The following is a 287,080-nucleotide window of genomic DNA, read 5'->3' on the forward strand; positions in this document are numbered from 1 at the left end:
TGAATGAATAAATTTTTTTTAAGTTTAGAAAACCTCTTTAAGAAAACAGTAGATAAAAATTTCCCAAGTCTAACAAGAGAGTTAAGGCATCCAGATACAGGAGGCCCACTGATCCCCAGGCAAATACATGGGGAGGGGGAGGTGGAGGGGGAGGGGAGACTTTCCCACACAAAACAAAAGCTGAGGGATTTCAAAAAAAGGCTGAGGGATTTTATCAACACCAGACCTGTCCTTACAAGAAATCTTAAAGAAGAAAGAAAATCTTTCTTCAATCAGAAAGAAAAACTAATTAACGAGCAATAAGTAATCATGTGAAGGTACAAAACTCACCAGTAATAGTATACAGAAAAACACAGAATATTATAACACCATTAACTGTAGTATGTAAGCTACTCTTACCCTAAGTAGAAAGATCAACCAATCAAAAATAACTACAGCAACTTTTCAAGATATAGACAGTCAAAAATGCTGCTGGGAAAACTGGATACCCATATGCAGAAAAATGAAACTCAATCCCTATCTCTCATAACACATAAAAATCATATCAAAATAGATTAAAGACTGAAATCTAAGATCTCAAACTTTGAAACTACTACAAGAAAAAATTTGGGAAAATCTCCAGGACACTGGTCTGGGCAAAAATTTTCTTGAGCAATACCTCACCAGCACAGGCAACCAAAACAAAAATGGACAAATGGGATCACATGAAGTTAAACAGCTTCTGCACAGCAAAGAAAACAATCAACAAAGTGAAGAGACATCCCACAGAATGGGAGAAAATATTTGCAAATTACCCATCTGACAGGAGATTAATAACCAGAATATATAAGGAGCTTAAGCAACTCTAGAGGAAAAAAAAAAAATCTAATAATCTGATCAAAAAATGAGCCAAAGATTTGAATAGACATTTCTCAAAAGAAGACATGCAAATGGCAAAGAGGCATACGAAAAGGTGCTCAACATCACTGACCATCACAGAAAGGCAAATCAAAGCTATGAGAGCATCTCACCCCAGTTAAAATGGCTTACGTCCAAAAGATAGGCAGTAACAAATGCTGGCAAGGATGTGGAGAAAAGGGAACCCTCATGCACTGATGGTAGGAATATAAACTGGTTACAACCACCATGGAGAACAGTTTGGAGGTCCCTCAGAAAACTAGAGCTACCATATTATCCAGCAATCCCACTGCTGCGTATATAATCAAGCGAAAGGAAATCTGTATATAAAAAAGATGTCTGCACTCCAAATGTTTGTTGTAGCACTGTTCACAATATTTAAGATTTGGAAGCGGCCGAGCGCGGTGGCTCAAGCCTGTAATCCCAGCACTTTGGGAGGCCAAGGTGGGTGGATCATGAGGTCAGGAGATTGAGACCATCCTGGCTAACACGGTGAAACCCCGTCTCTACTAAAAATACAAAAAAATTAGCCGGGCGTGGTGGCAGGCGCCTGTAGTCCCAGCTACTTGGGAGGCTGAGGCAGGAGAATGGTGTGAACCCGGGAGGTGGAGCTTGCAGTGAGCTGAGATTGTGCCACTGCATTCCAGCCTGGGCGAGAGAGTGCGAGACTCCCTCTCAAAAAAAAAAAAAAAAAAAAAGATTTGGAAGCAACCTAAGTGTCCATCAACAGATGAATTAAAAAAATGTGGTGCATATACACAATGAAGTACTATTCAGCCATAAAAAGAATGGGATCGTGTCATTTACAACAACATGGATGGAACTGGAGATCATTATGTTAAGTGAAATAAGCCAGGCACAGAAAGACAAATTTCACATGTTCTCATTTATTTGTGGGAGCTAAAAATCAAAACAATAGAACTCAAGGACACAGAGAGTAGAAGGATGGTTACCAGAGGCTGGGAAGGGTAGTGTGAGAGAAGTGAGGAGATAAGGATGATTAATGGGTATAAAAAAATTACTTAACAAATAATAAGATCTACTCTTTCATAGCACAACAGGGTGACTATAGTGAATAATAATTATATATTTAAAAATAACTAAAAGAGTATAACTGGATTGTCGTAACACAAAGGATAAATGCTTGAGGGGATGGATACCCTATTCTCCATGATGTGATTATTTCACATTGCATGCCTGTGTCAAAACATCTCAGATACCCCACAAATGTATATACCTACTATGTACCCATTAAAAATTAAAAATTAAAAAAATTTTAAAAACAATCACACTATCCAAAGCAATCTACAGGTTCGATGCAATTCTTTTCAAAATACTAATGTCATTTTTTCACAGAATTACAAAAAACAATTCTAAAATTCATATGGAACAAAAAAAGAACCTAAATAGCCAAAAGAATCCTAAGCAAAAAGAAAAAAGCTAGAGGCATTACACTGTCTGACTTAAAATTATACAAGGTTATAGCAACCAAAACAGCATGTATTAGTATTAAAATAGATACACAGATCAATGGAACAGAATAGAGAACCTAGAAATAAAGCCATATACTTAACAGCAAACTGATCTTTGAAAAGTCAACAAGCACATTCACTGGGGAAAAGACATTCTTTTCAATAAATGGTTCTGGGAAAACTGGACTGGCATATGCAGAGGAATAAAAGATCCCTATCACTCACCATATACAAAAATCAACCCAAGACCGATTAAAGACTTGAATATAAGACCTGAAACTCATGACTAAGACCTCAGGCAACAAAAATAAAAACAGACAAATGGGACTTAAACAAAAAAGCTTCTGCACAGCAAAAGAAATAATCAAGAGTCAATAGGCAACCTACAAAATGGGAGAAAAATATCTGCAAACTATATGACCCAACAGGGGACTAACATCCAGAATTTACAAGAAACTCAACTCAATAAAAAAAAAACCCCAAATAATCCCATTAAAAGGTGGACTAAGGACATGAATACTCAATAAAAAAAAACCCCAAATAATCCCATTAAAAGGTAGACTAAGGACATGAATAGAGATTTTTCAAAAGAAGACAAATGGCCAACAAACACATGAAAAAATGTCCACTATCACTAACCAGCAGAGAAATGCAAATTAAAACCCCCCAAAAAATAATATGTTGGACAGGATTAGAAGAAAAGGGACTTATACACTCTTGGTGGGAATGAAAATCAGCACCATCTCTATAGAAAATAGTATGAAAGGCCGGGCATGGTGGCTCACGCCTATAATCCCAGCACTTTGGGAGGCCGAGGTAGGCGGATCACGAGGTCAGGAGATTGAGACCATCCTGGCCAATATGGTGAAACCCTGTCTCTACTAAAAATGCAAAAAATTAGCCAGCCGTGGCAGAACGTGCCTGTAGTCCCAGCTACTTGGGAGGGTGAGGCAGGAGAATTGCTTGAACCTGGGAAGCAGAGGCTGCAGTGAGCAGAGATCACACCACTGCACTCCAGCCTGGGCAATAGAGCGAGACTCCATTTAAAAAAAAAAAAGAAAAAGAAAGAAAGAAAATAGTATGAAAATTTCTCAAAGAACTAAAAATAAAACTACCACATGATCTAGCAGTTCCACTGCTGGGTATCTGCAAAAAGGAAAATAAATCATATCAAAAATACACCTGTACTTGTATGTTTATCGCAGCACTATTCATAATAACAACTATGGAATCAACCCAAGTGTCTAGGAGTAGATAATGTGGTATGGAATGGAACACAATACTATTCAACCATAAAAAAGAATGAAATCACGTGTTTTGCAGAAACATGGATGGAACTGGATGCCATTATCTTAATTGAAACAACTCAAACAAAGAAAAATACCACATGTTCTCACTTATAAGTGGGAGCTACATAATGTGTACACACAGAGGCATAGTGTGGAATGATCAACAATGAAGACTCAGAGGGTGGGGTGAAAGGGTAGATGAAGGGAGGTTGGTTGGTGGTTACAATGTGCGCTGTTCCAGTGATGGATCCATTGAAGGCCCTGACTTCACCACAATGCAATATATCAACCTAGCAAAACTGCACTTATACCTCATGAACATATACAAATTAAAAAAAAAAAGTATCACTCTGATAGATGTATTGCCAATAGTCTACGGGGAGCAAGGGCAGCAGAAGGGAGAAAGTGAAGAAGCTATTGCAGTCACTACTGAAGTCATCCAGGGTGACCAGGACCAGATGATAGCGTAGTGGAGTAATTCTAATTACTTGGAGAGCTGCTCCACTTTTTTTTTTTTTTTTTTTTTTTTTTTGAGACGGAGTCTCGCTGTCTCCCAGGCTGGAGTTCAGTGGTGCAATCTTGGCTCACTGCAAGCTCCGCCTCCCGGGTTCACGCCATTCTCCTGCCTCAGCCTCCTAAGTAGCTGGGACTACAGGCGCCCGCCACCACGCCCGGCTAATTTTTTTTGTATATTTAGTAGAGACGGGGTTTCACCGTGTTAGCCAGGATGGTCTCGATCTCCTGACCTTGTGATCCGCCCGCCTTGGCCTCCCAAAGTGCTGGGATTACAGGTGTGAGCCACTGCACCTGGCTGCTGCTCCACATTCTTATTAGTCGGTGCTAAGCTGGCTTTGTTTTTTCTAAAAGGTTCTCACAATATTCTAGAATCAATATGGGAAGTAAGATCCTTCTGAGGTCTGAACCATGTCCCATTTAAAAGCATATGGCTCTTTGAGTACTGTCATTTATGTGTGAATCATTCTATTATAGATTTTAAAAAGATGTCCATTAAAAATAACCTTGGTCAGGTATGGTGGCTCACGCCTGTAGTCCCAACACTTTGGGAGGCTGAGGCAGGCAGATCACTTGAAGTCTGGAGTTTGAGACTGGCCTGGCCAACATGGTGAAACCCCTCCTTTACTAAAAATACAAAAATTAGCTAGGGCATGGTAGCGCAGGCCTGTAATCACAGCTACTTGGGAGGCTGAGGCAGGAGAATCACCTGAATCCGGGAGGCAGACGTTCCAGTGAGCTGAGATTGCGTTACTGCACTCCAGCCTGGGTGACAGAGCAAGACTCTGTCTCAAACAAAAAAACCTTAAAACACTTTCTTATTAGATACACAGTAAAAAACAACAGTATAAATAATTTGCCAATTAAAATGAGATTCCACTATTTAGCCTGAAGATCATAGAAGAAAATACTTTTCTGAGTTGTTAAAGGTAGAATAACTGATGTATCTTTTCTTTTCTTTTTTTTTGAGATGGAGTTTCACTCTTGTTGCCCAGGCTGGAGTGCAATGGTGCGATCTCGGCTCACTGCAACCTCTGCCTCCCAGGTTCAAGTGATTCTCCTGCCTCAGCCTCCCGAGTAGCTGGGATTACAGGCATGCATCAACACGCCTGGCTAATTTTTTTGTTATTTTTAGTAGACACGGGATTTCTCCGTGTGGTCAGGCTGGTCTCGAACTCTTGACCTCAGGTGATCTCAGGTGATCCGCCAGCCTCGGCCTCCCAAAGTGCTGGGATTACAGGCATGAGCCACCATGCCCGGCTAACTGAAGTATCTTTTCTAGAGTGTAGTATGACACTATACATCAAAAAACATATAATTATTTGTAATTACGTCATTATGAATAATTAAAAATAAGTTAAATGACACCATACATCATAAAGCCCTTTTAAAAATCACGCAACGTCTGACTTAGCAATTCTATGTCTAGGACACGTCCTAAGAAAAACTATACAAAGATTTATGTGCAGAGTCTCATCATAAAGAGCTGTCAAAAATATGTAGATTAAAGTGTACTAGGGAAACAATGTAATGAACTGAATTGTATTTAAATTTTTGGCTGACAAAGCAAAGTGTCCAAAATATGTTAAGTGAATTAAAAGGAGGTTACAATTTATAAGTTAGTCATCAATTTTGAAAATGGGAGTAGGGGAGTATGAACACAGGCACTGAGTGTCTGAAAGTTAATAATGATATATATACAAAAAACAAGATTGGCCAGGAGTTGACATTACTGAATCTGGGTGATGGGTATCTGGAGTGGGGTGGGTTAACAGAAGGACTTTTCATGATCACGATTACCATTCTTTCTACTTTCGTAAGTATGTTTAAACTTTTCCATAGTAAAAGGTTTTTTTAAATGTGAAAAAATATTCACTGAAGTGTTTTATCAATCTGGGTATAGAATTACAGATGTTTTGCATAACTAAGTCCAAATTCTCATTCATTCTCCCAGTCACTTCAAAACACCATTGAGACAAGTTTAACTTACCACCCAACAAGCATTTCCAAGGTCAGCAATCTTCACCTTGAGCTTTTCTGCATTTTTTGGCTCAAGGGGATTAACAAGAAAATTTCCAGCCGTGGATTTTCCTACAGACAACAGGCATCATCAGTAAGACTGTTCAATGAACAGAGAAATACTCAATGAGTAATAAAGCTCTCCAAGGTTAAGAGTGATACAGTCAGCAATACCCAAGTGACAACTTGCATTTTCTGAGACAAAAAGAGCACAGCAACACCTTGAGTTTCCAGAATTAAAAACCTCTGCCCTCATAGCAATAAATGAAATGCTGTGTACTCAGTACACGATGGATAAAGTTAGCTACAGATTACAATTTAAAGGTAACTTAGACACACCCGTTGTAAAGCTATAGTTACAAAAACAATCATACTTTTAGTCTAGAAATCTGAATGTGTTGTGCAGGGAAGGAGTGTTGAGGAAGTATAGCTGCATAGGTACCTTTGTTGTCCAGTGGTCCGTTATGTTCTTGCTCTTGCTCATCTTCACAGGGTATCTCTGCCCGAATGCTTTCTTGAAGTTGGCTAATGTGTTGTTCACTGAATGACTGATCTATAGCTGAGGAAGACTGGCACACCATGGTGTCTGACACCTCAGATGTTATAGGTGTACAAGAGTCTGTTTCTTGAGATGTGCTGCTGTCTCCATTTTGGGAGCTTAGGAAACTAGATTCCTGATTTAAATTTTGGACATCACAGTCATTAGCATTATGTAGATCCTCTTTATGTCTCAATGTTTCATTATTACTGTTCTGAGCATAATTAATGACTTCAATCACTCCATTGCAATTAATTTCTGCTGCACCACCCTCTGTATCACGTTCCATAAGTGTTTGATCCTGGCCAATGGTACTTGACTCTTCTAAGGAACAAACGAACAAAAAAAGATGTATGCATATGTGTGTGAGTGAAAGAACAGAAACATTTCTCACAAGATTAAAACATTTTCTAGAACTTATACTGAGTGACATAAAAACATGATTAAACATCTAAAACCTATTTCTGGAAGGGCCAAGATCTTACTTTTACCCAGTTGTTAAATGAAATCTATGTTCCATTTCCTGAGAAAAGTTACAAATTACACTTAAATATTACCTGCCTAACATTTATGACAAGATCCATATTCTTATAAAGATACCCCCAGAGATGTGTTGTATATATGAAACCACTGTATTATACAGCAATGATAAATTAAAGTGTGTTGTAAAGTAATTTTTGTGATGTTCTATTTATACCAAGTTTTTCTTGGGTCATTTTATTAGGTGGGTTCTCTTTCAAGGGTCTTTCAACAGGACTCTCTGATTCTTCTTGCTTGTTTGGTCTTTTTTGCCCAGGGCCCGACTCTTTCTCCATTTCCTCAATTTCCTGCATTCGCTTCTCTAGTAATTCTGCCTGGCGCTTCTGCTTCTTCTTCAATTTCTTCTTCTTATTCTTTGACATTTTGTCAGCCTGGGCGGAGATTACAAACAGATAAAGCCTTCAGGTGGCTAATTAATTACCCCCAGTTGGAGATAGTTGTTAACTTTAATTACTTCCTAATTAAATTTCACAAATCTTTCCCTAACATAGCACTTAAGTCTTTCATTAAATTAAAAGATGCGGGATACTCTTATAAACCCAAATAAAAACAGAATAAATAACAAAGTGTGGTCTTCCGAGCAGTCCGTGGGGCTGGTTTACAGTCAGACAAACTCAAAATTTTTTAGAGGCCTCACCAGTACAAATTTGATGAAGGTGCATGGGAATTTACTGGAGAAAATTATAGAAGTGCAGGAATTTTTTTTCCTTTTGGTTCTCAAACTTGAAACAAACTGTTACCATCCACAACAGAAGAATCCATGCCCACAGTCCATAGATCAAAATAAATATAGAAACACCTTATACTTACTGGTTTAGGTTGGGGAGCAGTACTGACTGAAAAGAAAAGAAAACCAAGTAAGAATTCTGGCATTCATCAGGCAATATAAACTAAGGCTCAGATAAAACACTCTACCAGAATGAAAAGTCTTTCTTATGTAGTCTACATTGCAGAGAAAACTATTGTTTTTAAATGACTTAAGTAGAAGCCATATTATTATCATTTTTAAAGAAAATAATGCATAATAGAAATTGCCAAACTTAAAAAAAAAGGATAAATAAAATTCTTCCTCCCCAGGTAGCATCAATAAGTGCAAAGAACCAAGTTCCCATTTCTGGTTTCCACGACTAAAGCTGCTAAAATCACTATTTTCCATTCCTATGCACTGCTTAAAATAGAAAGGGACAAGCAACAACCTCTTCACCTCAAATGCTACCCAGAATCTGTCAGTTTTAAAAGGGGAGTCTAGGTGACATCAAGAGCTATAGTAATTTGCTCTATAGCATGTCATGGGTAACAGTGTAGCTTAGCTGGAAGGTAGGCTCTTCAGTCTTCCTCTTTTTAAAATATTTGTATAACTGTGGTTAAAAAAAACACATAATAAAAATGTATACTCTAGATGAGTGTACATTCAGTGGTTTTAACACTATTCACACTGTTGTATAACAGGATCTGTAGAATGTTTTCATCTTGTAAAACAGAAACTACATCCATTTAACAACCAACTCCCCATTTCCCCCTTCTTCCTTTTTAAAGAAGTATATAGCTAATACTTTAACTTGAGGATCAAGCAAGTTCCTAAAAAATGACACACTGCTAAAACTAAAATCTGTATCTCAAAAGAAAAAAAATCATAAAGCAGGCTTTATTTATTTATTTATTTAATTTTATGTCTTGAGACAGGGTCTCACTTTGTTGCCTATGCTGGAGTGCAGTGGCACTATCACAACTCGTGGCAGCCTTGACTTCCTAGGCTCAAGCAATCATCCTGCCCCAGCCTCCTGAGTAACTGGACTACAGGCACGCATCACCATGCCTGGCTAATTTTTTAAATTTTTGTAGAGACAGGGTCTTACTATGTTGCCTAGGCTGGTCTCAAACTTCTGGGCTCAAATCATCCTCCCACCTCAGCCTCCCAAAGTGTTGGGTTACAGGCATGAACCACTGTGCCTGGTCCCACAATTTATTTAGTATATAATACTGTGTGGCACACTACTAATTGCTTTACCATTTAATCCCAATAATTCACAGTTGAGGGAAAAAAGGGTAAAATAACTCAGCTAAGGTTTCTCAGTCTAGGATGAAACCCAAATTCAAACCAAGTCTGTCTACTCCAGTGTTTAAACCCAAACTCTTAATAGCAATGTTATCTTGTCCCTCTATAGACTACCAGTCCTATAAATGAGCATGTGTGATCACAGTAAGAGGTAAACACTTCAAAAATCATCAAATCATAAGAAAAAATATTTTTAAACAATACGCACCAGCTTTTATAACATACAACACAAAGACACAACAATATCTAGTTTTCTCCTTCCCCTATGGAAGTAACAGTGAGAATGTCTCTTGGAAGCTGATAATGTTTCTTAAATACGTTATTGTTGAAATGGATTGAGTGGTGTTTAATTCCCTGGTAACAGAATAAAAATAGAAATTTCTTTTAACTTCTAATGAGAGCAAAGTCCCTAAAAGAAAATATACCTGCAGATCCGGAAGGTGGAGGAGCTCCAGATCGCTGCCATTCTGTTGCTTCTGCAGCCAGCCTCCGAATGTACTGCTCATTCACTGACAATAAGATGTTCTCTGGTTTAATGTCAGTGTGGATGATACGGCACTTGGTATGTAAATAATCAAGACCCTGTAACACCTGAATGGAAATAGAGTGGCAGACTTGCAAACACAAAATACAGGCTTTCTGGAGAAGTAAGAGATTATAACACGACATTAAAAAAAAAAAAAAGATATGATAGCGTTTTCTATAGAGAATAAAAGCACCTTTTAAAAAAGCACAAAGAAACTTTCTCCAAAAGATTAAACTATGAAAAAGGCAAGGATTTATTTATAATAAAAAATTCTTCAATGTTTTACAAAGCTAATTCTATTTGGAGATATTCTTCAACTATGTACCTTGCAAAGACTGAGAATAAACATTCAACACACACACACCCTCTAAGTGTTGTAATGTAGGTGCTGACAGAGATTTAGATATCTTTAATTCAAATTTCCTCACTGATGAAGAACTGAGGTCTCTTGTTGCCCGGTTTGGAGCCCTTTCCAGGACATATTATCCAAACAAATTTTTGCCCCTTGAAGTATTAATATTTTCCTGATGGTAAAATTCTGTACTGTATATTGAAGGCTCTTTAGAAAATTAGAAAATGCCCATGAATCATGCTGTATAAAGAGATGGCAATAATCTGACATAGCAATTATCTATTCATGTAAAATTACTATTTGCAACCAGAACTTCTGGATAAGGGCTCCAATTTTCCCAAGTCAGGAACCTCAGCTTCCCTTTCTAATTATTATAGGAGGCAAACCTGGGGGAAAATGTTTATGCTAAAACATTTAAAAACAGGATAAGCATAATAAATTCTAAAAGTTGAATGAAATATTTAATTTTAGCAATTAACTTTTTTTTTTTTTTTTTTTTTCCTGAGACGGAGTCTTGCTCTGTCGCCCAGGCTGGAGTGCAGTGGCACAATCTCAGCTCACTGCAACCTCTGCCTCCCAGGTTCAAGCGATTCTCCTGCCTCAGCCTCCCAAGTAGCTGGGATTATAGGCACTCGTCACCACACCCGGCTAATTTTTGTATTTTTAGTAGAGACGGGGTTTCGCACTGTTGGCCAGGCTGGTCTCGAGCTCCTGACCTCAGGTGATCTGCCTGCCTCGGCCTCCCAAAGTGCTGGGATTACAGGCGTGAGCCACTGCGCCCAGCCAATAACTTACTTTTTAAAACAAAAATTTTTTTTTTTTTTCAGATGGAGTCTCGCTGTGTCACCCAGGCTGGAGTGCAGTGGTGCGTCTCGGCTCACCGCAAGCTCCGCCTCCTGGGTTCACGCCATTTTCCTGCCTCAGCCTCCCGAGTAGCTTGGACTACAGGCGCCCGCCACTGCGCCCGGCTAATTTTTTGTATTTTTAGTAGAGACGGGGTTTCACCGTGTTAGCCAGGATGGTCTTGATCTCCTGACCTCGTGATCCGCCTGCCTTGGCCTCCCAAAGTGCTGGGATTACAGGAATGAGCCACCACACCCGGCCTTAAAACAAAAATTCTATTGGAAAAAATAAACTCCTGACACTTTAAGAATATTAAAAAATCACTACATAGTCAAGACTAAGATACTTGCTGATTCAAGATACATACTTGCTGAATAATTTTTTTGACACAAGGCAGTGGAAGCCCCTGATAATTGGACTTGATGATCCACTTGAGCAGATGATGCCCCAAAACTTCAAATACCATGCAGATATCTAGGAATTCATTAAGGAGGGAAAAAAAAGGCACAAAAGAAGAACACGGCAAGACAAGCTGTGAATTCCACCCTATTAAATGTTAAGTATTATTTTCTTTCAGTATAAAAAGTTATAGAGCTTGAATGAATAAATATGTAGCTGTCAATACTCTAAAATTTCAAATTCTAATCCTATAGTCAATGAAAGCATCCATGAAACATTAAATTGCGGGCGGCTGGCTTATCAATATCATTATGTACATTAAAATACTTAATGGTAAAAGAAAAAGTGAAACCTACATATGCAAATAATGAAAGAAAGCACTAGGCTCAAGCCTCAAGCTGTTGATTAGTTTCAGGTAAATTAGTTTCTTCCCTAATATCAAAATTGGTGTCCAGGGTAAAAATTCCCACTCTCACAGCTTCAAAGCAAGAAAAAACAAATTATTCCTTAACTATAGAAGAGATGAATGTAAAAGAAAGACTTAAACCTCAAAAACGTAAATGCCAACATTTTTTTAAACAGGAAACTTGCTTAATGCTCTGTATTTTACAAAACTAATCTTGATTCCAGTGCTACCATGTGTTGTCCTTATGTATGAACAGCCTGATGACACTACACAGCAGGAATACTCTTTGAGTCTAAAATTGTGCAGGGCACTACAGAGATTTTAGTAGTATCTTGATGTCTTCCACCCCCACTGGCTTCTACATGCAAGTTAAGACATACATATATAGTAATGGTCTAGTGCTCGGACTTTAACATTCTCCACTAAACGAAAGCCTGAGCTCCTTGGAAAAATAGCCAAATCCAAGGCAGGAAAAATACAGGGTAAACTTGGAACATCTTGCTGTTCTAACAAATAAGAGGACATGTCAGGAAGAAACAGGAACCATCTTGAAAAGGACGTCACCAGCCAATGTGGAGACTTCTTTTTTTTTTTTTTTTTGAGACGGAGTCTTGCTCTGTTGCCCAGACTGGAGTGCAGTGGCGCTATCTCGGCTCACTGAAACCTCTGCCTCTTGGCACTACAGGCGTGCACCACCACGCTGGGCTAATTTTTGTATTTTTAGTACAGACAGGGTTTCACCATATTGGCCAGGCTGGTCTCGAACTCCTGACCTCGTAATCTGCCCGCCTCGGCCTCCCAAAGTGCTGGGATTACAAGCGTGAGCCATTGCACCCAGCCAGACCATTATAAAGAATAAAGTTATGAGTTAATATATAAATTAAAAACAGAACAAGTTCACACTGATCTGAAAGTAAGTGTGGAGGCAGGAGGAAGAGAAACATCTTCTTTAGAGAAGAAAGCCAAATAATAAATATATAAGAAACAGAAAATCACCATTTTACAATCACTATGGTATACTATTACTGATTCAGGTAAGAATCAGTGAACACTAAAATAACCATGTGAAAGACTGTTGGGGAAAAGGATTGTCACAGTGTCAAAATATCATTCCACAGATTGCGCATTAATTACAAAAAGAACAAAGTACCTTTACAACTGGGAAATCTAGAAGGCACTGCCTTAACCAAGTGATCAAACTTATTACCAACAATGATAAGCACAAATTCACATCATGTGCCTTCTAATGCAATATACTGAGAAGACTAAAACATAATCCATGTAGTATGCTTGACAAACACAGTTAACCTGAATTTAATCATGAGGTAACAGTCAAACAAATCCAAACTAAGGTGGCATAAAACAACTAGCCTGGATTCTTAAAAAAAAAAAAAAAAAAAAAAAAAAGGCAATGTCATAAATGTTCCAAACTACGTAAGATTAAAAATACATGACAACCACAAACACAGATTGAAATTACAATAAGATAGCATCTCAAACTAATAAATGACTAAAATAAAAAACTAAACATCACCAAATGTAGGCGAGGTTGTAGAACAATTAGAACTCTTGGCCGGGCGCGGTGGCTCACGCTTGTAATCCCAGCACTTTGGGAGGCCGAGGCGGGCGGATCACGAGGTCAGGAGATCGAGACCACAGTGAAACCCCGTCTCTACTAAAAATACAAAAAATTAGCCGGGCGTGGTGGCGGGCGCCTGTAGTCCCAGCTACTCGGACAGGCTGAGGCAGGAGAATGGCGTGAACCCGGGAGGTGGAGCTTGCAGTGAGCCGAGAGCGCACCACTGCACTCCAGCCTGGGTGACAGAGCGAGACTCCGTCTCAAAAAAAAAAAAAAAAAAAAAAGAACTCTTGTATTATGCTAGTAGAAGTCTAAAATGGTACAAGTGCTTTGGAAAACTGCTTGGCAAATTCTTAAATATAAAACCTATGAAGGGCCGGGCATGGTGGCTCATGCCTGTAATCCTAGCACTTTGGGAGGCCGAGACAGGTGGATCCCTTGAGCCCAGGAGTTCAAGAAGACCAGCCTGGGCAACAAGGTGAAACCCCATCTCTACAAGAAAAATCCAAAGATTAGCCAAGTGTGGTGGCATGTGCCTGTAGTCCCAGCTACTAGGGAGGTTGAGGTGAGAGGATCACCTGAGCCCGGGAGGTCAAGGCTGCAGTGAGCAGAGATCATGCCACGGCACTCCAGCCTAAGTGACAGAGTGACACCCCATCTCAAAAACAAAACAAAAAACAAAACAAAAAAACAAACAAAAAACCCCAGCACCTATCAAGTTTTCTGCTTTAGCCAAGTAACAGGGACTGGATTTATCTTATTGAAAAAACAATACTCAAACAGACCAAATACAAAAACAACAGAAGACTCTGGACATCAGACAAGTACAGTGATCCCCGAAAAAAGGAAACAAGAGCTGAACCCTGGGATTGCCCCATCTTATTGCCTTGAGGCTTTCCAGATAGACTCCACATGTTGAATCAATGGGAGCTGAGAGTCTGGAGAGACCAAGGCAGCTATAATTCACTGAAAAAGGTACCAGAGAGGGGAGAGCTGCAGAGAGAAATCTGGAGATTTGCAGAGGGGGCCCGCCCCTTCAAGGATTCAGCAAAGCACGTGTGTGTGAGGAAACTAGCAGAAGCAGAGAAGGAAAAAACATCTTAAAGGATTATAGAGAACAATGCCCAGCATTCGCATAGGGCTTGGAACAGTGCCTGTTCCCAGGAAAGAGACTAGAAAAGTTTAGTCACAGGGTACTGGGTAGGATGTATTTGGGAAGGTCTTGCCTCAGTAGAGGGAATGATTAGACCTGGACTGAGCAATGCTTTGGGTCCATCTAACAAATCATAAAAGTAAAATCTAAAAGGATAAAACACTTTCCAAATAACATAACACCATCCCAGAACAAGGCTCAAGATTTATAGAAATACAAAACATCCAGCAGCCAACAAGGTAAAACTTACAATGTGATTACCAGGTAGTAAAACACACCCAAAATTAAAATAATCAATCATGTGAAACTGACTTAGAACCATCACAGATGTTAGAATTAGACAAGGACATTAAATGGTTATTATAGTTGTATTCCATATGTTCAAAAAATTAAGTAGAGACATGAAAGGTATTTTTTAGAAGACTGAAAATGGGCCGGGCGCGGTGGCTCATGGCTGTAATCCCAGCACTTTGGGAGACAGAGGTAGGTGGATCACGAGGTCAGGAGCTCGAGACCAGCCTGACCAATATGGTGAAACTCCATCTCTATTAAAAATACAAAAAACTACCCAGGCATGGTGGCACGTGCCTGTAGTCCCAGCTACTTAGGAGGCTAAGGCAGGAGAATCACTGGAACCCAGGAGGCAGAGCTTGCAGTGAGCCGAGACTGCGCCACTGCACTCCATCCTGGGTAATAGAGGGAGACTCTGTCTCAAAAAAAAAAGACTGAAAATGAACTTCCAGAGACAAAAAGTGCAATGTGAGAGATGAAAACACATTGGATGGAATAAATGGCAGATTAGATTTTGTAGAATAAAAAGATTAGTGAATTTGATGGCACAGCAACAGAATTAGTCCAAAATAAAACAATTTGGAAAAATAATCCAAACAAATCCACACATCCACAAAAGTAAGCTGTGGGGGCAACTGAAATAGTGACCCCCCCAAAGGGAAGACAGGAAGGAGGTTAAGAGTATATGCTTTTTGCAATGAATCAACACATCATAAAGGTAAAGATTCACCCAGTAGCAAAGCATACCCCGAAGTGCTTAGATTCTGTATGTCATTTCCCACTGAATGGAATTAGGGCTTCTTAGAGAAAAACTGATTCTAGATTTAAGACAGGAAATTCACAAGGTGAGCCTGCAACATCTTGATGCCAGGTAATAAACTGCCAAAATGTCATACAGATCCTGACTCAAGTAAGAATCACAAACTAGAGAAGAGTCTGAGAAGATAGTGGAGTAAGAAGCCACCAGAAATATGTTTCCCCACCTAGACAACCAATGCATTGGCAGAATGTGTCTAATGTGATTCTTAAGAAACTCTGGAGTCTACTGAAGGCTCACAACTTCCCGAAGAAGAGGCTTGGATAATAAATTATTGCAAATGTTGGTCAATTTCCGCTCTTAGCAGAGTGGCAACCACCTATCCCCTAATCCTATAGCAAGCAGCCCTGCACACAGTTTGTTGGAGCCATGGTGGGCAAAAAGGATCCTGTCCCAAGTATCAGAGAGGTGGGTGGCCATTTTTGTACCCCCCCCCATTGTTTTGCCCCTCTTCTGGCTGAAGTGATCTTGCAAGGATTTAAAGGGCCAGTGCCCTATTTCTTCTTCTTCATTTCTTTCTTTTTCCCCTTTGGGAGCCAGACATTAAGACTAGGACATTTACGGCCAGGCGCGGTAGCTCACACCTGTAATCCCAGCACTTTGGAAGGCCAAAGTGGGCAGATCACTTGAGGCCAGGAGTTCGAGACCAGCCTGGCCAACATGGTGAAACACTGTCTCTACTAAAATTACGAAAATTAGCCAGGTGTGGTGGCATGCACCTGTAATCCCAGCTACATGGGAGGCTGAGGCAGAATCGCTTAAACCCAGGAGGCGGAGGTTGCAGTGAGCTGAGACTGTGCCACTGCACTCTAGCTTGTGTGACAGAGAGAGACTCTTGTCTCTAAATAAATAAATAGACTAGGACATTCAAAAGCAACTGCATATAGACAGAAAATCAGAAAGTGACTGCGCATGCCCAGGGAAAGATGCAGACTGAGCAAAGACCTTTCGTTTACATCTTAGGCTGATCCTTGGAAGAGACAGACAACATAAGAAAAATGAAAACAAAAACAAAACGGCCAGGCACAGTGGCTCATGCACATAATCCCAGCACTTCGGGAGGCCGAGGCAGGATGACTGCTTGAGCCCAGGGGTTTGAGACCAGCCTGGGCAACATAGCAAGACCCCATCTCCACAAAAAATAAAAAATTAGCTGGGCGTGGTGGCATACAACTGTAGTCTGAGCTATCTGAAAGGCTGAGGCAGGAGGATTGCTTGATTCCAGGACATCGAGGCTGCAGTTTAAGTCATGACTGTGCCACTGTACTCCAGCCTTGGCAAGAGAGTGAGATACTGTCTCAAAAATAAATAAATAAATAAATAAAAATAAAAATAAAAATAACAAACCCCATCAAACCTTAGGGATATGGCCAAATCTAATTTCCAGAGTTATCATATTAGATTTAAATGTCCAGTTTTCAAAAGAAAATCACAGGCATATGAAGAAATAGTTAAGTACAGCATATTCAAATGACAAAAATAAATCAACAGATACTGTCCCTGAAAAAGACTTGATGCAGACCTACTAGATAAAGACTTTAAAACAAATGTCTTAAAGATGCTCAGGCCAGGTGTGGTGGCTCATTCCTGTAACCCTATCACTTTCAGAAGCCAAGGCAGGATTGCTTGAACCCAGGAGTTCAAGACCAACCTGGGCAACACAGTGAGACTCCATCCCTACAGAAAGTTTAAAAATTAGCTGGGTGTGGTGGCATGCACCTGTAGTCTGGAGGCTTAGGCAGGAGAAGCACTTGAGTCTGGGTAGTCAAGGCTGATGTGAGCTGTGTTCGCACCACCGCACTCCAGCCTGGGTGGTGTGAAGACCTTGACAGAGCAAGACCTTGTCTCAGAAAAAAAAAAAAAAAAAAGCTCAAAGAACAAAAGGAAGATGTGGAGAAAGTCAAGAAAACAATATATAAACAAAATGGAAATAAATGGAAATAATAATAAGGATAAAAAAAAACTAAAAAGAAACCAAAGGAATTCTGGTGCTGAAAAGTACAATAACTGAAATGAAAAAATTAACTAGAGGGATTCAAAGGCAGATTTGGGTAGGCAGAAGAAAGAATCAGCAAACCTGAAGTTAGGGTGATGGAAATTATCAAGTGTGAGGAATAGAAAGAAAAAAGATTGAAGAAAAGTGAAGAGGCTTAAGGGACCTGTGGGACATCACCAAGTAGACCAAATATACACTGTGGCAGTCCCAGAAGAATAGAGGAGGAGGCTGGACATGGTGGCTCACGCCTATAATCCCAGCACTTTGGGAGGCCAAGGCAAGTGGATCACTTGAGGTCAGGACTTCAAGACCAGCCTGGCCAACATGGTGAAATCCTGTCTCTACTGATATACAGAAATTAGCTGTGTGTGGTGGTGTGCACCTGTAATCCCACCTACTCGGGAGACTGAGGCAGGTGAACGGCTTGAACCCAGGAGGCAGAGATTGCAGTGAGCTGAGATTGCACCACTACTGCACTCCAGCCTGGGTGACAGAGTGAGACTCCATCTCAAAAAAAAAAAAAAAAAGAAAGAAAAGGAAAAAGAAAAGAAAAGAAAAGAAGAAGAAATGGCCGGAGAGAATATTTGAAAAAAACAATGGTTGAAAACATCTCAAATATGATGAAAGACATGAATCCAAGAAGCTCAATGAGCATCAAGCAAGATGAACTCGAAGAGACCCACATCAAGACACATTATAATCAAACTTTGGAAAGATAAAGAGGGAATCTTGAAAGCATCAAGAGGAGTGACTCTTCACATACAAGGGATCCTCACTAAGATTATCAGCAAGTTTCTCATCAGAAATTTTTGGAGGCCAGAAAGCAGTGGGCCAATATATTTGAAATACTAAAAGAAAAATAATGTCAACCAAGAATCCTATATTAAGCAAAACAGTATTTCAAAAGTGAGAGAAAAATTAAGACATTCCATGTAAACAGAATCTGTCTCAAAAATAAATAAATAAATAAAAATAAAAATAACAAACCCCATCAAACCTTAGGGATATGGCCAAATCTAATTTCCAGAGTTATCATATTAGATTTAAATGTCCAGTTTTCAAAAGAAAATCACAAGGCATATGATTCATTCAAGGCAAGTTCATTACCAGATGTGCCCTGTAAGAAATGGTCAAGGGAGTCCTATAAGGTGAAATGAAAAGACACTAAACAATAACACAAAGCCAGGCATCCATATGAAGAAATAAAGATTATCAATGAAGGTTAATACTTCAGCAACTATAAAAGCTAATATTATTGTAATAATTGTTTATAACTCCTCTTTTTGTTTTTTACATGATTTAAAAAACCAATATGTCAAAAAATAATTAGTCTAAAAGCTAGTATGATTATAACTTTGGTTTGGTAGAATATATATATAAAAAAATGATCCAACTATATGCTGTCTACAAGAGACTCACTTTAGATCCAAAGACACAAACAGATTAAAAGTGAAAGGTTGAAGAAAAGATTCCATGCAAATAGTAACCAAAAGAAATCAGGGGTGGCTATACTAATATAAGACAAAATAGATTTTAAATCAGAAAAAGTTACAAGAGATAAAGAAGGATATTATATATATTAATAAAAGGTTCAACATACCACCAAAAAGATATAACAATTATAGACATTTACATACTTATTAAAAGACCACCAAACTGTATAAAATAAAAACTGACAGAATTAAAGGGAGAAATAGTTCTACAATAATAGTTGGAGATTTTAATGCCACACTCTCAATAATGTATAGAACAAGCAGACAGAAGATAAGCAAGGAAATAGAGGACTTAACACAATAAACCAATGAGATCTAATAGTCATTTAATAGGTATAGAGCTTCAGTTTTACAAGATGAAAAGTTATGAAGATGGATGGTGGTAATGACTGCACAATTTTATGTTATGTGTATTTTACCACAACAAAGAAAAAATTAGACCAAAGAGGAAGAAGAACAAGAACAATAAGAACAACAACAACCAGTAGTAGTAGTAGTAGCAATAGTAATAGTAGTAGTAGTAGCAGCAGCAGAAGACAGAAAGAAAATAAAGCACAAGACATTTGGTGAGATTGAAACACTGACTGGAGAAACTTGTGACGAAGAAACTGGTCCCAATTTTTTTTTTGGTATAATAATTGCATTCAGGTTATCTTTTCATTTAACAAATCTTTTTGTCAGAGAATGCAACTTGTTCTGCCACCCACACTGGAGTACAGTGGCACCATCATAGCTCACTGCAGCCTCGAACTCCCAGGCTCGAGTGACCCTGCTGCTTCAGCCCCCCAAGCAGCTGGGACTACAGGCATGAGCTACCATGCCTGGCTAGTATTTTTTTATTTTTGTAGAGACGGGGGTCTTGCTATGTTACCCAGGCTGGTCTTGAACACCTCAGCTTTGCAAGGTACTAGGATTATAGTCATGAGCCACAGTGCCTGGCTAGGTTATATTTTAAGAGTCCTTGTCATTTAGAAATACATTCTAAAACAATTACAGATTGGCTACAGAATTATCAGGAGGTACAGACAAAACAAGATTGGCTATAAGTTCATAACTCCTGAAATGGGTAATGGATCCCTGGGGATTCATTAAACTATTTCTACTTCTTTACATTTGAAATTTTTTTTTTTTTTGAGATGGAGTCTCGCTCTGTCACCCAGGCTGGAGTGCAGTGGCATGATCTCAAGTCACTGCAACCTCTGCCTCCCAGGTTCAAACAATTCTCCTACCTCAGCCTCACAAGTAGCTGGGATTACAGGCACACGCCACCATGCCTCGCTCATTTTTGTATTTTTAGTAGAGATGGGGTTTCGCCATGTTGGCCGTGTCACCGTGGTCTCGATCTCCTGACCTCGTGATCCGCCCGCCTCGGCCTCCCAAAGTGCTGGGATTACAAGCATGAGCCACTGCGCCCGGCCCTACATTTGAAATTTACCAACGATTCTGCTGAGAAAAAAAATCCACCCCCCGCCCCCCACGAAGGTGGAGTCTTGCTCTGTCACCCAGGCTGGAGTGCAGTGGCATGATCTCAAGTCACTGCAACCTCTGCCTCCCAGGTTCAAACAATTCTCCTACCTCAGCCTCACAAGTAGCTGGGATTACAGGCACACGCCACCATGCCTCGCTCATTTTTGTATTTTTAGTAGAGATGGGGTTTCGCCATGTTGGCCAGTCTGGTCTTGAACTCCTGACCTCATGATCCGCCCGCTTTGGCCTCCCAAAGTGCTGGGATTACAGGCGTGAGCCACTGCATCTGGCCAAGAAATTTTTTTAAAAAAGCAATTAAATAGGCTGGGCATGGTGGCTCACACCTTCAATCCCAGCACTTTGGGAGGCTGTGGCAGGTGGATCGCCAACATGGCGAAACCCCACCTCTACTAAAAATACAAAAATTAGCTGGGTGTGGTGGTGTGCACCTGTAATCTCAGCTACTCGGCGGGGGGCGGTGAGGCAGGAGAATCGCTTGAACCCGGGAGGTGGAGGTTGCAGTGAGCCAAGATTGCACCATTGCATTCCAGCCTGGGCAACAAGAATGAAACTCTGTCTCAAAATAAATAAATAAAAATAAAAAAGCAATTAAATAAAAAAATTTATCAAAACAAGATTTAAAATGCAGATTACTTAAAAAGACTAAACATAAAATAGGATTGTAAAGCTATTCTCTTATGTTTCTAGCTTCTATCTGCTTAATTTTTATTTGTTGAGAGAAGTATTACAATTTGAAAATGTTGTTTTAATTTGTAAGCAGTGATATTAAAATGACCAAACATATAGTAGCTTAAAAAAAAAACCTGATAGAACATCATAATCAAGTGGCAAAAAGGAAGAGCCAAATAATTTGAGTGAAAGAAAGCTAATGAGTAGCAATTCAGAAGCACTAGTAATTGAAATCACAAGGTTATTTTTTTTTTTTGAGGCAGAGTCTCGCTCTGTCACCCAGGCTGGAGTGCAGTGGCGCGATCTCGGCTCACTGCAAGCTCTTCCTCCCAGGTTCACGCCATTCTCCTGCCTCAGCCTCCTGAGTAGCTGGGACTACAGGCGTCCACCACCACGCCCAGCTAATGTTTCTGTATTTTTAGTAGAGACGGGGTTTCACCGTGTTAGCCAGGATGGCCTCGATTTCCTGACCTCGTGATCTGCCCGCCTCGGCCTCCCAAAGCGCTGGGAGGACAGTTTTAAAAAATCTCTTGGGGAAACAGTGTAAAGAAAATAACAAAAGGCTGAAAATAAAAGGCTTACGTTATTGAGTAAGCACATTTAGGGCACATTATGAATAAGAGGAGCTAGCAAAAAAGACAGTATATAGCATGAAAAAAAGTATCCTAAAGACATAGGAGGTCATATAGGTAAACAATAATGACTGGCTCATGTCAACATTATATAGCGAAACCACCTGTCCTCCTTCTTAATCATCCTTTTCCCCTCACCCTCCAGGCAAGTAGAGTGAGCCAGTTTATACGGAATTCTGTAAGAACTAACTTTCTAGCTTAGGGTCCTTTATATTTTAATATGAGAAACGATAGTGGTCCAGAGAAAAAAACGCCTGAACAAACATACACACAAATGTGGATGTACCGCTCTGTGTGGGTATGTTATGTTGGGAAAACGGGTAGAGGCAGGAGAGTGACATGAGCCATTACTAACCCTTAACATAGTGTTTTGAGTTATATTCTTTCAATCTCTAACAGTAGTAAATAATGCAGGAGCAAAGACAGCTGGGAGATAAGGATGAAGAAAGACGGGAAAAAACGGTTAAGAACAAATGGAGAAAAGAATAAAATAGGGAATCAATGGACAGAAGCTACAGAGAAACCACCTAGCAATGTTTGAAAAATATCTTGGGGGCCGGGCGCGTTGGCTCACACCTGTAATCCCAGCACTTTGGGAGGCCGAGGCAGGCAGATCACCTGAGGTCAGGAGTTCGAGACCAGCCTGACCAACGTGGAGAAACCCCATCTCTACTAAAAATACAAAATTAGCTGGGTGTGGTGGCATGCACCTGTAATCCCAGCTACTTGGGAGGCTGAGGCAGGAGAATCACTTGAACCCAGGAGGCAGAGGTTACAGTGAGCCGAGATTATGCCATTGAACTCCAGCCTGGGCAACAAGATTGAAACTCCATCTCAAAAAAAAAAAAAAAGAAAAAAGAAAAATATCTTGGAACTTGAAATTCAAACCTCCTAAGATATTTCAATAGTTAAAAAGCCTTCTTTGCTTAGTTAGGGTCAAATAAAGGTACTCAGCATTTCTGGGGAGATTTGAGAGTATTTCTATAGTTTTACTTGGAACTTTTGCAAATTAGTAAAGAAATCTGGCACAATGACAAACATTACAAGATTAAATAACAGAAAAAACAGATATGGCCACCACAACACCCTGTGTAAGTTTTAAAAAAATTCCTTGGTTAGAATTCTTAATTCTTTGAAAACACACACACACACAGAGAGAGAAAGAGAGAAAGCCATCTACAAAGTGACCACAATCAGCACAAGATACTGTTTTAAGATGGTTGCAGCAGTTTTCCTTAGACATCTGGGGCATCTGTGATTTGTATTTTTCTAAGAAATGACTCAGAATTGACTTTAGAACAGTAGTCTTTCCACATTATCAACTGTTCTCTCTCCCATCCCTTCCTTCCTGCTTCTCTGTTCAAATCTCTTCCCATAGTCTACACGAAACTACAGTCATATGTAATCCTCTCCCCTTTAAATACAAAAAGATCAACAGCAATTAGGAATGTGCATTAAAGGAAGCTAAACGTGCATGAAAAGTAAAATAATGTATGAAATGTCTTTATACATTTTAAAAATAGCTTATAAACAGGTGATTTTAGATTTATCCAATCTAAGTAAGATTCGACTTCATCTTTTACTGAAAAATCTGATTGACCTTTATAAGCACAGCTGTTGAAACAACCTTTCCATTAGCTCACCGCACGTCACTTTGATACCTGTGAAGAAAATCAGCTACGGTTCCTTCCAATTCTACAGTTCTAAAAAATCCAGATAAAAACATAAAACAAGTCAGTTTTTCATTATAATAGAACGCAAACAATTATACCCTTTTAGACTCTAAACATAATCTACATTCACAGCCTCTTCAAAGTTGAGGCTTAGTATAATAAATACAATCATACCTTGAATTGTTTATCCAGTTTCTTTCTTCCTTTCTTTTTCTCTTTCTTTTAGACAGTATCTTTCTTTCCTTTTTTTTTTTTTTTTTTTAAGACAGAGTCTGGCTCTGTCACCCAGGCTGGAGTGCAGTGGGCTCAATCTTGGCTCCCTGCAACCTCTGCCTCCCCGGTTCAAGCGATTCTCCAGCCTCAGCCTCTCCAGTAGCTGGGATTACAGGAGCCTGCCACCAGGTCCAGCTAATTTTTGTATTTTAGTAGAAATAGAGTTTCACCATGTTCGCCAGGTGGGTCTCGAACTCCTGACCTCAGGTGACCCGCCTGCCTCGGCCTTCCCAAAGTGCTGGGATTACAGGCATGAGCCACCGTGCCTGGCCTATCCAGTATTTTTCATAAGAAATTACTTCCCTTAAAGTTTCTGTGCTAACTGACAAAAATCATAGACTCTTTACTTAGTGATACAAGGCATTTTCTAAAAGTTTCCTTTGATTTCACTTTAATTTGCCTGAAAAGAGGACAACAAGCTTAAAGCAATATTCTGAAAAATCACACCACACAAAATTAGACAAAATTCAGATGTGTGTTCAGAAGTGTACAATAAAAGAGGTAATTTTATTATAGTTTGCCTTGAGAAAAGACACCAAGGCCATCTACACAATAAATCTAGTTCCTTTCTTTGGGATTGGGATGATCGATTCTCAAATAGGTTTTTAAAAGGATACGTGTTCCATTAACTCCTGATATTTTAAAGTCATCTAGTAGTTGAACAACCATTTCTCTATTTGGATCATTAGGGTCTGAATTGCGAACCTGTAGTGGGGAAGAGACAGTATTTAGCAAAAGATAAAACATGGAAATAAGCCAAATGGTAGGGGAAGAATACTTATAGCAAATTAATTACAAGAAAGAGCTCACATAAATCTATTTTTAAAATATACTAAAATTTCAATAGCTTTAATGGAGAAAAATCTTAGTCAATTCATAAGAGGAAATACAACCAACAGGAACTATTTTTCTAATTAAACTATTTTGCTCCCTGATATCAATCAAAGTGTGGCCTCCAAATTAACTGATGATGGAACTAAGAAGCTTTTGCAGGATGCAAATCAACTACTAACCACACTGTTTTTTTCAGCGGACATTTTTTTTTTCCATGGAAAAACGTTCTCAATGAAGAAAACAGTATGCTGATTTACTTTTGGGTAGGTACAAGGCTCCTCATCTTGTCACAAACGGACATTCTGAAAAGTACTGTCTTAAGCCAGGTGCAGTGGCTTGTGCCTGTAACCCCAGCTACTCTGGAGGCTAAGGCAGATCACCTGAGGCCAGGAGTTGAAAATAAAAAAGAAAACTACTGCCATAGAAATCTCCTGGTGCAACATTCTCACTTTACAAATAAAAAATCTAAGACTCAGAAAGAAAAAAATGGTAACATGGAGGACATACTGGGGTAAAGGTGACCTAAACCCAGGTTTTCTAATTCTGAGTTTAAGTTCCTTCTACCACACTGGCATATTCCTAATTTAAAACAAAACTAAAAACACATTTTTGATAGAATTTATCTCAGCTTCCAGGTATAAATGGAATCAGTAAATACAGTATTTTTATATTATGTATTCTATAACATATTTGAAAACAACAAAAAAGATGCTATACATTTATTTACACAACTTTCCTTTTAACCATAGTAGGAAAAAAAAACATTATGACAGTAGCTACCTGGCCTGTAAAACATGCTCAGTGAATATTTTTATTCATTTGAAAGGTTTTTTGGTTCATGCGTGTAAGAAGAATTCTAATCATAGCATTTGCCACCAGTTCCCTACTACATGCATGGAATGTGTAAATATTGTTGTCTTCCTTTACCTCTTTAAGGATACTAGAACTTCATAGAGAAAATTATCCATGCTAAACAGTCTCCACTTGGTGTGTTTTAATTCAATGAAACTTGATTTATTTATAATTCTTCGCATTCATACATATAATCTAATACTCACTGACTTCAGCAACCGGATTTCATCTAGTGCTGTTTCGGTGTAATGCTCAGCACTTTTAACTACTTTCATTGCCACAAATTTCTTCCCCCTAAGAAACAAACAGGCAATTAAGACTACATAGCCTACCTTTACTTTAGGAAGCTAAGGTTTAGCTGTAAGATGGTTAAAAGGACAAATATTGATTTCACGTTTCCCTGTAGCCCAAACAAACTACTTCTATGGGAACATTTGTACTTGTTAATGACACTAACTGGCCAGATTTCATTTATAGGAAGAATAAAAAATCTGTTCTCAGATAATCTCAGTTGTTGAACATTTTCTCTGAGTTAAAATCCTTCTTTTGAATATCTCCCTGAGTTACAAGCAAAACTGCAAAATGAGGATAAATAAGGGGAAAGATATTACCAAATTCCAAGTGTTCTGTGTATATATCTGTACATAGGCAAAAACTAAAAGGTTAAAAGCTGTAATATTTTCCCATAGGCAGCCAGAAGAAATATTTGGGTGAAAAGAAAATGATAAAAATCACAAAAAAATCAAACGACAAAAGCTTTACCAGCATTAATTTAATCACTCTTGTCTCTAAAGTAGAAAGGGAGATATATAATACTGATTCTTCAGGAAAGAAAAGTGGTTTCTCCAAGAATATGGAGACTATTGCCAACAACAAAATTCTGATAAATGAATCAGGCTAGAGATAGAAGCCTGGATCAGCAGTGGAAACTCAAACATATTTAGACATCATCTAACTAATTCTTTTACAGAACCACTAAAACTTACTGAATATCCCATGATAACCATACTGTTGAAAAGTGTCCCCAGCCTAACTTTCGGATCACATGGTATCTCCCATTGAACAGATCTCCAATTTTCACAAGATGATAACCTCCTGGAAGAAACAGGGGAAATATAATCAGAAAAACCAGGACGAGAAACAATGGTAAGAAAAGGCATTTTTACATCACATTTTTCAACATCTATATACCTTTTATCAATAAACAGTTTCTTTTATACAATCAATTCAACAGAAGAAAATCTTAATAGTCAAATCAGCCACATAGTATTACTGAATTCATGTTATTAAAAAAAGTGAATAATGATTTAGATTGAGCCTACAACAGCCTCATCCAAAAACAATAAAAAGGTTGTATATCACAATATTCTTGTCTCTCAATAATCCAATAGGTTTATCTAAACATATATATCTATTTATAATTACAGTCTCAGGTGTTTTCTAGGAGACAGAATAATTGTTTATTTAGCAAAAAAAAAAAAAAAAAAAAGCAAGTAAGCAAACGGGATTTTGTTTCTCTAAATAAAAACAAAACAAAACAGCCCAGGCGCGGTGGCTCATGCCTGTAATCCCAACACTTTGGGAGGCCGAGGAAGGTGGATCATTTGAGGTCAGGAGATCGAGACCAGCCTGGCCAACGTGGTGAAACCTGTCTCTACCAAAAATACAAAAATTAAGGCTGGGCATGGTGGCTCATGCCTGTAATCCCAGCACTTTGGGAGGCCGAGGCAGGTGGATCACCTGAGGTCAGGAGTTCAAGACCAGCCTGGCCAACATTATAAAACCCCGTCTCTACTAAAAATATAAAAATTGGCCAGCATCGTGGCGCATGCCTGTAGTCCCAGCTACTCGGGAGGCTGAGGCAGGAGAATCGCTTGAACCCAGGAGGTGGAGGTTGCAGTGAGCTGAGATTGTGCCACTTCACTCCAGCCTGGGCGACAGAGTGAGACTCTGTCTCAAAAAACAAACAAACAAACAAAAACAAAAAACAAAAAGCGGCAAGGCATGGTGGCTCACCCCTATAATCTCAGCACTTTGGGAGGCCAAGGCAGACGGATCACAAGGTCAGGAGATTGAGACTATCCTGGCTAACACGGTAAAACCCCGTCTCTACTAAAAAAAAAAATACAAAAAATTAGCCGGGTATGGTGGCAGGCGCCTGTAGTCCCAGCTACTCGGGAGGCTGAGGCAGGAGAATGGCATGAACCCGGGAGGCAGAGCTTGCAGTAAGCCGAGATCGCGCCAACTGCACTCCAGCCTGGGCGACAGAGCGAGACTCTGCCTCAAAAACAAAAAAAAACAAAAACAAAAACAAAAAACCAACAAACAAAAAAACCCAAAAATTAGCCAGGCGTGGTGGTGGGTGCCTGAGGCATGAGAATCGCTTGAACCCAGGAGTCAGAGGCTGCAGTGAGCTGAGATCGTGCCACAGCGCTCCAGCCTGGGCAACTCTGTCTCAAAAAAACAAAATTAAAAAAACCCCAAAAAAACAGAAAACAGAGGAAGGCCTGAAAAGGCTGCCAACAGTGGCAAGAATCAAGGTATTTTCATATTTATCTTTGTCAGCTGAGAATAAGGAGGACCACATTCTTCTCCTAGATGGTATGATACATTCCATTTTGTGTTCCTACCCAAAGACTCTAGAAAGTTTCATCAAGAAACAGAAAAGATAACAGGCAACCTGATGACACCATTTAAGTGTCTGTAATTCCAGTTTAACTTAACAGCCATCACTATGAGAAAAAAAGTAGTAAGAAGGTATTTTGCAAAAATCTATATGCCAAAATGTTACCATTGGTTATATGTGGCTGATAGCATTGCAGAAGTCTTTTACTTTCTTTTCTGTTTAACACAGCTCTGAAATTTTCTAAGGTAAATATGTATTATAATTTTTAAAGAGGAAAAAGGTAAAAACATTTAATATAAAATTAGGCTTTGATAAATTAAGTCAGACTAAGAACAAATACTATTTCCTATGTTTTAGAGGAAAAGATACAAGTAAACAGCAATAAAACTGTGTTTATGCTGATAAACACCCAAATGAGAAATTGCAAATAGATGGCTCATGTCTCACTTCATACCTCCTTATGAACTTACCTTTACAATAATCATTAGGATCTTCTTGCTCATCATCATCAGATCCCAGAATCTCCTCTTCTTGCTCTGGTAGATCACTCTCAGAGTGGGGAGCAGAGCCTCGGTGCTGAGTTTCAGATCTAAGAAATGATATAAAAATGCCCATTCCATTTGGACAGAAGAAAATAAGACATTATCAAATGCCACCCTCCCCACAAAAAACTAAACTTTCAGATAGTATGAACAGAGTATTACCAAGTGGCAGCCTAGGAAAATATTAGCTGTAGTTTTACCTCATGTTAGAAAAATACTACTTTTTTAAAACTTCAGTACATAATAAAATCTGAAAAATATTAAAAAGTACAAGAGAAAAATTACTTGAATCTCAATATCCAAACATAATCACTGATAAACTACTGAATCTTCTTCCATTATGTTGCTGTATCGTCATAAAAATATTTATCTGTAATCACATACTATATAAACAAATTTGCATCTGGCTTTTTCTATTATAAACTTTTTTCATTTCTATGAAATCTCTTAAATCTTAACATGGAGGCCAGGCATGGTGGCTCACATCTGTAATCCCAGCACTTTGGGAGGCTGAGGTGGGTGGATCACCTGAGGTCAGGAGTTCAAAACCAGCCTGGCCAATATGGTGAAACCCCATCTCTACTAAAGATACAAAAAATTTGCCCAGTGTGGTGGTGGGCACTGTAATCCCAGCTACTTGAGAGGCTGAGGCAGGAGAATTGCTTGAACCCGGGAGGTGGAGGCTATGGTGAGACGAGATTGTGCCATTACACTTCAGCCTGGGCAACAAGAGTGAAACTCTGTCTCAAAAAAAAAAAAAAAAAAAAAATCTTAATATGCTTCCCTTAGAAGTATCACTGCTTACTTCGGCACATTCTGCTCAGTTGGACATTTAACTTATTTCCAATTTTTCACTCCTAAAAATATAGTTGTTGAATACTTTTGGATAATCTTTATTCTGTAATTAGAATTATTTCCCTAAAATTAAACTACTAAGTAGGTGTTAAAACATTCCTATTTATAAAAATAACATGTTAAATGCGGAAAATTTGGAAAACACTTGTTTCAAGACATACCTAATCAGAACGACTATTAACATTTTGGAATATTTCCTTCCAGTCAGTGGCCATGAATGCTCCTCTTCTAATGATTTTTATGTAGTATGACTGTTTCCCAAAAAGGTTGTACTAAGTTACACCCCCACCAGCCACACATGGGCTTTTGGTATTTAAGTACTACCTCATTCTGAAAACTTAGCTTATTTGATAGGTAAAAATCATATTTCATTTTATAATGCATTAAAAATATTTACTGATTTCCTTCTCTATATGTCTTCAATTAGTTATATCACAACTTTTGTGCACTGAGAAGTTCAAGCAGCAGAAAAACCTGAATTTGCATTCAGGCTCTGACACTTATTAGTTGCCTGTCTTCTAGGAGCTTTAAGCAAAAAAAGCAGGGTACCTCTGGGCCTCATGCCTGTAATTCCAGCACTTTGGGAGGCTGAGGTAAGTAGATCATTTGAGGCCAGGGGTTTGAGACCAGCGTGGCCAACATAAAGAAACCCCATCTCTACTAAAAATACAAAAATTAGCTGGGTGTGGTGGCAGGCACCTGTAATCCCAGCTACTTGGGAGGCTGAGGCACAACAATCACTTGAACCCAGGAGGCAAAGGTTGCAGTGAGCCGAAATCACGTCACTGCACTCCACCCTGGGCAACAGGGCAAGATTCTGTCTAAAAACAACAACAAAACAAAAAGGCAGGGTACACAGCATTCCTTTCAATGGCTAAAGGAAAACACATCTTAATTTTAATTTTTCAGTATTTATTTACCTTTTCATCAACCTGTTTCATCAGATTATTTTTTCAAAAGATTCAATTAACAGAAAAACATTTTAATAGCAAAACCAGTTACATGCTATGACTGAGCTATTTAAGACATAAGAAATACCTTGATGTGACTAATGATTTAGATTTTTGGTGGCCATTCCCCTCAATTCTTGATTTTCTTTTTAATCCCCCAGGGTACACAAAATTAGCTATAAAACTGCATGATTCAATGTTCATTGTAACGGAAAACATGTCTTTGGGAAGTTTATTTAGTAATACACTGGCCCACTTTCCTAAGTGGAAATAAGGAGTCTGAATGAACAACAACATTCTCCAATTTGAGATTAAGATGGAATTCTGAAACAGATTCTCTGATTCAAACTTAATGAAAGTAAATGAAATGGGGCCGGTTGCGGTGGCTCACACCTGTAATCCCAGCATTTTGTGAGGCCAAGGTGGGCAGATCCCTCGAGCCTAAAAGTTCAAGACCAGCCTGGGAAACATGGTGAAACCTCATCATTAAGAAAAATGCAAAAATTAACCGGGCTTGCTGGTGCATGTGCCTGTAGTCCCAGCTACTCGGGGAACTGAGGTGGAAGGAATGCTTGAAGCTGGGACGTTGAGGCTGCAGTGAGTCATGATTGTGCCACTGCACTACAGCATGGGCGACAGAGCAAGACCTTGTCTCAAAAAAAAAAGGGGTGGGGGAAGATTAACTGAAGGCTTGTATAATGGAGTTGACATCGTACACTACACAGCAGACAGGTTGGTATTTATCTTGCAGGGGAAGAAAAGGAGGTCTATTCTCTAAAGAAAATAAACTGGAAAGAACAAATGCTGTTAGTGTGGATGATGCTATCCCAGAGTAAAGTTTTCCAGATTCTGGCATTCAGTGGGACCAAAGATCACACAGGTAGCCTCTTAATTATTTACTCTAAAGAAAAAGCTGGCCAGGCACAGTGGCTAATGCCTACAGTCCCAGGACTTTGGGAGGCCGAGGTCAGTGGATCACTTGAGGCCAGGAGTTCAAGACTAGCCTGGCTAACATGGTGAAACCCTGTCTCTACTAAAAATACAAAAATTAGCCAGGCGCAGTGGCATGCGCCTGTAATCACAGCTACTCAGGAGGCTGAGGTGGGAGAATTGCTTGAATCCAGGAAGCAGAGGTTGCCATGAGCCGAGATCATGCCACTGCGCTCCAGCCTGGGCGACAGAGCGAGACTCTTGTCTCAAATAAAAGAAAAAAAAAAAAAGAAAAATGCTTGCTAGGGACATAGGGCTATCAATCAGGTCTCTAATGCCTCATCCATAAAAATAAAAGGTGACTAAGGATCATTGAACATTTGAGGAAAGCCCACGGCCCCAAAGACAGAGACCAAGATAAGCAATTGGAAAACTGACCCTAGAAGAGAGATATGCATTCAGGAGAAAGACAAAACTTAAAAACTAGTTAATATGAATAGAGAAATGTTAAATGATGCCGATTTCCATATAGACTATGATGCTCTAGTCTAAAAGATGAGTAAAGTCAAAGAAGTTTTAGAAAATAAAGTTGACCATTCCCTAAAAGTAGGCGGAAACAAAGGCCCACTTATCTCATAATCACCCATTATCCTGTAATATCTCTATTCAAGATAATAATGCTCAAAAAGAGATGAGACAAACACAATCAAACCAGAAGTTCCCACATCTGAATAATCAGAGTTGCAGAAAGAGAAACTTATGAAAATAGAAGAGATAAAATTATTAAAGAAATTCAAGAAATTTCTGGAGATTGAATGGAAGCTCCACTTAATTTTTTATTAGGGAAATTTTTAAATCCCAGTGTTAAGAAGACTCTAAAGGCTTCTAGGTAAAAAAAGCTAGAAGGGCAATAATTAGACTGTCATCATCTATCTCATCAGAAAGCCAATACACTAAAAGACAACGAGGCAATGACTTCTAAATTCTGAGGAATTTTTTTTTAACCTAGTCTAAGTTTCAACAGCATTTGAGAGCAGAATAAAGTTTTTCAAATATGGACCGACATTGAAACTTATCTCCCATTCATCTTGTCTGAAGAAGTTACTTGAGGTCAAGAAAACAAAGCAGTAAAACTGAGAAAGAAGACATAGGATCCATAGGATTCTGTGGTTTTTTTTTTTGTTTTGTTTTGTTTTTGAGACGGAGTCTCGCTCTGTCACCCAGGCTGGAGTGCAGTGGCGCGATCTCGGCTCACTGCAAGCTCCGCCTCCTGGGTTCACGCCATTCTCCTGCCTCAGCCTCACCGAGTACCTGGGACTACAGGCGCCCGCCACCACGCCCGGCTAATTTTTTTTTGTATTTTTAGTAGAGACGGGGTTTCACTGTGGTCTCGATCTCCTGACCTTGTGATCCGCCCGCCTCGGCCTCCCAAAGTGCTGGGATTACAAGCGTGAGCCACCGTGCCCGGCAGGATTCTGTTTTACAGATCAAAAACAGAAGAGCCAAAAAGGAAGTTCCAAGAGCCCAATTATAGAGAAGGCCTGAAATGCATTTAATCTGACCTAGAGCCAGAGACCAGAGGGCTCTGAGAGATTCCAGGGAAAAAACAAAGACAAGAAAGTATGCTTGAGACATACTTTCTGGAAGAATCTAACAATATGATAAAAAAGAGGTAACACAAGGGAGAAAAACATAATTATGAATTCCAAGAAACAAAATCTAAACAAAAAAAGTTATGTAATTATAGTACAAGACACGATCAAAATAACATAAATGCAGATTATTGATTTTCTACTTCAAAATCAACCTAATGATAAAGCACACAATAATTATGGCTACAAAGTAGAACGTAAGGATTCTTTGTAAAGACTGTAAAGACGGAATTTAGGGGGCAGTTGAGAGAGAAAGAAAAGTCCACCAATATTCTCATGTTACAAAGTTAAAGTGCCTACAGTTAATGAAACCAAAAACAAAGGCTGAGGCATATGCTTTCGTGTGTGTGTGTGTGTGTGTGTGTGTGTGTGTGTGTTCATCCACAGTTCCTGGCTCATAACTCCCACAGTGCTCGTTAGTCTTTTGTTATAATGTTGGGGCTCTTTAGGCCTCAAAAGCAGGCCTCAGAAAACAGACCTCCTGCCCTCTTTCACCTGCTCCTTTTTCTTCCCAATGCAGTAACGTAATCCTCTCGTGCCTTTCCATAAAGAAATTATCTGACCTACCTTATCTGATTCTGATTCATAAGATCCCCATTTCAGAGCCCCACACCTTGGGGGTAGGAATGATGCACAGAGAGGCCAAGAATCTGAACAGACAGGCCCTGCTGGGTTTCCATACTCAGTCTATTAGGTCGTACTCTTTTTGTCCAATCACATTTCTACACAGTTGTCCATGCTCTTTGTTCATGCCTATCTAATGAAGTCTCCGTGAAAGGCCCAAGAGGATGAGGTATGGAGAGCTTCCAGACAGCTGAATAAGTAGAGATTCCTAGAGGGTGGTGCACCCAGAGAGGGCACGGAAGCTCTGCATTCCTTCCCATACCTTAGGCCTTATGCATCTATTCATCTCTATCCTTTGTAATATCTTTCATTTAAAAAAACCAGTAAACATGTTGCCCTGAGCTCCTCTAGCAAATTAATTCAACCCAAGGAGGTGTCATGGGAAACCCAATTTATAGCCAGTTGATCAGAAGCACAGGTAAAACAACCTGGGCTTGCAACTGGCACTGGAAATGGGGGAGAGGCAGTCTTGAGGAGTGAGCCCTCAATCCGTGGGGTCTCCAAGAAGACCCTGTCAGAACTGAATTGAATCAGAGGACATCTAGCTGGTATCTGCTGCAGAACTGATTGGGTGGCGTATGGCGGGGGAAAAAGTCTCATACATTTGGTCACAGGAGTCTGTGTTTATTGTTGTGGTGTGAGAGCAGACAACAGAACAGTTTGAAGTTTTCCTACTCAAGGTATATTAAAGTTATAAAGTAATCAAAATAGATAATAACAAGTGTTGGTGAAGAAGTGAAAAAAACTGGAACCCTTACACATCGCTGGTGGGAATGTAAAATGGCACAACCACTTTACATTTGTTAATTCTTCAAAATGCTAAACATTAGGATTACCATATGACCCAGCAATTCCACTTCTAGGTATATACCAAGAGATGAAAACATGTATCCACACAAAAAGTTGTACATGGGTGTTCACAATGCATAGTTGTATGATTTTGTTACCAACAGTGTTAACCTGAATGGGATCTGGTTACCTTGGAAATGCAGGAACTTATTAAGAATGTACTATAAAGTAAAATGCTGACTGATTCCTGGGGACAGGGTGGAATATACAAACACAACATTATTCATAATAACCAAATAGTGGAAATAATCCAAATGTTCACCAACTGCTGAGTGGATAAACAAAATTCATATATCTATACATAAAAAGGAATGATGTACTGATACCTGCTTTAACAAGATGAATGATCCTTGAAAACATTATACTAAGAGAAGCCAGTTACAAAAGACCACATAATCATAAGATTTCATTTACATGAAATGTCCAGAAAAGACAAATCCATTGAGACAGAAAGTAGATTAGCGGTTGCCAGGGTCTGAGTAAAGGGAGTAATGATGAGTGACTACTAATGGGTTTGGAGTTTTCTTACAGGAGGATAAAAATGCTCTAAATTTAGATCATGGTGAGATACAACAATTCTGAATATATTAAAACAATGGAACTGTACACTAGATGGTGAATTTATGGCATGCAAACTATGTCTCAATAAAGCTGTTAGAAAACTAGGTCCAAATATAGTGCTTTATTGAGAGGAAGAGAGAGATAAAGTGGTGATAGTACAAGTGAACTACATCTTCCTCAATCATAGCAAGAATTCATGGTAATAGCTAAAGCTGATGAATCAAGGAATAGCAGTAAGTATGCTGGTGATGTGCACGTCTATCCAACTATTAGTAAAATAAACAAAAAGCAATGGGTGAAAGTAGTTGCTTTAGGAAGTAGGCCTATGTATAGGGAAAAGGTGAGACAGAGGACTACGTAGCATTTATTTAATTAATTCATTAATTCATTCATTTATTTTTGAGACAGGGTCTCGCTCTGCTGCCCAGGCTGCAGTGCAGTGGTGCTATCACGGTTCCCTCCAGCCTTGTCCTCCTCAGTTCAAGTGATCCTCCCACCTCACTCCCAAGCAGCTGGGACTACAGGCATGCACCACCATGCCTGGCTAATTTTTAGTTTTTTTAGAGATGTGATCTCACTATGTTACCCAGACAAGTCTCAAACTCCTGGGCCCAAGTGATTCTCCAGCCTCGGCCTACCAAATTGCTGAGATTACAGGCATGAGCTACCGCACGCAGCCTGTAGCTTTTATTTAAAAAGGCTTCCACTGTGTATTCTATTGGAACAAATTAGACACCTAAATGTCCAACAAGAGGTGGGTTGAATATATTTATTAGCTGCATAGATCACCCGTATGTTTATTTAAATTTGATTACCAATTTGTTCATGTAAGGTAAAACCTGTAATTGCTAAAAGGATCACCTACTCAGGCCCATTGATCAATACGTTGCATTATGAATGTTTACTATATTTGAAAATGTATCTATGCAATCAACTTTTAAAGTATTTATAGCAGCACAATTCTCAATTCCAAAGATATGGAACGAACCTAAGTACCCATCGATCAACGAACAGATAAAGAAAATGTGGCATCTATACACCATAGAATACCACTCTGCCATGAAAAGGAATGAAATGTCTTTTGCAGCAACTTGGATGGAGCTGGAGGCAATTATTTTAAGTGAAGTAAATCAGGAATGAAGAAAAGCAAATACCGTATGTTCTCACTTATAAGTGGGAGCTAAGCTATCAGGACTTACAGATATACAGAGTGATATAATAGACTCTGGTGACTTAAGGTTGGGGAGAAGATGGGGGGGGGTTAGGGATAAAAGACTACATATTGGGTAAAGTGTACACTGCTCAGGTGACTAGTGCACTAAAATCTCAGAATTCACTACTAAAGAACTCACTCACGTAATAAAAACCACCTGTACCCCAAAACTACTGAAATAAAGAAATTATTTTTTTAAGTATGTATTACTATATTTTTTACAAGTTAATTTATCACAAACTTTAGCCACGCATGGTGGCAGGCATCTGTAATCTCAGCTACTTGGGAGGCTGAGGCAAAAGAATCACTTGAACTTGGGAGGCGGAGGCAGAAGAATCACTTGAACCCGGGAGGCGGAGGTGGCAGTGAGCCGAGATCATGACATTGCACTCCAGCCTGGGCAACAGAACGAGATTCCATCTCAAAAAAGTTAACTTATCATATTGCCAGGTTCTTCCAGTGTCAAGCATGCCTTCTTATCTGTTTTCCCTAAAACCTCCCTCTTAAAGCCCTTTGACCTCCAGTTCACATTAAAGCCCTCTGAATTTCAGTTCGCATTTTCCAAAACAAAACAAAAATGTCAACAAATTCTACACAGACACCGGGCGCAGTGGCTCATGCCTGTAATCCCAGCAGTTTGGGAGGCCAAGGCAAGCGGATCACCTGAGGTCAAGAGTTCAAGACCAGCCTGGCCAACATGGTGAAACCCCGCCTCTACTAAAAATACAAAAATTAGCTGGGCATGGTGGTGTGTGCCTGTAGTCCCAGCTACTCAGGAGGCTGAGGCAGGAGAATCGCTTGAACCTGGGACGTGGAAGTTGTAGTGAGCCGGGATCGCACCACTGCACTCCAGCCTGACAACAGAGCGAGACTCCATCTCACGAACAAAACAGAACAAAACACTGGTGATCTTTAATGAAGCACAATTAGGCAACCACTACACTCCAAACGGATTTTTTTTCAATGGCCTACAAGACCTTATGTGATCTGTCTCCTCATTGCCCCCTCCAACCCATCTCTCTATACATATCTTCTTAGCCCTGTGCTAAAGTGGCACCCTTTCAGAGAACTTCCTTGACTTTCCTATATGAAACAGTAGTCTTTGCCACATGCCCTCTGCCACTCCCCTTACCCTGCTACTTTTCTTCAGCACTTGGCATTTTATTGTCTTCCTCCAGACACTCCCAGAATGTAAGCTTCATGAGGGCGGCTTTTTGTTCAACGGCATATCCTAAATGCCTAGAACCGGGATGTGTACAAGGTATTTCTTTTTCGTCTTTAGTTATTATTCATTCTTCAGTTAAAGTCCATTACACCTCTGCCCCCAACAGAACTAGACTGTGAAGAGCCTTAAATGTCAAGCATTGAAGCACTTTACATAGAAGGAAGTAGAGCCATTAGAGTGGCCCTACAAAAGAAATGCTTTAGAAAGATTCCTTTGGGGCCAGGTGCGGTGGCTCATGCCAGTAATCCCAGAGCTTTGGGAAGCCGAGGCGGGTATATCACTTGAGGTCAGGAGTTCGAGACCAGCCTGGCCAACTTGGCAAAACTCTGTCTCTACTAAAATACAAAAATTAGCTGGGCATGGTAGCGGGCGCCTGTAACCCCAGCAACTCGGGAGGCTGAGGTAGGAGAATCGCTTGAACCTGGGAAGCAGAGGTTGCAGTGAGCTGGGATCGCACCATTACATTCTGGTCTGGGCGACAGAGCAAGACTCTATCTCAAAAAAAAAAAAAAAAAAAAAAAAAAGATTCCTTTGGTAAGGTTTGTAAAATGTAGGGGAACCAGAAAGCAAGATGTTGGGGACCACTGCGGAGATAATAGTTACAGCAAAGGTCTCTGGAGTCAGGAGACTTGAGTTTGATCCTGGCTCCAGTTTACCAGAGCTCCAAAACTCTGAATAAACTGTTAGTGTAAGAAGCTCTCTGCGCCTCTCGCCTTATGCATAAAATGAAGGCAGAAATGATGCCTACCTCCTAGGGCATTTGCGAGGATATGTTAATCCTGTGGTTAATACAGTGCCTGAACATAAATTTTAGCATTGTAGGTAGAAAATAAAAGAAAAGAAACAAGCAAGTATGTGTTCACTTATTCAACTTAGTTTTACTGAGTGTCTGTAGATATCCCAGGTACTTTTTTCTAGGCACTGGGAATGCAGCTGTGAGCAAGTATAGGGTCCCTGCCTTCACTGTGTTTACATTCTAGCGTGAAGTGACAAAAAATAGCCGTAATTTATCTGAACCTATCTGGTTCTTGAGTTTTAGCTGGTGAACAGCAAAAGTTGCGACAGCAAAGTCCTATCTCAGTCTCTCCAGGAGATACATGCTCAACAATGTCGGGCTATGAAGAGAGCTATGGAGAAAAATTAAGTAGGGCAAGGGGACACAGTGTGCTCATGCTATTTTAAATAGTGTTGTGACACTGGAGTAAGGAGGTGAGCGATGCTGGAGTTTATCTGGAATGATTCAAAATGGTGGTTTCAGAAAATGGAAATTCAGGGAGAGGAACGGATTTAAAGATAGTATGTTTGGGGTCTTAGAAATGATTTAGTTATGGCTCTAAAGGATGGATTAAAGCTGGGCATGGTGGCACACACCTGTAGTCCCAGCTACTCAGGAGGCTGAGGTGGAAGATCACTTAAGCCCAGGAGTTCAAGGCCAGCCTGAGCAAGATAGTGAGATTTCCATCTCTTAAATAACAAAAAACTAAAAAACAGAGAAAGAGAGACTAAAAGCTGACTGGAAAAAGCACCTTTGAAACTTTACTTACATATAAACTTTAGTCTTTTCTGTCTTGGAGTGGGGAATGGTTAAGATCTCCTAATGCAGGGAACTGCCTTCTGAGGCCTGTGTTAGAGGCTGAATTTTGCCCCTTCTAGAAAGATAGGTTGGAGTGCTATCCTCCAATAACTGGGATTGTGACACTATTTAGATACAGGGTGGGTCTTCACAGAGGTAATCAAGTTAAGATGAGGTTATCAGGATAAGCCCGAATCCAATATGACTAGTGTCCTTTTAAAAAGAGGAAATCTGGATGTAGAGAGACACACACATATAGAGGGAAGACGATGTGAAGAGACACAGGGAAAAGATGGCCATCTATAAGGCAAGAAAAAGGCCTGAAACAGATTCTCCCTCACAGCCCTCAGAAGGAATCAACCCTCTGACACCTTTTAGACTTCTAGCCTGTGAGACAATAAATTTCTGTTGTCCAGCCACCCAGTTTTTGGTACTTTGTTACAGAAGACTGAAGAAAATAATGTTTGTATACTTATTTCCCTTAAGAAATCCTAAGTCTCTTGAAGGAAAGGACTGTGTCCCAGTCATCTCTGTATCCCTTCTAGAGTTATCACACTTACTTAGATCTGATGCAAAGATTTAACGAGACGCTATTTTAAGTTCTAGCACCTACACACAATGGAACTCAATAAATGCTAAATTTCTCCCACTACCTTTTCCATATATATTTTTCCTGATTTTTTTCTTTTGCAAATTGACATAATCCTTTACATATCTAATTTTATCCGAACTTAACTTCTGAGACATACTCACAAGTAGTCTAAGTTTCTCAACTCAGAAATCTTAAGCTGGAACTACGGTCTAACAATATCAAAATAAAAATTTGAGTGCCTATCAGGTGTTACATACAAATAAATATAATTCAACCCTGATCCTCAGGTGACTATACTCCAAACTCTACCATATATATACGCACATATATATAAATATACACGAAAATGAAACACCAACACATGAGCTAAAACTATTAGCTTGATACACTAATAGTATTAAGAAATGTCACATAGGCTTGGCACAGTGGCCCCATGTCTGTAATCCCAGCACTTTGGGAGACCAAGGCGGGAGGAATGCTTGAGCTCAGCCTGGGCCAGATGGCGAGACTCCATCTCTACAAAAAAAAAAAAAAAAAAAAAAAAAGATTAGGCAGTCTTGGTGGCATGTGCCTGTAGTCCCAGCTACTAAGGAAGCAGAGGCAGGAGGATCCCTTGAGCCCAGCAGTGTGATGCAGCTGTAAGCTATGATCACGCCACTGTACTCCAGAGCCTGGGTAACAAAGTGAGACCCTATTTCTAAAAAATAAAAAATAATAATAAAATAAAAATAAAAAAAAAAGTCACATAAAAGACAAAGATAAACCCATCTAAGGTAAAGAAGGAAGCATGAGAAAGAAAGCAGTCATCCAAAAACTTATTTCACCTCAGTACTGGGCTAGGCACTCAATGCAATATCATCCTTATAACCTTGCCATCTACAGATAAGGCAACTTGAACTGAAAGTCAAAAGAAACTGTCCATGTTCACCTAACAATGGTGTTGGAGGCAGGTTGAAATCCAGGACTGTGTAATTCAAAAGGAGAAGCTCTTTCTGATAAACAGCATATGAGCACATACTGTATGATCCTTCTACCTAGAAATATTAGCATGAATTACCTAATTTATCCCACTGCATTCTTCTTTCTAGTAAAAAAAAAATGCAAAATACAATTCCTGTTAAAGCTATTCTAAAAGGCATAAAAACTAGCAGAAGGGAGCTTGTCCTCAAGCTCATATGTAGATAGAAAAAACCTGGCATCTCTGATCAAATTGCTAAGTGGAGGCACATCAAAAAATGTTCATAAGCTTAAGAGTAGCACAATAATTAAAAGCAAAGTGGGCCAGGCATGGTGACTCACACCTGTAATCCTAGCACGTTGGGAGGCCAAGGTGGGAGAATCACTTGAGCCCAGGAGTTCAAGACCAGCCTGGGCAACACAGTGAGACCCTGTCTCTATTTAAAAAAAAAAAGCAAATTGAACTAAACAGAAAGATATGGTTGCCTACAAGGTACATTGATAATCAGTTACAAAATAAGGCTTACCCTAATATTTCAGGAAACAAAAGTTCACAAGAGGCCGTGGTGGCTCACACCTGTAATCCCAGCACTTTGGGAGGCTGGGGCGGGCAGATTACCTGAGGTCAGGAGTTTGAAACCAGCCTGGCCAACCTGGTGAAACCCCACCTCTACTAAAAATACTACAATTAGCCAGGTGTGCTGGCACGTGCCTGTAATCCCAGCTACTTGGGAGGCTGAGGCACGAGAATCACTTGAACCCAGGAGACAGAGGTTGCAGTGAGCCGAGATTGTGCCATTGCACTCCAGCCTGGGTGACAGTGAGACTGTCTCAAAAAAAAAAAAAAAATCACAAGACTATCCCCAAAAGGACTGTTGGCCTTGTTCAAAATGCCTAGGCCTCTATGATACTCAGATCATAAATTTTAGAATTTGAGTAAATTAAAAAAGGTTATCAACATGATTGACTACAAGTACTAAACTTCATACCATTGATGTTTTTGTTCACCAAACAAGAATTGGTGACAATTGTTATGTGGTATTTAAAATATATATTAAAATTTCTGAAACTTCTTGATAGGCCATCCTAAAATACTCATCAATATTGTTCAAGGCATTTAAGCCACCAATAAATTACCCAATAGCAATGAATTACACACCTGGACTTTTGTCCAGGTTGGAGTACAATGGCACAATCATGGCACATTGCAGCCTTGACCTTCCAGGCTCAAGCAATCCCACTTCAGCTTTCCAAAGAGCTGGAAATATAAGTGTGCATCACAACACCCAGCTATTTTTTTTTTTTTTTTTTTTTGAGACAGAGTCTCGCTCTGTCCCCCAGGCTGGAGTGCAGTGGCGAGATCTCGGCTCACTGCAAGCTCCGCCTCCCGGGTTCCGGCCATTCTCCTGCCTCAGCCTCCCGAGTAGCTGGGACTACAGGCGCCCGCCACCACGCCCGGCTAATTTTCTGCATTTTTAGTAGAGACGGGGTTTCACTGTGGTCTCGATCTCCTGACCTCGTGATCCGCCCACCCCGGCCTCCCGAAGTGCTGGGATTACAAGCGTGAGCCACTACGCCCGGCTAATTTTTTTTTTTTTAAGACAGGGTCCCACTGAATTGCCCAGGCTGGTCTTGAACTCCTAAGCTCAAGTGATCCTCCCACCTTGGCCTCCCAAAGTGGTGGGATTATAGGTATGAGCCAGCATGCCAAGCCATGATTTTTATTTATCTAGCTCCTGCCAACTGATTTTTGTGTTTAGTGGAAACATTTTACTACAGTTATCTGAAAATTAAGTGTATTCAAATTATTTTGTGGGCTTCTGATAACTTTCTGAAGTTATACCTTGTTAAATTAGTTGAAAAACTGGATACTATGGTCTTCACAGTTGATCTTTGTTGGTCTTTTTCAAATTTCCAAAGCTAATCCTCCACTACGAGGCCCATGGAACCATGGGGCTCTTCCACAACTGTGTTTAATACTATCACTCAGAGAGGGAACTTGCAACAGTAGGCCTATTAATGCCTTTCACCATAAAGACTCTGAGGCAGAGATTACATACTACAGGCTGCAAGCTGAATCCTGCCTGTAAACAAAAGTATACAATGGTTTTTAAATAAAGTCATGGGCCGGGTGCAGTGGCTCACGCCTGTAATCCCAGCACTTTGGGAGGCCGAGGCGGGAAGATCACGAGGTCAGGAGTTCGAGACCTGCCTGGCCAATGTGGTAAAACCCCGTCTCTACTAAAAATACAAAAATTAGCTGGGCATGGTGGTGCGTGCCTGTAATCCCAGCTACTCAGGAGGCTGAGGCAGGAGAACTGCTTGAACCAGGACCTGGGAGGTGGAGGTTGTGGTGAGCCGAGATCACACCATTGCACTCTAGCCTGAGCAACAACAGTGAAACTCTGTCTCAAAAAAAAGAAAATAAAAAGTAAAATAAAAAAGTAAAAAAAAAAAAAAATAAAGTCGTGGGCTGGGCACTGTGGCTCACACCTGTAATTCTAGTAATTTGGGAGGCCAAAGTGGTGAGAGGATCCCTTGAGGCCAGGAGTTCAAGACCAGCCTGGTTAACACAGCAAGACCCCATCTCTACAAAGGAAAAGAAAAAAAAATTAAAAATTAAGGGGGCCTGGTGGTATAGTCCTAGCTACTCCAGAGGCTGAGGCAGAGGGAATGCTTGAGCCCAGGAGTTTGAGGTTGCAGTGATCTATGATCACACCACTGTACTCCAGCCTAGGTGACTGAGACTTTATCTCAATAAAGAACAAAAAACAGACAAACAAAAGTTGTGAACACTAAACAATCTGGAGAATCACATAAAAACAAAGTTCTAGCTTCTGTTGAAAAAGCTGAAGACGTGGTAATAGTGGACCCATCTTCTCACAGGGTAACAGGAGCTAAGAAACCTTTTCTTCTTTAGATATAAAGGAGGAGGCCCACTTCACACACTCTAATAAGCACAGAACCATTCCCTTTTGTCTTACTCATAGTATGCTTCATAAGCCATATTCTAAAAAAAAAAAAAACCCAACATAATCACAAATTACATACAATATTTATTTTAAGCAATAAGCCTAGATGACCCAAATAATTCTGCAAGACTTGGACTTTTTTAAAAAGTCAAAGATGATGTAAAATGAAAGCAAAATGAAACACATGAATCTGAGAAATTAGGTGGTAGCATAATCCTACAGCAAGGAACTAGTCAATGCAACTATAAAATTCAGTCACTTGATTCTACATCCCCAGTGAAATATACTCTAAGAACAATAACAAAAATTGTTATCTTCTTTAGTAATCATATTGTTGGGGTAGTGCTGGAATTGTAATTCTAAGACTGCTGTGTATACATTGTAGGAAAAAGAAAATGAGCAATCATGGTGATGTTGAGAACTGGGATTTTCAGCGTAGGAGAAAGAAGAGTGAAATATAAAATCAAACAAAAATCCTTGGGTCCTATGATTCCATGTTTAAGTATAACATGAACTCATGATTTTTTTTAAATGAAAAAAACACAACTTACTTCCTAAGCTCTAGTCACAGAAAAGGCCTAGAAACAATGACTAACCAACTCACTAGTAATAAGCTCCTTAAGCATTCAGATTATGGTCTCCAAATACCATTTCCCACTTCTTGGCGATACAGCTATTTCCTAGCCCAGGGCAGAAAATGTACAAGATAAGCCTCTAGACATACTGTCACACCAGATTTAAAAAAGCAATCAAAGACATCTCAGGTTGAGTAAAATGAACTCAGGAGCTACCATGAAAAAAAAACTCCAATTAGCCAAACAGTGGACAAGCAATAAAAATAACCACACATGATACAACATGCATGAATTTTATTATTATTATTTTTTTTGAGACAGAGTCTCACTCTGTCACCTGGGCTGGAGTTCAGTGGCATGATCTTGGCTCACTGCAACCTCCACCTCTCAGGTTCAAGTGATTCTCATGCCTCAGCCTCCTGAGTAGCTGGGATTACAGGCATGCACCATCATGCCCAGCTGATTTTTGTATTTTTAGTAGAGACAGGGTTAGGCCATGTTGGCCAGGCTAGTGTCAAACTCCTGGCCTCAAACGATCCACCAGCCTTGGCCTCCCAAAGCGCTGAGATTACAGATGTGAGCCATGAATGAATATTAAAAACATTATGCTAAGTAAAAGAAGCCAGTCACTAAAGATAACATATGTTATGATTCCATTTATATGAAATGTCCAGAACAGGAAAATCCATAGGCACAGAAAGTAGATTAGTGGCTGCCTAAGGTTGAAGGTGAGGCAGTGTCGGGAGTCAAGGGGGATGACTGCTAATAGGTCCCGGTTTCTTTTGGAGTTGACAAAAACAACCTAAATTTACACTGTAGTGATGTTTGTGCAACACTATGAACATACTAAAAACCACTGAATTGCACAGTTAAAATGAGTTTCAATTATACCTCCATAAAACTGTAGAAAAAAAAAAAACACTCTAATGGACTGAACCACAAATATGTTCAAATTTGTGAGTTATTATCAAATGTTTATTGGTCATTTTGGAGCATGCTAGGGATCTGTCAACTCTCTCTCTGGGTAACCAAAGTTATGAGATAAAGTTTCTCTTTATAGAAGTATTACAATTAATAAATTAAGGAACAGAATATTACCATTTTTGAAACCCTAAATAAATTAATGGATCTAAGCAAGGATCAATAGCCGCTAACACCAGAAAAAAAAAATTGATGCTTCCTGATGAAAGTTTACACCACCACCCATAGGTAGTTTGCCAAAAACGAATTTGCAAGGAAAAGAACCACAGAGAACCTACAGAGTAAAAGACTAGAGACTTTTCAAACAAAGGCAATGGAAAGACTTTGTGGATCCCGATCCAAAGAAAATTAGGAAAATTTGAACACACATTGAATACTTGACATTAAAGACTTGTTTAAAAAAATTTAGGGCAATTATACTATCGTAGCTATGCTTTAAAAAAATTAAGAGTCTATAATCTATAAAATGATGCCTGGGATTTGCTTTAAAATAAGATGGAGTGAGGCCGGGCGCGATGGCTCACGCCTGTAATCCCAGCACTTTGGGAGGCTGAGATGGGTGGATCACCTGAGGTCAGGAGTTCGAGACCAGCCTGACCAACATAGTGAAACTCCATTTCTACTAAAAACACAAAATTAGCTGAGCATGGTGGCACATGTCTGTAATCCCAGCTACTTGGGAGGCTGAGGCAGGAGAATCACTTGAACCTGGCAGGCAGGGGTTGCGGAGAGCCAAGATTGCATCATTGCACTCCAGCCTGGGCAATAAGAGCAAAACTCCGTCTCAAAAAAAATAAAAAATAAAAAATAAGTAAGATGGAATGAACACATGAATAACAAGAAAGAGGAACAGCCTTGATATAGTTTGGCTCTGTGTCCCTACACAAATCTCATGTCAAATTGTAATCCCCACATATCAGCAGAGGGATGAGGTAGGAGGTCACTGGGTCATGGGGGTTGTTCCCCCACGCTGTTCTCCTGATAGTGAGTTCTCACGAGAGCTGATGGTTTTAAAGTGTGGCACTTCCTCGTTCTCGCAGACATTCCATCCCGCCACCTTGTGAAGAAGGTGCCTGCTTCCCCTTCACCTTCCACCATGATTGTAAGTTTCCTGAGCCCTCCTTGCCATGCTTCCTGTTAAGTCTGTGGAACTGTGAGTCAATTAAACCTCTTTCCTTTATACACCCAGTCTCAGGTAGTATTCTTTATAGCAGTGTGAAATGGACTAATATAGTAAATTGGTACCACAGAGAGCGGGGTACTGCTATAAAGATACTTGAAAATGTGGAAGCAACTTTGGAACTGGGTAGCGGGCAGAGGTTGGAACAGTTTGGAGGGCTCAGAAGAAAACAGTAAGATGTAGGAAAGTTTGGAGCTTCCTAGAGACTTGAATTATTTTGACCAAAATGCTGATAGTGAGGTGAACAACGAAGTCCAGGCTGAAGCAGTCTCAGATGGAGACAAAGAACTTACTGGGAACTGAAGTAAAGGTCACTCATGCTATGCTTTAGCAAAGAGACTGGCAGCATTCTGCCCCTGCCCTAGAGATCTGTGGAACTTTGAACTTGACAGAGATAATTTAGGGTATTTGGCAGAAGAAATTTCTAAGCAGCAAAGCATTCAAGACATGACCTGGGTTATTCTGAAAGCATTGTTTTATGCATTCAGGAAGAGATCATTTGAAATTGGGACTTATGTTTAAAAGCGAAGCAAAGAATAAAAGTTTGGGAAATGTGTAGCCTGACAATGGGATAGAAAAGAAAAAAACATTTTCTGGGGAGAAATTCAAGCTGGCTGCTAATCACCAAGACAATAGAGAAAATGTCGTCAGGGCATGTCAGAGATCTTGGCGACAGCCCCTCTCATCACAGACTCAGAGGCTTAGGAGGGAAAAGCTTACAGGGGCTAAGGTACAGCTTGGGCCATTGCTTCAGAGGGTTCAAGCCCCAAGCCTTGGCAGCTTCCATGTGGTGTTGGGCCTGCAGGTGCACAGAAGTCAAGAATTGAATCTCTGTCTAGATTTCAGAGGACATATGGAAATGCCTGGATGCCCAGGCAGAAGTCTGCTGCAGGGGTGGAGCCCTCATGGAGAACCTGTGCTAGGGCCATGCAAAGGGGAAATGTGGGGCTGGGGCCCCCACAGAGTCTGCACTGGGGCACTGCCTAGTGGAGCTGTGAGGAGCAGGCCACCGTTCTCCAGACCCCAGAAGGGTAGATCCACCAACAGCTTGCACCGTGTAACTGGAAAAGCCACAGTACTCAATGCCAGTCTGTGAAGGAGCTGCCCAAGGCTATGGGATCCCACCCCTTGCATCGGCATGCCCTGGATGTGAGACACAGAGTCAAAGGAGATTATTTTGGAGCTTTAAAATTTAATAACTGCCCGGCTGAATTTCAGACTTTAATGGGGTCTGTAGCCCCTTTGTTTTGGACAATTTCTCCTATTTGGAATGGGAACATTTGCCCAATGCCTGTATCCCCACTGTATCTTGGAAATAACTAACTTGCTTTTGATTTTATAGGCTTATAGGTGAAAGGGACTTGTCTCAGATGAGACTTTGGACTTGGGACTTTTGAGTTAATACTGGAATGGGTTAAGACTTGTGGGGATAGTCGGGAAGGCATGATTGTTTTGAAATGTGAGGACAAGAGATCTGGGAGGGGCCAAGAGTGAAATAATACAGTTTGGCTCTGTGTCCCCACCCAAATCTCATCTCAAATTGTAATACCCATATGTCAGGGGAGAGACCATGTGGGAGGTGATCAGATCATGGGGGTGGCTCCCCCCATGCTGTTCTCATGATAGTTCTCACGAGACCTGATGGTTTTGAAGTGTGGCACTTCCTTGCTGTTGCACACACTCCCTCCTGCCAACTTAAGAAGATGCCTGCTTCCCCTTTGCCTTTCACCATGATTCTAAGTTTCCTGAGGCCTCCCAGCCATGCTTCCTGTTAAGCCTGTGGAACTGTGAGTCAATTAAACCTATTTCCTTTATAATTACCCAGTCTCAGGTAATATTCTTTACAGCAGTGTGAGAACAGACTAATACAAGCCTCATTTCTTTTTTTTTTTTTTTAAGATGGAATTTCGCTCTTGTTGCTCAGGCTAGAGTGCAATGGCATGATCTTGGCTCACTGCAAACTCCACCTCCTGGGTTCAAGCGATTCTCCTGCCTCAGCCTCCCAAGTAGCTGGGATTACAGGTATGAGCCACCACGCCCGGCTAATTTTGTATTTTTAGTAGAGATGGGGTTTCACCATGTTGGTGAGGCTGGTCTTGAACTCCTGACCTCAGGTGATCCATCTGCCTCAGCCTCCCAAAGTGCTGGGATTACAGGAGTGAGCTGCCACGCCCAGCTTACAAGCCTCATTTCTGAGATGGAGAAAGTTTTAGTGGTCTGAATGGAAGATCAAACCAACCACAACATTCTCTTTAGCCAAAACCCAATCCAGAGCAAGGCCCTAACTGTTCAATTTTATGAAGTTTGTGAGAGGTGAGGAAGCTGCAGAAGAAAAATTTGAAGGTAGCAGAGGTTGGTTCATGAAGTTTACAGAAAGAAGCCATCCCCATAACATAAAAGTGCAAGGTAAAGCAGTGAGTGCTGATGAAAAAGCTACAGCAAGTTACCTAGATGCTAAGATAATTGATGAAGGTGGCTATACTAAACAGCAGATTTTAGGTGTAGACAAAAGAGCCTTCTATTGGAAGATGATGCCATCTAGGACTTTCACAGCTGGAGACAAGTCAATGACTGGCTTCAAAGCTTCAAAGGACAGGCTGACTCTCGTTAGCAGCTAACATACCTAGTGACTTTAAGTTGAGGCCAATACTAATTTACCATCCCAAAAATCTTAGGGCTCTTAAGAATTATGCTAAATCTACTCTGCCTGTGCTCTATAAATGGAACAACAAAGCCTAGATGACAGAACATCTGTTTACTGCATAGTTTACTGAATATTTTAAGGCCACTATTGAGACCTTCTGCTCAGAAAAATAGATTCCTTTGAAAATATTACTGCTCATTCGCAATGTACCTAGTCACCCAAGAGCTCTGATGGGGACATACTAAGAGATTAATGTTGTTTCCATGCCCACTGACATAACATCTATTCTGCAGCCCACGGATCAAGGAGTCATTTCAACTTTCCAGTCTTATTATTTAAGAAATACATCTGATAAAGCAATAGCTACCATAGTGATTCCTCTGATGGGTCTGGGAAAAATCTATTGAAAACCTTCTGGAAAGGATTCACGATTCTATATGCTATTAAGAACACTCATAGGGAGAGGTAAAAATATCAACATTAACAGAAGTTTGGAAGAGGTTGATTCCAACCCTCATGCATGACTGAAATGTTCAAGACTTCTGTGGAGGAAGTAACTACAGATGTGGTAGAAACAGCAAGAGAACGAGAATTAGACAAGGATCCTGAAGATGTGACTAAATTGCTCCAATCTCATGATAAAACTTGAACAGATGAGGAGCTGCTTCTTATGATGAGAAAGTGGTTACTTGGCCGGGTGTGGTGGCTCACGCCTGTAATCCCAGCACTTTGGAAGGCCAAGGTGGGAGGATGGCTTGAGCCCAGGAGTTCAAGACCAACACGGGCAACATAGTGAGACCCTGTCTCAAAATAACTAATTAGTTAATTAATTTTTTTTAAAAAGAAGTTTCTTTCTTTTCTAAGAACTAGGGTCTCACTATGTTGCCCAGGCTTGCCTTGAACTCCTGGGCTCAAGCGATCCTCCCACCTCGGCCTCCGAAGTAGCTAGGACCACAGGTGCATGCCACCACACCCAGCAGAAAGCGGTTTCTTGAGATGGAATCTACTATTGGTAAAGATGCTGTGAACATTGTTGAAATGACAAGGGACTTAGAATATAACATAAACTTAATTTATAAAACAGTAGCAGAGTTTGAAAGGACTGACTCCAATTTTGAAATAAGTTCCTCTGTGGGTTAAATACTATCAAACATCGTCACATACTACAGAAAAATCTTTGTGAAAGGGAGGGTCAACAGATGCAGCAAACTTCATTGTTTAAGAAATTGCCACAGCCACTCCAACCTTGAGCAGCCACCAGATGAGTCAGCAGCCATCAATACTGAGGCAAGACCATAGCTGGGTGCAGTGGTTCACACTCTTAATCCCAACTACTCAGGAGGCTAAGGCAGGAGGATTGCTTGAGGCCAAGAGTTCAAGGCCAGCTTGAGGGCAACATAATGAGATTCCATCCCTTAAAAAAATAAAAAATAAAAAATGAGCTGGGCATGGTGGCATGTGCCTGTGATCCCAGCTACTTGGGAGACTGATGCAGGAGGAACACATGCACCCAGGAGTTTGACGCTGCAGTGAGCTATGATAGCACCACTGCACTCCAGCCTGGGTAACAGTACCAGACCCCATCTCTCTTAAACAAAAATTATTATTGAGGCACGACCTTATACCAGCAAAAAGATTATGACTCACTGAGGGCTCAGATGATCCTTAACATTTTTTAGCAATAATGTATTTTTAAATTAAAGTCTGTACATTTTTAAAAGACATGACGCTACTGCAAAATTAACAGACTACAGTACAGTGCAAACGTAACTTTTATATGCATTGGGAAACAAAAAATTTGTGTGACTCGCTTTGAGGTGGTCTGGAACTGAACGTGAACCCATAGTATCTCCGAAGTATGCCTGTAATACTTTAGCCAATTTAAAAATATCCCCAAACTAGTAACAGTGATAGAGAGGATTTGGAGAGCATGAGCAAAATAGCTTACCTAAAGTGGGAAAAACCCCACAAAAACGTGCCAGTTATTCCACAAGGCCTAAATTGATTTTAGTTGATCATCTTTCTTCCTTCTTTTGGAGAGAGAGGTCTTGTTCTGTCACCTAGGCTGGAGTGCAGTGGCATAATCACAGCTCACTGTAGCCTCTACCTCCTGGGCTCAAGAGATCCTCTCACCTCAGTCTCCTGAGTAGCTGGGACTACAGGCACGTGCCACCACACCCAGCTAACTTTTGTGTTTTCAGAAGACAGGATCTCACCATGTTGCCCAGGCTAATCTCAAGCTCCTGAGCTCAAGGCCTTGGCCTCCCAAAGTGCTGGGATTACAGGCATAAGCCACTGTACCCAGCCTTCTTCACTTTTAGTAAGGGAATTCCTAAGCACCCACAGCCTTATTCACTTTGGCACTTCAACAAGCTGCTGGTTTCAAGTAATCTAAAGGAAAATGGTAATTTGTCAAGCCTGGGACGCACTGTAGTAGAAACACTAATGTAAACAAAACTTACTACAAAGGAAGAAGAGAACAAAATATTTTCTGACAAGAGGAGTTCTAGAAATTCAATTTTGCAAGTACATGTTTATATTTAAGGGAGTCACACACAATTAAAAATGTAAATTTTAAAAAAGATATAACAGTTGACCTCGAGGTAGGAGAATCACTTGAACTCAGGAGGTGGAGGTTGCAGTGAGCTGAGAATGCGCCACTGCACTCCAGCCTGGGTGACAGAGTGAGACCCTGTCTCAAAAAAACAAAACAAAACAAAACAAAAACAGACATACACTGTTAAATTATAAAAGCTATGACAAACAAATAAAGGCTCACAGCTCTTGGTATAAACACTGAAAACAAATGTTCAGAGGGAGATGCATGATCGTGCTGTTTCATAGACACAGGACAGTAGGTCATGAAAGGGCACCCAAACCCCCAAGCATGCAGAGGTCTCTCATTCAGAAGCCTCTTTCAACTCAGCTTCTACCTTACCTGTTGTAAGACACACCAAAAGGACTGTCACTTAGAAACACATGATTGGTGGCCGGGCGCGGTGGCTCACGCTTGTAATCCCAGCACTTTGGGAGGCCGAGGCGGGCGGATCACAAGGTCAGGAGATCGAGACCACGGTGAAACCCCGTCTCTACTAAAAATACAAAAAAATTAGCCAGGCGTGGTGGCGGGCGCCTGTAGTCCCAGCTACTCGGAGAGGCTGAGGCAGGAGAATGGCGTGAACCCGGGAGGCGGAGCTTGCAGTGAGCCGAGATTGCGCCACTGCACTCCAGCCTGGGCGACAGAGCGAGACTCCGTCTCAAAAAAAAAAAAAAAAAAAAGAAACACATGATTGGTAACCAGGGCTTTGGGTATGTCAGACCTGGGTTCAAATCCCAGCTTTGCAATTTTCTAGGGGAGTAATCTGACAAACCTCAATTCTCTTATCTGTAAAGTAAAATGGAGATCATCACCAACTAGTTAATGTTAGTAAATAAAAGCATAGCGTCCGCAAAAGTAAAATGAAGAATTGTCTAAATAAGAAAATTAAAAATCCCAAAGTCAAATACTCCAGCACAGTGAAAAGAACCCAAAGGAAATCCACTCTAACAAACACTGAGCTGGAAAGGGACCCTGAATTCCAAGTTTTGGTTCTTCTGTCACCAGCTTCAAGACCCTGGGTTTAAGATCTACAGTACCAGGCGACTGAAAATCCCTTCTGCCTGTGACACAACAGGACTAAATTACTAAGGATGCTATTTACTGTAACACTTCCAAAACTTTCTAAAATTTTCATTTAAACGCTTCGTTTTCATACCTTTAGGTCCTGATCAGTTTTCATTATGACTGAACTGCCAGTCAGGATATATACATAAGACTGTTTCCTTAATTAACTCGTCTAAGGTCAGATTGCTAAAAAGTAGCAAAATCAGAATTCAAAACCACATCTATCTCCAAAGACCAAACTCTATGGTATGGCATGCTTCTTCCTCAAATCTTCTTCCTGACTCACCTCCTGTAACTAGCAGCTTACCTTTGCAAAATAAATGGAAGTCATCAGGAGTGCAGTCAGAAGTCATGGAACAGAGTCAAGTTACCTTAGCTGAGGCTTGAACTTCTAACACAGTACTCTAACCAACTTAATTAGACATTTCAGCTACTTAAAAGGAGGCTGGTATACAAACGAAAGAAAAGAAAGAAAGAAAGCCAAAAAGGAAGAAAGAAAAAGGAAAAAAAAGGGCAGGATGCAGTGGCTCACGCCTGTAATCTCAGCACTTTGGGAGGCTGAGGCAGGCGGATTACCTGAGCTCAGGAGTTCGAGATCAGCCTGGGCAACATGGTGAAACCCTATCTCTACAAAAAAAAATACAAAAATTAACCAGGCGTAGTGGCACACGCCTGTAGTCCCAGCTACTTGGGGGGCTGAGGCAAGAGAATTGCTTGAACCTGGGAGGTGGAGGTTGCAGTGAGCCGAGATCACACCACTGCACTGCAGCCTGGGCGACAGGCTTTCTTTTTGCCTCAAAAAGAAAAAGAGAAAAAAAGGCAGGTAAATTCAAAAAGAAACAAAAAGAACTTATTAATTGGAAACTAAACCAAAAATAAAACACCTCTGAAATAACAATGGAGGCAGTTCATTCACGCATATTTTCAAGAGTCAAAGTTGTTCAAGATGAAATAATATTCAGTAAAATGACTGCTATGTTATCTATAATCCATACTTGCAAACAATTAACACAAATAACTCTAAGTTATCCATAGTAGTGAATGGGGTAACAGATATACATCTATCTGGCTTTAGAAATAAAGCACATGGTCTAAATAGATAATCGAAAGTAATAGATATCTGGTGCTTAAAGTATATGATCATCTATATACATTTACCCCTCAATTTATAGCTTGATTTGGGCTAATCTCAAATTAATTTCCAAGTGGTAAGAGAGATCTGGACAAATGGTCTGAGAGACCAGGATTTCTAAAAAATAGAGTAATATAATAAAAACTGCAACTTCCTTGTATCAATAGAAAAGAACATTTTAACAACATTCTCATCAATTCCACAAAGAATAACTAAACCAGGCACAGAAAAGTAACATTTCAATTCCTACTGCACACTAGAACCAAGTTAGCACCTTGCTGTTTCTATTAAACAATCTAGGATTAAAAACTGATTTTGAATAATCCCATATATGGATAATCCAAAGCCAAACAGACACACACAAACTCACATTTACAAGCCTTCGTCACCAAGCACTTACAAAATACATTTCATAAGATAGAATAGAAAATGGAGCAAGAGGTGAGGTCACCTACCACTTTAGTTCTACTGAAAGAGAGGTCATTATGTGCTCTCCCCAAACAGTAGGTAGCCTCCAAAAACCACACCCCTACACCCCCCTAATCTGGTATTGTCATTCAGTGGGGTGACCCAGGAAGGCCTTTGACATGTGTTGTATCAGCTCAGAGGGAATTAGACCGCATACAACGCCACAAAACATCAAATAAATGTAAAAGTATAAAGATAATACATCTAAAATTAAGAACTAGGCATAGAATCTCTCTCTGAATACAAAGTGTCTAAGAGCTGATTTCCAAGACCCTTTGCAATTAAACATTAGTACATGATGAAAGTTCTTAAGGCTTAGCCTCACTTGCTGCTAAGCCTGCTACCTGAGTTTCTACTAGGCTGTGACCAACTTTTGAACTTGCCACGATAGCACTAAACTACTGTTATGCATCCTACTGATAAAACTGGACATGTGGCGCTTAATACGCCAAACCAGAATCATCAATGTTTGTTAAAGAACTCTCCCGTTACTATTGTGATGCCCACTCCGGAAGATTATCTGCATCTGGTTGAGGTTTAGACAGAAGAGAAGCAGTTAACAGATACCGACTGCATACACAGCGGTCTGCCGGCACACTGCAAAAAAACCGATGCGCCTTGCAGGCTCAGGAAGTTGACTAACCCAGGGAAAAGCCCCATGCCCTCCTGTATGAAAGGGAGTGTGTGGTTGGTAGAACCCAAAGTAAACACGGAAAAATTCATTCCAGAATTTCCTTAAGGCCTACCGTGCAGACGTCGGAGGCAAGTTAAGACGTTGGGGAGCAGGTAAGAAAGAGAGACCAGAGTTCAGAAACAGACCGATAATGATCTACCAGCTCCGGTGGGGGGGGTCCAAGCTAGGGGAGTTGGTGCCTCCTCTGTGGAGTTGGGGAGGAAAGGTACCGGGCCGGCTCTGGTCCTCCTCCGACAGCCCTTTCCAGCAGGCCCGGGGCTGCTAAGACCCAGGCCTGGCGTTCAGCAACAGCAGCTCTCTTCCACATGGTTGCTGGAGAGCGACCCTCCGAGCTGCCCCGAGGCCATGCGGCTGCGGCCACAGGGTGCCCAAACCCGGTGCACGTTCAAGACGTGAAACCAGAGCAGAGAAGGTGCCGGAGGAAAATCCAAAGAATAGGATGTTGGGGTACAAGACTCACTTCCTTTGGGCTTTGTCCTTCTTGGCCTTGGTCCTTTTCTTTCGGGCCTGGAGCGCAAGCACTGCAGGAGAGAGGGATGGATGAAGGGCGAATGTGGAGGAAAGGAGGCGACCAAGGTGAGGCTGGAGACCCAGCAGGGGCGCCAGGCCCGGCTGCGGGGCCTGCCTCCGGGGCGGCTGAGGGACGAGCGCGGAGGCTCCGGCGAGACGGCCGGCCGTGGGGCTGGCGGCCCACGGGGCGCAGAGCAGCGCCCGGGCGGGATGCGCCGGAGGGGTCTCAGGCCGGGTCAGGGGGCGGGCGGATGGGGGCCTGCCTCGCCCGCCAAGGGCCGGTCCCTGGAGTGGCCCCAAGGCGCGAGCCGGCCTGGCGGGGAACAAGGGGCGGCGACGGCCGGCGCCAGAGGACGCCTGGGCTGAGGGGCGCGGACCCGCAGCCCAGAGACAGGGGGTGTGGGGCGGCGCCACCTCAGTGGGGGAGCGCCGCACGCCCGGGAACCGAACCGCGGTAGTTAAGCGAAGCTCCCGGCGCTGACCCGGGCCTCGCCCCGGCGGCCGTTGCCCCTCGTGGCGGAGGCCGCTCCACCGCTCACCTTTCCGCTCCATGGTGAGACCGGTAACCGCCAGGCGCCTGCGCACTCGAGTGGCGGCGACTCCGGCTCCCGCCGCGGCCCAAAACCGAGCCCGCTCACACTCCGCCCCCCAGTCCCGCCCCACCCCCGCCCCACGGCGCCGCGCGCATGCGCGTTGGGCGCGGAGCCTACCACCTGCTCCCGAGGAGGGGGCGGCAAGGAGAGGGAGGGGGCGCAGCGGGGAGGAACGCCGGGGGGTGAACGTTGAAGGAGTGTTAGAGATCCAAGCTTGAAACCTGGCAAGGTTAGCTTTGTTCTATTTGCTTAGAAAAGGCGCATAGAGCGGCAGGGCTCCCTGCATGCTGCTGAGTCAGAGCTTCGGAGGCAACTGGGATCTGCCTCAGTTTCCTGGCCTGTAAAATGGATTAATCAGGCATGTCCCAGTTTCTCCTTCCCTGAGCTATTGTGAGCCCAGTTGAGATACTATTTAAAGAAAATGGAAAAAAATTACATGTGAGAAAGAAAAGGGAGTGGGAGCAACACAAAAAGACTGGAAGGAAAGAACCTGTGACCCTATTATCACTTGAAAAGTAAAAACTTCAAAAGTGAATTTTCTCTTGAAATTTCAAGTTTAAATGAAAGCTGTAAAGGAAAGAAGGGGAAATGAGAATAAAAACGTTTAATGTTTTCTTATTCTACCACCTTCAATACATGATAAAGTTGTCTTGTTTATAAGATTTTTTTTTATTGCTTTTCTAAGTGCATTATCTCATTTGATGTTTATGGCAACTTAAAGGCAAAATAGTTATTTCTTCCATTACATAAAGACACTAAACTTAAGAGGGCCTGCGTGTATGTTCAGAATCTTGGTGTACGACCCAGTTATTTAATCATCAAGCCCCTATTGCATAGCAGGCTCAGCAAAGTTTTTCTTTGGGTCATATAGTAAATATTTAGGCTTTGTGGACCATAAGATCTCTTTCTCAGCTACTCAACTCTGCCACTGGAGCTCAAAAGCAGTCAGAAAATATGGGCTGTGTTCCTATAAAAATTTATGTATGGACACTGAAATTTGAATTTCATATAATTTTCACATGTCATAAAATGTTCTTCTATTGATTTAAACATGGTCTTTGTTAAGTTTTGAAGGGAAGGTGAGGGTTAAAGAAAGACAGAGAGCAGTCTTGCTCTGCTGCTTAGGCCGGAGTACAGTGGCATGATCTCGGCTCACTGCAGCCTGGACATCCAGGGCTCAAGCAATCCTCCCACCTCAGCCTCCCAAGGTGCTGGAATTACAGGTGTGAGCCACTGAGCCAGGCCCTTTTGATCTTTTTTCAACCGTTTCAACCATTCTTATTTCAGATCTTAGTTTACCAACCCCTATTGTAAAGTACCGCAGCTGGACAGAGTGGAAGCTCTGAAGACCTTTGCTCTAAACAAGTAATTGAGAAGGGAAGATGAGAGGGCAATAGTACAGCACAAGTCAAGCATGGGGGCTTTGGCAGGACTTATTGAGCAAAGTAAGTAATTAAGCCCATCCAGAGGAGGCAGTTTTTGAGCCAGGTGTTAGGAGATCTGTAAGATTTCTATAGGTGGAGAAGGAGATGTCAGACATTCCTGAATGAGAAAATACATTGAGCAAAAAGGCACAGACGTGGACACCTGTAGGTGGGGGCTAGGATTGGGGCTGGTAACAACTGAAGGGATGAAATGGAAGGTGAGGCTGGAAAGGCAGGTTAGCCAAATTTGAAATTTAGATAATTGATATATGTTGCATGGAACCTGAATGATAGCATGTCTGGGTATGTTGCAAAAGAAGACAGTACCTGTTGGTCAAGGAAGGATGCAGCCCAGTCTATTCCCTGCTGTAAAGTTGAAAACAAAGGAAGGTTAGGACAGACAGGGAAGCCCTAGACTCTGAGGATGTGTGAGTTCAGGATAACCACATGTGGTTTAGAAAAGACAGGGAGAGAGCTGATGGCTAGGAAAAATCCCAGAATTGGGAAAGTACTGCCCACCCCAAAGTAAACTGAGTGTAGAGACCCTGCTTAGGTTTTCCTTGATGTAAACTCAGTGCCTACACAGTGTTAGGCACTTAGTAGGTGCTCATATATTTGTCTAATAAAAGAATAAATGGGCGGGGCACAGTGGCTTACGCCTGTAATCCCTGCACTTTGGGAGGCCGAGGCGGGCAGATCACAAGGTCAAGAGATCGAGACCATCCTGGCCAACATGGTGAAATCTCATATCTACTAAAAATACAAAATTAGCCAGGCGTGGTGGCATATGCCTGTAATCCCAGCTACTTGGGAGGCTGAGGCAGGAGAATCGCTTGAACCCGGGAGGCAGAGGTTGCAGTGAGCGGAGATTGCACCACTGCACTCCAGCCTGGGCAACAAGAGTGAAACTCCATCTCAAAAGAAAAAAAAAAAGGGTAAATGATCTGCAGTTTATGAGAAATGTCAGGATGAAAGAGAGCAAACACTGAGAGGGACAATATTAGAGCTGTGTTAAATCTGAATTGGTTATTGCAGACCCATCAAAAAGGAAATATGTTCAGCTTGGTGTGATACAGTCATACCTATCCTGACTCTGAGTGGCTATTGCTTCTCTAAGAGCTTACTAACCATCTGTTTAATAACTCATTTTCAGAATTGTTCCAGAGTCAATGTGAAGTTCACTGGACTGAGTTCCCAGAATTGACCATTTCTCTTTTTTTTCCATCTGTTTTTCTCTATTCCTCCATCATGCTTTGGCTCTCCACTTTTCCTAAGATCTCTATAACTGTTCATGAAAGTAAGTTTGTTCATTTCCCCTATTCTACAACCATCCCCTTTTTGTGCATTTTGCTTTAAATGTAACTTTAAAAACAGTTTTTTCTCCCAAGTTTGCAGAGCTTGACCTATTCTGGACTTTTAACCTTCCAGAATTTTTTTTTCTTTGACAGGATCTCACTCTGTCACCCAGGCAGGAGTGTAGTGGTGAAATCTTGCCTCACTGCAACCTGGGCTCAAGGAATTTTTTCACCTCAGCCTCCCCAGTAGCTGGAAATACTACAGGCACATGCCACCATATCCACTTGATTTTTGCGTTTTTTGTAGAGATGGGGTTTTGCCACGTTGCCCAGGCTGGTTTGGAACTCCTGGGCTCAAACAATCTGCCCCCCTTAGGCTCCCCAGAAACTATTCTTAAAAGTGGTGGCAAAAAATTTAAAAAAAAAAAGTGTAGGCCAGGCACGGTGGCTCACACCTGTAATCCCAACACTTAGGGAGGCAGAGGCAGGAGGATACCTTGAGCCCAAGAGTTAGAGACTTGCCTGGGCAATACAGCAAGACCCTTTCCTGCACAAAAAGGAAAAAAAAGACACACAAAAAAAGTGGTAGCTATTCATTCTTACATGCATACCCATTCTCCATCAGCTGTTTTTCTCCTGCAAGTCCCTTTAAAAGTAGAGGTATTCGGAAACCATAACCCATCATATTTTTGGCTGCTCATGGGTAGTCTCAGAATTCAATTTCTGAAAAGATCCTATCCCTTTTGAGCTAACTTACTTGTTAAGACTGCCCTGGAATCTTCTCTAATGCTTCTTTGACATTTTTGAAATCTGAACGTCTAACGTTGAGTTCACATGTTTCCTCATACCCAACATTGTCTGCCTTGATTATCACAAATTATTGTGCTTTGTCTAAAGTTTTGATCTGACTTAAAATCCAAAGCAGCACATCCCTTTATGGCATCCCGTACGTCCTGCGAGATGAAATGGACAACAGGAGAAAGTGAAAATACATGAGATGATTTATTTTGAATGAGTTAAGATTTCCGATAGCTGTCTGCATAATTGGAAAACCCCAACAAAACTTTCTCTTACCTTTTGGATACATGGTTTTGTGAATTATATTGGGAAAATCTATATATTATAGGCCTGGGTATCAGGGAACACATGGCATAAAGGCTAATTGAAAAGAATTTAATGAAGGAATAAAGGTGTTAAGGAAAACAAACAAGGGATAGACATCCAGGGACAAGCAACAGCTGGAATTTTTACCATCTCTAGGCCTGAAGGGAGAAGAGGATGGAGGTGTTATCAGAACCCAGGGAGAGGTTTATTATTAATAGTTTGCCAGGGGCCAGACGCGGTGGCTCACGCCTGTAATCCCAGCACTTTGGGAGGCCAAGGCGGGTGGATCACCTGAGGTCAGGAGTTCAAGACCAGCCTGTCCAACATGATGAAACCCCATCTCTACTAAAAATAAAAAAAAAAAAAAATTAGCTGGGCATGGTGGTGGGCGCCTGTAATCCCAGCTACTTGGGAGGCTGAGGCAGAAGAATCGCTTGAACCTGGGAGGCAGAGCTTGCAGTGAGCCGAGATTGCACAACTGCACTCCAGCCTGGACAACAAAAGCAAAACTCCATCTCAAAAAAAAAAAAACTTTTCCAGGGCTGCCATAACAAAGTATCACAACTGGGTAGCTTAAACAATAGAAAATTCTTGTTTCACAGGCTTAGAAGTCTGAAATCAAGGTGTTGGCAGGGTTGGTTCCTTCTGAGGGCTGTGAGGGAGAATGTGTTTCAGGCCCTTCTTGCCTTCTAGATAACCATCATCTCCCTCGCCACATGCTCTTCCCTGTGCACCTGTCTCTCATTGTGTTGGGATTTCCCCTTTTTATACGCACACCAGTCATACTGCATTGGGTCTCATCCTAAAAACCTCATTTTAACTTGATTACCTCTGGAAAGACCCTGTCTCCAAGTAAGGACACATTCTGAGGTACTGGAGATTAGGACTCCAACATATCTTTTGTCGGGTAGTGGGGCAAAATTCAACCCATAACAGAGCTGTAGTAAGAGAGGCCCGCCTGGCAGCAGCTGTGCCCTTTAATGAGCCCTGCAGGGAGAGGGCAGGGAAATAAAGACCCACATCTTCTCAAACGAGTGCCTCATCATTGACAAAACCCATCTGGAAGTTAAATGGCAAGGAAGCCTGGGTGATGAGTCCACACAAGCCAGCCTCCCAGGGCATAAAGCAGGGTGGAGAAAGGTGGAGAGTGGATCTGGAGGGCCAAACAGAGAATATCCAGCACAGCCTGTCTGGGCAGTCAGACACCCAAAGCAGCTGGCATTTTCCAAGCAGGTAAGTCTGCCCCTCGGGCACCCTGATCCCTGGAGAACCAATGCCACCTGGAGATGACCCCATTTCTGGCTTCATTCTATAAAAGGTTAAGTTTCACAAAGAAATTGTGCTGGGGTGAAAGATCCGGGGTCGTAGGTGGAGAAGATGAAAGAATAAAGGCCTTGGCTTGGTAGGGTGGGAATAAAGGCAGTAGCTAGGAGGTGAAGGGGATTCTCTAAGGATGAGGAGGTTAGAGATTGGTGATCCCTGAGCAGGCAGGGCCCTTGCTCTGCTCCCTGGAAGTGTTCTGGGTGGGAGCAAGGTGTTGCAAACTGACCTTAGCTGATCATGCCCAACTCTTAGCTTTTTTTTGGTTGGGAGTGATGCCTGCCAGAGAAGCTTGACATGGTGAGGGTTTGCCTCCCTGACAGGCCTACTTCCAGGACATAAAGAAAAGTTTCAGACTAAAATCTGCCACATATAGGTTTGTTGCACACTCATTAGCAGGCAGGCACAAAACAGGTCCTATAACCTGTCCTGTAAGTTCTTTGAGGTCCCAGCTCTCTGTCCTTTTAGGTGCTCTGGCCACAGCATGAATGAAAGGTTTACTCATGGTAGGGAGAACAATATCCCAGAGTCAGGACTCTCACCCTCACTGCTGGGATCAGGCAACTAGAGATGGAGTCTCCCTTATGTTTGTTATGCTGTTCCAAGCTCGATTCACATCACAGGTGTTATCAGAAATGGGTTTTCACTGGTGAAAAGAGTTGCTTGTTAATTTGTGTAATGGATTTTAGAAAAGGGCTGTCATTGTCAAAATTTATGGCAATGACTCTGAATTACTTTGTTGCAGTCATTTTCTGACTGGAATATTTACTAACCACTCTTGGAATGGAAATTGCTGATTAAAACACAAGCTGCACCTAGGTATGTAAGTAACTGGTGCCTACAAATGTCATCCTGTCTTTCCCAAAAGATTTAATATGCCCAAGTATTTTTTTTAAGAAGTAGATTTATTTCTTTAAAATGCCAATTTAAAAAAAAGCAATCTGGGAGTCCAAGACGAGGGGAATGTAAGAAAGTCTTGCTGCACATCCCCTCTATGTGAGTTGCCAAAACAGAAACATGCTGGATCCTAAGGTTCTAGAAGTCCCAGAAGAGCTTTCTTAAATATCCTTATCTAGAATATGCTTTCCTTGCCTTGATTCCAAGGATGGATACCAAAGTATTTTAAGGTAAATTATAAATATAAGATTGGGGGCCCCTAGGAGGCTCCCAAGCCAGACAAAGATGCTCTGCTATACTTAGCATGTTCCAGGGGTCATGCAGACTTAGACAATACAAATAACGAACTTAAGATCAAAAGTTTGACTAGGCACGGTGGCTCATGCCTGTAATCCCAGCACTTAGGAAGACCAAGGAGGGCAGATCACCTGAGGTCAGGAGTTTGAGACCAGCCTGGCCAACATGGCAAAACCCTCTCTCTAGTAAAAATACAAAAATTAGCTGGGCATGGTGGCTCATGTCTGTAATCCCAGCTACTTGGGAGGCTAAGGCAGGAGAACTGCTTGAACCTGGGAGGCAGAGGTTTCAGGGAGTGGATATCACGCCACTGAACTCCAGCCTGGGTGACAGAGCGAGAATCCATCAAGATCAAAAGTCTTTACTGTTTCCTGAACAGTGTGTAAACCTCCCAGACTCTTATGTGACCCTTGAGAGACAAGCTGTATAAGGACTGTGATTTAACTTTTCCATCATGGCAGGCTCAGGGTCACACTGAAGTCAATTTAGGAAATACATAGAAATGGACAACATGGCTTATACATTTGAGATCTGATTTCTACTGGCTATGCAATGTTAAATCCATTTTTTTGTTTCCTTCTTTCAAATACTTTCCACCATATTACCCTCATGACAGACATTTACACTTCAGTCCTTAGGCTGTGAGAAGCAAAGAAGGAAAAAAATAGGCCTTGCTCTGTAGGACTTAATAGCTAACTCTTATATAACAATTACTGGCTGGGTGCGATGGCTCATGCCTGTAATCCCAACACTTTGGGAGGCTGAGGTGAGCAGATCACGAGGTCAGGAGTTGGAGACCAGCCTGACTAATATGGTGAAACCCCGTCTCTACTAAAAAAACAAAAATTAGCCAGGCATGGTGGTGCCCACCTGTAATCCCAGCTATACAGGAGGCTGAGGCAGGAGAATCGCTAGAACCTGGGAGGCAGAGGTTGCAGTGAGCTGAGGTCGTGCCACTGCACTCGAGCCTGGGTGACAGAGTGAGACTCCGTCTCAAACAAACAACAACAAAAAAATTACTAGTCACTGTTGTCCCACAACCCTGAAACCCTACAAGATAGGTACTATTCTTTTTTTTTTTTTTTTTTGAGACGGAGTCTCGCTCTGTTGCCCAGGCTGGAGTGCAGTGGTGCAATCTCGGCTCACTGCAAGCTCCGCCTCCCGGGTTCATGCCATTCTCCTGCCTCAGCCTCTCCGAGTAGCTGGGACTACAGGCACCCACCACCACGCCCGACTAATTTTTTGTATTTTTAGTAGAGACGGGGTTTCACCATGGTCTCGATCTCCTGACCTGGTGATCCGCCCGCCGCGGCCTCCCAAAGTGCTGGGATTACAAGCATGAGCCACCGCGCCCAGCTCTTTTAATCTCTGACAGGAGAAGACCGAGGCACAACCAAGATCATGCAAGGTAATAAGAGGCAAAGTTTTGAATCTGGGAAGTCAGACTCTGGAATTCATACTCTCAGCCACACACTATGTTACCTACCCAGTGTAGTGGGGGGTGGATAGATAAGTAAGTAATTAAATACAATGTACAATGGTAGATGCAGAAGCTACCCTGGAAGCACAAGAAGAGAGGCCCAGTCAGTTCAGGATTTGTAGAGAGTCAAGGAAAGAGGCATCTCTTGGATGAGTGACACCTGGACAGAGTTGGAAAGCATGAGTAGGTATCAGCTGCACACAAAAAGTAGGAAAGAAAACTCCAGTCAGAGAAAACAGCATGGTATCACAGAGGTATAAAATGTAAGGGGGCCAGGCACAGTGGCTCATGCCTGCAATCCCAGTGCTTTGGGAGGCTGAGGCGGGAGGATTGCTTGAGGTCAGGAATTCAGGACCGGCCTGCACAACAGAGACCTTGTCTCTACAAAAAAAAAAAAAATTTAAATAGCTGGGCAACTGGTATGCATCTGTGGTCCCAGCTGCTCGGGAGACTAAGGCAGGAGGATTGCTTGAGCCCAGGAGGTTGTTGCAGTGAGCCGTAATTGTGCCACTGTACTTCAGCTTGGGCGATAGAGTGAGACCCTCTCTCAAAAAAACAAAACAGATATATATATATATTTATATATATATGTATATACATACATATATGTATGTGTATATATACGCATATACATACATATATATGTGTATATATGCGTATACATACATATATATGTATGTGTATATATATGCGTATACATACATATATGTATGTGTATATATGTATGCATGTATATATACATGTATGTATGTGTATATAGGTATATATGTATATATACATGTATGTATGTGTATATATGTATATATGTGTATATATGTATATATGTATATATACATGTATGTATGTGTATATACATGTATATATGTATATATACATATATGTATGTGTATATACGTGTATATATATGCATATACACATATATATGTGTGTATACGTGTGTATACACACATGTGTGTGTATACGTGTGTATACACACACGTGTGTGTATAGGTACATACACATATATGTGTGTGTATATAGGTACATACACATATATGTGTGTATATATGAATGTATATACATATATATACATATAATGCAAGTGGGGAGTGGTGAGAGATAGCTTGCCCACAAATATTTATGGGGCCCCTTCTTTTTTGGGCAGGCACTGTGTTTGGTGCTGGGGTAACAAATAGCAGCATAGCACATCTAAGGAACTTGAACTTTCAAGCATTATGCTCCCTTACCCAGTAAAATAATCTTTAAAACTAGCCCTAGGCAAAACATTCAACAAACTAGGAATGGAAAGGAACTTTCTCAACCTAATGAAGGTCATCTATGAAACACCCACAGCTAACATCATATTTAATGATGAACGGCTGAATGCCCTCCCCCCAAGATCAGAAACCAGAGGAGGATGTCCACTCTCACCACTCCTGTTCAGTACTGTGCTGGAGGTTCTATCCAGAAACAATAGGCAAGAAAAATAAAAGGCATACAAATTGGAAAGGAATTTGAAATTTTAAAATAAAGCTGTTATATCACAGTTTTGAATGTCGTCCAATGGAATTTAAATATATATAGCAATTTGTTATGTACCATCATCCATTTATATAGAAAGATATATAAAGCAAAAGCACTCTTGGAACTATAAGAAATTCTACATTACTCCTTTTTCTCCTTGAACTTTTTTTCTGTTCCATTTTGTTCTCACAGAAGTTTATCCTCTGGTAATTTTATGCTTGAAAGTCTTTTATCGATCATCCTTTCATACTTCTCTGCCACACAAATGTGCATTTACGTAGAAATTTAATTTGTAAAAACATTTCCTCGGACCATAATCCTTTAAAAAGTTCCTTACCTATTATTACAAGTATTATTATTGCATGATTAATCAAAGTAACATATAGCATCATTTTTCAATAAATGAAATTTTATTGCAGATGCATTTCAGTGTGATGGTATGTGATTTTTCTCAATGAGTCCTGCATCGTTCTATTCCTTTTTTTTTTTTATTAAGCAAACTTACATAAAACAAGTAGATGGGAATGAAAAGGGGTTTGCTATAGCAATAGCATTCAGTTCTTTTGGAACTGTTTCCAAATAATGTGCCAAAAATCACACAACAATCATAGTCCAAACTCATTTTAATGACCCATCAGCTGACAAGTCCAGGAGGTCCTTATTCAATTTTGTTGAAAACAAATAATTGGAAGCTACCTAACTTACAAAAAGATGTGTTACTTGGTCATTAAAGTTACTTACTTTTTTAATCCAGATACCAATATTTCAGTATATTCCTTCGGGTTGACCCTGGGAGATTTATACACCCGCTGGCAATGCACCTGAGGTTCATTGTGGGAGGGAGAGGCATTTGTTTTTGTTTGTTTGTTTGCTTGCTACTTTTGTCTGCTCCACCACTCCTTGGAATGATAGCTCCATAAAGGCTGAGATGTTTGATTTTTGTTCACTTGTGTATCTCCAGAACATAGAAAGCTGTTGGATACCCTACCTACTTGATGCTTGGTGCTTGATGCATGTATGTGGAATGTTATGAAAGAATGTAAAAACCACCTGTTTCTTGCTGTATGCTTTGAGCAGGCAAGGAGAAGAGGCAAAGAGACAGAGGCACCCAGTGCTGCACTGTTTTGGGTTTCTCCTTCCAAAGGCACCAAAAGGTCCCCTTTCTCCAAATCGAAGATACAGCGTGGAGTAGAGAAAAAGCCTAATCTTTGGAATCCAACCTGGTTTGAAGTCTGGCAGTGACATTGAATAGCTGTAATTTTGGGGCAAACACCTGGTGGTAGATTCTTCCCCTGTGTAAAAAGAATAATTGGCCCTCCTTCCAGGAGAGGCAGAGGAGGAAGTGACCGTGAAATATGATAATGCCCATCAGGTATCTGCACCATTTCACGCACTCATTAGTGTGAGTTGTCTTTCATTCCAACTCTGCCTCTTTCCTCCTTGGTGGCACCACCCTTGCCTCTAACCAGCCCAGAAATTTATACTACTAGGTTCATCCTGAACCCTTGCTGCTGTAGATGCTAAGTAGCAGATAAAATGTTAGACTTAGGGGCTATGGTGGAATCTAGGGCAGAGGGAAAATGTACCCTCATCTCCTCATTTAGAAAATGGGGATAATAGGCTGGGTGTGGTGGCTCATGCCTGTAATCCAAGCACTTTGGGAGGTGGAGGCAGGTGGATCATCTGAGGTCAAGAGTTTGAGACCAGCCTGGCCAACATGGTGAAACCCCGTCTCTACTAAAAATACAAAAATTAGGCCCAGTGCTGTGGCTCACTCCTGTAATCCCAGAACTTTGGGAGATTGAGGTGGGTGGATCACCTGAGGTCAGGAGTTTGAGACCAACCTGGCCAACATAATGAAACCCCGTCTCCACTAACATGGTGGAACCCATAATCCACTATCGGAAGGTAAGGCAGAAACCTTGAACAGGAGGCAGATTGCAGTGACTGAGTCCACCAGAGCAAGACTCCATCTCAAAAAAAAAAAAAAAAAAAAAAGGGTGGGGGTGGGTAATAACAGTCCTACCTCAGGATTTTTGTGCAAGTTAATGTGTTGACTTTCATGAAGTGCTTTGAACAGAGCTTAACACACAGCCAAGGGTTGATAAATGGGTGTTATTATTCTATTTTGGCCTGCCTGTAGGCCGCTGATAAAAAAACACATGTGTTATCTGGAAGAGAAGGGGCAGCCCAGCCTAATTGTGGAGTGAGAGAGTAGGAATTTTCTCAGATGCTCTGTCTCCTATGCATCCTTTATAACATGCGTTGAGATCTCACAGAGTCAGATACTACAGGTGGAATGAAAACCAGTGGTCAGGTTTCAGGGGATGTAGCAGGTTAAGGGCACCTGGGTATCTGTGACCAGAAGAGCCACATGCTTCCCTCAAGCCCCCTATCCACAGGACTTCCCCAATACCCCCAGCAGAGGGTGAGGTAAAGTCCTGTCCTGCCTCCTGCACATCCTCAGAGCCCTCTTCTCTGAAACAACTTGGTCAGTGCACCCAGCATTTTAGTCCCTGAGTTACATGCACTCTCCCCCTCAGCCTATGACTTCTTCCAGAGAAGGAACACATGCTGTAAAACCCCAGACAGGCATAAGGCTGAGTACAAAGCAAGCACTCAAATATTCCTTAAGTGAAGAAATCTGGAGGTAAACTGCTGATGTCACAGGTTGGCCAAGGACAGCCTCCCCTGGGACTGGAGAGGCAGCTTCCTAAAACAATTGGAGAGGGTAAGGGAATGACCATGTTTCTGTCGACTCCCCTGGCAGTTTCTCAAGTTTATTAAACCTAAGGAAAGGATGCTGGAAACAAACACATGGGTCTGGAGCTGCCTAGAGGGCTGTGTCCAGGTGTGGGGAGCTGGCCCCACTTCCCAAGTTGTTTATCTTAATTTCCATGAGAACAAGAAATGCATGTTAGGATGGGTTATTTTTCTTTTAGATTTAACCAAGGCACCTCATGATTTGCTGGATTTTTTTAAAGTTCTGCAACACTGGGAAGGGAGAAATGAGAATTCCTCCACTATTATGACAAAGTCTATGCTTTACAGTAAAGCAAAAATCCCAGAATGTTAACAGAGTTTATCTGTAGGCAGCAGAAGTACAGGAGATTCGCTTTTCCCCTATTTTTCTGTATCTCAGAATAATATCTGCTCTTCAGAGAAATCTATGAGATACAGAAAAGGAGGAGAATAATACTTGCTCTTCAAGGAAATTATAGATGAGAGCCACCATGCCTGGCCACTGTAGCTTTTCTTTCTTAATTAATTTTTGAGTTGTGCATATCACATTGTATTGTAGTATATTCTGTCCATCTATCTTGTTCAGATTATGGAGATCATGAGGGCAAGGACTATCTTGAATATTTGATCCAAACATGCATGGATGAATAAGAGAATAAATGCATGGGTAGGTAAATGAATGAATGAATAAAAAGATTCAGATATGTAAAAAGCTGTTTGTTTTTTAGGCCATATTCAGATAGAGAGGAGTGAGCGGTAAGTCAAAATTAATTTGTCAAGACTTTTTTTTCTTTGATGATACACACAAACCACTTTTTGAAGTTATCAGTCTGAAGCTGAGAGACCTCAGAACTCAGCAATATGCGTTTCATCCTCAAGCTCATTCATCTCTCAGCAATTTTAGGTCGCCATCTTTTCTCTTTTCCTTTCTCTTTTCTTCTCTTTTCTTTTTTCTTTTCTTTTCTTTCGACCAAGTCTTGCTCTATCGCCTAGGCTGGAGTGCCGTAGTGTGAACTCAGCTCACTGCAACCTCTGCCTCTGGAGTTCAAGCGATTCTCCTACTTTAGCCTCCCGAGTAGCTGAGACTACAGGTGCGTACCACCATGCCTGAGTAACTTTTAAAACTTTTTAGTAGAGATGGAGTTTTGCCATGATGGCTAGGCTGGTCTCAAACTCCTGGCTTCAAGTGATCCATCCCCTGACCTCGGCCTTCCAAAGTGCTGGGATTACAGGCATGAGCCACCACACGCAGCTCATATTTTTTTTCTTTCAGAACTTAAAAGATGTCATCCTAAAAGAGTCTTCTGGCTCTCATGGGAAAGTTTAGCAATCAGCGTTCTTGCTGTTCTCCTGTAAGTACGGGTCTTCTTTCTCTAGCTTTGTGTAAGACTTACTGTTTATCTTTGGTTTTCAGAAACTTGGCTATTATATGCCTACACTTGGTTTCTAATTTATCGTGCTTGTCAGCCTTCTTGAATCTTTGAATGATCCTTCCTGTTTTGGCAAATTGCCAGTCACTATAGTTTCAGATATTGCTTTTCCTATTCTCTTCTCTGTTTCTGGAACTCCTATAAGATATATATTAGGGGGCCAGGCACGATGGCTCACACCTGTAATCCCAGCATTTTCGGAGGCTGAGGTGGGCGGATCACAAGGTCAGGAGTTTGAGACCAGCCTGGCCAACATGGTGAAACCCTGTCTCTACTAACAATACAAAAATTAGCTGGGCATGATGGTGCACGTCTGTAGTCCCAGCTGCTCAGGAGGCTGAGGCAGGAGAATTGCTTGAACCCAGGAGGCAGAGGTTGCAGTGAGCTGAGATCGTGCCACTGCACTCCAGCCTGGGTGACTGAGACTATGTCTCAAAAAAAAAGATATATATTAGGTCATTTGACTTTGTCCTACATGTCTTGCATGCTCTCTTCTGTTTTTTTTTTTTTCATTTTTTTCTCTATGTGCTTCATTTAGAATATTTTCTTTTACTGTCTGAGTTATCTAATCCTATGTTTTGCTGTGTCCAGTCTATTAAATTCATCTGATAAGTTTTTATTTTCTAATACTTCATATTTCAGTTCTAGAATGCCCACTTGGTTCTTTTTCTATAGGTTACAATTCTCTTTTGAAATTATCTATCTTTTCATTTTGCCCATCTTTTACTCTACTTTAACATCCTTATAATCATTATTTTGAAGTCCTTGACTGCTAATTCTAACACCTGGATCATCTATGGGACTGCTTCTATTATATGATTTTTTCTTAATTATCAGATACTTTTCCTGCCTCTTCATGTGCCTCGTGATTGTTTCTAACTATATGCCGGATGTTGTTTAAAAACGTAAACTGAAGTCAATGTTACTGCCCCCAAGATAAGATATACACTTTTTTCCTATTTGCCTAATAAGGCAAATAAGGTGAGGCAGTTATCATCTCAATTCAATCAGGAATTGAGCTATGCCCTGGCATTGGTTAGACTCAGCCCACCTCTGATTTTAAATGTTTCAAGGGGAAGACTCTTTGTGTGCTTATGGCCTCTTTCCATAGTGGTACTTTGTCTCCTAAGCATTTTCAGACTGTAGGAAACTTCATTTTGCCTTTGCAGGCCAATCTGTAGTCTCCTGAGTGGCCCTGGCACTCAGCAGATGTCTTGAGTAGAACAGCAGTCAGTTGGTTGTGACAGCCCATGTGCTATCAGAAGCTTCACTGTGCCTAAGGAAAGCCTGATCTTTAGCACTTACCCAAACTCAGCAAATAACACTGATATGGTTTGGCTCTGTGTCCCCACCCAAATCTTATCTTGTAGCTCCCATAATTCCTATGCGTTGTGGGAGGGACCTGGTGGAAGATGATTGAATTAAGGGGGGTGGGTCTTTCCTGTACTATTCTTGTGATAGTGAATGGGTCTCATGAGATCTGATGGTTTTAGAAAACGGGAGTTGCCCTGCACAAACTCTCTCTTTACCTGCTGCCATCCATGTAAGATGTGGTTTGCTCCTCCTTGCCCTCTATCATAATCTTGAGGCTTCTCTAGCCATGTGGAACTGTGAGTTCTCCATTAAACCTCTTTCCTTTGTAAACGGTCCAGTCTCAGGTATGTTTTTTGCAGTGTAAAAACAGACTAATACAAACCCCTAAGAAAGAAAATGGCCAATAATCTCAACTTCCCTGGGAAGGAATCTTTTCTCTCTTAACTTTTAGTTCTTTTAATCTTTTTTGCTTCTACAGCTCTCCAATATCTTTCAAAATACGATTTTTATAATTTATTGATTTTTTTCACTTTTTTTTTTTTTTAAGAGACAGGGTCTCACCATGTTGCCCAGGCTGGTCTCGAGTTCCTGAGCTCAAGTGATCCTCCTGCCTAAACCTACCAAAATGTTGGGATTACATGCATGAGCCATGATGCCCAGCCCATGTTTTTCCTCTTGATATAAAGTGATAAACTGTCACTTCTTACTACATTTTACTCAAAAGTAGAAGTTTTCTTATGTTCTTTTCCAGTTAATTAGTTCACATAGGATTCAAACAAGGTCCATGCATTGCACATAGTTGATATAACTCTGAAGTCTCCTGGTTTATAGGTTCCTCCTCCCTCTTTGTTTCTGTTGTTGTTATGTTTGTTTTTCATCCTTTTTTTTTTTTTTTCTCAATATGTGGTCTTTCTATGTTGCCCAGGCTGGTCTCTAATTCCTGGGCTCAAGCGATCCTTCTGTGTCAGCCTCCCAAGTTGCTGGGACTATAGGCACATACCACCATGCCCAGCTGTTTTTCATCTTAGTTGTTAAAGAAACTGGTTCATTTGTTCTGTTGAATTTTCTGGATTCTACTAATTAGATTCTCCTAGTGTTATTTAACATGTTCCTCTGCTCCTTGTATTTACTACAATCTACCAGATCTAGAGGATTGATAATATTCAGGTTAAATTTTTTGGCATAATTTCTTTATAGGTGGTACTATGTAGAGTCGGCCCTCCATATTCATGAGTTCCACATCTGCAGATTCAACCAAGCAGGTATAAAAAATATTTGGGGGTGGGGTGTGGTGGCTCATGCTTGTAATCCCAACACTTTGGGAGGCTGACGTGGGAAGATCACTTGAGGCCAGGAGTTCAAGACTGGCCTGGGCAACATAGCAAGACCCTGTCTTTATGAAAATAAAAGAACAGGCCCAGCTGCAAAACTAAAAAATTATTTTAAAAATAGGCCCAGCTAAACCCAACCTAAATTGCAGAATTATTAGCAAATGCATGATTATTGTTTTAAGCTACTAAATTTTGGGGTGGTTTGTTATGCAGCAATAGATTACTAAAACACATAGTATCTAGGATATGGTGAGCATTCCAATAAATGTTTAATTAAATTGTAAGAGATTAGGTAGGTAATTTGACTAGTCAGCCCTCGTGGTCCTTCCAACCACTGAGATTCTATGGCCCTGATAATACCTTGGATTATGCCTTTACTTTCTCTACCTCTGCTAATGAATCATATCTGGATGTGATATAGTTGAGTCCTTGGAGTTTGTGACACTTAACACATATAGAGACAGCTACCTGGGGCCACTTTATTTTTTGATAGTCTCTTTCAAACCTACTATTTTGCAGTACTGTGGAATCCACTTAGATATTCACATATGGAAATCATACCTCAACCGCCATTTACTGTAGAACACAAGCTGTTTTGAGGGAAAGTAATGGAAGTATTTGTGCTTCCAAGACATTTATACTTTCCAACTTATTCTTTACCCATTTTGCAGCCTTTAGAATTTTTCTCCAGTTTCTTATTAGAGAGAAAACCATGATGACCATGCTACGAGAAGTGAGCTAACTAATCCAAACTATACCATTTGGTAAAGTTTGAAATGGCTTAGAATTTCGGGTGATCTGCATGTTGGAAGACTTAGCCTTTGAATTGTTAATCACTTTACCCTTTCTTTAGTGCTGTACTATTTATAGTGAGTTAATCAGTTTTCCTTATTTGATTACTTTGGGAGGGGCTCAATGCTATAGGTTTATACCAGAGTATTTTTAAAAGACAGAGTATAGTCCAAGCATCTGGTTGGTCTTTCTGAGGTCATGCATCAAAGCCAATATTTTACCATTAATATGGTTTGGCTCTGTGTCTCCATCCAAATCCCATCTTGAATTGTAATCCAAATTGCAATCGCCACATGGGAGGGACCTGGTGGGAGGTGATTGGATCATGGGGGCAGTTTCCCCCATGCTGTTCTCGTGATAGTGAGTTCTCACGAGAGCCAGTGGTTTTAAAAGTGTTTGGCAGCTCCCCTTTTGCTCTCTCGTGCTACCTTGTGAAGAAGGTGCCTGCTTCCCCTTTGCCTTCCACCATGATTGTAAGTTTCCTGAGGCCTCCCCAGCCATGTGGAACTGTGAGTCAATTAAACCTCCTGATATGGTTTAGCTGTGTCCCCACCAAATCTCAACTTTAATTGTATCTCCCAGAATTCCCACATGTTGTGGGAGGGACCCGGGGGAGGTAACTGAATCATGGGGGCCAGTCTTTCCCATGCTATTCTCATGATAGTGAATAAGTCTCACAGGATCTGATGGTTTTATCAGGGATTTCTGCTTTTGTATCCTCTTCATTTTCTCTTGCCACCACCATGTAAGAAGTGCCTTTTGCCTCCTCCCATGACTCTGAAGCCTCCCAAGCCATGTGGAACTGTAAATTCAGTTAAACCTCTTTTTCTTCTCAGTCTCAGATATGTCTTTACCAGCAGCATGAAAACGGACTAATACAGTAAATTGGAACCAGTAGAGTAGGTTGCTGCTGAAAAGATACCTGAAAACATGGAAGCGACTTTGGAACTGGGTAACAGGCAGAGGTTAGAACAGTTTGGAGGGCTCAGAAGAAGACAAGAAAATGTGGGAAAATTTGGAACTCCCTAGAGACTTGTTGAATGGCTTTGCCCAAAATGCTGATAGTGATATGAACAATAAGGTCCAGGCTGAGGTGGTCTCAGATAGAGATGAGGAAGTTGTTGGGAACTGGAACAAAGGTGACTCTTGTTATGTTTTAACAAAGAGACTGGTGGCATTTTGCCCCTGCCCCGGAGATTTGTGGAACTTTGAACTTGACAGAGATGATTTAGGATATCCAGCAGAAGAAATTTTTAAACAGCAAAGCATTCCAGAGGTGACTTGAATACTGTTAAAGGCATTCAGTTTTATAAAAGAAGCAGAGCATAAAAGTTCAGAAAATTTGCAGCCTGACAATGTGATAGAAAAGAAAAACTAATTTTCTGGAGAGAAATTCAAGCTGGCAGCAGAAATTTGCATAAGTAGCAAGGAGCCTAATGTTAATCCCCAAGACCATGGGGAAAATGTCTCCAGGCCATGCCAGAGACCTTCACAGCAGCCCCTCCAATCACAGGCCTAGAGGCCCAGGAAGAAAATGTGGTTTCATGGGTCAGGCCCAGGTCCCTGTGCTGTGCGCAGCCTAGGGACTTGGTGCCCTGTGTCCCAGCTGCCCTAGTCATGGCTGAAAGGAGCCAACATAGAGCTCGGGCTGTGGCTTCAGAGGATGGAAGCCCCAAACCTTGGCAGCTTCCACATGGTGTTGAGCCTGTGGGTGCACAGAAGTCAAGAATTGAGGTTTGGGAACCTCTGCCTAGGTTTCAGAAGTTGTGTGGAAATGCCTGGATGCCTAGGCAAAAGATTGCTGTAGAGGCGGGGCCCTCATGGAAAATCTCTGCAGGGCAGTGCAGAAGGGAAATGGGTTGGAGCCCCCACACAGAGTCCCTACTGGGGCACTGTCTAGTGGAGCTGTGAGAAGAGGGCCACCATCCCCCAGACCCCGGAATGGCAGATCCACTGACAGCTTGCACCGTGCACCTGGAAAAGCTACAGACACTCAACACTAGCCCGTGAATGCAGCCAGGAGGGAGGCTGTACCCTGCAAAGCCGCAGGGTGGGGCTGCCCAAGACCATAGGAACCCACCTCTTACGTAACCTGGATGTGAGACCTGGAGTCAAAGGAGATCATTTTGGAGCTTTGAAATTTGACTGCCCCGCTGGATTTTGGGTTTGCATGGGCCCTATACACCCTTTGTTTTGGCCAATTTCTCCCATTTGGAATGGCTGTATTTACCTAATACCTGTACTCCCATTATATCTAGGAAGTAACTAGCTTGCTTTCGATTTTACAGGCTCATAGGCAGAAGGGACTTGCCTTGTCTCAGATGAGACTTTGGACTGTGGACTTTTGTGTTAATGCCGAAATGAGTTAAGACTTCGGGGGATGTCTTAACTGTTGGTAAGCCATGATTTGTTTTGAAACTTGAGGACATGAGATTTAGAGGGGTCAGGGGTGGAATGATTTGTTTGGGGGCTGTGTCCCGACCAAATCTCAACTTTAATTATATCCCCCAGAATTCCCATGTGTTGTGGGAGGGACCCAGGGGGAGGTAATTGAATCATGGGGGCTGATATTTCCCATGCTATTCTCATGACAGTGAATAGTCTCATGAGATCTGATGGTTTTATCAGGGGTTTCTGCTTTTGCTTCTTCCTCATTTTCTCTTGCTGCCACCATGTAAGAAGTGCCTTTCACCTCCCGCCATGATTCTGAGGCCTCCCAAGCCACATGGAACTGTAAGTTCAATTAAACCTCTTTTTCTTCCCAGTCTCAGATATGTCTTTATCAGCAGCATGAAAATGATCTAATACACCTCGTTTCTTTATAAATTACCTGGTTTCAGGTAGTATCTTTATAGCAGTGTGAAAACAGAGTAATACAGCCTTGTTGCAGTTGTAGCAGAAAGGACCCAAGTCTAGACTCTACGACTTAATGGCGCAAGTGTCAGAAGCCATTGATTCTGCATTTACAGACTTTACTCTAATGGATACATGGGACTAGAAGGGAATTGGAGTAAGAAAGGCAGCAGCCCGCAGAAACTGGGCTCTCTGTGCACTTCTTAGTCTCCTGTTATAAATATGAAATATTTCCTTGGCTTTGGCAGATTTCTGGGCCTGTCTCTGCCATCCTGACAACTTATTCCTGGTTTGAAATTTCTAGTTGAGCCCTTGGTATCTAGGCTCCATCTAGTTGTGCCCCAGGATATTCAGCTTCTGTTCTCATCCATGGCCACCACTCTTGGTTTCCCATTTGGTCCTGCCCTTCTAGCAGTCATTGGAACTTGCTTTAAGCCTAACTCCTACTCATCCTTCAGATCTCAAGTCATATGTCATTGCCTTAGGAAGAACTTCCTTGAGACTCAAGACTAGGTCAGGTCCTCTTGATACATGCCCCAAGAGTTTCTTGTGTTTCACCTTCACAATTTGTAATTTATTACTTCTCACAATTTGTAATTATTTTTGTCATCTGTTCTATACCCATCCTATATCTTCAGCACCTGGGACAGTGCTTAGCACAGAGTAGGTGTTCAATAAATGTGTTCAGTAAACATGAAACAATGAAGCTTGTGACTTTGGCCCCTACCTAGTTTTGTATTTACAAGGTCATAGTGCACATTATACCTCAGTTTATGCATGTATAAATTAGGATAATATTATTTTACCTACCTCACAGTTCAAGGTGCTATGCATGTAGCAGATGCTTAATAAAATGCTTGTAGAATGAGTGAATGCATATGCTATCTCTATGATAAAAGAAATCTATATTTTAACTAAGATTTATTTCACTTAACAAGAGGAATGGAGTACCCAAACAGGAGGAGTCATGTTTTTTGAGCTGGAAATAAAATTCAGGATTTCATATACCTTTGCTCAGGGGTCTATATTTTTCTTCTGGTCATACTTTAGTATTAGACATATATTAAATGGGGAAGGGGGAAATTTTTTGAATGGATTTGGACAAAACTAGTAATGATTGACTTTTCCAATTTCTAGGCTGGTTGTGGCTGTCACAGATTTTAACTCCTCGGTGCACCAAGAGTACAGATTCCAAATTGCCTATATCTTAAAAACTTGTAAGAAAGAAGCAATGGTGAATGTGAATCTGAACACCAGGGAGAGTTCCAGAAAGGGAACTCCCATCAGTTGGTACAGCTAATTGGCCTTATGAAACCAGTGGCAGGATAAGATCTTGACCTCTGAGAATGACAGCAAAAGTGCTCTCAGCTTAGTAGGACCTGGTACCACAAGTCTCACAGGCTGGCTTACCTTTGGCCTGGATTAACCTGCCTGTTCTCCCCATTCCCCCATCAGTACAGGGAAGATACCTTGCATATAAAATACAAATGCTACTTAGTTTTTCTTTTTCTTGTTCATCTCTTCTCCACCATGTCCATCCACTGCCTTCTGGGATCCCTCCCATTTGACATTTCCTTCGGGATACAGAATACAGAGAAGGGAGAAGGTGCAGGAAGGATCCAAATGTTACTAGAGTTATACATTTTATTTGAGCTTCATCTCTTTGGAGAAAGGGGAACAGGGATGAGAGGATTAAGTTAGAGATGGTCCTGGCACAAAGCCCGGAGATGTGGGGTGTGTGAAGAAGGAAATTCATGACTAGAATATATGCTGAAGGTGAAATGAGGGGAGCCTGGATAGGGAATTCAGAGATAATTGTTGGCATTTAGTAATGTGGTCTGGGAATGTGATCCCAGTGCAGAGCAAGGAAGAAGGCTGGCAGGTAGTAGGAGTCACAGTCAGGAAGGAAGTACTGTAGTTCGTATCCAGTCTAGGTCTCTGGACAATTGACCCCTTTTGGGTAGGAGGATTTGCCAGGATTATCTAACGCCTTATTTCTAGTTCATCTCCTAGACATCTTCACTGCTGTTGCCCTCTGGTGAGTATGAATCCATAGGATGGCGTCTCCTCTCCACTGACCATGTCCGAGGCTGAGTCTGAGACTGGGTGGAAGCCATAGACGGATGACACATAGGCCAGTAATGCTGCTGAGGAAAAGTGTGAGCTCTTGGCCTAGATTTGGGGTCGGGCTCCATCTCAGGCTCAGTCTCAGGCTGGGGCTCCATCTCGGTCTCGGTCTCGGTCTCAGCCTTGGGCTCTATTTCAGGCTCCAGCTCTGACTCAGGCTCCAGCTCCCGATCCAGGTCTAGGTCCAGACCCAGCCCAGCCTCTTGTTCTGATTCCAGCTCCAAATCCAACTCAGACTCCTCTTCTACAGGCTGTTGGATCTTGGTGAAGCCTGGACTTACATTTTTTTGGCTTCCTGGAAAACTGCTGCTCATTTTATGTGTTGAGTTGTCATTCTGAAATACAATTAGGTGGGTTAAAATTTCTAATTAAATTTAACTTTCTGCTGAACGCAGTGGCTCATACCTGTTAATCCCAGCACTTTGAGAGGCTGGGGCAGGAGAATCACTTTAGCCCAGGAGTTGAAGGCCAGCCTGGGCAACATAGTGAAACTTCTATCTCTACAAATAATAATAATAATAATAATAATAATTTTAAAAACTAGCTGGGCATGATGGTGCATACCTGTAGTCCTAGCTACTCAGGAGACTGAGGCAGGAGGATTGCTTAAGGCTGAGACTGCAGTGAGCTGTGTTTGCACCGCTGCACTCCAGCCTGAGCAAAAGAGTGAGACTTTGTCTCAAAAAACAAACAATAAAAACCAGAATTTTAATTTTTGAGCAGTCAAGGAATTTCAGAATACAATAGGACTTAAGGTACCAGAACCATGGGTTCCTTGCAGAGTAGAAAATATTTCTTGCCAAATTCTACTTTTCTTTTTATTATTATTATTAATTTTGACACAGAGTCTTGATCTGTTGCCCAGGCTGGAGTGCAGTGGCATGATCTAGGCTCACTACAACCTCTACTTCCCGGATTCAAGTGATTCTCTTGCCTCAGCCTCCCAAGTAGTTGGGACTACAGATGTGCACCACCACGACTGGCTAATTTTTGTATTTTTAGTAGAGACAGGGTTTCACCATGTTGGCCAGGCTGGTCTCAAACTCCTGAGCTCAAGTGATCCACCTGCCTCAGCCTCCCAAAGTGCTGGGATTACAGGCGTGAGCCACTGCACCCAGCCTTTATTTATTTTTTATTAAAATTTTTTTAAAATTTTCTTTAAAATGCCAATGACATCATCCATAAATCTGCTTTTCATCTTCTTTCTACCCTCTGGTTTCTCAGTTACTCACTATTCTTCAGATTCAATCAATTTCCATCTTAGAATTTCTCTGGCTTTTCTAGTTAGACCAGATTTCATGACCAACCATTTAAAACAGCAATGGACTTAACAACATTCTGAAACATCTTGTCTTCTTGATCTTGTCTTGCCAACCCCCAGTGCAATCCTTGACAGGGCATATAAGGCTGTGTGTGACCTGGCCTCTTGCCATTCTTCTTTAGCTTTATTCCAGCTGTGGTCCCCGCCCTTTGCTCTCACCATAAAGTTATCCAGAGTTGCCTGACTACTGCTCAGCTTTGTGCATGCCGCTCCCTTTTCCTGCCTTGTCCTCCTCCATCTTGTCCACATCCACTTAGTCATCACCCCAGATTCGGAGCCAAGATGACCAGGCAGGACCACAGCTTCTTTTGTGTTCCAACTACACCTCATTCACACTTCCATCATACTACCGGTAACATATTGCTTTATTTATTTACAAACCAACTCCTTACTAGAATCTAAGGTCCTTGTGGTACATGACAGGGCCTGGTTCTTGATATCCCCAGTACCAGACACTGAGCTTGTCATATAGCAGGCGCCCACAGGCCTTGCATCAGCCTTGAATCAGCCTGTAATAGCATTCCTCAAAATTAATCACTTCACCTTTCCTGAAACATTTTCTTCTCAACCACCATATGACACTCTTCTGCTTTTCCTCCTTCCTTCCTGGTTACTGCTTCTTGGTCTCTTTGCTGTCTCCTCTCCTTCTACGGGACTTCTAGATGTTGGTATGCCCCAGGGCTTGATCTTGGGACCTTTCTCTTCTCTATCTATGCTCTCTCCATAGGGACTTTTATTTTGGGCCCATAATTTTCATTACCATCTATATGCTGATGCTGATGATTCTTTGGTTATAACCCTTCCCCTGATCTGCAGGTTTATAAATTCACTTCCATTCTTGACGTCTCCATTTGAATGTTTAATAGGCAACTTGATTTTTTTTGTTTTGTTTTGTTTTAGACAGAGTATCGCTCTGTTGCCCAGGCTGGAGTACAGTGGCATGATCTTGGCTCACTGCAACCTCCACCTCCCAGGTTCAAGTGATTCTCCTGCCTCAGGCTCCCAAGTAGCTGGAATGACAGGCATGCGCCACTATACCCGACTAATTTTTGTATTTTTAGTCGAGAAGAGGATTCACTATGTTGGCCAGGCTAGTCTCGAACTCCTGGCCTCAAGTGATCCACCTGCCTCACCTCCCAAAGTGCTAGGATTACAGGTGTGAGGCCACACCTGGCCCAGGCATTTTGAATTCAATACACATGAAATAGAACTTGCTCCTCTCCTAGCCTTCCCTGTCTTAAATAGCAGAAAACAATTGACATAGTCAATACCAAGTCTTAATATAAGAATGTTAGTACATTAGGAAACTATTTTTTAAAAACATAGTAGATAATGTCCATCTTTATTTATTTATTTTTTTGACTGGGTCTTACTCTGTCATCCAGGCTGGAGTGCAGTGGCACAATCAAAGCTCACTGTGACCTCAAACTACTGGGCTCAAGCAATCCTCCAGCCTCAAGCTCCCGAGTAGCTAGGATTACAGGTATGCACCATCATACCTGGCTGATTTTTTATTTTTTTTTCAAGATAGAGTCTCACTATGTTGTCCAGGTTGCTCTGAAATTCCTGGCCTCAAGTGATTCTTCTGCCTCAGTCTCCCAAAGTGCTGGCATTACAGGCATGAGTCACTACAGCTGGCTGATATGTCCATCTTAAACCAGCTGTCACCATTAGTCTTTTTTTTTTTATTTTTCTTGAGACAGGGTCTCACTCTGTTGCCCAGGCTGGAGTGCAGTGGCACGATCTTAGCCCGCTGCAACCTCTGCTTCCTGGGTTAAGGTGATTCTCATGCCTTGGCCTCCTGAGTAGCTGGGGTTATAGGCACGCACCACCATGCCCAGCAATTTTTTTGTATTTTTAGTAGAGCCGGGGTTTCGCCATGTTGGCCAAGCTGGTCTCAAACTCCTGGCATCAAGTGATTCGCCTTCCTCGGCCTCCTGAAGTGCTAGGATTGCAGGCATGAGCCACCATGGTTGGCTACCACTAGTCTTAATAGAGACACACAAGGATCCTTCTCATTAAATTCAGGAGTAAGGCAAGATTCATCATTATTTCTTGTTCTGAGAGGTTTAGTTAATGCAATAATACATGATATTGAAATAAGAATTCTAACAATTGGAACATAAGAGATTAGTGTTATTTTTAGAAAATATTTTCCTATTTGGAAAACCCAAAGGAATTAACAGTGAAACCTCTTAGGAATAGTAAAGTGATTCACAAAGGTAGCCAAATAATTTAATAAAAACCAATGAGTTTCCTATATGTTAGCAATTGCCAGTTAGAAAAGATAATGGAAATGGCCAGGTGTGGTGGCTCATGCCTATAATCCCAGCACTTTGGGAGGTGGAGGTGGGTGGATTGCTTGAGCCCAGGAGTTCAAGACCAGCCTGGGCAACATAGCAAAACCCCGTCTCTGTGAAAGATACAAATATTAGCTGGGCATAGTGGTGTGCGTCTGTACTCCCAAATACTCGGGAGGCTGAGGTTGGAGGATTGCTTGAGCCCGACAGGCTGAGGCTGTGGTGCACCGTGATCATACCACTGCACTTCAGCCTGGGTGACAGAGTGAGACCCTGTCTCAAAAAAACAGAAAAGTAAAACATATAAAGTATCTAAGAGTTTCCCATGTGAAGAAAGTCACAAAACCTTACTACGAATGAAACATTTAAGAAGACAATAAATGTAGAGACAGTTCATGTTTCTGGATAAGAAGAATGAATACTATAAAGATATAAATTCTCAAGTGATTTTATATTTTTAATACAACTCTAATGATTATTTCAATAAGATTTGTTTTTGTGGGGTGGGGACCTGACAAAAGATTCAAAAGTTGGTTTGGAAGAATAAATTGGTGAGAATGAGTTAGCAAATTTTGAAATAGAACACTGATGACATAGGACTTCTTAACCAAATGTTACAATGTATTATACAGCAATAATAATAAAAACAGTGTGATGGCTAGGCGTGGTGGCTCACATCTGTAATCCCAGCATTTTGGGAGGCTAAGGTGGGCAGATCACCTAAGGTCAGGAGTTCGAGACCAGCCTAGGCAACATGGTGAGACCTCGTCTTTACTAAAAATACAAAAATAAGCCAGGTGTGGTGGCGCACACCTGTAAGCCCAGCTACTCAGGAGGCTGAGGCAGGACAATCACTTGAACCTGGGAGGCGGAGGTTGCAGTGAGCCAAGATCGTGCCACTGCACTCCAGACTGGGCGACAAAGTGCGACTCTGTCTCAAAAAACAGAAACAAAAACAAAAAACACTGTGATACTGAAGCTATACAGAAAAATGAAATCCACAACTAAGCTAGAAATACACTTTAGTTTTCATAAGAAAATAATATTTTATGAGACTAACATATCAGTAGGGGAAAGAAGGCTTATTCAATAGATGGTTGGATGGTGCTATGATTTGCATGTGTGGCTTCCAAAATCCATGTTGAAACTTAATCCACATTGTGGTGGTATTAAGGGGTGAGGCCTTTGGGGAGTGATTAAGTCATAAGGGCTCTGCCTTTGTGAATGGAATAGTGCCTTATAAAAGGGCTGGAGGGCTAGCATAAGCCCTTTTGTCCTTCCACCTTCTGCCATGTGGGGATGCTGCTGAGAGAAGATGGAAGAAGCCCTCAGCAGACACTGAAACTGTCAGGACCTTGATCTTGGACTTCTCGCATTCAGAACTGTGAGAAATAAATATCTATTATTTACAAATTACTCAGTCTCAGATATTTTGTTATAGTAGCACTAATGAACTAAGATAGATGGCATATAGCCCAAAATAGTTAGCTATATAGATAAAAAATAAAGATTAAGGCTGAGTGCAGTGGCTCATGCCTGTAATCCCAGCACTTTGGGAGGCTGGGGCGGGTAGATCACGAGGTCAGGAGTTCGAGACCAGCCTGGCCAACATAGTAAAACCCTGTCTCTACTAAAAATACAAAAATTAGCCAGGAGTGGTGGCGGGTGCCTGTAGTCCCAGCTCTCTGGGAGGCTGAGGCAGGAGAATCGCTTGAACCCACGAGGCAGAGGTTGCAGCAAGCCGAGACCATGCCATTGCACTCCAGCCTGGGTGACAGAATGAGACTGTCTCAAAAATAAAAAAAAAATAAAGATTACCCTTCAATACCTGTACACTGAAATACATTCTATTTATATTAAAGAGTATAACATATAAAAAATAAAAACATAAAAATCTAGAAAATGTGTCTTATTTACCTTCTAAGAGGGAATGACTTTCTAAATAAAAAGTAAATATAAACAATAAGAAAAGGAAATATTAATAGATATGACTAAGTATGTAAAAACAAGTATGTCGAGTATCATAATTATAAATTAAAAAATAGAGAAACTTCCATTTATCGTAAAAGCAGACTGCATAATTCAAACCAATTAGTTAATTAGTCATTACTAATTATTAACTACTAGTTAACTAGTTGTTTTTTATTAACTACCAGTTAACTAGTTGTGTGTGTGTTGTTCTTTTTTTTTTTTTTTTTTTAGAGTCTTGCTCTGTTGCTCTGTCGCCCAGGCTGGAGTGCAATGGCGCGATCTCGGCTCACTGCAACCTCTGCCTCCTGGGTTCAAGCGATTCTCCTGCCTCAGCCTCCCAAGTAGCTGGGACTACAGGCACGTGCCACCACACCCGGCTAATTTTTTTGTATTTTTAGTAGAAACAGGGTTTCACCAGGATGGTCTCGATCTCCTGACCTTGTGATTTGCCTGCCTTGGCCTCCCAAAGTGCTGGGATTACAGGCAAGAGCCATCGCGCCTGGCCGTTGTACGGTCTTAACTGTTTCAGATGTGGTGTCTCATTTCATCGACTAGGCTTTGTTTAATAATGATTTCTAGTCATTAGCTAATATTAGATAATATTTTAGTGCCCATCTGTTTTAATTTCCTTTTTTTTTTTTGGAAACCTTTAACCTACACAGGTACTGATTTGAAAATGCTAAAGTGGGCCCGGGTCTCAGTATTTTTTTTTTTTTAGACAGAGTCTCACTCTGTCACCCAGGCTGGAGTGCAGTGGTGCCATCTCAGCTCACTGCAACCTCTGCCTCCCGGGTTCAAGCAACTCTGCCTCAGCCTCCCAAGCAGCTGAGACTACAGGTGCCCGCCACCATGCCTGGCTAATTTTTGTAGTTCTAGTAGAGATGGGGTTTCACCATGTTGGCTAGGATGGTCTTGAACTCCTGACCTCATGATCTACCTGCCTTGGCCTCCCAAAGTGCTAGGATTACAGGTGTGAACCACCGCACTCAGCCAGGTCTCAGTATTAATAAAAGGCTGAAAATTCAGACTTATATATTATTCTCCTTTGCATTTGTTCAGGTCGAGTCAATCTCATACTACAATGTAAAGGTAATAAAGCTGAGGTATTAGACAAGATTATAGATCTGAATCTCTGCTAGTTCATTAGTTTTATTATTCATCTCAAGAGTGGGTGGGGTGGGGAGGAATTCTAAAGGTATAGCTGGGGGAGACATTTAGAATATTTAGCAACTGGTAATAGACACTAACCAAGAATGCTGTAGAAGGATCCTTGAGGTCTGTGCTGGGTTGGGCAAACCCTCTCTTCAGTTAGGGAAATTTCTTGAATAGAACCCTGATGCCATGACAGTTAGGGCACTTGGCTGCTCAGATCCACTGCTATTTACCAAGTGGTAAGGGTGCATTTCAACATCTCAGATTCTGGTACAGCCATACTAAATACCTTTCTTGGACATTATTCATCTATCTGACCAGGTATCCTGACTCCCAGCCCCCAGCCACCCGTCACCCATCCCCCCACTGCCCTCAATCCCTCACGCTTTGTCTGTTTGTCCGACCTTGTCTGTTTCTGAGTAGGTTTCCCGTATCACTGTCTCAGATTCATCGATGCTTAACTTGGAGGAGCCTATGACCTTTCTTGACAAGGCAAACAGCACGGCGTCGTGAACGCTGAGGAACAGCTGGGTCTTGGTGATGCCAGCATCAAAGAAATCATTCCTCTCAAATGCCCTGACTATGGAAGCTACAAACCAAACCCAGAACACACAATGTCAGATACTTGGGGAGCAGAGGACCCAGGGTGCAAAACAGCCCTCTCATAGGGTGAAGGGTACTCACAGTGACACCCTGCAATGAGTATCAGAATGTTGGCATTTTGAAAGGCATTGCATATCTGCGGGGGGAGAGAAAATCAGTATCAGAAGGCTTTATACTTGCTAGGAAAGGCCTTCTAATTAGCTAAGTTTTTGTTTTGTTTTGTTTTGTTTTGTGACAGAGTCTCACTCTGTCACCCAGATGGGGTGCAGTGGCGTGATCTCGGCTCACTGCAACCTCCGCCTCCCAGGTTCAAGTGATTTGTCCACCTCAGCCTCCCAAGTAGCTGAGACTACAGGCGCACACCACCATGCCCGGCTAATTTTTGTATTTTTAGTAGAGACAGGATTTCACCATATTGGCCAGGCTGGTCTCGAACTCCTGACTTCGTGATCTGCCTGCCTTGACCTCCCAAAATGCTGGGATTACAGGTGTGAGCCACCGCGCCCAGCCAATTAGCTGAGTTTTAAAACCCCTTTGGCCCTTCACTTGTCTGGGGGTATATGTACCTTGCATCCCAATTCAGCTCTACAAACATTTGATGAGTGGAGTTCTCTATGCCAGAAAACATCTACAGTGCTGGGAATGCAAAAGAGAATCAGACTGTGTCATGTGAGGGTGGGGAGCAGGAGGGAGAGCTGCCCATAGTCTCAAGGGGATAAACAGTATACATCAAGACAGGACGTCTGCAGGAGGAAAGCCCTAGCATCGAGACAGGCACAGGTGTGATGCAAACACTCTGGAGAGTCATCTCAAACAACCGTATTTTGGCATGATGGCCTAGTGTTTGCATGAGACCCCCCTTCACCCTGGAGTTTACTGAGCAGAGGAAGCAAGATGTGGCTCAGAAATGCTCAAGTGATGCAGTAGGGAACGGAATTCAGAAACCCTGAGGGTCACATTCAGAGTTGCCCTGCAAAGTTGCATTTGATTTTAGTAAAACATCAGATGTTTACTGTCAGATAAGTAAACGTCAGCTACTGTCCTCAAGTTTACTTCAGCCAGTATATACACTGTGGGGCAATAAATCTTGAAGTTCACTTCAAAGCAAATCAATATCGACTTTAATACTTAAGACTGAGTAGACACCAACCCTGAGCACTAAGTTAAAGTGTCAAAAGAAACAAACTCTGCTTCTTTCACTACCAAGAGGAAATGAAGTCATTCTTGATCATATGGCAAATCACAAAGTCATTTGGCAAAGGGCCACAACAGACTCTAAATAACAAGTGCTGGAAAGGGAAAGTCCCATGAATGGAAGAAGTTTAATCTGAGTGGTTGTCTCCAATAAGAATGGACTGATGGGTAGGCCAGGCGCAGTGGCTCATGCCTGTAATCCCAGCACTTTGGGAGGCTGAGGCAAGTGGATCACGAGGTCAGGAGTTCGAGACCAGCCTGGCCAATATGGTGAAACCCCATCTCTACTAAAAATACAAAAATTATGCGGGTGTGGTGGTGTGCGCCTGTAGTCCCAGCTACTCAGGAGACTGAGGCAGAAGAATCACTTGAACCCAGGAGGTGGAGATTGCAATGAGCCAAAATCATGCCACTGTACTCCAGCCTAGGCGACGCAGCGAGATGCTGTCTCAAAAAAAAAAAAAGGACTGATGGATTTTTCCTAGGTTCCAGTTTTCAATTATAAAGTAAATAGAATGATTTCTTCCAATAAGGAGGCAGTGTACACAACAATTACAAAGGAAGTGAAGAAACCTGTATTTTTAGAGTGCAGAAGTATACCATGAATCTCTGAAGGCTAAAAGTTAAAGGCGTCTGACATTATCTCCATGTTGGGGATGGAACAGAAAGTCTTCAACATGGGCCAGGTGTGGGTGGGTGCTGCCAAGGACCAGAACATATCTACAAAAAGAGGCGGAGCAAGGGAGACAATGGCACAACTATACCATGGAACAGAGAGAAAGTATGATATAAAGTCAGATACTTAAAGTTTCAATGCTGCACAGTCCACTTACGAGCTGTGAGCCTCAGACTCTTAGGGAAAAGTATGGCCTGTCTCTCAAGGCAGTTGTGAAAATAACATGAGGTAGTGTATATACACGTGCCCAGCTCAGTCTGGCACATAGTAGACACTCAGCAACGTGGGCTGAATAAAACTTAATGTAACAACTACAGCGCAAGACCAGGAGGGGAGAACATAGCCCAGTAGAATAAGATGGAAAAGCCCAAACAACAACAGATTTTCAAAGTATAATTGAGTCAGAAAATGGTGTTGAAAAATAAAAGGATCTCATGGATGGGAAAGCTCTTAATCTCTTCCAAACCTCTCATTTTGTAGATTAGGAAATGGAGACCCAGTTCAATTTAGTAACTTGCCTCGAGTCAGAAGGCCAGTGAGCCAAGACAGAGCATACATCCCAGACTGCAAACCAGAGTTCTTTCTGCTATGAAAAGCTTCCTTTTGCCCCAGACCAAAAAGAAGCTGGACTCACTTAAGAGGCAGTCGTATTCCCTTAGGAGTAAGAAAATATGACAAAATAGGTTCTGAGGATAAAAGAAGGAAAACCATCCAAAGGCACAAATCTCAAAAGAGGCGCGCAAATCTCAAAAGAAGCACTCAAACACCATGAGTGTTCAGGATGTTCAAACTTGAGCCATCACCAAGAGGGAGACAGAGTGCTGTAAACTGGGATAAGCTGGCTGAAAAGGAATATTATGAGGCATTAAACAATGACATCAGTATGGTTAGCTGTGCACCTAAACTGTCTGTACCATATAGGAGGGAGAGAAGAGAGAACTGTCAGAGAAACCCAAGAGTAGAAAGGAAGTCAGGACCCAGGGGCACAGCTTTTGAAGGGAAAATCATCCCTGTCCTTTTCACCTGAAGATGTGTCAGTGAGGAAGGAAGTTGGGAAGACCCTGCAGGTAATGGACAGCCAGCCCCAAGTTTGAGGTGTCATTTTATCCCAACCTCTTCAAACTGGAGTACAAGAGAGCCCAGTGCCTTTTACAGTGCTGGCTTAGATCAGCTGAACTGTGGAGAATTCCTGGTGAGCTTCTTTTTATTTATTTTTTGTTTTTGAGAAGGAGTCTTTCTCTGTCCCCTAGGCTGGAGTGCAGTGGCGCGATCTTGGCTCACTGCAAGCTCTGCCTCCCGGATTCACGCCATTCTCCTGCCTCAGCCTCCTGGGTAGCTGGGACTACAGGTGCCCGCCACCACGCCTGGCTAATTTTTTTGTATTTTTAGTAGAGATGGGGTTTCACCATGTTAGCCAGGATGGTCTCGATCTCCTGACCTGGTGATCCGCCCACCTCGGCCTCCCAAAGTGCTGGGATTATAGGCGTGAGCCACTGCTCCCGGCCGAGCTGCTTTTTTTCTGAAGCATTCAGACCTATTCCTTGAAGAGATTTGCAGCTGACTCCCAGGATGTTCTGGGAGTTACTGGGCGTGGCACAGATTGCTGTTTCAGTGAAGTTCAGAGTGTCCTGTTTTTCATTTCTTGAGAAATAATAATGTTTTATGCTTACCAAACCAACCACAGCTCAATACATCAGAATTGGTTCATTTTAGGCTGGGCGTGGTGGCTCATGCCTGTAATCCCAGAACTTTGGTAGGCCAAGGTGGGCAGATCACTTGAGGTTAGCAGTTTGGGACCAGCCTGGCCAACATGGTGAAACCCCGTCTCTACCAAAAATTCAAAAATTAGCAGGGCGTGGTGACACATGCCTGTAGTTCCAGCTACTCAGGAGGCTGAGGCAGGAGAATCTCCTGAACCTGGGAGGCGGAGGTTGCAGTGAGCCAAGGTCGTGCCACTGCAGTCCAGCCTGGGTGACAGAGCGAGGCTCCGTCTCAAAAAAAAAAAAAAAAAAAATTGGTTCATTCTCTTTTTATTTTGATTGACCTTATATTATACTGCCTTCAGTATAAGTATAATATAGGTTATTATATTCAGTATAATATAAGTATAATATAGGTTATATATATTATATAATATAATAAGTATAATATAGGTTCTGGTGGCCTAGCAGTCACATAGCAGCTGATCAGTGACTAACAGAATTCAATCAGGATCAGGGTGGGGTTGGGATGGTAGGAGGGGGATCAGAGCTCCTGGCAAGGCCTCCCCAGTACTTACCTGTCTTAATACAACTAACCCCCGTGAATCCACGTAGTGTACCATGGAGAAATCCAGGATGATGGTGTGGACACTGGGCAGTGGAGACACATCTGAGTAAGGGATGAGTGATCTCCTCCCCTGGCTTTCCGCCACATCAGGCAGTCCTGGTGAGCTGTTTCTTGATGTGTTATCAGGAAGCCAAACTTTCTCCACCTCCTCATACTGTTGCCCTTGATTTTTCTGAGACACAGATGATACTGTATATGGCACTTGGTCTTCAGATGCAGTTTGGCTTGTGTTCATGCTCTCAAAATGTGAGCAGTGAATCAGGTTAACAGAGGATGCGTTGGGATCCAGTTTATTTTCAAATCGCTCTGTGTAAAGAATCTGGGACGACAGAGTTAAGGGAGGGCTGTGGTAAGACACCAACAAGGGCCGGAAGGACTTCCAACGATGCTATTTCTTGTCTCTGCCAGCTCATGTCCCTCTCTCATGAAACTTCACCCGAGAGTAGGTACTATGCGTTTTTTACTTGGATATCTGTCACTTCAAGCTCACAACTGAAGCCACCACAGTCATCTTTCCTCATCTTCACCACCCATGACACCCCCTTCCCGATTTCTGATGTTCATCACTGTCCCAGTGAGCCAGACTTAAAACATCTTTTACTCCTTTTCCTCATCCTTGAGTCCTAGTTAGTCTCCAGTGCCTACTAATACTTTGTGTGAAGTATTTTTTTCCCATCAGTCCCTCGTCTCAGCACCCTCTTCCTTCATCAGTGCAACAGTCTCCTTTCAGACTTCCTTAAGACAAAAAGCACTTGAAGGCTGGGTGCGGTGGCTCATGCCTATAATTCTAGCACTTTGGAAGGTCAAAGCAGGTGGATCCCTTGAGCTCAGCAGTTTGAAACCAGCCTGGGCAACATGGCAAAAACCTGTCTCTACAAAAAATACAAAAAATTAAAAAATAAATAAAAATAAAAATAGCTGGGCATGTTGGCGAGCCTGTAGCCCCACCTACTGGGGAGGCTGAGGTGGGAGGATTGCTTGAGCCTGGGAGGTGAAGGTTGCAGTGAGCCAAGATTGCACCAGTGCACACTCCAGCCTGGGTGACAGAGTGAGACCCTGTCGTGCCCCCCGCCCCCCCCAAAAAAAAGCTGGCACATGCCTATTGTCCCAGGTACTCAGGAGGCTGAGGTGAGAGGATCGCTTGAGGCTGGGAGGTTGAGGCTGCAGTGAGCTGTGACCACACCACCACACTCCAGATTGAGCAACAGAGCAAGACCTTATGTCCAAAAAAAAAAAAAAAAAAAAAAAATTACATGAGCAAGGCTGTCTTTACCACTGCTGTCAACCTCCTAAAGGCCCAGACTGCCTGCTATAGCTTAAGGACAGTACCAAGGACCAGGAACACAATGATGTGCAGGATGCAAATGTGGACTCTGCATTTACAGGAACCAGACTCTACCTGGCAGTTTGCACATGTTCATTAAAGGGATAAGTAAGGCCAGGCATGGTGGCTCACGGCTGTAATCCCAGAACTTTGGGAGGCTGAGGTGAGTGGATCATCTGAGGTCAGGAGTTCGAGACCAGCCTGACCAACATGGCGAAATTCCATCTCTACTAAAAATACAAAGTTAGCCAGGTGTGGTGGTGCATGCCTGTAATCCCAGCTACTTAGGAGGCTGAGGCAGGAAAATCGCTTGAGCCCAGAAGGCAGAGGTTGCAGTGAGTTGAAATTGTGCCATTGCACTCCAGCCTGGGCAACAAGAGCGAAACTCCATCTCCAAAAAAAAAAAAAAAAAAAAAAAAAAAAAGCTGGGGGGGTGGCTCACGCCTGTAATCCTAGCACTGTGGGAGGCCGAGACGGGCAGATCACCTGAGGTTGGGAGTTCAAGACCAGCCTGACCAACATGGAGAAACCACGTCTCTACTAGAAATACAAAATTAGCCAGATGGGGTGGTAAATACCTGTAATCCCAGCTACTCGGGAGGCTGAGGCAGGAAAATTGCTTGAACCCAGGAAGCAGAGTTTGTGGTGAGCCGAGGTCGCACCATCACACTCCAGCCCGGGTAAAAAGAGCGAAACTCCGTCTCAAAATAAAAACGATAAGTAAGAATATATATGGATGAGAACTATAAGGCACAAGGAATAATGAGAAGAATTCCTTTGCTAGAGTGGTGTAATTCTGGGTAATGTTTCTTTTTTTTTTTTTTTAAATGTTATTCTAACAATGTTGCTTGTGAAATAAATTTTAAAAATTTAAAGCTAAAAACAATATGAGGTAGTATATATTGTATAGCAGAAAAGAAAAGAAAAGTGGCATGGATAGATGATAATGCTGCAGTTTGCAGTTCAAAGGAGAGAGCTGTTCCCAAGGCTTGAGGTCACTGGGGCCAGGCATTTGGGGAGCAGGCCAGGGTTGGCTCAGTGGCAGGGAGATGCGAGCTCCTCTAGGCAGAGGGAATTCTCTGAGAGCCACCTTTTTTTTTTTTTTTTTGAGATGCAGTTTCGCTCTTGTCACCCAGGCTGGAGTGCAGTGGCACAGATTCTGGCTCACTGAACTTCCGCCTCCTCGGTTCGAGCAATTCTCCTGCCTCAGCCTCCCGAGTAGCTGGGATTACAGGCATGAGCCACCATGCCGGGCTAATTTTGTATTTTTAGTAGAGACAGGGTTTCACCATGTTGGCCAGGCTAGTTTTGAACTCCTGACCCCAGGTGATCCACCTGCCTCGGCATCCCAAAGTTCTGGGATTACGGGCGTGAGCCACTGCGCCTGGCCATCTGAGATCCTTCTTTTCTCTCCTCCATCTACTCTACGTTCTTATCTTTCTTACAATCCCCTCATGTGTTATCTGCCTGACCTTACTTCCCATGTTAAGCCTCTTATCCTAAGAGCCCCACATTTATTTCTACCTTGGTGTCTTTGTCCAAGCCTGTCCATGGACTGGGAATCCTCTTTTTTCCTACCCAACATTAATCCAAAATTCTCTCATAAATTTCCCAGCACAGGCCGATGCTACCACAAAGTTTTTCTGGCTTTTGAGCTCATGCCAATCTCCCCTTACTTGAAGTAGAGCTGTTAGAATCTAGCTGGGCGTGGTGGCTCACGCCTGTAATCCCAGCACTTTGGGAGGCTAAGGCAGGTGGATCACCTGAGGTCTTGAGTTTGAGACCAGCCTGACCAATATGGTGAAACCCCGATCTCTACTAAAAACACAAAATTAACCAGGCGTGGTGGCGCGTACCTGTAATCCCAGTTACTTGGGGCTGTTAGAATCTAAACATACAATTTAAAAGACAGCTATATGCTATATTGCATGATTCACTATGCTATTTTGTCAATCTTAAGATATACCACTATTATGAAAGAAAAAACAAGCCAGGTGTGGTGGCTCACCCCTGTAATCCCAGCACTTTGGGAGACTGAGGCAGGTGGATTGCCTGAGGTCAGGAGTTCAAGACTAGCCTGGCCAACATGGTGAAACCCCTTCTCAGTAGCTCAGTAGAATCTATGCTCCATTAGAATGTGTGGGAACAAGAGTGGATGCTCAGGGTGTTGCAAGCACCTGCGTGGCGGGTGGAGGCATTTGTGTGTGTGTGTTGCGGGGGAGGATGTAAATCTTTGTGTATAGAGAGAGCTGCCCCTCCGGAGTGTGTGCTATAGACTAGGTGATTGCTGAAAGACCCAAAAGCTAGAAATGAGCAATCCTGCTCTGGGGAAGGGACTACTTAGATCAAGTCCGGTTTGGAAATAATGAACACTTTGTAATTCTCATCAGCGAAAATAACCTCCAAATGCTGTAAAATTCCCATCTGAAATAGCAGCCTGTGCTCATCCTCCCCGCTCCTTTCCCCCATCTCCCATCATCATTTTCTTGGCCACAGGAAGACATCAGGAGACCCTGGCAGATCCTTGAGAAGCCCAGCAACCTTGACCCTTCCCTAGTTGGAATCAGAAAACAATCTTTAAGTCACTTATTTTCAGAAATCTAAAACTAGGCAGTGAAGAGCCAGGGAAATAGGTGCAACTACAGAATTACAGTCTCAACAGGCAAACTGTACTCTGGTCACTGTTCATCCAGTAGAAGTCAGAACACTTCCCACCTACTTTCTTGTGAAAACCTGAACCTCAAGGGGGAAACTTGTGCCTTTTTTTTTTTTTCAGTCAAGCCTCCAAGGTGAGAGGAACCTTGTATCTTAATTTCTGAATTCTCCATGGTCCATCTAAAAGTCAAAATCCCTTAGAGGTTTTGATTTTTTTTTTTTAAGAAATGACTAGTGTACTTCTTTATAAAATATGGAGAAAAACATAGGAAAGAAAAGGCATTTCTAACCCTGGGCAGCGGCTCCAGATCATCACAGTTGCAGAAACACCTGCAAATCTTTTCTCCCTGTAGATTGGTGTCACTTGAATTAAACAAGCTGAAAATTTCTTCTTCTTTAAGAGGCACCCTTACCATATCAACCTGAAAGACATGAGAGGTCTCATCCAGAGGGAGAATGGTGGAACAGAAGGTGAAAGAGTGGGAGAGGGATGCCAGTGGTGGGGAGTGGGCAGGTCGAGAAAGGTGGGCAGGAGGGCAGATACCTCTTTTAACAGCTTATGCTTTAGGTAGTAAACATTTACAAATGTAATTGAGCTGCAGCACTGGAAGATTTTCACCCCAGGAATGGTGATGATCTGCAAGACAAAATGTGAAGTTGAGGGAAATTTCTCAGTTATTTTATGGAGTAAGAATAATATATCCTTAGAAGCTCCTAGAGAGTCTGTATTCTTCTTTTTTATTTTTTAATTTTTTTTTGAGACAGAGTCTCACTCTGTCTCCCAGGCTGGAGTGCAATGGCGCAATCTCGGCTCACTGCAACCTCCGCCTCTCGGGTTCAAGCGATTCTCCTGCCTCAGCCTCCCGAGTAGCTGGGATTACAGGCACCTGCCGTCACGCCCTGCTAATTTTTGTATTTTTAGTAGATACAGGGTTTCACCATGTTGGCCACGCTGGTGTCAAATGCCTGGCCTCCCAAAGTGCTGGAATTACAGGTGTGAGCCAACGCACCCAGCCTGTATTCTTTATTAGAGACAAAAACTAGAAAATTATTTCTTCCTATTTTCACCCTCTGCTTTTCCTGCTGTTTTCTTTCTCCCTCCATTTCCTTTTTCTTGGCCGAACTCTCCTTAAAGTACATTTACAAATGATCTTTAACTGGCTGCAATACTATAAGAATTTAGCTACTTAAGAACCCATCTTGGCCGGGCGTGTTGAGTCATGCCTGTAATCCTGGCACTCTGGAAGGCTGAGGCAAGCAGATTGCCTGAGCTCAGGAGTCCAAGATCAGCCTGGGCAACATGGTGTAACCCCGTCTCTACTAAAATACAAAAAATTAGCTGGGTATGATGGGGCACACCTATAATCCCAGCTACTGGGCAGGCTGAGGCAGGAGAATTGCTTGAACCTGGGAGGTGGAGGTTGCAGTAAGCCAAGATCGAGCCACTGCACTGCACTGTCCAGCTTGCGTGACAGAGCAAGACTCTGTCCCCAAAAAACAAAAACAAAAACAAAAACAAAAACAAAGAACCCATCTCTACCAGTGTACATCACATCCCCCTCCTTTGTAAATGTGTATCTGCAGTGCAGGAAACAATGGCAAGGGATTTTGTAGAAAAACTAAGCATGAGGTGGGGCCCACCCTATCCCTTAGGCAGAGAAATGGGACCCATTCGGATTCTTACCTCCCGATAATCATTGATGCTTCTATAAATGTTGGTGTTAGGGATTTGACCCAGGAGAAGAATCTTAGCTCTGAAAGGAAATGCACTTGCCTTTAGGTCAGAGTTGCCTTATCTTGCCTTGTTAACCTCCTATTACCTGAGACAAAGTACCTGTGTGAACGAACAGTGGTGATGAAGAAAGCAGAAACTACTGAGATAATTAGTCCAATGTCCAGTCCCAGGAAAATTGAAGATGAGAATGTCATCATCCAAAGAGCCTTATGGAAAAGGGAATGAGGGGAAAGTGAAGATCATGAAAACAAGTACAACTGAGAAAATGATCAGTCCTGTTTCTCCCCTTACTACACCTGGGCTTTAGAGAAATATTCCATAGCCACATGGACTGGTGCCATCACAAACAGTGGGGCCCTCAAGGATGCCCAGCAATTCTTTATGCATCCCTGGTTGCCTCTGTCTTCAAATTTCTCTCAAAACTTCAATTTCCTCATGTGCAATATAGTAATAATGTCTACCCTATAGGCTTTGTTGAGATTAGGAATACCATTTGCAAAGCCAACTAGAATACTCACCAAATGGTAGTTGCTATTTTAAGATGTATAAGAGTTGTTGCAAATCTTTACCATACTTTTCAAGCCCCTACCCCAGCACCTTCTCCATTACTTCATCTTCACAGAAGAAAAATAGGCTGACATTCCCTTAAATATCTACTTTCCTCACCACCTGCCACTTGTCAGTATCTGTACTTAATGTTTCCTCATTCTCTTCCGTCCCATTGGAAGTGTTATGCCTCCTCCTGGAATAGAAACTATCTGTGCAGTGGACCCATCCCCTCTTAGTTCCTCAGGGATCTGGCTCCAAAAGTTACTCCTTTTTGTATTTTTCTGCCTCTCCTGGTTCCTCCCCTCATCACATTCTATCCTCCACCTTTTATTCCTTGCTGTTTCCCCTTTCTGACCTCTGGTTTTGTGCTCCAGAGAGGAGTGTGCTCCAGCAGTTATTCTGCCTGACAAGACACCTCCTTCTCTTATTGGGATTGGAGACTCCTATCCTGAAATGTATTTACATTAACTGGATTAAAAGTCATTCAAGGCTGGGCGCAGTGGCTCACGCCTGTAATCCCAACACTTTGTGAGGCCGAGGCGGGTGGATCACAAGGTTAGGAGTTTGAGACCAGCCTGGTCAATATGGTGAAACCCCGTCTCTACTAAAAATACAAAAATTAGCCGGGCGTGGTGGTGGGCACCTGTAGTCCCAGCTACTCGGGAGGCTGAGGCAGGAGAATCACTTGAACCCAGGAGGCAGAGGTTGCAGTGGGCTGAGATCATGCCACTGCACTCCAGCCTGAGCAACAGAGCGAGACTCCATCTCAAAAAAAAAAAAAGTCATCCAAATATGCAATGAATGACAAAACATTTTTGCTAGATTTGGATGTAGCTGTGGCCACTTAATCCCTTTCATTTAATTTTGCATAGTTGGAATGAGGTATTCATGTTTTCATGCACCAACAACTTTGACTTTCCTTTTTAAAGCAAAACTGGAGTACTAGGCATCAAAGAGTTGTTTGTGTTCTTTAGGTCCATGGCAGATCTCTTTTGTTTGTTCTTTCTCCCTCTCTCCAACCTCCCTCTGCCCTCCCCTTCCTAAGCCAGGGCATTTACACTCACACAGTCATATCGGTCCTGCCTCCACAGACTGGGTAGGTTAGAAATGGTTTCAAGGTAGGGAACGACGTTGCTCAGAATAATACCAGCCAGCACAGCCTGTGGGAAAAAGATAAATCCTGGTTCATTATCCCTTTGGGGTGTAAAACTCACAAATCCCCACCAAGGAATCACAAAAAGTTAGTCTTGCTACTTTGAGATATTTTGCGTTGATATTTTATATGAATACCATGTCTATGTTCCAACTCATTGTCCAATCAAATAAATTTTCTCTATGTTTCTCTTTTCTCTTCCTTTTTGAGACAGGGTCTCACTCTTGCCCAGGCTGGAGTACAGTGGCGTGCCATCATAGCTCACTGCAGCCTCGAACTCCTGGGCTCAAGATGTCCTCCCCACTCAGCCTCCCAGGTAGCTGGGACTACGTGCCATCACTCACGGTTAATTTTATCTCTACATTTTTCTTTGCTTTCCTCCTTAATTTGCCAAAAACACAAGGCAATCTCAGGCCAAGGTCAAGGCCTGACTGATTCAACCAGGAAAGCTGACAATAGCCCCTTTTAGATTCAGGTAGTTCATTACTCACATAGACAGTGAGAGGAAGAGTAACTTGAGGAAAGCAAAAATCACCTCCTTACCATTGAACAGGCCCCGGAGACAAAAACTTCTTATCTGAGCAATTTATAAGCAAAGACCACCTGATGACCATCCAACAGGCCTTCTGGAGGCAAAACTCCTTATCTAGGAATTTAGAAGTAAACAAACTTCCCTAATATCTGAAGTTGGCATGTGATTCCAGGCCTCTTTCAACTTTTATAAGTAACAAAAATTTCTATACATCTCTGGAATGCTGTGCTGAAACTCGTTTTACAACCCTAAGCTCCCGCCTTAAGGTCCGTGAATGCTCCTAAGGAAAACCCACCATAGCGCACTCAGTCCTCTTGCTGAGGCACCTCACTGCATCCTTTTGCAGTGCTCTTCCCTTCTAATAAACTTTCCTTTTTCAAACCTATACTATTGTCAGTAAATTATTTTCCCAACCTGCAAGTCAACCACTTACAGGTGCCAGGGCTCTGACATCTCGCCAGGCATAGCTAAAGGTTATAGTCATCTATCCCCTTCTGCTTCTGTGTTACTTTTGGTGTGTGGAACAAGACCCATGGGAGCTGGTGCCTTTGGCTACTTGGCCTTGCCTTGTCTGGTTTGCTTGACATATCTGTTACCTATCTTATCTAGAAACCATTCTCAGATGGGATGATAAATTAAGAGAACTTACACTCACAGAAACTCAAACAATTCCAACTGGGCTTTTCTTCATGTTGAATCATAATATACTGTAATGATTTCACTAATAAAATACCATTTTGTTTATCAAATTAAATGAGCAAATTTAAAATACTGATACCCAAGTGTGGTGGCTCATGCCTGTAATCCCAGCACTTTGGGAAGCCAAGGCGGGTGGATGATTTGAGGTCAGGAGTTCGAGACCAGCCTGGCCAACATCATGAAACCTCGTCTCTACTAAAAACACAAAAATTAGCCGGGCAGTAGTGGTGTGTGCCTGTAATCCCAGCTACTCAGGAGGCTGAGGTGGGAGAATTCCTTGAGCCTGAGAGGCAGAGGTTGCAGTGAGCCAAGATTGGGCCACTGCTCTCCAGTCTGGGCAAGAGAGTGAGACCCCCGTCTCAAAAAAAAAAAAAAGGTAGATGTACAAAATTACTCATTGTTATTTATAACAAAAATGTAGACAACCTAATTTTCCAATAATGTCAAATGTTACAGAATGAAGTATCATGCTATATATTAAATAACAAGAATATAAAATTGTACAGTTAGTTTACAACTATGCAAAGTGATATCCATTTATAGAAAATAATATTGGTTGGATAGGTGCCAAAATGTTAATAGTTTTTTTATTTGTGATTGTGAATGACATTTTTATCTATTTTGCATTTTCTAAAGTTTTGAAAATGAGCATGTTTACTTTTATAATGGAAAGAAAATTTCCTAAATATGAGGAAATGAAGATTTATATGCATAAGGATATAAAAATCGTCAGGGCTTCAAAGTAGGATTTAACCTACTTTTAAGAAACATTTTTGCTCACACCTGGCTGGGTGTGGCGGCTCACACCTATAATCCCAGCACTTTGGGAGGCCGAGGCAGGTGGAATCACCTGAGGTTGGGAGTTCGAGACCAGCCTGACCAACATGGAGAAACCCCGTCTCTACTAAAAATACAAAAAAGTTAGCCGGGTGTGGTGATGCATGCCTGTAATCCCAGCTACTCGGGAGGCTGAGGCAGGAGAATCGCTTGAACCTGGGAGGCGGAGGTTGCCATGAGCCGAGATTGCGCCATTGCACTCCAGCCTGGGCAACAAGAGCGAAACTCCATCTCAAAAAAAAAAAAAAAAGAAACATTTTTGCTCACACCTGTAATCCCAGCACTTTGGGAGGCTGAGGTGGGCAGATCACCTGAGATCAGGAGTTCAAGACCAGCCTGGCCAACATGGTGAAACCCTGTCTCTACTAAAAATGCAAAAATTAGCCAGGCGTGGTGGCAGGTGCCTGTAATCCCAGCTACTCAGGAGGCTGAGGCAGGAAAATTGCTTGAACCTGGGAGGCGGAGGTTGAAGTGAGCTGAGCTGAGCTGAGATCATGCCACTGCACTCCAGCCTGGGCAACAGAGGGAGACTCCCATCTCAGAAAAAAAAAAAAAAAAGATTATCTTGTGGTCATGAAATTCCTGTACTGGTTTAATTTCTTAGCCCTTTCCTAGCTGTCCTCTCCTCTATATTCTCTGCCTGGGAATTATAACTAATCCTACCATGAGGAGTGGCTGAGTCCACGCTTACTCTGGCTTTCTAAGGGTACCCAGTGACCCGTTAGACACAACAGGTCAGCAGAGGAGGTAAAAGCAAAGATGAAGTTGGCAGAAATTACTTCTTTCCCACCATAGCATCTTTCCCACTATGCTATCTTCTTTCCAGTCAAGAATCTCCAAACTTCCTTCAATTTGAAGAAATACGATGGGAAGGAAAAGAAACTCAACTTCATAGAGTTTTTGAAAGGTTTTTGACTCGAGGCAGGGAGTATGGAGAGGAAACAAATCTTTTCATAAAAGAATATGCAACAACATTTTTATCCTTCTAAATATTAAGGTGAAACATGGTCATGGTGTAAAAATGAGTTAAACTCATACATAATTTCCATTATCCCAGAGATAACCACTGCTATGTTCTATATTTTTCCTCCACACAAAATTGGAATAATATTGAATATATTATTTTGTATCATGTTTTTCAAAATTTGTGTTGGTCCTCTTGTAACTAGTTGAAACCCTAGCCTGAATGCTCTACTAGTGACTCTAACAAGGTTTTGCAACTATTCACAGTTTTTCAAGAAAGGGAGAAGTCATTTATAGCTTAGTACTCATTGAACCTTATTGTTATAGTAATTCAACTATTCCATTGATCTTATTATAATCACAACTGTTCACTCAGAAACATGCTAACTAGATGCTATAAAATTAATGTGATGTAACACGGCTAGCCAAAAGCAAGGGCTGTTTTGTCCCCAATGTGTTTATAATAAAGGAGTCCCAACTTTTATCACTACCCTTCAGTGAACTCTGATAATTTTCGTTTGTTTGGGATTTTAAAATTCTGCTTCATTTAGTTGTAAAGCAAAAATACCCATGTCCAAAGTAAATTAGTGAGTGGCCCTCCTAAAATAGATTCCAAGAGTGATAGCAACAAAGGTGCTGTAGAAACTGAATTCTGGAGATGACCTCTACTGGGAATCAGAGGACTGCTTGCGTGTCAATTTGAGCTTACTAGTTCCACCCTCCTTGCATAGATTCCATGCCTTGGCTCCAAGGTCCTTGAATCATATGAGCAGAAGGCAGCAGCAGCCTCGTGGGTGGTCCTGCTCTACTGACACCTGCTATTCACCAGGTGGAAAGGAAGCATTCAGAAGGATGGAGATCACATTTACAACCACCCCAGCTTCAGGGACAGCCACCTCGGTGTGTAACCAAACTGCTACATCCACAAATAAACCTTCTGTCACCTCCCTAAGTACTGTATAAAAAGAGCTAACAGGAACATGAAGAAAACTTAAATGGAAATGATGGTCACTGAGTATAGACCTACTGTAACCTAAGAACAGAAGGATTATAGCTAATAATTAACACACCTGGCATCTCTACAAGGTGCTCAGTTTCACACAAAGGGAAGAATGACACATTTGCATATAGAGGCATCCTGGCTGAATACTGAGTTAAGACACAACTTTCAGACCTGCCTTCTAGTGTTGTGAACTAACCAAGAGGCAGTGTGGCAGCAATGGGAGGACTGAGTTCACACAAATGCAGAACAAGGCCTTCTGGAACCAGTGTAGGAAAACAGATGGCATGAATGCACAGTGAGTTTCCAAGCCCATGTTGGTGTGGCATCTGAAGTCTATTTTGGTCATTTTTCACTGAATCCTTACTTACAAAGCTTGCTTTATAGCTTAAGCAATAAAAAGAAGATTCAATAATAATAATAACAACTTATTTTATTTATTTATTTATTTATTTATTTTTTGAAACAGTCTCACTCGGTCAGCCAGGCTGGAGTGCAATGGCGTGATCTTAGCTCACTGCAGCCTCCCAGGTTCAAGCGATTCTCCTGCCTCAGCCTCCAGGATGGCTGGGATTACAGGCACCTGTCACCACACCCAGCTAATTTTTGTATTTTAGTAGAGACGGGGTTTTACCATGTTGGCCCGGCTGATCTTGAACTCCTGACCTCAAGTGATCTGCACACCTTGGCCTCCCAAAGTGCTGGGATTACACCACTTTTGGCCTATAACTAATGCTTTTTTTTTTTTTTTTTTTTAGGCAGAGTCTCGCTCTGTAGCCCAGGCTGAAGTGCAGTGGTGGGATCTCGGCTCACTGCAATCTCTGCCTCCCAGGTTCAAGAGATTCTCCTGCTTCAGCCCCCAAAGTAGCTGGGATTACAGGCTCACACCACCATGACTAGCTAATTTTTGTATTTTTAGTAGAGTTTAGTAGTAGGTTTCTCCATGTTGGCCAGGCGGGTCTTGAACTCCTGACTTCAGGTAATCTGCCCACCTGGGCCTCCCAAAGTGTTGAGATTACAGGCACCAGCCACGGTGCCCGGCCCTATAACTAATGTTTCTTGAGTGTTTACTATAGGCCCAATACTATTACATCTATCTATCTACACACCATATAAATCATATATAAATAGACACGTGTGTGTGTGTATACATATATATCACATCATTTAACCCTCAACCCTGTGATGCAGATACTATTATTTTGAATGAAAGGGACTAGAGATAGGCTGGAGAAACCATTGGGGATAATCCGAATGCAATTCTCCTCGGAGATGCCCACCCACCGCTCCCCCCCACCCCACCCCCCGCACACACACACTAAGGAGCAATCCAGAGCCCTGGTCGTTGTTGACTTAGTTATTTGATCAGTTCTACTTACATTTGGCAGTGCGTAGAAAAAGTGTCCCATCTTCACCATCAGGAGCAGCATCACACCTGCGCCTACCAGAGATGCAAACTGAGGAGACAGAGCCAGTTGGAGAGAAACCATCAGGAACGTATTAGTCCCTGTCTGCAACTCAGGCCTTCTGCTTGGTGAGAAGCATGTCAGTTTTTCTTAAAAGGAGTTGAGTTCAGTCCAAGTGTATTTTTGTTGAACTGACATTTTCAAGTCTTATCAAAGTGCTAAACACATACTAGGTACTCAATAAATACTCCCTGAATGAATGGAAAGATGCTTCCTGAAAAGCTCCACATTGTCCTGGGCATTTGACTCTTTACTGCCACTGCTCTGTGCTATGAATCTGAATCCTCCTAAAATCTGATTTGCATCTCCTCCTAAGTTTAACCTCTCCTTGCACAATTTAGAAAAGCCTTAGTTGGCCGGGTGTGGTGGCTCACACCTGTAATCCTAGCACTTTGGGAGGCTGAGGCCGGCAGATCACAAGGTCAAACGATGGAGACCATCCTGGCCAACACGGTGAAACCCCGTCTCTACTAAAAATACAAAAATTAGCTGGGCTTGGTGGTGCACGCCTGTAATTCTAGCTACTTGGGAGACTGAGGGAGGAGAATCGCTTGAACCCGGGAGACGGAGATTGCAGTGAGCCAAGATTGTGCCACTGCGCTCCAGCCTAGTGACAGAGTGAGACTCCATCTCAAAAAAAAAAAAAAAAAAGGAAAGAAAAGCCATAGTAGCTCCTCAGTGTCAGACCTAAAATCTCAAGCACCCTAATTCCCATGTAAATAAATTTCCTATCCCTCACTCTCCTGTTTGCTGCTTGGGTAACTGCCCATCTAGCAGCTTCAGTGGAGCTTCATCTTAAAAAACACAAAGATAATCACTTCCCATTTTCCTGCTTTAGTTTCTCTCTGCTCCAGTGCCATCAAAAAGAAAGAAAGAAAAAGCTACAAACATGAGTCAAGGCTGTATATAGCAGCTCTGGATCCTATCCCAGTTGGGTTGACTACTTTGGGCTCAGTGTCTCTTGGTAAGCAGTGATTCTCACTTGGCAAAATAAAGGTGGAAAACTAAGAAGCATAGTTTCCTTGATAAGCCCAGTGGTCTCTGGATAGTCTTGAACTCATTATATCCTCTATTGGTAAATTTTCATTTTGTAAGCCACTAGTAATAAAAATAATAGAAACCAGCGTCATTTTCCACTGCGATGGGAATAGGGGATGGGGCAAAATTATAACCACAAATCAGAACAATGGCACAGAAAAGCAAGAACTGAGGGAGTCTCTCGATTCTAATCTACCAAAGGACCACTCAGCAATGATTCTCTAATTTTTCTCTGTATTTTTTATGGGGGGCGGGGAACACACGTTCCCACTGGGTTTCCTCTCACTACTCACTGCTATTTGCCATATAAATGTATTGCTGAAAATAATAGCAATGCAATCAACGTCCTGCTTCTTTCTTTCCCATCCCAGCTGACTCACAGCTAACGTGAGTGGCCTGTTATGGAAAGGCTGAATCACATGAGAGTAGTGTAGGAAGGACTCAGGAAAATGGATCACCATAACTGAAACTCAGAAAGCTCTGATGGCAAACATTTCAGACACTGTGGAACTGAGACAGGTAACCCCAAAGCCTCTCCAGCTGGATCTAATTTCTGGCTCTAGCTTCGGTTGGCCTTTACTGATGCTATAGAAGAAAACTATTTTCATTAGCACAGGAAATCTATATCAGGCCTTTTCTTTTCTGCCACTTTTTTTCTCCAAAATTCTTCTGATTATTTTTAAGGAAACAAAGGCAAGCAGACACAAAATAAGTTGTATAAAACTAGGTTATGCCAGGCGTGGTGGCTCACACCTGTAATCCCAGCACTTTGGGAGGCCAAGCCAGGCAGATCACCTGAGGTCAGGAGTTCGAGACCAGCCTGGCCAACATGGTGAAACCCCATCTCTACTAAAAATACAAAAAAATTAGCTGGGCGTAGTGGCGGGCGCCTGTAATCCCAGCTACTTGGGAGGCTGAGGCAGGAGAACCGCTTGCACCTGGGAGGCAGAGGTTGCAGTGAGCCAAGACCGCGCCAATGCACTCCAGCCAGGGCAACAAGAGCAAAACTCCATCTCAAAACAACAACAACAACAACAAAAATCCTAGGTCAAAATAAGCACAAACTAGACTCCAAATCCCATAAAATTAGCTGCTCAGAGAGCGTTGGAGGCCTGCCAATAATTGTGTCCCCCTTGGCTGCACATTCATAGGAATGGGTTTTGGGATCAGAGGACCATCCTCTGTGGCATTGTGCCTCAGGAAGATGCTCGATGTCTCTCAGAAGCTCAGCCTCAGTGCCTGAACAGGGTCTGATGACAGCAAGCACTGTTTGCATGTTTTACATCTCATGCATGCTTTGTTTTTCTGACCAGATTTTCCATCACTTTTCCAGGCTTTCTTGAACAAAGACTGACTCTGCCTTCTCTCCAGAGAGTCAAAGCCATGTGAGTTTCCATAGCCACAGCCACAATCAACATGCAGACCCTCAGGCATCAATTGCTCCATGTACAGGGGGTTCCATGAAGTAGAATAGCAGATAATGAACACCTGCCCGGGCACTTGGGTCTTGGGGTAGAAGTGATGATTTTTGAACTCTTAAGTGACAAGCACCCATTAGCATCTAATTTAATTCTCACAATGGGCAAGTTTGTCTTATCCCCACTTTCCAGATGAAGACTAGAGCCTCAGAGAGCAAAAATAATTTGCCCAAGGTCACATACATCTAGGAAGCATGGAGTCAGGTTCAACCCTCCGCTGACCATCTGACTCCAAAATCCAGGCTCTCTCCACTGCCCCATTGGCTTCCCTAATAAGAACGCAACACATTCATTTCTCTCTTTTACAATAACCCATTTTTAAAGCTGTTCTGGGAGCCTGGGCAAGGCAGGTCCTTAGAAAGCAGGGGACAATGAAAGAAACCTAATCTTGGAGAACACGGAAGCACAGTGGTACGAATAGGATGACCAGAAAGATGGAGTGGGGGACAGCCCAGCTGGCCACCGGCCTACTAGGGCTCATCACATCCCCTTTCGTTGGTCAGGCCTGCCAATGCCTCAGGCTGAGGCTGTGGCCAAAAGGACCAGTAGGTTTTGCTGCAGCCACTGGAGGGAAATGAGTTCTAGACAACGAGAAATTAAGTGAAATCTAGACAAATATACACAGTTTGCATCTATGCCAGATAAAAAATAAAAACAAAGTGACCCTTGATGGCAGATTATTTTTGAGAGGTTCAGAGCCAGCCCCCTATTTCTCTTTTCTGCAGTCCTAAGAAACTTTGAAGAAATAGGGGCGTTCTTAGGCAGAGTGAATCAAGAGCCCCCAAGGGGTTGGGGCACGGTGGCTCATGCCTGTAATCCTAGCACTCTGGGGGGCTGAAGTGAGAAGATCACTTGAGGCCTGGAGTTTGGACAACATAGCGAGACCCTGTCTCTGAAAAAAAAAAAAAATCATAAGGCCTCCAGAGATAAGAGGTGGAGAGAAAACTCCACTCCCATGGAATGAAGAAGATGAATGAGTCTCAGAGGCCTTTTCTGGTCCAGATTAGGAACTCAAGAGTATAGTCTGGGCAGCTGCCATGTGTAGTGCCAGGGGTCAGCAGCATTCTCTGCTTGAGCCAGCGATTTGCAAGGGGCACGTCAAGGCCTCAGGGAGGGCTTCTCAGCATTCCTAGGGACATGCCTCCCTGTGGAGGGCCGCTGCACTGCATTAAGAGGTGTCACTGGCAGAACTGTGCTGCACAGATGAACAAGGCAGCAGCGGAAAACAACATGAGTGCCATAGGCTACCTTTGAGGCAGACCTTCTGTCCAACAGGCTAAAATGCTAAAAATGGGCTTGCTCAGGGGTTGGAAATTCAATTGTCTGCCAAAACCTTCCCAAACCTTGGCCTTTCTATTCCCAGAATCAATGAGTGCAGTTGGCAAAGCCAGTCTTCCTCCAGTCCGCATTGCACGCACAAGTGGAATCCTGCCGTTAAGACAGCTCTGAGGATTAACTGAAGCCCTTCTTCCTCCTTCCATCTACACATACCCTAAACCCTTTCAGTACCCCTGAAAGTCCCACTTCTGCCATCATTCTCCTTCTTGCAATATTTATGCCGCTTTTTAAAAATCGTCCTCATTCTGCACTCAATTTTCCTTGCACTGTGATTTAGTTTTTTTCTAGCCGTGCACATCTTGTCTTCCAAATTTACATTATGCTTATATACTGAATAAACAAAGTATGTCATAAAAAGTTAGTGGAACTAATCTCTGGAATCGCCATTTCCATTTCTTCTTCTAAAACTCTCCAAGTCTCTTTGGAGTCTCTTTGACTCCAAAGTTTTTGCATGCTTGTACAAAACACTCTTCTTCTGAACATAGCCCAAATTTCTCTGTCTATTAAGCAGTAGTGGAAAAGGTCAATGTGTCCAGAAGAAGCTCTGTGACAAACAAAACTTGGTCCACAAAAATGGTACAATGTAGTCTTATTCTAGACCAAACTTGTCCAAGCTGAGGCCTGTGGGGCCACATGTGGCCCAGGACAGCTTTAGATGCAGCCCAACACAAATTCGTAAACTTTCTTAGAACACTATAAAATAATTTTGCGATTTTTTTTTTTTTTTTTAGCTCATTAGCCATTGTAAGAGTTAGTGCATTTTATGTGTGGCCCAAGACAATTCTCCTTCTTCCAGTGGGGCCAGGGAAGCCAAAAGATTGGACACCCCTGCTCTATACCCATGCTTTCACCCCTGCCTAATCTTTCTGACTTGTATTAGCTTTTACCTTATACTTCACCACATATTTGCCCATGGACTATGACACTTTGTCTTTCCCTGTGAAAGTTGACTGTTCATTCTGCTGACACATTCGTTTCTGACCATGGCTACACCTTTTACTATGTTTCTGCAGCAGAAGCTGGTCTTTGACCTCTGCCACTGTTTCTCTGGTGTCTGAATGCTGACTCATTCCCTGGGCAACCCCAGTTTCAATTCTGAGAGCTCTCTGACATTTTGTCACTCTGCATAGTTGAGATGGAACATCTCTCAGGTTAGCATGTTGTAATTTTATCTACTCAGTTCAAAACTCATGAACATTGGGCCGGTCCCGGTGGTTCATGCCTGTAATCCCAGCACTTTGGGAGGCCGAGGCAGGCAGATCACTTGAGTTCAGGAGTTCAAGACCAGCCTGGCCAACATAGTAAAACCCCATCTCTGCTAAAAATACAAAAATTAACTGGATGTCATGGCGGATGCCTGTAATCCCAGCTACTAGGGAGGCTGAGGCAGGAAAATCACTTGAGCCTGGGAGGCAGATGTTGCAGTGAGCCGAGATCACGTTACTGCACTCCAGCCTGGGTGACAGAGCAAGACTGTGTCTCAAAACAAAAACAAAAACAAAAAACAAAACTCATGAACATTAGACTTATAAAATCTCATGCCTGCAATTAGACACTTTGCTTCTACAGTCTTTTCGACCACCATTCTCTCTATGTATGCTTAACACATACCTAAACATTTAGTTTACTGACTCAGAATACCTGCAGACAATCTGATCTAGATAATTTTCTCTTACAGAAAAGTAGAACAATTATATATTCTCTAGGCTCTCCTAGACAAAGACCTGACTCCCTGTCATGAAAGCCCCTTGCCATGCCCTTTTGAGGAACCCAGGAAAATTTTTGGTTTGCTGCCAGGGTGTGTAGAGTTGTATTGTTGCTTTTCCAGACTAGGTGTGAGAATGCATCTTCCCACGGGGGGGAAAGCATTAGCAGATGATGGTAAGTTTACCAGAAATATTTTTTTGTTTTTTCTTTGAGACGGAATCTCATTCTGCCATCTAGGCTGGAGTGCAGTGGCACCATCTCAGCTCATTGCAACCTCTGCCTCCTAGGTTCAAGTGATTCTCCTGCATCAGCCTCCTGGGTAGCTAGAATTACATGTGTGCACCACAACATCCAGCTAATTTTTTTTTCCTTTTTTTTGTATTTCTAGTAGAGACGGGGTTTCACCCATGTTAGCCAGGCTGGTCTCAAACTCCTGACCTCAAGTGATCTGCCCACTTCGGCCTTCTAAAGTGTTAGTATTACAGGCATGAGCCACCACACCCGGCCAGTTTACCTAAAATATTCTTATCCTTAGGTATGTTACATGGAAAGTGGGGTTTTGTGGGCTAATACATGGAAACCTCTCACATATAATATTTCTATAGAAAATGGCTTTCAAATTCCACATTGACAAGTAACTTTTAAGACAAAATCTGAGCAAAAATTCAGGCAAGCATGGAATCCAAATTCTTCCCAGAGGTCTTTCCCATTAAGCATAACATTAAAACAGCAACAAGATTAAACCCATTTAATTCCCTACTCAATATACGTATGAGTTGATATGAATATGTTTATGTATTAGAGATCAAATTGTATTTCAACGTACCTGTTGTCTTCCTCCAGATTTATCCTGGATGATAGTCCTAGCAACAGCACCAGTAAACACACAAGATCTGAAAAATGAACTGACGACATTGCAAAGGCCAATGGCTATTAAATCCTGTAAAGAAATGGCAAATGCTTTAGGCCTCCCTCTTTGTTGAAGAATGCTGATTTTGAGTTGAAGGCATATGGTTTATTTTTTGTATATGAAGATAGGGTTGTTTGCATCACTTGAAATAGCAGATTGAAATATTATTAGAAGGCCGGGCGAGGTGGCTCATGCCTATAACCTCAGCACTTTGGGAGGCTGAGGCTGGTGGATCACCTGAGGTTGGGAGTTCGAGACCAGCCTGACCAACATGGAGAAACCCCATCTCTACTAAAAATACAAAATTAGTACGGGCGTGGTGGCGCATGCCTGTAATCCCAGCTACTTGGGAGGCTGAGGCAGGAGAATCACTTGAACCCAAGAGGCAGAGGTTGCAGTGAGCCGAGATCGTACCATTGCACTCCAGCCTGGTCAACAAGAGTGGAACTCCGTCTCAAAAAAAAAAAAATAATATATATATATTAGCAAGAACAAAAGGATGGCACATCTGATTTTCTTGATTAAATCGAATCATCATTTTAGCTAGTTATCACAAGGAAAGTGCTTTTTCAAGGTGAGAAAATGAGACTCTGGCATTTTTATTCTCTTTCAAGTGATGACCAGGACTTAGGATGACAGGGAGAAGCACAATGCTATTCTCCCTGCCTTATGTACTACCCTAAAGGTTAAATTGGGCTGGGTGCAGTGGCTCACGCCTGTAATCCCAGCACTTTGGGAGGCTGAGGTGGCAGGTCACGAGGTCAGGAGTTCGAGACCAGCCTGGCCAACATGGCGAAACCCCATCTGTACTAAAAATACAAAAATTAGCTGGGCATGGTGGTGAGTGCCTGTAATCCCAGCTACTCGGGTGGCTGTGGCAGGAGAATCGCTTGAACCCAAGAGGTGGCGGTTATGGTGACCCAAGATCATACCATTGCACTCCAGCATGGGCAACAGGAGCAAAACTCCATCTCGAAAAAAAAAATGGTCAAATTGGAACACCTGTTGTTTCCATATTTCCCTCTTGAGTTCTAGGGAAGGGGCTAAAAAGACAAAAACTATTTCTGGGAGGCCAACTGTATGATATTAGAAGCCCTTGTTTTTTTTTTGAGATGGAGTCGCCCAGGCTGGAGTGCAGTGGCGCGGTCTCGGCTCACTGCAAGCTCCGCCTCCCGGGTTCACGCCATTCTCCCGCCTCAGCCTCCCGAGTAGCTGGGAGTACAGGCGCCCGCCACCATGGCTGGCTAATTTTTTTTTTTTTTGTATTTTTGGTAGAGACAGGGTTTCACCGTGTTAGCCAGGATGGTCTTGATCTCCTGACCTCGTGATCCGCCTGCCTTGGCCTCCCAAAGTGCTGGGATTATAGATGTGAGCCACTGCTCCCGGCCCAACCCTGGCTTTTTATAAAATGTTCTGCAGCATTTCTTATTGCACCTCAGTATGTGGTTGGAGGACTTGGTAGAAAGAAAGCTAAAATTAAGAAAAGTGAAACTCTCCCAGCTTAACAACATGATGCCATAATTTTCTGGCCTCTCTGTACCTTATCTGTTCTAGGGCAATAACACTCAGGTTAATTCAAGTGCCCTCAAAGTTAAGTATCCCTCACCTCTCAAAAATCCTTTGTGATTACTGTCCAAACCATGGTCCAAGTGGCTCTTCAGTTAAAAAAGACTCCTGCTTCATGTTGGCAGGAGGCTTTGATGAAAGAACAAAGAGTTAAGGATCAGAGGAAGTAATAATCCTCTCACCTGGTTGGAATTGACACTGTAATTGTGAAGACTGCCAATCTTCTTGCCCAGAAATATGAGCAGAAAGGAGCTCACCAAAGATAAGGAGAAGGCTTGTAAAATTATCTTGGGAAGAAGGCCGAAATCTGGTGTTACAGGAAACAGGAAGCTGGAATAGAATAGTGGAATTATTTCTGGATAGCAGGAATCCTTTCTTGGTACCTCCGCCACTCTATTCTAATACTGGGCTGTCCTGATTCTTTTTTTTTTTTTTTTAATGACAATAGAGATGAGTGGAGTGATTGAGGCAGCAGCCTGCCAAAACTGCCAGCAAACAAAGCCAAGTTATGAAAGCCATTGAGAGAACATGCTGTTGTGTCTTGTAATTCAATGTTTCTGCCAGGTAGCAATGGCAATAAACAGAACAGGCAAAACATTAACGATTCACGAAAAATGGTTTCTTGATACTGTTTGAGACCACACCAATAGGTGAACAATAGGTGGATATTTAAGGAAGAAATAACGCCTATTTTATAGAAACTCTTCCAGAAGTTGAAGATGAGGCAATACTTTCCAAATCTTTCTATAATGTCAACATATGGCTGGGTGCGGTGGCTCACGCCTGCAATCCCAGCACTTTGGGAGGCCGAGGTGGGTGGACCACTTGAGGTCAGGAGTTCAAGATCAGCCTGGCCAACATGGTGAAACCCTATCTCTGCTAAAAATACAAAAAATTAGCTGGGTGTGGTGGCGCGCACCTATAATCCCAGCTACTCTGGAGGCCGAGGCATGGGAATCTCTTGAACCTAGGAAGCAGAGGTTGCAGTGAGCAGAGATTGAGCCACTGCACTCCAGCCTGGGTGATAGAGTGAGACTCAGTCTCAAAAAAAAAAAAAAAAAATTCAATATACTCTGACACCAAAACCAGACATAGATAGCACAAGAAGAAGAAGAAAAAAAAACAAACACTCAGACCAATATCCTTCATAAACATAAATGCAAAAATTCTTATCATTTTAGAAAGTCAGTATATAAAAGGATAATACACTATGATCAAGTGGGGTTTATCCCAGAATGAAGCATTAGTTTAACAGTCAGAAATCAAGCACAATATTAACAGACTATAGAAGGAAAAGAAATCTTGATGATTTGGGGGGAGTGGTGTTTTTCCATAGATCCATACTGGCATAATTCTTTAAGTCAAATCTGGAAGCACAAATATGCTTCCTTTTTTATTTCTCTAGATTACTTTCTAAGTCAGAAAAAAAAACTAAGTGTTTTAGATAAGGTTTGCTATTTGAAACGCTTATTCGTTCAAATTTTGATTGTCTTTAATCATTTCATCAAAGACAAATATGTATGCCTCAACAGTTGATTTCCTTCTGATAAATTATATACAAATCCAAATTCAACAAAATGAATCATGTAAATACCCTTAGGAAAATTATCTTAAAAGAAATTTTGTGATATATATTTCCACAAAGCAAATAATCCCTTATCTAATTAAAATTTCTTATTAGTTCTTGCATTTAAAATTTTATTTTTGAGTAGAAAGAATTCACTTTTAGCACCTCAAAGAGCTAAATATCATTTTATTCACCATTCAACTATGTCTTCTTCTTCTTCTTTTCTTCTTCTTTTTTTTTTTTTATTGAGACTGGGTCTTGCTGTGTCGCCCAGGCTGGAGTGCAGTGGCGTGATCATGGCTCACTGCAGCCTCATCCTTCCTCAATAAATCCTCCCACCTCAGCCTCCCAAGTAGCTAGGATTTCAGATGCATGCCACCACACCTGGCTAATTTTTTTTTTTTTGTAGAAACGGAGTCTCACCATGTTGCCCAGGTTAGTCTTGAAATTCTGAGCTCAAGCGATTCGCCTGCCTCAGCCTCCCACAGTGCTGGGATTACAGGCATGAGCCACTGTGTCTGGCCCTACTATGTCTATTTTAATTCTTTATTTATAATTTATAACTTACGGCCAGGCGCAATGGCTCACACATGTAATCCCAGCACTTTGGGAGGCCGAGGTGGGCAGATCACAAGGTCAGGAGATCGAGACCATCCTGGCTAACACGGTGAAACCCCATCTCTACTAAAAATACAAAAATTACCCGGGCGTGGTGGCGGGCGCCTGTAGTCCCAGCTACTTGGGAGGCTGAGGTAGAAGAATGGTGTGAACCGGGGAGGCGGAGGTTGCAGTGAGCCGAGATGGTGCCACTGCACTCCAGCCTGGGTGACAGAGCAAGACTCTGTCTCAAAAAAAATAATAAAATAATTTATAACTTACAAGCTCCTTTGCGTTTTCCAGGTAATGAGCTAAGTAGAAGCATGACTGAATGCTTAGAGGTAGGTGTTTAAGTTATTATCAGATTCCACCTTTTTGTCTTTTTAAGAAGCTAGGTAAGAATGAGGCTGTCCCAAAGAGGTACACAGTGAATGTAATTTACTACCCCAATCTATATTAGTAAAGCTTGAATATTTAGTATGATAACAACATAAACTACTGTTTTTCCTTTCTGTTCTCTGTAACAGTCAATTCTTGTTAGCAAATGAGGTTAAAAGGGGACATGGACACAGCAGGAGCTAACTTAAATTGTCCAATCTTACTATTCTCTAGCAGCCCTGGATAAATACATAATAAAAGAGAAAGCTCAAAGCAATGCTTAAAATTAGACTTCTGAAATGCTCACTTGTCCATCTGTACCTTTGAATCTTATAAGAGATAAGCAAAACTTGGCTGTGTGGGTTTTTTCTTTTTTCTTTTTTACTTTTTGAGATAGTCTCCCTCTATTGCCCAGGCTGGAGTGCAGTGACATGATCCTGGCTTACTGCAACCTCCAACTCCTGGGTTCAAGTGATTCTCTTGCCTTAGCCTCCCAAGTAGCTGGGATTACAGGCACACACCACTATGCCCAGCTAGTTTTTGTATTTTTAGTAGAGATGGGGTTTCACCATGTTGGCCAGGCTGGTCTCGAACTCCTGGCCTCAAGTGATCCACCTGCCTCAGCCTCCCAAAGTGCTGGGATTACAGGCATGAGGCACTGTGCCCAGCCTGGCTGTGTGGTTTTGAAGTCATTGATAAAAGAAGCATATTGTGTAAGTATAACAGAGTGGTTATAATTATAGACTTTGGAATTAAGGAGAAATATGTTCAAATGGTAGCTCTGCCACGGAGGAGCAATGTGCTAAGTAATTCAAACATGGGAAGCCTTAGTTTCCTTAGCGTAAAAAAGAAGACAGTATCTACCTCAAAGCATTACTGGGGGGAGCAAATGAAATAATACAAATATGTAAAGTGTCAATCCCACTGTTGTTCTTGTTATTTTTTTTTTTTCCAGAGGACAGAGATCGTGTCTTGCTTATCTTTGTACTCCCTAGTACCTAGGTGGTGTCTGCCCACATTTTTTAATTGACTGGAATTTCAAGTTGATTCAGCCATCGTCAGATTTCATTGAGAACTGGGTAGGTTATGAGACTCGTTCAAACTGATTGTGTCAAAATAGCCTACATTTGCCCAGGTGTGGTGACTCGTGCCTGTAATCCCAATACTTTGGGAGGTGGAGGTGGGAGGATCACCTGAGTCCAGGAGTTCGAGATCAGCCTGACCAACATGGTGAAACCCTGTCACTACAAAAAATACAAAAATTAGCCAGGCGTGGTGGCAGGCACCTGTAATTCCAGCTACTCAGGAGGCGGAGCAGAGAATCACTTGAACCCGGGAGGTGGAGGTTGCAGTGAGCTGATATGGCGCATTGCACTCCAGCCTGGGTGACAGAGCAAGACTTGTCTCAAAAAGAAAAGAAAAGAAAAAAGCCTACATTTTGTGATCCTGGAGTTTAGCAAGTATGCTTCACTCTTTACAGGATTCCTTATTATACAACGTGAGGAAATGGGCAGTGCTCTTCAAAAGCCTCTCTGTGAGTCAAGAAACTGCAGTATATTGCCTTTCTTAGCTAATGTGATTCATCTGATTAAGGTTAAAAAAAAATAATTTCCTAACAGAAGCAAGAGCCGTGCCTCATAGTCACTGGTAAGAATTATAATGTAAATTGATTGTGAGTCCTTAAGAACTCCATATGCCAGGCTATTTGAAGATCACTTTCCACCCAGAGTAAGAAAATAATGTTGCTCAAGGGCAACAATTCTGACCGGGCACTGTGGCTCATGCCTGTAATCCCAGCACTATAGGAGACCAAGGCAGGAAGAATGTTTAAGCCCAGGATTTTGAGACCAGCCTGAGCAACACGGCAAAATGCTGTCTCCATTAAAAATGCAAAAAATTAGCCGGGCGTGGCAGTACAGGAGAGAGGCTAGAAAAACCGAGGCATCTCTTGTCCACCCCTTGAGAATTAATCAGAGAGGTATGGTAGTTGAGAAGGCCTATCATGTGCTATGAAAAAAAACACGAGATTCTCTCGTATTCAGTGCATATAACAGTTTTCCTGGATAAGGGGATTGGCTCAACTATGAGAAGAGAGACAGAGGCTGACCAGAGAAGACACAAGGAGTTGTCCCTAGCCCTTCTCCTTTCATGAACCTCTGTGTTCTAAAATGAATTTTGCTTTGGCCAGAGACTGCTAGTAGAAAATATCAATCAGGCTGTGTGGTCAGAGGCTAAGAGAGGGTATCAGAAAGACAAGCATCTTGAAAAGTGGAATTACTGACCTATAAGGAATCATGTCAATAAGCGTCTGGCTGGTTTCTGTGGCCATGCTTATCTTGTTTGCAATCACAGTGAAGCCAATAATCTGCAGGGGGTAAAAAAAAAAGGGGGGTGGCATATGAATACCTAAATATAGTGCATCACTTCCAGGAGCAGAGTTGCCCATAGCCTCTGGCAGGACAGAAAATGAAACAGGCAGCAGTCCCTATGCATGCAAGTTGGAGAGAGAGGCATGGCTAGTTCAGCGGAGCAAGGCAGGCATTAGAGATCTTCCCTGATTCTTTTGGTTCTCTAAGCCAGAGTGCAAAACAACTTGGTCTGTGAACATGATGGGAACAAATGGATGCCATGAACTTCTGTATCCCCACCAACTTTATTTATTTTTTCTTATTTTAATATTTAATATATTTGAATCTCAATGGCTTTCAGTGAGATCGATCCATTTAAATACCGAATGACTTGGAAAATACCTCTTTGCTCCTCTTTAAATAAAGAGTTGTGTATTTCAGAGTTTATCAGGAAGTGGGGAATCTCCCCACTAACTTTAAACATCTAGATTAATATAAACATGTTTTCAGATAATGGCTGTATCAAGTTTTTAGTTTCAAAAGTTTTTAGTTCCAGGTACATTGTAGTAATACAGGTATGCCTTTTAGGGGCTTGTTGAGGTATACCAAAAGAGAAACATGATTAACCCTTAATAATATGGAGCAACATTTAATTGCACAAAGAAAATTTCTGTAGCAAAGCAACTACGTGCTTCCCTCCTTTCATTTACTTCTAAAAATGTGCACATGTACCCTAAAACTTAAAGTATAATAATAATAAAATAAAATAAAATAAAATGGCAATTCTCCTTCTAGTCCCTGATTTTTAATTAGAGGGAAAAGAGACAACCTAGCAGCTGTTATAGCTTATAAAGACTCTGCGTCAATGCAGATTAAACCAGAAACAAGAGACCTCAATTTCTATGTTTTAAAATAGCAATTATACAGTTGCTTTATCCCATTCTTCCTACTAACACATACCTCTTTCCCCAGCATCTACTGCAGGAGTTCAACCAGACGCTGAACAGAACAGCACTTGTCTAACCTGTGATACTGTTATCAGATGAAGACCGCTAGGAAGTCTACAGATTAGAATGGAAGGAAGAATCTGGATTACAGCTTGGATCAGAGAAGAAGAGTCTTGGTTTTTATATAGTTAAGAGGCAAGAAATATGGCAAGTATGGCAAGGAACTCTTATTTCCAGTATAAAGGTAATACTTGTTCACAGAGAAAAATGAAGAAAATATGAAACATTGAAAAACAGAAATAACTCATCTAAAGACAACTATTGTTACATTTTTTGTGTTTGCTATACAGCTTAAATATACATAAATTATGAACATATGTATAATTTCTTATAGCCAAGGGACTCTTGAATTATCAGTATAGTCTACCTGGATCGCAGCTGTTGCCTTGAAAATTTTCCTAAATATTGAGTCTGCTTTTTTTTTTTTGAAACAGAGTTTTGCTCTTGTTGCCCAGGCTGGAGTGCAGTGGCGCAATCTCAGCTCACCGCAATCTCTGCCTCCTGGGTTCAAGTGATTCTCATGCCTCAGCTTCCTAAGTAGCTGGGATTACAGGCATGTGCCACCACATCCGGCTAATTTTTTGTATTTTTTAGTAGAGATGGGGTTTCACCAAGTTGGCCAGGCTGGTCTTGAATTCCTGACCTCAGGTGATCCTCCTACCTCGGCCTCCCAAAGTGCTGGGATTACAGGTGTGAGCCACTGTGCCTGGCCAAGTCTGCTCTCTTAAGGACAGATTGATAGATGTGCGCAGTTTCCTCCAGCACATCTAAACATTAGTAATTTCTTTGTGGGTGTTGTGAGAGGCATTTTAGACCCTAGACCATGGGCGCCTCCATCCTCCCTCTCTCATTTTCCTCACTGCTAAGGGAAACAGGGAGGCCTTTTTCTGGTTCTACCCTGCATCTCTAATCCCTGCTATGTGGCAGAAACTGTATCCCCATCACTTGACTTGACATGTGTGTAGGTAGTGTGTTGCAGGCTTCAATAGCTTGTGAGCACAAATTAGGTCACAAAAAAGGTTAATGCCTAAATTGCAATTATTGTAAGCCTTCACCTATTTTATTGCTGGACCTCTGTTTCCTCCCCTACCTCACCTCATGGAGCATTGTAATTACTTATAGCATTCTCCAAAGGAATGTATTCTTCTTTTCTTTCTTTCTTCTTCTTCTTCTTCTTTTTTTTTTTTTTTTGAGACAGAGTCTTTGTTCTATTGACCAGGCTGGAGTGCAGTGGCACAATCTTGGCTCACTGCAACCTCTGCCTCCTGGGTTCAAGCAATTCTCCTGCCTCCACCTCCTGAGTAGCTAGGACTACAGGCGTGCACCACTATGCCCAGCTAATTTTTTTTATTTTTAGTAGAGATGAGGTTTCACCATGTTGGCTAGGCTGGTCTCGAACTTCTGACCTCAAGCAATCCACCTGCCTCCGCCTCCCGAAGTGCTGGGATTACAGGCGTGAGACACGGAGCTTGGCCCCCAGAGGAATATCTTGACTGTGGCTCACAAACCAATCTGTCAGCCATAGTCAAACCACAGCATTCTTTGCACTCTCACTTCTCTTCTTGCCTTATAACTCTGGTTCACATTGATTGCTTTCAAGGCTGCCTAAACCAAAAACAAAATTCTAAGGCCCCCAGTCATCTGAATGGATCCCATCTCTTGGCCAAGGGAATTCCTAAGTTAACCTGAAAAAACTAGTTCAGGCCATGATTGAAGCAGGGGTCAGACATACCTCATTATATCCCTCCTCCCTTTTGTAATTCAGGAAAAGCCAAGAAGCATTAACCTCAAAACAGACCCTTAAGTCTGATAAGAAACATTTACAACCCATTCTCTTTGAAGCCTGCTACTTGGAGGCTTCATCTGCCTGACACAACTTTGGTCTCCACAACCCCTTACCATAACCCAGACATTCGTCTCTATTGATAATAACTCTTTCAATCAATTACCAATCAGAAAAATTTTAAATCTGTCTGTGATATGGAAGCCCCCACCCCTTCAAGTTGTCCCACCCTTCCGGATCAAACCAGTGTAAATCTTACAGGTATTGATTGATATATTGTGTCTCCCTAATGTATAAAAGCAAGCTGTACCCTGAACATGTTGGCAGGACCTCCCTCCAGAGGCTATGTCACAGGGGCTTCCTTAACCTTGGCAAAATAAACTTTCTAAATTGATTGAGACCTGTGTCAGATACATCTGGGTTTACAGACTGCTTGAAGGAACATCACTATGATCCTCGGTGCTGATGTCTCTTAAGAGAGGGCTGGGCACGGTGGCTCATGCCTGTAATCCCAGCACTTTGGGAGGCTAAGGTGGGCAGATCACGAGGTCAGGAGATTGAGACCATCCTGGCCAACATGGTGAAACCCCGTCTCTACTAAAGATACAAAAATTAGCCAGGCATGGTGGTGTGTGCCTGTAATCCCAGCTACTTGGGAGGCTGAGGCAGGAGAATCGCTTGAACCTGGGAGGCAGAGGCTGTAGTTAAGCTGAGATTGCGCCACTGCACTCCAGCCTAGGAGACAGAGTAAGACTCCGTCTAAAAAAAAAAAAAAAAAAAAAGAGGGCTGCTATCTGTTCATGGCTGCTGTCTGCTGGTGACTACAAAGCTGTAGCTTCCTAAGTTGCCAGAGCAGGGCTGGGAAAGAAGAGGCTGCCTCTGACTGCACCCTACAAACTCCACATACACATTGTTTCCTGAGCTCTAGAGCACCATTTGTATCCAGGGTTTTGTTTTTAAGAATTAACAAATAAAAATCATATATATTTGTCATATACAACATGTTTTAAAATATATATATATATGCACATTGTGGCATGGCTGAATCGAGCTATTAACATATGCATTACTTCACATATACATCTTTTTTTTTTTTTTTTTGAGATGGAGTTTTGCTCTTGTTGCCCAGGCTGGAGTGCAATGGCACAATCCCGGCTCACTGCAACCTTCACCTCCTGGGTTCAAGCAATTCTCCTGCCTCAGTCTCCCAAGTAGCTGGGATTACAGGTATGTGCCACGATGCCCAGCTAATTTTGTATTTTTAGTAGACACAGGGTTTCTCCCTGTTGGCCAGGCTGGTATTGAACTCCTGATCTCAGGTGATCCACCAGCCTCGGCCTCCCAAAGTGCTGAAATTACAGGTGTGAGCTACCATGCCTATATATCTTTTTTGGTGTGGTGAAAACACTTAGAATCTAATCTCTTGGCAATTTTCAAGAATATGATACGTTGTTACTAACTGTAGTTACTATGTTGTACAACAGATCTCTTGAAATTATACCTCTTATCAAACTGAAATTTTGCATCCTTTGGCCAACATCTCCCCAAACCACTCTCCTGCAACTCTAGACCCTGGTAACCACCGTTCTACTCTTCACTTCAATGAGTTCAACCTTTTTAGATTCCACATATAAATGAGATCATGCAGTACTTTTCTTTCTGTGCCTGGCTTATTTCACTTAACATGTCCTCTGGGTTCATCCATGTTGTCCCAAATGACAAGATTTCCTTCTTTTTATTTTTTATTTTATTTTAATTTTTTAAACCAAATACCCAGGCTTTAAGGAGAAGGATTCCCTTTTTTTAAAAGGCTGAATAGTATTCCATTGTATATGTATACCACATTTTTTAAAAAATCACTTTTTGTTACATGTCTGTCAACTAATTACCTGTATATACTACATGTATCCATTTATCTATTGATGAACACTTGGGTTGATTCCATATCTTAGGTGTTTTAAATAGTGCTGCAGCGAACATGAAAGTGCAGGTATCTATTCAACATACTGATTTCATTTCCTTTAGATATATATCCAATAGTGGGATTGCTGGATATGCCTTCAGGATTTTGAAAAATCTTTTGAAAAACAAGCCTTTCAGCTTCTGGCCTTTATGAATTAATAGCTTTTCAAACATTCAAAGGGAAAAGAATATACACCTCTACAAGAAGTAGGCAACAGTTATAAGAAAGTTTAGTCTAAAGTCCCAAGGCAGTATTTTTCAACCTTGAAGAGGATAGACCTGGATTAGTATAAGTGGGTTATGCTGTGGCAACATACAAGCCATGAGATTGTAGCATTTTAACACATCGAAGTTTTTTTTTTTGCCCAAAGTCCATGGTGGGTTGGTGTCTCTCAGGCAGGTTCTTTGCAAACAGTGCCCCAGGAATTTGAGCTAATTTCACTTGGGGATTCCATTTTCTTTTCTCTTTTTTTGAGACAGAGTCTTGCTGTCTCCCAGGCTGGAGTACAGTGGCATGATCTCAGCTGACTGCAAGCTCCACCTCTTGGGTTCATGCCATTCTCCTGCCTCAGCCTCCCGAGTAGCTGGGACTACAGGTGCACACCACCATGCCCAGCTAATTTTTTTGTATTTTTAGTATAAACAGGGTTTCACCATGTTAGCCAGGATGGTCTTGATCTCCTGACCTCGTGATCTGCCTGTCTCGGCCTCCCAAAGTGCTGGGATTACAGGCGTGAGCCACCGCTCCCGGTCTCCATTTTCTTAACATACTGCCCCTGTCATCATCATAGCAGGGGAGGAAAGAAGAGAGAACTTGCACCTATTCACCTCTACTCTGGCTCAAAAGTCACAGGGTCCTCCTAATTGCAAGAGAGACTGGGAGGTGCAGGGGGCACATGATTACTTGGTTAACTTTAAGCATCTTTGCCACAGACCACCACTTAAAAAAGAAATAATTCTCATTGAAACCCAAAAATTCAGCAACTTTTCTTTTTCTTTTTTTTTTTTTTTTTTTTTACATGGAGTCTTGCTCTGTCGCCCAGGCTGGAGGGCAGTGGCACGATCTCGGCTCACTGCGACCTCCGCCTCCTGGGTTAAGTCATTCTCCTGCCTCAGCCTCTGGAGTAGCTGGGATTACAGGCACATGCCACCATGCCCAGCTAATTTTTGTATTTTTAGTAGAGACAAGGTTTCACCATGTTGGCCAGGCTGGTCTTGAACTCCTGACCTCAGGTGGTCGGCCCACCTCTGCCCCCCAAAGTGCTGAGATTATAGGCATGAGCCACCGTGCCTGGCCCCGAATTCAGCAATCTTAAAATGAAAAATGCTGACTTAGAAAATCTGAGCATTATTGATGAAAATATCTTTATCATGGTAAAGTGTTAATTATAACTGTAAAAGATAAATTTTATCAGCAGATTTTAGAAAAGAAACAAAAGGCCAGGTGCGTTGGCTCATGCCTGTAATCCTGGCACTTTGGGACACTGAGGCGGGCAGTTCACTTGAGGTCAGGAGTTCGAGACCAGCCTGGCCAACATGGTGAAACCCCCGTCTCTACTAAAAATATAAAAATCAGCTGGGCATGGTGGTGGGCGCCTGTAATCCCAGTTACTTGGGAGGCTGAGGAAGGAGAATCGCTTGAATCTGGGAGGCAGAGGTTGCAGTGGGCCAAGATCGTGCCACTGCACTCCAGCCTGGGTGACAGAGTGAGATTCTGTCTCAAAGAAAAAAGAAAAGAAAAGAAACAAGAAACATTATTATTAGACAGTGAGCCCTAGTTCTGCTACTTACTAATGACACAGATTAGAAAAAACATTTAACATCTCGTTTGCCTCAATTTCTTTGTTATATATATTTATTTTTATTAACATATAATTTAGATACAATAAAGTGCACAGCTTTTAGACATACAGTTCTATATATTTTTTTTTTTTTGAGACAGAATCTTGCTCCGTTGCCCAGGCTGGAGTACAGTGGTGTGATCTCGGCTCACTGCAAGTTCTGCCTCCTAGGTTCACGCCATTCTCCTGCCTTAGCCTCCCGAGTAGCTGGGACTATGGGCGCCTGCCACCTCGCCCGGCTAAGTTGCTTTTTTTTTTTTTTTTTTGAGACGGAGTCTTGCTCTGTCGCCCAGGCTGAAGAGCAGTGGCGCGATCTCGCCTCACCGCAAGCTCCACCTCCCGGGTTCCCGCCATTCTCCTGCCTCAGCCTCCCGAGTAGCTGGGACTACAGGCGCCCGCCACCACGCCCGGATAATTTTTTTTTGTATTTTTAGTAGAGACAGGGTTTCACCATGTTAGCCAGGATGGTCTCGATCTCCTGACCTCGTGATCTGCCCACCTCAGCCTCCCAAAGTGCTGGGATTACAAGCATGAGCCACCACGCCCGGCCAGTTCTATATGTTTTGAGGAATTTATACACCAGGTAACTGCCACCCTAATTAACAGCTAATTAACACATGAAATATTTCCATCACCCTGATAAATTAGTTTTCTACCACTTACTATTTAATTTTTCCACATGGGTAGCCACTAATCTTTTTGTCATGACAGATTAGTTTTTCCTGCTCTAGGAATTCATATAAGGGAATTATACAGTATGTAGCCTTTTGTGTCTTTTTTCTTTCATGCTACATAATGTTTTTGAAATCCATCCATGTTGTACACACAATGTGTGTGTGTGTATATCTCCAATTTGTTCCTTATTGCTGAAAAGTACTCTTGTAGGAAATCATTACACACATTACAATATGTTACCTTTTGTATCTAGTATCTCTCTCTACTTTGTAGAGGTGAACAGTCAAAAGAATTAGAATTGAAGCATGGAGAATAAACTCAGGATTCCAAAAATGGGATAGAAGCAGAAGCAGTATATTCTAGGATCTTGGCAGCAGTCAAAATGAACTGTTTTGTGGACAACAAAGTCATCTGTAGGGACCTTAACATGGGGGCATAACATGAGTCGCAACCAGGGTGCCCAGTGATCTGTATAAACTAGGACTACAAGATAGGCATCATTAGGAGATTTGGCTGGTATATCTGTATTTCTTAGGAAGGACTGGTCTTGACTCTATCCTCAGCTAATTGCTGTTGTTGAGATTGTGTTTGCTGAATAAGCTTGCATTTTGCTTTCTTGAGTTTTGTTCTGTTTTTTTTTTTTTGTTTTCGGTTTTTTTTTGTTGTTTTTTTTTTTTGAGACGGAGTCTCGTTCTTTCACCCAAGCTGGAGTGCAGTGGCACTGTCTCGGCTCACTGCAAGCTCCGTCTCCTGGGTTCACGCCATTCTCCTGCCTCAGCCTCCCGAGTAGCTGGGATTACAGGCATGTGCCACCACCCCCGGCTACTTTTGTATTTTTAGTAGAGACAGGGTTTCTCCATGTTGATCAGGCTGGTCTCGAACTCCCGACCTCAGGTGATCTGCCCGCCTTGGCCTCCCAAAGTGCTGGGATTACAGGCATGAGCCACCGCACCTGGCCTCTGCTGTATGGTTCTTGAGCCAAACCTGTACTGTTGGATGCATGTCCATTTTTGAGGCCATTTCTTTCTGAAGGCTGAGGTTTGGGTATGGGTTCTTATTGAACAAGATGTTCAAATCTTCCAGTTGTTTCTCCATGAACATCGTATGTTTCCTTTGTGAATGCATGTGGTTCTAGCCATAGGAAAGGGCTATTCATTTCCTCCTTGGTTCTTTGGCCCTTTGCCTGTTATCATTTAACATGAGATTGCTTGTGCCTCAACTCTTGGATTTTATTTTATTTTAATTTTTTAGGAAGGTCCTCTGAGTCTGACATCTTCTAATCTAGATGTGCTCCTATGTCCAAGTCCAGGGATGAGCTGCCTCAATTTCCTTATTGTAGCATAGTGAGAAGGAATGGAGGTTGAATAACAGTATGATTTCAACTACATTAAAATAAAAATAAAACATTTATGTAGAAAAAGATGGAAATTCACCAACATTGAGGCTAGGCCTGTCATATGTTTGTCTGAGAGAAGAAAGGAGTGAACAACTGAAAATACTGAAGTATCAATAGTTGTTGACTTTGGATGGTGCAACTATAGGAATTTCTATTCCTCTGCCACTTTTTTAAACTTCCTTATGTTTTTCAAACCTAGAATGAGCCCGTATTTCTTTCATAAGGGGAAAGAATTCCTTATCTTTGAAATACTATGAGAACGAGGCAATAGATAAAAGTACTTGGAGAATAAGCATTTTGTGAGGGAGATCTATTGTGCTATTGTGACTATAGTTAATAATGTGTACTTGAAATTGCTAAGAGAGTAGATCTTAAATGTTCTCACAACAAAAATAATAACTGCTGCTAGCGTTGCAAGGTGACAACAATTAAAAATGATAATTAGGCCAGGCATGGTGGCTCACGCCTGTAATCCCAGCACTTTGGGAGGCCGAGACAGGCGGATCACCTGAGGTCAGGAGTTTGAGGCCGGCCTGGCCAACAAGGTGAAACCCTGTCTCTATTTAAAAAATACAAAAATTAGCTTGCCATTGTGGCACATGCCTGTAATTCCAGCTACTCAGGAGGCTGAGGCAAGAGAATTGCTTGAACCTGGGAGGCAGAGGTTGCAGTGAGCCAAGATTGCACCACTGCACTCCATCCTGGGCAACAGAGCAAGACTCTGTCAAAAAAAAAAAAACAAAAAACTTGATTTAAACATTTCACAATGTATATCTATATCAAAATATCACATCATAAACAATAGATTCAATTTTTATTTGTCAACTATAGTGATAGAATATTTTAGAAAAAGAAAACAAGCATGTTTTCACAAATATAAGCATATATTGAAAACTAAATGTATTCAGCTTTTACACAATTCAACTCAGCATTTTTTAAAAATACTAACATTATGCAAACTATGAATTTGGGACATCAAAAACACCTACCAGAAATAATTCCATGGGAAACTCAATGGGATACTGATTGAAAGAAATTCTGATACATTTGTTGATTCGCAGAGCAACAACAACAGTTAGAAATAGTAGAATGCTGGTGGAATTAGCTTTTGGGAGAGCTACACAGTAATTAATTATGTCCTGAAAGAAAATAAAATTATGGAGGCTTAGAAAGGGATGTAGTAATTGCCTGCCTAGAAATTGACACTGTAGATTAACTCAAAAAGAAGTCCCCAAGTAGAGTTTCTGGGTACAAAGGTCTTTATGGGTATTACTAGAACAGTGAGGGCAAGCATGGTGGGGGTGGCCATTTTTATAAAAAGAGGGAGAGTAATGTTCAATAAGAATAAGGAGAGAATACACTGTATGTTTTAGTATAATGAACAGGCCCTAGAAGTTCTGTTTATAAGCCAATAGTTATTAGTTTTCCCAAATAATATACTGTAGCTTAGCTCCTACCCTATTCTTACATTCAGGAACTACTTAGTCTTGTATATCCTTTAGATGTTTTAGGATACATGTCTGTTATAAGGTAGGTAATGAGAAGAACTGTGATAGATACAATATCTTAAAGGCCAAATTTTAATGTATATCATGATAGTTTAAAAGGCTGAGCTGAAATGGTTAGTCAACTGAAAGCATGGTCTAACTGGCATCTGCAATTAATCAAGATCCTAATTCTCCAATAAAGGGAAATATTTCTAGTACCCTCTTGACTGAGCTGCCTATAGACTGTGTCTCCTTTCAGAATGGGCAGGAGTCTCCCTACAGAGCTCCACCTCTCTTTGGAGGCAAGAGGAGTGGCATTTGTAACTCAGGGTAAGAGTTGAAATTACTCACATAGAAGAAGGAGATGGGACCGGCATGGAAACTAATCATAATCCCGAAGATGCAAGTCAGCTGGGACAGCATGATATGCAGTGCCACAGCAGCCAGGTAAGCACTCATTGCAGACTCCGGAAGGTAAGTAGCAATGAAGCCCAAACCCAATACGCCCATTATTAGCTGCAGAGAAGAGAAAACCAGAGTGGGGCGGAATGTCTTCAATCCACCAATGGCACCAATGGCGCTCCCCAGGAAAAGAAGGGTTTCCAACAGAAAAGTTAAGATAGGCCCCTTTGGTAACTCTTGTAACTCTCTTTCCCTAATGAACAGAAGTTGATAACATGGGTCCTTGTATGTTGATCAGAGGCTCCTGACAAGTGCTAGCCCACACTACTCCTTTCCTTCTTTGTGAGCAGTCAGCTCACTTAAGTTTTTGCCCTAGAATCTACTGCTCTCTAGGTTGACTTGGGCAAAGCAGGGACAAGGTGATCAGAACAAGTCTTTGCGTATTTATTTATTTATGAGACAGTATCTTACTCTGTTGCCCAGGCCAGAGTGCAGTGGTGCGATCATAGCTCACTGTAATCTCAAACTCCTGGGCACAAGGGATTCTCTGCTTCAACTTCCCAAATAGCTAGGACTACAGATGCATACACTGGGCTTTTTTTTTTTTTTTTTTTTTTTTGGTAGAGACGGAGGGGTCTTGCTATGTTACCTAGGCTGGTCTTGAACTCCTGACCTCAAGTGATTCTCCTGTTTTGGCCTCCCAAAACCCTGGGATTACAGGCATGAATGCACTGTGCCTGGCCTGCCTTTGCCTTTTGAAATCTCTTTCACTAGAAGCTTTGATAGCCCTTTTCAGGAGATGTTAACATTCCTCTGAGGAATACAGCTTTTCACAAAGGAGAAGAGAATTCCAAAACAGTGGGATCGAGCTCAAACTTCTTGGCCTTTGACTCCTATCTTTACTGAGAATAATTAAATTGAATTTATTTATGTTTTCAGGATATGCATATCCTGAAGAAAAATAAAAAAGCTATTTTACATGTCAATATGCATGTGTAAAATTTATGTTATATAGTATATAATAAAATTTTATACACACAGGATCTAAAAGGATAGACCTCAAATGATTAACAGAAATTACCTTTGGGGAATGGGGTTAGAGGTTGGGGACAACATTTGATAATTTATACACTTTTTTACTATTTGAGATGTTCGTCTTTTATAATAAAAACCACAGTTAGGTTGGGTGTAGTGGCTCATGCCTGTAATCTCAGCACTTTGGGAGGCTCAAGTGGGAGGGTCGCTTGAGCTCAGGAATTTGAGACGAGCCTGGGCAACATGGCGACACTTTGTCTCTACAACAAGAAAAATAAAAAACAAAAAGAGGGTAGGTTAAGAAAACTGGCACAGCCCAATGAAGACTTTTCAGTAAGCAGGGTGGAAAGGAGTAAAACAGAAGTCTTAAAGCCTACAATGGTCACTTCACTCTCCACTCCACTAAAAGCTCTCAGAAAACAAACAAATTTGGAACAATAAATCATTTTGCTTTAACAGGTTTTTGTTTCAAAGCTTTCAATCAGCCCGGCACTGTGTCTCTCTTAATCTCCTGTCATTGCCGCCCAATGTGCTCTTTTACTCTAGTCAGGCCAGTCTGCTTCCTATTTCTTGCGTGACTGGCTGACTCCTACTTCTGTGCTTATGCATGAGCCCCTCTTTTTTCCATCTCTGCCAATCCATGTGCATCATCTCTCTCTCTCTCTTTTTTTTTTTTTTTTTTTTTGAGACGGAGTCTTGCTTTGTCACCCAGGCTGGAGTGCAGTGGTATAATCTTGGCTCACTGCAACCTCTGCCTCCCAGGTTCAGGTGATTCTCCCACCTCAGCCTCCCAAATAGCTGGGATTACAGGGACCCAGCACCACATCTGGCTAATTTTTGTATTTTTAAGTAGAGAAAGGGTTTTGCCATACTGGCCAGGCTGGTCTCAAACTCCTGACCTCAAGCAATCCCCCCACCTTGGTCTCCCAAAGTGCTGGAATTACAGGCATGAGCCACTGTGTCTGGCCTGCATCACCTCTTTCAAGAGCTCACTAAAATTCCTCTCCTTTAAGGAGTGTGGTGAAAAAAGCATGGTTCCCGGGATTGGAGAATCTGGCTTCAGTCCTGGCCCAGCCACTCACTGGCTGTGTAAGTGTGGGCAAGTTAACTCTCTGAACCTCAGTTTCCTCATCTATAAAATGTGAATAATATTGAATGTAAAGTGTTTCGAATAGATTAAATTTCATCACACATGTAAAATACCTAGCTCAGATCTGAAAATAGTGACAAATATGTATCACTTATATATGCGAATATATGTCACTGTTCTTCATACCATCCCTGCCTTCCATCTTGTAAATGGCAAAAATCTGCAATTGCCGTAGAACTCTTTCTTGCCCACTGTAATATGGCATCACATTCAGTGTTAACATAATATTCTAGGCAGCCACTGTTAATCAGTCAGGGTTGGCCTGTGAGATGAAACCTATCTGCCATTCTTATAGGAAGCCAGTACTAAATGTTGAATGAATGAAAGGGAGGGCTCAATAAATAGTTGTTTCCTTCCCAGATAACTTCAGCTCAACTAGAGGTTATTTTTTAACTTCATGTTCTTTTAGCACTAAACTCTTATATGAATATTATTTTGCACTTAAGATTTTCTAGAGCACAGATTCTACAATCAGACAACCCTAAAACTGAATCCCAGTTTGGTGTCTTAGCTATGTGACCTTGGGCAATTTTCTTAACCTCTCTATGGCCTTGTTTTCTTAAAATAAGGACCATAGTAGTGTGCTACAGGCATGCACCACCACACCCAGCTATTTTTTTTTTATTTTGTTTTGTAGAGACAGAGTTTCCCTATGTTGCCCAGGCTGGTCTCAAACTCCTGGCCCCAAGCAATCCTCCTGCTTCAGTCTCCCAAAGTGCTGGGATTACAGAAGTGAGCCACCATGCCCAGCCCTCTTCCTTTTTTAGATGAAAAAAGCTGAGGCTTGAAGGAGAAGAGAAAGCATGTATGAGGCCCCTTGATAATTAAAAGGTTGCTTGTGTATTTTGTCTTATCCCACAAGATTAAACTTTTTAACCACAAGAAACTATATATTGTTTTTTAAATTTTTGGTCCCTGTTAAAGTACCAAATTCATTTCTCTGTGCCCACTAATTATAACTTATTGATGCTTACTATGTGACAAGCTCTAGGCTAAATACTTTGCATGCATTTTTTTCACTAAATCCTCCTAAGAACCCTGCAAAACAAATATTATTCCTGCTTTACACATGAGGAAACTGAGGCCCACCAAGATAAAATAATTTACCAAAGTTTACACAGCTCATAATGTCAGGGCTGGAGTCTGCCTACTTTGATAGCCTGCCTTTGTAGGTACCCAATAAATCTTTACTTAATGAAAAGTCCCAGGGGAGATCAGTGAAAATCAACTAGAGAGTGGGTTAGTTGAGAAAAAAGAGAAATAAGCCTGGAGGATGTGACTTTAGTTCAGTGGATGAACTTTTGATGATAGACTCTCAGAGGAAATTAAAGACAGTGCCAAAATAAGTTTTGAGATTTTAATGAGTCATTCATATTATTGTCCTTTAGCTGTGGTCCTTGTCAATGCAGATAAAGGATTCCAGATCTGGCTCTAAAGCTTACTAACCCAAAGATAGTGTGTGAGCCTGTAAGGCCATCATTATTATTATTATTATTTCAGAGATAGGGTCTCGCTGTGCCACTCAGGCTGGAGTGCAGTGGCATGATCATAGCTTACTGCAGCCTCAACCTCCTGGGCTCAAGTGATCCTCCCACCTCAGCCTCCTGAGTAACTGGGACTACAGGCACATGCTACCATGCCCAGCTAAATTAGTCCATTCTTGTTGATAGAATATAAAGCAATTTTTGGCCGGGTGCAGTGGCTCACACCTGTAATCCCAACAGTTTGGGAGGCCGAGGTGGGTGGATCACCTGAGGTCAGGAGTTCAAGACCAGCCTGGCTAACATGGTAAAACCCCTTCTCTACTAAAAATACAAAAATGTGCTGGGTGTGGTGGCATGCACCTGTAATCCCAGCTACTCGGGAGGCTGAGGCAGGAGAATCACTTGAACCTGGGAGGCGGAGATTGCAGTGAGCCACGATTGTCCCACTGCACTACAGCCTGGGCAACAAGAGCAAAACTCCATCTAAAAAAAAAAAAAAAAAGAATATGAAGCAATTTTTTAAAAGGTAAGATCAGGAGTGGAGCTCTGGACTAAGAGTCCCCAACCCCCTGGGGCCACCGACCGGTACTGGTACTGGTTTGTGGCCTGTTAGGAACCGGGTGCTGCACAGCAGGAGGTGAGCAGCAGGCAAGCAAGCATCACTGCCTGAGCTCTCCAGCTTCTGTCAGATCAGCCACAGCATTAGATTCTCAGGGAAGCACAAACTCTATTGTGAACTGCACATGTGAGGGATCTAGGTTGCATGCTCCTTATGAGAATCAAATGCCTGGTCATCTGAGGTGGAACAGCTTTATCCCAAAACCACCACCCTCCCTAGCCCCGACCTGCCATTTGTGGAAAAATTGTCTTCCAGGAAACTGGTCCCTGGTTGCAAAAAGGTTGGGGACCACTGCTCTGGACCATTGTCCCTTAGACCCTTTGTCTTAGAGGAGAAAGGACTGAAGAGAATGTTCAATATCTCATCCTAAATCAGTGGTAGATGATTTCTGAGGAGAGAGAAGTTTTGTCACTAAGGAGACACCCTATACACACAGCCTCTGATTTTTCAAAAAACAAATCACTGAAGTTCCAGGTGTATCACAGTGAATCACAGGAGTAGTATAAGGAAGGAGTCTGTTTATAGCCCCTTTATTCAGTTCCTTTTCAGGGATTTGAAGACTCAGATCCTACCTGAATAATCCCAGTCAGAAAAGTTGTGGTTGCCACCACACTCAAGGATTTATTATAGCCCATAAGGTAGGAGGGGGCAGAAAACTCATCCTTGATGAAAGATCCCATGACCAGTTGACCATTGTTGAATGGGCTCACTTTCAGAACGTTGATCAGCAGAGCACTCACCAGGAAGAAGGAACCTATGGAAGAAGATGTTAGGCAGAAGGTGAAGTTTCAAGTCCAGGTAAACTGATACTGACAAAAGCAAGTATGGTTGAATTCCGAATTGTCCTTCAACTGAAGAACTTTTCTCATTTGAAAGTGGCCATTGAGAAGTAAGAAAGATCAAGAAAGAGAACTGTGCCTCCACATATTGTGACCAACTCATGGAATTTAGATGGTGGTGGTTTAGGTATTTAGTCTCCTTGTGTTATGGGTATGTTGAGTGCAATAGAGAAGTTGACTGAAATGGGTGTCAGGCTCAGCTGCTGTGTCTGCTCTTAGAGAAGGTTAAAAGTGAGATGGCAGTGTAAATATTAGAAAACAAAGCAATCACCGGGCATGGTGGCTCACGCCTGTAATCCTAGCACTTTGGGAGGCCGAGGCAGGTGGATCACCTGAGATCAGGAGTTTGAGACCAGTCTGACCAACATGGAGAAACCCCGTGTCTACTAAAAATACAAAATTAGCTGGGCATGGTGGTGCATGCCTGTAATCCCACCAACTCAGGAGGCTGAGGCAGAAGAATCACTTGAAGCCAGGAGGTGGAGGTTGCAGTGAGCCAAGATGGCGTGATTGCACTCCAGCCTGGGCAACAAGAGTGAAACTCCATCTCCAAAAAAAAAAGAAAACGAAGCAGTCAATAACAATAGGAAGAAAAATAATACTGACACTGAGGTAAATTAAACTTATTTCAAACATTATTTTGTTTAGTCCTCATATTGTCATAACACATAAGAGAGCAAAGATACATCTTAACTTTAAATTTACCTAACGTAAATAAATCTCTAACAACCCTTATTATAAGTATTTGGAAATGATTGTGAGGTTCCTCAGAAACTTGGAAATACAGGAATAAAATTGTTTTCTTGGTGTTCAAATGTAAAATCAACACATAGCGGATTGAATAAAGACACGAGCTATTCTTTATTTTTATTATTAATATTTGTTTATTTATTTTGAGACGGAGTTTCGCTCTTGTTGCCCAGGCTGGAGTGTAATGGAGTGATCTTGGCTCACTGCAACCTCCACCTCCCGGGTTCAGGCAATTCTCCTGCCTCAGCCTCCCAAGTAGCTGGGATTACAGACACCTGCCACCATGCCTAGCTAATTTTTTCTATTTTTAGTAGAGATGGGGTTTCACTATGTTAGCCAGGCTGGTCTCAAACTCCTGACCTCGTGATCCGCTTGCCTCGGCCTCCCAAAGTGCTGCGACTACAGGCGCGAGCCACCGTACCCGGCCAAGCTATTCTTAGAAAAGGAAAAGTAGCACTTCACATCTGGAAGGATGGGATGTTAATCAGACTGAACATAAAGACATATATAAAGAATGTGTCATTCAGAATGGTAAATGTTGGTGGATTGGTCAGTTCAGTGGAGAAATCCAGGAAAAGGTACATCCCTGAGTAAATGTTGGCAATGACCTTCTAAACTTATGGGGGAATTTTGTGATTTGATTTCTATGCAGGCTTACCTAGGTGAAGTAAATGTGCTGATCATATGACCTTTAATTAGTCTGGCCTCTGTAATAGTTATTTCTAATTATAAATTAGTAGATGGACTTTTGACTCAGGGAAGGGAAGTATTTATCCTATGGAAGTCAGTGTTTTGATTACTGTGATAACATTTTCTCACTGTAAATTAATAAGCTGGCATGCTGTATTACAAGTCAGCCCATGGAGTTTGGTTATTATGGTTCAGATGAAGGAAGTATCTGCTCTAGGAGTATTGACACAATCATTTCTGGATCTTCTGGGTTGAGGGAAGTCAGATTCCAATGTATGGTGATTTCTTAAGGAAAGTACCTCTGCCCTTTAATTTCTTTGGGAAACATCTTGCTGGCCTGTTTTCTGGTGTTGACAATAATGACACACTAGAAGTATTTATTTCTACAATCTGAACACTAACTGTATGGATAGAATGTCCACCTCCTGCCTCCTTTCTTTCTATCTTAAAGATAGCTTTATGTTGGGTTCCTTAGCAATAAGTATATGATCAAGATGGAAACTTCATCCACCGCATGTGTATTTCAGTGCTGAACTCACCAATGGACATTTGATGACATGATCCAAAAATTACATAAATTACCGAAGAACAGAAAGCTGCATAAGCGATGTTGAGAGGAGGAATCAGTTGCCTTGCCAGCAAACTAAGTGTCAGGCCTGAAAAACAAGATAATTTAAGAAAAAGCAGCTTGTCTTTAAAAGTCACCTTAAATAAAAACTGTAAAGAATATTTAAAATAAAAATCATCCATGTGTATAGCTGACTGAGTGTGGTAATAGTATTTCTGGACATATGGTCCTTCATTAGCACTTTTTATTATCTTCTTTGATTCCTAGCTTCTCTTCCTATTTTGCCACATGCTTTTACACTTCAATTCAATATCATAGGCTGAAACATCATTCACTGTCAGGTCTTAATACTAAGCATGTGAAGCAAATACCACAGCAATAAGACCCCTAATTCCAACAGCTCAAAAGCAGCCCCATCCTTATTCCTAGTCTAGCACAAGCAGGCCCTGGGAATTCTCCAGGGCTGAAGATAAAACTGGAGAGCAAGGCAAGAATCACACTTCACTGACTTGAAGTTGGTATGTGTTGGTTCTCTTCCATAGGCCAATCACTGCAGCCTCTTCCTTCAGTTGCTTCTCTAATACTTACTTTCTTTTCTAAGAAGCACCATGAGAATTTGGAAATTTTGAAGCAAATGGACTAACAGTCATAGTGTCATCCTTTTGATGTTTCAAGCCCCTATTTCCTTCCCTAAGAGTCTGTCCTCAATTTACATCATACCGATATACTCATCTAAATTCAGTTATGAATTTAGTGAGGTGGTTTATTGTCTTAGATAAGCAAGGCTCCTTTTTATAAGACATTTCAAACATATACAAAAATAGAGTATAATGAATTCCATATACCCATCATCCACTTCAACAATGGTCAACCCATCATCAATCTATGCTTCTACTCCTCTCTCACCCTATATTACTTTGAGGCAAATCCAAGGCATTTGATTATTTAATCTGTAGATATTTTGGTATGTGTCTCTAAATGATAATACTCTTCTGATTTAAGTACAATATCATCATTATCCACTCAGTGTTCAAATTTCCCTGATTATCTTACAAATGATTGTTGTGGTAGAGGGTCTGTAATATGATCCACAATGGCCAATTGGTATTCTTTTTTTTTTGAGACAGAGTCTCGCTCTGTCGCCCAGGCTGGAGTGCAGTGGCGCCATCTTGGCTCACTGCAAGCTCCGCCTCCCGGGTTCACGCCATTCTCCTGCCTCAGCCTCCAGAGTAGCTGGGACTACAGGTGCCTGCCACCACGCCCGGCTAATTTTTTTCTATTTTTAGTAGAGATGGGGTTTCACTGTGTTAGCCAGGATGATCTCGATCTCCTGACCTCGTGATCCGCCCGCCTCGGCCTCCCAAAGTGCTGGGATTACAGGCGTGAGCCACCGTGCCTGGCCTATTTCTTTGCTTTTCTTTACCAGTAGTGTACATATCCCTACACAATATAGTTTAATATGCTCCCATTTTGAATTTTATATTAAGAGTTATACTGAACACAATTTTATTTTTTTTTTTTTTGAGACAGAGTCTCGTTCTGTTGCCCAGGCTAGAGTGCAGTGGTGTAATCACAGCTCACTACAGCTTCAACCTCCCAGGCTCAGGGAATCCTCCCACCTCAGTCTCTCAAGTAGCTGGGACTACAGGTATGCACAACCATGCCCATCTAAACTTTTTGTAGTTTTCATAGAGACAGGGTGTCACTGTGTTGCCAGGCTGGTCTTGAACTCCTGGGCTCAAGCAGTCCACCTGCCTCAACCTCCCAAAGTGCTAGGATTATAGGCATGAGCCATTGCACCTAAGCATAGTTGATTTTTATATGCTGATTTAGTATCTAGCAACATTCATAAAATCTTATTATTTTCTTTGTTTTTCTTTTATTTTTTATGCCTTTTTAAAATCTTTTTTGCTTTTAAAAAATCATATTAATTTTCTTTATATTCTTTTGAATTCTTTGCATAAAAAATCATCTGTGAATAATGAAGCTTTATTCCTTTATAATTCTTACACTTTGTACTTCTTTTTCTTGCTTTAATATACTGCGTATGCACTCCATTATAATGTTGAATAGCCCCTATTTACTTTTTTCTTTTTTTGCGACAGTGTCTTGCTGTGTCACCCAGGCTGGAGTGCAGTGGTAGGATCTTGGCTCACTGCAGCCTTGACCTCCCAGGCTCCAGTGATCCTTCCACCTCAGCCTCCCAAAGCAGCTGGGACTACAGGCGCTTGCACCACCATACCTAGTTAAATGTTTTTTTTTTTTTTAGTAGAGACAAGGGTTTCACCAGTCTGGTCTTGAACTCCTGAGCTCAAGCGATCTGCCTACCTTGGTCTCCCAAAGTGCTGGGATTACAGGCATGAGCCACCACGCCCGGCCCCCATTTACTCTTGAAAAGCAATGTGTAGCATGAAGAGAAAATCTTTTGTTAGTTTTATATAACTAACCAATGCTGGGAAGGTAAGAGAATTACTAGGTTAACAATCTGAGAATTAAGTTATCTAGTCTCATTTAAGCTTAGGCCATAGTGAAATAGAGAGAATTAAAATTTCCAAACTTTCCAACAACTTAAAATTTTCAAAAATTTTAAACCAATTTTAGAATTACAGAAAAGTTACAAAAATAATGCAGTTTCCATATATCCCTTCCACAGCTTCTCCTAATGTTAACATTTTATATAGTCATAGTATATTGATCAGAACTAGGAAATTAACATTAGAGATTAAAAACTTTATTTGAATCCCATCAGTTTTTTTACTAATGTCTTTCATTTTGTTCTAGGATTCTATCCAGAGTCTCACATTTCATTTAGTTGTTATTTCCCCTTATTCCTGCAATCTATAACAGTTCCATAATTTTTACCTGTCTTTCATGACTTTGACACGTTAAAAGAGTATTAATAGATCAGTTATTTTGTCAAATACTCCTCAATTTTGGTTTGTCTTATATTTCCTTATGGTTATACAAAGGTTATACGCTTTTGGCAAGAATACTGCAGAAATGATGTTGTATCTTTCTTATTGTATCATATCACAGGAGTCATGATATTCATATATTTTACTACTGGTAATGCTCACATTAATCACTTAGTTGAGCTATTTTCTCCTAGGTTTTCTATTGTAAAGTAGTGGGGTAGTTAATAAATATCTCGAGGGAGATACTTTGAAAGTATGCAAATCCTGTTTCTTAGTTTGTAAATTTTCACCCACTGGTTTTAGCATCCACTGGGTAGATTTTATGTACAATTATTACTGTAGTATTTTCATGAAGGTGATTTTGTATTTTCTTCTTTAATTCTACATTTATAAATTGGAATTCTACTGTAAGGAAGATCCAGCACCTTTTTAATAAGGTCTTCATCATATAGTATTTTTGTTTCATTTGAATAAAATTATTGTCATCAGGTATTCAAATGTAAGTACAATTTTTGAATTATTCACACTACAAATTATCTTATTATTAACATCAATTAAACTAATATTCAATCCCTTAATCAAGTATTAAGAGCTGGTTGGATGCATTCATTCATATAGCTATGTAATCTTTTTTTTTTTTTCCGATGGAGTCTCGCTCTGTTACCCAGGCTGGAATGCAGTGGTGTGATCTCAGTTTATTGCAGCCTCTGCCTCCCAGTTTTAAGCAATTCTCCTGCCTTAGCCTCCTGAGTAGCTGGGATTACAGGCACATACCACTACACCTGGCTAATTTTTGTATTTTTAGTAGAGACAGGGTTTTGCCATATTGGCTAGGCTGGTCTCGACCTCCTGACCTCAAGTAATTCACCTTCCTCAGCCTCCCAAAGTGCTCGGATTACAGGTGTGAGCTACCATAACCAGCTATGTAATCATTTTTATTCAACAGATATCTTTTGAGTACCTACTATGTGCTAGGTGTTGTGGTGAATGCTAGATATTACTCTAATGCCATTCTTATTTTGATACAAGATTATAATGATGACTTTTTAATTTAGCAATGAGATATCCTCCAACTTTGGTCTTTATTTAAATATAAGTAGAAACCAGCAGGGGACTCATAGTTAAAGCATCAATTCCAAGAGTTCAGCTGTCTCATTGCAGCACCATAGGAATATGCTAGAAATTTTATTCATAGAAATAAAATGACTATATTAATACAAATGGGCCATTTTAGTTGTAGCTGCCACATGAAAATTTCTTTTTGCAGGAATGCAACTAGCACATATGGTAACTTAGTGTGAATACTCTCTTATTCTGAGAATGCAAGGCTGGTTCAATATTCAAAAAAATCAATTAATGTAACCTGCCATATTAATCATCTAAAGAGAAAAACCACATGGTCATATCAATAGATGCAAAAAATCATTTCACAAAATACAACATTGATTTATGATAAATTTCTCAGCAAACTGGAGTAGATGAAAACTTCCTTGACCTAATAAAGGACATCAACAAAAATCCTACAGCTAACATCATACTTAGTGGTAAAAGACTGAATGCTTTCCCCCTATGTTCAGGAACAAGGCAAGAATGTCTATTCTCACCACCCTTATTCAACATAGTATTGGAAGCCTTAGCTAGTATAACAAGCAATAAAAAGTTATAAAGGCCATTCATATTAAAAAGAAATAAACATAACTGTCCCTATTAACAGATGACATGATTGTCAATGTAGTTAATTCCAGGGAATCTACAAAAAATTCTTAGAACTAATAAAGGAGTTTCAGGATACAAGAAAAACACACAAATATCAATTGCATTTTTATATGCAAACAATGAATAATTGGAGACTGAACCATCATTTAAACCCCTAAAATGAAATACTTTGGCACAAATCTAACAAAACACATAGGATCTCTATGCTGAAAACTACAAAAGGCTGATGAAAGAAATCAAGGGACCTAAATAAATGGAGAGACACACATAATCATGGATTGGAAGACAACATAATAAAGATGCCAATTCTCCCTGAAATGATCTATAGATTTAATGGAATACCCATCAAAATCTAAACAAAAGCCTTTTTTGGTAAATTTAGATAAGCTGATTATAAAATGAATATGGAAGAATAGCTAAAACGATTTTGGAAAAAAAATAGCTGGAGGAAGCATATCACTCAACCTTAAAACTCACAGTCAAGACATGGTATTGGTAAAGGGATAGACACATAGATCGATGGAACAGAATGAAGAAAATTTAGGAGACTCACACAAAAGATGCCTATTTGATCTCTGACAAAGGTGCAAAAACAATTCACTGGAGGATATTCTTTAAAAATGGTGTTGAGGCTGGGCACAGTGGTGCTCACACCTGTAATCCCAGTGCTTTGGGAGGCCGAGGCTGGCAGATCATGAGGTCAGGAGATCGAGACCATCCTAGCTAACACGGTGAAACCATGTGTCTACTAAAAATACAAAAAATTAGCCAGGCGTGGTGGCGGGCGCCTGTAGTCCCAGCTACTCGGGAGGCTGAGGCAGGAGAATGGCATGACCCAGGAGGCGGAGCTTGCAGTGAGCCGAGACTGCGCCATTGCACTCCAGCCTGGGCGACACAGCGAGACTCCGTCTCAAAAAAAAAAAAAAAAAAAAATGGTGTTGAGGCCGGTCATGGTGGCTCATCATGCCTGTAATCTCAGCACTTTAGGAGGCCAAGGCAGGAGGATGCTTGAGGCCAGGAGTTCTAGACTGCAGTGAGCTATGTTCATACCACTGCACTCCTGCCTGGGTGACAGAGCAAGATCCTGTCTCTAAAAACAAAACAAAACAAAACAAAAGCTCAAAAATTAACAATAAGAAAAAAATAAAACCTCAGTGGAAAAATAGGCCAAGTACTTGCACAAACCCTTCAAAGAAGATATGAGGATTGCAAGTTAGGCACATGAAAAGATGTTCAACCTCATTAACCATTAGGGAAATGCAAATTAAAACAATGATGAGATACCACTACATACTTCTTAGAATGGCTAAAATAAAAGATACTAAAAATGAGTCTATCAAAATCAAAACCTTTTGCTCTGGAAGACTGTTAAGAGTATGAAAAGGCAGGCTCCAGACTGGGAGAAAATATTTGTAAAACACAAAAGACAAAATAACTAGTATCCAGAATCTACAAAGCATTCTCAGATCTCGATAGTAAAAACAGAATTTAACTAGAACATGGGCAAAAGACATGAAGAGCCATTTTATGAAAACAACAGATAGAAATTAGCATATGAAAAGATGTTAAATATCACTAGCCATTAAGACAATGCAAACTAAAACCACAATGAGATATCACTACATGATTATCAGAATAGCTAAAATAAAAAATAGTGACAACAGCAAATGTTGGTGAGGATACAGAGCAACTGGATCACTCATAGATTGCTAGTGGGAATGTAATATGTTAAGCCACTCTGGAAAACAGGTTGGTGAAAAAAGGCAACAGGCAACTCCTATATACTCCAGCAATATACTACACTTCTAAGCATTTATCCCAGATAAATGAAGACTTAACATTTATTTTAAAAACCTGCACATGAGGCGAGGCGCTGTGGCTCTCGCCTGTAATCCCAGTACTTTGGGAGGCCAAGGTGGGTGGTCACTTAAGGTTAGGAGTTTATGACCAGCCTGGCCAACATGGTGAAACCCTGTCTCTGCTAAAAGACAAAAGTTAGCTGGGCATGATGGTGTGCGCCTGTAATCCCAGCTACTCAGGAGGCTGAGGCAGGAGAATTGCTTGAACCCGGGTGGCAGAGGTTGTAGTGAGCCAAGATCGTGCCACTGCACTCCATCCAGCCTGGGTGACAGAGCGAGACTTCCTCTCAACAACAACAACAACAACAACAAAAAACCTGCATATGAATGTTCATATCATCTATATATGTAATACCAAAGCCTGGAAGCAATCCAGATATCCTTCAATGGGTAAATGTTTAAATGAACTGATACATCTATACCATGGACTATTACTCAAAAATAAAAAGTTATAAACAATTCATATATACAACAATCTGGATGAATCACCACAGAATTATGAGGGAAAAAACCCATACCAAAGGGTTATATGCTGTATGATTCCCTTTAGATAACTTTCTTGAAATGTTAAAATTATAGAAGTGAAGAACATATTAATGATTGCTAGGGATTAAGAGGAGTTAGGGACAGGAGGCAGGTAGTGGTGGCTATAAAAAGACAACTTGAGGGATATTTGTGGTGGTGAAAGTGTTCTCTATCTTGACTGAAACAATGCTGATATCCTGGTTGTGAGACTGAACCATAGCTTTGCAAGATACTACCATTGGGGAAACTGGGTAAAGGGTACATGGGTTCTATCTGTTGTTTCTTACAAACGCATGTGAATCTATAATTATCTCAAAATAGAAAGTTTAATTTTAAAAATATTGACAATATCAACTGCTGATGAGGATGTGGAGGAAATGAAATTCTTATGCTTTGCGGGTGGGGATGTAAAATGGGAGAAAAACCACTCTGGAAAACAGTTTGGTGGTTTCTTATAAAGTTAAACATACACGTACCATGTGACCAGTGATCCAGCTCCAGCTTAGTAAAATGAAAACTATGTTCACTCAAAACCTGTACATGAATGTTCACAGCAACTTCATTTGTGAGAGACCGAAACTGGAAACAAAATCTCTATCAACAAGTGAATGGATAAACAAGCTGCGATATATCCATATAGTAGAATATTACTAAGCAATACAAATGAACTATTGATACACACAACAATTTGCGTGAATCTCAAAGGCATAATGCATAATGAAAGAAGCCAGCCTTTGAAATTTACATACTGTATTATTCCATTTATATGATGTGCTCAAAAAGACAGAATTATGGTGCTGGAGAACAGATCAATGGTTGCTAGGGGTTATAGATTGGGGGGATGTGACTTAAAAAGCATGGCATGAGAGAGTTCTGGAGGTGATGGAACTGCTCTGCATCAATTGTGGTGGTGGTTACACAAATCTATATACGTGTTTCTTTGTTGTTGTTGTTTTTTTTTGAGATGGAGGCTCACTCTGTCACCCAGGCTGGAGTGCAGTTGTGCGATCTTGGCTCACTGCAACCTCCACCTCCTGGATTCAAGCAATTCTCCTGCCTCAGCCTCCCAAGTAGCTGGGATTACAGGTGCGTGCCACCACGCCCAGCTAATTTTTGTATTTTTAGTAGAGATGGGATTTCACTATGTTGCCCAGGCTGGTCTCAAACTCCTGATCTCAATCAATCTGCCTGCCCAGGCCTCCCAAAGTGCTGGGATTACAGGCATGAGCCACCGGACCCAGCCAAGTGTGTTAAAATCAATCTGAGTATACACCAAAAGGGGAAAAAAAAGCCAATTTTACTATTTGATAATTTAGAAACAAATAAGTAAACAAAGACTTAAAAAGTCATCTGTTTTCGCCAATAACAGTGCTGTGTTAGAGTTGGATTTCAGCCACAACTTGTTCATGTTCTTGACCTCTTTTGTGCTATCCACAACCTGCCCGATCACAAGCTTCAACCCTGCCTGTTGAGCCTCAGAAAAATAGAGAAATGGAGATATTTAAAGACTATCTGGGGAACTATAAACTACTGTGAGTAAAGGATTTATAAAACCCATTCTATTTTTTGAGGATGAATTTGATCTGGGGTTAACTTTCTAGCTCTGTTTCCCTGGAAACCTTATAATGGTAGAACGTCAGCTGTGTTACCAGGCAGAATTGCTTATGGTAAAAATGAACCCAAATAGTATGTTCCATCTGGACCAAGAGGACTGTGAATGAAAGATAAATATCCAGTTGGAAGCCCTACCTTTGGGATTCTCTGAGCATAGTGACTCTTACAACTGGACTTGTCCATTGTGGGACTCTGGAAGCAATATTTATGGAACTGTTACAAAGTTGTTGATTCCTATTTAGGAAATGAGTTTTTAAAGCCCAGATAAGCTCCCACACCTATCTGTGTGATCTTGTTGTCTTACATCTGAACTGCTACTTGGAAGACCAAAGAGTGGGCACTGGATTGCTTGTCACTTGCTGGAGAGATGCTGGCATGCTATGTTTCCTATCCTTCACCTTTTTTTTCCTTTTTGAGACAGGGTCTTGCTTTGTTGCCCAGGCTGGAGTGCAGTGGTGTGATCACTCCTCACTACAGTCTCGACCTCCTGGGCTCAGGTGATCCTCCCACCTCGGCCTCCAGAGTAACTAAGACTACAGGTACACATCACCAGGCCCCGCTAATTTTTGTGTTTTTTGTAGAGACAGAGATTCACCATGTTAGCCAGGCTGGTCTGGAACTCCTGAGCTCAAGCAATCTGTCAGCCTTGGCCTCCCAAAGTGCTGGGATTACAGGCATGAGCCACTGTGACCGGCCTATCCTTCCCCTGTCTAGGTAAAACCAATGCCAAGTGAGATGTATTATAGTCATGAGTATGAAATAACTAGTTAAGGGAAAAAATAACAAAGAGTGGGTGTTACAAGTACTCTGGAAAGCATTCAAGGGTCTAAAGTAAACTAAGTCTTTTGGAACAACCCCGGAGAGGTTAGAAATCTGGCAGGTAAGGGAACAAATGGTAATGCTGTGAATAAAATTCAATATTTTCTTCTACTCATGTAGCACAAGTAATTGTTTACCCTGGGCACGTGGACAAGGTCTGATACATTGTCTTTGGATGAACAGGCTTCATATCTTCCTTACCTTGGGGAACTTGCACAAGGCCAACACTTATACCAGCAAGTAAGTCTCCCAGAAGCCAATCCTTTAATCGATACATACACATCCATTCTAGGAAGGGAAAGATTGTAAGCATGCATCGTAGGAACCTGTGCCATGAGCAGCTGTGAGAGAGAAGAGCAAAGACTTGGTTAGTTTCTCCAAAGAAAATGCCCGCATAGCCAAGAAAAGGCATTTGGCCCACATAGCCAAGAAAAAGCAGAGTCTTGTCAGCACTAATGACAGTTTGACATATTGGACCAGATAATTCTTTGTTGTTGGGTTGTCCTGTGCATTGCAGGATGTTTAGCAGCATCCCTTGTCTCTACACATTCACACATTCGATATCAGTAGAACTCCCTCCTTCAGCTGTGACAGCTAACAGTAACAATGTCTCCAGACATCGCCACATGTTCCCTGGGGGACTAAATCACCTTAGCTTCAGAACCAAGTGCTATGTATATGTCAAGAACTAAGCCATATACATCCAGCATGTAATCAATTCTGTGTTTTTACAGGATATTTGGGAAGAATTAAACCTAGCAATTTGCCAGTAGAAAAATGGACTGCTGTTGTTTTCTCTTGACAAGGACAGTGTTTTGAGGTGTGACATTGATAGGTGGAAGGGCAGTTAACACATTCATGTTATTCCCAATTAGGAGAGTCCCCAAGTGCGAGGCAGGTGCACAGAGCGTGTTCTTTCTAATTATGACCCTCTGTGGAGGAGAGGAGAGCATGGAACTAAAATTTTTACTAAACATTTACTCTGTCTGGCCTTGACCTGTGACATGTAGAAATTAGTAGAAAATAGAGAATATGAAGTCCTGTGCTTAAGGACTTAGTTATGTAAGGAAACAACTTTATAAAATAAAACTTTATTATCCTTTAGCCCAGTAGATCTCAACTAGGTGCAGTTTTGTTCCCCTATGTACATGTGGCAATGTCCAGAGACTTTTTTTTTTTTTTGAGATGGAGTCTTGCTCTGTCGCCCAGGCTGGAGTGCAGTGGCACAATCTTGGCTCACTGCAGCCTCTGCCTCCCGGGTTCAAGCAATTCTCCTGCCTCAGCCTCCTGAGTAGCGGGATTACAGGCATGCGCCACCATGCCTGGCTAATTTTTGTATTTTTAGTAGAGATGGGGTTTCACCACATTGGCCAGGCTGGTCTTGAACTCCTGACCTCAGGTGATCTGCTCGCCTCGGCCTCCCAAAGTGCTAGGATTATAGGCATAAGCCACCATGCCTGGCCCAGAGACATTTTTGATTCTTGCAATTGGCAAGTGGGTAGAGGCTAAACATCACAGAATGCACAGGCCAATTCTCCACAATAAAGAATTTTCTGGTCCAAAATGTCAATGATGCTGAGATTGAGAAAACCTGCTTTAACTTTTAGATCATCTAAAACAACAGAATCATCATTAATCAACCAGGAAAACCAATTTGGTTTTAAATTGTTTTTCATTATTTAGATTTTAGCAGGGGTTGAAAGCAAAAAGTATGAAGATTTTTCGTGTGTAAACTGAGCTAGATAATTGGGATTTGACTACAGCAACAAATATAACTTTAACATAGGGCTGAAGTGCATGCTCAGACAAGAAGTAATTTTACTTATGTTTTACTCTCACAACTATGGCATTACTATTGCTAAGGTAATTAATGCCAAACAAATATGACTTTACCATGGTCACAGGAATAAGTGTGAGTAGAGATGGGGCTAGAAACAAGGTCCTTGATTTCTAGCTCAGTGTTCTAGCCACTCTCCTGCCTCCAAATTTCCTATTGGCAGCTGTGAAATGCTGCTTGGCAGCCATGAGTAAGACCATTGGTTTGGAAGGAACATCACATTGCTGTTCTTAGGAGAGTCCCTGGGTGTGTGGCAGGTGTACAAAATATGCTGTTTCTAATTATGAGCCTCTGTGGAGGAGAGTAGAGCATGGCACTAGAACAGTTTGTTCCTTCACCTGGTTCAGTCTCCCTTCCTCTCTGTGTGTCACTTAAGGAAAGACCAGCCAGCCACCCAAGGCAAAGTCATCAAAGCTCTTCCCCATGGTGAAAAATACAATGGACACAGAGTGATGAGGCTTTAAGAGTGGCAGGAACTAAGGAGGGAATTAGAGGAATGGAAGTTGAAGCTGACGGCGGAACAGTATTAGCATTTAGACATGGATCTGGATTTCAGTTAAGACATCTTAAAAGTGAGAAATGGAAGAATCAAAATGAAAGCACAGGGGAGATTTTGATAAGAGGGGGGATTTGCAGTTGCTAAAGAGGAAGAAAATGAGGAAAGATATTAAGAGGTTTTCTGCAGAAAGGAAGAGATAGGGTTAAAAGATTATTTTATTTACATTAAAAAACTCACTTATGGCCAGGCGCAGTGGCTCACGCCTGTAATCCCAGCACTTTGGGAGGCCAAGGCGGGTGGATCACAAGGTCAGGAGTTCGAGACCGGCCTGGCCAATATGGTGAAACCCTGACTCTACTAAAAATATAAAAAAAAACAGGGTCTGTAGTCCTAGCTACTTGGGAGGCTGAGGCAGAAGAATCGCTTGAACCTGGGAGGCGGAGGTTGCAGTGAGCTGAGATAGCACCACTGCACTCCAGCATGGATGACAGAGTGAGACTCTGGCTCAAAAAAAAGAAAAAAAAAAAAGAAAAAGAAAAACTCACTTATCTAGTGCTATTTCCTAGTTGCTTTACAAATACTTTTTAAATCCTCACAATCGCTTTATGAGGCAGGTGCTAATATCATGTTGATCTTACAGATAAGGAAACCGAGGCACAGCAGAATTGAATAGCTTACCTAAGGTCCCATAGCTGAAAAGCAGCAGGACTAGTATTCAAAATCAGGCAGCCTGGCTTCAGAATTGTGCTTTTTTTTTTTTTTTGAGACGGAGTCTCACTCTGTAGCTCAGGCTGGAGTGCAGTGGCGCAATCTCAGCTCACTGCAACCTCTGCATTCCGGTCCTAGTTCAAGCAATTCTCCTGCCTCAGCCTCCTGAGTAGCTGGAATGACAGGCACGTGCCACCATGCCCAGCTAATTTTTGTATTTTTAGTAGAGACGAGGTTTCACCATGTTGGCCAGGCTGGTCTTAAACTGCTGACCTCGTGATCTGCCTGCCTCGGCCTCCCAAAGTGCTGGGATTACAGGCATGAGCCACTGCGCCCAGCCAGAATTGTGCTCTTAAGCACTGTGCTGTACTAATTTTCTGGTTCAAATTCAGAAGTGGAGAGAACCGTATGTTTTAGAAGTAGGGAGTAACAGTTGCTAGAAAGCTTATGGGAGGCAGAATGGGTCAGATTTAAGTGTCTGGATGGCAAGGCTAAGTAAGGAAGGTAGAAAGGAGTTAGGTTGAAATTTCACTGGGAATACTTATTTATAATGAGGGTAAAGTTGGGGAAAAAGACTATCATTTTATAGAGACAAAGCCAATGTTGCCCCCAAATACCCTCTTTGGCACATGCCCCCGATCCATCATGGAGCAGAGGAAGTGAGAGGACTAGCGGGGGATATCCAAGAGCACAACTTGCAAAAGGCAGAATGTGGACAAAGGAGAATGTCTCAAGGAGAGGGCAGTCTGGAGCAGGGCTGTGGAGGGACTTTCCACACTTGTCACCAACATGCCAACATACCAACATGTGCCAATTGTGGGTGATAAACCAGGGGACAAGAAGGACTAATAAATTCAGAGCGTGAGTGAGGACAACTTGAAGAATTACGATTACTATAATGATGTAGGTCACAAAGGATTCTTTTTTTTTTCTTTTTGAGACAGAGTCTCACTCTGTCACCAGGCTGGAGTGCAGTGGTGTGATCTCCGCTCACTGCAACCTCTGCCTCCCGGGTTCAAGCGATTCTCCTGCCTCAGCCTCTCGGGTAGCTGGGACTACAGCTGTGCACCACCAAGCCCAGTTAATTTTTGTATTTTTAGTAGAGAAGGGGTTTCACCATGTTGGCCAGGATAGTCTCAAACTCCTGACCTCAGTGATCCGCCCACCTCAGCCTCCCAAAGTGCTGGGATTACAGGGTGAGCCACTGCACCCAGCCAGGATTCTTAACCTGAGGTTTGTGGACCCCCAAGGGGTCTGTAGATAGTATTCGGGGGCATATGTGAAATTATATAGGAGAACTTACATCTTTATTTCACTAACTTCTTTAGCATTTCCTTCAATTATGAATGTTGGCAACAAACCACAGTAGTATCAGCAGAACTTGACTTTGTCACCAGTAGAAATCACAAACATTTCTATATTACATTACAATTGCTAAAGAGATCTTGAAATATTAGTTACATTCATCACTACTTTGAAATTATGATAGTTATTAGACCCATGTTATTAAATAACACAATTTTGGTATTTTTGATATTTAGATACCTATTTCAATGTAACTGGTTTTCCTTATAATCCTGCTTATTTTATGCATTAAAAAATTATGCAGCCAAGACCATTTACTAGGTGAAGACAATCTCTTCAACAAATTGTCCTGGGAAAACAGAATATGTACATGTAAAAGAATAAAGCTGGACTTTTACCTTACACTATATACAAACATTAATTCAAAAAGGATCAAAGACCTAAATTTAAAAGCTAAAACTATAAAATTCATAGAAGGAAACATAGATGAAAATATGCATGATCTTGGCCCAGAGTGGTGGCTCACGCCTGTAATCCCAGCACTTTGGGAGGCCAAGGCAAGTGGATCACTTGAGGTCAGGAATTTGAGAACAGCCTGACCAATTTGATGAAACCCCATCTCTACTAAAAATGCAAAAATTAGCCAGGCGTGGTGGCACGCACCTGTAATCCCAGATACTCGGGAGATGAGGCAGGAGAATCGCTTGAACTTGGGAGGTGGAGGTTGCAGTGAGCGGAGATTGCACCACTGCATGGCAGCCTGGGCGACAGAGTGAGAGTTCGCCTTGAAAAGAAAGAAGGAAAGAAGGAAGGAAGGAAGGAAGGAAGGAAGGAAGGAAGGAAGGAAGGAAGGAAGGAGAAAAGAAAAGAAAAGAGAAAAGAAAAGATGCATGATCTTGCATGATCTTGAATTTGACAATAGTTTCTTAAATATGGCACCAAAAGTCCAGGCAACAAAAGAAAATACAGATAAACTGGATTTCATCAAAATTAAAAACTTTTCTGCATCAGCCAGGTGCGGTGGCTTACGTCTGTAATCCCGGCACTTTGGGAGGCCGAGGCAGGCGGATCACCTGAGGTCAGGAGTTCAAAACCAGCCTGGCCAACATGGTGAAACCCCATCTCTATTAAAAATACAAAAATTAGCTGGACGTGGTGGCACATGCCTGTAGTCCCCACTACTCAGGAGGCTGAGGTAGGGGAACCTGGGAGGCAGGGGTTGCAGTGAGCAGAGATTGTGCCATTGCACTCCAGCCTAGGCAGCAAGAGTGAAACTCTGTCTCAACAAAACAAAACAAAAAACCAAAAAACTTTTCTACATCAAAGGACACTATCAACAGAGTAAAAGACAACCTGCAGAATGGGAGAAAATATTTACAAAATTATATAAGATTTACAAACATATATCTGATAGAAGTTTAATATCCAGAATATATGAAGAACTATAACTCATCAACAAAAAGACAAACAACCTAATTTTACAAAGGACAAAGGAAATGAATAGACATTTCTCCAAAGAAGACATACAATTAACCAATAAACACACCAAAAGATACTCATCATCTTTAGTCATCAGGAAAATGCAAAACAAAAGCAAAAACAAAAAACCACGATGAGATATCATTTCATACCTAATAGGTTGGCTATAATTAAAAAAAATGGAAAATAACAAATGTTGGAGAGGACATGGAAAAATTGTACATTGCCAGTGAAAATGTAAAGTGGTGCAGCTACTGTGGAAAACAGTTTGGCAGTTCCTTAAAAAGTTAAATTTACCACAGATTTGTGATGTGATTCAATAATTCTAGTCCTAGTTATAGGACTTCAAACAGATCTCCTGTGCCAATGTTCATGGCAGCATTATTTACAGTAGCCTAATGGTGGTAGAAACAACTCAAATGTCTGTTAACGAATGGATAAACAAAAATGTGGTATATAAATACAATGGAATATTAGTCAGCCATAAAATGAAATGAAGTTCTAATACATGCTACAATATGGATGAACCTTGAAAACATTATGCTAAGTGAAAGAAGTCAGACACAAAAAGACAAACATATTGTATGATTCTACTTAAATGAAATAGCTAGAATAGGCAAATTCATAGAGACAGAAAGCAGAAGAGAGGTTACTTGGGCTGAGGGGAGGGGGAAATGGGGAATTATTGCTTAACAGAATTTCTGTTTGAGGTGATGAAAAAGTTTTGGAAATAGATAGCGGTGATGGTTGCACAACATTGTGAATGTCAGTCATGCCACTGAACTGTATATTTAAAAATGGTCAAAATAGCCAATTTTATGTTATACATATTTCACCACAATAAAAAACATTTAAAAAATTATTCTGAAAGATGTTGATTAACTTTATCGGACTGCTAGAAGGTTCAAAGCAGAAAAACAGGGTAAGAGCCCCTGAACTGTAGGACCTAGCTAGTCACAGTGGGTATCAGAGGTGGTGCTGGTAGATTATACCTTGGTGACCAGGAGTACCACCATGTGGGCACTGTTGGATATGAGACTAGAAGAATCTCATTCCCCTACCATTAATCAGTCCACCATGGCTATCTTATTTATTTATTTTTTTTGAGACGGAGTCTTGCTCTGTTGCCCAGGCTGGAGTGTAGTAGCGCAATCTTGGCCCACTGCAACCTCCGCCTCCCAGGTTCAGGCAATTCTCATGCCTCAGCCTCTTGAGCAGCTGGAATTACAGGCACGTGCCACCACGCCCAGCTAATTTTTGTATTTTTAGTAGAGACGGGGTTTCACCATGTTGCCCAGGTTGGTTTCAAATTCCTGGACTCAGGTGATCTGCCCGCCTTGGCCTCCTGAAGTGTTGGGATTACGGGCGTGAGCCATTGCGTCTTGCTGGCTATCTAATTTTTGGTCGGGAGTCTGGTAGTCGTGGTTGATTGAACAATGGAATTATGAAATATCCTCCTTAGGTACCGTACGGACACCCAAGATCTTTATGCCCAAGAAGTTTACAATCAAAAAGGTACTACAGGACAAACCACAAAAATGACTGAAGAAAAATTGCACATTAAACTGCATGATTCTGATTACAGGAACTCAGACAAGAAAGAGAAGTGGACACCAAAGGAGTCAGGTTAGGTTTCAGTCCTGCCCAGCTCGGCAGCAGCTGAAAGACTGGACACACGCACCAGCACTGGACGTGGTGTCTGAAGGTGGTGATGTTGATGTTCATGTTTCCAGAAGAGGAGGACTTCCTTTTGTGTTCCTGTTGAAAGGTCTCCTCATTGTATACTTCACGCTTAACATCATATGCGAATGAGTTTCGCCTGGACTTAGAGCTGAAGCCAGAGATGGCACTCCTCTCTAGTTGTGCCATTCCTGGATGAGTGGAAAGAGAGCAAATAAAAAAGCATTTTCAGTAATCCAAATCCTCAGCATATTTTTAAGGAAATAAAATTCCTATATAATAATGTTTTACACTTGCATAGCATCTTTCAGTTGTAAAAAACTCTTTCTCAATGTTGTACAATTTTTTGTGTATTCTTTTCATTTTTCAAATGGAGACAACAAAACCCAGAAGTTTAAACAGTCTTTGCTGTTTGATACTTATCAGAGCCAGGACTAGAACCCAGGTGTCCTGCTGGGAGGCCTAGTTTTCTTTATATTCAACTGTGTTGATATGTTGCAGGAAAATGATCAAGAGGTAGACAGTATTAATCAACAACTTTCACTGAAAATGCTCACTATCCAGCATATATGAAGAAGTCCAGATGAAGGGTTAAGTGCTCAATACAAGTCTTGTAACTCCTCTAAAATAGCAGACATCATTATCCCTTTACCTTTTACTTTTCTTCACAGCACTTGCCAGCACCTGATTCATTATTTGTCTGTTTGTCCATTGTCTGTTTCCCCCATAAAATGTAGCAGGAAGCAGGACTGTGACTATTCACAGTGGCAGCCCCAGGACCCAAAATAATGGCTTTCACTTAGCAACTTAGCAGGCCCTTAACAAATATTTCTTGAATGACTGCCAAGTATACAGTTAGTGGCCTCATGGTGTAGCAGAAAAAGCTATAGAAGTTCAAGACTAGACTGGGCAACATGGTGAAACCCTGTCTCTACTAAAAATAGAAACAAAATTAGCTGGGCATGATGGCACAGCATGTAGTCCTAGCTGCTCAGGAGGCTGAGGTGAGAGGATCACCTGAGCCCAGCAGGTGGAGGTTGCGGTGAGCCGGGATCGCACCACTGTACTCCAGCCTGGGTGTCAGAGCAAGACCCTGTCTCTAAAAGAAAAAAAAATCTATATTATCCTGCTTTCTTAAAAGATTGAAAAGACAGAGTAAATGAGGATGGATAGGGATCCATCTCTGGGAGAAAGTATAACCATTCTTAATAATCTATGTTTTTGAACAATAAAAAAAGCATAAACTCTAAAATTCTTCCACATAAATGTAAAGAAGCATAGGTATAAACCACATACCTACAAAATATATCAGTAAACCCTCAAATCATATAGATTACACAATTATATAGATGATGGGTGATGCTGCAAATAAGTTTAATGTGTCAGCAACTTTGTTTTCCTTCAGAACAATCATCATCGTCATCATTGCCAACATTTATTGGGCATTTATCCTATGCCATGAGTTGCACTAGATTTTTTCACAAGTTAGGTCATTAAATTTCCACAACAATACCAGTACTACTATTTCTTCCATTTTAGAGGTGTAAAACTAAGGTTTTAGAAAACGTAAGTAATCGGGCCATAATTATATATTGCATTTTTACCCTCAAAGCATTGGGTAGAAGTAGTATGTTGTATAACAACCATGAACTAAAGATCACAAATTCACTAAACCAGTGAGGTGACTGGGGAATACAGAAGAGGATGGGAGAGGTATTTTACTATATATCACTTAAGATAATTAGTGCCTCACGTCTCTTACAAAAAGAAAAAAAGGTAGAACTGTATATTAAAATGTAAGGAATTCCCACCTGCCTTTCTTTCCCCACCCATAGGAATACAGACCCAATCTTCCTTACTTTCCCCATATAATCGTCCAATGTACTTCCATGAGTAGTCTCTTTGTTCCCAGCAACCTAAACAAGCCTAATTAGTCTGCTAATGACAAAACTGATATCCTGGGTCACGTCGAGAGTCTAGAACCCAGCATTTTGTTCTGAAAGTGACATTAAAGGAGGATTGGTGTAAAATAGGCAAAATATGACCGTCAAGGAGTGGTGGGAACAGTGGGGCTGGCAAAGGCAGCAGAAGCTGCTTAGCTCTAGCCATTTTTGCCATCGGTCAATGTGGGGCCCGGAATGGCTTAGATCTGATCTTTTCCAGGAGAAGCCATAATGCCAGATTTTTATGTGGAATCTTCTGGCTTTTAAATGTTGTCAATTACTTTACATATGTTTACTATTTTATTTTATTTTATTTATTTATTTTTTTTATGAGACAGAGTCTCGCTCTGTCGCCCAGGCTGGAGTGCAGTGGCGTGATCTTGGCTCACAGGGTTTCACCGTGTTAGCCAGGATGGTCTTGATCTCCTGACCTCGTGATCCACCCGCCTCGGCCTCCCAAAGTGCTGGGATTACACGCGTGAGCCACCGTGCCCGACCTATTTTTTATTTTTTATTTTTTATTTTTTTGGAGATGGAGTCCAGCTCTGTCACCCAGGCTGGAGTGCAGTTGTGCGATCTTAGCTCACTGCAACCTCCACCTCTCAGGTTCAAGCGATTCTCCTGCCTCAGCCTCCTGAGTAGCTGGGATTACAGGCATGTGCCACCACACCCGCCTAATTTTTGTATTTTTATTTTATTTTATTTTATTTTTTTTGAGACGGAGTCTCGCTCTGTCACCCAGGCTGGAGTGCAGTGGTGCGATCTTGGCTCACTGCAAGCTCTGCCTCCCGGGTTCACGCCATTCTCCTGCCTCAGCCTCTCCGAGTAGCTGGGACTACAGGCGCCCGCCACCACGCCCGGTTAATTTTTTTGTATTTTTAGTAGAGACAGGGTTTCACTGTGGTCTCAATCTCCTGACCTTGTGATCTGCCCGCCTCGGCCTCCCAAAGTGCTGGGATTACAAGCGTGAGCCACCGCACCCGGCTTGTATTTTTGGTAGAGATGGGGTTTCGCCATGTTGGCCAGGCTGGTCTTGAACTCCTTACCTCAGGTGATCCTCCCGCCTCGGCCTCCCAAATTGCTGGGATTATAGGCATGAGCCACCGCGCCTGGCCTATTTAAAGTCTTTCAGCAGAAGTAGTAATATGTACAGAGATGCATTTTGGGAAGATGAAATGTGCCAGTGTTATGTTCTAGAGCTGAGTTGTCCAGTATGGTAGCCACTGGCTACATGTGGCTATTTAAACTTAAAATAAAAAATTCAGATCCTCAATTATACTAGCTAGATTTCAAGTGCTCAACAGCCAAGTATGGCTAGTGGTTACCTTACTGGACAGTGCAGATATAAAACATTTCCATCATCACAAAAAGTTGTTGGACAGTGGAGATAGGAGAGACTGAGGCAAAACAGCCAATTGGAGACCATTAATATAATAGCCTAGGAGAGGTTATCAAATCATAAACTCCTACGACCACAGTGAGGACGGTTAGGAGGAGCAGGTGGAAAGTTGTCTTTAAGGAACTCCATCAAATGTCTGGCTAACAGCAGCAAGGGTAAACACATGGTTTCCTTATTATTTTTTTTAAGTAATTTTCTTTGGAATTTCTCCAGCTCCATTATATCTTTCTTGATTTCATAGAAACCCTAGTGGCTCATTTTCATGTACTAGCAGGACCCTTCCCAAGAAGATGCAATGACCAGAAACTCCTACTGTTGAGTAGGCCCCACTTAGCAAGACCTACTGAATCAGAAACTCTGGGGGCCATCAGTCTGTTTTAAGAAGCTGTCCAGACTGCTGGGCCCCCAGAGATTCTGATTCAGTAGGTCTTGCTAGGTAGAAAAAAAAAAGCAAAGAAGCTGTCCAGGTGATTCTGATAAAAATTAAAGTGTGAGTACCACTATAAATATAGTGTATTATCTTTCATGAGCCTTTCAGTGCTAAGTTTGGGGGCCCTGTTAAAATACAAGCACTTTTGGCCTAGCTCTTTCACCCTCCATAGTACCCTTATCCATCCATCCATCCATCCATCCATCCATCCATCCATCCATCCATCATCCATCCATCCATCCATCCATCCATCCATCCATCCATCCATCCATCCATCCATCCATTTATCTAATTATTTACATTATCTGTGTTCACAGTGTTTTAAAAGTAAAGAATAGGCCAGGCATGGCTCATTGGCTCATGCCTGTAATCCTAACACTTTGGAAGGCCGAGGAGGTTGGATCAACTGAGGTCAGGAGTTCAAGACCAGCCTGGTCAACATGGCGAAACCCCGTCTCTACTAAAAATACAAAAATTAGCTGGGCGTGATGGCGTGTGTGTAGTCCTGGCTACTCAGGAGGGTGAGGCAGTAGAATCGCTTGAACCTAGGAGGCAGAGGTTGCAGTTAGCCGAGATCGAACCACTGCATTCCAGCCTGGGAGACAGAGCAAGACTCTGTCTCAAAAAAAAAAAAAAAAAAGTCAAGAATAAAAAGTTTAAACACAATCCAATTTTTTGGCTATTGACCCCAATAATATGAAATCTTGAAAGCTAGTTTAGTTGCAGGAATATCTTCCCCCAGATATTGTTAACTTTTTAATGTTTTCTATAATCATGGAAAGGCGAAATTCACTTCCAAAATTTCAAAATAAGCATTTGTAATTCCAACAGAAACAACCCTAAGCCTGTTACTACCTAGGTTTTTATGGAGAATGTATTGGGAATACAGAAAAGGTATAAGCAAAGAGCCTGGCCTTTAGATCCTTTAGTCACTCTGGCTAGTGGCTAGGGATGACTAGTAAGATGACAGTCCTTAAGCGGATGACCATTGGACACATAAACATAGGACAACCACCTTCCATGCAATGTGGATACAGTAACATGGTGTGTTGGAGAGATGCTCATTATTGGGGTGGGGGTGCTGGAGAAGGCTTCACAGGGGCCCCTGACACATAAATGGCATTTGACATGAAAAGAAACGAGCAAGGAGGTGGGGGCGGGGATTCAGTCACAGGGAATAAAATGAACAAAAGCAGTGAGGTCTGAAAGGAGGAGGAACGGCCGGGCAGTCAGGCCTCAGGAGGAAATGGATGGGGTACGCGGTGGGGTGCAGGTAGCACATCAGTTCTGGGGCTTTTGACAATACAGACAGGAGAATTTGAAAGGATGCAGCTTGCAAAACGCACACACTGTCGTCTCTTGTCACTGCCATCCACACGGCCTTTGAAAGTAGAGACAATACCTGAGAGATAAGCTCCCAGGGACGACCGTCATTCATTCATTCCACAGATACTGAGTGCCCACGGCGTGCCTGGCTCTGCGGCATACCTGGGTACCTGCCGGTGACGGACGCAGCCCCCGCCCCGCGACCTGCAGCCCCTGGCGCCCGGGAGTCTCCCAGAAGCGGCTCACCTGGCTCCTTGGCGGGGGGCGGGAGTGCGGGCGCTGGGATCCCACACGGCTCCCGCCTGGCTGGCGGCGCTGCGGACGCGGATACCGGCGGTTCCCGAGCCGTTGTGGCCTAGCCCGCGGGCGTTCCGGGCGCGCTGAGGAGATGAGAGTGGGGGAGGGGACGAAGAAGAGGAGCATGAGCAGCTGGGCTAGGGAGCCGGGAAAGGGGTACCTGGGTCGCCCTCCTCATACCTGAGTCGTGGGAGCCCCTTGGTATTTGGTAAACCCGGATACCAACGCTCCTACTCTCTCCGAGGTTTTACTATTCTTGATCGAGGGCCTATTTGGTGCCAGGCCTCGTGCCCTGAACATACAGCAGTGCACATGTGTCACATGTGTACTGCACAAACGGTAATTCACTAACGTCTCCGGAAGACTTAAGCCTTCCTCAAGTCAGAAGAGGTAAAAAGAAATGGAGGCTAGGAGGGTCACCCAGGTCTCCAACCATAGGCTCTCTGCCCCACAAGCCTGGCTCTCCGCACTGGATGACACCCTCCTGCCCAGATCGCCGGCTCTGGATGCAGACATGCCGTCTGCACTCACTCCCTTTACCCTCCTCCCACCCTATCCCTGTCCCTAGCACTGTCTCTCACTCCACCTTGTATTCCTGCTTGGCCCAGTTACAGTTTTACACTTGTTTGTTTGATGACTGTGTTAATGTCTACCTTATTATGCACTTTATGTATTCCTTTTTGTAAATCATCTTACCCCTATGAGGGCAGGGATTTTTATCCCTTTCATTAACTGTTTTATTGTCAGTGCCTACAGCAGTGTGGTGGACATAGGAAGTGTTCAATGAATTTTTGTTGAATGATTGCCCTCCCGTTGATTGTAAGCTCCACGCAGGCAGCAACTGTAGTTTTTAATCACTTTTAAACTACAAGTGCTTGGCACCTAGTAGGCATTTAATACACATTGGTTGAATGAGTATAAGAATATACTGCTTACTTTATCTTTACCCTTTCACTCTCACCTCATCATCCCAATTTGTAGGATAAAAATGTGCATTTCTGAGGATTCCTACTTCAAAGCTTCCTCCTAACCCCTTGTAACCATTCCCTCATTCCCTTGATCCCCCCAACACCATCCCTCATTTCTTCACAATCATGTATTTGCTCTTACTTCCCCTTCACCCTCCATTACTTCTTAGAAAACTTCCTAGCCTCCCTAGTTTGGAATATTCTCAAGCATCATGTTTTTGTAGATAAGAGAATTGCAGCTAAGCTACATTGGATCCAAAACAGCTTTCCATGAATCACCCATGACTATCTGATTTTTGGTTTTATATTGCTTTCCTTGAGGAGGACTGAGGATCCTGTACCACTTCTTAAATTGAAATCATGGTCATTGTTCATAATTTTTTCAACAAATACTTATGGGACATGTTTTATGTTCTAGACATTGTGCTAGATGTTGGGACAAGATATGCAAAGTCTGAGCCCTCTAAGGTGTGTGTGACACAAAATAGAATAATCACGGGAAATGTTGAGAAATGTCCTGGCTTGGACCTAGTTATTTCTAATACAAGAAACTAAGAGAATGAGACAGGATCTGATTCTTCTGCTCATTGTAGCAAGCTTTAGCATAGGCGTAGGTTGATAATGGATGTAGGCATGGGGTTAGAATGCCTTGCCCATTCACATTTATCTTGTTTGGTTTTTACAATTGACTCTGTTAGTCGGGAATGCAGGGCAGGAATTCTCTCTGAACTAAGGTTCAGGAAAGGTCAATTGACTTGCCTAAATTCGATGAGACTCCTGCCCCATTCTCCTTATTTGAAGAGGCCTAAGTTAAATGCTTAAAATCCTCTTCACTGATGGCTCTTCAGGATAGGAGTCAGTTTCAAATCTTCAGTGTAATGGTTTTTTAAATGCTTCTCAAAGGGAGATATCAGAGACTTTCCTGAATCAGAATCACTTAAGATGTATTATAAAAATACATGCTCTTGATGCCCTCCTCTGACCTATCCAGTTAGACTCCCTGTGAGTCCTGGGAACTTGCATCTTAAACTCCCAGGGTGATTTTTCTGCATGTAAGTTTAACTAGGAGAGTTTTAATGGAAAGCCTCAGTTTTGTTTTTTTGTTTGTTTTGAGACGGCGTCTCCCTCTGACGCCAGGCTGGAGTGCAGTGGCGCGATTTTAGCTCACTGCAACCTCCGCCTCCCGGATTCATGCAATTCTCCTGCCTCAGCCTCCCGAGAAGCTGGGACTACAGGCTCGTGCCACCACGCCCAGCTAATTTTTGTATTTTTTTTAGTGGAGACGGGGTTTCACCATGTTGGCCAGGATGGTCTCTATCGCTTGACCTCGTGATCCACCCCCCTCGGCCTCCCAAAGTGCTGGGAAAACAGGCGTGAGCCACCGCGCCCAGCCCCTGGAAAGCCTCCGCTTTGATGCAGGGTTAACATTTGCCTTTGGGACATATTTCGTCAGCATCTCGAAGAGTAACCCATATGTAGAGTAACCCATATGTCCTTGAGCAGATGGGAATGCAACAGCCTTCGGCCGGAACCTCTTTCTTTCTTTTTTCTTTTTCTTTTTTTTTTTGAGACGGAGTTTTGCTCTTGTTGCCCAGGCTGGAGCGCAATGGCGCGATCTCGGCTCACCACAAACTCCGCCTCCCGGGTTCAAGCGATTCTCCTGCCTCAGCCTCCCAAGTAGCTGAGACTCCAGTTGCGCGCCACCATGCCCGGCTAATTTTGCATTTTTAGTAGAGACGGGGTTTCTCCATGTTGGTCAGGCTGGTCTCGAACTCCCGACCTCAGGTGATCCGCCCGCCTCGGCCTCTCAAAGTGCTGGGATTACAGGCGTGAGCCACCGCGCCCGGCCACCTGTCTCTTTTTTATGCAAGTGTTTTTTGGAATTTGGGGGTTCAGGTGAGCAGGTGCTCCGCTGCTGGAAACTACTCACAGTTAAAGATCTTTTGACTCTTTCCCCGACACGCTATTTGTCACTGTCGTTTTCCACCACAGAGCCAGGTATTTGCCCCGCCGGCCACGGTGGGGCGCGCGCAGCGTGTGCTGCCAGCTTATCTCTTCCTTCCCTGGTCCGCCTTCGCGCCCTTAAGGAGACAGTCCCTGGGAGTTCCTGCCTTTGGTCTGCAGTTGTTGCTCTCTTCTCGCGAGAACTGCTCCTCCCATCTTCTCCTCTCACGAAGCCCCGCCCGCGGAGATGTTCCATATTGGGTAAAATCTCGGCTCTCGGAGAGTACCGGGAGCTGTTCTCGCGAGAGTACTGCGGGAGGCTCCCGTTTGCTGGCTCTTGGAACCGCGACCACTGGAGCCTCAGCGGGCACAGCAGCTGGAGCAGGAGTACTGCGACGCAGCCCTGAGTCGGCCTTGTAGGGGCGAAGGTGCAGGGGGATCGCGGCGGGCGCAGCCTTGAGCGCCGGAGCGCGTCCCTGCCCTTAGCGGGGCTTGCCCCAGTCGCAGGGGCCCATCCAGCCGCTGCGGCTGACAGCAGCCGCGCGCGCGGGAGTCTGCGGGGTCGCGGCAGCCGCACCTGCGCGGGCGACCAGCGCAAGGTCCCCGCCCGGCTGGGCGGGCAGCAAGGGCCGGGGAGAGGGTGCGGGTGCAGGCGGCGGCCCCATAGGGCCACCTTCTTGCCCAGCGGCTGCCGCTGGAAAATGTCTCAGGAGAGGCCCACGTTCTACCGGCAGGAGCTGAACAAGACAATCTGGGAGGTGCCCGAGCGTTACCAGAACCTGTCTCCAGTGGGCTCCGGCGCCTATGGCTCTGTGTGGTGAGTGTCGCTGGGCCTGGGGCCACTGTGGGCAGGGTGGCCCCTCGCGCCCGAGGGCCAGGCCTGCCCCACTGCTCAGCGTTGCGTCAAGTGGCAGGAATTTTCCTCCGGGGAGGGCATTGCTGCCCCTTCGAGCTCTGCCCGTTCTGCACCTCCTGCAGCCCTCGCCCTGCACTCACGCAGGTATGCGGTCCATCGTGTGCAGCACTCAGGTCCGCTGCGAGAGGTAGGTGGTGGTGCTGGAGCTCGGTTCAGCTAGCACCCTGCGCCTTCCCCTCTCGGAGGGTTGCTGCTCGGCGACAGGCACCGGGAGGGCTGCTTCCTTGGGGGTCTCCCTGCCGACCTGGAGCAGAAGGACCCTCTCCGGTGATGCGCCCACGCTGGGGCGCCGGACCCTGTCCTCTGAGCAGACAAGCTCGGGGAGCTGCCGGCCGAAGCAGAAGGGCAGAGCTCAACCCAAAGACTGCGGTCATCTGAACAAAACTGACCAGGAAGGGAGCTCTCTCCGGGCCTTTTTTTTTTTTTTTTTTTTTTGCAAAACTGTCGAAATCCCATCTTGAAAAGCGTTCTTTTTGAATTCGCACTTGAATTAACAGCGATCCATAGAGCTTAAAATACCGACTTTATCTCGGTGAGCACTGTGCCAGCTTGAGTGGTGTGTTTCCGATTCGGTTAAAAGCGTGTTTCCTTTCCGTGGAGGGGCGGCGGTGGTAGTGCCTGCAAGAACACTGCAGCTTGAGAAACTGGCAGGCTCACTGATTAGTCACATACCACTGCTCATTTAAGTATTGTTCGACAAAACAATTTTCTCATTTGGAGCAAGAAAGATTCAGATCTGTAAGGCGCCCTCAAGATCAAAAAGTTATTAACAGTGCTGGGAGGTATTGTAAATATTTTTTGAGATAATTCCTGCGAATACTGTGTTTTAAAAGTCCATTAGAGAGTTTGCAGGGAGTTATCTAGTTATCTGCATTTATGGCCTGAGTTACACGATAGTTTTCGTAAGGATATGGAACCACATAGAAAAGGAAGGGAAGAGATACTTTTTAGCTTTAATTTACACCGTGTGTTTTAAATTAAGTCGATACCATATAATTTCCAGACCTGAAGTATTTCACTAACTGCTCTCTAACTTCCAAGGTTTTATACCCTGTATTTTAGATTTTCTATAATTTGAATGCTACGGATCTGAAACTAAGTATCAGATTTAACTGTTAGCTTTTTCTGTGTTTTAGTAATTCGTATTGTATGCGTCATTTGAAAAGAGGCCTGTAAAATCGTTTTTTGTTTTGGAACAAATTCCAGGACTTTGGATATGTTAATCTTTAAATATGATTTCTGTGTTTCCCAAAGTCACATCATGAATTTCCTGTTTGGTAGAATCTTCTGGGTAATTGAGATTGTGCAATTGTGTCCAGCAACAGATCATATTGCATTTTCTAGTTCAAGCTGCTTAAGTTGTGTTGCAGATAGCACCGTGCTTGACATCTGTCTCCCATTTTTACAGCATGGCAGTTTACATTTTAAAGGAATTTGCAGCATTTTACATTCAGAGAGTGTGTGTGTGTAGTTGGTTTGCAGCATTTTACATTCAGTATATACATATTATATAGGTATATACATTCAGTATATACATATTATATATATCTAGTTGATTTGCTAATTTTCAAAGATGTATTTGGATCATTGCTCTTTTAATATTTTATAGCTCATCAATATACTTCCATTTTTACATTCTTGAATTGACACATTTCTGTAGTATCACGTTTTCGTTTTCAATGCTATTTAAATTTTAATGGAGTAATACAGCAGAATAACTCAACTATAGAGGGTTTGGGTGAACTCCAATTGAATTGCTTGCAAGGGTTCTACTGTTGGTGACTAGCTCTGCACTGGAACAGGAGATTCAGATTTACAGTGAAGTACCATTAAAATTAACTCCACAGTTCTTTAGTGGTATACTTTTCTGTGCTGTAGAAGCCAGCAGTATCTCACACTTAAAAGTACTTTTATTGAACAGATTTTTAAAAATAGGTAATACATTGTATAAAATTTGAAAGTTTTAAAAAGGTACTCAGTGGGCCAGGCGCGGTGGCTCACTCCTGTAATCCCAGCTCTTTGGGAGGCCGAGGCGGGTGGATCACGGGGTCAGGAGATCGAGACCATCCTGGCTAAAACGGTGAAACCCCGTCTGTACTAAAAATACAAAAAATTAGCTGGGCATGGTGGTGGGCACCTGTAGTCCCAGCTACTCGGGAGGCTGAGGCAGGAGAATGGTGTGAACCTGGGAGGCGGAGGTTGCAATGAGCCGAGATCGCTCCACTGCGCTCCAGCCTGGGCAAAAGTGCGAGACTCTGTCTCAAAAAAAAAAAAAAAGGTATTCAGTGAAAAGTCTCCTTTCCTTTTTGTTCTCCAGCCACTCTACTCTCTCAAAGACAGGCACTGTTAGGTGTCTTGTGTCTTTCCAGGGAGGCAGCGTTTTTTTTATTTGCTTCTTTGTTTAGTAGTCTTTCTACTAAAGGGATTTAAGATGTAACCTACAGCATATTGGTGAAGGAAAATACAACTGAAACTGACATTGTATGGCAATTGACAATTAACAACTATAACTAATGTTGGAATGAAAATACCAGAATTTAGATTTACAATTAAGTGTTATTTTATTTAGAGATTCAGCGTAGTTATTTGAAGTTGTTCTTTTCTTTGAGACAAAGTCTCTGTCGCCCAGGCTTGAGTGCAGTGGTGCCATCTCGGCTTACTGCAACTTCCACCTCCTGGGTTCAAGTGGTTCTCCTGCCTCAGCCTCCCAAGTAGCTGGGACTACAGGTGCCCCCCAGCATACCCAGCTAATTTTTGTATTTTTAGTAGAGACAGGGTTCTCCATGTTGGCCAGGCTGGTCTCAGACTCCTGACCTCAAGTGATCTGCCCTCTTTGGCCTCCCAAAGTGCTGGGATTACAGGCCTGAGCCACCGTGCCCGGCCTGAAGTTGTTCTTTCAATGAGTACCTTTTTAGGTGTGGCAGAAAACATTTTTTGGAACTTCTTTTAGAATCCACTTTGGAGCCTATGATACTCTTCTTCTTCTTTTTTATTTTGAGACAGAGTCTCACTGTGTTGTCCAGGTTGGAGTGCAATGGCACCATCTCTGCTCACTGTAACCTCCACCTCATGGGTTCAAGTGATTCTCCTGCCTTAGGCTCCCAAGTAGCTGGGATTACAAGTGTGCAACACCAAGCCCGGCTGATTTTCGTATTTTTAATACAGACAGGGTTTCACCATGTTGGCCAGGCTGGTCTCTAGCTTCTGACCTCAGGTGATCCACTTGCCTTGGCCTCCCAAAGTGCTGAGATTACAGGGGTGAGCCACCATCTCTGGCCATCCATCTTCATTATTTTGAGAGCAGATATGATTTTAGGGAATAACAGTCCATTTGAATCCAAATAATTTAGGGAATTTGGACTCAAGTCTGATAAGAAAGATTAGGCAATCAGGTTGGTGATACTACTGTTTTAGGTCAGATAGGAGTTATAACTATAAAGTAACAACATGGAATTTTTTGTGTGACTTCTTGAACTGGACCTGAAGTCTACTTCCAAAAAAATCTCCTAATTTTATTTTATTAATATTTATTTATTTATTTTGTAGAGATAGGGTCTTACTGTGTTGCCCAGGCTGGTCTCAAACTCCTGGCCTCAAGCAGTTCCCCCACCTTGGCCTCCCAAAGTGCTGGGATTATAGGGATGAGCCACCACACCCAGCCCCTGAATTTTATTTTCAAGAATGAAAATAAATGAATAGAATATTTAAATGAATAAAATTCATTCATTGAAATATTTGTCAGTTTCCTAATTTTATTGCTCTAAAGTGTGATATACTTTGTAACATTTACAAAGTATTTTAAGCCTATATTATAGTAAAAAAGTAGAAGGCTGTGTGATAACCAACTATGAATCAAAATAGAGTTTTACAAATATGCCTTTCCTTTAAAGCATAAAGGGAACTAGACTAGGTCTTGCAGTTTTAAGGAACTTTATGCATTGTCTGTGAGGGGAAATGAAGCAAAATTGTTCAAGAATACATTGTTGCAAAGCATTGATTTTGGGGTTTTAGGACAGAAGGGGAGAACCTTTGTGGTGAGTTTAAGGAAATACAAAAAGGAACTTAAGTGTCTTTCCTCTGGGGTACGGTTCTTCCAGGCCCTTGCTGTTGATTAGAGGAGGTGGGGCACTGGTAACCATAAAATAGGAGGTGACAGTTGAGAATTACTCTTAGATCGTATTCAACTGTTTATTCAACAGTGTTTATTGAATACCTACTATGGGCCAGATAGCTAGGTTCTGGAAATAGAGTGCTAAACAAGACAGAAACAAGACAATCCATTCTCTCCTGGAGCTTATAGCCTAGTGGGTTTAATAACTACATTTTGTGGATTGCTTGCTATGTTCTAGCATTGTGCTGTGCGCCTTATCATCAGCATAGAAAGTATATAACAAAACCTTTGGTAAAAGGATAGCAAAACTTGCTAAGAAATCAAATACAACTTCCTAAGTGCTTTGTGGAACAAGATTATTCTAGTATAATAGAAATAAGTGAAGCTAACTTTTTTTAACTATTAATGGCCATTCACCATTTTAAATCTATTTTTTTTTTTTTTTTAGAATGAGCCAGGGCACAAAGAAATAAAAGTGCATCATTATTAAGTATACAAGGGTGACTTTCTTGACTCCTGACCAGTGAGAAGGGTGTGCCCTTTACTTTTCTAGTAGTGATAGTAGGTCCATGCTGAGCTTTCCATTCTTTTCTTTGTAACCAAAAGTAAGGTAGTTGCCTGTATGTTACCAGTGCCAGTCAATAAGAAGTCTTTAAACATAATTAATGGCAAACATTTGTATTATTGATGTATAAAGATTGTTTTAAGAAAGAGTTCATTCGAAGCTGGCTATAAAGTCATTTTATTATCAAATCCCATTTTTCCACCTTTTTTTTTTTTTTTTGAGATGGAGTCTTGCTGTGTTGCCCAGGCTAGGGTGCAGTGGCGCAATCTCAGCTCACGGCAGCCTCTGCCTCCCGAGTTCAAGCAATTCTCCTGCCTCACCCTCCTGAATAGCTGAGATTACAAGTGCACGCCACCATGCCTGGCTGATTTTTGTATTTTTAGTAGAGACGGGGTTTTACCATGTTGGTCAGGCTGGTCTCGAACTCCTGACCTCGTGATCCGCCCACGTCGGCCTCCCAAAGTGCTGGGATTACAGGAGTGAGCCACCACACCCGGCCTCCACTGGTTCTTCTTTAAAATAAGCTTATCCTGGATCTTCAGGTTTTCAATTCTGCCAGTTTGATTTCTTGATACTGAGGAGTACTCTGCTTTTGATTTCTTTTTAGCCCAGTCTCAGAGATGATCTATGTTGACTTTGCTTTTCATGGGCAAGAGTGCCGACATAGCTGAGCCCCTGGGGCCTAGAATTCAAAGATGGAAGAATTCACTGGGGTAGATCACCCTCACTTTGGAATTAACTGACATTTTTAGGGATTTTTGCAGTTTATAAAGTGTTTTCATTCAAAGCATTATCAATCAGTTCTCACTAGCTCCATGGAGGCTGATATTTATTAACTCCGTTTTATAGATAGGGAGCTAGACTCATTCATTAAAGGAATGGCGTACTTGTCAGTGCTACTTTTAGTAGTCTCCTTTCTGATAGATGTGGGCTGCCGAGGTTGCGTGGTGGCACCTTCTCTTACGCAGTTCACCTCCTCTTGTGAAAAAGGGGTTGCTGAGTCACTCGGAATGGAGCTTGAGAGTAGGAAAGCAGTTCCACCAGTGTCATTGCCCAGTTTATGTGAGGGGTAATGACTTAACCCATTTAACCCATTAAAGTCATATCTCTTCCTCAGAACTGATAAATCAAAAATGCACTCATTGCCCAGATTAAAATTTTTTCTGAAGGAATTATTAGGCAGTGCAAATAGTTAATTCCTGAATTTATGAATCCTGTTGGATTGAAATTCTTTAGTGTACATTTATGTAAAGTTGGGACTGTCTGTACATGTTTGTGTTACATAAGTATAGGATATAAATAGAAATAACTGCCTCTCCAGCCCTTTGAAAATACATTAGATTATTGCTTTTTGCAGTAAAAATTGGGGTAAAACTGATTTGTTCTTATCTGAGAGGTATAATTGCTGCAGTGCTCAGAAAGGCCTCATTATAAAGTGGGCTTCCCTGACTTGGAACTTAGGGATGTCTTCTCGTGGCTGCTATGGAAGTCATGCAGTTGTTTCATCAGGAAAATAACCAAAAACTTCTTTAAACTTGGAAATGTTGTTTGTAAAAGAAACTTGCAGTATTCGGAGTAGTTTGTCTTTCACAGTGCTTCCATAAATTAAGTACAGGTACAACTCGTTTTATTATGCTTCACAGGTAGTCTTTGACTCCTTTTCCAACACATGTGTCATTCATGTCTCATGTCACATTTTGATTCTCACAAATTCTTTTTCTTTTTTAGTTTTGCTCTGTCGCCCAGGCTGGAGTGCCGTGGTGCGATCTCGGCTCACTGCAACCTCTGCCTTCCGGTTTCAAGCGATTCTCCTGCCTCAGCCTCCCGAGTAGCTGGGACTACAGGCATGTGCCACCACACCTGGCTAATTTTTGTATTTTTAGTAGAGATGGGGTTTCACCATGTTGGTCAGGCTGGTCTCGAACTCCTGACCTTGTGATCTGCCTGCCTTGGCCTCCCAAAGTGCTGGGATTACAGGTGTGAGCCACCGTGCCCGGCAATTCTGCTGGGATTACAGGTGTGAACCACTGTGCCTGGCAGTTCTCACAATATTTCAAACTTTCTCATTATTATTAAATATTATGGGGATCTGAGATCACTGATCTTTGATGTTACTGTTGTAATTGTTTTGAAGTGTCTGGAACCATGCCCATAGGCAGACTTAATTGATAAACACTGTGTGTGTTCTGACTACTCTGCCAACCGGCTATTCCCTCTCTCCATCTCCTAAGGCGTCCTAATTCCCTGAGACACAATAATACTGAAATTAGGCCAATTAATAACACTACAGTGGTTTCTAAGTGTTCAAATGAAAGGAATGTTTGCATGTCTCTTACTTTAAATCAAAAGCTAGAAATGATTAAGCATAGTGAGGAAGGCATGTCGAAAACTGAGATAAGCTGAAACTTAGACTTCTTGTACCAAACAGCCAATTTGTGAATGCAAATGAAAAGTTTTTGAAGGAAATTAAAAGTTATATTCCAGTAAAGGAATGATTAGAAAGCAAAACAGCCTTGTTGCTGAGATGGAGAAAGTTTTAGTGGTCTGGATAAAAGATCAGACCAACCACAACATGCCCTTAAGTCAAAGCCTAATCTAGAGCAAAGCCCTAATTCTCTTTAATTGTATGAAGTTTGAGACAGGTGAGAAAGCTGCAAAAGATAAGTTTGAAGCTAGCAGAGGGTGGTTCATAGGTTTAAGGAAAGAACCTGTCTCCATAGCATAACTTATAGTGCAAGGTGGCTGGGGGTGGTGGCTAACACCTGTAATTCCAGCACTTTGGGAGGCTGAGGCAGGCAGATCATCTGAGGTCAGGAGTTTGAGACCAGCCTGGCCAACATGGCGAAACTCTGCCTCTACAAAAAATACAAAAATTTGTTTTTTGTATTTTTTGGTGTTGTGGTGTACACCTGTAGTCCCAGCTGCTTGGGAGGCTGAGGCAGGAGAATTGCTTGAACCTGGGAAGTGGAGGTTGCAGTGAGTCACTGCAACCAAGTGGCAACCGAGATCGTGCCACTGCACTCCAGCCTGGGCGATAGAGCAAGAATACATCTCAAAAAAAAAAAATTAATAGTTGAGAAATTGCTTCTCAGGAATGAATAAAGAAAGTAGTTTCTTGAGGTGGAATCTACTGTTGGGGAAGATGCTTATGAACATTGTTGAAGTGACAACAAAGGGTTTAGAATATTACATAAACTTAGTTGATAAAGCAGCAGCAAGGTTTGAGAGGATCGACTCCCGTTTTGAAAGTAGTTCTACTGTGGGTAAAATGCTATCAAACACCATTGCAGGCTACAGAGAAATCTGTCACGAAAGGAAGAGTAAATCAATGCAGCAAGCTTCACCGTTGTCTTATTTTTAGAAATTGCCGTAGTCATTCCAACCTTCAGCAGTTATCGCCCTGAGTAGTCAGCAGCCGTCAACGCTGAGAAAAGACCCTCCCTCAGCAAGAAGATAATGACTTGCTGAAGGCTCAGGTGACCCTTAGCATTTTTTAGCAAAAAAGTATTTATTTATTTATTTATTTTTATTTATTTATTTATTTTTCCCAAGACGGAGTCTCGCTCTGTCGCCCAGCCTGGAGTGCAGTGGCACGATCTTGGCTCACTGCACCCTCCACCTCCAGGTTCAAGCAATTCTCCCACCTTAGCCTCCCGAGTAGCTGGGATTACAGGTGTACACCACCATGCCCAGCCAATTTTTGTATTTTTAATAGAGATGGGGTTTCACCATGTTGGCTAGGCTGGTCTCAAACTCTTGACCTCAAGCGATCCTCCTGCCTCAGCCTCCCAAAGTGCTGAGATTAATAGGTATGAGCCACCATGCCTGGCTAATAAAATATTTTTAAATTAAGGTATGTATATATATATATTTTTTGACATACTGCTAGTGCATACTTAATAGACTACAGTATCATGTAAATATAACTTTTATATGCACTGGGAAACCAAAAAATTCATGTCACTCATTTTTTTGTGATATTCACTGTGTTGTGGTTGTCTAGAACTGAACTCATGATATCTTTGAGGTACACCTGTATGTATGTGTTAAGGATTTACAAAATTAACCAGCTTTCCCGTGCAGTGTTCAAGTCTTTTAATAATTTATTATAGGGAAGAAGAAGTGGTGGTTTGTAAATTCTGTACTTGACGAATGGATACTGGGTTTTGGGCATGCTTGGCTCCAAGGCAGAATGTTGGGGGGGAAAGAAGTATAGGAGAGTGAGGAGTCTAGGATTTCTAAGTTTTGGCCTTGGGCAAATGGATATATTTTAGTGCCATTTTCTGAACTTTGTGTTACAAAGTTACAAAAGAGTGTTAGAGGGTACAAGATTGTAGAGAGAAAGGGGAAGGAACATAGGTTCATGGTAATCTCCTTGAGGACAGGACTCATTATACCTTGAGTGCCTACCAGTATGGTTTGCTGTAAGTGCTGGAGATGAAATATGAACAAAAGAGACAAAAATTTCTGCCTTAAGAAGCTATATTCTGGCCAGGTGCAGTGAGTGGCTCACACCTGTAATCCCTGCACTTTGGGAGGCCAAGGTAGGTTTCCTTGAGCCCAGTAGTTAGAAACCAGCATCCTGGGCAAAATGGGGAGGCTCCTCTACTGAAAAATAAAAATAAAAAATTAGGCAAGCTTGGTGGCACACTCCTGTAGTTCCAGCTACTTGGGAGGCTGAGGTGGAAGGATTGGTTGAGCCTGGGAAGCTGAGGCTGTAGTGAACTGTGATCCTGCCACTGTACTCCAGCTTGGGTGACAGAGTGAGACCCTGTCTCCAAAAAGGAAAAAAAAAAAAGGAAGCTATATTCTAATGGGGATGGCAGTGGAAGTAGATAGTAAACAAAATTTATAGTGTGTCAGATAAATGCTGTGGAGAAAATGCAACAAGGGAAGGAGAGTGAGTGCTAGGATGGCTGTTGTACTTTTAAGAAAGGTGAACAGGGTAAGCATCATTGATAAAGTAACAGTTGAGCAAAAACCTGAAGCAGGTGATATAGGACACTGGTTGGACATGGGTGAGGATATGAGAACATTCTAGGCTGAGGATTAGCAAGTGTGCAGAAGCCCTGAGCCTTGTGCTCCAGGAAATAGCTAAGAGACCAGTACAGCTAGAGCTAAATGAACCAGGGGCCAAATATAGGGAGAAAAGTGGGGTGTGCGGGGGTTGCAGATATGCAGGGATCATGTAGGGTCTTATTGCCTTTATACAGACTGTGACTTTTCCTTTAAGTGAGAGGGGAAGCCTTGGAGTGTTATGACCAGAGGAAGGACATGATCTAAATCTTGTTTTAACAGATCACTGTGCTCTAGGGTCCCAAGTTTTTCATTTCAGTTCCTTACTCATTCTACCCTAAACCACTACTGTGAATAGGATAGAATGGTGGAGTTAGATGAATTGGTGCAAGCCCTGACCCATGCTCACAACTCTCATTCCAGCAGTCCCAGAGTGCCAGAGCCAGTATTTTTGTTGGGCCCTAGAAATTTAGGGTATTCCAGTCCAGCTCTTTAAATAACATGGGCTTACTTTACTTTTTCAGGTTTTTGTTGCCAAAAGGAAGGAGCAGAGATTAGCTCTTGAGTTTAGCTGAAAAAGGAAGATTAGTCTGCTGGCAGATTGAGTGTTTTTTAACTTCTTTGGCTTTTAGGGTTTTTCTTACTTTTGGATCATGTTTTAAAAGTCATTTTTACCTTCTTTCAACAGTTAAACATTTAAGTTTTATTTGATTTTATTTGACCCTTTTTCTGCTTTACATTCCTCTGCCTTTTCCCCATTATAATACTTTTAGTAGAGGTTAGACCGTTGTTATCTGTCATTAATGTCTTAGCTTTGAGGCCCCAAGGACTTCTCTGTTAAACTTAAATACATCGTATAGATCGAAAGATTGTCTACAGACATGTAACCCTATAAAAACCCATATTATTTATTGTCCTCCCTGCCTTTACAGATGTAAGCCCCTCTCCTCTTTTCATCAGAGCTCTCCCTCTTTTACTGCTCTATCATCAGGTTGCGGAAAATAAGTTTTCCTGCAAACACAGATTCCCATGGCAACATAACAAAAAGGTAATAGAACAAATGTTTATTTTGTCTAGACCTGCTGTCTGAGTAACATTAGACCCTGAACATGTTGGCTCCTGTTATTTGAATGTGTGGTTACAAATTCCTTATTTTCCTCAAAACTTACTTCTCTTAGGCCTTGGTGATATTGTCACTGTGCCTGTGATATGAAGGAAGGTGTGTGTGTGTGAGTATGTGTGTCTTACTGTCATTCTAATCAAAAGTATGGATTGCATTTTCAAGCTTATGGCTTAAAATGTAGACACCACACAACATGTGAGCATGTGAAGAAAAAAAGCATAGCAGTTTTGTTCTTTGTTTTCGTAAGTTCATTAATTTAGTATTTCCAGTGCACTATACTAGATGTTTTGTTTACAGAGATTTAAAAAAGAAGAAGGGTCCCTGCTTTCGAAAATGTCAGTCCAGGCTGGGCGCGGTGGCTCACGCCTATAATCCCAGCACTTTGGGAGGCCGAGGTGGGCGGATCACTTGAGGTCAGGAGTTTGAGACCAGCCTGGCCAACATGGTGAAACCCCATCTCTACAAAAATTAGCTGGGCATGGTAGTGTGTGCCTGTAATCCCAGCTATTCAGCAGGCTGAGGCACGAGAATCACTTGAACCCGGGAGGCGGAGGTTGCAGTGAGCTGAGATCACGCCCCTGCACTCCTGTCTGGGCAATAGCGCAAGACTCAGTCTCAAAAAAAAAAAAAAAAGTATCAGTCCAGAGGCGACATATTTATGTTTCCTCATAGATGGCTTTGGAAGTCCTCTGTAGTTTCGGATTTTGAAGCATTTTTGGTTTTGGATTTTCAGATTAGGGATACTCAACCTGTATAACCCAGGGTAATTCAACCTGTTGACATTTTAGGTGGGATAATGTTTTGTTGTGGGGGACTGACTTGTGCATTATAGTATGTTTAGCAGCATCCCTGTCTCCAACTCACTATATACTAATAGCAATTTCCAGTTGTGACACACAAAAATATCTAGACATTGCCACATATCTCTTGATGGGTAGGGAGGGCAAAATCACCTTTAGTTGAGAACCACTTATATAACCCTATATATTTCGATTGGTTGGTCGTGAGTAAAAACTAGATGGGATAACATGAACCTTCCACCTGCAAAAAAGTAGAAATGCTCTACTTTCTGCATTATAAATTGGGCCTCTCTAAACATGATTTTTGTTATTTCTAGGAGAGTAACAGCATTTCTAATGGTCAAGGTCCTAGCTATAACCCGATAAGCTTAATGGATGGAAGAACTTGCACAAGCATGTTTGCAAGAGGCCAGGTGTATCACTGGCACATTTGAGAAACAACTAATTAGTGAGGGAGACCCAATTTTCATGAATAATTGTGTTTTGTCATTGTCATGGCACCAACTTAGGGTGTTTTGAATTTTTTCTGAAAAGGAAATTAGCATGAAGTCCAAGTTGGTAGGTAGGTAGCATTTTCCCTAGTGTCTCTTCTGGTATTCTGTGTCCTTTCTCTCCTGTCTTCTTTCAGTATTTAGCATTTTCAAACTGCTAGAAATAAAATGCTGTTTAGATCTAACCACAAAGAGAGCTGCACATAAACTAAGGAGCAAGAAGTAGTACATTGTGAATTAATTTTCTGTACCTTTTTGAAGGTTCTTGCATCTGGGAAGGCTTGCTTAGTTTTAAAAATATTAGGTAATAACAGACTGAAATTTTGAAGATCTTATGGATCTCAGGTAGTAGTAACTCAGGAAGATCAGCCTTCTTTGGTTTAGAATGTCATTTAGGCACATTATGTATTCTGGTACCTTAGAAGATACAATGCATTTTCCTGAATTATCATTGCTACTGCTTTAATTACTTTAAGGCTGTGAGGCAGCAACTAACTTTAGTGTCACAATGTATATATCTTAACATTTAATGTGCTCTTTTTTTTTTTTTTTTTTTAAACACCACCTTAAAGTACTCTGCTATTCAGATTTTTACTTGTGTTTCTCTAATTCTCCTATTTCATCCATTGGTCAGTTTTTTCTTCCTCTTTTCTTTCTGCTCCATGATCCATTCTTAAATTTTCTTTTCTCTTTCTGTGCATATTCTTTTTGAATTCATTATCTGATAGTCTCAACAATGGTCTTGTTCATGTACTATACTTCCAAATTTGTACTTTCAAACCTAATCTCAAGAATAACTGACCCTTTGGATTCTAATCTATTGAGATGTAATGTTTCATGCTTTCCCTTGATTACTTTCCTACACACTTCTTGAAGATACCAGAGATGTAGCACTAACTTCCCTTGGAATGGGATTCATGTTACAAACTTGAATGGTTCAGTTTAGATATGTGAAGCGGATGTCATCATTAGCACTGATGATTGACAGTAGTTATAAAAATTACAATCAGGAATGAACCAATTTACCTGAAGTTTTCAATAACTCTAGGTATTAATGCAACGTAATTTTGAAAGTTTGAAATATATAGGTATAAATATTGATGCTTACATTTTAGATTTACTGTAGTGAAGGAAATTTGCCAGTCGTCCATCAGACAGTGTTAAATGCCCATCAATGTGTAAAATAGACCTAAAATATTAATAAATTGTGTATATGTGTATGAAGGTATTGATGTGTACAGAGAAGTGGAGACATTGTGAGTTATAGTGGTCAGTATGGTTTTATGGAGGAGAAAGGATTTGAAGATTATTTAGAAAGATGGGTATTTGGAGAGAAGAAAAGGAAACATTTTCAGACAAGAGAAAACATAAACCAAGAGAATAGATATGAAAAGGACTGTCCTGACAGGAGGAACATCTCAGGTAGAGTGAACCCAGTTGTGGTTCTCATTATTGTTGTGCTTCAGACTCACTTGTGGAACTTTTAAACATACCCCCGGAAATTAAGAATGAGATCTGAGGCCGGGCGCGGTGGCTTGCGCTTGTAATCCCAGCACTTTGGGAGGCCGAGGCGGGCGAAGACCAAGTGAAACCCCGTCTCAATAAAATAAAAAAAATTAGCCGGGGTGGTGGGGGCCTGTAGTCCAGTCGAAGTCAGGCAGTGTAAAGAATGGATTAGAGGAAACAAATGTATTGCTTTGTCAAAGTCTGGTAAATTTATTTATGTGTGCCTCTGTTCATTTTGACTCCTTGGCTAGATTTCTTAGTTCCTTGAGGTCATAAATAATCAGCTTTTAAAGCTTCAGTGAAGGAATATCTTTTTTTTTTTTTTTTGGCTGGGTTGGGGGATAGGGTTTTGCTCTGTCACCTGGGCTGAAGTGCAGTTACGCAGTCAATGGCTCACTGCAGCCTTGAACTCCTGAGTTCAAGCGATCTTCCTACCTCAGCCACCCAAAGTAGCTGAGACTACAGGTGTGTGCTGCCATGCCCGCCTAATTTTTTTTTTTGTAGACACGAAGTTTCGCTATGTCATGAAGTTGCCCAGGCAGGTCTTGAACTCCTGAGCTCAAGCTGTCCTCCCGCCTCAGACTTCCAAAGTGCTAAGATTACAGGTGTGAGCCACCGCACCTAGCAAGAAACATCTTATAAAATCATTCTACTTTCATTTGGAACTTGCAGGCTCATGCCTGTAATCCCAGCACTTTGGCAGGCTGAGGCAGGTGAATTACTTGAGCTCTGGAGCTCAGGATTTCTAAACCAGCCTGGGCAACATGGTGAAACTTTGTCTCTACCAAAAATATAAAAAAAAGTAGCCAGGCATCGTGGTGCGCCTCTGTAGTAGCAGCTACTCAGGAAGCTGAGGTTTGTTGGGGCCTGGGAAGTCAAAGCTGCATTGAGCCGTGATCATGCCACCACACTCTAGCCTGGGCAACAGAACAAGACCCTGTCTCAAAAAAAAAATTAAAAATGAAAGTAAGTTTCATTAAAAAATACTATATATGTAATTGCAGTGGTGAAATTGTTTTGTGATTAAATAAACACTTATGTTGACATTAAAGCAAGATATTTAAGAGTTAGCAAAGATACTAAAGCTAATGTTTTAAATTTTGAGTTTTTAAAGTCAATCTTAAATTTCCTGCTACTCTGAAGAATATATATATATAATTTTTAATTTTTCTATTTCACTAGGTTTGAAGAGTATTTTTTGAGGTTCCTAAATCAAAACTTAAGTTCCAATTTTTGCATAAAGTTGCCTTTATTTTCATGACATTATTTCCAAAATGGCAGGACAGAGCATCCGCTTCAGAACAACAGTGATATTTGCACATTTACTTGAATATGGAAGGAAGAAAAGCTAGGCTTCTGTAATAGAGTGTAATATGTGCAGAAAAATATTTCCAGTGTGTTATTTATTGAAATTTGTTCCAGGTGCTACAGGTAAAGAGAAAGTTCCAAGTTAGTGGTCTCAATTATTTAGTTATTTAGAAGGCAAGTTTTGAAGACTATTATTAATTAACCTGATTCAGTTGGAAAAAAAGCCTGAAATTGTATGATCCGGAGAAGAGGTGTCATGTTTTTGCAAATTATTTTTTCTCACTTTATAGATATTCTTTTTTATTTTTCTTTCTTTTTTTTTTTGAGATGGAGTTTCGCTCTTGTTGCCCAGGCTGGAGTGCAATGGTGCAATCTTAGCTCACCACAACCTCCACCTCCCAGGTTCAAGCGATTCTCCTGCGTCAGCCTCCCAAGTAGCTGAGATTATAGGCATGCACCACCACACCTGGCTAATTTTGTATTTTTAGTAGAGACGGGTTCTCCGTGTTGGTCAGGCTGGTCGCGAATACCCAATCTCAGGTGATCTGCCCACCTCGGCCTCCCAAAGTTCTGGGATTACAGTCGTGAGCCACCGCACCCGGCCGTCACTTTATAGATATTCTAATGAATTTAATGTATTAATGAGACTTTGCTAATTCAGTGTAACTACAGATTTCAATATATTTAAATATTTCCATTAACTTCCAAAGTAAACCAAATTGTATTTATCTACTTAGAAGTCATCTATGACCATTGAAAGAAATCGTAAAATCACTTACGATCCCGACAAATTACTCAAAGACTTGCTGAGTGATTACTCATTCTTCATATTCTGTTGATGAAAACACAGATTGTTTTTTGAGGAAAATCATGGTGCAGTCATTTGTACTTTAATACTCTGTGGACATGGGCACTTGTCCAGCATCTTACCTTTCTTAAGAGGTTGTCTCCCTTTCTCTACTCAGCTGATGTTAAATTTGTTGATCTGCCATTACCTTATAACAGAAAATCTACAAGTCAGGTGCCCATCATGGAACATAAACACAAGTTCCCTATATCTCTATACCTATCAAAAGCTCAGTGGACAGCCAAATATGGTGGCTCATGCCTGTAACCCAAACACTTTGAGAGGCTGAGGTGGGAGGATCACCTGAGGCCAGGAGTTCGAGACCAGCCTGGGCAACAAGCAAGGCCCCATCTCTATAAAAGAAAATTTTAAAAATAATAAACAAAAAGCTCATTGATAGCTCCAGTCATCTTTGGAGGATTATCTGAAGAATATGGAGCTTATCTGTTTTTCAAAATGTATTTAAGATTTCCTCTTGGATTAAGTCTGTCAGCGAGGCCAGGTATGGTGGCTCATGCCTGTAACCCCTGTACTTATTGGGAGTCCGAGGCAGGAGGATCACTTAGCCTAGGAGTTCAAGACCAGCCTAGGGAACATAGTGGGACCCCGTGTCTACAAAAATCAAAATAATTAGCCAGGCTTGGTGGCACGTGCCTGTAGTCCTGGCTACCCAGGAGGCTAAGGTTGGAGGATTGCTTGAGGCCAGGAGGTTGAGGCTGCAGTGAGCCATGATTACATCACTCCACTCCAGCCTGGGTGACAGAGTGAGACCTTAAAGAAAAAAAAAAAAAAATAGAGAGCAACACCGGAATATTTTGTACTCCTACCCTCTTTGCTAATAATGAACTGTATTTTGGCCTTATGACAGCAATCTATACTGATGGATGCTCTAAAAAGAAAACCGTCTGAAACCCACTATTCTTTTAAAGATGTTGATTAGGACATTTTTACCACATTATATGTCTCCTTCTTGAACATACACAGAATGAACTTTTCCCTGGTTTATTACAGGAATAACTGTGCCTCTCTTCAGCTCTCCTGAGTACCTAGTTGGTTTTTATCGTATGGCTTCTGTGATTCGTGTCCTAACTGATTGTGTTCTCTTTGTTAATGGCTTTAGTGAGCTTCGAGCCAAATTTGAGGCCTACCTCTAATGGGTATTTAAAAAGGACCTCTGGCTGGGCGTGGTGGCTCACGCCTGTAATCCCAGCCCTTTGGGAGGCTGAGGTGGGCGAATCACGAGATCAGGAGATTGAGACCATCCTGGCTAACACGGTGAAACCCCATCTCTATTAAAAATACAAAGAAACTAGCTGGGCGTGGTGGCGTGCACCTGTAATCCCAGCTGCTGAGGAGGCTGAGGCAGGAGAATGGCGTGAACCCAGGAGGCGGTGCTTGCAGTGAGCCAAGATCACGCCACTGCACTCCAGCCTGGGTGACAGAGCAAGACTCTGTCTCAAAAAAAAAAAAAAAAAAAAAGGAAGGACCTCATGATATATGCTAACCTCAACTGTACAGACTTTCTTATTTTCCGTTAATCACTTACCGTTTTGTCAGGCTTTATATATACAATTCCAGTCTGCTTTAAATCCATTGTGAATAAAGGAAGGTATACATCAATAAATTTAGAAGTTAAACAGAATTATATTAGGATATATGAAGAATCTAGTAACCCAGATTTTCTATGTGTGTGTGACACAAGGGGAGGCAAGTATGAATGTGTAACAAAACATTGAAGTTTATTTAATGATTATCCTTGTGTGTTATGTACTGGATTCACCATCAGCAGTAGATGAGTGACAGTGACATCCTAATATTGTAATAACTGCTTCTAATTTTTATATTTCTTTCAGTTATTTTTTTACTATACCAATGATTTTATAAAATGTGAATTAATTTGATAATTTTGGAAAAGTTCATATAAATTCACAATTGGGGAAAAAACTTGTTAAACAGTATGTCCTGAATTTTAGTTTGGAGAACCTGTTTATCATAAAAATAATTTCATTTTATAATGCTGTTCATGAAAACAAGGTTTTACTTGTAGCTCTACTTTTACAAATGTGATTGAGAGGTGTATTTGAGCTTTGCCATGGACCAAGCTCCTTGCCAAACCCACTATAAAAGTTATTACATTTAATCCTAACATATCCTACAGATGAAATATAAACATAATTCTCATTTCCTGAAAGAATTTAATTAACATCCTAAAGATTATATAGCTATTAAGTGGCAGAACTGGAATTAAAATCCAGATAGTCTAATTCCAAAGTCCCAGCTCTTATTTAATCACTCTGTTGGAGTATTATAAACATGTAATAATAAATTGTGATTGTTGGGGTCTATAGGGTACTGATTAATTCTAGCCTGCCTTTTACTGAATAGATTCAGGAGTCAAATAGAGATAAAAATATTTACTTTATTAGTAAAGCTGGCATGCAGAGTGCCTTGGACGGGCAACTCAAGTGGGCTTCTTATTTCTTCCCCAGTTAATTGAGCTTGCACACTTAATCAGTCAGATCAGCTAGAAAACTGCTGCTGTTCCTTGCTCCCCAGCAGGCTTACCAGTGGAGGAGAGAAGAAAGTGCTCAGCTTGCAGGTGGAAGGCAAACTCTGAGGTGGGAAGTTGAAGAAGCTGGGTCCCACAGGGGCAATGGCCATTTTTCCAGTCTCATCAGAGCTAGTTTAGAGAACTGGGTTTAGAGATGAGTATACATTTACTTGCTACTTTTGAGAGGGAAGAAGTTACTAATTTATGGGTTTGTAGGAGCAGTGGGAGTATAAAAGAAGAGAACCACCACCCTCTTTTATGTGAGATGAGGAAGGAGTCAGTAAGGGTGTTGTGACGGAGTAATTGCTTCGGAGGTTCCTGAGCAGGTGACTATTTAAACCAATACTTGAAGGATAAGGATTTAGCCATGGGGTGGGATGGGGGCGGAGGAGAAGAAAATCCTAGGAACCAGGAGCAGCAGTCTGAATAGTTAAAAGAACTGAAAGGAGCTAGCAGAACATAGCGTCTGAGAGAGAGGGAAAGAGTAGCACAGGAATAGGTGGAATAATCAGTGGTGACCAGATCACCTGGGCCTTGTAGGCCATCATGAGAAATTTGCATTTTACTCTGTATGCCAAGGAGATTTCTTGAATGGTTTGAAGGAGGGGAGTGGTGTGATCTAATTTGTACTTTTATTGCTATTTTTTATTTTTCATTTTTGAGACAGAGTCTCACTGTATCTTCCAGGCTAGAGTGCAGTGGTGCCATCATGGCGCACCACAACAAGGTTGAGCAGCCTCAACCTTCCTGGGCTCAAGCAATCCTCCTGCCTCAGCCTCCCAAGTAGCTGGGCATGGTGGCCCATGCCTGACTAATTTTTTTTTTTTTTTTTGAGATGGAGTTTTGCTCTTGTTGCCCAGGCTGGAGTGCAATGGCATGATCTCAGCTCACTGCAACCTCCACCTCCCTGGTTCAAGCAATTCTGCTGCCTCAGCCTCCCGAGTAGGTGGAATTACAGGCGCCTGCCACCACACCCAGCAAATTTTTTTAAAATATATTTTTAGTAGAGACGGGGTTTCACCGTGTTGGCCAGGCTGGTCTCAAAACTCCTAACCTCAGCCTCCCAAAGTGCTGGGATTACAGGCGTGAACCACTGCGCCTGGCTGCCTGACTAATTTTTAATTTATTTATAATTTTTTTTTTTGAGACAGAGTCTCTGTTGCTCAGGCTTGAGTGCAGTGATGCAATCTCAGCTCAGTACAACCTCCACCTCCTGGGTTCAAGTGATCCTCCCACCTCAGACTCTCAAGTAGCTGGGGTTACAAGTGTGTGCCACCATGCCCCACTAATTTTTATATTTTTTTAGTAGAGACGGGTTTCACCATGTTGGCCAGGCTGGTCTTGAACTCTTGACCTCAAGTGATCCACCCACCTTGGCCTCACAAAGTGCTGGGATTACAGGTGTAAGCCACCGCACCCAACCAATTTTTTTTATTTTTTGCAGAGACAGGGTCTTGCTATGTTGCTCAGGCTGGTCTCAAACTTCTGGGCTCAAGCAATCCTCCTGCCCTGGCCTCCCAAAGTGCTGGGATTACAGGCTTGAGCCATTGTGCCTGGCATAATTTGTATTTTTAAAAGACCGTATGGGATGCATTTGGAAAGCATATTAGAAGGAGGTAGGCCAGTGACATGGACTAATATGATATTGGTGAAATGAAGAGCAGTTGACTTTGAGATGTCTTTTGGAGGTGAAAACCGTGAGACTTGCCAATAGATTTGAATGGGGACTGAGGAAAGGGAGAAATCAAGGATGACAATCAAATGTCTAGCTCGAGCAACTGGATGAACAGTCCATTTATTGAGATAACAGAGCCATGGAGAAGAGTAGTTCTGGGTGTTTTGAACTTGCTACGCTTCAGGTGCTTATGTGTCTTTCTTATGGAGACATCAGGGCTCAGAGAAGAGATTTCAGTGAGAGACATAAATTTGGGAGTTTTCATTATATAGATGGCATTTAATTTAAAGTCATGGGCATAGATGAGATTATCTAGAAAGAGAATGTGGGAGAGAGAAGAGGGCCCAGTACCAAGTCCTGAAGAATTCCAACATACAGAGTTTGAGTAGAAGAAGCACATGCGTGGAGACAGAGATGGAGCTGCCAGAGGGTCATAGAAAACCAATAGAAGTGTTGATATAGACTCCAGGATGGTCAGTATTTAGAGAAAGTGGTGACTGTGTCAATTACTAATCTTAGAAAAGTGGATTTGGTAGCAGAGGTCATTAATGACCTTGAGAAGAGCAGTTTCAGTGGAATGGATTGAGGAAAGAATGGAATTGAAATGAGTCAGTTGTGTAGATGTGTGCTTCTCACACCTTAAGAGGTATATTAATCACCTGGAAATCTTGTCAAAATGTAAATTCTATTTTAGGGCCCAAGATCTCCTTTCCTTTCCTTTTCCTTTCTTTTCTTTTTTCCTTTCTTGTTGTCTGCAGAGATCCTGCATTTTCTAATGAGCTCCCAGATAATGCCAATGCTGCCAGTCCATGGAGCACACTTTGAGTAGCAAAGGTATAAATTAGTGGTTCTCAAACTGTAATATGTATTAGAATAACATGGAGCGTTCGATAAAATACAGATTATTAGACCTACTTCGAAGTTTCTTATTCCGTAACTCTGGGGTGGTACCTGAGAATTTTCATTTCTTGTAAATTCCCAGGTGAAACTGATGCTACTGATCTGGGAACCTCTGGTGTAGGCGATTTTTTTGGAGAATTTTAACTGTGATGGAGAACTGTCAAGGGAAGTCTTTTGTTGTTGGTTGAAGGTGGTAAACAAGTAGAGCAAATTTATGCTGATGAGAATGGTCCAGTAGATAGGGAGACACTGATGATGCAAGAGAGAAGAGGAATGAAGAAGTGAAATCCTTGAGAAGATGAGTGGGGTGGCTCCAAAGCATGTATTGTGGTCTTGAATTTTGATAAGAAGGGGCACATTCTTAGTTATAGCAAGAGGGAAGGTGGAGACGATGGGTTTATAGATTTGGGGCTAAGCAAATGGAGCTCCCCTCTTGATGGTTTCTGTTTTCTCAGTGAAGGCAAGGGCAACTCTTGAGGGAAGAGGGTGAGTTGGAGATTTGAGAGAGAACATATCAAACGATCATTTTCGAGTAGGAAAATGAACTTACTAGAAGAAAATGGCTTTATTGAGAGCCTCTTTGAGATTAAGGTCAGAAACTAAGAATGAAATCTGATTCTGCAGTCTTTCTTGTTCAACCTCAGTTAGTTCCTTGGATTCAGTCATGGAGAATTAAGTGGTTGAGATTATCCAAGATTAGACTTTATCCAGGTGAGTACATCAGAGAGACAGAGAGAGAGAGAGAGAGACAGAGAGAGAGAAGTGCAAGGGAGTGATTATAATCATGGAACAGGAAGGGAGATGAAGACAGAAGAGGGCTGAAAGATAGAAACAGGCAATGATGATGAGGTTAACAAATTGTAGTCAGGGTACAAGTAAACTAGAGGTAACTAGGTTTGTGATGAAAAGCAAATGCTGCTGGCATTCAAAATTTTGTAGGTGGGGCAGTTTTTGGTAGGAATAAAGGTCTAGAGTGTGACCATGAAGATGACTGGGTGTGGTGGAGTTTCCTAGAGAGGTCAGGAAACAGGATGTTGGGTGTGCCGTTCACCTGGATGTTGGAGTTGCCAAGAATGATGACAGAAGTTGGGAGTGTAGAGAGATCTTCTGGATAGAAACTAACTTTTCAATGAATGATGGAAAATTTCAGGTCAGTGGATACCAGCAGCAGAGAGGGATAGTTTATCAGGGTTGTGAGCAGGAGGTATTTTATAGAACAAACGGAAAGTAATGGTCCTGAAGTGGTAATGGCTGCCAAGGAAGACTCCTACCCACCTGCTAGCCAGGAGGTATCTGGGCTATTAGAGAATGCTTTCTAATGGCAGGGCTATAAGAGAAGCAGTGTCTTCTAGAAATGGCCTAGTTTCAGAGGTGGAGGGGAGGTTCAGAAAAGAGGGTGAAGATTTATAGGATTTTATCACAAATTGGGATTTGAAGATTGAGGGTATGGCGTAAAAGTTTGGGAGTGAAAGGAAGGGAACTGGAGTAGGTACAGAGTTGTAAAAGCAAGTTTGGCAGGCAGAGAGTTTGGTGATAATAGATGACCAGAAAGTCTTGGATACATATTAGAGACCAAGACAAACTGGAGGATAAGGCATAATGGAACTGGCCCAGACAATTTCTGTTGTTATTATTATTATTATTATTTATTTACTTTTTTTGAGACAGAGTTTCACTCTTGTTGCCAGGCTGGAGTGCAATGGTGCAATCTCATCTCACTGCAACCTCCGCCTCTTGGGATCAAGCGATTCTTCTGCCTCAGCCTCCTGAGTAGCTGGGATTACAGGCACCTGCCACTGCGCATAATTTTGTATTTTTAGTAGAGACGGGGTTTCACCATCTTGGTCAGACTGGTCTCGAGCTCCTGACCTCGTGATCCTCCCGCCTCGGCCTCCCAAGGTGCTGGATTACAGGCGTGAGCCACTGTGTCCGGTGATGATTTCTAAAAATAATTAAAATACACATCGCATTTTTGCTATAGATGTCCTCCATGATCTAGCTGCTGCCTGCATCTCTTACATCATCCCTTCCCACTCTCCCCTTGCTCCCTGTGCTCCACCCACACAGCCCTTCTGTCTTTCTGTCACTCACTCCAGCATGCCATACTTTTGCTACCTCTGTTTCTTTTTTCATTTGTTTGCACTTGATCTTCTGAGAGATAGCAGAGTCAAGTGGTCAGTAGCATAAGTTCTGGATCCAGACTCCCTGCTCTGCTACTTTTAAGCTTTGTGACCATGGTCAAGTTACCTAACCTCTCTGTGCTTCAGTTTCTTATTTGTAAGTGGGAGAATGATAATAGTACTTATTTCATAGGGGATTCGGGGAAATACAAAAGCTGAATTGAGACAAATAAATGTAAAAGGCTTAGAACAATTTCTTGTATGTGTGGGTAAAGACTCAATAAACATTAATATTATTATTATTTCTTCTGCTTGAAGCTCTTTTTCTTATATATTTATATAGGGAATTTAATCATTATATTGTTTCCTTCTCAGCTCAGATGTGATTCCTCAGCCATCCTAGCTAAAGTGGTATAACTCCACTGGCTTTCTGTCACTCTTTATCCCATTACCCTTTTATTTAGTCATAGTATTTTCATCACTACTTGAAATTATTTTATTATTCTGTTCTGCTCTTCCCCCATTACCTGAAGGTGCCAAGTACTTTGTAGGTGCTCAAGAAATATTTGTCGCAATTTATTGTCCTGAAAACATGGTTTCCTGGGCCTCGACTCTGATCAGGCAGCATATGTGGTAAGGTGATGACAGTGAGGCCTAGGCAGGGAAGACAGAATTCAACTCTGTTTATTAATCTGTTGGCTCATCTAGATCAGGCAGCTGCCAGTTTTTGTAAATTTTGTTAGAGCACAGCCACACCCATTTTAAAACTTATTTTCTGGCTGCTTTCCTGCTGCAACCACAGAGTTGAGTAGTTGTGACAGAGGTCTTAGGGCTTGCAAAGTTGAAAATATTACTATCTGGCCCTTCATTGAAAAAAATTTGCTGACTCCTGACTTAGATACATAGAAAAGACAAGGAGAAAACACCAAAAATAATAACAGAAGCTTTATTTGGATAATGGGATAATAGGTCATTTTGCTTTTTATCTTTATGCTTTTTTTTGTATTTTGTTATAGACCCTTTAATTTGGAAATAGCCTTATAAATACCCCAAAATAGTATTTAGAACACCTTTTTAATGGTGGGTTTTTTCCCTTTTTTCTCCTTAGTGCTGCTTTTGACACAAAAACAGGGTTACGTGTGGCAGTGAAGAAGCTCTCCAGACCATTTCAGTCCATCATTCATGCCAAAAGAACCTACAGAGAACTGCGGTTACTTAAACATATGAAACATGAAAATGTAAGTTATTCATTCAAGGAAAAATACATTTTGATCTTGAATAGACTGGGGAAAAATGTTTTAATTACTGCAGATGGAAATACGTTGGAGTGCATCAAACGTTGGTCCCTGCTTCTTGTCCTGGGGTGTTAGTGGCCACTTGGTTATGTCAGGTCAAAGACTTGGAATGAAAGTGATGCATCTTCCTGGAGTTTTAGTTTTACTCAAAGATTTTTAGAGGGGAAGGAACTCTTTAAAATTTTAAAATGAAAGGATATGTTATGAAATACAACATAAAATTCACAAGAATTTTTAAGAGAAAATATTAAAAAGAAGTTATGTATTCTTTGCCTGGTTTTCCTAAGGCTATATTATGAGAATATGGGAGTCTGTGGCTATTAAAAGACAAAATAGCCACAGACTCCCATATTCTCATAATATAGCCTTAATATTTTTAAGTGGAAAAATCTGAGAAAGAGTGCCTTAGGCTCACTGAAAGTCCTATCAAAGGTGGCTATTATTTTATATATTTGTTAATAATTTTTCTTTTTTTCCAGATTCACGTATTTTAATAAACATGTCAGAGGCATTGTTTAAGTTAAATATAACTTTTTCTTTTTTACCAATTTGTTAATTCAGTTGCCATTCTGCAAAGATGCTTACAAATTCTAATACGGTAAATAAGTGGATATAATTGGAATATTAACTGAAAGTAAAAAGACAGTTGATTGAAGACATTTATTTTACTGAATTTCAAAATCAAGTTATGAATTTCTGTGACTGCTATATGAAGGGTACTGTGAAGTTTGTAGCATTGTGGAAACAATGGCCATAGAGATTTCAAAGTCCTCAGGCTGTACTGCTTGTTACCGTGTGGAAGAAAATTCAAAATCTGTGAATTTATTATTTGACTATTTAGATTGTTTTAGTAATTTAACTTCTTCATAGTGAGAAAAAGTCACAGGTAAGTGGCTCCCATTAGCGTACACTTGTTTCATTAGTGCAGGTTTCTTCTAAATTGAGAACATTAAGACTTAAATTTGTAATTGGATTATGGATGCCATTATAATCACAGCTGCTGCTTTTTATTTTCACATTTTATTTTGATTGTATGCTATTGAGGAAATCCTATTTCTACAGACAACTTCTATTCCTGAGTATAATTTTACATAAGTAGCTATGTGCAAACCAGAGTTTTAAGAATGTTCAATGTGGAGCTGCAGCCTTCCTAATCAGTGACATGTTTACAAGAAGTTGAGATATGCGGAAAAAGCTGGCAGCAGAAACTTTATTCCTAGGTCTGCATAAAATCAAGGTGGCCTGGCAGCTTTAAGGGATGTGTTTGCATTTGATTTTTAACACACTTAAGTGTGTATGCTGTTTTTCATTACACATTATTATATGTGACAGAGACAGTGTCACAGCTTTGCAAGTATAAAGGATATTTTGAAAGTGAAATGCAAGCCAAACATTTATGGAACCCCAGAGCACCTTTGGGAGCCCCTAGGATCCTATTGATGTGGCTATGCTAATTTAAGAACATCTGGTTTAGGAGATTATCAGTGCTACACTGATTGTTTTGCTTTTCTTCATAAATATGTTAAGCCAATGTTTAGGGATTGTGGTATTAGAAAAATAGGATTTTAATTTCCATACATTGTTTTATAAGTGGCTTGCTTACTAGCAGTCTTTTTTTTATATAAAGATGTTTAAGTTCTAACAGTAGATGGTCACCTGGATATCAGTGATTTGTTATTTAAACAAAATAAGGCACATGGCTGAATGTCTCATAGTTCTCTATTCCATTGGCAAATGTTTGAAGCCAAAAGACTTGACTCAATGTAGAAAAATTCCTGCATTTTAGCCTATTTTAAAAACATTTGTTAGGTGCTTATAATGTCAAAGTAGTTTTACCCAATAAAGAACCAAAACTTCCAGTAAGTTTAATTGAAGGTTGTCAGAGAAATTCGTCTCGTACCCTCCTCTTCTTTTTTAAAAAATTACTGTTTTGGGTCACCATCCCATTTTTATAGCTGCCAAACATCCCATAGGCAGCAGCAATAGGTGCTTAAAACTTGTGAACATTTTAAGTGTTGGTAACAAATATAATTTTCAGGTGCCAGAGGGCACGTGTGATCTTTTACACAAAAATACCTCTGACCCACAATCGGTAGTTCATCTTGAATTGTCTCTTCTGTTAGTGATCATGAATAACAGATAAACATTTATTAGGTGAGTGACTGAAGCTAGGGGATGTCCTCTGTGACTGTGAGAGTTTCTCTCTGAACAAAGTTAGTTTGACCATTCCTGATTGAACTTCTGACCTTGATCTCATTAACACCTGCTCTAAGGAAAGATTAAAGGGAGGCAGCCTGCCAGCTGCATCCTTTTGCTGTCTGGGCAGACACTACAGAGATGGCCCATGTATGGGCCTAGAGATCTGTACATTTTAGAATTTAAAAATGATCAAGGAAATTCTTTTGTAAATTTTATTTGGGAGCCTTAGATTTAACCTTACCATTGTAGACCAAGAGATTGTTTTAGTGTGCTTTTGTTAAATATGCTAAATATTGTCTTTGGATACTGAGTTAAAGTATTTTTTTTTTGGATGTGTGCTAATTTAATAAAAATATTACTTATATTTGTCAGGCTTTGGACCATGATGGGATAATCATTAGAGATATTTGCTGCTTATTTGTATTATGAGTGTCTTTTCTAAAAATTTGATTCCTGGGTTACTTTGAGGTGACTGAAGTCATGTAACAGCAGAAGGAGTTAAGGAAATAGACTAAAATATGACTTAATTTAGAAGGGAATTTCCATTTAAGAAATGAGAAATGGCTGGGCGCAGTGGCTCATGCCTGTAATTCTAGCACTTTGGGAGGCCAAGGTGGGTGGATTGCTTGAACCCAGAAGTTTGAGACCAGCCTGGGCAACATGGCAAAAACCAATCTCTATTATTATATTAAAGAAAAAAAAGAGAAATGAATAGATTCCTAAACTATTTTCCAGATTTTAATGCTGAGAAGCTTTTGTTTTACAGTGTCTTCCTTATGATTAATACTTCATAAATATGATTAATGGAGTGAGGGATATTTTGTAAAAACCCATCAAATTTAAGTACTTTGATTTAACATGGGTAGTTTTAATCTCAAAATTGTTATTTTCGGTGTGCTTATGTTAAACACATTAAATATTGTAAATATTGCCCTTTTTAGGAAATTAAAATTTGGTAGGGTATTTACTAGTTGGCTTTTCTCTATTTTTTTTCAGGTTACTTCATTTTTCTTCTTGCAGTCATGCTTTTTAATCATTTGAATAGTTGAGCTTTATGTCTCATATTCTGTTAATGGAAGTAGCTGCTTCAGATAGTTTGCTTAGGTATACTGTATTTTGTAATTCTCTATTCAACTGTGTGGGCTGTGGTCACCACTTATTTTGATGATCCACAGTGGGTCAGTCCTTTGTACTAGGCACCTTCAGATACATTGTCTGCTCAGTCTTGGTGTCAGTACTGTGAAAATAAGCAATGATGTCCTCATGTTTTTCATGTGAGGAAAATGGGACTCAGAGAAGATACCAAATGTATTTGCCAATTATTATTTAATAACAGCCATTCATTGAACCCCCGCTGAATGCCAGGCTCCATTCCAAGTGCCAAGGTTATTGGAATGAAGAAATTATAAGCTCTTGGACCCAAGAAATCACAAACTAATACTGGGGTTCAAACTTATAGCTGCTTGGTTCCAAAATGTCTGTTGTGTTTTCAGTTTGAAATTGGAGTTTTTATTTGAAAATAGTTTTGACTTTTTGTCTTTGAGGTAACTCTTGCATGTGTAAATCAGATCTCTAATGATTTAGTTTTATTTCCATAGGAGGATGATTTTCACAATCACAATGGAAACAGTGTAAAACAATATAAATAGTTTTAAACTTTTCTATTATATTGAGGAGATGGGCATCTCAGATAACAAGAATCATTGATTAGAAAATATTGGAACAGGTGAATAACGTTAGCTTCTAGACCTCAGTTACCTTAAGTAGAAGTGGGTATAAGGGAAAGTGATTAAAAGACCAGAGGTCTTAAGCCAGGAGTATACCAAAGTCAAGGGAAACGATTATGGTTTAGATGGAGAAGGTAAAAGGAAATGGATTTGACTTAAATTTAAAGCACTATTATGAATGAGGTCACAGGTTCTCTATTGGGGGGCATGTAAGTTGACCTTACCTCTATGGAGGACAATTTGACAATATTAAGATCCTTGAATATATTGTTGTCCTTCGATTCTGTAATTCTGTTTCTTGAAATTTATTTCCTGGAAGAAAATATGAGATGTGCAAAATACATATATTTTTCTTGCATTATTCCTTAAATGTCTAGAGATAGGAAATTGGTAAAGTTATGGTATACACAAATGATAGATATGCTGTATACAAATATTTAAATATTAAGTAAAAAGGCAGGATATAAAACTATGCATGGTGTAACCCCAATTTAATTTATGTACATCAGAAAATCAAAAGAAATATATCTCAGAATGTTAATGATAGTTATAATGGGTGGTACAATTATGGGTAATTTTGGTTTTCTTATATACTGTTGTCTGGATAAGATCTGAAAGTGTCTCTATTTCCTTTGGAACAATTTACAAGGACTTGAAACCTATTCTTGAATTCGAAGTATGTGTCCCACCATCTCCTTTTCAGGTTCAGACTGTAAAATTGAAGTGGCTTTTAAAAAGTGATATTTGGAGTCGGGCACGGTGGTGCATGCCTGTAATCCCAGCTACCTGGGAGGCTGAGGCAAGAGAATCGCTTATATCCGGGAGGCAGAGGTTGCAGTGAGCTGAGATTGTGCCATGCACTCCAGCCTGGGCAACAGGAGCGAAACTCTGTCTCAAAGGAAAAAAAAAAAGTCTGGTATTTGGATGAGTGGAGTAACATCCTAATTAGAAGATCTTTTTCATGATAATGTTTTGAGTGTTAGCATATCTTACTTCTAGAGCTTTGTGTTTAAGTTGGCAGTTTAGAACAGTGTGCTAGTGAGGCCACAGTCTTGCTTCATAACCAGATACTCTCAAATATGGCTGGGCGTATTACAAATGAATTATATATTTCTTATTTGCCTTGTCAATGCCTAACTTTGTAGAAATGAACGGCCTGGGTTTTAAGGAAAATAGATGGGAGGTAGGGGTTGGAGGGTGCTGTATGTGGATAAATCATTATAAATTCATGATCAGAAAAACTGCTCAAAGACCATGGGTTATTGAGTATTAAGTAGCTCTTTGCTTTATCCCTGTGTAAAGATAGACTTTTTTTTTCATTTTTAAATTGTCTGATTTAAATACCCTATACATTAAGATTTCGTGAGATAATACTGAGAATATTTTGAGACTTTAAAAATGTCAGTTTTGAAGGATATATGGTTAAGATGGAAATTTTTCGTGGAATACATTTTTAAAAAACACAATATTATGGTAACAACCATGGACGTGTGACCTTTTCCCCTGTTGGATTAATTCATTAGACCATTAGTACATACGTAAGGCAAGGACCCTAAATCTTTTTGCGTTCTGATAAACTACTGACTACATATGATTAAATTCTAAAGAGATGAAGATTTCTAATGGTAAAGTGGGTTAATATGAGAATTGATGTTAACAAGTAGAAAACAAAAGCATAATTTGGGTAGAAAATTAGTTGGAGTTATTAAGTATATGATGTGATGTTATGGAACTGAGGTAGCTGGTTTTGAATTAGTTCCTATTAAAATGATTGAGACCTGGCTGGCTATGGTGGCTCACTGCTGTAATGCCAGCACTTTGGGATGCTGAAGTGGGAGGATCGCTTGAGGCCAGAAGTTCAAGACCAGCCTGGGCAATCTAGTGAGACACATCTGTACAAAAAAAGAAAAATTAGCTAGGCATGGTGGTGTCACGTGCTTGTAGTCCCAGCTACTTGGGAGGCCGAGACAGGATTGCTTGAACTACAATGAACTGTGATGGTGTCACTGTACTCTAGCTTGCATGTCAAGAGTGAGATCCTGGCTCTTTTTTTTTTTTTTTTTTGAGACAGAGTCTCGCTCCGCGTCTGCACTCTCCCAGGCTGGAGTGCAGTGGCGCAATCTCGGCTCACTGCAACCTCCACCTCCCAGGTTCAAGCAGTTCTCCTGCCTCAGCCTCCTGAGTAGCTGGGATTACAGGCGCCCGCCACCACACCTGGCTAATGTTTGTATTTTTAGTAGAGACAGAGTTTTACCATGTTGGCCAGGCTGGTCTCGAACTCCTGACTTCAGGTGCTCTGCCCACCTCGTCCTCCTAAAGCGTTGGGATTACAGGCGTGAGCCATTGCTCCCGGCCTAGACCCTGACTCTTTAAAAAAAAAAAAACAACAGAGAAGATTAAGACCTGATGGGTACTATACTGAGTTTAATATTTATTTACTTTTTAATTTTTATATTTTCTTACAGGTCATTGGTCTGTTGGACGTTTTTACACCTGCAAGGTCTCTGGAGGAATTCAATGATGTGTGAGTAAATTTTTTGCATTTGCCTTCCTGGTCTACAGAATGAAGACTAATAGTCCATTTCTATTCCCGAACCATTTAGCAACATATAGACTTCAAAAAATTCTTTATTCCTATCATGCACCTCTTTTTGGGTATAGGGATGGATACCAGAAGATGTATGTTATGGGTGGTGCGTGTTAGTATTTGCATCATTTCAGGCACATTGTACCCCATTGAAGAGTCAGTTTTGAATTCTTACAAAAATTCCATGGAGAAAGGAATGGAGAGAGTTTTGACTATGGATTTTCTTTTCAAAGTGTTTATCCCAGGGTTGGTTTTTGTTGTTGTTGTTGTTGTTGTTTTTGTTTTAAAAGACATGATGTCTTGTGATACTGCCCAGGCTGTACTCAAGCTCCTGGGCTGTAGTGATCCTCCCACCTCAGCCTCCTGAGGAGCTGGAACTACAGGCACATGCTACCATGCCTGGCCGATCCCAACTTTTAAAGGTGCTCTTCAAGAAATGTAATGGAGCCCCAGCCATATAGACTCCCTACTCTTATCGCCCATGCATGTGGGAGATGATACTAGAACTACATGCTGATCCTCGAAGTATTAGATTTCTACACTGGGATAAGGGGCAGACTCTACCTGTTGAGAAAGGCTTCTTCTCCCAGCTTTGTAACCACCTCTGTTGTTTTAGCCTGGGATCCCCCTAGAAAGCAGAGCCTGGGATTCTCAGGAACCAGTAGTGGGGGGCTAGGGAAAATGAAACAGGGAAGGAGAGAAAGCTTCTATGAGTATATGTTGAATTGGTCACCACTATGGACAACTGGGCTGAAAACTGCCAAGATCTAAGAAGCTGTACGTAATGCACCTCAGATGGGGATCATTAATACACTGGCTCCTGACCCCATTGGCAAGGGTTGCCACATGTGTCATTAGTGCCTTCACATGCCCAGGTTGCACATTGGTGAGCATAAGACAGATTCTAGCAAGTGTTCCCATGTATGTGTGAGCTCTCTACGATAGGAGCTTTTCTAGTATCTGAGTTGACACAGCTCTCCCTGCCCCCAGTTCACAGATACACTATACCATGAAAGAGAAAAAAACCTTAAACACAGTTATACTTTTGATCACATTGAAATTTTGCATTCCTAAATGGAAAGGGTTACTATTATGAAAGCCAAAACAGAACTGAAGATCACGACTTCTCTTCCTTAACCTCCATTCCCCCATTGACCCCAGGGCTGAACCTAATCAGTTTCTCCTCACCCTTATCTTGGTTTCAGTTTCTCCCATTCTTATCCTGGGCTGATCGCAAACACCATTTACTCCTTTCCCACAGGACACAAAGGGGATATGTTTGAACTTCTATGTTCTGTCTAAGAAAAGGGAGAAAGAAAGAAATAAGATGAAATGGAAAGGGAAGGAGGAAAGGTGGCAAAAACATTTCTCCACCATTTGAATTTAGTTGGAACAGTGTATGGCTGAGAGTAGAAGTTAAGAGAGGAGAATTTGGTCCACCTACAAGATCTCCTTGGCTGCATTAAATTTGATCCTGCTAATGAAAATTTAAGAAACAAAGGAAAAAAGTAGCCAATAACTAAGAAAAATTGTTCTTCTCGCAGCCCTGCTTGATACAACAATATGGAGGCTTCCAGAGATTACTGGATGTTACCCAGGGGCATGTATATTACAGTTTGTTGAGCCCTACTGTATGCTATAGTTGGAAAAGGGAATGTTGCAGAATGAATGGTTTTTAAAAATAGTTTTCCTAAATGTGGAAGAAATGCTGAAGTAATGTGTTTGTGAATTACTTTGGAAAACATTTGAGTTCTGAGCTGTATCCCAAAACTTTAGGTATACTAAGGATGGATTTATATAACAAAGGAAATGATTTGCTGACTTGTGCGAAGTGCAAAATGCTGTATTTTGGCCTAATTGGGCATTCTGGAACCGGATTAAGAACCTATTTTTCCTATGTGAAAAGACCTTAATTAAGGCCAGTGTCTATTTAAAAGGTTAAGTGTTACTGATAGTAGTGCCTTTGTTTGGCTGCTTCATTCATGTAAGGACCCAGCAACTACAAATCTACCTTTGAACTAAGGTTTCATTCATTCATTCAACCATTCATTCATTCATTTATTCAACAAATACTATGGCTGTTGAGCAGGAATCTGTTCTTTCTATTTAACTCTAGCTGGATTCTGTTTTTTATAAACAATAACTGAGTTTACCTCTTGGAAGCAAATCTCATTGCTACTTGTTGACTACTTACTGAATGCAGAACACTGAGCAGAGTGTTGGCACAGGCTCAGAATAATCAGAAACAGTCGCCCTTCCTTTCGACGACAGTGTCTAGTTGGGGGAAACAAATTCAAAGCACTTTTGTATCCAAGCTACCAATTGGCCATATGACCTTGGACAAGTCACTTTACCACTGTAGGCCCAGTCATTTCCCTGTAAAATGACGAGAATTGAGGTCGTTGACTTCTGAAGTGTTTTAAATTACAGAAAGTCTCTGAAAATAGAATGAACTTGTTTGCCTTTAGAAAAATGTTCCATTGGTTACTTTTTATTGTGATGTTCATATCACTGAAAAAATCACTGTAGTTCAGGACTATAGTTATTTCAGTGTTTTCTTTCTTTTTTTTTTTTTTTTTGAGACAGGGTCTTGCCCTATTGTCACCCAGGTTGGAGTGCAGTGGCGAGATCTCGGCTCACTGCCACCTCTGCCTCCCAGCTCATGCAATCCTCCCACCTCAGTCTCCCAAGTAGCTGGGACTACAGGCGTGGGCCACCATGTCCAGCTAATTTTTGTATTTTTGGTAGAGATGGGGTTTTGCCATGTTGCCTAGGCTGGCGTCGAACTCCTGAGCTCAGGTGGTCGCTCTCCTAGGCTACTCAAAATGCTGGGATTACAGACATGAGTCACCATGCCCAGCCATTTCAGTGTTTTCTAAAGTTATTTTGGGATATGCATAAGAAACTAAACATCTTCACCTACAGTTGCAGGGTTTGCAAATTTAAATACCTTCAGGGTCACACAAAGAACATAAATGAGGTTCAGTGTTACACAATTGGGAGTGGTGGGGTCTGTGGCAAAATACATCTGCACCTCCTAAAAGTATTCAAATTCACATTGAAACAAAACAAGTAAACAAATGAAAACCTACATTTCTGGCCAAACCAGACATAATGTAGGCTAGAGGGGTTCTACAAGCTGCCTGTTTAGAGCAGGCTATAATTTGAACACAAATTTTTAAATGCTAATTAGCAAAATCTCTAATTACTTTCAGATTTACAGTTGTTTTTTTCTTTTTCTTTTCCTTTTTTCTTTTTTCTTTTTTTTTTTTTTTTTTTGAAGTGGAGTCTCGTTCTGTCACCGAGGCTGGAGTGCAGGGTCACGATCTTAGCTCACTGCAACCTTCGCCTCCCAGGTTCAAGTGATTCTTCTACCTCAGCCTCACAAGTAGCTGGGATTACAGGTGCACATCACCACACCTGGTTAATTTTTGTATTTTTAGTAGAGGTGGGATTTCACTGTGTTGGCCAGACTGGTCATGAGCACTTGACCTCAAGTGATCCGCCCACCTCAGCCTCCCAAAGTGCTAGGATTATAGGTGTGAGCCACCGCACCTGGCCTACAGTTGACTTTTAATCATGTGGTACGTGTATTTGTGCCTTTATGTTTTGGTTAGCACTTTTAATTTATATACAGTCATGCATCAGTTAATGACTGGGATGTGTTCTGAGAAATATGTCATTAGGTGATTTTGTCATTGTGCAGACATCATAGAGTATACTTCCACAAACCTAGATGGTATAATCTACACACCTAGTCTATATGGTATATCTTGTTGCTCCTATGCTACAAACCTGCATGGCATGTTACTGTACTGGATACTGTAGGTAACTGTAACACGATGCTATGTATTTGTGTATCTAAACATAACTAAACATAGAAAACATACAGTAAAAATATGGTACTGTAGGCCAGGCTTAGTGGCTTACTCCTATAATCCCAGCACTTTGGGAGGCCGAGGTGGGCAGATCACTTGAGCCCAAGAGCTGGAGACCAGCCTGAGCAACATAGGGAAACCCCTTCTCTACAAAAAAAATGTAAAAAATTAACTGAGCCTGGTGGTGCATGCCTGTAGTCCCAGCTACTGGGGAGTCTAAGGTGGGAGGAGCACTTGAGCCCAGAGGCAGCAGTTGTATTGAACCATGATTGCGCCACTGCATTCCAGCCCAGGTGACAGGGTGATATATGTGGTCCACTGTTGACTGAAACATTGTTATGTGGTACATGACTACTTCAGATTTTTGCTATGTTTTAAATTTTAATTCTTGCAAATGAAGACTATACCTTTGAGAAAGGAACAATAGGTAGTGCATTTTGAACATTAGGAACAATATACAGTTACTGAATCTGGATGGAGATGATTTTTGGAAAATGTAGTGTTAAAAGATGGATATACTGAGTTGCTCTTGACCGCCATAGGGTGTGGTTGTACAGATGGCAAAATTTTGTAAAGATACGGTACATCTAGATCTCTTAAATGATTGGAAATCCTTCGGGCCTTTCTGTTGGCTTCTTGATAGCAATGTTTGGCAAGAGACTGCATGCATATATATTCCTGTGTATGCAACAGATATTACCCGTAGAAATGCAAACATCTTAAATAGCCAATATTTGAACCTAACACCAGAGCAAGCTGTAATTTAGTATTACTACAGTATTGCCTTTTCTGTGTGTGTGTGTGTGTGTGTGTGTGTGTGTGTGTGTGTGTGTGTGTTTTCTTTTTGTAGTTGGGACTACAGGCTCACACCACTAGACTCAGCTATTTTTATTTTTTTGTAAAGACAAGGCCTTGCTATGTTGCCTTGGTTGGTCTTGAACTCCTGGACTCAAGCAATCCCCCAACCTTGGCTTCCCAAAATGCTGGGATTACAGATATGAGCCACCATGCCGCACCTCCCCCCCCCTTTTTCTTAACTATAGTGGTTCTTTGCACAAGCGTAGTAGACAAGAATTTTTTTATTCCTCCTGGGAACTATTTCCTCAAATTTCATGGAAACTGAATTGTCATGAGTTAAGTGGAAATTAGTCTTCTGATACTTTTTCCTTTATTTTACAAGTTCCCATCCCAGGTTTCTTACACTGAATTCCTTATCTCTGCTTCATTCTTGAAGAGGGAAATGGAAGTGGGGTTTTGGATTCTACCATGATAGAGCAGAAGACCTACAACAAGGCTAATCAGCAGCCTTTGTTTTAGTGAAAGCCAATGAGAGAAGAGATCACTTCTTCCACTTACTAACAATGATTGCTCAACTAATAAGTTTAGCTTTTTATTTCAATGTAAAAGTTGCTGAAAACACTGAATTGGTAAAGGAAATTTCTGGATTTACATTTTAACCTGATGTTGTTCAATAAATATTTGAATATCTACCTTATGCTAGGCACAGTAATAGTCTCTGAGGAATATAACAGTAAATAAGAGCTGAGGCTGTTAATGGGAGAGAAGAACAACGTAAATGATCAAACAAAATACCATGTGGTAAGACCTGAAAGGTCCTACATGAGTTGGTCTCCTGTGTACTCTCTAATCTAACCTCACCTCATCCTCTTTCCACTCTGTCTCCACCCCAGTCACTCTGGCCTCTTGTTCTTTGAGTACAGACAACCACATTTGCAATAAGACCTTTGCACCAGTTTCTGTTATTGCCCTGGAACTTTTTCCCCACATACCTACATGACTGTCTGCTTTCCTTCAGGACTCTACCCAGGGGTCTTCTCATCAGAAGCTCTTCTTTTGTTACCATTCTAACTGAAATAGTACCCCTACTGTCACTGTTTACTCCTTACCCTGCTTTGTTCTTAGCAAATTTTGTTGTCGTCTGTCTTCTCCCTCTGTTTGTAAGCTCTGTTCCAGCATGGAGTTTGTTTTCTTCGTTGCTGAATCATTAGCACTTAGAACAGTAACATGCACTCCATTGTTAAACAGGTGAACACAAGAATTGCCATTATAGGGCAGGTATAGAGTGCTAAAGGACTGCATAGTATGGCCACCTAACCCAGACGTGAGGTGTCTTCAGGAAAGCCTCTGCAAAAAAGATGTATACACAGAGGGCTTAACGGATGAAGGAGAGTTGGAAAGGTGGGGAACGTACAAGTTCATCCAGGGGCCGAGAGAGGGAGCTGAGGGCAGAAAAGGGGTGTGTGTGTGTGTGTGTGTGTGTGTGTGTGTGTGTGTGTGTGTGTGTGTGTTTGGTGGGAATAGAGGTGTATATGGCAAAAGATGAAGCTGGAATGGGGAGGGACTAGATCTTTGGGGCTTTATAAGCTAAGCCTCATTAAGGTGGTTGCTTTAGAGAAGAGATCAAAGGGTACTGGGAACTGGAAATGGAATTGGAAAAAGGATGAAAGGTTTTACTTTTATGTGGGATGACATAGTTACAACTCTCTCCCCCTTCCTCCCCACACAAACACATTCCATAGTGTATGATAAAAAGATATCACTTTACCACAGGCAGTTTTCTCCTGGATCCTTAACACATTAGGAAATATTTCGGATGGGCATACTAGTTGAAAATCTGAAATGGATTTAAGACTTTTCTGGGAACTTAAATTTATGTAATGATGCTTCTCATTGTTAATATCTGACTTTAATTTCTTTTGGTTTGACTTCTTGCCAGCATTACAACTATGTCCTTTCTTTAAAAAACAGGGCCTTATGCTTATGAGTGAAACTGACAAAACGTGGGTGAGCAGTTCTATAACAACCTTCTTTTTTTCAGTAACATCTTGGAGGGTACAAAGGGCTTTCACGTAATCTCATTTGACACAACAACCCTGTGAAATAGATGGTATTATCTCTAATTTTCAGATGAGGGAACCGAGGTTGAGAGAGATGAACCTAATTGTATAATATCGCATACAAAATTGCGTCTCTCCCTGGTCTTTTGGCTCTAAACCTATTTCTCATCACATTTTTCTGATCTAAGGCTATGATTATTATTTGAAAGTCTGCTACCCTTTCTTATTGAGTAAATATTGTGTTAAGTTCTATGTAAGATGCCAAAACTAAGGGCCTGTCTCATTTTCCAATTGCTATGGTCTTATTAAAGAAATGAGGTATTTCTTATTAAGAAATGCTTACCTAAAATAACTGAAGGGCTGAGTCAAATCTGTAATGTCTAGACGACTTACAGGGTGCTGCATGAACTCAGAATATTAGAGAAGCTTAGTGGAGAAAAGCCTCTAAAGAAGGTAATAACTGTGTCCGAAGAAACAAATAGGGATAGGATGTGGAAGTTGAAATTTATTCCAGAGAGAGAATGAAGGAAATATGTAAAGTGTACAGAAAAGAGATTTGTGTGGAATGGAGAGTGTTAAATGAAAATAACTATTGATTCTTCTTTTGTACTTGGATAAAAATTGTGCATTAATGAATTCTGGGTGTGTGTGTGTGTGTAGGGTTATTCCTAATTTAGCTAATAAATGTGATCTTTTTGGAAATAATGGTGAAAGAAATACCTAGCCGAGTTGCTTGGACTTATAGGTTATTTCCTACTTTAGCTAATAAACATGGTATTTTTGGAAATAATGCTGAAAAAAATACCTAGCCTAGTTGCTTGAAACTAGGCTAAGTGCTCAAGATAGTGAACACAGGAAGAGAAGTGGTCTAGGATAAAGATTAATGAGTTAACTATTAACATTTATGTTTACAATTTTTTTTTTTAACAGAGAGGTCTGCTGAAATGGGGATGGTGGGTGGCGAAACTCCTTGTAGATGTTTTTACAAACTCATGTTTGAAATCTAAATAAGTTACATATCTCTTAAGAAAATATCATTCAGTTTTTGCCTGACATGATTGATAAGATGCCACATTTTTCTCAGATTAGCTAGTTTTAAAAGGTAAGGTAGCTTCAAGGCCTAGCTTAGAGTTTGAGTCCCTCAGCAATCTCTCTCTAATTCACTCCTTCCTAAGTCTGTGCTGGGACTCTCTCCTGTGTGTTCTCCAGCACCATATGTCCCTTTATTATGTCCCTTTATTATGTCCCTTTATTATATGTCCCTTTATTATGATTATATATATGCCTTCCTTTCATCTAAATGCTGTATCTGTCTTTCCCACTGCTGCATCCCCAGGGCCCAGAAATACGTATTTGTTGATGGAGTGATAGAATCAATGAATGACTTTGTGCTGTCACTGTTTATAACTGGTTGATGATTTGGTTGCCTGAAAGCATGCTCAGTACTCTCGCCTTTGACTAGCTTTTTTGTTTTCATCCTGTAATGTAGACTGTGTGGTAAAATATTGAGTCTAGTTTCATTGATGCAGGTAATGTAGAGGGCATCTTTTAGTAATCTTTGCTTCAAGTGAGAATAATTTGTTGTGAAATAAGCCTACTAAGCTGCCTATTTGGCTGCTGAATGGTTCTTTTACCCCTAAATTAGAACAGTCTGGTCTGCTTACCAGATAAGATCTTTGGCACACATATTTCAATAAAATGAGCCCTTGTCTTGTCTTACTAGTAGTGCTGTATGAGTTGTCCTGAGTCATTCAGTGGTAATTGAGTGCCTACTATCTATCAGACACTGTTCTTGGTACTTTAGATACTATAGGGAACAAAAAATAACCCTGTCCTCCATGAACATTGTACAAGTAGATAACAATAAACAACAGTGAGCATATAAAAAAGGAAATTACATAGTCTGTTAGCAGACAATAATGCTATAACTAAAAAGAAAAGGTAGAACAGGAAAGGGGTATTAGGAGTACAAGGGCGTGGGGGGAAGATGGAATTTTAAATGGATAGGCCTTATTGAGATGAACTTTGAGCAAAAGTGTGAAGAAGTAGAGGAATTAGACCTGGGAGTATCTAGAGGAAGAGCATTCCAGGCAGAAGAGGAAGTCAGTGCAAAGGTCCTGAGGCAGACTGCATGATATATTGGAACTGGAGCAAGGAGGCCAGTGTGGAGCTGAGTAAGAGCAAGGGACAGAGACATAGACTATGAAATCAGAGACGTAATTAGGGGCAGAGTACTGGATTAGGTAGGGCTTTATCTGCCATTGAAAGGAATTTTGTGTTTTAGTAAAATAGGGAGCCTTTTGAGGAAAGGAGTGCCCTGATCTGAGTTTTATTTCTAAAGAATCACTCTTCCCCTGTGTTGAGAATAGACTGTAGTAAATCCCAAGGATCAATAGGTGAGTTGCAGAAGCTTGTGCTTACAAATTGTCAATCCCTGTGATTGTTTTAAGCACCCTGTTTAAATATGGAATAAATTTTTGTTTTGTTTTGTTTTGTTTTTTGCCTTTTGATAATTGCTTTGAATAGGACTGATAGCAGTAAGAGACGCCAGTCTATAGATATAGAAGAGTTTTTTCTACATAGGTTCTTTCTGATTGTTCTGTGCTTTAAAAAGTGAGAGGTGGGGAGGAAGAGGGCAGGGACAGTGGTGCTGGTCTTAACAATTGGGTATTATCCAAGAAGTATAAATGAAGCTGTAGAATGGGGTGCTGTCTAGAGTACTGAAAAGCATTTATGACAGAGTTCTTCCTTCTTGCTGTCACAGTACATTTTACTCACAGGAGTCACATTGAGAAATGTGATTTGTGCTCTCTATACTTTGATTAAATTTAAAGAAGACCAACTTCACAAGAAAAGTGAAAAACAAGATTTGTATAAGTCCATGAAATTGTTTTCAGCTTTTAGCCTAATAAAGTCCTTAATTCCTTTGTAAAGATGTGAGAACTAGATAGCTTTCCAACTACACTCAAGTCTAACCTTCCTTAATTTACTTAATTTACTTTAGGTACATCGATAATATTAGGCATGTCTTTACTAAAATGTAATTGACTATGCCTTTCAGAAACGAATACTATAGAAATTATGTGACTCTCCATTAATGCCTCTTTTGGAATGTGCTTCTTAAAACGTGCTCATTTATATTCCTTGCCCCCCATCCTGTTCATTATTTTTAGAAGTTGGTGCATCTTCCATAAACAATCAGCAACTTTGCATGATGCTTGCTTTTGTCCCCTGTTGTAAGACTTATTTTGAAAATCTTTCTATATGGGAGTTAGAATGTAACAATTGGTGGTCATGGATTGGTCTTTGGGCCTCCTGGAAACAAGTATAGTGATTAAGTTAGTTCCTACAAGATGCTTCTGCCATAAATAATACCTTTCAGTTTATTTCATTGTAGCTTAGTAGTAATGCTTGATAGTTATTACTATATAGACTGATTAATCTTATAAACTTACATAATGTTTTGGCAGTCTCACCCTCATTCTAAATTTTGGTGATAAAATGGATGTGGTCTCTGAGGGGGAAAGGATTTGAGAGAAATTACATAGTGGTAAACTGTTCTAATTAAAAGCTCTCTCTCTCTCTCTCACCATGCAGTCAGTGGTCCTCTGGCTGCCTAAGATTTCTTAACTCACTGGTAACAATTTACACACAATAGCTGTACTTGAAGTTGCTATGGTTTCATTAGTAGTTTTGCCTAACCTTTGTGAACTGGCTCAGGCATATTAGTTAGGACTATTATTATTTTTATTTAAAAATAAGTTATGTTTGTCTCTTCTCCGTAAAATTATTTAGAAAAGTTCAAAGAATAACCCTCTTATTATCCAATGTCAAACAATATAATTATGTGCAAAGTAGTCTTATACGACCGAAATTGAATTCTGTCTTCCTCAGCTTATGCATCAATTTAGGGTTAAAAAATATAGTAACTGTGATTAGGACAGAATACTGCTATGTTCTTGCCAGCCTAAGAACTTTGTTAAGATTAACTTTGATAGTAAATACAGTATTGAGAATTATTAAGGAAATTATTCAGACATACTGCTTCCCTAGTTATTGTGACATTTGTAAGAGTTTTTAAAAAGGTCATTCCGTTGATGTAAATTTTGCATCAGCTGAAAGAATTGTTGGAAGAATATGTGCTGTGATTAAGATTATGGTCTGTGGGGTCAGTTAGTTTTAGATCCAACTCCTGACATTACTACTCTTTTTGACCTTGAGTAGATGGCTTATCCTTATTCTGTCTCTATTTCCTTGTCAATGAAATGGGAACGCTAATGGACATTATCTCACAGAGTTATTGGGAAGAGTACATGAGACGTGGACATAATAAACTGCTTGCTGCAGTGCTGGACACAGAATAAGTGCTAGTTAGTGCCTTTGGTTATGTTATGTTGAGATTGGAACATTTCTTAAAACGTTTCAGTCTCATTTACTTATTAATTACATTTAGAGTCTACTCTTTCCTCAAGGCAGTATAAACATGCAAGATTTAAAAATATGAAATGCTAACATCTTAAGGTTACAACTAGGTTAAGTCCTGTTGATCTTCATGAAATTGAGAACTGACCATGGCAGCCCTACCGGGAAATTATGACAGAGAAAAAAATTCCATTCCTCTTGGAGGACAGAAAGTAATAAATATAGTGTATTAGTTGTGCGTGTAGGTATATAAAGAGAGGTCACACACACACACGTTTATTCTTATAATACATTAATAATAGATCTAAATTACTGACCTGCTTTCTTCCCTCCAAAATTCATAAAAAATGCAAATAGAAATGAAATGAAATCAGCGTTCTTTATAGCTCAGCTGATATATATTATTACCCAACCTCAGGAATAGGAATGATTCTTAGACAGTAAATAAAACTTACACTTATTTTTAAAAATTCAGCCTCTTAGCCGGGAATGATTCTTAGACAGTAAATAAAACTTACACTTATTTTAAAAAATTCAGCCTCTTAGCCGGGCATGGTAGCTCACGCCTCTAATCCCAGCACTTTGGGAGGCCGTGGTGGGCGGATCACTTGAGATCAGGAGTTCGAGACCAGCCTTGCCAACATGGTGAAACCCCGCCTCTACTAAAAATACAAAAATTAACTGGGCATGGTGGCACGTACCTGTAATCCCAGCTACTCGGGAGGCTGAGGCACGAGAATTGCTTAATCCCGGGAGGTGGAGGTTGCAGTGAGCCGAGCTTGTGCCACTGCACTCCAGCCTGGGTGACAGAACAAGACCCTGTCTCAAGAAAAAAAATAAACAGCCTTTTTAGACCCGATCTACTTTTTATGTTTCCATAGCTGTGTAATACAGTAATGAATGGGTTAAGTCATTGTGTCTAGAATATGTGTGGTGAACCTGTTGGACTTGAATGTAATCATTCCCTAATCTTACCACATAAAGATGGGATTAATAACCAGCACCACACCTGTGAGGAGAAATTCTGGAATGCCTCATCTTGCCTCCAGAAAAAACGTGTTCCTCCTTCCTTTAAGGTAAATGCAGGAATATTGTCAATGAACAAAATCCTTTCACTAGTCATTCCTGAAAAAGAATTATAGTTTGAAAATAAAAAACCTCCTATTTTAGAACCTATAATGTGGAAGACTTATAATGAAATGAAAATGTAGCAGTGGATTTAAACTACAAGATATTTAATTATAGCCATGCAGTAAGTTATACTATATATTTGTCATGCAAGAATAACATTTTTAAGAAAACTGATACTTGGCACGTGTATCTTTCTAATCCCTACCTTTGTTTTTTTTGTTTTCTTTTCTCTCTTATTTTTTGTAGAGATGGGGTTTCCCTATGTTGCCTACGCTGATCTCACACTCCTGCCTCAGCCTCCAAAGTGCTAAGATTATAGGTGTGAGCCACAAAGCTTGGCCTGGTTTCTTTTTTCTTGAGATAACCTGGAAAAAGATATGTCAAGTAGGAATAAGTATGTAAGTGTTTAGAATAGATGGCAGGTAGTTAAAGTTAGAATAGTAATGTTGGGAGGCTGAATTGGGAGGATCACCTGAGACCAAGGGTTAGAGCCCAGCCTGAGCAACATAGTGAGACCCCAGCTCTACAGAAAAATTTTAAAAAATTAGCTGTGCGTGGTGGTGCACACCTTTAGTCCTAGCTACTCGGGAGGCTGAGGTAGGAGGATCACTTGAGCCCAGGAGTTTGAGGTTGCAGTGAATTACTATGATTGCTCCACTGCATGACAGAGCATGACCCTGTCTCTAAAAAAAAAAAAAGAAAAAAGAAAAGAATAGCGATGTTGAAAATGAGCTAATGAGGTGCCCTTCCCCCCCCCCCCGCCCCCGCAAAATGAGTAGTTGTTAACTTTTAGCTGTCATCGTGTTACAGCTACCATTTTAAGGGAAGGGTAGCCTTCCCTTAAAAACTTAGAAAAGTCAGGCCGGGCGTGGTGGCTCACACCTGTAATTCCAGCACTTTGGGAGGCCAAGGCGGGTGGATCATGAGGTCAGGAGATCAAGACCATCTTGGCCAACACGGTGAAACCTCGTCTCCACTAAAAGTACAAAAATTAGCCGGGTGTGGTGGTGAGCACCTGGAGTCCCAGCTACTTGGGAGGCTGAGGCAGGAGAATGGCGTGAACGGGAGGCGGAGGTTGCAGTGAGCTGAGATTGCGCCACTGCACTCCAGCCTGGCAATAGAGTGAGACTCCATCTCAGAAACAAAAACAAAAACCAAAAAAACCAAAAAACTTATAAAAGTCTTGTGAAGATAAGAACTTTCTTAGGGGTTCTAGATTGTTTTGTAACTTTTCACTAATTTCTAGGTATCTGGTGACCCATCTCATGGGGGCAGATCTGAACAACATTGTGAAATGTCAGAAGCTTACAGATGACCATGTTCAGTTCCTTATCTACCAAATTCTCCGAGGTCTAAAGGTACAGATAATATAAGTCATAATTTTTTAAAATGAATTCTCCCTTTCTCCCCTCCTTTTAGGGCTTAAACAAACAAGTAAACAACTTTTCTAATGGAAAATTCAAACGCATAAAATCACAAGTAAGGGTCATATAGTACAACAAACTGCCATGTTCACTCAGTGACAACAGTTACCGACATATGGCCAATCATGTTTCTTTTGTATTTCCCAAGCCCTGGATTATTTTAAAGCAAGTCTAGACATTATATAATACCATCCATAGATACTTCAGTATGCATATCTGAAAGATAAGGACTCTTCATTCTTACATCTAAACAATAATTTCTTGATGTAATCTAATATCTGGTCAGCGTAATGTTGAGATTTTCAAAAAATCGTCAAGAAAGACTAATTTATTTGTTGGAGGGGCAGATAAACAGTGCTTTAAGATTAAACCCATCTTTGATAGTTAGCCGCTTTGAGTCCTTATTGAGCTCTAGAGTGCCAACCAGAAAATAGATTAAAAGCTCAACTGAGTGGAGTCAATGGCTGTGGAAATTATAGTAATGGTAAATGTACACAATACTGATAGTTACTTATGCTGATTTCTAATCTTACTATTAACACTAGCAGTTCTTACTGATTCATGAAAATGTGCAGCAAATATGTTATATAATATGACAATAGAAGGTTGGAGGTAACTTTGACTTTTTTCTCTTTTGCAGTATATACATTCAGCTGACATAATTCACAGGGTATGTATTGTGACTTTGATTACATTATTTTGGGGAAGTGGGGTGAGAGTGGAAGAATGGCATTTAGCCAAGATCCTAATCTAAACTTTAGCCATTGAAATGTTGATTGATTGCAACTTTACTGTAGGTTTAGGCTGATTAAAGAAAGAAGATGTGTAGTTTTTTTCTATGTAAGGCTAACTTGGACTGGATACTGACTGTGGGATGGAGATTGTCTTTTGATAGCTGGATGAAGTCTTTTATGTCTGGATCCTCATTATTACCTGTAGGGGGAGAATTGATCATGCATTATAAAATTGATCCTGTCTTCCCTGTATTTGCTTCCTAGGACCTAAAACCTAGTAATCTAGCTGTGAATGAAGACTGTGAGCTGAAGGTAAAATGAAGAGACAGTATTCATTGTTTGCTTTACTTCGAGATTATATGTTTGACTAAGCAGGCAAACTTTCATAGGGAGTAGATTTATGAGCCATGACTATCTGAAATTCGTGTTATTTTTATTATCAGACTTTGAAATTTAAACCATTTCTGAGTAAGCTAAGTGACATTGAAAGTGGCATCACTTGTTTTTATTTTAATATAAAGTTAAATTTTAAATTTAATATATTAGTCATAATAAAGGAGGATAATAGTCAAATATCAAGTAAGCAGTCCTGAAGAGGTGATAACTAGATTAAATACATTTCTAAGAGGAGAAATGGCAGAAACCCACTCACTCAAAATAATTCAAATAAAAAATAAGTGAATTAATTGTTTCTAATTGTTTCTAAAGAGCAAGCAGCTCTAGAACTTGTTTTGTTTCATTTCATTTTTTTAACTTAAAAAAATTTCTATACATTAGAATGCACCATTTCATTTGGCAAAATTATATATCCACTTAACTCACATTTATGATAAAGAACATTTCTTTCTTTTTTTTTTTTTCTTTTTTTTGGGATGCAGTCTCGCTCTGTTGCCCAGTCTAGAGTGCAGTGGTGCGATCTTGGCTCACTGCAACCTCTGCCTCCCGGGTTCAAGCTATTCTCCTGCCTCAGCCTCCTGAGTAGCTGGGACTACAGGTGCATGCCATCACACCCGGCTAGTTTTTGTATTTTCAGTAGAGATGGGATTTCACCATGTTGGCTAGGATGGTGTCGATCTCCTGACCTTGTGATCCACCTGCCTCGGCCTCTCAAAGTGCTGGGATTACAGGTGTGAGCCATTGCTCCCAGCCAAGAACATTTGGGTTACTTTAAAAAGTTTATGGCCAGGCGCGGTGGCTCGTGCCTATAATCCTAGCACTTTGGGAGGCCGAGGCGGGTGGATCATGAGGTCAGGAGGTAGAGACCATCTTGGCCAACATGGTGAAACCTCATCTCCACTAAAAATACAAAAATTTAGCTGGGCTTGGTGGCGGGCACCTGGAGTCCCAGCTACTTGAGAGGCTGAGGCAGGAGAATGGCGTGAACCTGGGAGGCAGAGCTTGCAGTGAGCCGAGATTGCGCCACTGCACCCCAGCCTGGGCGACAGAGCAAGACTTCGTCTCAAAAAAAAAAAAAAAAAAAATAGTTTATTTTGTCCCTTCCTAGTCAATCCCTACCCCTCCACCCCTAATTCTGGCTCCAGGCAACTATGGATCTGCTTCTAACACTATAGATTAGGTTTATCTTTTCTGGAGTTTCATGTAAATGGAATCATATAGTGTGTATTTTTGTGTGTCTGGCCTTTGCTTGGTGTAATGATTCGGTATTGTGTGTGTCAGTGGTTTCTTCCTTTTTATTGGTAATAGTATTTTGTTTTATGAACATATCAGAATTTTTGAATCTATCCACCTGCTGATGGACATTTGCTTGAGTTTGAGGCTGTGTAAAGCAACTGTGAATATTTATGTGCAAACCTTTGTATGGACGTAAGTTCTCATTGCACTTGATTAAATACCTAGGAGTGACATTTTTGTTTTGCTTTTTGTAATTTCAGTTTAAGTTCTTGCTGTATATTTACCATACATTCTAAGCATGGACCAGGAAATCTCTTTATGAAAGTGCTATTTTGTTCTCCTTTTTAATAAGGCAACAGAGGTTTGTTTGTGGTTGTTGCTTTTTTTTTTTTCCCTGCCTGTTTCTAAGTCTTAGCAGTTTGTCTGTTCCTCTTCTGCCCTTTAGATTCTGGATTTTGGACTGGCTCGGCACACAGATGATGAAATGACAGGCTATGTGGCCACTAGGTGGTACAGGGCTCCTGAGATCATGCTGAACTGGATGCATTACAACCAGACAGGTATTACTTGCCTTGGTTATTTAGGGCCTTATTTAATTCCATGTTGGATGCATTTGGGATTCTCAGAAGTAGAGATGGTGGGAGTGGGAAGAAATACCTTTTCTTCCCTCAGTGATCCTTTTAAAGCCTGCAAGTAAAAATATTTCACTTCCTCAGATGGGGAAGTGGGGTTTTATACACAGCTTTTAAACCTTGCGATTTAGCAATTGGGTTTTTATTTATTTAGATTTTGAATATATTCTCTGAGTACTTATACCTAAAGACAATTAGTCCATAATTTTAACCCCTCAATGTTACTTGGAAGAATCTACCATTGTACTAATAAGAAACTTGCCCCTTTTTAAACAGCTTATTTCTCTTAAGTGTGTTTTGACTTACCCCACCTTTGAATAGCCCTTTAGTCAGGTGAAGATCTTAGTAAGCTATTTATTTCTGTAAAAATGAGTATGATTGTTGAGTCTCAGATGTCTTAAATAGTAATTTGAATATTTCACCCCTCATTACGGTTTCATTTGTTGCCAAGAATAGTAACAGTGACATCGCATATACTTTTACTTCTTTTTAATTTTGCCAGTTGATATTTGGTCAGTGGGATGCATAATGGCCGAGCTGTTGACTGGAAGAACATTGTTTCCTGGTACAGACCGTATCCTTTAAAAAGTTTTGGATTCTTGTTTCTTATCTGTATTCCAGTGTCCATGGATGTATACTCCTTTTACTTATCTCTAGGGAAGGCTCTCAGTATTTTGCTTTTATAGTCTAGATAATGCATTATGAGGTCTTTCTTCTTACTGAGTAGCTTGCCTTGCCAAGAAAGAGGCTTCAGTTTACTTCTGTGAGTTGGAAAAATTCCTCATAAGTTGAAAAACCCATCAAATCTGTCTTCTTTTTGCAACAATCCCTTATTAATCATCCCACAGCAGTTCTGAGACCTGAGCATACTCATGAGAAACTCCAGATCCCAGTGACAGTTTTAGTCTACTTGTATAAACACTTAATGAACACAAGATACCTGTTTATAAATGAAGGGCATCTTGCTGTTATGTTTATGTATTAAAAGGGCTGTGTTTGGTACCTGCAATGATATACTGCTTACTTGTTATGTTTGTTGTTTGACAACAAATAGTAAAAACAAGAAGTGAAAAGGTTACCATGTTATGTACTTTTGTTTTTCCAGCACAACTTTTTCCCAGATTGCAGCCAAACCCTAATTTACTCCAAGACTTACTGTCTAGTTTATGGTTTATTATAGCCCCTTTATTTTAGCTCTTTTCCTATCTGCGGTATGCTTGTTTCATGGTTTAGTAATAATGTCATGAAAAATGTGGTTTGTTGGAACTCTCATCAGTTCTACTTATAGAAGATGTTTAGGTGAGAAAGAATGTTAAAATATATGTCTAGAATTAGTTTTGGGGATCTTTTTTTTTTTTTTCATAGAATTGAGTTAACTAGCCTTCAGGTGGTTTTGGTTGGGCAATATTAGACATGCTACCTCTGATCTATTATGCCTAAAAGCCGTTTTAGTCCCTTACCTAAATAAACTCAATTGAGTTTATAAACCAGAACGTCAGTTCACTTGCTTACGGTTTGGGATATACTTCTGTAATGGCTATGATGTTCGTGATATGTACCCACGTGTTCTAACTATCTTCTGCTAGAGAGAATGTACTTTCATTATGACCTGAAAAAACCTCTATTTCTCAGGTAAAGCTGTTTCTTTCTCTCTGAATATCAGGATTGATACAGAATCCACTCTCCCTGTATTTATCTTACCTTATTACTCCCTACCTCTGCATTTTAAATTAGTTTAATACCTGATATTTCTCCTTTGTCCTTTGTTTCATTCACCTTATATCTGTTTCTCAGAAATTATATATATATATATATATATAAAAAACAGTTCAAGGTAAGAGAATTAGGGAAAATTCATACTTCCCCCTTTCCTCAGGTGCATATCTCAGAGTCCCACCCTTGGTTTGTCCTCTGGAGTAGCTGCTGTCCTGATGCTATTCTCTGTTCCCCGCTCCCCTTCCTCTTCTTGTGTCTGTATCTCCAGCTACCATTCAGTCAGTCACAGACCTCCATGCCGGTGTAGACACACAAGGTGGCAGAGAAGGAAAGACAGTATAACATACAGGTTAAGCACATGCTCTGGAGCCAGATATCCTGGGTTTAGATCTTAGCTCTTTTATTTCCAGCTATGTAACTTTGAGTAAGTTTTCTAACCTCTATGTCTCTCAGTTTCCTTAACCATAAAATGATAATAATCATACATACTCACAAGGTTGTCGTAAGAATTCAGCCAGATAATAACTAGAAAGTACTGAGACGAGCCTGCCAGTAAATGTTAGCCATCATCTTCAGTAATGGCCTTGCAAAACAGATTACCCCTTCGCCCTCTCACTTAATTGTCTACCTATGAATCATTAATGTTTTGTTTTTAATTCTGTGATAGGTAGGAAAGGATGGATCTCCTTGGCAGACTAGTGTTAGAAAGTTTTCAAAGCAGTGTGGGTCTTGTACCTTTGTGGTCCCATCTCACAGATACCTGTCTATTCCCTGACCCTTTTAAATGCTAACTTTCTGCCTGTAGGAAATCTTCCCTTTGTGCTTAGGTCTTTTTCTTCTGTGAGGTTTAGATAAACAATCTAGTGTTTAAACTTTTTAATAAGGGATTCATTTTTTAATACATGAGTATTCATTTCAAAATTTTGGTTTTAGTTATTTATTTTATTCTACTTGGCTCTTTTTCAGACAGATGTTCTCTCCTGGATTGTAAAAGTTGAATTCAAAGGATTTTTATTTGTAATATACTTAACCTTTCTCTTGTAAGTTGCCATCTGTGTAGATACAGCTTTGATTGCCTGACAAGAAGAAAAGAGGAAAATGTTTCCCATTATCTTTTCCTGCCTGAACTATACGGTCACTTGTGTTCCAGCATAGTGGTTCTTAGCCCTCATAGTGTGTCAGAATCACTTTGCAGAGCTTTTTAAAACTCTAGATGCCTGGGGACCACCCTAAAGACTCCATTTTGTTGTCATGGGTCAAAGCGCAGTCTTCTAGTTTGCAGCTAGTGTTGAGTACAACTAGAGTTTAACCCAGTTGAATTTTAGTTTAATCTTGGCTGATCTTGAAGATGTTAGTAATCTCCATTCATTTTTTTTTGAAAAGTACCAATGAGATCAGAAAGTTAATTAGAAAACATCTAGTTGAATCCCCTGTTTTTAATAGATGAGGAAACCAAGACCCAGAGAATATAATCCAAAGCTACCTGTCACGTAGCCCACAATTTCTTTTCCAATATTCTGTTCTTCGTTGTTCTTCTAATTTGTAGAACTCCTCTTTTCAAAACCTTTGGAGAATGTATTGGCCTCATACCCTCTTCCTTCAGCCTGAAAGACATGCAACTGCCACTTATTTATGATTTTTAAATTCAACCTCTAGAACAGGGGTGTCCAATCTTCTGGCTTCCCTGGGCCACATTGGAAGAAGAAATGTCCTGGGCCACACATAAAATACACTAATGATAGCTGATGAGCTTAAAAAAAATTGCAAAAAAAAAAAAAAATCTCGTAATGTTTTCAGAAAGTTTACAAATTTGTGATGGGCTGCATCCAAAGCCCTGGGCCACATGCAGCCCGCAGGCCCTTGGTTGGAAAAGCTTGCTCTAGAAGGTACTCATTGTTTGAGTGTCCAGTTTTCTTCCTGTTTTCCTTATTTATTGATCATTTTGCATTTATTGATCATTTTGCATTTATTGATCAATGCATTTGCATTGGTGGTTTTGGCTTGTAAGTAAGAACTATGTACTAGAACTTTTGTGGTATTGCAAATGTTTTATATCTGTGCTATCCAATGTGGTGGTTGTAGGCACCAGCTGCCTGTGGCTAATTATTAAGCAACTGAAATGCAGCTAGTGATGAGCAGTAACGTTGTAGAGAAGAAAAAAAAGAAATGTAGCTAGTTTAACTTGGAAATTGAATTGAAAATATTTTTGTGGTTAAATGTGTATAACATAAAATTTACCATTTTAACCTTTTTTTCTGAGACAGTCTTGCTCTGTTGCCCAGGCTGGAGTGCAGTGGCATGATCTTGGCTCACTACAACCTCCACCTCCTGGGCTCAAGCGATTCTCCTGCCTCAGCCTCCCAAGTAGCTGGGATTGTAGGTGTGTACCACCATGCCTGACTAATTTTTGTATTTTTAGTAGAGACGGGGTTTTACCATGTTGGCCAGGCTGGTCTCAAACTCCTGGCCTCAACTGATCCACCCACCTTAGCCTCCCAAATTGCTAGATTACAGGCATGAGCCACTGCACCCGGCCCCATTTTAACCATTTTAAGTGTACAATTCAGTGGCATTAATTACATTCATGATGTACAATCACTACTACCTATTTCCAGAATTTTTTCATCACCGCAGATGGAAACACTCAGCCCATGAAACAGTAACTTCCCATTCTCCCCTCTGGTAACCTCTGTTCTTTCTGTCTCTGTGAATTTGCTTATTTTAGATATTTCATAGAAGTAGAATCATATTATACTGTATTTGTCCTTTTGTGTCCGGATTATTTCACTTAGTATAATGTTTTCGTGGTTCTTCCATGATGTAGCATGTATCAGAATACTATTCCATTGTAAGTATTTAATATATCCCACATTTTGTTGACCTGTTCATCTGTTGGTAGACAGTTGGGTTGTTTTTACCTTTAGCTATTGTGAATAATGCTGCAGTGAACATTGTCATACAAGCATCTGTTTGAGTCCCTGCTTTTGATTCTTTTGGTTATGCACCTAGGAGTGGAATTGTTGCATCATATGGTAACTCTGTGTTTAACTTTCTGAAGAGCCACCAAACTCTTTTCCACAGTGGCTGCACCATTTTACATGCCCACCAGCAATGTATGAGGATTCCTGTATCTCCACACTTGTTCTTTTTTTTTTTTTTAATAGCCACCCTAGTAGTTACAAAGTGGTATCTCACTGTGGTTTTGATTTGCATTTCTCTCATGACTAATAATTTTGAGCATCTTTTCATCTGCTTATTGGCCATTTATATGTCTTCTTTGGAGAAATGTCTATTCAAGTCTTATCTATTCTTAATTGGGTTGTTTGTCTTTTTGTTGTTGAGTGGTAGTTCTTTATATATCTTGGACCCTTATTAGATACATGATTTGCAAGTATTTTCACCTATTTTGTGGGTTGTCTTTTCACTTTCTTGATGATGTCCTTTGATACATAAAACATTTTTAATTTTGACGAAGTTCCAATTTATTTTTTTTCTGTCATTGCTCATGCTTCTTTGATGTCATGTTTTAGACTGTATTGCCAAATTCAAGGTCATGAAGAACTTACCCCTATGTTTTCTACTAAGAGTTTTGTAACTACTAGGAATATAATAGGGTTTAGCTCTTATACTTAGGTCTTTGATCCATTTTGAATTAATTTTTATAGATAATGTGAGGTAGGGGCCCAACTTCATTCTTTTGCATCTAGAAGTCCAGTTACTCTAGCACCATAGAGAGACTATTACTTCCCCCGTCGAATCAAGATGGTACCCTAGGATTTCTCCTTTGTTTTTTGTTTCATTCACCTTTTACCTGTTTCTTAGAAATTTGGTTTATATAATTAGCAATACACGTGTGGGTTTAATTCTGGACTCTCAGTTCTATTCTATTGGTTTATATATCTATGCTTATGACAGTACCACACTGTTTTGATCACTGTAGCTTTGTAGTAAGCTTTGAAATCAGGAAGTGTGAGTCTTCCAGCTTTGTTCTTCTTTTTCAAGATTGCTTTGACTATTCTGGGTCCCTTGTAATTTCATATGAATTTAACAATTGGCATTTCTATTTCTGCAAAAAAAGGCTTTAGAATTTTGATAGGGATTGTGTCAGATTTTTAGATCACTTTAAGTGATATTGACATCTTAACCACTATTAAGTCATCCTGTTCATGAACACAGGATCTCTTTCTATTTATTTAAGTCTTTATTTTTTTTCAGCAGTGTTTTATAGTTTTCAGTTGTAAAGTCTTTTACCTTGGTTAAATTTTTTCCTATGTATTTTATTATTTTTGCTGCGATTATAAATGGAAATTCTTTGGTGTGTTCATTGTTGATAAATAGAAACCAAATTAATTTTTGATTGTTGATCTTATACCCTGCAAATTTGCTCAATTTATTTATTAGCTCTAGCAGCTTTCTTCTAGATTCTTTGTGATTTTCTATATATAGGGTCATGTCATCTGCAAACAGAGATAGTTTTATTTCTTCCTTTCCAATTTTGATGCTTTTAATTCTTTCTCTTATCTAATGTAATGGCTCTGTCTAGAACTTCCCCTACAATGCTGAATAGCAGCAGTGAAAGTAGGCATCCTTGTCTTGTTCCTGTCTTAGAGGGAAAGCTTTCAGTCTCTTCCCGTTGATTATGATGTTAGCTGTTGGTTTTTCATAAATGCCCTTTAATCACATTGGGGAAGTTCTCTTCTTTGGTAGTCCATTTCACATTGCTATAAAGGAATACCTGAAACTAGGTAATTTATTAAGAAAAGAGGTTTATTTGGCTCACAGTTGCACAGCTGTAAAAGAAACATTGTGCCAGCATCTGCTTCTGGTCAGGACCTCAGGAAGCTTTCACTTATGGTGGTAGGGGGAACAGGCATGTCACATGTCAAAGGAGGGAGCAAGAGAGATGCCAGACTCTTTTAAACAACCATCATTTGCATCAACTAATAGAGCGAGAACTCATTCATTAATGTGGGGAGGGAACTAAGCCATTCATGAGGGATCCAAGACCCTAACACCTTCAATCAGGCCCCACCTCCAACACTGGGGATCACATTTCAACATATTTGGAGGGGACAAAACATCCAAACCCTATCACTTTCTGTTCAAAGTTTTCTGTGTATTTTTACCTGAATTTTAAATGTCATTAAAATTTTATTTAGATTACATTTAAACTCAATTACACATGGTTAGTGGTATTGGTTTATGCATTTTTAGATCTCTTCAAGTTATCTTCCTGTTCTACCTTTTGCTTGGGTTTCTTCTTGAAAGATTATTTTGGTACTGGTTGTTAGTAATTCCTGGATTTCCTTTAAAGATATAAGAAATACTGGGGAGGGGACAAGATGGATGACTAGAAATAGCTGCAGTCAGAGGCTTCCAACAAGAAGAATGAAAACGGTGAGTGAATCCTGCACTGGCAACTGAGGTATTCAACTTCTCTCAATAGGACTGACTAGGTGGCTGGCATGACCCATGGAGAGTGAGGAAAAGCAGGGTGGAGCGACAGCCCACCTGGGAGCTGCAAAGGGCAAGGGGAGCTCCCACCCCAAACCAAGGGAGGTGGTGAGTGATTGTGCTACCCTGCCCAGGAAATCATGCTTTTTCCAAGGATCTGTGCAACCTGTGATTCAGGAGATCCCCCTCATGAGCACACGCCACCAGGGCCTTGGGTCCCAAGCACAGAGCTGTGTAGATTCCTGGTGGCCTCTTGGCTGGAGACTACATAAGACTACTGAGTTCCTTGGGGGAGGGGTTGCTGTCATCACTGCAGCTCCAGTCTGCTGTTTTCCCCTGCTGGTGCTGGAGAGACTGGGCGGTTGGGACCTAGAAGGAATCCCTACAGTGTAGACCCTACAGTGGTGGTGGCACATCATGGCCAGACTGACTCTTTAGGCTGAACTCTGACTCATCCCCCTACATGGGGTGGGGCCTCTCTGCAGGAATTTCAGCAACTCCAGCCAGGGGTTTACAGACAGAATTCCAGTCTCCCTGGGATGGAGCCCCTGGTGGGAGGGGTGGCCACAATCTCCACAGATCAGCAGACTTAGTCTTTCCCCTTGCTGGCTCTGAGGAATCTAGGCAGTCTGGATGAGTGAGAGTCCCCCCAGCACAGCACATCCCCTCCACCAAGGGGCAGCCAGAGTGCTTCGTTAAGTGGGCCTGTGCCTCTTGACTGGATGAGACCCCTCCAACAGGGGTCGCCAGACACCTTATACAAGAGCGGTCCCACTGGTATCAGGTTGGTGCCCCTCTGGGACGGAGCTCCCAGAGGAAGGAACAGGCAGCCATCTTTGCTGTTCTGCAGTCTCCATTGGTGACACCTCCAGGTACAGGAGGGACCCAGGCAAATAGAGTCTGGAGTGGACCCCCAGCAAACTGCAGCAGCCCTATGGAAGAGGGGCCTGACTGGTAAAAGCAAAACAAATGGAAAGCAACAACAACAACATCAACAAAAAGGTCCCCACCAAAACCCCTCCAAAGGTTAGCAGCCTCAAAGATCAAAGCTAGATAAAGTCATGAAGATGAGAAAGAATCAATGAAAAAATGCTGAAAACTCAAAAAGCCAGAGTGCTGCTTTTCCTCCAAATGATCACAACACCTCTCCGGCAAGGGTACAGATGTGGGCTGAGGCTGAGATGGATGAATTGACAGAAGTAGGCTTCCGAAGGTAGATAGTAATGAACTTCACTGAGCTAAAGGAGCATGTTCTAACCCAATGCAAAGAAGCTAAGAACCATGATAAAACATTACAGGAGCTGTTAACCAGAATAACCAGTTTAGAAAGGAACATAAATGATGGAGCTGAAAAACACAACATGAGAACTTCATAATGCAACCACAAGTATCAATAGCCAAATAGACCAAGTGGAGGAAAGAATTTCAGAGCTTGAAGACTATCTTGCTGTCAAGATTAGAGAAAAATGAAAGGAAATGAACAAAACTTTTGAGAACTATGGGATTATGTAAAAAGACTGAACCTGCGAATGATAGGGGTACCTGAAAGAATTGGGGAGAATGGAAACAAGTTGGAAAACACACTTCAGGATATCACCCAGGAGAACTTCCCCAACCTAGCAAGACAGGCCAACATTCAAATCAGGAAATCCCTAGAGAACCCCAATAAGATACCCCATGAGAAGATCAACCCCAAGATACATAATCATCAGATTCTCCAAGGTTGAAATGAAGGAAAAAATACTAAGGGCAGCCAGAGAGAAAGGCTAGGTCACCTACAAAGGGAAGCCCATCGGGCTAACAGTGGACCTCAGCAAAAACCCTACAAGCCAGAAGAGATTGGGGGCCAATATTCAACATTCTTAAAGAATTTCCAACCCACAATTTCATATCTGGCCAAACTAAGCTTCATAGTCGAAGGAGAATAAAATCCTTTTTAGACAAGCAAATGCTGAGGGAATTCGTCACCACCAGGCCTGCCTTGCAAGAGCTCCTGAAGGAAGCACTAAATATGGAAAGGAAAATCTTACTGGCCACTACAAAAACACACTGTTTCCTTTTACCAGTGACACTATGAAGCAATTACCTCAACAAGTCTGCAAAATAACCAGGTAGCATCTTGATGATAGGATCAAATTCACACATAAAAAATATTAACCTTAAATGTAAATGGGTTAAATGCCCCAATTAAAAAACACAGAAGGCAAGCTGGATAAAGAATCATGATCCATCAGTATGCTGTTGTATTCAAGAGACCCATCTAACATGCAAAGACATACAAAGGCTCAAAATAAAGGGATGGAGGAAAATTTACCAAGCAAATGGAAAGCAGAAAAAAGCAGGGGTTGCAATCCTATTTTCTGACAAAACAGACTCTGAACCAGCAAATATCAAAAAAGACAAGGGCATTACATAGTGGTAAAGGGCTCAATTCAATAAGAAAAGCTAACTATCCTAAATATATATGCACCTAATACAGGAGCACCCAGATTTATAAACCAAGTTCTTAGAGACCTACGAAGAGACTTAAACTCCCATACAATAATAGTGTGAGACTTTAATACCCCACTGTCAATATTAGACAGATCATCGAGCAGAAAATTAACAAGGATATTCAGACTTGAACTCAGCTCTGGACCTGACAGATATCCACAGAACTCTCTATCCAGAAACACCAGAATATACATTCTTCTCAGCAGCACATTGCACTTAGGCTAAAATTGATCACAACTTGGAAGTAAAACACTCCTCAGTAACTGGAAGAACTGAAAATATAATAAACAGCCTCTCACACCACAGCACAATCAAATTAGAACTCAAAATTAAGAAACTCACTCAAAACCACACAATTACATGGAAATTAGACAACCTGCTCCTGAATGACTCCTGGATAAATAATGAAATTAAGGCGGAAATCAGAAGTTCTTTGAAACCAATGAGAACAAAGAGAACATACCAGAATCTCTGGGACACAGCTAAAGCAGTGTTAAGAGGGAAGCTTACAGCACTAAATGCCCACATCAAAAAGCTAGAAAGATCTCAAATTGACACCCTAACATCACAACTAAAAGAACTAGAGAACCAAGACCAAACAAATCCCAAAGCTAGCAGAGGACAAGAAATAACCAAGATCAGAGTGGAACTGAAGGAGACAGAGACAAGAAAAACCCTTCCAAAAAAATCAGTGACTCCAGGATCTGGTTTTTTGAAAAATATAAAATAAAATAAAGACTCCTAGCTAGAATAATGAAGAAAAGAAAGAAGAATCAAATAGACACAATAAAAATGATAAAGGGGATATCACCACTGACCCCACAGAAATATGAACAACTATCAGAGAATACTATAAACACCTCTATGCAAATAAACTAGAAAATCTAGAAGAAATGAATGAATTCCTGGACACATATGACCTCCCAAGACTGAACCAGGAAAACGTTGAATCTACCAATAACAAGTTCTCAAATTGAGGCAGTAATAAATAGCCTACCAAGCAAGAAAAGCCCAGGACCAGATAGATTTACTGCCAAATTCTACCAGAGGTACAAAGAAGAGCTGGGACCATTTCTTCAGAAACTATTCCAAACATACAAAAGGAGGGACTCCCCTGTAACTCATTTTATGAGGCCAGTATTATCCCAATACCAAAGCCTGCCAGAAATACAACAGAAAAAGAAAACTTCAGGCCAATATCCCTGATGAACATCGATGCAAAAATCCTCAGTAAAATACTGGCAAACCGAATCCAGCAGCACGTCAAAAGCTTGTCCATCCACCATGGTCAAGTCAGCTTCATCCCTGGGATGCAAGGCTGTTTTAACATATGCAAATCAATAAACATAATTGATCACATAAACAGAACTAAAGGCAAAAACCACATGATTATTTCAGTGGATGCAGAAAAGGCCTTTAATAAAATTCAACATCCCTTCATGTTAAAAACTCTCAGTAAACTAGGTATTGATGGAACATACCTCAAAATAATAAGTCATTTAAGACAAACCCACAGCCAGTATCTTACTGAATAGGCAAAAGCTGGAAGCATTCCCCTTCAAAACTGGCACAAGGATGCCCTCTTTCCCTACTCCTGTTCAACATAGTATTGGAAATTCTGGCCAGGGCAATCAGGCAAAAGAAAGAAATAAAGGTATTCAAATAGGAAGAGAGGAAGTCAAACTCTGTTTGCAGGTGACATGATCCTATATCTAGAAAACCTTGTTGTCTCAGCCCAAAAGCTTCTTAAGCTGATAAGCAACTTCAGCAAAGTCTCAGGATACAAAATCAAAGTGCAAAAATCGCAACTATTCCTATACACCAACAGTAGACAAGCAGAGAGCCAAATCATGAATGAACTCTTACTCACAACTGCTAAAAGAGAATAAAATACCCAGGACTGTAGCTATTAATAACAAGGGAAGTGAAGGACCTCTTCAAGGAGAACTACAAACCACTGCTGAAGGAAATCAGAGAGGACACAAACAAATGGAAAAACATTCCATGCTCATGGATAGGAAGAATCAATATCATGAAAATGGCCATATTGCCCAAAGTAATTTATAAATTTAATGCTATTCCTGTTAAACTACCATTGACATTCTTCACAGAATTCATAGAAAAATCTTCACAGAATTCATAGAAAAATATTTAAAATTCATATGGAACCAAAAAAGAGTCCATATAGCCCAAACAATCCTAAGCAAAAAGAACAAACCTGGAGGCATCACACTACCTGGCTTCAAACTATATTACGAGGCTACAGTAACCACAACAGCATGGTACTGGTACAAAAACAGATCAATGGAACAGAATAGAGATCTCAGAAATAAAACTGCACATCTACAACCATCTGATCTTCAACAAACCTGACAAAACGAGCAATGGGGAAAGGATTCCCTATTTAATAAATGGTGCTGGGAGAACTGGCTAGCCACATGCAGAAAATTGAAACTGGACCCCTTCCTTACACCTTATACAAAAATTAACTCAAGATGGATTAAAGACTTAAGTGTAGAACCCAAAACTATAAAAACTCTAGAAGAAAATCTAGGCAATATCATTAAGGACATAGGCATGGGCAAAAATTTCATGATGAAAATATCAAAAGCAATGGCAACAAAAGCAGAAACTGACAAATGGGCTTCTGCACAGCAAAAGAAACTATCATCAGAGTGAACAGACAACCTACAGAATGAGAGACAATTTTTGCAGTCTATCCATCTGACAAAAGTCTAATATCCAGAATCTACAAGGAACTTAAACAAATTTACAAGAAAAAAACCCATTAAAAAGTTGGCAAAGGGCCAGGCACAGTGGCTCACGCCTGTAATCCCAGCACTTTGGGAGGCTGAGGTGGGTGGATCACGATGTCAGGAGATCGAGATCATCCTCACTAACATGGTGAAACCCCATCTCTACTAAAAATGCAAAAAATTAGCCAGGCGTGGTGGTGTGCGCCTGTAGTCCCAGCTACTCAGGAGGCTGGGGCAGGAGAATGACATGAACCCAGGAGATGGAGCTTGCAGTGAGCTGAGATCACACCACTGCACTCCAGCCTGGGCCACAGAGCAAGACTCCATCTCAAACGAAAAAAAAGTTGGCAAAGGACATGAACAGACACTTCTCAAAAGAAGACATTCATGAAAAAAGCTCAGCGTCACTGACCATTAGAGAAATGCAAATGAAAACCACAATGAGATACTGTCTCATGCCAGTCAGAATGGTGATTATTAAAAAGTCAAGAAACAACAGACGCTGGTGAGGCTATGGAGAAATATGAACACTTTTACACTGTTGGTGGGAATGTAAATTAGTTCAACCATTGTGGAAGACTGTGGTGAAATCCTCAAAGACCTAGAACCAGAAATAACATTTGACCCAGCAATCCCATTACTGGGTATATACCCAAAGGAATAGAAATCATTCTGTTACAAAGATACATGCATGTGTATGTTGATTGCAGCAGTATTCACAATAGCAAAGACATGGAATCAACCCAAATGCCTATCAGTGATGGACTGGATAAAAAAACGTGGTACATATACACCATGGAATACTATACAGCCATAAAAAGGAATGAGATTGTGCCCTTTGCAGGGACACAATGGAGCTTGAAGCCATTTTCCTCAGAAAGCCAAACACCACATGTTCTCACTTACAAGTGGGAGCTGAACAATGAAAACACGTGGACACATGGAGGAGAACAACACACACTGGGGCCTGTTGGTGGGGTGGGGGGCAGGTGGAGGGAACGCATCAGGTTAAATAGCTAATGCATGCGGGGCTTAACACCTAGGTGATTGATTGATAGGTGGAGAAAACCACGATGGCACATATTTACCTGTGTAACAAACCTGCATGCACATCCTGCACGTGTATCTCAGAACTTTAATTTAAAAAAAATATAAGAAATACTCATTTTTGTCTTAAAGCCAATTATGTGTTATCAGATTAGAAATTATTCTTGTTTGTGACTTTGCAGAACCCTTCCATCTGGTCTAATAATAGTATTATTATTTTTTAAAGAATGAAGCCCTTTCTTAAAAGCCTAGTTGACTAGGGATATCAAGTGGACACAGCTGACAGAACTTTGTACTAGAAAGGAGGGAGGATACAGAATGTCTCTTCAGGTACAGTACTAACTTATTTCAAATACCATAGATCTTGAAATGAATAAGCCACTTAGAAAATTCTGTTACCAACACTTAATACTCTGCAGCTTAAGGAAGAGAGAAAGTTTTATAGCCCTGTTATGCATCAAATACCGTTTTTCTACCAGAGATCACAGCCTTGGCTTGCTGTTGTTTTCCTTTTCTACATAATCAAATGAATTTCCCTTATGTGTAAAACCTTCTTTAATTTTAACAGAAATGGTGCTCTTAAGACATTATGGGTTAATGGAGCTGAGTTAAAATCCACTTGCCATCAGTTGCTGCCCTGGTCTATGGGAGTTTTCTTAGTGTATTAAATTTGCTTCTTCTATTTTTTTTCATTTCTTCTTTTGCAAACATGTTTTGAAATATTTCAGACATACTACTAGACAAAGAATAATAAAATAAACACCTCTGTTCTTACTGTCCTGCTTGTGAGTTAGAACACTGGCAATAGAGCTAAAGCTTCTGGAGACCCTTCTCTCACATCTGCCCATCATTTTCAGTCATTGGTTTCAAATACTCTTTTTATTTTTTTTGAGATGGAGTCTCACTGTGTCGCCTAGGCTGGAATGCAGTGGCGCAATCTCGGCTCACTGCAACCTCCGCCTCCTGAGGCTGGTCTAGAACTCCAGACCTCAAGTGATCTGCCCTCCTTGGCCTACCAAAGTGTTGGGATTACAGGTGTGGCCACTGCACCCTGCCAAATATTCTCTCTCTCTTTTTTTTGTTTTGTTTTTTTTTTTGTTTTGTTTTGAGATGGAGTCTCGCTCTGTCGCCCAGGCTGGAGTGCAGTGGTGCAATCTCGGCTCACTGCAACCTCCGCCTCCCAGGTTCAAGCGATTCTCCTGCCTCAGCCTCCTGAGTACCTGGGACTACAGGCGCATGCCATCACGCCCAGCTAATTTTTTTGTATTTTTAGTAGAGGTGGGGTTTCACCATGTTGGCCAGGCTGGTCTAGAACTCCAGACCTCAAGTGATCTGCCCGCCTTGGCCTACCAAAATGTTGGGATTACAGGTGTGGCCACTGTACCCTGCCAAATACTCTGTCTCTTTTTTTTTTTTTTTTTTTTGGAGACAGTCTCACTCTGTCACCCAGGCTGGAGTGCAGTGGCGCAATCTCTGCTCACTGCAACCTCCACCTCCCGTGTTCAAGCGATTCTGCCTGCCTCAGCCTCCCGAGTAGCTGGGATTATAGGCACATGTCATCACGCCCGGCTAATTTTTGTATTTTTAGTAGAGACAGGATTTTGCCATGTTGGCCAGCCTGGATGTTCTCTCATTTTTAAAAAGCAGTTTCACTTTAGACACCAAAAGCAAGTGTCCTAATAAACGCTGAAGAAGAAAAATATTTTATTAGATTATTTGCCCTTTCCTCTCTAACTTGAGAATACATTTTCTCAGAAAAAGGTAGAATCCTCAGATTTGTCCATAAACCAAGGGTACCTTAAGAAATTTTCTTTGTGTTACAGTGAAAATGACTATTTTGACAACCTGGAAGATAAGGAGCTAGGCTAAGTCTTATTCTAGTCTATCCTCTCTGTCACCAGGAAGATTTCCTACCTTCTCTAAGGTTAGTGCTCCACTTTGCCCCTGTGTGGATTTATTTCGTTGAAAATTGCTGCTCATGGCAGGTAGGTCCTGCAATTGGTCCTTTTATTCATCTTCAACTTTCTGGCCTGTGGAGGTTTTTTAGGAGTGCCTGGAGCACTTAGAACTGACTAGAATATCCCTCTTTTACTTTCCCTAGAAATATCCTGTTATGCTTAGTTTTTTTTTTTTTCTTTACCTGTTCATTCTGACTTTTGCTTTTGTTAAAGATGACTTGGTCTAAAGCGTAATCTTAGGCTTAAGTTGTTCTTTTCTTCATTTGTTTTAGAAAGATTCAGGAGATTTATGATTTAAATTTTGACGTCGTGATCATTACAATTAAAACACATTTTAAACTAATAGTAAAAATATTTTCTACCTAAGAGAAAAAGGGCTAAACCTATTACAAAGGATGGCGCACTGTGGAAATAACTGATTGTCATGATGTGGAGAGTTTTGCTTTACTCCGCTAATGTGGCTACGTGAAGCTCCTTCTGGTCTTAACTGCCTGGACAAATCATAGTGGCCTTATAGTAGCTGGTACTGTTGGAAGACTGGCCTGTATTTCAGTGGATTTGCCAGCTTTTGAAGAACCCGTGGTGATTTCTTCTGAGGTTTGCATGTTTTAACTTCCTTCATGCAAATGCTTTTAGTTACTAAGATTTTTATTTCACATTATGTGTTTTTCCATGGAGTATGGTCATTCTGTGTTTTGAGGGCAAGGCAGTGTGGTAAAGCTGAGTTGAAAAGCATAATATGGCTCATCTTTTTTTTTTTTTTTTGCATTTTGTGCTGCTTTTATTTTACAAAAAAGCTAGTTCAAATCTACATTAAACTAAGTTGAATACAGAGTCTTTGTGAAGAAGGCCTGGTAGTCTCGTTTACAAAAATGGCCAGTGTCATCTTTGGCCTTAAAATTTCAGGACGGGCACTTCAAATGGCTTCGCATTTGCATATTTCAGTGCTAGAGCATGGGAATAGACTCTGGCATCCACTGTAAGATGTTTTTCAGCTACGAGAGCATTGAGTCTCTGCAGCAGGTCATTCTTGGGTGACGAAATGACTTCCACAAATTCTCCATCCCCTGGCTTTGGCTTGGGCCTTACATTTTCTGCGTCATCTCCGTTAATGATTACTGTCACGATGTGTGTGGTACAGTTTGACGAACCTGGGTCCATACAGACCACTGGAGAACATTCGGCAACGTCCCCTTTGTAGCCAGTTTCTTCCTCAAGCTCCCAAAGAGCGGCTGCTCCTGGGGTTTCACCATCATCTATGACACCTGCAGGGAACTGTATGCAGTAGCCACCCATTGGTGGTCAGGACTGTTTCACCAGAGCGATACACTCGTAGTGACGTGTTCTCTGCAGCACAGGGATGACTGCTACATCATCACCAGTCTGTTCTTTCCTGGTTGTATGTTTCACTGAGTCCCAAGTTCCAGTTTTACCAATAGGAGCCATGTGTGTTGTTTTTTCAAGCTTGACCCATTTTCCTTCTGCAATTAACTCCTCTGAAATAATATAGTGTTTCCATTCTGAGAAGATTCAGTTGGTTCTTGGCTCTCCCTTTTCAAACTAGTCTTTACAGCCGTCAGGAGGGAAGTTCACCTCCAAGGTGTAGGGGTGACAAAGGGAAGAGAACAAAAGAACTACTGGAGGCAGCAGTGTCAGCATATGCCAGTGCCACGGCTCAAGGCACCGGCACCTCCTGAGGTGCTGAAAGGATGTGCCATGGCTCATCTTTTCAAGTCAACCAGTATTTATCAAGCTGCTCTGTGGAAGGTGCTGGGAACAGGATGGTACCTGTCCTTAAAACCAGAATGATCAGACTCAGTGGAAAGAGAGTTACAAGAGTTACTTGAACAACTGTCTCTGATTATAAAATAAGATGGAGTGATAAATACACTAGAACAGAGTTATAGATAAGCTATTGAAAAAAAGTAGAGAATTAATTCCACCTCAAGATATCCAAGAAGACTTCATGGCAGAGTTCTTGTTTGAATAGGACTTCAAAGTGTAAATAGGAATAGAAAAGGCTTGGAAGGACAGGAGAGCGGGGAGGTATTCTGGTTTATGAGTTACATAAATAAGTCCTTGGAAGCTTAGAAGTGCCTGGAATATCTGATGTGAGTTGAAGCATTGAGTGCATTAAAGAATAGTAGTTTGAGCCAGAGTCAGAAAAGAAGCTTGATGCCAAATCACAGATGGCTGTGAATGTGAGGCTGAGGAATTGGGGCTTGATTCTTCAGGCCTGATACTGTTTCGTGCCAGCAGAGGTGGGAGAGAGAGGATTTCCCAGCTCATTGACGTAATGAGCCACTGTGACTAATGGAAATTGCATATTCTTCAGGTAGGTTGGGGCGAAGTTCAGGTAGTTGAGAAATTCACAGCTCAGAGAGCCTGTCTTCCTTAAGAGAGAGTATAAAAATTGACTCTCAGCCGGGCGCGGTGGCTCACGCCTGTAATCCCAGCACTTTGGGAGGCCGAGGCAGGCGGATCATGAGGTCAGGAGATCGAGACCATTCTGGCCAACATGAAAAACAAAAATTACTGGTGGCGGCCCGTCCCACTACCTGGAGGCGAGAAAGCTGAACCAAGGTGGACTTGCTACTCTCATTGTTAAGTAGTCAGAAAGAAGTCTCTTAAATAAGAATACCAATATCAAAAGCTTCATTTTAGAGATTACTTTTGATGCATATATTGTAAAGCCACTTGTTTGAGATTTGAAGTAGTCAAGATTTTTCCCATATATGATTTACTTTATCTTGTGGTGGCTACCCAGTTAAATATATTCCTGAAGAGTGTTAATGTGAGGAAACTAAATTTTTGTAAATTGAGTCATTTTAGATGAGCAAGAATTTTTTTTACTGATTGCTATTGTAATATAATTAATCCGATTCTTTTAGAGCAAGACAGTATCCATCCCACCCCCATTCCTACTCTGTCCCATGAACGTATGCTTTAACATTTTTTTCTTGTTAATGTCTTGAACTGAGAAGCCAGTATTAAAATCTTAACCTTTATAACACACTGATTTTTGCCATTTGCAGATGACAAAATTCCGTGTTATTCTTAATTTAGAAATAACTTACGTGAGTGGACTTGTTTCTAGTTTGTTTTTGCTTGCTAAAAACACAAGTTGTTTGGGTTTAAGATGGGGTTTGGCACACCTTTTCTGAAAGGGCCAGGTAGTTAATATTTTAGGCTTGGGAACCATATGGTAACTGTGCTTGTTGTAATTGGAAACACCTGTAGACTATATGTACATAAATGAATGGGCATGGCTGTGTTCTAATAAAACTTTATATATAAAACAGGCAGAGATTGGGGTTTGCTGACTCCAGCCTAGAATTTTCTTCCATTTAAGCTGATTTCATGTCTGAAAGAAAGTAAAAGATGTCAAATCACTGCATTAAGTTATTCCTGTAACGTAGGCACCTGTGTCTTATAGAGACTGTTGTTTTTAAGTGCTACTATGTTGCCTTTGTATGTATAACCATAAGCAAAAATTTCTCTCATCCTACTCTACCTTTTCCTCAAATATTTTGACTACCTGTCATGTACCAGATGTGTTAGGCTGGGGATAAATGGTGAAGAGGCAGAGTGGCCCCTGTCCTCGTAGAGCTGTAGACCAGTACAGGGGGCAGACAGTAAGCAAACAGAGTAATTCTAGGCTGTGATAAACACTATGATGTTATCAGGCATGGCGCTGAGAGAGAATTGGGGGGTGGAGTGTTATGTATATAGAGTGTTGAGGGGAGGCCTCCCTTAGGAGGTGAAGTTGAAGCTGAGACCTGAAGCCAAGAGGATTTAGTCATGTGAAAAACCTGATGGGTCAGAAGAGAGTCATCCTCCCCTTCTCCCTCCCTGGAATGTCAGTCAGTATAAACGTGGATAAACTGTTCACATTTTCAGAGGAAATATTAAAAGCTATTTTATAATATTTTTCCACCTCTTTTTAACTTCCTTAATTTTAGGTGAGACTAAAAGCAATGAGAAAAAACAGAAATTTTTGTCTTCTGGTTAACACATGCACATACATTCTGAGTATACATTAAAGTGTTGGATGCCAGGATAAAAGTTTTGGCATTGTGGCCTATTATTTAGAGCCTTTGGGATGTGTGAAGTTTGTTAAGCATTGTTCATTTGCATTTTATAAGATTGAAACCGCCTGTGAACGCGCTCCTGAAGGAACATGCAGTGGGAGAGCGCCCTCTGCTGGCGACTGTCCCTCATAGTGCTCTGCCTACTCTAGCCAGTGTGAGAGGCGAGGCTTCCCTTTCCAAAGGGTGTGCTCCAGTGGTCAGGCTTTGGGGTCTCACAGGCCTTCCACTGTCATATCACAAGCCCTTTAGGTCACGCTTGGGAGAATATTCATAAATAGACTTGTACATCCCTAGCTTCTGTGCTCTGCTGCTTTTTTCCTTATCTGTGGCCCTCTAATTATCAGTGCTCTTTGCTGAACTGGTTACTGACACTGTGATGGCAGATGAAGAGGGCAGTGTAAACTGAGTGAAGCTCTTGTGTTTTCACCTGCTGTCTTTGGCAGCTAAGAACCAGCTAAAGTTGCCTCACTTCACTGATACATGCTGTTGACAGATGCATAAAATGAATATAAAGTGGATATGTGTGTGGTAGCATTTTGAATCTTTGTACAGGAGGAGCATGTCCTACGTGAAGTGATCATCCTGCAGGAGCCTTGACCTAGAGGGATTCACCGTGTTGGCTAGGTTTGGGGTGTTTCATTTTTGTTCTCGGTGTGTTTTGTTTGTTTTTGTTTTGTTTGTCATTGTTTGTTTTTCATTTTTATTTTGTCCCAACATTTTCCTTTATGGTCCACCATTAGATATTGATCAGTTGAAGCTCATTTTAAGACTCGTTGGAACCCCAGGGGCTGAGCTTTTGAAGAAAATCTCCTCAGAGTCTGTGAGTTGATGCTTTGTAATTATCTGCCCTGTTGGGAGCCTCTGCCACTTGCCTTCTACCAATCTGTACTTTGACCTGGGTGTGTTTGTGAGCACCATGCCCTTTGTGTGCTGACTTCCAGGATGAGTGAGGTAGAAGACAGTGTGAGTGTGTGTGCGTGTGCACGCATGTGTGCCTGCTTGCATGCACAAGTGTGTTTTATTCTCTCTATGGGTACACACTAAGATCATGGGAGCCTCTATTAGACAATAGTATCCCAGTGAAGCAATGAGATTTGAGATTCTAATTCATTCCAAGAGATTAATGCAAAATTTGTGTCTCTGTCCTCAAGCCCTGACTTTCTTCTTTCTCAGAAGTTTCACATATGCTTTAGAGCTCTTTTCACTGTTTCTAGTGTTTGTTCTCAGAGCTTGAGCTTCACCATGTATTTAGTCTAACTTAATCACTAAAAGAATAAAATGTACATTGTCTGCACACTGTTGTCCCTTCCCATAAGTTATTTTTTATTGTTTTATAATAGATACTCACATATCCTTTGTTAAATGTTTGTTCCCAACAGAGGGACCTTTCTACCCAGTCCCTAGACCCCACTCAGAAGAAACAACTTCACTCCTGATACCTCAGATACACAGGAATGTGGTTATAAATTTTCCTCCTGTTGCCTTGTAATTATAAGTTAAATAACCTGAGACAGAGTTTGGAACTAGTGCTTTCTTGCTTCTAAGCAGGGACTTAGACAGAGGCCATGGGAATATGACTCTGGCTTACTTTTGCTATGATTTCCTGCTCTTGGTCATTTTCTTGGGCCAGAGGCATGAGAGAAGCCATGAAAGCCCAGCTTTTCTTCCTTTTTCTCTCGATCTGCCGCCAGGCAGTTGAACAAAAGAAAAAAAGAGCTTTGGAGCCAAGCTCCAGTTATGCCTTCCTGGATTCTCCTCCCAACATTTATGACTGAAGGGGCCCTTTGCCCAGTTGGGAAGACGGCTGGGTAGCTTGAGGCAAGCATAAGCAGGTGAGTTGGAACTGTTCATCATCTTCCTGACAAAATAAAGAATACCGTCATCTGGTATGTATCCGGTACATTACTTGAAAGGGTGCCAAAGCCCAGTGTATTTCTGAACCTCCACTCTGAATTTGTTTCATTTACTTATTTAAGATAAACAAGCAAAAGCCCAGAAGGGCAGTGACTTTTCCACGTCATGCACTGAATCACGTGGCAGAGCTGAGTATAGATCCCAGATGTTCTGATAACATGATCTAAACTATAATCCCATGTGATTGCACACTATTTTGGAAGTCATTGTCAGTGTTATCACAATGTCAACCTAAAGAGGTATTTTTTCCCATTTATGATATGTAGAAGCTGGATTAGAGTGAATCAAAGATACCAGATGATGCTTAGAAAGAGCAGTACTTTTTTTTTTTTTTAATGTTTTTGCTTAGAAACACTGTCTTACAGTAAGAGGACCTAAGGGCAGAGGGAGGAACTCAATTAATAAATAGTGCTAATGAGACCAAGCAAATTCATTTCCTTCCTGAGAGTGTCTCCCAGCAGCCCTTTCTTAGTCTTCTCTTCCATCCGAACCATCTGCCCTATAGATATGTGCTATTAGTCATTTGGAATTGAATTAGGAATTCAAACCAAAGTCTAGGTAAAATAGTCAATAGTATTTATCTGTCATTAATCCATCACTTATTTTTAAGAAAGAAACACTGAGTGCACAGCCTAATAATGGAGGTCCCTCTGTGAAATGAGGCACATTATACATTTCAACAGCTCTACTGAAATTGAGTACCAGAATACAGAACTTAACTCAAATAATATTATATTGAGGATAAGAATAAGAAAGGTTTTTTTGTTTGTTTGTTTGTTTGTTTCCTGCGTAATTGGGGCAAGTGGACAAAAGTAGTTTAAACATCCTAAGGGGTAGACAAGATTAATTTGATGTTCATGACACGGCCCAAGTACCTGTTTATCTTAAAAGCACATGATGTATGGGAACAGAATGGAAAAATAAGGCCAGATGAGTAAAATTGTTCAGAGATTTTAAAAATTAAAAAAAGAAAGAAGACATTAGTGAAGGAGTGCAGTAAATAGAAAGCCAACAGCTATTTCCATTCTCCTGAAAAGTAGTAAAGTAGTGATGGCAATAATTTTGAAGAAATTGACTGCTGAGTAAGAGAATGCAGTAATGGACTGAGAACCTATTAGAATGAGCCATAGGAAGAGGTATAAATGGGTCGTGATGGAGGCCAAGGATAGAGAATTCATTTGGTTAATGTCCCAGTATCTATAATATTAATGTCCCAGTATCTATAATAATCAGTGAAAGAACAAGAAAATCATACTAAGAAAGCAAAAGCAGATTGGGCACAGTGGCTCACATTTGCCATCACAGCACTTTGGGAGGCTGAGGCAGGAGGAGGATCACTTGAGGCCAGGAGTTTGAGGCTGCAGGGAGTGGTGATCGTGCACTGCACTCCAGCCTGGGCGACAGAGCAAGACCTCGAGTTTAAAAATAAATAAACTAATAAATTAGATAAAAAAGCAAAGACCTGACTCATTCACATTTTCCTCCAGAAATAGAATCTTTCTAACTTCTTGACAGAAAGGGAATATAATAACCTCTTTGACTAAAGGAGACAAAGACACAAAATGTGCAGGCCAGGTATCATTCACAGAAAGAAAGGGGAAGTGGAGGATTTTTACATTTTAAGACCCAACTGGTATTCTGCTATTGCTGGTTTACTTTGTGGCCCCTTTTTGTTATTTCCCTTGGCATGAAAAGTATCATTTGTTATGTGATTTGTTAAAGGTAACTCTAAATTCTGTTATCTATATTCCTAACAAAATAATTCTATCATCTGGTATGGATCTGTTAACGTTTCTTAAAAGGACCACAAATCAAAGTATATTTCCTACCCCCTTTGGAATTTACTGGCCTCTGTCTTTGGGCTCAGGGAGCGTGAAAGGCAGCGTGGAGCACATGGCTCTAGCTCTCTCCCCATGGCCAGCCTTAAACGGATTACTGCTAAGTCATCTGACCACCAGAGAGTTCAGTTCAGAGGACGAGCTAAAGTAGAAAAATTATTTGGGAAAGCCATGAAGAAGTAAAATTGCTTGGCCATGGTGCTTATTGAAGATGACGCTTCACCTGAATGAGGGAATTAGTAGTTAACAAGAACAGGACTAGAAAAGGGATTTATTGAATTACATTGAAGATTTTTAAAATCTCATCACTTCTGCTCTTAGTGGGAACATGATAAACAGTTCTGACATTTTAGAAGAGGGCGAGTTGTATTAACATTGATGGAACAGTTAAAAGAGAGCAGTTGTAGTACAGCTTACATATGTGCCTATACCTATAGAAAATCTCATAGTTCTGCCCTTGTCAGATACTTGCAGAGTATTCTGCAGACTTCCCTCCAGCTGTTTGTTAAGTGAGGTTAGTCTGTTCGCTTGTTGAAGAGACTTGTGGAGGAAATCATGTGGCATGCTTTAACACTGTCAGCAGCCTGTGACTTCTGTTTTGCCTTTGCCATTAGCCTCTAACCTTCTCCTTGTCTCCTCTTTCTTCATTTGCCATTTTGTGTTTGTGGCAAACATTTTAAATGTACCACTAACTAATGTCTTTGAAATGTGGCATCGCTTATTAACCCAGATGCCCACGTGTGTCTTAATTCGGAGGGATGGTGCCTTGGAGAACCTGTGCCACAAAAGTTTAGTCTCTTCCTTGAATGGATATGTTGGATATTTTATTTTGTTCGAAGTTGAGTCAAAATTTTTGGAATCATCTATATTTCTCCCACAAACAGGTTTTGGCCATCAGTACTTGAAAACAGTTCTCTGGCTGGCATCCTGGATCAAGGGGCAGTCTATTTCCAGGGAACCTAAAATACTTAACAGTAAAGATGATGCTAAAACCAAAGAAAAGTAATTTTTCTTATCTGCATGGCCAGTCACTGGCTACATGCCTGGTTACTCATGTCATTCACAGAAGCATACTTTAACATGCAGCCGTGGACTCTCGGGTAGGGTGAATGGGGGGTAGATTTTTTTGTTCGTTTGGGGGTGGCTTTTTGACCTTTTTAAAAACTTGAGTTGAAAATTATTTTTTGCACTGTATGTTTAACAATGCCCTTGACTAGGCATCTAAGATATTAACCAGCTTCAGCAGATTATGCGTCTGACGGGAACACCCCCCGCTTATCTCATTAACAGGATGCCAAGCCATGAGGTGAGAACAAAGAGACTGTACAGGGATGTCGCACTGAGAAGCCACATTCTCATTTTATTGCCACTGTATAACCAACAGTTTTTAACATCACTGGGTGCTTGCATGTGCCTTGAGGCCTGCCTGTGCGCTATTGCAAGATGTTGACTTTTGGGATAAAATGTCATCCAGTCTTGTGAGATTGGGAATATAATTAGTAAGCTTGTAAATGGAAAATTGTTATTTTTATATTTGGTTGTGTGAAATTAGTGCTCGTGAGGCGATTTCTTTCTAGGTGCTATGCCTGTAGCTAGGGTGTGCTACTATCGTGACCTTTATCAGAAGGGTAGTTAACTGAAGTCCATTAGCGTGCTTTCCAATTCATCCACTTTTTTAATGACCAAAAGAGGATTCTTTATTTAAAAACAAAACAAAACTGAAATATCCAGTACTAATATGTAGTATATTTAAAAGAAAATATACAAATAATATAGAATAAATACAAACACTTTGGTACAGTTAGGTACCTTCTTTATTAATTATTAACTACTTAGTCTAACTCTTGTTTTATTATCAGAGGTGATTGGGGCACTTCTTTCTTTCTAAGATACCCTTAATATTTTGGGGAACCAGGTTGGCATCACAGAGGGCCCTTCCCAGCAGCTTTGTTTCTACTTCAGCTATATTCAGGTCGTCTTTTGATTTATCTTTATTAAAGGGATGACTGTTCTCTGAATGAGATAGTTCTCTCTTACCTGTTACCCCTTCCTCTTTTTATTTACATGTTCAAGTAGAAAGGGATTACAGCCATTTGTGTATTCAATTCCTAAAACTTTCTTTTCAAATCAGAAAGATTCTCAATTGCTTTTCAAAGTAGACCTTTCCTCCTGACTCCACATGCAATAATTAAGAAGCTGAAGGCTGGGCGTGGTGGCATGCACCTGCAATCTCAGCACTTTGGAAGGCTGAGATGGGAGGATCAGTTGAGCCCAGGAGTTTGAGACCATCCTGGGCAACACAGCAATACTGCAGGTCTACAAAAAAATTTAAAAATTAGGGCATGATAGCACATGCCTATAGTCCCAGCTACTTGGGAAGCTGAGGCAGGAGGGTTGCTTGAGTCAGGAGTTCGAGGCTATAGTGAACTGTGATCGTGCCAGTGACCTCCAGCGTAGGCAACAGAGCAGAGACTGTGTCTCTAAAAAAATTTTTTTAATAAATAAAGAAGGTGAACTTGCCCAAGCAACCAGATTTTTTTTTTTTTTTTTAAGACAGGATCTTACTCTGTCATCCCAGCTGGAGTGCAGTGGCATGATCTTAGCTCACTGGAACCTCCACCTCCTGGGCTCAAGCTTCCTGGGCTCCATCTCCCTGCTCAAGCGATCTTCTTACCTCAGCCTCCTAAGTAGCTGGGACCACAGGCATGCGTCACCACACCTGGCTAATTTTTTGTATTTTTGGAGACAAGTTTTCACCATGTTACCCAGGCTGGTCTCAAAGTCCTGGGCTCAAGCGATCTGCCCACCTTGGCCTCCCAAAGTGCTGGGATTACAGGCGTGAGTCACTGTGCCTGGGCAGCCAGAACTTTTTATAACCTTGTGTGTGTATGTCTAAACATAAATATACATACATACCTTTACTATTGGACTGTATTAAAACAGGAATTTTAAAGAGGTGGTTAAGATAGACAGCAGACTTTGCTTCTGAAGATGATAGTGGGATAGCAGATAATGTTTCTTGAACTCTCACTTGGAACCAAGTACTGTGTTAAGAAAGTACTAGGTTTGTTATCTCTAATCTTCACTCCAACCTTGTGAGGTAGGACTGTTACATTAAGTTTATATTAACTTTTTTGTTACCAGTGTTACTTTGTTAGCAAGGTTTAATATTGATATCCTTTGATGTACTAAGAGCACCTACTGAAGTCAGCACTATCAAAAGACTGCTGGTCCAAGACTTTCTTTGGGAATACCAACCCCTCTACCAATTTAGCTGTTTGAGAAGGCTGTCTCAGGGCTACTTCTTACATATCTTGGCCTCAGTTTTTAAACTTCTCATCCTGTGATCAGAAAGCTAATGAAAGAGAATTTGATTGATGAGCATTCTCGTTCACTTGAAATGCAACTGTGAGACATAGCAGGAATAAAGAAGGTGATGATCATAACTAGGGAAGTTAGGATGGCAGTAAGGGAGAAGTTTTATCAAAGACAGTTATAAACATTGGAGTTAGTGGACTTTGTCAGTTAACACTCGTTCCTTAGCAGGACCAAGATTGTTTCTTTGAGAGCAGTAACATTATTGAACAAAGTCATTCTGAAAACCTTTGTTTTTTCAGGCAAGAAACTATATTCAGTCTTTGACTCAGATGCCGAAGATGAACTTTGCGAATGTATTTATTGGTGCCAATCCCCTGGGTAAGTTGACCATATCCTCACCTTATGGATATTGAATTGGTTATGATATAAATTGAGGATTTGAAGAAGAGTTTCTCCTTTTGACCAAATAAAGTACCATTAGTTGAATCTTGGAAGGTGATAAATATGGCTTTTATTATCTATTTGTGTTGTCAGATTTTTTTTTTTAATCACATGAGATGCTTATATGTTTAAATGATCACAGAACTTGGGATTGGGGGAATGGGCAGGTACAGTGGAGAAAGGAGAGAAAGTAATGGGAATGTTGAGAGAAAAGATTGGCGAGGCAGGAAGAAGCAGATACAGAAGAAAGCTGTAACTTGTTCACAACTGCTGTGGTTTTATGGTGTCCCTGAGTGGAGGACAGAAACCACAGAAGTGCAGGTGGGTGTTTAGAGGAGCCACCCAAGAGCTCCCTGCAAGGTGCTCTGCTCTGTCGGTAGCTGCCATTGCTACAGATCCTGTCATCTTCCACACTCATGAACTTTTCCCCTCCCCTCTTCTTTCTCTGCCCTCAGAGGCATAACCATCCTCTCCTGTTTGTGGAGCTTATTTGCTACCTAAACTTAAAGGAATGGCTTCATATGCCTTCAGGATCCTTGGCAGAGGGAAGTGATGGTGGCAGCTGAAGATGTGTGTTGCCTTGGCTAAAAAAGGAGTTGCTTTATTATTATTATTATTTGGTAGTGTCAGGGTCTCGCTCTTTTACCCAGGCTAGAGTACAGTGGCACAATCATAGCTCACTGCAAGCTTGAACTCCTGGGCTCCAATGATCCTCCTGCCTCAGCCTTCCAAATAGCTAGGACTACAGGCATGCATCCCCATGCCTGGCTAATTTTTTAAAGATTCTTTGTAGAGACAGGGTCTCGCCATCTTACTAATCTTGGACTCCTGGGCTCATGCAGTCTGCCCACCTCAACTTCCAAAAAGTGCTGGGATTCAGACGAGAGACACTGTGCCTGGCTAACTATATTCTTTGAAGGGGAGGACTGATGTGTGCTTCAAATGGCCCCTGAAAGCTGCTTTGCCTGAGGCTTATTCCCTGACTCTTGAAGAGGGCAGTGGACAGTGCTGTTTAATGGTGGGCACAGAAGGATCAGACCAGGACCTCCCTACAATAGGGAAGGGAGCTATGCTATGGTAACGAGTATAATCTGCCTTCTCACTTTTCTTAAGATTGTATTGTGTGGTGTGTTTTTAAATCTCACTGCATTTCTTTGCATCTGTGTGGGTCATCTGTCTTCTTAAGGGTCTTGGCAGCTATGCTTCAGGTTTAGTTTTATCTTTTTGAGGGCTGACACCCATGCTGACCTCTTTAGAAGTTGGGGTGAAGGCTAGGTGATTTTACCTTTTTAAGTACTTCATTCATAGTGATTATGGAGAGGAATTTTAGTGTCGCTGTGATAATTCTTATAATAGCAGAGATGCTCATGCTCTTTGAAGTATTGGGCAGTTGTGGGATGAGTTCACGTCAGCCTTGGAGACGGAGAGTATGTCATATCTCAGCTGGGTCGCTCTCCTGTCCTAGGATGAATCCACAGTCTCATCAGGGGTAGGTACGATTCTACTGAGACTGGCTTAGGTTTGCATCTGCCCTGGCATGCTCTCATTGGCTTTGTGTGATTTATTTGAGCTGTATTATCTAGTTCAAGGGTCTGTGAGAAGCTCTCTTTGAGCCTTAAGTACTACAGGATGTTGGGAAAAGATGTTGTGTTTTTTTTTTTTTTTTTTTTTTTTGAGACAGAGTCTCGCTCTGTCGCCCAAGTTGGAGTGCAGTGGTGTGATCTCGGCTCATTGCAAGCTCCGCCTCCCGGGTTCAAGTGATTCTTCTGCCTCAGCCTCCCAAGTACCTGGGACTACAAGTGTGTGCCACCACGCCTGGCTAATTTTTTCTATCTTTAGTAAAGATGGGGTTTCACTGTGTTAGCCAGGATGGTCTCGATCTCCTGACCTCGTGATCTGCCCACCTCGGCCTCCCAGAGTGCTGGGATTACAGGCATGAGGCACCGCACCCAGCCCGTCGTGTGCTTTCTTGTCTGTCATTCTGTTCTGAACTTGTTTCATTTTATAAGCCTTAAGTTTTAAACAGGGCATTACTCACTGACACCCTCTTAACAGACTCAGAAAGATGTGTTAATTCATTTTTTAGGGGGAGAGGGGAGATATTTGTGTTCCAGCAGCTTATTTAGGTCACATACCTCCTGGTAGGTCTTCCCATTCTTTGAAATCATGACATTGAAACCTCCAAAAGAACTAGATACCACTTTGCTAATGAGTTGAAAGGAGGCTTTGGTCCATCTGGTGCTCAGCACTGTACTTCTCAGCATTTAAACGCGCCTTACAGCCCATTGCCAAACAGTGATGTCATATAATGAGGCTCCCCTTGCTGGGCAGATGGAGCACAGTGTTACTATCACAAGCTCGTGCCCAGCATATTAACTGAGCAGGAAGATGCCAGAAATATAAATATTAACAGCTCTGTTTTGTCAGCCACTGACTTTGTTTCACTGCTATTCCCAAAACATGAATTAAAACTTAAATTACCCCTTGATGTTAGTGTATATATTTATCTGTCAAGATTTTTTTTTTTTTAAGAGATGGCATCTCACTCTGTCACCCAGGTTAGAGTACAGTGGCACAGTCATGGTTCACGATAACCTCGAGCTCTCGTGTTTAAGTGATCCTTCCTCTTCCTTATCCCAAGTAGCTGAGATGACAGGTGCATAATGGCATGCCCAGCTAATAAGATCTTTGAGGAATCTTTTTCTTGCCTTTGACCTTATTGGTTATAAGAACATGGTCCTTTTTACCCTAGGGGTAACAGAGACTTGTCATATAATCTGTGTTCAATTATAAAATCAACAGCTGATAAGGTTTCTTTCTCTAAGAAGAGAAGACCATCAGAAGAATATATATATATAATCCAGGCATTCACCTAGTACTGTAAAGTGTAAACTTATGAACTTGAATTGATACATGAATACTCACTTTGTTTCTGTATCCCCCTGAAGCCCATATTTCTCCAGTGGATTACTCTGGAATTCAAGCTGTAGGACGGGGTTGTTTTACAGCCTCCTGTATACACAGCAGTAGATCTCTATACGAAACTGTCCTCTTCACTACTCACCCCCATCCCCTCCACATTTAAGGAGTAATTTGCAAAGTCTCAAAAGCCTATTTCACCACAGTGATAACTGGTTACATGGCAGTATTTATCCTCCCAAGTGCCACCATGCTGAAACACAAAAATACTCATTTGAAATATAGAGTTAGACAAATTACCATTTTGTAACCCCTTATGAAATAATTGCTTTTGGGAAGGAAACCCAGTGAATGCAGAAAGCCATAAGTGAAAAGAATGGGTATTTACTTGGTACCAAAATATCCCATAGATTACTTGCTTTGGTCAAAGGGGAAACATCTTAACCCAGTGATCAATTTTAGCTCATTAGTAGTGGGACAGATGGCCTTAATGCACTATCACGTGCACAGCATCACCTGTATTTTTGCTGAAAATGTTTAACCTGATTCTTACCAAAATTTTTGGCCTAACTTCTGGTTTTTGGGAAGTACAGGGGATAGCGGAAGGCAGGGTATAGACACATGACAGCAAAAGAAGCAAAATCAGACACATCCCGAGAAACGGTCATTCTCAGGACAACCAGAGGGTCTCTTTAGATCAAAATCAGGAAAGAACAGGGCTTAGAAGTAAGAAGATTATTCTAGACTAAGAGAGACTAAAGAAATCCAGTCAGTTGCAGTGCATGGCCCCTAATTGAATCCTGGTTTCAACAAACTAGTTCTAAAAGACAACATTGGAATAATTGGAGAAATTTTAACATTAACTGGATTTTAGATGATATTTAGAAATTATTTGTCAGACATGATAACAGTATTATGATTATATAGGAAGATGTCTTCGTGTTGAAATATTTGGGGAGGGTAAAGTGTCATGTCTATAATTTTATTTTAAAACAGTTCAGAAAAAAATATATAAATAAAGAAATATAAAAATGTTAATTGTTGAATCTGTATGCTAGGCATATGAGTGTTCACTTTATCATTGTTTTTACTTTTCTGTTTCTGTATATTTGAAATTTTTCATAGTGAAATTTTTTAAAATAAAATTCCCTTTGATTTTAATACCACGTCTCACCCTCATCACCATGTAAAACCCCCAATTTATTCACTGTTTGAAGATCTGTTTGATGAATATTTATTTGTCTTATGTTAGTAAATAAACAGCTTAGGGGGACAAAAAAAAAAAAAAAAAACAGCCCTGCCTACCTATTGTAGGTGACTTTAGCTGTAGGCTTTTGTTTTTATACAGTTTGACTACACTGGTGGCAGTTTGACGTTGACGTTCCACAAAAGCCCCTTCAAACAGAATCCCAGTCATTTAAAAAAATTCTTCTTTAGTAACATATTCTTTAAAAATGCAAAATACAGGAGGAGGGCGAGGGTTGAGAAATAACCTATCGGGTACAATGTTCACTATTTGGTTAATGGGCACACTAGAAGCCCAGTCCCCATCAGTCCATGGTGAGACCCATGTAACAAACATGCACATGTACCCCCGAATCAAAAATAAAAAAATTTTAAAACATACAAAATACAGATACACACACACACACACACACACACACACATAAAGGAGAAGAGGGCTAATATATCCTAGGGTAGGTATTTTGGAGGAGAATTCTTTGTTTGGCTATGAAGGGTCAAAACTGTGTTTGCTCAATAAGGCATACTTTTTTGTAACATGTTAAAAACTCTTTTCTTTCCTGTCTGTGGTACTGATAGCTGTCGACTTGCTGGAGAAGATGCTTGTATTGGACTCAGATAAGAGAATTACAGCGGCCCAAGCCCTTGCACATGCCTACTTTGCTCAGTACCACGATCCTGATGATGAACCAGTGGCCGATCCTTATGATCAGTCCTTTGAAAGCAGGGACCTCCTTATAGATGAGTGGAAAAGTAAGTCCTAAGGGCAGGATTAACATCTTGAACCACTAACCAAAAGCAGTGGGAAAAATAAAAACTGAATGGTCATAACCAACTTGCTAAAGCTTGTAGTTGAGGTCTCTAATGCAGAATGAATATGTTCTCTGGTGGAAACTATTGTGGACAGTGATACTCTCTGGACCTTTGAGATACTTATGTCTGGTCTGATTTTATGCACAACCCCTCACACAGGAGCTTTGCATGGAGATTTGAGGTTTTCAGAGTCATTGCATTTACAACATCTCTCTGAGCTTTTACAGTTTTACATTTAGTAGAACTGGGGCAAAGAGAATTTATGTCTTATCAGTTAACTTAGAACTAGTTAGGGACATAGCCAGGAATGGAACCTGTGTATCCTGTGTCCAGTCCCATGTTCTTTCCACAAAACACAAGTTCAGAACTCCAGTTAAATCCCAAGAGCCAAGACCATCTGTTGCTGTAGCTTGTGAGAGTGCTCTTTCATTCTTGAGCACCTCCGTAGAGAGCTTAAAAGAAGAGGCACTCAGCGATGAAAAACATGAGAAAAAAAAATGGTTCTTTTCTATGTCCCTTGAGCTTCTGTGTGATAACGTGTTCCATTAGGATATTACATACAAGCTGTGAGGTAGCCCATAAAACCACTACCTGGACAGGGAGGAAGGATCTTGAGCTTAGAAGTCAGAGTGCTCGCCAGCAAAGAGAATAGCCTAAACTCTCACATCTTACTTTTCCTTCCCAATTTCTAGGCCTGACCTATGATGAAGTCATCAGCTTTGTGCCACCACCCCTTGACCAAGAAGAGATGGAGTCCTGAGCACCTGGTTTCTGTTCTGTTGATCCCACTTCACTGTGAGGGGAAGGCCTTTTCACGGGAACTCTCCAAGTATTATTCAAGTGCCTCTTGTTACGGAGATTTCCTCCATGGTGGAAGGGGGTGTGTGTGCGTGTGCGTGCGTGTTAGTGTGTGTGCATGTGCGTGTCTGTCTTTGTGGGAGGGTAAAACAATATGAACAAACTATGATCACAGTGACTTCACAGGAGGTTGTGGATGCTCCGGGGCAGCCTCCACCTTGCTCTTCTTTCTGAGGATTGGCTCAGGCAGACAAGAGTTGCTGTCTTTTTAGGAACATGTTCAATGCAAAGTAAAAAAATATGAATTGTCCCCAATCCCAGTCATGCTTTTGCCACTTTGGTTTCTCCTGTGATCCCATCTTGACGGTGGGGCGTAGACTTGACAACATCCCACAGTGGCACGGAGAGAAGGCCCATACCTTCTGGTTGCTTCAGACCTGACACCGTCCCTCGGTGATACGTACAGCCAAAAAGGACCAACTGGCTTCTGTGCACTAGCCTGTGATTAACTTGCTTAGTATGGTTCTCAGATCTTGACAGTGTATTTGAAACTGTAAATATGTTTGTGCCTTAAAAGGAGAGAAGAAAGTGTAGATAGTTAAAAGACTGCAGCTGCTGAAGTTCTGAGCCGGGCAAGTCGAGAGGGCTGTTGGACGGCTGCTTGTGGGCCCGGAGTAATCAGGCAGCCTTCAGAGGCGGTCATGTGTGCATGTGAGTGCATGCGTATATGTGCGTCTCTCTTTCTCCCTCACCCCCAGGTGTTGCCATTTCTCTGCTTACCCTTCACCTTTGGTGCAGAGGTTTCTTGAATATCTGCCCCAGTAGTCAGAAGCAGGTTCTTGATGTCATGTACTTCCTGTGTACTCTTTATTTCTAGCAGAGTGAGGATGTGTTTTGCACGTCTTGCTTTGAGCATGCACAGCTGCTTGTCCTGCTCTCTTCAGGAGGCCCTGGTGTCAGGCAGGTTTGCCAGTGAAGACTTCTTGGGTAGTTTAGATCCCATGTCACCTCAGCTGATATTATGGCAAGTGACATCATCCTCTCTTCAGCCCCTAGTGCTATTCTGTGTTGAACACAATTGATACTTCAGGTGCTTTTGATGTGAAAATCATGAAAAGAGGAACAGATGGATGTATAACATTTTTATTCATGCCATCTGTTTTCAACCAACTATTTTTGAGGAGTTATCATGGGAAAGATCAGGGCTTTTCCCAGGAATATCCCAAACTTCGGAAACAAGTTACTCTCTTCACTCCCAATAACTAATGCTAAGAAATGCTGAAATTCAAAGTAAAAAATTAAAGCCCATAAGGCCAGAAACTCCTTTTGCTATCTTTCTCTAAATATGATTACTTTAAAATAAAAAAGTAACAAGGTGTCTTTTCCACTCCTATGGAAAAGGGTCTTCTTGGCAGCTTAACATTGACTTCTTGGTTTGGGGAGAAATAAATTTTGTTTCAGAATTTTGTATATTGTAGGAATCCTTTGAGAATGTGATTCCTTTTGATGGGGAGAAAGGGCAAATTATTTTAATATTTTGTATTTTCAACTTTATAAAGATAAAATATCCTCAGGGGTGGAGAAGAGTTGTTTTCATAACTTGCTGAATTTCAGGCATTTTGTTCTACGTGAGGACTCATATATTTAAGCCTTTTGTGTAATAAGAAGGTATAAAGTCACTTCCAGTGTTGGCTGTGTAACAGAATCTTGTATTTGGGCCAAGGTGTTTCCATTTCTCAATCAGTGCAGTGATACATGTACTCCAGAGGGACAGGGTGGACCCCCTGAGTCAACTGGAGCAAGAAGGAAGGAGGCAGACTGATGGCGATTCCCTCTCACCCGGGACTCTCCCCCTTTCAAGGAAAGTGAACGTAAAGGCCTCATCTTTATTGCAGTTCAAATCCTCACCATCCACAGCAAGATGAATTTTATCAGCCATGTTTGGTTGTAAATGCTAGTGTGATTTCCTACAGAAATACTGCTCTGAATATTTTGTAATAAAGGTCTTTGCACATGTGACCACATACGTGTTAGGAGGCTGATGCTCCGGAAGCCTGGACTCTAAGCTGGAGCTCTCGGAAGAGCTCTTCGGTTTCTGAGCATAATGCTCCCATCTCCTGATTTCTCTGAACAGAAAACAAAAGAGAGAATGAGGGAAATTGCTATTTTATTTGTATTCATGAACTTGGCTGTAATCAGTTATGCCATATAGGATGTCAGACAATACCACTGGTTAAAATAAAGCCTATTTTTCAAATTCAGTGAGTTTCTCAAGTTTATTATATTTTTCTCTTGTTTTTATTTAATGCACAATATGGCATTATATCAATATCCTTTAAAAACTGTGACCTGGCATACTTGTCTGACAGATTTTAATACTACTCCTAACATTTAGAAAATGTTGATAAAGCTTCTCCGTTGTACATTTTTTGGTGAAGAGTATCCAGGTCTTTGCTGTGGATGGGTAAAGCAAAGAGCAGATGAACGAGGTATTAAGCATTGAGGCCTGTCTTATCTACACTCAAGTGTAAGAGTGGCCGAAACAACAGGGCTCAGCAGACTGTGGCCTGAGGGCCAAATCTGGCCCACCACCTGTTTCGTGTAGCCTGCTAAGAATGGCGTTTACATTTTTAAATGGTTGGGAAAGAAAAAAAAAAGAAGTAGTAGATTTTGTAGCATGTGAAAAGTAATGTAAAATTTAAATTCCAGTATCCATAAATAAAGTTTTATGAGAACAGAACCACATTCATCTGTTTATGTATTGTCTGTGGCTGCTTTTGTGCTACAGTGACAGAGGCAAATAGTTGCAGCAGAGACTATAGGACCTCCAAAATGTCAACCACTTACCTTCTGGCCCTTTAGAGAAGTCTGCTGACCCTTGGCCCAGGGCTACAGTTTTCTCATCTATAAAGTGAAGTTCAGATTTTTTTCATCTTTGACATTCAGGACTATCTATAAGCCATATATTTTTATTGTAAAACTGCCAGAGAGAAGGTTTGGTTTGTATATAGATATGTGTACATTGTTTGTAAGCTTTTAGGCGAATGTATTTTATGACTTTGTCTTAGCTGGCTACGGTCCTTGAAAATATTCTTCAGAATGACTGAATTGCATCACAGGATGAAAGAGCCACGGGGTCTCACAGCTGAGTTCTCAGGGACTTTGCTGATGTGCTTCCTTTCTTGGTGTCCTTGGAATGACACCCAGCAGGTGTCCCAGGGTGGATTGTGGGGCTCAGCCTGTAAGGATATTGAGAGTTGGGTTTTTGTCCAGGCCCTGGCTGGCAGCTGGGAATGAAGGCAGTGATCGAAGGCAGACCAAGCATAGTCTCCTTTCCATCCTCAGTGACTTCATAAGGAGGTGAGAGAAAAGGGCCCTGGTTGTTACATGGGGTCCTTTAGCTCCTGTAAGAATCAGACAGTTGGCCGGGCATGGTGGCTCACGCCTGTAATCTCAGCACTTTGGGAGGCTGAGGCGGGCGCATCACGAGGTCAGGAGATCGAGACTATCCTGGCTAACACGGTGAAACCCTGTCTCTACTAAAAATACAAAAAATTAGCTGGGTGTGGTGGCGCACGCCTGTAATCCCAGCTATTTGGGAGGCTGAGGCAGGAGAATGGTGTGAACTGGGGAGGCGGAGCTTGCAGCGAGCCGAGATCGTGCCACTGCACTCCAGCCTGGGTGACAGAGTGAGACTCTGTCTCAAAAAAAAAAAAAAAAAAGAATCAGATGGTTGTAGGGAGTATTTTACCTTCACATACCAGACATGAGAGCAGCCTTCCTCCTAGGCTTCTGAGAAGAGGGCCTGCTTAGCCCAAGGAGAGCTGACACCAGAAAAAGCTCCCCTGAAGTGAATCCACTTAAAACGGGGACCAAAATTTCATAGTATGTGGTGGACACTGGGGAATAGGGGAAACCTGAATGGAACTTTAATCATGAAAATGGAACAAAATGACAAAAGCATGTTCATAATTTTAAAGATATATTAATTCTGACAAAGAAGGAAATTAAGTTGTTTTCGAAGTGAAACTGATTTTGTATCTTGCAATATTCTCCTTTGATTTTTGCAACATGATCATAGAAGGAAGTTTTGCAAAAATATTTGAGGGCTTCATCAGTTTTCAGAGGGCCTCTTGATATTTTGATATTCACATTCTTTTTTATAAGTATCTATCGGTGATCACCTCAACTTTCCTTTTATTATTAACTGGTCTGAGTCTGTCACCCACTTTTCAGAGCTTTTGCTTAAGGTTTGAGCAGTTTTCTAGCATTATTTATCAACTTCATCAAATCCACCACCATTTGCAATATTTGTGATTATTGCAATTAAGTTGCATTCTATTTGTGTCATTTGTCATATGCTTACAATGTAACCATAGAGACTAACAGAAGACCAGAATACAGTGGGCAGGATAAATACTTTGGCTTCAGGTACTTAAGAAGCAAAGAGGGACTAACTTTTTATAAATAGCTTGTTAGTGAATGTTTTCACATTGGGATGACTTTCACTTCTCTATATAATTTGGTAGCTGCAAGGACTTGGCTAATGAATATGCAAATAATAAAGACCCCCTTTTATTTATAATGCAGATATGTTTTAATAATGTACATGCCCTTTGAACTTAGCATTTACACTTCTCAGAAGTCTTCAGCCTGAGCAACATAGCTGGGGACTGTTTTAAATTAAGATTTTTTAAATTAGCCAGGTGTGGTGGCACATGCCTTGTAGTCCCAGCTGCTTGGGAGGCTGAGGTGGGAGGATCTCTTGAGCCCAGGAGTTCAAGGCTGCAGTGAGTCATGGTTGTGCCACTGCATTCCAGCCTGGGTGACGTAGACCCTGTCTCAAAAAAAAAAAAGGTCTTAAGTGCACAAAGTAGAATGTTTTTCAGTGTCACATTCTTTGTACAGCAAAATACTAGAAGTAAGCCACATATCTATGAATAAGGACTTGATTGAATAAGATGGTCAGCTGTGCAGTGGAATACCGTGCAGCTAGGCATGGATAGATGTGCAACATACATTGTGAAGGAGAAAAAGTCAGTGGCAAACTGTAGTATCCTGGCCCCCTTTTTTGTTGATAGGTAATGCCGGGCTAGGAAATGAATATACATTGAACTGTTAGCAACCATCTCTAGGCAGTGGGATTGTGCCCTTTAATTTTTATGCTATTTCTGTAATGTGTACCTTTTTTTACACTGAGAGTTTTGTTTTGTGATCAGAAGAAACTTTTTCTTCTGTTTTTTTTTTTTTTTTTTTTGAGACAGAGTCTCGCTCTGTCGCCCGGGCTGGAGTGCAGTGGCGCAATCTTGGCTCACTGCAAGCTCCGCCTCCCAGGTTCACGCCATTCTCCTGCCTCAGCCTCCGAGTAGCTGGGACTACAGGCGCCCGCCACCGCGCCCGGCTAATTTTTTGTATTTTTAGTAGAGACGGGGTTTCACCGTGGTCTCGATCTCCTGATCACGTGATCCGCCCGCCTCGGCCTCCCAAAGTGCTGGGATTACAAGCGTGAGCCACCGCGCCTGGCCTTTCTTCTGTTTTTTAATGAGAAAGGTGTTTAAAGTCTATGGGACCTGGGGAACCATTCTCAAATTTCAGTTTTGCCAGGGCTAGAGCCCAACCTTTCAAGGCAGGAGAACAGTTGCTGGAAAGAAATTGCACCCAGCTGTTAGGCCTCTGGCAAGCAAAGCCGCACCAGTACTTTGTAGTGGGATTCTCCACCCAGCTGGGAGGGTTTGGTGGTTTCTTCTTCAGTAGAAGGGTGTGTTTTAAGGATCTTAAGCAGGATTTTTCAATTTTGGCACTATTGACATCTCAGACCAGATACTTATTTGTTGTGGAAGCTGTCCTGTGCAGTGTAGGGTGTTAGGCAGCATCCCTGGCCTCTACACACTAATGCCAGTAGCACACATGCTCCCTTCCCCCAGTTGGGATAGCCAGAGATGTCTCCAGATGTTGTTGCCAAATGGCCTCTGGGGAACAAAATCATCCCTGGTTGAAAACCACGAATCTAACACTTCATCCCTCCTAGTCTTGCAGAACACCAAAGCCTCTTTTCTTGAAAAAAGAGTTAACACCCACTAGCCTGTTGTAACTTAAAGAAGTAGTTTGGTGGCCGGGCATGGTGGCTCACGCCTGTAATCCCAGCACTTTGGGAGTCCAAGGTGGGCGGATCACCTGAGGTCAGGAGTTCAAAACCAGCCTGGCCAACATGGCGAAACCCTGTCTCTACTAAAAATACAAAAAATTAGCCGGGCTTGGTGGTGGGCACCTGTAATCCCAGCTACTCCGGAGGCTGAGGCAGGAGAATCGCTTGAACCCAGGAGGTGGAGGTTGCAATGAGCGGAGATGACACCACGGCACTCCAGCCTGGGCAACAAGAGTGGAACTCTGTTTAAAAAAAAAAAAAAAATAGCTTGGCATCTTGGAGGAAAAGTACAAATTGTAAAGGCCTTTTTAGACTCAAATACACATTTTTAGGGGAAATATGTTTGGTACTGAATTAAGGTCATTTCATTTCTTAAACAAAACAAAACAGTAGGTGTAGATTTGAGTAAATTAAGTTATCCTTTGTTCAGAAGCTCTTTGCTGTTATCCACAGGCAGAAAATCTGGTAATTAAACTGGGGGTATGACTACAAGATTTTCTTAGACCAGTAAGGAAATAACAAACCTCAATGTGCCTGGTATGTTGTGGACACTCAAGATACTGGTTAGTCTGCATCTCACGAGTTGACACTGGGTATCGAGGCTGTCTTGTTAGGGGGAGTTTGCAGCCTTCTCCATCTGGGAACAGTGTGTGCCTCTAAAGCCAATTGGGAAGAGAGCTCCTGAGTACAAATGGTCCTGAGGCAGTTTCTGGAAAACCCATTATTGAAGCCATAGGCTGTGGTCTAAGTACTCATAGCCAGTGGGATAATGTTATATTGCAGAGTTATTTGGGTAGTTCAATTTAAGGAAGGTGCTTTGTTTAGAAGTTATTGTAAGTTAAATAAGGAATTAACCTTCAGTTTGCAACTAAAAATAAAAATTATGCCACCACCATTTGAGTGTCAGTTGCAGCAAAAAATAAGAAGATGTAAAACCACAGACCCAGTCTAGATTCTTAACAAAAACCAGTGGTTCTAAACTCTTGTCAGATCTATTACCCTTTGCATAACTAATGTTTCATAATACCTCTTTTATAATCCTGAGGTGAAATTCATAGGTAATTCACACAATTTCAAAGAAAATATAATGATCTAATATAAATGACAAAGGAAAAATACGAATACATTTCCGTATATAACTGCTGGCTGGGCATGGTGGCTCACACCTGTAATCCCAGCACTTTGGGAGGCTGAGGCGGGCAGATCACTTGAGGTCAGGAGTTCAGGATGATTCTGGCCAACATGGTGAAACCTGTCTCTACAGAAAATTTTTAAAACGTTAACTGGGGTGGGGCGCAGTGGCTCACACCTGTAATCACAGCACTTTGGGAGGCTGAGGCAAGTGGATCACTCGCCCTCCTGGCGAACATGGTGAAACCCCATCTCTACTAAAAATACAAAATCAGTACAAGATAGAAAAATTAGCTGTGGTGGCGCACGCCTGGGTCCCAGCTACTCAGGAGGCTGAGGCAGGAAAATTGCTTGAACCCGGGAGGCAGAGCTTGCAGTAAGCTGAGATCATGCCACTGCACTCCAGCCTGGGCAACAGAGTGAGACTCCATCTCAAAAAAAAAAAAAATAATGAAAAAAGAAAAAGTTATCTGGACATGGTGGCACACACCTGTAGTCCCAGCTACTGAGGAGGCTGAGGCAGGAAGATTGCTTAAGCCGTGGAGGTTGAGGCTGCAGTGAGCCATGATCATTCCACTGTACTCCAGCCTGGGTGACACTCTAGAGTGAGACACTGCCTAAAAAAAAAAAAAAAAAAAAGTAAATTCTCAGGCATAACTACATAAAAGAAATAATGAAGTAGTTAGATGCTTGTACCTATACATAGAATCACCTTGAATATGACAGCTCCAAATGCATACTGATACAGTTGTGTTCTCTTGGCAACTCAGATACCATAGCTGACTGCTGTCAGTCGTGATTTTTCTGAAACTGGTAAGCAACTCTTAGTAAAATTTCAAAAAAACAATTAGAATCTTTTGTTTTTTTGGACAGGGTCTCAGTCTGTTGCCCAGCCGGGAGAACTTTTTGATTCACTCAGTTGTGATCCTGGGAAATTTGAGTATATTAATACGCAGAAAAGTATTTGTTTTATATGTAAAACCAAGTTACAGTCTAGGCTCAGATAATCATAAATAGTTTTTTCCACCTTCATGAATGTCCAGCAGGATGTTTGTAATGTGAAGCAATTCTTGTTAAGAATCCCACTCTGCACAGTGGCCCGTGCATGCTCATATCAGTAATACTCCTGATCAGTATGATAACCAAAAATGGCCCCAGAGATTTCAGTGCACCCGCTGAGAATTGCTGACAGATCAAATGACTCTGGGACACCTGGAGTCCTAAGAAGTGAAACCTCCACAATGCAGGACAGACCTGGCTCCCTATTGTCTTCCTTCCTTCCTTCACCTCCTTCCCCCTACTTTCCTTACCTCCCTACTAAAAAGTAGTTATTTTAATGAACTGCTACTGTATGTTAAGCAATTTACATTCTTGCATATTCTGTACAAGTAATGTCTCTTTCTCAGTCACGTTACAACTGAGGCTAGATTCAACAGACTATCCTGGTATCAACGTTGAAAGACTCCTGGTTCCAAAGAGTTTTATAGCATTGGTGTTAGACACACCTCTTTTGTTTTTTTTTTTTTAAAGAAAACTTAAAAAAATTAATTCAGCATAATTTCCATAAGGACTCCCTGGCTGCTGCTGGCCAAATTGGGGAGGAGTCCCTGGCAGCCACAGCCAGGCACTTGGTGCCTTATCTTGTTCAGCACACACTGGGTCTGTCTCCCTAGTTCCAGCCCCCTTGCCCTCGCTTCTCTACTCATCTGGGATAGAAATGCACCTCCAGTCCTCTGAAGAGAAACTACCTTTTCCGTCTTTCAGCCAAAAGGGCTCAAGCCAGCACTCGCTTTGTATGTCCTAGAAGATTAACACGCTTCCCTCTGGCTCTCCTCTATAGCACTGCTCTAATGGGACAAGGTCACTGTGTGCTCTTGCTTTCTCTCCTGGTCTTTGGGCATGATAGTCCCTCTCTCTAGAACTCTCTTCCTCCTCCTCATTCCTCTGAGCTAATGTATTTGTTCTTCTGTTCAGCCTTGACATTTCTCCCTCGGTAAATCCCTGACCATTCCCGAGCCTGGATTAGCTGTGTCTTCTGCGTGCACCCTGTAATCTTCTGGAATGATCATTGGTGGCACCGATCACACTGCTTTATCATTGCTTGCTGTTTGTACCACCTGCTCAAAAAGGAAAAACATACAAAGGTTAAGGATACAGGCTCTGGAACCTTTGATGTGATTAAGTAATTTGCCCAAGATTGTACCAATAGTAGAGAGTGGGGCTGTGAGGACTAAATGAGTTAAGACATGAAAAACCCTGAGCATACAGTAAATGCTAAATACTGGCTTAAGGCTGCATGTCATCGAAGACAGATCATGTCTTGTTCACTATGGTGTCCCTGTCACCTAGCTTGGTACCTGGCACACAGTAGGCATTCAGTCCTTACTGACCGAGTCAGTAAATGACTGTCAGCTTTTATCCCTTGCAGATCACCTTGTCTTTTGCTTCCTGTTTTTACAATCAATAGTCTTTAGAAGCAAAGATCATTTAAAGAAAGAAACCAAATACGTATGGGTTATCTGCCTTGCCTAAGAAATGGTGCTGTGTGGAATTTCCTTGTTTAAGAAGAGACACGTGTTAGAAGAATTGGCTTCTGATTCTCTTTGCTATGTCTTGCTGTGTAATTCAAGTTGGATGCACAGCAATTTAATGAATTAGAACAAGAACAAAAAGATTATTGAAAGTGGCTGATGGCCATGATCTAGATAATTCCTACTGTGTCCCCATCCATCTGCCACTTTAAAATGAAAATAGCAAGGCAAAAGAAAGATAATTGGAAGGCATTATGGTGTCTTGCACCTTCATTCAGCCATTCTACAAATATCTATTAGGTACCTTCCACCTGTCAGGTGCTGGGAATATGGGAAAGAATAAAAGTCAAATTCCTGTCCCCATGGAGTTATTCGTTGTTTTCATGGGAGAAGGCAGTGGTAAACAATGACTGTACCATCTCGCTGGCACCCCTAGAACAGAACATCTAAGCACCTGTTGCTGGAGGCCATTTCTGGGCCGGTGCACCTTTGATCCACCTCCCTGGCACTCAACTGACAGACAATAGGATTTCTCATGGCATCCAGGGCCGCATGTCCTCTTGGGTTACCTCGACCTGATCAGCTGGCTCCACTGTGTGTTTCCGGTGTGAGGTCACCATCCGCTGCCATTACACAAAGACCCATTTCCCCTGGGCCATTGCTCAAGTGTGACAGAGCTGATTGTCCTGTATGGAAACTCAGCCACTCACAGCTCTGCCCAGTGAGACAGGCAATGACTATCTGATCATGGTTGCTGACACAGTGCTTGTGGTGGGGAGTGTCCCTATCTGGAGGCAAACAGCCGAGTGGCTGCTGTGCCCTCAACAAACCCCACCCTGCTTCACGGTGAGGAAACAGCCCCCACCCAACCAGTCCTCTCCCCAGCCTCCAGTTGAGTCAGGTGCCCCCCTCCAGGTGTTTATGTAACTTGTGCTGATCTTACCCGGGTCAAAGCACTTACCACATTACTTTGTCTAACTATTATTCTTTCATGACACAAAACATATTTATTGTTGAAAATGTTTAAACGTAGTAGGTAACATCTATTATCCCACTACCTGGAAATAATAGCTGTTGACAGATTGGCATAACTCCTAGAAATTTTTTTAAATCTGGAAAAAAATACATCGCTTTTAAAATTCATTATTATTCAGTGATCTGTGTCAATAAATGGCGTTGAAACAGCTGGATAGCCACTTTCCTCCTTCAGGCACAATCATTTCCAGACAGGTCAAAGATTTAAATGGAGAAAGGCTTTCAAAGAATGTCCCCAAACCTAGAAACCATGCAGGAAAAGGCAAATGAATTTGCCCATACAAAAACTGTAGAGCTTTCAAACATTGGCGTCCATTTGGCAGGGTTCAGTAAGGGCAGAAGCTGTACATAGCTGCAGTTCTAGGTAATTATTCTAGAACTTTCTAGAAGCTTTCTCATATGTCCACAAGGAACAGAGTACGGAGACTTTTCACTCGACATCATTTGTAATAGCAGGAAAAAATGGGAACAAACCTCAAACACCATCAATAGGGGAATAGGAAATAAACTGCAGTATGTATTTATACAATGAAATATTAAACAGCAGTGAAGACAAATGAACTAGAATGATTCCCCCACCACCACCCCAGACCCCTGATTTTGTCTCTGTCCCAGGAACAATAGGCAATGTCTGAAGACCTTTTTAGTTGTCACACTTGGAGGTGAGGGTGGTGAGTATCTAGTGGGTTGAGGCCAGAGATGCTGCTAAACATTTTGCAATGCACAGGACGACCCCCACAACAAGGAATTACCCAGCAAAAACATGTCAGCAGTGCCGAGGTTGAGAAACAGAGATGACTCAACATCTTGGCAGATCTCACCAACAACCTTAAGTGAAAAAGGAGGCTGCAAAACGATCTATCTGACATCGTTTACAGATGCATACGTATACAGTAAAACTAAAAGCAGACGAGAATAATAAACGCCAACTTGTAGAGGGGTCACCTCTAGGGAGGGAGAGGGCATGGAATCAGAGAGGGGCATGAAAGGGCTTCAGCTGTCAAGAGCCAGACAGCTTAGGTTCTAACCCGGGTTCCACCACTGACACTGTGTAACCTGCAGGTTGCTTGATCATTCGGGGCCTCAAGTTACTACAACTGTAAAATGGAATGATATTGATAATAGTGCCTTCTTCACAGGATTGTGGTGAGGGTTAAATACGTTAACCAATGTAGAGCACTTAGAACAGTGTGTGGCTCATAGTAAGAACTGTATGTTTTTGTCACCGTTTTCATCATGATGATGAGTATCTATGATGTTCTATTTTTAAAATATCAGAAGTGAATATGGCATGTGTGTGAAACAGCTCAGCGTTCTGCCTTGACAAGGACCTTCACTCCTGCCACCCCACCAGCCAAGTGAATTTCACCCTCAGCACTGGGTCTGTATTTGTTAAGGCAGGCTATCCCGAACATACTCTCCAAATCTGAGACAACTCATCCAAGCAGTGTGTTTCCTTTTCCTCTCCCCCACCACCCCGCCGCCCCCCCATGATGCTGGAAACTTCTCTTTATTGATACGGATGATGAGCAATGCGGTGATAAGCGTGCGTCCCCCGGCTGTTTCGCGTTTTCACTAAATTGATGGCTATGGGATTACCGGATTAACAAGGTGCACATTTTGACACTTTGGCAGCATTGCCAAATGGTTCTCCTAAAAGCTTGCCCCAGTTTACACTCCCACCTCCGACGACAGTGTTACCGTTTCCTGTTGCCGCCCTCACTAGGGTAGGAGCTTCTCGAGCACAGGAACTGTGACATTTGTCCATGTATTCTCAATGTCTTGAGAGGTGCCTGGCAAAATTTGGTTGAATGGATTAAGGCTTTACCTTAATCACCAAGTAGGTAAGTAGGATGGAGAAAAATAAGACTCATGCCCTCAAGAACTTACAATTTAGGTTTGTTTGAAAGTTAACTGAGAATTCCAAGTCTAAGGGTGCTGGTGAGAGTGGCCTGGCAAAGCCAGCCCAGGAAGAGCTGCTGAGCAGGTTGTGAGGAACGAGAGTCCCCCCTGCCCCATTCTTGGCAAAGCAGAGGAATGGCATTCCAGACGGGCCACAAACAGCTCAAGCAAAGACGTGGTGACAGGGATGAGGAAGGCACGCTTGCGGATGGCTAGAATGGAGGTTGCCTGGGCACAGACACCTTGGAGGATCCGATTAGCAAGAAAGGCAGGGCCCAACCGGATGGGGGCAAGCCTTGTCCAACTTAGACTAAGAAGTTTAAACTTTATCCTGGAGGCCACTGAGAGCTACCAGGGGTGGGGCGTTGTGGGGAGGCAAGGCTGCTCTGAAACAGGATTAGTCACAGCTGGGCTGCCGCTGGCTGCCTGTCACACGGGAGCTGTGCTGCCTTCAAGCTGCCCAGCTGGAGCACCCTCTTTCCAGGTGACCAAAGCTGGATCCGGATGCCCCCTGGCTTAGGAAGGGCAGCCCTGGGCAAGTGTGAGGGAGTGAAGACCAGGCCTGAGAAGCAGGGAGAAGCTGTTTGTCAGGGGAGTGTAGTCACCAGGATCAGGGTGGCTTCCCCTCCACAGCCCCTTACTCATCCCTGTGGCCACACCTGTGCTCGGGCGGACAGTGACAGTGGTGTGCTGGAGCTCTCTCACTGTGACTCTTATTTTTTTAGAGACAGGGTCTCGCAATGTTCTTTCTACTTAATTTTATTTCTTAGAAAAGATTGGCCCTTCACAAGCATCATCCAGCACAGCTAAGCATAGTGGTTACTAGCACTGACCCTGGGCAGGACTACCTGGGCTTCACTCCCAGCTCTAGTGCTTACTAGCTGTGTGTCCTTGGGCAAGTCACTTCACCTCTCTGTGCCTCATTGTTATACATAAAATGGGGGATACTGTTAACCCATCTCATAGAGTCCTTAGGAGGATTAAGTTACATGTATGTAAAGCTCTTATAACAACTTTTGGGAAGTAATTAGTGCTCTTTCCCTGTTTATTAAATGCATATAATAGAAAATGAATGTATCCAGAGAGGCAGTCTGACTTACCTGAGGTCACACAGCAAATTAGAGACAGAGCTGGAATCAGAGCCCAAACCTCTGCCATGGCAGGTATCCCTGCTAGTCTTGTTTGGGGTTATCTGCCCCTGACCAGGGTCCATAGGGCTTCTGGGGAGGATCTGTGTGTCCTGACATTGGATAGTTTACTTAGAAGGGGTGGAGCAAGGAGACCCTGTGGCCTCTGCCCTGGACAGGCAGGTTGTGGAGGTGGCCTCCAGGGTGCACAGCCTCTCCTGCCTGAGGCAGGCTACACACAGGAGTCCAGGCAGGACCTGACTCCATTACTGTGGTTTGTCAGGTCAGTACAGCAGAGACTGCCCCAGGCACGAAGGCGAGTTGGGCCTGCATATCAGCTGCACACGGACAGAGACGCAGCGATAACAAGGCTGCTGGGGAAGAGGCCCTGCTACATCCCTGCCATTCAGCCAGTCACCGGCTGCCAGGCACTCTTCCAGGTACTTGGAATTCAGTGATGAACAAAATAGACAAATCCCCTACCCTTGCCATTCTGTTAGAGGGGGGCAGACGATAAACAGGTACACAGGGCTTGAAGGACACGAGGCCAGGTAAGGCAGGTGAGCATGGCTTGTAATGAGGAGGTCAGGGGGACCTCAGAGGAGGTGACACATGAGCAGTCCTGAAGGACCAGAGGGAGCACCACGCATAATGCCTGCAACCTGGCATGTGTTGCTTCAGGAAACCCTCCTGGTAGCCCTGGCTATGCAAGTGACATTCTCCCATCTTACTGATGAGGAAGCTCCACCTGTAGCCACAAATGGAGTCACGAGATTCAGACTCAGCCCTGTCTCCCGGAACTCAGCTACCTCTCTACTGGCTCACAGGAGTACAAGCACGCTTCGAGAATGTGGACGCCACGAAGCCTGTGGAGGAGGAAGCAGGTGGTGTGCAGTGGGGGTCATGGGGAGAGGGATATGCACAGGGTTAGTGGGGTGAGTGGATCTAGAGTTCACTCGGGAACACCTCCTTGTAGATGTGAGTTTAGAGTTAAGCTTGGAAAGAAGGAAGGGAGGGAGAGAGGGAGGGAGGGAGAGAGAGAGAAGGGAGGGAGAGAGGGAGAGAGGGAGGGAGGGAAAGAGGAAGGAAGGAAGGGCAGACAATTCCATAGGGAGAGGATCTGGCTCATCATGCAGAGCTTTAGTGGGAGTGGTGAGGAGGGCTGTCCACAGGGAGGAACTTGCTTTGGAGTGGACGTTTGGTGCAAATTCATGGCAAGAGAAGAGGCCTCAGATTCAGGTTGTACACTCTGGTTCTTTCACCACCATACGAAGGTCCAGCCTCATGCTAGGACCTTGGGGGCCCCACAAGGATGAGGCCTCTAGGCCTTCCCTCAGGGAGCAAGGGAAGAACACAGCAAAATCAAAAACATCCTAGGACAGATTGTATCAGACTGAACAGTGACCACACATCCTCGGTCCCACCACTTGGGTCTTCAAGCCACATCTTCCTCCTATGGGTATAGTACCCAGAAGAGACACAAAACTCCTTGGTTCGTTCAGTCACTAAGTATTTACTGAGCAGCTACAAGGCTCAGCAGTGGCCAGAATACTGCCCTCGCCCTTACAGAGTCATTGTCCAGTGGTGGAGAGGGACATGTCACAGGAGACAATGCAGATTAATTAATATTATGCTGAATGCTACCAAGGACAAGGCCAAGATCAAACGGAGCGGAGGCCTGGGCACCAGACCTTCCCCCAGCCACATCTTTGTAGGGTGGAGTGGAGGGGGCTGACCTTAGTGGTGGAGTGGAAAGGGGAGTGTGGACTGGACGGTGTGGGGACGGTGTGGGGAGGGAGGTGTGAAGAGGGGAAGCCTGTCTTCCGGAACCCAGAAGGCTGGCTGAGAGGTGCCCGATTCACAGAGCTGTCCCCACCCCCATCTTCCACCAGGGGGTGCTAAAGCTGAGGGAGGGGAGAGAGGAGGAGGTGGAGGAGGTGCAGGGGAGTGGGGGAGGGTGCCTTTTCTTTCTTGTCTTGCTTCTCTCTCTCTCTGTCTCTCTCTCTCTGTCTCTCTCTCTCTCTCTCTCTCCCCCTTCCTCCTTCTCACCCTCCCTCCCTTCCTTCCTTCCTTTCCTTCCTTCCTGCCTTCCTTTCCTTCTTTTTGAAATGGAGTTTCACTCTTGTTGCCCAGGCTGGGGTGCAGTGGCACGATCTCGGCTCACTGCAACCTCCGCGTCCCGGGTTCAAGTGATTCTCCTGCTTCAGCCTCCCGAGTAGCTGGGATTACAAGCAAGCACTACCATGCCCGGCTAAATTTTGTATTTTTAGTAGAGATAGGCCAGGCAGGTCTCGAACTCCTGACCTCAGGTGATCTGCCCGCCTCGGCCTCCCAAAGTGCTGGGATTACAAGCATGAGCCACCGCACCTGGCTGGTGGTGCCTTATCTTTTGCTGCTGGGATGGATGTTCTGCTCGAGCCCTAAGTCTGCTGACCAGCCCTTGCCCCTGAGAAGGGGAAGAGGTAATGGGGAGACAAGGTTGGGGAGATGGCCTCGCAGGAGGAGCCCAGCACCCCATCAAGTTTCCAGAGGCTGGCTGGGCTCAGTGGCTCAGGCCTGTAATCCCAGCACTTTGGGAGGCCGAGGCAGGCGGATCGCCTGAGTTCAGGAGTTCGAGACCAGCCTGGCCAACATGGTGAAACCCTGTCTCTACTAAAAATACAAAAATTAGCTGGCCATGCCTGTAATCCCAGCTGCTCAGGAGGCTGAGGCAGGAGAATTGCTTGAACCTGGGAGGTGGAGGTTGCAGTGAGCCGAGATCGCGCCACTGCACTCCAGCCTGAGTGACAGAGCAAGACTGTCTCAAAAAAAAAAAAAAAAAAAGTTTCCAGAGGTCAGTAAGGTGTCCCGGCGCTCTAAGCTGTTCCCCTGAGGGACTTACCAGAGGCTGCTGGAGTAGGGAAGTAATGGGCACAGGAGGAATGAGGCTGGGTGCCTGGTCTGCAGGGTCAAGTGTCCCCTGTGGGGTTTGGAAGGCAGGCACCTGCTCTTTCCCCAGATGTCCGCTGGGCTCACTCCCAGACCCATTCAAGGGTTGCTCAAATGTTGCCTCCGCAGAGAGACCTTCCCTGGTCAAATAGTACTCATTAGTCCTTTAGATCCTTACTCTGCCTTATTTTCTTCATAGCACTTAATACCACCTGCCACTACATTTAGTTGAACCATATGGAAGTATTAAATACCAGCATTTTAAATTATTTGTTTAGTTGAGACAAGGTCTCGCTCTGTTGCCCAGGCTGGAGTGCAGCTCAGTGCAGCCTCGACCTCCCAGGCTCAAGTAATCCTCCCACCCCAGCCTCCTGAGTAGCTGGGACCACAGGCGTGTGCCACCATGCTTGGCTAATTTTTATTATTATCATTGTTAGTAGAAACGGGGTTTCACCATGTTGTCCAGGCTGGTCTCAAACTCCTGGGCTCAAGTGATCCTCCCACCCCAGCCTCCCAAAGTACTGGGATTACAGCCATGAGCTACCATGCCCAGCCAACAAATAAATGTTGAATGAATGGGTCAATGAATCCTTGGGCTGAGGATCTGGCAAAAAACTTAATAGAGGAGTTGGATGTGAGTTGGAGCTGACTCTCACCAAGGGGACCATTTCTGGGGCAGGGACTGGACAGCCAAAGGGCAGGGGCTGGGGTTGGGCAGCTGGAGTACCCAGGCGGAGCTGACACAGTCCACTGGGGAAGGAGCCTCTGGCGAGACCTACTTTGTGCCAGGCACTGAATTGGACACTTTTCTAGTCATCTCTTTTAGTCTTCACAACAGCCCTGTAACATGGGTCTTATCACCCACTCTCGTTTTACAAATGAGAAAACTGAGGCTTAGAGGAGCCAACTAACCTGTCTAAGATCACACAGCTTACCGCGTCACAGAGCAGCCCACACCCGCAGGCTTTCTTCTGCATCTCCCTGCCTCCTTGCAATTTTGCTTGTTTCATGGAGTCTTGAAAGCCCCAAAAGAGCATGAGAATCTCTAGAGCTGGGGCCAGAGCTCTAGGGCTCCCTGGCCTGTCCCACCCTCATAGGACCCCAGATGTGTCATGCTTTCTCATTTCTGTGGAGGTCTCGTGGTGAGGAGGTTCATGCTGGCCCATACTCATTATGGTGAGGAGGTTCATGCTGCTCCTGCCATTTGGGACAGACAGGGTGGCTGCTGTGCTCGTGGGGCAAGATGGGGTCTGGGTGGCCAGGATAGGGGACATGACAGTCTCATAGTTATGTGGGGCTTTTGTCTTTATCGCTAAGAAACCAGTCATCAATTCCCACACCATGTCTCTGCCTGCAGAGGCTCACAGGCTAGCTAGGAAGACAATGCAACAACAGCAGCCACTTCTCAGGCACTTGCTGGGCACCAGGCATTCTAGTTGGCAGTTAAATGTGCAGACTTAGGAGCCAGATGCCAGGTATGAAGATCATGTTCACCACTTTCTTAGTTATGTGTGACCTTGGGCAAATTACTTAACCTCTCTGGGCCTCAGTCTCTCCATCTGTACTAGGGGAATAATATTGGAATAGATCAAAGCAGCCCTGACATCTGGGAGCTGCCTGTTCCTATCAGCCAGGACTTGGTTGCTTAGAGCTGTCCAGCCTGGTGCAATTCGGTCTTGCTGTGCTGAACATAGACGATTTCACAGACATCAGTATAGAACAAGGCCATCCATGACCAGGGCAGACTAAGACAAAAATGAAACTACTCCTTTATCATATCTGAACACAGACAAAACATGAATATTGTCAAACCACAGAATTGACCCAAATCCCCCTGTAGAGCGAAGCTGAGTGGAGGCCGCTGGTTTACCAGCTGTAGCTTCAGCCTTGCTCTAGTCTGCTTTCCTTCTCGGCAAGATGTATTAAGACTCCCAATCATAGTGTTACCTCCACTTCCTGACAGCATCAACCCAGAAGAAAGCCTCGCTTCCTTAACTGCTCCCCAGTCACCTAACACAACTCCAAACATTAGACTAAGTCCTTTCTGATGCCCCCTTCCTGGGACGCCCCATGATCGCCATGGTGCATGCTCTCCCTTGCTGCAACGAGTCATCAGCTCAGCTTGTTCACCCACACATGTGTTTCTCTGGTTGGAGGCATTGAAAGTTCCTACCTCATTGGGTTGTCGTGAGGAATATGTACTTGAAATAATACAATCCTAAAGCTCTTTCAATATGCTTGCCATACTTTAATATTATCCCCATTTCACAAGGAGGACACTGAAGCTCAGAGAGAGCGCCAAACTTTGCCCAAGGTCACACAGCTGGTGATGACAGAGAAGGGATGTAAATTCAGGCCTCATTCCAAAGCTAGTTTCCTGAATCCCTGCCTCCACGCTCATAGGGCAGAAACCAACAAGACAACCTTGGGTTGGTGTCTGAAGAGGAGAAGAGCAAAGGGCCCTTGGAACTCAAAAAAGCCTCAGGCTGGAGAGGCAGGGTATCCAGGATGACCTGAGTGACCCTCTCCTCCTCCCTTCCCTTTCATGACTCCCCAGCTGGATCCTCCAAGGACTCCCTCCCAGACTGCCTGGCTGCTGAGTAATGCAGGGCCAGTCAGGCTCAGAGTAGGGGTCAGTGTCAGCAGAGTTGGAGGCCTGAGTCACTTCCTGACCCTTGCTCAAGAGCATCCGGAGCCACAGCCAGAGTGGCCACTCGTGCCCTCGGAAGATCGCACCCACTTGGGCAACGAGCACGTCCTTGGTATCTCCACCTTCCTGGGCTCACCTCTGCCCCACTCAGGTGTTTAAGACGTGCAGCAGAGAGGCGCCATCCTGACCTGGTGCCACATCCTAGCCCCTTTCCTTACTGGATCCTCAAACCAGAAGAAAACCTGAATCTCTGAGGTCACTTACTCTCTTTTGCCTGCGTCCAGCCTAAAATCTGCCTTCCAGGACCCCACCCCAACTTCAGAATCAAGGTACCTTGCACTGGTGCCACTGATCCCAAAGGTCCAAAACTCCTGCAGCACTCACAGGCAAACGACCCCGTTCCTTAGGCTCCCATGGGGTCTCAGGGCCAGAGTAGGGGGTGGGGGAGGGAAAAGGCTGGGGAAAATATCAGATACCCCAGGGCAGGATGGACTGAGGGAGACACGGTTGGATCAGTAGACATGTCTTTATGATGTGGGCAAGGCCATTTCCTTTGAGGAGCAATTCTCTCAACTCTAGGCCACTGCATAGCCTCGCTGCCAAGAGCAGGGACTCTAGAACCAGGCTGTACTTGCTTTCACCCAGCTCTGCCCTTACCAGCTGTGTTACCTTGGGCAAATTACTTAGCCTCTCTGTACCTCGGGTTCATCATCTCTACAATGAGGATAATCATAGTACTGACTAATAGGCCTCTTACCAGGATTAAGTGAGTTATAGAAAACACTTAATGACTGGCACATGGCAAACACAAGTGTTTATTAAATGACTCTTTTACATCTAATGGGCTGACTCCTCCATTCATTCTCCACACATTTGCTGATCTATTGCCATGTGCCAGAAATGAAAAAGACAGATTGCCTGACTGAAATAATGGCGGGTGTTGTTGTGTGATGCCGGCACCCCACCCTCACCTCAGAATGATATTCCAGGCCATGCCTGAGGCTGCAGGACTGCCCGGGAGGGTTTGGGGCACAGAGTTTGGGGGCTGCAGACTCCCTAGTGTGGACCCACAGCTTGCTGTAAGCCCCTAGCAAGTTTCTTTCCCCGTTCAATAGACCTTCTCTCTTTTTGACAAAGTGAAGCAGGTGGCCCCTGCCCCTTCCACAGCCCCATGCCTGGGCCAGAGAGGGGTTGGACAAGTCAGGCTGGGCATCTAGAGCCCTTGCAGCCATTTCCTCCCCCCACCTCCCCACCTTGCTCCTCAGAGGCCTTTGTGGTTTGAGCATAGAATCGCCATCAGGCTGCACAGGCCACCAGACAGGTGGCAAGGGCCCCAATTAGTCATTGTCCTTATAGAGCCTTAGGAAGTCTACCGAAGCTGTGTTCAAAACTGCACATTTGGGCCAGGTGCAGTGGCTCACTTCTGTAATCCAAACACTTTGGGAGGCTGAGGTGGGCAGATCACCTGAGGTTGGGAGTTGAAGACCAGCCTGGCCAACATGGTGAAACCCCGTCTCTACTAAAAGTACAAAAATTAGCCAGGAGTGGTGGTGTGCACCTGTAGTCTCAGCTACTAGGGAGGCTGAGGCAAGAGAATTGCTTGAACCTGGGAGGCGGAGGTTGCAGTGAGATGAGATGGTGCCACTGCACTCCAGCCTAGGCGATAGAGTGAGACTCCATCTCAAAAACAAACAAAAATCCTGCACATTTGAACCTGCATGGATATTTGGTATTATAGAATTAGTGCTATTAATTTTAGGTTTAAGAATGTATTGTGGGCCAGGCGCGGTGGCTCACGCCTGTAATCCCAACACTTTCGGAGGCCGAGGTGGGTGGATCACGAGGTCAGGAGTTCAAGACCAGCCTGGCCAAGATGGTGAAACCCCGTCTCTACTAAAAATACAAAAATTAGCTGGGCGTGGTGGCAGGCACCCGTAATCCCAGCTACTTGGGAGGCGGAGGCAGAGAATTGCTTGAACCCGGGAGGCGGGGGTTGCAGTGAGCCGAGATCGCACCACTGCACTCCGACAGAGAGTCTCAAAAAAAAATATATATATATAGTGTATATATATAGTATATATAGAGTATATATATGGTGTATATATATAGTGTATATATATAGTATATATAGAGTATATATAGTATATATAGAGTATTGTGTATATATAGTATATATAGTATTGTGTATATATGTATATAGTATTGTGTATATATATAGTATTGTGTATATATATATAGTATTATGTATATATATAGTATTGTGGATATGTACTTTTTAAAATCTTACCTTTTAGAGATACAAAAATATTTATGAATAAAATGATATGACGCCTGGGTTTTGCTTCAAAACGATGGTGGGAGAGGAATGTGGATGAAATAAAACTGATTATGAGTTGCGGTTGCTGAGGAATTGGGGTCACGGGGGTTCATTAGAACCTCCTATCAGATGTGGTTCAGAAGCCTCAGATCTGGGAGCTGGCTAGAAATGCAGAATCTCGGCTCCACCCCAGACCTACTGAGTCAGGATCTGTATTTTAATCAAATAAAATGCCCAGGGGATTCCTGAGCACACTCAAGTGTGAGAAGCGCTGGCTTACTCTGTTCACTTCTTTCCTGTATGTTTGACATTTTCCATAATGAAGAGGTTGTGGGGTTTTGTTTTGCTTTCCTGTGTGTTCACGGTCACGGGGAGCTCTTCCTATGGAGACCGGGGCTGGAGGGAGCTGGGAAGCGCTGCCTCCCCGCTCCTGCTTGGACCCACCAGCCCCGCCGCTGGCCCGGGCTCGGCCAGGAGGCACCGGGGTCCCGCTGGGCAGCCCGGACCCCGTGCCTGGGCCGCACCTGCCGCGGTGGCACCGTCGGGCCGGGCGGAAGCGCGGGAGCGCAGGGCTGGACAGGCCCGGGCGTGGCGGCCCCGGCGCACCTGGGCGAGCCGGCAGGTGGGAGCGTCGCGGCCCGGGGTCCCCGCCCTCGCGCGGGGGAGGAGCGGGCGGCGCGGGGCGGGCGCAGTGGGGGTCGGGGCGCTGGGAGCCCGTTGGGCCGCGAAAGCAGCCGCCACGCCGGGTTCGCCGAGATCGGGTGCCCGGGATGAGCCTCACCCGGAAAAAGGGCTTCTACAAGCAGGACGTCAACAAGACCGCCTGGGAGCTGCCCAAGACCTACGTGTCCCCGACGCACGTCGGCAGCGGGGCCTATGGCGCCGTGTGGTGAGACCCCCGGGCCGCTGGGGGGCGGGGGGCAGGGGGCGGCGGGGCGGACGCCGTGCTCTCCCCTTTCCGCCCAGCCCGCCGTGGGCTGGCCCCTCGCCAGCGGCATCTTGACCGCGGACCTCAAGGCCCAGCGCCCTCCCCGGGGCCACCCAGCCGCCATCTCCCTTTTCTCACCGGGTGGCTGAGTGAGGTCTCTGTGGGTTGAGCTGGGACTGCGCCTGGTTCTCCAGGACTGTACACTTGCAAGACCCCGGAGTTCATCGGGCAGATCCTCACTGTTACAGACGAGTACACCGAGGCCCCAAGAGAGGGAGGTGGCTCGCCAAGTTGCAGAGAGAGTGAGACTCCTGCCCTGCCGTGGATCCCGTCGCAATGAGACGTTGCTGCCCCTGGCGCTGTGCCCCTCTCTCAGCTCCTGCCTGGCTTCCTACTCCCTGCCCTGCGTCCCGCGGCTCCCCCATATTCTAGGTGGTGGGCATAGTCCCCTCTCAACCCAGCTGCCCAGTGGGAGGGATCAGGGCGGTCTGGGAGATACGGCCCAGGAGGAGAGCCTCGCCTGCTGACCGGCCTGTGCCCGACAGCTCGGCCATCGACAAGCGGTCAGGGGAGAAGGTGGCCATCAAGAAGCTGAGCCGGCCCTTTCAGTCCGAGATCTTCGCCAAGCGCGCCTACCGGGAGCTGCTGCTGCTGAAGCATATGCAGCATGAGAACGTAGGTGGTGGCTGCCCCGGGGAGGGGGGCGGGGGCTGCCCTGGGGAGTCAGGGGCGGGCGCAGGCGGGGCCTCCCGGTATGGAGAGCTCGGGACAGTCTCTTCCCTGCTCCCCTGATGGTGCCTCTCGCCTCACTATTGAAAGGAGGGGATGCCGGGACCTTCCCTGCCCACTTTCCAGGAAGAGGTCAAAGGGTATTTTTGGCAGAATGCACTTTGTGAGGTACAGACTGTCTTATCCTACAGAGGAAATTGGCACAGGGGAACTTTGTAATTGGTTCCATGTCTGAGAGCTTGTGGCCAGCTGGGACTGGAATCCTAGTTAGTGTTGTGTCCACGTGACCCTGATAACATCAGCAATGTACACATATTGAGCACTTCCTATGTTCTAAGAGCTCTGCATACACTGACTTGTCTAGTCCTCATGATATATGAGTACTATTGCCCACATGTCACAGACAGGAAACTAAAGCATAGCCAGGTTCACTGGTTAGGTGGTTAGTCAGTAGCAGAGCTGGGGTTTCAATCTCGGCAGCAAGGCACCAGGTCTGAGCACATGACCATCAGATTGTCTTGTCTGATAGAAGCAGCCGGGAAAATCAGGGGCCCAGCTCAGGGCCTGGCAGCCAGGCTTTGCTGCAGGATACCTAGATTGGAGGGCAGACATTTCAAAGAATGATTTCAAAATGTTATGTACATTTTAAGCCCATCCTTCTCCAGCAAACCCCTCCCCTACAGCCTCCAGCCAGGGTGATCTTGCCCTTGGCTCTGAACCAGCCCTGTGGCAGGCAAGGATGGATGTGGCTGGAGACCCAAGGTCAGGGGCAGGGAGTTTGCTGGCTGAAAAGCTCCTTCCCTGTTCCCTCCTTTTTTCCTTCCACCCTTCCCTTATGCTTTCCTGCTGCCTACATGAGTTGAGAGTGGGTTTGCATTGCTTGCCCTGACACCAGACTTGAGAGCAATGGGCACACATCATTCTCCCCACCTTCCCTTCTCCCCAGCCTGACTCTCTGTCATGATTTATTGCAAACTCCCTCCAAATCCAGGGGATTCCTCTAGGCCTCTGCCCTTTTTACTGCTTCCAAGAAGGTTGGAGACATGCCTCCTGCTGGAGGTGGTGTTTTAGGAAGTGGTGGATGGCTCTGTGCATGGCCAGGGCCCAGGAGGAGGTGGGAGGAGAAGGTAGTGTCTGTCTAGCCCTCACAGGTGACTTCTTACCCAGGTCATTGGGCTCCTGGATGTCTTCACCCCAGCCTCCTCCCTGCGCAACTTCCATGACTTGTGAGTTGGGCTGCACTGGGTTCTGGGGCATTTGCAGGCCTTACATGCTGCTGGGGAGCAAGGTGGGGGAGGGTCTAGGGTTTCTATTCCGGGTGTGGCGGGGAGAGCCTCCTTCCCTGGCAGTCCTGTGCCTTTGCCTGTCAAGTGTGATTCTCTCTGGAAAGATACTTTTAGCCAAAGGCAGGCAGGAAGAGGCAGGAAGGACTTTGTGGGGTGCTTGCCTGGCAGGGGGCAGTCTGCACAGCTGCTTTGCTTTTTACCCAGTTTTAACACCATGAAGACACATCTGCCAGTCCTCACAGGGTTAGAACCAACTCACCTTTCCTGGGGACACAGATGTGAGTCTGGACCTTGGAGCGCTTTCTAGCATGAAGCAAGGATTAAGAAGCCTTGGCTGCCTCTGGCTGATGGGGGTGTTTGACAGAATGGCAGAGAACCAGAACATTTAGTTGCAAAATGTATAGCTTTGCCTGTGCAGTGTCTGAATGAGACTGGACTATTTGGAAAAGATGGAGAAGTCAGTGTGGCGCGTGGAGGCCAGCAGCTGGCTTGGTCAAGCTGAATCTGGATTGAGCCCACAGGCAGCCTCAAGACCTGGGGACTTTGAGCAGGGAGGTGATGTGTTCAGATGGGATTTGGGGGATGCACTCTGGCAGCAGCAAGAAAGGAGCAGGAAGCAGCTCTGGGGCAGAGGGGGAGAGCCTGGAGGTCAGTGTTAGTGATCTGAAGTAGGGATCTAAAGTAGAGGTGATGGGATGCCAAGAGCAAACTTGAGGCCCCATTTGGGAGGCAGGGCCAACACAATGTTCTGTCTGTTGGGGTGCAGTGGCTGAGTGAGGTGGCAGAGGTGGGGGAATGGGCAGGTTCCTGCTTGAAATACACGGTAGAGGAAGAATAGATCTTGGGGGAAAGATAACGAACTCCATTTTGGACACTTTACTTTTAAAGAACCTGTGAACATTCCAATGTTTAATCACAGTTGCAAATAAATATGAACCTCAGGAGAGGAAGGTCTGGGCTAGGGATATGGATTTGTGCTGGAATAATCACCAATGGGTTATAGCTGACACCCGGGAACAGATAATTGTAGAATGTGGTAAGATAGTATTGATTCAGATATCAACATGAAAGAGAAGATCCAAGAGGATGAGGAGATGGAAGAAGCTGAGAGGGCCTGATCGGAGGCAGAGGAGAGTCAGCAAAGAATTGAGAGGGAGTTTCAGACTTGGTGCAAGGTTAGATCAGAAGAAAAGGGAGTTGTGGTGTGTTTGTCGGGTGTTCACTGGTGACCTTGAGCCGAGCGGTCTGGCAGTAGGAGGGAAGCAGAAACCAGGTTAACGCAGGACTGGGAGTTAAGGCAGTGGAATCCAGGAGTGTGGACCGCCCTTTCTAGAAGTTTGGTGGTGAGAGAGGGAGAAGGGGTGGTCATTTGAAGAAGCAAAGTCAAGAGCATGTGGTTCTAGCACAGAAAGGCTTCAGGAAGCATGTTGCCAAGATGAAAGAACCAGTGCCCAAGTGGAGGGGAAAGACACAGGAGGGCACTGGGCATGGAGAGGGCCCCAAGGGAGGTGTGTGGTGAGGCAGGAGAGGGCTGTCAAAATCCAGAGTCTCCTGGAGATGCCTCCAGCATGTCCTTTCAAAAAAAAAAAAAAAAAAAAAACCAACCTATTTTATAATTGTTTAAGGTAACATTTATTTTAAAAAATTTTAAATTTATATTCTAGAAATAGGACTGGGTTGCCCAGGCTGGAGTGCAGTGGCACAAACACAGTTCACTGCAGCCTCCAACTCCTAGGCTCAAGCCATCCTCCCGCCTCAGCCCCACAAGTAGGTGGCACTACAGATGCATGCCACCATGTCCAGCTTTTAGTTTTAATTTTTATAGAGATGGGGTCTCACTATGTTATTCATCCTGATCTCGAATTCCTGGCCTCAAGTGATCCTCCCACCTCAGCCTCTTGAGTAGCTAAGACTAAATGTGCATGCCACCACAACTGGCTAATTGTTTTTTTGTTTTTTTTTCTGAAAGATGGGGTCCAGGACAGGCACGGTGGCTCATGCCTGTAATCCCAGTACTTTAGGAAGCCGAGGCAGACAGATCACCTGAGGTCAGGAGTTTGAGACCAGCCTGGCCAACATGGCAAAACCCCTGTCTCCACTAAGAATATAAAAATTAGCTGGGCGTTCTGGCAGGCACCTGTAGTTGTAGCTACTCAGGGAAGCTGAGGCAGGAGAATCGCTTGAACCTGGGAGGCGGAGGTTGTAGTGAGCCGAGATCGTGCCACTGCACTCTAGCCTGGGCGACAGAGCGAGACTCCATCTGGAAAGAAGGAAGGAAGGAAGGAAGGAAGGAAGGAGGGAGGGAGGGAAGAAAGGAAGGAAAGAAGGAAGGAAGAAAGGAAGGAAGGAAGATGGGGTCCCTATGTTGCTCAGACTGGTCTCAAACTCTTCGCCTCAAGCGATTGTCCAGCCTCCATCTCCCAAAGCACTGGGGTTGGAGGTATGAGCTATGCCCTGTGGCCTAGTTTATAATTTTTATTATTTTTTGTCTTTGTCCTGGTCTTTGCTGTTACTACAACAGTTACATTTTGCTGGCCTTATCCTGTTGTGCAATCCCCTAAGAGGCTGCAGGAGCCTCCCCATCTCCTCCTTCCACCCTCCTGGAAACTGTTGTATTGTTTCCTTCTTGGAAAGGTAGACATATTGTTTGTTTGTGGAGCCATCTCAGATGGGCATGACCCTCTGAGGGATAAAATATTTGGACAGAAGCCGAAGGAAATATTGGCAGATGTTTCTGACTCCTGGCTGTGGCTTTCCCTGGGATGTGGAGAAGGGCAAGGAGAGAGTACCTTTGAAGAGTGGTAACACAGTTCCATGTGGCTTTCCTGAGCACGCTCCAACTGCAGCGTTTACTCCGAGCTCTGCCAGCTGGGCGGCCTGCCACAGGGAGGCTGGGAGCCAGGAGTCCAGAGGCCCATGTGGTGATCTGGCTGGCTGAGGTGGAGTTGGTTTTTGCACACTGGAGGGTGTCTCTATGACCCCTGTTCTGCCCTGAGGCCCCTCCTCTGAGCTCAGACCTGGGGCTGGGTGGGACCCGGCACTGTTCCAAGAAGCCCTCGTGCCTTCCAGCTACCTGGTGATGCCCTTCATGCAGACAGATCTGCAGAAGATCATGGGGATGGAGTTCAGTGAGGAGAAGATCCAGTACCTGGTGTATCAGATGCTCAAAGGCCTTAAGGTGGGTGGGGACTGGCAGAGGGGACGCCTTGCTGTCGAGACCTGAGGTTTGGGGAGGCTGGAGGGAGCGCACTGTTACAGGTCGGCCAGCCTGAAGTGCCTGGTGTGGAAGCTGGGCCATGGACTCACCCTTCTCTCTCTCCCACACAGTACATCCACTCGGCTGGGGTCGTGCACAGGGTGAGTGCTTTCTCTGCGATGGTCCTCAGAGGCCCCTGTCCCATCCCTGGGTATGGGGTTCTCTGGCAATCAAGGAGTGGGAAAGGTGGAGGGAGAGGACACTGCCAAGGAGCACAGAATGTGGAGTTTTCAGACCCAGCCACGGCCCAGGAAGGCCTGCTCAAAAGAGTCACTGTGTCCCAGGGGACTTCATGGGGAATTGCTGCAGACAAAGTGAGCCCTGAGCTGAGTGTTTCAGGCTTCAAGAATCAGGAACATTTTAGAGCTGGATGGGCCCTGAGAGAACACCTAGTCCAACCCTCATTTTACACATGAGGAAACTGAGGCCCAGAAGGGGAAGGGGCCTGGCTGAGGTCACACCCCTGGGTGGTGGTGGAGCTAGGACAAGCTCCATCTCTGCCTCAGCCTAGCATGTACTCTCTCTCCTCCCCCCAGGACCTGAAGCCAGGCAACCTGGCTGTGAACGAGGACTGTGAACTGAAGGTGAGTGGGCTGCAAGCTCAGCCCAGAGGCAGGATGGGCCCTCCCCCAGGGAAGCCCCTGGAAGCCACTCCCAGAGCCTCCTCCCCTCAGCAAGTTCCTTTTCTATTTATCCCCTGAGCCATAGATTCTGGATTTTGGGCTGGCGCGACATGCAGACGCCGAGATGACTGGCTACGTGGTGACCCGCTGGTACCGGGCCCCCGAGGTGATCCTCAGCTGGATGCACTACAACCAGACGGGTCAGTGGTCAACGCCTAAGAGGGCGGTCCTGGGGCCATTTGGTCACTCGGTGCTGACTACTGGGCCCCAGTCAGACAGTCCAGGTGACACTCCCCCTCCCTCTGCAGTGGACATCTGGTCTGTGGGCTGTATCATGGCAGAGATGCTGACAGGGAAAACTCTGTTCAAGGGGAAAGATTGTATCCTTTGCTGGAAAAGCCAAACTCCATCTAGGGATTCTCCCTTCAACAGACACTTTATTTAAATAACTGCCTTTTTTTTCTTAATGTGAGAGTGATACATACTCCCTGTAGAATAATTTGTAAATGCAGATAAGGCTGGACGCAGTGGTTCACGCCTGTAATCCCAGCACTTTGGGAGGCTGAGGTGGGAGGATCGTTTGAGCCCAGGAGTTTGAGACCAGAGGTGGCAACATAGTGAGACCCCATCTCTAAAAATGTTTTTAAGTTAGCCAGACATGGGCCGGGCATGGTGGCTCACACCTGTAATCCCAGCACTCTGGGAGGCTGAGGCAGGCAGATCACGGGGTCAGGAGATCGAGACCATCCTGGCTAACACGGGAAACCCCATATCTACTAAAAATACAAAAAATTAGCTTGGCGTGGTGGCGGGTGCCTGTAGTCCCAGCTACTTGGGAGGCTGAGGCAGGAGAATGGCGTGAACCCAGGAGGTGGAGCTTGCAGTGAGCTGAGATCGCGCCACTGCACTCCAGCCTGGGCGACAGAGCAAGACTCCATCTCAAAAAAAAAAAGAAAAAGAAAAAATTAGCCAGACATGGTGGCATGCACCTGTCGTCCCAGCTACTTGAGAGGCTGAGGTGGGAGGGTTGAGCCTGGGAGGTTGAGGCTGCAGTGAGCTGTGATTGTGCCACTGTACTCCAGCCTGGGTGACAGAGGGAGACCCTAACTCAAAAAAAAAAAATACAAAAAAACAAAATGTTGGGTGGGCGTGGTGGCTCACACCTATAATCCCAGAACTTTGGGAGGCCAAGGCAGGCAGATCACCTGAGATTAGGAGTTCGAGACCAGCCTGGCCAACGTGGTCCAACCCCATCTCTACCAAAAAATACAAAAATTAGCCGCGTGTGGTGGTGCACGCCTGTAATCCCGGCTACTCCGGAGGCTGAGGCAGGAGAATCGCTTGAACCCAGGAGGTGGAGGTTGCAGTGAGCCAAGACTGTGCCACTGCACTCCAGCCTGAGTGACAGAGTGAGACCCTGTCTCAAAAAGAAAAAAAAAATGTAGATAAGCAAAATGATGAAAAATTCTACCACTGTGTGGAAAATACATTTTGGCACCACACACATTAACTGAGTGCCTGTGTGTGCAGGGCAGGCCTTTGGTGAGAAGACGAGGAAACAAAAGAGTGACTGGGATGAAGGCTGAGAAGTCCACATGTATTTGTCGGGTAGGGACCCCCCTCAGCCTGGCATGTTGGAAAGCTCTGCAGAGCCCTGAGCCCTGAAGAATAAGCCTTCTCCTGAGAGCAGGAGGTGGTTAGGCAGGGCTGGAGCCTGGATGATCAGTTGCCATGGTGCCCGGGTGAAGTGATGGTGGGGTCGCGGGAAGGGCAGTCTCAGTCTCAGACCCACCAGGAGAGCAAGGCTAAGCCTTAACCTGCCACCAAGACCTGGACCAGCTGACCCAGATCCTGAAAGTGACCGGGGTGCCTGGCACGGAGTTTGTGCAGAAGCTGAACGACAAAGCGGTGGGTGGTAAATGAGACCTAGGCTGGCCTGGGCTGTGTGCTTGCCTGACGTGGGCCCAGCGGGCTGGAGGCCTTTGTGGAAGAAGGCTCACCAGCACCTTCCCACAGCATCCTCCTACCCTGGCAGGCACTCTTGTCTTAATCTCACCGTGGACCCTGACCTGAGCCTTCAGCCCTGCTCTGAGGCTTTTCTGAAATCCCTGCTCTACACATGGAGGCCAGAGCTGTAAGGGGTTTGATGCTTTTCTGTCTTCCAGGCCAAATCCTACATCCAGTCCCTGCCGCAGACCCCCAGGAAGGATTTCACTCAGCTCTTCCCACGGGCCAGCCCCCAGGGTGAGTCTCAGAGCCCGCTCCCCAGGGGCCTCTCAGCGCCTCTCAGAGGGCGGCCTCTCCCGGCCCCCGGTGTGAGGCTCATGGCTCTGCCCCTGCAGCTGCGGACCTGCTGGAGAAGATGCTGGAGCTAGACGTGGACAAGCGCCTGACAGCCGCGCAGGCCCTCACCCATCCCTTCTTTGAGCCCTTCCGGGACCCTGAGGAAGAGACGGAGGCCCAGCAGCCGTTTGATGATTCCTTAGAACACGAGAAACTCACAGTGGATGAATGGAAGCGTAAGAGCTGGGGCCTCCGGCTTCCTCGCCTCTGCCTGCAGCCTCTCTTCCTTGCTTCCTCCATCTTTGTGCCTGGCCTCTGCCAGCCCTACCTGCCACTAAGGCTCCTGCCCCCTCCTTCTTGGTGGGCATTGTCTCCTGGGTGCTTCTTTCTCCTTGAGCTGACTTGCTCTCCATGCTCTCTCTAAAGTGGGGTGGACTTTGTCGCCACAGCACCTCCTTACCCACCTTAAACCATGCTGCCTTTCTCAGAGCACATCTACAAGGAGATTGTGAACTTCAGCCCCATTGCCCGGAAGGACTCGCGGCGCCGGAGTGGCATGAAGCTGTAGGGACTCATCTCGCATGGCACTGCCAGCCAGACACTGCCCAAGGACCTGTATTTATTTGTCACTACCAAACTCAGCCCTTCTTGGAATACAGCCTTTCAAGCAGAGGACAGAAGGGTCCTTCTCATGTGGGAAATGGACCTAGTAGATGCAGAATTCAAAGATGTTGGTTGGGAGAAACTAGCTCTGATCCTAACAGGCCACGTTAAAGTGCCCATCTGGAGAATCGCCTGCAGGTGGGGCCCTTTCCTTCCCGCCAGAGTGGGGCTGAGTGGGCGCTGAGCCAGGCTGGGGGCCTATGGCAGTGATGCTGCATTGGTTTCCTAGGGATGCTCTAACGAATTACCACAAACCTGGTGGATTGAAACAGCAGAACTTGGTTCCCTCACAGTTCTGGAGGCTGGAAATCTGGGATGGAGGTGTTGGCAGGGCTGTGGTGTCTTTGAAGGCTCTGGGGAAGAATCCCTCCTTGGCTCTTTTTAGCTTGTGGTGGCAGTGGGCAGTCTGTGGCATTCCCCGGCTTATTGCTGCATCACTCCAGTCTCTGTCTCTTCTGTTCTCTCCTCTTTTAACAAGTCATTGGATTTAGGGCCCACTCTAATCCTGTATGATCTTATCTTGATCCTTATTAATGACACCTGCAAATACTCTATTTCCAAATAAAGTCACATTCTCAGGTTCCAGGTGGACATGAATTCCAGGGGGAAATGATTCAACTCACTACGGACAGCTGGGAGGGAGGGGCCCCTTCCTGGACCCTGTGCTGAGGCCTTGTGCTCTGTGAAGGAACCAAATGTGTTTGGCTGCTAAATTAAGGGAGTTGCAGAGAGAGCTGCAGCTGGTGCGATTGCATTCAGGTTATTTTGGGTGAGTGATAAGCAATCAAGATATGAAACAACAGCAGGCTCTGAGACTGCGAGCTGCACAGGCAGAAATGGGCTCTTGCCTGGCTTGGTGGCAAACCGTTCTGCTCCCTTTGGGAGATGGCACAGCTCTCCAGAGCTTTGACCTAACAGTGGCTAGAACCTCTCTGTTTTTATCTGAGAAACTTTGGCAGAACAAATTTCCATGTGCACAAGCTGTCAGGGGCACAGTGGGTCTCAAATTTCCTTGTGCACCAGGGGACTTGTTAAAATGCAGATTCTTGGGCCCCATCCCAGGGCTTGTGACTCAGCAGGTCTGGAGTTGAGACCTTAGAATGTGCATTTGAATGAGGACCTCTCGCCTAGTGATTCTGATGGATATCAGACCATAGTTCAAGACATTTGGTGGATTTCAGTCATACTTGATTTGTTGGGAGGCCTAAATCAAAAACCTACAGTAGGAGACTGGGGGGCTTCAGATGGAGCTTCACACTCATCTTACAGGTGTTAAAACTGAGGCTCAGACAGGTTTTTTTGTTTGTTTGTCTGTCTGAGACAAGGTCTGGCTCTGTCACCCAGGCTGGAGTTCAGTGGCACAATTACAGCTTACTGCAACCTCAGCCTCCTGGGCTCAAGCCATCCTCCCATCTCAACCTCCTAAGTAGCTGGGACTACATGTCTGTGCCACCCAGGTGCACCAGAACTACAGGTGGCTAATTAAAACATTTTTTTTCTTTTTTGTATAGGCGGGGTTTCTCTATGTTGCCCAGGCTGATCCTGAACTTCTGGACTCAAGTGATCCTCCCACTTTGGCCTCCCAAAGTGCTGGGATTATAGGCATGAGCCACCCTGCAGGCCCAGACAGCATTTTTAAGGCCTTGAAACTCTTCTGTATAATACTGTAATGGTGGATACCTATTGTGCATCTGTTACCATCTGTAGGACTGGATAACACAGAGTGAACCCTGAAGTAAACTATGGACTTCAGTTAATAATAATGTATCAGTATTGGTTCATAAATTGTAACAATTGTGCCACACTAATGCAAGATGTTACTCATCAGGAAAACTGAGGAGAGAGAAGGGGAGGAAGTACGTGGGAAACTCTGTACTTTCTGCCAACCTAAAACTGCTCTAAAAAATAAATAACAGTCCGGGCACAGTAGCTCACGCCTGTAATCCCAGCACTAAGGGAGGCTGAGGTGGGCAGATCACTTGAGGTCAGGAGTTCCAGACCAGCCTGGCCAACATGGTGAAACCCCATCTCTACTAAAAATACAAAAATTAGCTGGGTGTGATGGTGCCTGCCTGTAATCCCAAGCTACTCGGGAGGCTGAGGCAGAATTGCTTGAACCTGGGAGGCAGAGGTTGCACTGAGTTGAGATCACACCACTGCACTCCAGCCTGGGTGACAGAGTGAGACTCCATCTCAACAAAACAAAACAAAACAAAACAAAAAACAAATACCCTGAGGCCACAGAGACATTGGGTCAGATACCCACAACTAGGAAGTGGTGGAGTCAGATTGGAACCCAAGTAGGCTTAAGCACTGTGCCCAGTTTGGATTCAAGGGTTGCCCAGCCTTCCCTCTTCTCGCCAGTCTCTCTGAGACCCTTACTGCTGACTGTGTGGATGGTCTCTGTCTTCTCTCCCACAGAATGGCCCTGCTGTCAAGGAGTTGGGGAGTCCTTGATTGGGACTGGCTAGTCTTGCCACAGCCCTGGCCTCGCTGGTTACTAAACTGCCCCAGGTTCCCTGAGTCTACATCCCTCTAAGTCTCCTGAGAATTCTCACTGCCCCAAGGAAAAAGTCCAGCCTTCCTTCTTTGCCTGGCATTCAAAACCCCTTGTGTTCTCTCTAATCTCATCAGCTCCCACTGCCTCCCCTAGCTAGTCCTTATGTCAGTGTGGGACACCAGTCCTGGGATCCACCGTAAGGTTCATTCTGCATTCACAGGTTAAAGGTCTTGACAAGTCCTGCAGTAAAGAGATCCGTTCCTCATTTAATCCAGAACTTCCCAGATGTACTTAACCACAGGACCCATTTTCTCCCAACAGCATGACACACAAAGCCTTTTTTGCCCAGTGCAGCCCAGTGCACAGGTCCCGATATTGCCTCTCCCCAAGTAGGCTTGGCCTTCTTTTAGTGCCTGTGCATGGAAGGCCCTCAATTCTCCTCTCCATTCTCCTTGGCCTTCAAGGCTCTACCTTAGGCCTCCCTCCAGGCAGCTGTTCTTCATCATCCCCCCTGGGCTGCAGGACCTCTGTGGGCAGCATTTACAGTATGTGGTTTGGCCTCCCCTTCCCGTTGCCTACTGTGAGCAAATATCTGTGCGTGAATGAATGAATAATGAGTGAATGTTGTCCCAGGGGCCTGTCGGTCACTTCTTCTTTGCCCCGACCAGGCCAATGTCATATGGAAGGTCGCAGAGAGCACAGCAGGAAGCAGAAGTGGGTGGCCCTGGGCTGTACCTTTGAGCTGCTCTCCCGAAAATCTCTGTTCTTTCAGACTCCCAGACCGCCCCCCCATCATCCCTTGGTGTCCTCCTAGGCCTTCCCCACTCCGGAATTAAACCTCAGCCCCTTCCCACAGAGTTTTCTCAAACCTGTGACGTTTCTTCAAAAGGTGGTGGAGGTGCTCAGCAGTGCAAGGTGGGGGGTGGAGGGGGTGGGGAGTAGAGGGAGTGGGGGGTCCCACGGGTTTGGGTCTTGCCCAGTGGGCACATGGCCTGTGTAATAGGAAACAAGTCCATTCTCCCGCTGTTTGGGGGCAGAGGAGCTGGCGGGGCGGGGGAGGGGGAGATGTGGGGTCAGGTATTCTTGGTGGTTGGGCTTCATTCTGTGGCTGATGGGGTGGCTTAAAAGATCTTAACAGAGAGAGATCAGGAAGCCAGACTGCAAGGTGGGGGACATTTCCTAAGAGCAAGTGTACCCTCTATTCCCTCTTTTGAGGAACAAAGAGTATCTTTGCTGGGGCCCAAGTCATCCATGAGAACAGACAGCAGCGGTGTCCCAGGGCAGGGCTTGCCTGGCGTGGATTGGGGTGGCACTGCTCCCAGTGAGGGGCAGCACAAGGGGAGACAGAAATGGAGGAACAGCTCCGTAAAGGTGAGCCCAGTGTGCACCGGTGCCCAGAGCTGCCTGATGGAGGAAGAGCTCCGTAAGGGCGAGCCCAGTGTGCATAGGTGCCCCGAGCTGCCTGCGTGAGGCTGGAGGCTAGTTTGGATGAGGGCATGGCTCAACTTTCACTTGGCACATTGAAATAGCTTTTGCTGTCTGCTAGGGTGTGGAAAACTGTTTTTCCATGGCCCCAAGCAGTGCTATAGCCACAGCTGAGGAGGGAGGAATCTCTCCCTGCCTCTCTTCCCAACTCTTGGCTTTTGCTTCCTTAAATTTGGTTGAAACAATTCCCTAAGATCTAATGCTGGGAGGCTCCCCTTCCTTCATTACACAGTGAACTCAGGTGCTCTATCTGCATTCTCCCTAAATCCTCCTGAGCTTTTAGGTAAGAGGCCAGTGATTTCACAATCGGCAGCAGAGGCCTAAGGCCATTCCATCAAACTGAAGATGGCAGCAAGTTGTCCTCACTTCTTCATTGAGCACCTATGGGCGTGTACTGGAGCAAGGATGGTGCCAGGGATTCTCCTGCTCTGGTTCCTCCTGCAGGGTCCCTGCTCAGCTGGGCAGCTGCCCTCACTCTGGGCGGGTGGCATGTGAATGTCAACAGGGCCCCTCTCAGTCAGGGGCTCTTGGCCATTTTTTGTGCCATGGATCGCTTCTCAAAATCATATTTTCTTTTCTTTTCTTTTGAGACGGAGTCTCACTCCATTGCCCAGGCTGGAGTGCAGTGGTGCAATCACAGCTCACTGCAGCCTCGACCTCCCTGGGTTCAGGTGATCCTCCCACCTCAGCCTCCCAAGTAGCTGGGACTATAGGCATGCACCACCATGCCTGGCTAATTTCAGAATAATATTTTCATACACATAAACTATGTAGGATTACAAAGTAAGCTAGTTATATTTATATACAGTTGTCAAAATATTTTTAAAATATATAATGTGGTACTATGTGCATAGGTTTCTTTATTAACATATTTGAATAACAAGATCAAGGGGTAGGCCTATTAAACAATGGTAAATTGAAGTAGAGATGAGTGTAAACAATATTTTAAGATACCTGTGGCAAACTGTAAAGGGATATGAAAAACTCTGTGATTTCTATTGGCGCTGCTGATTCAACTGCACTTTGCTACCTTTGTTCATAACCAAGGAAATAGAAATGACTGAAAATAAAGTTGTATTCTATTCCAATCCAAGTGCACAGACCCCTGAATTCTATAGTTTGTGGACCCCAGTTGTGAGCTATTGGAATGAGGCTGTTCTAGCTACTGAAAATGAGGCTTTAGGTATCCTCTGTGAATTCCTAACAAACCCCCCAGCCCCACACTCTATGATCACAGAGCCAGGCTAGAAACTTCCAGCACTGCACCTGGACACCCACACACTCATCAGGGCCCACTCCTCTGGACCGCCCAACCTCACCATCCAGGTAGAAATGGACCTGACTGGGGCATTTTGCTAGGGCAGCAGTCCCCAACCTTTTTGGCTCCAGGGACTGGTTTTATGGAAGACAAATTTTCCATGGATGGAAGGTGGTGGGGAATGGTTTTGGGTGAAACTGTTCCACTTCAGATCATCAGGCATTAGATTCTCATAAGGAAGGTGCAACCTGGATCCCTTGCATGTGCAGTTCACAATAGGGTTCGTGCTCCTCTGAGAATCTTGTGCTGCCACTGATCTGGCAGGAGGCAGAGCTCAGGCAGTAATACTCACCTGCAGCTCACCTCTGGCTGTCCAGCTCGTTCCTAACAGGCCACAGACAGGTATCGGCCCCCTGCCTGGGGGTTGGGGACCCCTGTGTTAGGGAATTGGTGGAGGCCTCTATATCTAGTTTGCAGAATGGGTGGAACTCTTCCATTCCTGCCCCACTGTGGTCCCTCTGAACAATTTTACTGATGAAGACACTCAGGCCCAGAGTAGGGCCAGGGCTCAGGTCTTCAATTTACCACTGCACCATTCTTCCTGCTGCCAGTGTGGCATGGGCACTATGGAGACGAATTTGTGTTTTTTGCTACCTGTGTTACTGCCCCTGAGCCCCCGGCCACCATAGGCACAAAGGTAGCCACACCTTGGGACAAGTTTGTGTTAACTGGCCAAGAGAAGGAGCTGCCACAATACGTTCCTCTCTGTGTTCCCAAAGGTCTCACTATTGAGAATATTTGGCCAGGACCCCGGGATGGGACAAGGTGGGGGATGAAGGAGGGAAGTGTGGTTGAGAAGCACTGTGGCTTAGATAGGAGATTTCTCCTGACCAGAAGGAGTCTGAAGCCTATGAGTCCCTATATTCATTTGGGACGGTGCCAGCTCCCCACAACACCCTGGCAAAGCCCAGCAAGGAGCTGCTGGGTGTGCCCAGGGAGGCTGGACCCTAAGCCCAGAGCTCCTGGTTTTGGCTGAGATTTCTGTGTCCAGAGTGTGGCCTGGGGTAGCAGACCATGGACCCCAAAGAGCCCTGTGGACTGGATCAGTGGTCTTCTGAGACAGACGTGTTAGTTACCCACCCAACAGCCATTCTCCCATCTTCCTTAAAGAACCCACATTTTATTCTAGATGCAGCTTGCTCGGGAAGGTGGGCCTTTCCCCCAGCTCCAGAGGGTGACCCATGAAAGCTCTAAACCAAATGTGCTGATTTTCTCTTTGCTAGGGATTGATTTAGGACTCAGTCCTGCCCAAGAGAACTTGGGAGAAGTCTGGGAAGGAGATACAGGTGGTCTGTACCTGCTACCTGCCCTGAAGATGGTTTTGTGAGCTCTGCAGCTCTGGCAGCCATGGTGTGACCACGAGGTAGCAAGTCTAGGGTAAAAGGCCCATACACTGAGGACGATGGAATGGAAGGATGGAAAGTTCCTAAATGCTTAGATACATCAGGGAACTATGAAACCACTCTGAGGACTGCCTGCCTCTAGACCTCTTGCTATGTGAAATAACTAAATCACTTTTTAGCTTAAGCCGCTATCAGGCTTGTATGTATGCCCCATACATTCTTAACTGGCACAGTATCTCAGTGGTTTCAATACAGACTCATACGCACGGGGGCTTTCTCCAGATTGTGGGGTCCATAAGATGGCAGAAGTTTTGTAAAGTTCCAAGGAAGAACCACAGTAAAGGTTGCAGGTGGATTTCCTCCAGCCCGGCAGGATAGGGCATTGCCTTTAGAAATTTGAGTTTAGTTCAGCCTTTCCTTTTATCTTATTTGTTTCTTTTTTAGACACAGGGTCTCACTCTGTTGCCCAGGTTGGAGTGCAGTGGCACAATCATAGCCCACTGCAACCTCAAACTCTTGGGCTTAAGCAATCCTCCCACCTCAGCCTCCCAAGTAGCTAGGACTACAGGTACATGCCACCATACCTAGCTAATTTTTTTATTTTTATTTTTTGTAGAGACAGGGTCTCATTATGTTGCCCAGGCTGGCAATCTTTCTTTTTTATCCTCCATCAGAGGAAGCAGCAACCCTCTCTAATGCTGCTCTCTCCTTGTGTGGTACACTGTAGTAGTTAAGTGTTAGCTCTGGAGATATATCACATGTTCTTCTCACCAGCCCTGTGATCTGGGGCCTCAGTTTCTTCATCTGTAAAATGAGGACAGTAACACTAAAGAAATAAAGATAAGGAATGTACTCAGAACAGTACCTGGCACAAAGGAAGTGCTTGCCAAGCATTAACTGTTATTTTTATTATTTTCTTTACCACATCCTCTTCCCTCGATTACCCCATCTTCCTGACATCTCCACTTCCTCCTTCTCAGTAGCAGTTTTTCCCACTCACCTTGTGTCCATGTTAAATCCCTCCTCAGTGGGTCTACTACCTTATTCTCACCTGGGTTCTTTACCTTCTTGACAAACTGTCTTCAAAGAGGAGTCTGTGTTTGTCACCTGTTTTCTCACCATGACTCCCTAGCAAACACTCTGACACCTGCCTTCAGCATCTACCCTTCTTCCACAAGGACTGTGTCATATTCTACAGCAGTCTCTGATCAACAAATCTCGCTGTCCTGGGTCCCACGCCTCTCCACCATGCCTGCCACCCCCTTCAACAGGGAGCTCCTCTGCCTCAGTGGTGTGTCTGTCTCCCACCTCCCAGTGCCTTCCAGCTCTATCTCCCCAGTCTGGTCACTGGGCCAGCTTCCTCCTGCCTTTGACTTAGCTCACAGAGCAAAGTCCTTAGCCTGTGGCTTTCCTTTCTTCCCAGCTGTACTGGCCCTCCAGCCTGGTCCTCTCTCTAGAGCCTGGATCTGACTCCGGAGGCTTTCTGTGGAATCCTCCCACTGGACTACCCCATCTCTTCCCACTTAACCTTCCTAAACTAACCTCTCTAGACCAACTCTCCCATCAGACTCCCCCACTCTGGCCCACAATGCCATCTGTCTCTTGGCCATTTAGCAGGGCCACCTTGCTGGCCCCTCCCTGCCTCTGCCTTGTTTCCCTGTTCATCCCACATCTCAGGGCCCCTCTGTGATAATGCTCCTCCTAGCTATTCTGTGTTGGCCACTCTAGGCCCCTTCGCACCTATTCTGTATAAGATTAATAATACACAATGAGTTCCTCCCTCTACGCTCTTCCTTTTCTTATCTGTTCTGCTGCCAGATCCTTCTTCCTTAATGCTGCTGAGACACCTCATCCTCTTGCTCAAAAGCCAAAAATAGCCCCCTCTTGCTTACAGCATCAGGTACCATACCCCGCCTGGCTGTGTTAGTTCCCACAGTAGGAACACAGCTGGGTTACCGCAGCTCTTGCGTGTATTACAACCCTGGTATATGCAGCCTTTCGGGCAAGGTCTGCAGAGTGTGGAGTTAAGAGCCTCAGCTTTGCATTCAAAAAGACCCGGGGTTGCATCCCGTCTTTGCCACTTATTAGCCATGCGTATTTGTCAGGGTTCTCCAGAGAAACAGAACCAACAGGATATATGCAGAACTTGCAAAAATCTCTCTCTCTCTATCATCTATCTATATCTACCTGTATCTATATCATCTATCTATGTCATCTATATCTATATCTGTATCTATCATCTATATCTATAATCTATATCTGTATCTATCAACTGTCATCTATCTATATCTGTATCTATCATCTATTATCTATCTATCTATCATCTATCTATCTATCTATCTATCTATCTATCTATCTATCTATCTATCTATCATCTATCATCTATCATCTATCTAATCTATCTATCTTTATTTTTAGGAACTGGCTGACAAGATTGCCGGGGATTAGCAAGTCTGAAGTTTGTAGGACAGACCAGCTGGCTAGCAATTCAGGTAAGAGTTGATGTTGCAATCTTGAATCTGAAATTCATAGCGCATGCCAGGCAGGCTGGAAACTCAGGCAAGATCTCTGTGTTGTAGTCTTGAGTCAGAATTCCTTCTTCTAGAAACCTCAGCTTGGCTCTTAAGGCCTTTTCCTGATTGGTTGAGGCCCACCCTCAGTAGGGAGGGTAATCTGCTTTGCTTACAACCAACTGATTGTAAATGCTAATTCCATCTACAAAATTTCTTTGCAGCAACATCTAGACTGTTTAACCAAATAACTGGGCATGTAAGCCTGCTTGTCACACCATGCATTTTGGAGCAGGGTATTTTCCTCCTCTGAGCCTTATTTTCCTTCTCCAAGATGTAATCTTGGAAGAGCTTAGCTCATAGGACTAGTGAGGGTAAAGTGCATACACAGAGTGCACAGTAAATATTAGCTATTTTTACTATTGTTGTGGTTGTATCAGTGGGTACTCAAAAACACTTGTGGATGATGTTAATACTCTTGGGAATATGGGACCTACAAAACAAGGCTGCTGCCCTCCAGTTTTTGGTTGGGCTGTGTAGGTATAACACAAAACTATGGAGGTGAACTGTGCTTATTCCCATCTGACTCCGTGGCCCAACAGACTGGTTCAGAGCCTTTAGTTCATGTACAAACTCCCAAAGGAACAAAATCTTCCACAATTCTTCACATTCATTTTTGGGAAGGGAGGAAGAAAGTTTCTCCACTGGTTTCTTCATTTTTGAGGGGATTTGGAACAATATGTCAAAAAGAATTAAATTTCACTTCTTCAGCAGCCATTTCACATTTTGTAAGAACTGCACATTTATGCCAGTAAACAACGAAGCAGGAACAAGACGATAGCTCAGTTTTCCTGGAAATCAGGAAATCAATCAAGCTGTCTCAAACTGAGATGTCTGCATTGTGAAATCTTGCTAACATTCCCAAAAGCTGTTTTAAATAAGAGTAATTTTTATAAATGGAAATTCTCTCCCTCTCTCTTTCTCCCCCCTCACCCCTCTCCCTTCCTTCCCTCCTTTCTTTTTTTAAACCAGTGTTGCCCACTGACTACTTCTGATGTGTTCGGCCTAGGCATCAATTTTTAAAAATAGGTGGGAGGGGATATGGGTTTCTCTGCTTCTCTCTCTGAGACCTTTTCATTGTTTCTGCCCAATTAATTGGCACCCATCTCTGCCTGCCTAGGAGTCTGCTTGCCTTTGTCCACACCAGCCCTGCCTGTTCCTATCTTTTTTTTTTTTTTTTTTTACAGTGAAGCCATTACTTCAGCTGCCTCTTTCAGAACCAGGAATAAAATGATCTCAAAAGAACTTCTCTGTGTACAGTATTAAGATTTTATATATATAATATTATATACACTTATATATATGTGTGTGTATATATTATGTATGTATATATGTGTATATATATATATATATACACATACACTTTTTATTTTAAGGGTACAGTGGGGCATGCCTGTATTCCCAACTACTTGGGAAGCTGAAGCAGAAGGATCACTTGAGCTCAAGAGTTCAAAACCAGCCTGGGCAACACAGCAAGGCCTCATCCTTTAAAAAACAAACAAAAACTTATACAATGAACAACTTTTTTATTTTAGATTTATAGAATAGATGCAAGAAGAGTACAGAGAATTTCCATATATGCTGCACCCAGCTTCCTTCTTATTAATATCTTAGTACAGTACTTTTTTCACAACTAATGAACCAATATTGATGTATTATTATTTATTTATTTTTCTTGAGACAGAGTCTCACTCTGTCACCCAGGCTGGGGTACAGTAGCATGATCTCAGCTCATTGCAACCTCTGCCTCCCGGGTTCAAGTGATTCTCCTGCCTCAGCCTCCCGAGTAGCTGGGATTACAGGCCCGCACCAACACACCTGGCTAATTTTTGTATTTTTAGCAGAGACGGGGTTTCAGCATATTGGTCAGGCTGGTCTCGAACTCCTGACCTCAGGTGATCCACCCACTTTGGCCTCCCACAGTGGCGTGAGCCACTGTGCCTGGCCTGATACATTATTATTATAAGTTAAGTTCATACTTTATTCAGTTTCCTTTGTTTTTACCAAAGTTCTATGGTAAAACTTATTTCCTAAAGTTTTACCTAATGTTCTTTTTCTGTTCAGGATCCCATCTAGGATGCCATATGCATTTAGTCATGATGTGTCCTTAAACTCCTCTTGGCCATGACAGTTTCTCAAATTTTTCTTGTTTCCGATGACCTTGGTGGTTTTGAGGAGTACTGGTCAGGGATTTTGTAAAATGTCCTTCAACTGGGACTCGTTCTAATGTTTTTCTCGTGATTGGACTCCAGTGATGTGTTTTTGGAAGGAAGACTACAGTAGTAAAGTAACCTTCTCATCACATCACATCAAGGCTATATCCTATCAATATGACTTAGCACTTTGATCACCTGGCTAAGGTGGTGTTTATCAGACTTCTCCACTGTGAAGTGATTTTCTCCCCCTTCTTCCCACACTATAATATTTGGAAACAAGTCACTAAGCACAGCCCATACTTAAGGAGGGGAAGTGTACTCCACTTCTTTGAGGAAGGAATATCTAGATAAATTATTTGGAATATTTCTATATGGGCTATTTTTCTCAATAATTTAGGTCTATGGACCTGCAGGTGTTTATTTTATACCTTGGTTATAATCCAATAAATAACATAATAAAAATAAGTAATAATAGTGATATGGTTTGGCTGTGTCCCCACCCAAATCTCATCTTGAATTGTAGCTGCCATAATTCCCACATGTTGTGGGAGGGTCCCGGTGGGAGAGAACTGAATCACAGGGGAGGTTCCCCCATGATTCTGGAGGTAGTGAATAAGTCTCACAGGATTTCACAGTTTGATAAGGGGTTTCCCCTTTTGCTTGGCTCTCACTTTCTCTTGCCTGCCACCATGTAAGAAGTACCTTTTGCCTTCCTCCATGATTGTGAGGCCTCCTCAGCCACATGGAATTGTGAGTCCATTAAACCTCTTTTTCTTTATAAATTACCCAGTCTTGGGTATGTCTTTATCAGCAGTGGGAAAACGGACTAATACAAACAGTAAATAAAATTTTTTTTTTGAGATGGAGTCTTGAATTGCTTGAACCCCAGGCTGGAGTGCAGTGGCACAATCTCAGCTTACTGCAACCTCTGCCTTTGGGGAAGTAGGAATGTTCTAGGAAAAGATACTGACAGATACCTCTGGGTCTGGGCTTTTCTTTTGGGGAAGTTTATAAATGACTAAATCATACTCCTTGTTATAGGCCTGTTTAGACGTTCTGTATCTTCTTGAGACAGTTTTGCTTTTTATCTTTTTTGTTGCTGTTAATTCCAAAGACTTAAAACTATGGTTTCTATCTATGAATTTAGTCATTTCAACCAAGTTACTGTGGTGTGGGTTCTGCCTCTGTGGTTCAAGCAATTCTCCTGCCTCAGCTTCCCAAGTAGCTGGGATTATAGGCGCCCACCACCATGCCCAGCTAATTTTGTATTTTTAGTACAGATGGGGTTTCACCATGTTGCCCAGGCTGGTCTTGAACTCCTGATTTCAAGTGATCCACCTGCCTTGGCCTCTCAAAGTGCTGGGATTACAGGCATGAGCCACTGTTCCTGGCCAGTAAATAATTTTTTTTTTTTTTTGAGACGGGGTCTCACTATGTCACCTAGGCTGGAGTATAGTGATACGATCTCAGCTCACTGCAACCTCCACCTCCCAGGTTCAAGTGATTCTCCTGCCTAAGCCCCGCGAGTAGCTGGGATTACAGGTGCCCGCCACCATGCACGGCTAATTTTTGTATTTTAGTAGAGACAGGGTTTCACCACATTGGCCAGGCTGGTCTCGAACTCCTGACCTCAAGTGATCTGCCCACCTTGGCCTCCCAAAGTGCTGGGATTACAGGCGTGAGCCACGGCGCCTGGCCAGTAAATAAATTTTTAAAGAGCTCTACCTTTTGACTTGATTTGTAGGCTTTACTTCCTTTTGTGTGAATTGAGCCCATTTCCCTGAAAGGACCCGGAGGTACTGCTCACAGCCAGAGGGAGTCAACTCATCAGTCATGCAAACACACGGAGTCCTGGGGGTGGTGGAAAGATGTTTCACTTCTCCCATTTTGATGCTGACCAATCCAGAGTTCACTTTGGATGGGCACCCTGGAGGCCCTTCCCCCTCTCATCTGGCTGCTTCCTTGTTGATCCTCTCTCCCTTTTCCATCCTAACACACACCTATCCCCTGGTAAGACATGTAGGGGATCTTCATTCTATTTGCATGAAATAAGGAAATAAAATATAACAGATATAAGTCATGGGTAGTGTAGCTATCCTTTTGTTGCATGTTTTCTAGGTGCACTCTTCTGGGTACTTTAAATATATCACGTCTAATCTTCACACTAATTACACAGCAATTATTATTCCAATTTAACAAACATAGAAACTGAATCTCTAAGAGGTTTTTTTTTCTTAATTCCCCCAAAGTTTTCCTCTTACTGCAGTTTTTTCTTTTCAGTCTCTTCCACCAGCAACTCCTCTCATGCATCTCCTAATGGTGGAGTGCCCATGGCTCTCTCCTTGGTTGCCCTTTTCTGTTCATGCTCCTCTCTAAATGGTCTCTTCTACTCTCCTGGCTTTCCATACCATCCATATCCTGATGACTAGCAAATGCACATCTCTACCTTGGATGTTTGTATTTGATTTTGGACAAGTCAACATCTTCGAGTGTTTTAAATCAAAAGTCAGAGGTTCTACTTCTAGTAGTGGTGGAGTCGCTTGTATTGTATTACATCATTACAGAAATAGTAAAAAACACAACTATTGGAAGGCACTGGAGAGACCAAAAGCAGGCAGAAACAAGAGGGGAGTAAGCCACCAGAAGAAGGGAGTGCAGCGGGGAAGATTTGTGATCACAAGGCTTTCGCCTGAGGGTACTCTTCAGAACAGGTAGCACAGGATGGCCAGAAAGTGGCTAGTCTTACTGGTTTGACAAGTCAGAGAATGGGATTTAGAAAGAAAATCTAAGAAATGAAGAAACCACAGAGGCTTCTTAAAAGTGCATATAAAATTTGATCAAATCCTTGGCTGACTGCTGACGTGCATGGATAGGGGATACTTTAAGAAGCCCAGCAAGAAACAAGCAGAAGGTAAAAGACAGGAAGTTGAAAGAACTGAGCAGAAAGTTTAGCTGCCACTCTATCTCAGGGGACACAGAATTTGGAAATTTATGCCTGCCAAGTTAGCTGCCTGAAAATAAATGCTCTTCAGAGGAAGGTAACAGAATCCAGATTCTCTACATTGTATTATCTATAATGTCTAGAATAATAAAAATTTTTTAAAACTCTAAACTTGAAAACAAGCAGGGAAATGTGATCCACAGTCAAAAGAAAAGCAGTCGGCCAGGTGCAGTGGCTCACACCTGTAATCCCAGCATTTTGGCAGGCTGAGTCGGGCAGATCACGAGGTCAAGAGATTGAGGCCATCCTGGCCAACGTGGTGAAACCCCATCTCTACTAAAAATACAAAAATTATCTGGGCGTGGTGGTGCGTGCCTGTAATTCCAGCTACTCAGGAGGCTGAGGCAGGAGAATCACTTGAACCCGGGAGGCAGAGGCTGCAGTGAGCCAAGATGGCACCATTGCACTCCAGTCTGGGTGACAGAGTGAGACTCTGTCTCAAAAAAAAAAAAAAAAGAAAAGAAAAGCAGTCAATGAGAACCAATCCTGAAACTCTTCATACACTAGAATTAGTAGTCAAAGATTTCAGAGCAAATATAATATATGTTTTCAAGGACTTTGAAAACACAGTCATAATGAATGAACAGATGGGCAATTTCAACAAAGAATGAGAAACTACAAAAAAGAACCAAATGGCAATTCTAAAATTAAAAAGCATGATATCTGAAGTGAAAATCTCACTAGACAGGCTTAATAAGAAAAGGTGAAGTTGAATAAAAATCAATAAAATTTATAATAATCTGAGGAACAGAGATGAAAATATTTGAAAAGATAATCAAAGCTTCAGTAACTTATAGGACAATATAAAATCATCTAACATACACAAAATTCATTTCCTAGAAGGGGAAGAAATAAACAATGGGACAGAAAAAACATTTGGAGAAGTAAATTATTTAGAGAAATAATGGCCAAAAATTTCACAAGTTTGATGATAAATATAAGCTTACAGATCCAAGAAGCTCAACACAACTTGAAAAATACAAAGAAAACTACTCTTGAACATATCATAATCGACCTACTAAAAAACAGAAAATCTGGAAAATGACCAAGAAAAACAGCATATACTATATACAGGGAACCATGAGTAGAAAAATCAGCTAACTTCTCATCAGAAATAATGAAGGCCAAAAGACAATGGAATGCCATATTTAATGTGCTAAAAGTAAAACCCTGAAACCCGGAATTCTATATATACAATGTATTTATTTCATTATTATCATGTTGCTAATATCCTCACTTACATACTTTAATATATTTATTATGCTTATTCTAAACTCTTGGTTCATCTGTTCTAATGCATCTCCTTCTGATGGTATCTGTCATCTGGCCATGATTTTTTTTATTTTTTTATTTTGAAGTGGTTGTGTTACTCAGATATCTTAGTTTGGTCTGTGAACTCATATCCCCTAGCTCCTCTGTCCAATAAGGAACACTGGGGAAGGACAGAAGCCACAGTATCACAGTAATGAGCTAAAGGGTGTGTGTGTGTGTGTGTGTGTGTGTGTGTGTGTGTGTGTGTG

The 287,080-nt window shown here is 42.4% G+C and overlaps 5 protein-coding genes and 1 pseudogene across 14 annotated transcripts in view; 3 read left to right on the forward strand and 3 right to left on the reverse strand.

Annotated features, from left to right (window-relative positions):
- SRPK1 (SRSF protein kinase 1) overlaps positions 1 to 56,215 on the reverse strand; it is an 84,911-nt gene extending 28,696 nt beyond the window's left edge. For 2 of the 3 annotated variants that reach the window (XM_058432274.1, XM_032140308.2), the window contains exons 1-12: positions 56,109 to 56,215; positions 55,520 to 55,580; positions 28,697 to 28,815; positions 26,587 to 26,695; positions 25,807 to 25,894; positions 24,532 to 24,619; positions 11,413 to 11,519; positions 9,750 to 9,915; positions 8,079 to 8,104; positions 7,426 to 7,639; positions 6,633 to 7,052; positions 6,162 to 6,262 (exon numbers count right to left, since the gene is read on the reverse strand). In XM_058432274.1, coding sequence (XP_058288257.1) covers positions 6,162 to 6,262; positions 6,633 to 7,052; positions 7,426 to 7,639; positions 8,079 to 8,104; positions 9,750 to 9,915; positions 11,413 to 11,519; positions 24,532 to 24,619; positions 25,807 to 25,894; positions 26,587 to 26,695; positions 28,697 to 28,815; positions 55,520 to 55,580; positions 56,109 to 56,121 — 1,512 coding nt within the window. In that variant the 5' untranslated portion in view covers positions 56,122 to 56,215. Of the gene's footprint in view, positions 1 to 6,161; positions 6,263 to 6,632; positions 7,053 to 7,425; positions 7,640 to 8,078; positions 8,105 to 9,749; positions 9,916 to 11,412; positions 11,520 to 24,531; positions 24,620 to 25,806; positions 25,895 to 26,586; positions 26,696 to 28,696; positions 28,816 to 55,519 lie in introns of all 3 variants that reach the window. The other variant, XM_032140307.2, reaches the window with a different exon arrangement.
- Positions 56,216 to 77,570: 21,355 nt separating this feature from the next.
- Positions 77,571 to 155,580, reverse strand: SLC26A8 (solute carrier family 26 member 8). 5 transcript variants are annotated; one of them, XM_032140881.2, is made up of 20 exons: positions 155,445 to 155,580; positions 150,102 to 150,291; positions 142,794 to 142,933; positions 133,116 to 133,232; positions 130,870 to 131,051; positions 125,959 to 126,123; positions 125,110 to 125,259; positions 115,391 to 115,473; positions 110,749 to 110,896; positions 108,917 to 109,030; positions 102,443 to 102,520; positions 96,944 to 97,039; positions 95,430 to 95,536; positions 95,280 to 95,349; positions 94,140 to 94,232; positions 93,886 to 94,017; positions 89,567 to 89,935; positions 85,500 to 85,554; positions 85,220 to 85,404; positions 77,571 to 78,406 (listed from the first exon to the last, which is right to left on the reverse strand). In XM_032140881.2, the coding sequence occupies exons 2-20, from the start codon at positions 150,287 to 150,289 to the stop codon at positions 77,954 to 77,956; spliced, it is 2,925 nt and encodes a 974-aa protein (XP_031996772.1). In that variant the 5' UTR covers positions 150,290 to 150,291; positions 155,445 to 155,580; the 3' UTR covers positions 77,571 to 77,953. The 5 variants fall into 5 exon arrangements, with proteins under 5 accessions (XP_031996772.1, XP_058288522.1, XP_058288523.1 ...); XM_058432539.1 differs by having other exon boundaries at positions 155,361 to 155,580; XM_058432540.1 differs by lacking the exon at positions 155,445 to 155,580 and adding an exon at positions 155,275 to 155,379.
- A 3,120-nt stretch (positions 155,581 to 158,700) lies between these two features.
- Positions 158,701 to 243,378, forward strand: MAPK14 (mitogen-activated protein kinase 14). Of its 4 annotated transcripts, none has more exons than XM_032140235.3 (12): positions 158,704 to 159,224; positions 183,445 to 183,574; positions 190,023 to 190,081; positions 203,680 to 203,791; positions 204,498 to 204,527; positions 204,856 to 204,903; positions 206,669 to 206,783; positions 207,358 to 207,429; positions 227,111 to 227,190; positions 233,740 to 233,818; positions 238,622 to 238,795; positions 239,548 to 243,378. In XM_032140235.3, the coding sequence occupies exons 1-12, from the start codon at positions 159,109 to 159,111 to the stop codon at positions 239,613 to 239,615; spliced, it is 1,083 nt and encodes a 360-aa protein (XP_031996126.1). In that variant the 5' UTR covers positions 158,704 to 159,108; the 3' UTR covers positions 239,616 to 243,378. The 4 variants fall into 4 exon arrangements, with proteins under 4 accessions (XP_031996129.1, XP_031996126.1, XP_031996127.1 ...); XM_032140236.2 differs by lacking the exon at positions 227,111 to 227,190 and adding an exon at positions 231,349 to 231,428; XM_032140237.2 differs by lacking the exon at positions 158,704 to 159,224 and adding an exon at positions 159,235 to 159,450.
- LOC116459643 (ADP-sugar pyrophosphatase-like) lies at positions 222,938 to 226,500 on the reverse strand (annotated as a pseudogene).
- An 18,721-nt stretch (positions 243,379 to 262,099) lies between the features above and the next one.
- Positions 262,100 to 271,784, forward strand: MAPK13 (mitogen-activated protein kinase 13). Its single transcript, XM_032140260.2, has 12 exons — positions 262,100 to 262,308; positions 262,893 to 263,022; positions 264,244 to 264,302; positions 267,432 to 267,540; positions 267,690 to 267,719; positions 268,155 to 268,202; positions 268,327 to 268,441; positions 268,550 to 268,621; positions 270,070 to 270,149; positions 270,407 to 270,485; positions 270,584 to 270,760; positions 271,013 to 271,784. Exons 1-12 carry the CDS (start codon positions 262,190 to 262,192, stop codon positions 271,090 to 271,092), a joined length of 1,098 nt encoding a protein of 365 aa, XP_031996151.2. The 5' UTR covers positions 262,100 to 262,189; the 3' UTR covers positions 271,093 to 271,784.
- The window catches only part of BRPF3 (bromodomain and PHD finger containing 3), a 92,899-nt gene continuing 77,091 nt past the window's right edge, over positions 271,273 to 287,080 (forward strand). Inside the window, exon 1 of the mRNA XM_058432577.1 lies at positions 271,273 to 271,325. The gene's annotated coding sequence lies outside the window, so the exon portion shown is untranslated. The remainder of the gene's footprint in view (positions 271,326 to 287,080) is intronic.

Source organism: Hylobates moloch, unplaced genomic scaffold (assembly GCF_009828535.3).
Source record: "Hylobates moloch isolate HMO894 unplaced genomic scaffold, HMol_V3 SCAFFOLD_20, whole genome shotgun sequence".
Classification (NCBI taxonomy): Eukaryota; Metazoa; Chordata; class Mammalia; order Primates; family Hylobatidae; genus Hylobates; species Hylobates moloch.

What these genes read in the sequence shown, in the direction of transcription:
- MAPK13 (XM_032140260.2), top strand. Translation starts at nt 262,190, where the DNA reads ATGAGCCTCACCCGGAAAAAGGGCTTCTACAAGCAGGACGTCAACAAG. An exon ending in GGGGCCTATGGCGCCGTGTG is followed by an intron (nt 262,309 to 262,892) that starts GTGAGACCCCCG and finishes TGTGCCCGACAG; the next exon opens with CTCGGCCATCGACAAGCGGT. An exon ending in ACGAGGACTGTGAACTGAAG is followed by an intron (nt 268,203 to 268,326) that starts GTGAGTGGGCTG and finishes CCTGAGCCATAG; the next exon opens with ATTCTGGATTTTGGGCTGGC.
- SLC26A8 (XM_032140881.2), bottom strand. Translation starts at nt 150,289, where the DNA reads ATGGCACAACTAGAGAGGAGTGCCATCTCTGGCTTCAGCTCTAAGTCC. An exon ending in TTCTGACTGGGATTATTCAG is followed by an intron (nt 126,124 to 130,869) that starts GTAGGATCTGAG and finishes TCTTCTCTGCAG; the next exon opens with CTAATAATGGGCGTATTGGG. An exon ending in AGCATAAGCTGTTAAAAGAG is followed by an intron (nt 94,018 to 94,139) that starts GTATCTGCCCTC and finishes CATGTCTTTCAG; the next exon opens with GTTGATATGGTAAGGGTGCC.
- MAPK14 (XM_032140235.3), top strand. Translation starts at nt 159,109, where the DNA reads ATGTCTCAGGAGAGGCCCACGTTCTACCGGCAGGAGCTGAACAAGACA. An exon ending in AGAAAATCTCCTCAGAGTCT is followed by an intron (nt 227,191 to 233,739) that starts GTGAGTTGATGC and finishes TTGTTTTTTCAG; the next exon opens with GCAAGAAACTATATTCAGTC. An exon ending in CCTTATAGATGAGTGGAAAA is followed by an intron (nt 238,796 to 239,547) that starts GTAAGTCCTAAG and finishes CCCAATTTCTAG; the next exon opens with GCCTGACCTATGATGAAGTC.